Source organism: Oryx dammah, unplaced genomic scaffold (assembly GCF_014754425.2).
Source record: "Oryx dammah isolate SB20612 unplaced genomic scaffold, SCBI_Odam_1.1 HiC_scaffold_5, whole genome shotgun sequence".
NCBI lineage: Eukaryota > Metazoa > Chordata > Mammalia > Artiodactyla > Bovidae > Oryx > Oryx dammah.
In genome coordinates, this window is record NW_024070189.1 from 70,680,452 (window position 1) to 70,955,959 (window position 275,508).

The following is a 275,508-nucleotide window of genomic DNA, read 5'->3' on the forward strand; positions in this document are numbered from 1 at the left end:
CTTCCTTTTTATTTGGCTGTGCTGGGTCTTCGCTGCTTTGTGTGGGCTTGCTCTAGTTGCGGCCAGCTCAGGGCTACTCTCTAGTTGTTGTCTGTGGGCTTCTCATTGCGGTGGCTTCCCTTGTTGCAGAGCGCAGGTTTTAGAGCGTTTGGGTGTCAGCAATTGTGCCACATGGACCTAGCTGCTCTGTGGCATGTGGAATCTTACTGGACCAGGGATCAAACCTGTGTGCCCTGCACTGGCAGGCAGATTTCCAACTACTGGATCACCAGGGAAGTCCTGCTGATTTTCTTATGACTAGACTCGGATTTTGATTTGGGGAAGGAAGACCACTGACATAAAGTATCATTTTCATTACAACATATCAAGGATAATACGATCAAGATCACTTATCACTGTCGGTGGTGTCCTTGATCACCTGGCTGGGGTAGTGTTTGTTTTTCCATTCTAGAGTTACTCTCCCCCAACACACACGTTTCCACACTGTACTCTGGAAGGAAGTCACTATCAGCAGTCCACAGCTTAAACAACGGGTAGTCATGCTCCCTTTCCTTGAGGGCAGAGCATCTGCGTAAATTATGTGAAATAATTCTGCATAAGATGCTTCTCTCTTCTCCTATTTATCAGTGTATTTATTTTATACATTGGGTCATAACCCCATATTCCTTTGTTTTTGCTACAGTTGTCCCAGTTTTGCCCATTGAGAACCCTTTAAGCTGGCTCCTGTGTTCCTTTGACAATACTCTGAATTTTTTTAAAAAAATTTATTTTAGAATTTTTATGTGGACCACTTATGAAGTCTTTATTGAATTTGTTACAATATTGCTTCTGTTTTATGTTTTGTTTTTCTGGCCATGAGGCATGTGGGTTCTTCGCTCCCTGACGAGGGATTGAACCTGCACCCCCTCCATTGGAAGATGAAATCTTAACCAATGGATCACCAGGGAAGCAACCACTCCCCCCCATCAATCTTAAAAAAAACATTTCCTTACTTTCTGAAACTAAAAGATGCTCCAGGCTCATCTTGTAGGTTTTCCACCCTAGCCTTTGACTCAACCATTTATCCCAGCAGTCGTGGTTCCTGTCACTGGAGAATGAAACCATGATGTGAGCACTAGTGTGCTCATTGCTACTGGAGTGCCATTGCTTCCAGGTCCTCTCAGCTGACAGAACAAGGAAATACACAGGTGTGATACCTGTGTATACACATATCTATGTTTCTATGTATAATTAAGTTTAATGCAAATTCATAATGATTTATTCAACTTTCATCCATCATCACATGAATCATTCTAGCATTCTGCTCTTTGCTAAAAAACTCCTACTCTATAGTAAGGAAACTGGCTCCCACCGTCCAGTCACTTGATTCTCCAATCCTAATATGCAGAATTGTTATGCCATACCCCAAGCCCCCAAGGCCTCTCAGGTGGCACTAGTGGTAAGCAACCCACCTGACAATGGAGATGTAAGAGACCCAGGCTTGATCGCCGAGTTGGGAAGATTCCCTGGAGGAAGGCATGGCAACCCGCTCTCCAGTATTCTTGCCTGAAGAACCCCATGGATGGAGGAGCCTGGTGGGCTACCGTCCATAGGATCACAGAGTCAAGACATGGCTGAAGCAAATTAGCAAGCATGAAAGTGAAGTCACTCAGTCGTGTCCGACCCTTTGCGACCCCATGGGCAGTAGCCTGCACCAGGCTCCTCTGTCCATGGGATTTTCTAGGCAAGAGTACTGGAGTGGGTTGCCATTTCCTTCTCCAATTTAGCAAGCATACCACATCCCTAAGGGAAACTACTAGAGGATCCTGCACACATGCACTTTTTTGACTTTAGTCTTACAGATGGCATACTTTCCAGTGTTACTTAGGTCAGCACCTTCTCCCATATCCTCTTCAGTGAGGCTGTTTTGTAATGTAAGGCAGTTAGATTTTCTTCCCGTAGTGTGCATTCCTTCCTGTGATCCTCTTGCCTCCTAATTTTTCTTAAAATTTGCATACATTAAGGCTCACTTAGGATCTTACTTCCCTAATCAGAGATCATATCTATGCCCCCCGAAGTCCCCGTCACTGGACCAAAAGGGAATCCTCTGCATACCTTTTCTAGACTGTTTTCCTTCACTCAGCCACATTTATGGTCCTCCGTGTCTTTCTGTGACTTGGTAGCTCACTTCTTTTTAATGCTGCATAGTACTCCACTGTATAAATGTGCCACTAGTTTTTTTTTATCCATTCACATACTGATGGAAATCTTGGTCACTTCTTGTACTTAAGTGACTACAAATAAATCTGCCATAAAACATTCACATGTAGTTTTTTGTGAGGACACAAATTTTCAGTCAGCTGGGAAAGTACCTAGCAGTGAGCTCACTGATATGGTAAGATTATGCTCGGCTTTGTATGAAACTACCATACCATCTTCCAAAGTGAGTTTATCATTTGCATTCTCACCTGCAACAGTGAGAATGTTTCCCATTGCTCCACGTCCTCACCAGCACTTGATAGTTTTTTGGGTTTTAGGCATTCTAACAGGTATGTATTAGTGTCTCATTGTTGTTTTAAATTTGCAATGCCCTAATGACAAATTATGTTGAGCATCTTTTCATATGCTTATTTTCCATTTGCATATCTTTGTTGATGAAGTGTCTGTTCAGATCTTTTGCCTGTTTTTTACTTGGGTTTTTATCTTACTGTTGAATTTTAAAACTCATTGTATATTTTGGGTACAAGTCCTTTATCAGGCATGCTTTACAAATTTTTTTTCTAGTTTATGGCTTGTCTTTTCATTCGCTTAACAGTTGCTTTCACAGAGCAGAAGTTTTAAAAGTTTTAATAAAAGTCTAACATCAACCATTTCTTTCATGGATCATATTTTTGGTATCTAAAAATTCACTGCCAAACCAAAATCACCTAGGTTTTCTCCAGTTTTTTTCCTGCTCAGAAGACAGGTTCCAGGGATCCAAATCCCAAGCTCCACTACTTACCAGCCTTGCGACCCTGGGCAAGTTTCTTACCTCTCTGTGCTCCACCATCCTCATCTATAAAACAGGTTAATAAAACAGGGCCCAGCTCCTAGGTGAAGACCTACATGAAATAAACCAGTGTACTAAATTTTGTACGTTGAGAATGCTCAACAAGTGCCGGCTGTCATCACAGAATCACAGGCGAAGCACGTGCCAGGTACTCCTATATCCTGGGTTCACATCAGTCACATACTGACCAGCAAGGCCGGGGCGCCTGTTCCACTCGAGAGGAGCTGCCAAGGTGCTGAGGCAGCGGAAGAGCTCTCTGCTTCTTCATTACTGACCAGCTCTTAGCCTTCTCCTGCTCTCCCAGAAAGGTTTAGGGAAGGCTCGAGATGGGGAGGGTGGGCTGAAGATTACAGCTGCCTCAGGCCTGGCCTGGGGTTGCCTTCTGCTGTTTGGATCATGGAGGTGGTAGTGGTGGTCGTGAGTGTGTGGGAGTGCAGGGTTAGAGATGCACCCAGCCCAGGCTGAGCGGGCTGATCCTGCTTTTCTCCTGCTCATCCCACCTCTCAGGGCAGGTGCAAAGGAACGAGTCCCCCATCTTTTTTGTCTTACTTGCCAGGTGAGTATAGAGCTGCGGGCAGTCGTACCTACTCCAACTCCAAAAGGCTTCGTGACTTAAGTCCAAGATGACACAGTCAGGGTTGTCCAGGAAACCAGCATACAGAAAGTGCACCATTCCCCTCCCCTGGGCCTCAAGTCGAGAAAGTCCCTTTACTACCCTTGCACTGTCATCAAGATCTGTTTGCCCTTCACTGTAGTAAGTAAAAGCTGAATTGCTGGGTGAAGTCAATTTTGAATCCCAAAGACCCTCTCTTCTAAGTCTCACCAGTTACATGAAGCCTGAAGTTCTTCACTCCCTCCACTCCTCTTTGCTGAAATCTCTTGGTTTATGCTCAGGTTGTACAGTGCACAACCCACACAACTGCACAAAATAACCCGAAGACCAGCGTTGGAGGAGGAGCCTTTTTGGAGTAGAGATGTGAATCTACCCTCCTGTATCTGGGGACCTCAATCTTTCCTCTGGCACTTCAGGTGTCCTGTTTATTGTTAAACAAACTAACCTTAACTGGTCCCAGTCTCTTCCAACTTCTGCCCCAAATCTTCTGTAGTCAAATGCCTTGAAGGAGCAATTTACCTTTCAGGGTCCCTCATTTCCCTCTCATTGGCCCTGGGCTTCCCTCCAGATGGTTCCACCATCTCCCCTGGCTCCCCACCCTCCCTCTCTGTTGCTTTCAGTGACCATCAGCAATCTCTCCTCACACTGTGGGAGCACTCCGGGGATTCTACTTCTCATCTTCCTCCCACCTCAGGAACACGGTCTTCCCTTCCCAAGCGATGACTGAGTGAGTCTCCGCAATGTAGCTGACTACCCTCACTCCAGTCTTGTGATCTTCTTCCGTCCATTTTAGTGAGATGGGATGAAGCACCCCTTGGGCTGAGGGAGGGAACAGGGATCTTGTGCTTTGGGCTTCTCTCCCACTTGAGCTTCCCCTGGCCTCATCGTCCCCAGCCCTGCCCCAACTCCTTGCCAGCTTTTAACAAAGAAAAATGTCTTCTTTTGCCCCATTCCCTTCCCCCTCAGCCACAGGTTCGGCCTGCCATACTTTTTAAAAGTTTGAATTAGTTGCTATCGTTTAAAAATTAACCAATTAAAATAAATAAACCAATTTCATTCAAGAATCCAGAATTCTAGTTTCTTTTGAAAAATCAGAAGATCTGGCAACACTAGGCTCACATTCCTGCATGGTGACAGCCAGCCAGAGCTGGTCTCAGCTGCTCCCTTTGTAGGGCTTGCACACTGGTCTCTGCAGTTTTAACCCTCCTGATGGCCCTGGCCACCCACATCAGTGGCCTGGCTTCTAAACTGTATCTCTGCATGAGGCAGTCCAAAGGGAGGAACCTGCAGTTCTCAGCACACAAAGGAGGGTAGGGCGGGGCAAGGCAAGCAGTAAGGCAGGGTGGAGAGCCCCAGTTGGGAGCCATGTCCCAGCCTCAGCCTCTCTCCATCACTGTTTATTGCTGGTAGCATCCCAGGCACCATGTGTGTCCTGTCCTGGCTCAAACCTGCCTTTGGGAGCCAGGATGCTGCAAATATGTGGCTGGCTGGCCACTGCTTCAGGCCACTCCATGTCCTACTGGAGCTGGGCCTGGGCCAAGGCTTTGTCCTGGGCGTGAGTAGCAGTGTGGCCTGTAGGCACAAGCTCCCTTACTGTCCAGCCTTCAGCTGAATGTGCACCATGGGGTGGCGGCCTTGTCACAGTCCAGCAGGATGTTGAGCACAGTGCAGGGGGCCCCGCCCACAGACAGGGCTGTACGGGAATCCACACGGTACTTCACCGTGCTCAGGCCTCCCTCCCGGTCCACCTTGAACTGCTCCTGAGAAGGAAGGGGGGAGAGAGCATGTACTCAGGGTTTGGTAGGTGCCAGCTGTCCACTGATCTCCCATGATCTCATCATCAGAGGTCCTACGGTCCCACAGAGGGGAAAGGGAAGCTCAGAGACAGGAAGTCTCCTGCCCATGGCTGCACATCCCCATCAGCAGGAGACCAAGTGTTTTCTAGTTCAACTAATCTGGCTCTGAGAGAAGAGGCTATTTGAGAGACGTGGACTCCTGTGTCCCAGGTCTGCCTGGGATTCTGGCACCTTCAGTTGAGTCTTGTCCCCACCCAACCTGACACATATAGCCTAAATGGCCTCTGATGTCTTGGCTGACCCACAAGGCCCAGGGACCATGGCAGCCACCAGAAGAGGGCCCTGTGCCCAAGCAGAATGCCCACAATGACCTGGGCCAAGCAGGGGAGGATGGGACCATTTGGGCACAATGAGAACTTGGTGAAAAGTTTGGGCCCGCTGGTTCCCTATATACCACATACCTACCCTGACCAAGGGACTGGCCAGCACCTGTACACCCCTGATCAAGGGACCAGCCAGCACCTGTCCACCCTGACCAAGAGATCAGCCATCACCTGTTTTTGAGCCGCGATGCGCTTCTGGTCTCTCTTCCTCCAGGCTGGGTCGTGCAGGTGGCGGAATGTCTTGTACCCAGTTGTGATACCCGAAGGGCGGAAAAGCTAAGGAGGCCAAAGGAAGCTGGATCAGGCTGCCTCTCCTGGAGCCCTGGCCCTCACCACTAGGTAACAGCCCACAGGCAGGGGCCTGTACTCCCATTCTTTAAGAGAGGTGTACTAGTCGGGGGCAGGGCTGGGATTAGAACCAGGGGTGCCATCTCCAGCCCCAGGAACTTCATCTGAAGGCAGAGAGGAACCTCAGGACTGCCATGATGACTGAGGAAGTGGCGGGGTGGGGGGTGGGGGAGCATTACCTGGAGCCCAGCTCCTTTGATGCGCCGGTAGAACTCGTCATCTTCTCGGCCCCAGCCCCAGAAGCGGTTGGACATCCCATTGCACTGACACAAAGACAGGCAGTGTCACTTGCCCCATCCTCCCAGGGATGCTCTTTGGTCTCCTACTTGGGGGTCCCAAGCCCAAGTGGGGCCAGGACAGGCCCCCTTTCCTCCTCTTCCTATGAATGGACACTCAGATGGTTTTGGTTCTTATAACCTCTGTGGTACCAGTGGGGAACAGTCAGCATACCCCAGGTTCCTTTGCCTGTTCTAATGGGGCCTTGGATTTGTGTGAGATGAACAGTTTCTCAAAAATGTCTGACTGCTGGGAGGGGACCTCTAAGAGCTGATGATGGGCACAGTGCCAGCTCCTGCTCTATTTCTGCCTGGTCCCCTACTCCTATTTCTCCTGAGGGTCTCTCTGCCCTTGTCTCTTCCTCTGTATGGAAGAAAGAGACAGTGTCTGAAGTCAGATGTCAGACATTTATTTTTGCCATGACTTCAGGCTTCATTTACATTAAGCTGGCTTCAGCCACAGATTGAACAGAGGAGCAAGAGATGGGGGTCTAAGCCACTCAGTTCTTCCCACCCCACCATCCCACTCCCACCCCTACCATGGTGACTGATTCAGGGATTAGCCATAACTCAAGACAGGCCAATCAAGAGCCAGCATGGAGCAGCTGTGGGACTGCTGTCTGGGCTGCTGGAAAAAGGAGCTCCATTTTCCACTGGACTTGGGCCTAGACAGATGCAGGTTGCAGCTACAACAACTATGTTGCATTGCGAATGTCTGAAAGTAAATCCAGTCTAGAGAAGGCAGAGCTGAGAGACGGAAAGTGAAATGATGTCCTGGTGACAACTGTCTGATAGGCTGAGCAGACTTTTCCATTTTGAGAGGCAAAGAACAGGGCTTCTGAAGCTAGTTCACATGAGGCGTTCTGCTACTGAGGCAGAAACCCTCCCTAACTGGAATGCTTGGTCCTGCTCCTCTCTCACGCCTCTAGCTAGCCCTGGGCTTCCCCACTGGGGAGGATCCTAGGAAGGATCCTCCAGCTACTGGGCCCCAAAACTGCCACTCCTCTGGCCACAGCCCCCATCCAGGTAGGTGTTGCCTGTCTCTGAGCAGAGCAGGCATGCCAGGCCTCACCAGCTGGTAGTGCTGCTTGGAAAGCAGCAGGATGCCACCAACGTAGGTCTTGTAGTGGTAGAGCGGGTGGAGCTCTGGGGAGGCCACGTGGAAGGGCCCAGCCTCTGGGAAGCCATAGTCCAGCTCCTCATTGAGAGGGAGCAGGTCCACGTCGTGCATGGCGATGTAGTCTGTGCTGTTGCCGCTTTCCAGGAAGCCCGCGTTGATGAGTGCTGCCCGGTTGAACCTGTGCAGGGTGCCAAAGCTGGGCAGGGGGGCAGCAAGCTTGCTCTCCCCCAGCCTCTACGTGAGAGCCTGTCCTCCACACAACAGACCCCAGCACCCATGCTGCCCTCCAGCTCGATGCCAACTTCACTACAGGGCTGCCCAGCTGCTCCTCCACTCACCTAATGAATGTTTACCGAGCACCTACTATGTCCCAGAAACTGTTCAGAGCACGGGAGATACAGCAGTGAGAAATAAAAGCCCTGCCCTCAAGGAGCTGACATTCTAATAAAAAAAAAAAAACTTGAGTAAACATGCAACAAGCCAGTGAGTGGTAAATGTTGAGAACAGTAAAGCAATGTGAGAAGAATAAAACACGCTGGCAGGTAGGGGCTGTCCTTTTAGACGAGGTTGTCAGGGAGAGCCAGCGTAACAGAGTGATATGTGAGCAGAAACCTGAAGGCCTGAGGGAATGAGCCCTGTGGAAATCACGGGAATGGGGCTACGAGCAGAGGCGAAAATGACTCCCAAGGCTGGAGGCTGGAGCAGTCAGCAATGTGGTCAAGCAGAGTGAGTGAGGTTTTAGGGAATGATGTCAGAGGGTGACAGGTCCCTGGAGGACATGGGCTTTGACCCTGGATGAGATGGCGAGCCACTGAGGGGCCAAGAGTGAAGGCACCATGTGCAGAGGCTCAGTGTTCACCAGGACCACTCTAGCTGGTATGATAAGAAGAGCCTGGAAGGTAAGGGGTGGAAGCAGGGAGACAGGTTAAGAGACTGCTACAATAATTTAGGCATGAACTGATGATGCCTTAACTCAGGCAGCAGTGGCGATGATAGGAGGGCAGATGCTAGACACGCTGTGCTGGTGGACTAGATGTGCTGTATGAGAGAGCAGGAGTGGAGGACGACCCCAGCACCTTCTGGCCTGAGCAGCTGGGAGTGTGGAGTTTCCACCTCCTAAAATGAGGAAGAGGGCAGGAGAAGCAGGTCAGGGACAGGTAGGAAATCAGGGATTCAGTTGTAGTCAAGTCAGGTCAGGAAGAAAGCAGAGAACACTGGGAGGATTGTGAACTAAAGGACCTGGCAGGTTCCAAGAATTGCTGGAGTATGTTCCCCAGGGGGAGTGAACTGGAGGAAAGGGAGGTGGGGGTGGGCTGTGTAATGCACGGATTGTGATCATGGAGGGGAGCATTTTTTGGTGAGGGCAAGGATTTTAAGTTAATGCCAGATTTTGAACAACCTTAAACCCATGCCCTTGACCCTTCTCTTTCCCTAATCCCTGCAGTTAATCCACCAGCAAGCCCGGCCTGCACCTCCTCCACATTGCTTCTCTCCACCGTGTCTGCCACGATGGCAATAAGGGCAACGCCTGCCCAACAGGTCTCTCACTCCCCTTCTTGCCCTGGTATGGCCTAGTACACAAATAGCAGCCACACGGACCTTTGTAAAATGGAAACCAGATCCAGGGCCTCCCCGGTCCCAAACCCTCCCCGCAAATTCCCATCACACCCAGTGAGAGGGGTCGAGCACCTCCCACCCTTCTGCTTCTGCCCCGGGTAGCCTTTCACAGGCCTGGGCTACCTGGTACTGGACTGCTGTCAGGAAAGGGAGCAGGCAAGGGAGAGACCAGGGCAAGGTGAGGCCCAGGTGAGCGGGTACCAGTTTGGAGGTGGTCCCTACCTGAAATGATCCACCTGGTTGAGCACATAGATGTGGTGCTGGATCTTCTTCTTGCTCAGGAAGCGGTGCATGTGGGGCACAAAGACCAGCAGCTCCTCAAAGCGTTCTCGAAAGGGCACCAGCACTGCCAGGCGGTGGGGGCCCCATGACTCATCTTCTTCCCAGTGCTCACGAGGTGGCTCTGGCGGGCAGGCCCGGAATGGGCCTGGGGTCTCCTGTCCTTGTCCCCTGGCTGCCCGGGCTACGTCCCCAGAGCAGCTGAGCTGCAGCCAGAGCAGGGAGAGGAAGCCCAGTAAGAGACAGGCAACAAAGAGGTGGAAGACGGAACATTTCCGGGGGAGGCCACTGGGCATCAACCTGGACCTGGGACAAGAACAAGGAGCGGATCAGAAGGGCAAGGTGAGCCAAGGTCCTGAACACACCCTTCTCTGGCTTCCCACAAGTAAGGCACAGGTGACTGGTCGGCCCCAAGCGCTTGGGAATTAGTGCAGAAGCAACTTTAGTGCTTTTGTTTGTGTTGCTACCATGCATCAGAATCCGGCTTACAGCTCTAGGTTCAGCCTGAGCCACGCCACCTCCAGGAGGCCCTCCAAACACTCGCAGGTCTGGGAGCAGCCCCACTTGCTCGATGCTCTCTTACTTTCTGTGCCTGCATCCAGATCAGACCAAGAGCTGCTCGAGGGCAGGGAAGAGACTCCTTGTCCCTTGCACTTGCCCCTCCCCAGGACGACATCTCATGTCCAGAGCCGAAGGCAGAAGCCCACCTTAGAGACCCCACGCACTGCCTTCTACCTGTTCCCCTGCAGGTTCACCCTCATCAGAAAGCTTGGCTTCATCCTACTTCTCAGACCAGAAAGCTCCCCCAAAGAGGGAAGCTGTTTCACTGTTTCAGCCCCAATGAAAAGACCACTGTTCACTCTGGGAAGATCAGGTCTGTCCCCAAACCAATGTGAGGCCCAAACCAACAAAGGCAGTTCACAGAATGCATCTCAAAGCTTCAGTCCAGGGCAGCTCATGTGACAAAAGATGAGAAACGGAAGAGGGAAAGAAAGCTGAGGGCTCGGAACAGCACCCAGGCACCTTTCAGAAGGTGGAAAAACAACAGAATATCTTACACTCTGGGGTAGTTCTGGGGAAAAAAAACAAATGGATGGAAGTCATTTGGTTTCTTTGCCCCTCTCTCTGGAAGTTCCTGAGGGCAGTGAAGGAACTAAGGAATCCAAGAAAATTGCAGCTTCCTGTCTTCTGAAATAATCAGCAAAGCAATTTACTTTATAATCTCTGAGAACTACCAATTAGTTACCACAGCATTTAGATTCTACCTCCTAAGTACCCTTTGTTCTTCCCTCACACACTACCTACCTTTTAGTTCAAGTCTCACCTGGTCCTTGCCCTATTCTGACCCCTTCAAATCTCATGGATGATCTTCCTGTTTACAAGATAATGGGCAAACTCCGTGATCTGACAGTCAAACCCCTCTGTAACCTGGCCCCATCTCCAGCTGCTCCTGCCACTCACCCAGTGCTACACACTGAGCAATTCAGTTTCTCCACTCACCATACTCCTTCCTGCTCTAGCCCTCACAGAGTCTGCTGCTTCTGCCTAAAATGGCTTTCCTTATTTCACCTGCCTGGAAGCACCCCATTGATCCTTCAAGGCCAAACTCCAATGTCATGGCCACACTGTCAGCCCCTAGGCCCACATACACAACAGACTGAGATACATACTCCCTCCTTTGTGTTCCTGGAATATCTGGTACTGCCCTCCTGGAAGCATTTAAGAGTTTTGAAATCACCTGTGTCCTTGCCTGTCTTCTTCACAGGTAATCAGATTCATAGCTGTGTACTGAGCACAAGTCATACAGCAGAGGGCTTGCTAAGTGAGTTACAGGAAGGGATCAAGCATTCAGGGCATGCTTGTCACACACTAAAGCCAGACCAACTCCTCTCTCTCTCCAGAGGCACAACTGCCAACTGGAAGCAACCCTGAAGCCAGGCCCAGGTCCCACACACAGCAGAGAGGGAATGTGGCAAGACAACCTTGCAGGACTTCTGACTTACCCCCCATTGTCATGTGGTGGGGGTTTCCGCTGGGGAAGAGCAGAGGCCAATCCTGCTATTGGCCTGGGAAGGCTGGAACCTCTATAGATTCTCGCTCTGGGCTCTTGCTGGGGATGGGGTAGAGACCGGGGAGATGGACATGAGGAAATATCCCACCTTCGGAAGAAGAAGCAGTGACCATTACCCAGGGGTATGGCATGGATTGGGCACTCCATGCACTTTCACCTTCTGTCCCCTTGGTCCAGCATTCCCTTCCTACTAGGATCACATTCCCCCGGACACTCTCTTCCTGTGCTGCAAGGGCCCAAATCACTAACAACTGAATTCCTCAGGACAGTGAACACTGACAATTGCTCCTGGTGCCACCTGGTGGCAAACTCCATATCTGCAGTCTCAGCAGCTACCAGGCCCAGGCCACCCTGTTCCTGGAGGTGAGTAGGCAGACCAGATGAGGTTTTGTCTCCTTCATCAGTATGTGTCCAAAGCTAATAAGAGGGTGATTCAAACCAAGACAGGCTGTTTCCAGAGCCAACACTCTTAATTGCTACCTCAGTAGGCATCTGTTGCATGGATCTTTGTACCCCTGTGTCAAAAGCATGAAGTGATACCAGTAAAGTTTTGTGGAATATGGTTATTTTCCTAAAATTCTTAGGAAAAAATCAGGAAATGGAAATTCTCCATAACCTTTCCTTTCTTCCCTCACACAAACCTTAGTGACACAGGTTTGAATACTCCAAACTGCAAAAGTAACTGGAAGATAACTGGCATCTTTTCTGTGCCAGGCATAGTGTCAAGACTTTTAAATATGTGTGATCTCCTTTATATCTTCATATAGACCTGCAGAAGAGATATTATGATCCCTGTTTCAGAGATGGAAGAGCTGAGAGGACGATTAAGTTGGCTCTGGTCACATGGCTATTAAAGAGGATTCTGGTCCAAGCCTAAATCCACAGTCTAGGCTTTCTACTATATTCCTGTCTTCTTACTTCAACAGCAAGTCTGAAAAATTCCCAAAGATAAAGAGTTGTGCCCACTATATTCCAAAGTCTCTGGGCACCTTTGGGCAAACTTAACAGACATTCAGGAAAAGAGGTGTCATTCACCAGGCTAGATCCACTACCATGTGTTCTGAGAAGACTTGAGGGTACACCTCAAGACTGAAGTCTGGGCGTCCCTCCCAAGCTTAACAGCCAAACAGCTCATCCCCATTCTGCTTTAGTGACAACCACTAACTAAGGTCTGGGTCAACCCCACACCTAACACATGGGGCAGGCCACATTCAAGTACAGCTGCACCGGAAATGAACTAATGTTAAGTCTGAGGAGAACTCAGCCCCAGCCAGGCAGTGGCCAGCAAGGCAGAGTACAGAGCTTCTGTCTGGTGTATTCTTCTGGGGGCTCAGCAAAGAATGGGGAAGCACAAGTGTAGGGTCTGAGTCTACAGGCATGTGATGGGGGAGGCAGAGACCAGAGAAACGAAATACAGACCTTCTGAAAACAGGGACAGACAAGAGATCCACTGAGAAAGGTCAACGGACTCTAATATCCGCATAAAAATTGAAGTCAGTGGAAAAACACAGAGACTCATAACGAGAGAGACTCGCACAGAGGGACAGAAACTCACAAAGGGAAATCAAAGGAGAAATACAGACCCGCCGAGTGTCGGAGACTGGTAGAGCCAAAGACGCAAACAGAGAGAAACAGAAACCCAAATACAGACAGAGACCCCCAAAGAGAAACACAGACCCTCAGAGAGCCCCGCAGAGACGGAGTCACAACGGCCTCGGGCTCCTAGATTCCTCGCGGTGGCCCGGAAAGAACTGGCACCCGGGAGGACGGGGACCGGGCCGGCCGCCGAGCTCACCTGCCGTCCTCCCAGGGCAGTTGCGCCGCTTTCCTCCGGGAGGGGAACATCGTTGGGGGAGGCGGCGGCACATGGGTACAGAGCTACCAAGCCGGGCCAGCCCGGCCTCCCTGGCCTACGCGGCGCCTCCGCCTCCCGCCCCGCCTAAGCCCGTCCGCCCCGCCCCTTGGTCCGTTGGGTCCGTTGCTCCGTCTACGCCGTCTGCTCCCCGAAGCTGTGGTGTCAAAGGTTCCGCGTTCGAAGGAAGACATGAACGCGCAACCGCCTGAACTGGTAACTTTCTTCCGGGGACCTCTGGAGGTCTCAAGAGGCTGAGGCCCGGGAGAGCGCTCAAGTCAACGGGCTGGGACTGGATTTAAACTCCAGATTTCCAAACCAGCGCCCTGGGATAATCTGCATCTTCCTCCTCTTACCAGGGGAAGGCGGGAAGCGCGTCTGAGTAGTCCTGCCGTCACCCTAAGTTCTTACTATGTGCCAGTCATTTTTCCAAATTCTTTGTCCACAACAAGCTTGGAGGTGGGCAGGGCCAAGCTCAAGGCTGTCTTGCGTTCAGCCTACTACCTCAAGTAGTAGTTTGGAGACTGGTACTAAAGACAGACTGGCTGTATTTGAAACCTGACTCTCCTAGTTTGGTTGTGTTTTGGGTCAGTTCCTGATATATATGGTTGCTGTGAGGATTAAAGGAGAAAAGCACACACTTGGTACAGTGATGGACACAATCATCAATGCTATATAAATGACAGCTGTCATCCAGGGGAGGAGTATTTCGTGGAGCTGAGTTGAGAACTGAAGAAGGGAGTAAAATTGACTTCCCATATTGGCCTTGTCAACAGTGGGAACTTAGCCCCTGCCTGGGCCAGATTTCCACCTAGGAAAAGAGAACGGGAAAGTTATTAGACTTATCTCTGTTCTTCCAGGCAAACTTTAAGGTTTCTAATAAATAGCTAATAACATCAGTTGAGTTCTTACTATGTGCCAGTCATTTTTCCAAATTCTTTACTACTGCTATCTCTGTCTTTATGTGTATTGTACTTATGCCCTCTTTAACGAGTGAACTATGGCACGAAGAGGTAATTCAGAATATAAGCCCACGTAGTTTGGTTGCACAGTCTATGATCTCAACTACTGGTTCTGAGAGGACTTCACTATGCGTAGGAAATTAATTATTCCCAGCAGCCCCGTTTCTCCCTTTAACCCAGCATACAACCCACTGGTCCCTTCCTGCTGAGCTCTGCCAGGTCACCGTACCTTATATTAAAACCTTGACAAATCCAGCCTTGATTTAGCTGATGACAAAAGCAAGGGTGACCCCTGCAGAGACCAGTCAGGTAAGGCCAATGATGGAAACTGGGAGATGGGACTGGCCTGGAAAGCACAAGCTTACCTTAAGGGGACTCTTCAACCCAGCTAATTGTTGTCATCTCAGAATGAAGCCTCTCTAGTATTAGATCTACCTCAAGAAATCAGATTTCATGTATAAATCCAAATTAATAATTTTAAAACTAATTTTATTTTTTGACTGTGGTGGGCCTTCATTGTTGCTCGACCTTTTATCTGGTTGCTGTAATAAGCGGGAGCTACACCCTAGCTGTGTTGTGCAGGCTTCTCACTGCAGTGGCCTCTCTTGTTCTGAGCACAGGCTCTAGGGCATGAGGGCTTCAGTAGTTGGGGCCCCCAGGCTCTAGAGCACAGGCTCAATAGTTGCGGCACATGGGCTCAATTGCTCCTTGGCAAGTGGAATCTTCCCAGATCAGGGATTGAACCCATGTTTCTTATATTGACAGGCAAATTCTTCACCACTGAGCCACAGGGAAGCCCCTTGCTGCTGCTAAGTCACGTCAGTCGTGTCCGACTCTATGCGACCCTATAGACGGCAGCCCACCAGGCTCCCCTTTCCCTGGGATTCTCCAGGCAAGAACACTGGAGTGGGTTGCCATTTCCTTCTCGAGTGCATGAAAGTGAAAAGTGAAAGTGAAGTCGCTCAGTCGTGTCCGATTCTTAGCAACCCCATGGACTGCAGCCTACCAGGCTCCTCCATCCATGGGAGTTTCCAGGCAGGTGTACTGGAGTGGGGTGCCATTGCCTTCTCCGGGAAGCCCCTTAACTAATTTTAAACTGTGATATCCAGTCATGTTGATAATTAGTACCCTTACTATGATGGGATGAGAATGACACTTTCTTTCTGTGCTCTTTCAAAAACCCAGGACCCCAGTCTAATCATGAGAAAAATATCAGAGGAATTGCAATTCAGAGAAATTCTACAAAATACCTGAACTCCTGAAAACTGTGAAGTCAATAAACAAGGGAAGTCTGAGAAACTGTCACAGCCAAGAAGGGCCCAATGAGAAAAGACAACTAAATGTAACAATGATATCTCCTACATGAGCTCTTGGAACAAAAAAGACACAAGGTAACAGCTAAGGAAATGGGCATAAAGCATGGACTATCCCTATTGGTTCACCCTGGAGAAGGAAATGGCAACCCACCCCTGTATTCTTGCCTGGGAAATCCCCTGTGGGCAGGCTCAGGGTCCGATATGACTGAAACGACTGAGCACATCCCTACTGGTTAATTCATTTTTAATATACCATACTACTGAATGATGTCAGTAATGAGGTTAACTATCGTCAGTTTTTCTGTCATTTAAAGCTGTTAATTTTTTTTTCCCTCCCTAAATGTGGAGGTCTAGGTGGCAGTATGTGTTGACTACATTCTCCTAGCAGTTCAAGTAGTCCCCAAACTTGCCTTCCCACCCCATCTCATTAGTTAGATTGTTGTCGTTTAGTCGCTAAATCATGTCTGACTCTGCAAACGCATGGACTGTACCCTGCCAGGCTCCTCTGTCCATGGGATTTCCCAGGCAAGAAGTGGGTGCCGTTTCCTTCTCCAGGGGATTTGCCCAACCAAGGGATCAAACTCAGATCTCCCGCACTGGCAGGAGGATTCTTTATGGCTGAGCCACGAGGAAATTAACCTTCCTCCTATTTATTTTCATAGGGTTCTAATACTCAAAACTCTGTTAAACACTTGGCAATGTCCAAATCTCTTACCTGGGATTCAACTTTCTAATACTAACCAACTTTCCTTTCCAGCTTTCTCATTGCTCCCTCAACTCTAGCTGAAACAATGCCTATCTCCACACCAGCTGTTTGCCTCTGTTCCCTTCAATCACCCCTGTCCGCCTTATCAGAATCCTTCGTCTCCTTCAAAGTCCTTGTTGAGATTCCATGCTATTGGTTAAGCCCATCAGTACCTTCCTCTTGCCCCCAGCCCAGGGCTTCCTGTTCTTCCCACACGTGTTGCACTCCTCTGATCATTGCACACTACCTTCACTAACTGGGCACTTTTTTGAAGCAGCAGAACAATTCTGTCCTCCTGCTTTGGAAAGGTTGGTGAGATGGCAAATGCTCAGAAGAAATGATGTGGATTTTAGCACCAACTGCACAACTTACTTGTTGCATGATTTTGGGCAAGACCACCACCCACTGACACTAGAAGGTATGGAGAAGATGAAAGGAATGAAGTCCACAGGTGGGTACTCGTCTTAGAATGTGAAGTGCTTTGCCCACTGGAAAAACTTGACATTTCCTCAAGCACCCTACAGTGCTATGCCCACTGGCAGTAGAGTAACTTTACACTGGACAAGAAGTCAATTTTTTTTTTTATTGGGAAACCAATGTAACAAACCTAGACTTATTGAAAATGAAATCAGTAACTAAGACTCTGCAGGCCCCATCCCCAACCAGCACCAAGGCCTCTGCTTGGCCTGACCCCAGTTTCTTTAGTCCCCAAAAGAACCACCACGTAAAGAACCTGGGGTCAACCTCAGGGCTACTTTCCCACATTGCAACTCCCTATACCCCACCCTCAACTGACACACACCCCGGATCAGCAGGCTGGGTCTAGGCCCAAGGAGGGAATAGTGAGGTTTCCTGGGTGGCAGGGAATCACAGCTATGCCCCAACCTGGTCAAAATTCCAAGTTAGCAAAGGAAGACTGGCTTGCCCACCCGCTCCCCTCCCCCCAGTCACCCCAGACAACAGGCTCACATCCCTGATCAGTAACACTGTGATTCTGAGGTGTCAGCAGGGCTCCCGGTGGCTTCACCAGATTACTGCAAAGGGCCCAGGGGAGGGGGCAGGCATTTACCCAACCACTTGATCAGTATTGCCAGCCAAGCTGCTACCCTCGGCTTGGGCTGTGGCCCCTCTCCCCTCCAAATACCCATGGCTGGAAACCAGTCCTCCTGCCAGAGAGCAGTCAGTCCAGGAGGTCCTTTCTTCCCCAGCCAGGGAGGAAGGCTGGCCTGGGAAGCCTGGGATGGCTACACCAGCTTCTTGGCTTCAAAGAAACTCTTGAGGTGTCTCATCTGCCAGACACCAATGGCTACAAGGATGAGGGTCTGTAGGATGGACCACCACAGCACCCTTTGGTTGGTGCTCTCGCTGGTCTGCCGGAAGCGTTCCTCTCGCCACTGTGGGAAGGGAGAACAGAAGAGAAGCCTGAGTTGGCTGGGCCTCATCTGGGGCCACTAGAACCACTGGCTTCCCTCTCCAGAGGATGCCCCAGGACCAACTAACTTTGCCCAGGTTCCAGCTGCAAGTGTCTGAAAAAAACAACCCCACCTAGGAACAAATTGTCTTCATCCTCACCAGCCATATGCCCCTGGGTAACCCACTCACTTCTCCCAGGTCCACTGGCTCATCTGTCAGGTATAGCCCTCACCTGGTCCTACCGTGATACCTGGAGGAGTGGTAAAGTGGCTGTAGCATTACCCTATCAGACAGAGCTGTCCTGGGACACTCAGAAATGGATTTGCTCTGAGCCCTCTGCCTGGGTCTCCCAAACTGCTGCACAGGTTGCAAACTGGTGGTCCAGGGGCTGAACTGACCCCACACATGTATTTTGTAGGCTCACACAATGTTTAGACAACATTTAAAACTCAGAATTTTTTACATAAAAAAAACCCAAAACCTGGACCTCTAAGTATCTCTTAAAACCTGAGCGAGCAATTCTGCAATGCTGTCCTCAGCTGACAACAGCAGCTCTTCCTATTTAGATAGGTTGCTATTCTACCAGTCCTTACGGTCACAGATCCATTCATGGTACAGGCCAGGCTCTGGGACACAAGTGAGTTTGAAACCTCTAATCCTGGGAGCACTGAGAACCATGGAAAGAACACCCCAGGTGTTGGTATCAATTCCTGCTTTGTCACTTTGTGTGGCTCCTAATAAGACAATGACAGCCTCTTAAGAGACTGTCTTCTCAGTTACAAAGTAGAGTTAGTAATATCCATCCCACCTTTTAGGCTGGCAGTGCAGCACAGACACAGAAGTCCCTTGGATTTATAATGAACCTGATGTGCAACTCCTGGCTAAGCCAGTGGGCAGCCTCTGGGAAGAGGCCCACTGCTCCTGGCCCAGCCACTCACCCGCTGGTAGTTCTGCTCTTTCTGGATCTGCTCCACTTGCTCGACCAGCTGTCGCACTCGTAGCTGCAGCTCACTCAACTTGTCTTTGGCAGCAATTTCTGCATAGTCGTTGGCATGTTCACCTACCTGGATGTCCAGGTGAACTCTCTGGAGACAGACAAGATAAGGAAGGCTGGGAGAATCAGGTAGCCCTGTTCTGTCTTCCTGCCAGTGCCTAATAGCTGGTCCTCCCACCTTTCTTCATTTGTTCATTTAGCCAACACTGACTGAGGCCTCCTCAGTATCTGGCCCTATGGGGCTCTAGGCCCAAAGGCAAGAATAAGCCTTGGCTGATGCTCTCACCAAAGCATATACAGAAAGCTCTGCAACCACCCCCTTAATGTTCACTGGAAACTCAGCTATATTAAGAGACACAAAATCTGACATAGTCACCTACAGTACCACCAGTTCCCCGTCTTGATGAGCTATAGGTTGAAAGAATCCAACACGGGTCCACTTACCAGCATGCCGCCAGCAAAGAGAGAGAACTTGGTGGAATTGGAGTGAAGACAGATCTGATGCTCACCAGGGGTATGGGAGGTGAAGGTGAATCTGCCTTCAGAGCCATACTGCCGGGCCAGGATAACCTGGAGAGCAGAGACTTCAATGAGCATTGAGTGAAGTCGCTCAGTTGTGTCCGATTCTTTGAGACCCCATGGACTGTAGCCTACCAGGCTCCTCTGTCCATGAGATTTTCCAGGCAATAGTCCTGGAGTGGATTGCCATTTCCTTCTCCAGGGGATCTTCCCTACCCAGGGATTGAACCCTGGTCTCCCGCATTGTAGACAGATGCTTTACCGTCTGAGCAGGCTGAATGGTGCTTAAGGCTCTAAGTGCCTTAAAAGTTGACAAGCAGAGACATCCCACAACACTAAAAGTTCTAATGCTGCTTAGCAGCAGTTGCCAAAATCTTGCCTTTGAGCTATCTGGAGAAAGGGTGAAGAGACTGACATGAAGTTGGCATGTGGCCACTCTTGGAAAGCTCTTTACTTTATTCATAACTCATGCCCTTTAAACTCTTTCACTGTGATTCTTGTAAGTGAAAGGTGACAGCTAAACAGTTTTGTTTAGTTGGTTTGGGATATGGTTTAATATCCTTATTTGTCAAATTAAAAGCTGCTCATTCTTTTTCGAAAGTACCCTGTTCCTTGATATCCTAAAGTCTATATGCCACAGCTTTACAGTCAACAAAGCTCTTTGGTTTCCAGCACCACAATTAATCCACCCATCACATCTGTAAGATGGATGAATTTCTATTTCACAAACTAGAAAAATAGGTCAGGGAAAGCAACTGACTTGGCGGGGTCACACTGAGAACAAATTGAAAGCAGCAGCTAGCACTGAAACAGCCCAAGGTTTAACTGGAGTGAAAACGCAGGTTCTTCCCATAGTACCAACTGTTCGGTTTTTTTTTTAACCAGTTTAGCAGATGCGGAAACTATGAGGGGAAGTACCAGTGCCTGCTTGATCTGGCGCCCAAGTGCAAAGCGTGGTGGGGGGTGCGGGGCTCGGCGGGGCCAACTCACTTTATCCTCTGGGTCTTTAACCTCCACGAACATGCCAAGCCCAGGGGTGGCAGGCTGGTACTCCTCTCGCTGCTTGTCATACAGCTGCGTCCGGTAGTTTCCTGGAGGGAAGAGGGGCGAGCCCAGTCTGAGGAGCGCGAGGTGGCGCCGGGTCCACAGTGGCCAGGGCACTGCGAAGCAGCCTGCTCCCGGCTCTGAAGACATGACTCTCCCGCACTCCCCCCACCCCCACCCCAAGACCGCGGTCTTGTTGAAAACTCTCTCCCTTCCCCCGTACCTATAACCATGGTCTCGTCCGGAATCTCCTCAATAAAGCACTTTTTCTCCGTCTCCCCAATGTGGAAATACAGCGCGCCTCCGCGGGCCGCAAACCACAGCAGTAGGAGGAGGACCCGAACGACCCTACCCAACCGGGACCCAGGGCAGAGCCCGACGACCCACAAGCTCCGCTCAGCAGCCATCTTGCCCCACCTGCCCGCGCAGGCGCAGCCTGCCGCGCCACGTAGCCCTGCCGCCGCCGCGGGAGCTGCCGGGACAGCGAGTTCCGCCGGCTGGACTACAAGCCCCAGACGCTCCGAGGCCGCGGCGCGGCAGTACCTGATTGGGGCGCAGCTCTTATCTAGGGCCGAGTTAGAGCTGCAGAATTGGATTTTTTTCCCCTTTAACTCTCATCGCCCCCCAGTGACTGGTGTTGATTATCAGTTTGTTTTGCTTTACAGATGATGAAACTAACGTACTTTGAGTCGGCAAGCGAATTATGATAAGGGACAGGAGCCTTACCTAAGATGCTTGACTTCCCTGGGAAGTAGGATCTGCCGCTCTGGGCTTGCTTCTGCTTGTGTTTTTCTTTGTGCTGTTTTAACTACATGCTATGTTACTGCTGTTGTAACCACCACTCAGCATTAACAAATAATTACAGAATTAACAAATGATAACATTTTATGATAATACTTTCAGGTATTTTTAAAGTTAAGCTTTTTAGAGACATCCCAATCTTCCCTGGTAACTCAGTTGGTAAAGAATCTGCCTGCAATGCAAGAGACCCTATTTCGATTCCTGGGTCGGGAAGATCTGCTGGAAAAGGGATAGGCTACCCATTCCAGTATTCTGGCCTGGAGAATTCCATGGACTCTGTGGTCCATTGATATGTATATTCCACGGACACGTATATTTCATGGGAGTCACAAGGAGTCGAACACGACTGACTTTCACTTTCACTGAGGTATCAACATTTGTTATAAGTTCCCATCAGGAAGCTTCCATAAGCCTCTTATCCTTGTCCATCAGAGGGCAGACAGACTGAAAACCACAATCACAGAAAACTAACCAAACTGATTACATGGACCACAGCCTTGTCTAACTCAATGAAACTATGAGCAATCTAGGGCCACCCAGGGTGGACGGGTCATGGTGGAGAGTTCTGACAAAATGTGGTCCACTGGAGAAGGGAATGGCAAACCATTTCAGTATTCTTGCCTTGAGAACCCCATGAACAGTATGAATAGGCAAAAAAGATAGGACACTGAAAGATGAACTCCCCTGGTCGGGAGGTGCCCAATATGCTACTGGAGATCAGTGGAGAAATAACTCCAGAAAGAATGAACGGATGGAACCAAAGCAAAAACAATACCCAGGTCCAATGCTGTAAAGAGCAATATTACATAGGAACCTGGAATGTTAGGTCCATGAATCAAAGCAAATTGGAAGTGGTCAAACAGGAGATGGCAAGAGTGAACATAGATATTTTACAAATCAGTGAACTAAAATGGACTGGAATGGGTGAATTTAACTGAGATGACAATTATATCTGCTACTGTGGGCAAGAATACTTTGGCCACCTGATTCAAAGAACTGACTCATTGGAAAAGACCCTGATGCTGGGACAGATTCAGGGTGGGAGGAGAAGGGGACAGAGGATGAGATGGTCACCAACTCAATGGTCATGAGTTTGGGTAAACTCTGGGAGTTGGTGGTGGACAGGGAGGCCTGGTGTGCTGCAGTCCATGGGGTCACAAAGAGTCAGACATGACCGAGTGACTGAACTGAACTGAACTGTGGGCAAGAATCCCTTAGAAGAAATGGAGAAACCATCATAGTCAACAAGAGAGTCTGAAATGTAGTACTTGGATGCAATCTCAAAAACAACAGAATGATTTCTGCTCATTTCAAGGCAAACCATTCAATATCATAGTAATCCAAGTAATCCATACTTGTCTATGCCCTGACAAGTAATGCTGAAGAAGCTGAAGTTGAATGGTTCTATGAAGACCTACAAGACCTTCTAGAACTAATACCCCAAAAAGATGTCCTTTTCATTATAGGGGACTGGAATGCAAAAGTAGGAAGTCAAGAAACACCTGGAGTAGCAGGCAAACTTGACCCTGGAGTACAAAACGAAGCAGGGCAAAGGCTAACAGAGTTTTGACAAGAGAACACATTGGTCGTAGCAAACACCCTCTTCCAACAACACATGAGAAGACTCTACACATGGACATCACCAGATGGTCAATACTGAAATCAGATTGATTATATTCTTTGCAGTCAAAGATGGGGAAGCTCTGTACAGTCAGCAAAAACAAGACTGGGAGCTGACTGTGGCTCAGATCATGAACTCCTTATTGCCAAATTGAGACTTAAATTGAAGAAAGTAGGGGAAACCACTTGACCATTCAGGTATGACCTAAATCAAATCACTTACAATTATACAGTGGAAGTGACAAATAGATGCAAGGGATTAGATCTGATAGACAGAATCCCTGAAGAACTATGGATGGAGGTTTGAGACATTGTACAAGAGGCAGTGATCAAGACCATCCCCAAGAAAAAGAAATGCAAAAAGGCAAAATGGTTGTCTGAGGAGGCCTTACAAATAGCTGATAAAAGAAAGGAAGCTAAAGGCAAAGGAGAAAAGGAAAGATATACCCATTTGAATGCAGAGTTCCAAAGAATAGCAAGGAAGATAAGAAAGCCTTCCTCAGTGATCAATGCAAAGAAATAGAGGAAAATAATAGAATGGGAAAGAGTAGAGATTTCCTCAAGGAAATTAGAGATACCAAGGGAACATTTCATGCAAAGATGGGCACAATAAATGACAGAAATGGTATGGACCTAACAGAAGCAGAAGATGGACCTAACAGAACAGAAGCAGAAGAAGAGGTGGCAAGAGTACACAGAAGAAATATACAAGAAAGAGCTTCATGACCCAGATAACCACAATGGTGTGATCACTCACCTAAAGCCAGACATCCTGGAATGTGAAGTCAAGTGGGCCTTAGGAAGCATAACTGCAAACAAAGCTAGTGGAGGTGATGGAATTCCAGTTGAGCTATTTCCAATCCTAAAAGATGATGCTGTAAAAGTGCTGCACTCAATATGCCAGCAAATTGGGAAAACTCAGCAAAGGCCACAGGACTGGAAAAGGTCAGTTTTTATTCCAATCCCAATGAAAGGCAATGCCAAACAATGTTCAAACTACCACACAATTGCACTCATCTCACATGTTAGCAAAGTAATGCTCAAAATTCTCCAAGCCAGGCTTCAGCAGTACATGAACCATGAACTTACAGATGTTCAAGCTGGATTTAGAAAAGGCAGAGGAACTAGAAATCAAATTGCCAACATCCATTGAAAAAGCAAGAGAGTTCCAGAAAAACATCTATTCTGCTTTATTGACTATATCAAAGTGGATCACAACAAACTGTGGAAAGTTCTTAAAGAGATGGGAATACCAGACCACCTGACCTGCCTCCTGAGAAATCTGTATGCAGGTCAAGAAACAACAGTTACAACTGGACATGGAACAACAGACTGATTCCAAATTGGGAAAGGAGTACGTCAAGGCTGTATATTGTCACCCTGCTTATTTAACTTATATGCAGAGTACATCATGTGAAATTCCAGGCCAGATGAAGCACAAGCTGGAATCAAGACTGCTGGGAGAAATATCAGTAACCTCAGATATGCAGGTGACACCACCCTTATGGCAGAAAGTGAAGAAGAACTAAAGAGCCTCTTGATGAAAGTGAAAGAGGAGAGTGAAAAAGTTGGCTTAAAGCTCAGCATTCAGAAAACGAAGATCATGGCATCTGGTCCCATCACCTCTTGGCAAAGTATAACACAATATCCCAACTAGGATATTGACATTGATACAGTCCAGATACAGTAGTTCCGTCACCACAAGGATATTTCATGTTGTCCTGTTATAGCCACACCCACTTCCTTACCCTCTTACCTACCCCTAACTCCCTCTTAGCTCAGACAACCACTAGGCTGTTTACCATTTCTATAACTTTGTCATTTCAAGAATGTTATATAAATGGAATCATACAGTATGTGACTTTCTGAGATTGGCTTTTTTCACTCAGCATAATTTTTGGAGATTTATTCAGCTTATTGCATGCACCAACTGTTAGTTTCTTTTTATAGTAAAAAATAATCATTACAATGTATAAAGATAAAATTATGTAATAAACAACTGAAAGAGGTGAGAACAGAGCTGTTAAAGGAGCAGAGTTTTTATATGTTATTGAAGGTAAGTTAGTATAAATTCAGATTAGATTGTTATAACTTTAGGATGTTAAATATAATTTCCATGGTAACCACAAAGAAAAGAGCTAAAGAATATACACAGGGACTTTGCTGGCAGTCCAGTGGTTAAGACGCCATGCTTCCACTGCATAAGACACAGCCTCAGTCCTTTATTGGGGAATTAAGATCCCGTGTATGGCAAGGTATGGCAAAAAAAAAAGAGAGAGAGAGAGAGAGAGAATGTACCCAAAAAGAAACGAGAAAGGAATTTTAATGTTTCACTACAAAAAGTGATGCAAAAGAAGTAAACACAAGAAATGAGGAACAAAAGCTATAAGGGAAATAGAAAATAATTGCAAAATGACAGAAGTAAGTCCCTCCTGCTGCTGCTGCTGCTAAAAGCAATTATTTTAAATGTAATTTATTAAATGTAAATAGATTAAACTCTCCAGTCAAGACAAAAATTGGCAGGATGGGTAAGAAACACAACCCAACTATATGCTATTTGCAAGAGGATCATTTTATTTCATTTTACTTTTTAAAATTTTATTGGAAAAAAATTTTATTTTGGAAGAACTCACTACATCAGGTGACAAAATTCCAAAATCAAATTGCATGAAAATAGACATCACAATTTCTTTTACAATAGGTGAGAAAAAAATCTGCAGTATAGAATAGAGGCAAAGGAATATGAAGAAGAAAAGGGTTTGAGGGTAAACAGCATTTTAAATGGCAAACATAGAAGTTAAATAGAAAGCTATAGCTGTGCAGTCTTTATTCATCCAGACTTCACATTGGGTAACTGAAGGGCAAAAATAAAACCAAATTTTGTATTGTTTGGAGTAAATTTTAATAATTTTAAATCTGAATTGAATTTAGAAACAACTCTTCTTTGTTCTTGGGGATAATGACCAAAAAGAGCTCTCAACAACAAAAAAAATGTTATTACTATGTCCATTCCAAGAGATGGGTGCAAACAAATATAAAAGGGATAAAGCACCTGTTGAGGACCACTCCTCTGAAGTCATTAAAAATCAAGTAGTTGTGACTTCCCTGGTGGTTCAGTGGTTGGGACTCTGGGCTTCCACTGCAGGGGATGGGTTTGATCCTGGTCGGAAAACGAAAATCCTACATGCCAGGTGATGCAGCCAAAAAAAAAAAAAAAATCAAGTAGCTGCTTATTGAGTAGTTCAGTATTAAACTAAATGAAAACTTCCTGACATACAGAAGAGATAAGAGCAAAGAAGAGTATGTCAAAACAAAGAAGATACAGAAGTTTAGTAAGTGAAAAGAGTTTAATGAAGCCTGGATGGTTTAAAGGAAATTAAAACATGTTGATTTTGTTTGAAAATATTTATTATATAACAAAACATAGATATTCTGGAAAACAATCAGATGAATGCATTTGAAAAGTTTTTGGATTACTCATTGTAATCTACAGACCTGTGGTTTTTTTCCCATCCATTTGTACAGGTAATCAAGAAGTTGATAATATTACTCCTAAAATTGAGATACTATAAACCAAAATAGAATTGTTAGGGTTTTTTGAATTAATTTGTGAAACAGTTTTCTTTCATCCCACCTACTAGTGGAGTTTCACTACTTTCGGAGTGAAAGTGAAGTCACTCAGTCAAGCCGTCTCTTTGCGACCCCATGGCCTGTAGCCTACCAGGTTCCTTGGTCCATGGGATTTTCCAGGCATGAATACTGGAGTGGGTTGCCATTTCCTTCCTCAGCGGATCTTTCCGACCCAGGGATCAAACCCCGGTCTCCCGCATTGTAGGCAGACGCTTTACTGTCTGAGCTACCAGGGAAGCTAATTTGGAGTAGGTAGTATTGTAACACTTTACAAATGACTTTCTCTAGTCTATACACCAAATGTAAGAAATATCATTGATTAATGTTCAGAAAGACGTCCTGAGAAATCTACATAAATCAATATGCAATTGGGAGAAAGTAATTCCAGCTCCTTTGAGAAGATATTCTCTCAGTGCCTGACTCGCACGTTGTGGGTAAAACCGTGACGATGATGCTTCACAGCAGTGATTGGTCCACATGTTTGAATTTTTTTTATTATGTTTAAGATGGAAACATATTATGTAAGATGTTTAAGTGATTTGGGGCTCCAAAATCACTGTAGATGGTGACTGCAGACATGAAATTTAAAGACACTTGCTCCTTGGAAGAAAAGTAATGACCAACATAGACAGCATATTCAAAAGCAGAGACATTACTTTGCCAACAAAGGTCCATCTACTGGTTTTTCCAGTAGTCATGTATGGATGTGAGAGTTGGACTATACAGAAACCTGAGCGCCGAAGAATTGATGCTATTGAACTGTGGTGTTTGAAAAGACTCTGGAGAGTCCCTTGAACTGCAAGGAGATCCAACCAGTCCATCATAAAGGAAACTGATGCTGAAGCTGAAACTCCAATACTTTGGCCACTGATGCAAAGAATTGACTCATTGGAAAAGACCCTGATGCTGGAAAAGATTGAAGGCGGGAGGAGAAGGGGACGACAGAGGATGATATGGTTGGATGGCATCACCGACTCGATGGACATGAGTTTGAGTAAACTCCGGGAGTTGCTGATAGACAGTGAGGCCTGGCGTGCTGTAGTCCATGGGGTCACAAAGAGTTGGACATGACTGAGTGACTGAACTGAACTGAAGATGGAAACTTCAAAAATATGTGTTTTAATTATAGATATGGAAATAATTATTTCTCTGCCTGATCCATCATCTTGCCAAGGCTGAGATTTTTGTAACTACTGCTTTGTCCAATGCATTTGTAAATAGACATTCCACAATTCTGCTAGAACTGTTTTCAATTACTACTGTAGATGATTTGCCTCAAGAAATATGTAAATAAATATTCCCATACATTTTTTAAAAAGGAAATTAAATGGAAACTTTTAGTCCTAATTGCTTTTCATCTGACTTGCTTTAAGTAATCTTTTAAAACTGATAAGAAACAACAGGGAAAGAAAATCTGCTAAAATCTTTCAGAATTTACGTGATTCTTATTCTACTACAAGAAAACATTATCTGGTACAAGGTATATTTGTGGATGTACATAAACACACATATGCTATCTGGATCATATTGTACTATGTACAAGTCTTTACAACTCTTCCTGAAGGTTAAAGCAGTTAATTAGAATTCAGAATGCATAATTATCCATAAGTTGGCACTTTTTAAGCTCTCGTCAACATTGATACTGGCATGTTTTATTGCAGCCCAGTTCTAGCTGTTATTTGCCAACTTGTTACAACAGAAGTCCAGCAATAGGTGGGTAGAGTGCAAGGAAAATAGTGCCATGTTTCTCAACTGGAGTCTCTGAAATAAGAGAAGTTACAGCTGTTGAATAAATGTCACTCAAAAGCAGTCTCTTGGCTCTTCCTTACACACCAGGCAACTTTCCTTTTTAAAAATTAATTCATTTTACTGTTTCAGGTCTTAGTTGTGGCATGCGGGATCTAGTTCCTTGACCAGGGATCAAACCTAGGCCTCCTGAAGTGAAAGCATGGAGTGTTAGCCACTGGACGACCAGGAAAGTCCCCCAACATTCCATTTTAATTCACCATTTCTGTCTTCATTCTTTCACAGCATCAGTATTAGCAGATGAGTCTCCATTAGGGTCTACCAGCATAGAAATAACACTAATCATGATGGTTTCCACAAGTGGGAATAGACAGCCAGCGTTCCTCGGGTTTTTCATAGCCATATTTATCTTTTTAAGGCTTGTGAAGAATAGCAATGCATGTTTCACCATTTTTATCAACATTTGGGCACCAGATTTCTATAGTGAATTTTATTTTAGAAAGAGCAATAGTAAGAATTTCCCATTGATAGAGATCATGCTGCTGCTGCTGCTGCTAAGTTGTGTCAGTCGTGTCCGACTCTGTGTGACCCCATAGATGGCAGCCCACCAGGCTCCCCCGTCCCTGGGATTCTCCAGGCAAGAACACTGGAGTGGGTTGCCATTTCCTTCTCCAATGCATGAAAGTGAAAAGTGAAAGTGAAGTCACTCAGTCATGTCTGATTCTTAGCGACCCCATGGACTGTAGCCTACGAGGCTCCTTCATCCATGGGATTTCCCAGGCAAGAGTACTGGAGTGGGGTGCCATTGCCTTCTCCGTTGATAGAGATCATAGTCATCTATCAAACCTGCTGAAAAGCCTTCCACTGGATTTTTGTTGAGTTCTACAACTGTCTTTGCCAAGAGTCTGGGTTGGCACCGGGGCTTTGGAAGGACTGAGGACAGGCTCTGGGGCTGCTGAAGCTGGGTGTGCTGAGGAACCAGGGTCCCCACCACTGGCAGGTCCAAATTGAGGGCTGGGGCAGTGGAACAGGATTTCGCTTGCCCTCCATTCCTTCAACCGGCCTGGTAGGGCCCACCTGTGTCTCCCCTGCCACTGCCTAACTCATGAGAATATTTTATTTTATTATTATTATTTTTGGCCACACCAAAGGGTTTGTGGGATCTTAGTTTCCCTACCAGGATTGAACCCTGACCCATGGCAGTGAAAGCGCCAAGTCCTAACCACTGGTGTGCTGTACTTAGTTGTTCAGTTGTGTCCGACTCTTTGAAACCCCATGGACTGTAGCCCGTCAGGCACCTCTGTCCATGGGGATTCTCCAGGCCTGAATACTGGAGTGGATAGCCTTTCCCTTCTCCAGGGACTCTTCCCAACCCAGGTATCAAACCTAGGTCTCCCACATTGCAGGCAGATTCTTTACCATCTGAGCCACCAGGAAAGCCCAAGAATACTGGAGCGGGTAGCCTATCCCTTCTCCAGGGGACCTTCCAGACCCAGGAATGGAACTGGGGTCTCCTGCACTGCAGGAAGATTCTTTACTGGCTGATTAACCACTGGACTGCCAGGGGATTCCCAAGAGACTCGTTTTAGCTACAATGACAGAAACAGATCTGAAAGTGAAAGAACTGAAAAGGATAGTCCACACAAATAGTTACCAGGAGAGAGCAAGTGTGGCTAAACTAGTATCAAACAAAATAGACTTTAAGTTTAAAAAAGTACAAGAAACAAACATTATATTAATATATAATTAATAATATTAAGAATATTTAATATATTATTATTTAATATGTCTTATTTTATTTTATTTTATTTATTTTTTATTTTCCTTTACAATTCTGTATTGGTTCCGCCACACATCAACATGAATCCACCACGGGTGTACATGAAGCAAAAATTGACAGAATTGGTGACATTGTCAGTCTAGTCTAGTGGTTAAGACTTCCAACACAGGGGGCCCGGTTTCAACCCCTGGTTGGGAAACCAGATTCCACATTCTGCTTGGCCAAAAAATTTTTTTTTGAAATGGACAGAATTGAAAGGAAAACTAGACAGTTCTACAATTATAGCTGAAATCTTTAATACCCAACTCTCAGTGGTGGGTGGTTTAGTTACTAAGTCATGTTTGACCCTTGTGACCCCATGGACTGTAGCCCACCAGGTTCCTCTCTCCATGGGATTTTCCAGGCAAGAATACTGGAGTGGTTTGCCATTTCCTTCTCCAGGGGATTTTCCCTATCCAGGGATCGAACCCAGGTCTCCTGCATTGCAGGCATCAGTTCCGTTGAGTCACTCAGTCATGTTTGACTCTTTGCGACCCCATGAATCACAGCACGCCAGGCCTCCCTGTCCATCACCAACTCTCGGAGTTCACTCAGACTCACGTCCATCGAGTCGGTGATGCCATCCAGCCATCTCATCCTCTGTCGTCCCCTTCTCCTCCTGCCCCCAATCCCTCCCAGCATCAGAGTCTTTTCCAATGAGTCAACTCTTTGCATGAGGTGGCCAAAGTACTGGAGTTTCAGCTTTAGCATCATTCCTTCCAAAGAAATCCCAGGGCTGATCTCCTTCAGAATGGACTGGTTGGATCTCCTTGCAGTCCAAGGGACTCTCAAGAGTCTTCTCCAACACCACAGTTCAAAAGCATCAATTCTTCGGCGCTCTGCCTTCTTCAGAGTCCAACTCTCACATCCATACATGACCAATGGAAAAACCATAGCCTTGACTAGATGGACCTTTGTTGGCAAAGTAATGTCTCTGCTTTTGAATATGCTATCTAAGTTGGTCATAACTTTTCTTCCAAGGAGTAAGCATCTTTTAATTTCATGGCTGCAGTCACCATCTGCAGTGATTTTGGAGCCCACAAAAATAAAGTCTGACACTGTTTCCAAAGTTTCCCCATCTATATTCCCATGAAGTGATGGGACCAGATGCCATGATCTTCATTTTCTGAATGTTGAGCTTTAAGCCAACTTTTTCACTCTCCACTTTCACTTTCATCAAGAGGCTTTTTAGTTCCTCTTCACTTTCTGCCATAAGGGTGGTGTCATCTGCATATCTGAGGTTATTGATATTTCTCCCGGCAATCTTGATTCCAGCTTGTGTTTCTTACAGCCCAGATTTTCTCATGATGATAGAAGTTAAATAAGCAGGGTGACAATATACAGCCTTGACGTACTCCTTTTCCTATTTGAAACCAGTCTGTTGTTCCATGTCCAGTTCTAACTGTTGCTTCCTAACCTGCATATAGGTTTCTCAAGAGGCAGATCAGGTGGTCTGGTATTCCCATCTCTTTCAGAATTTTCCACAGTTGATTGTGATCCACACAGTCAAAGGCTTTGGCATAGTCAATAAAGCAGAAATAGATATTTTTCTGGAACTCTCTTGCTTTTTCGATGGTCCAGCGGATATTGGCAATTTGATCTCTGGTTCCTCTGCCTTTTCTAAAACCAGCTTGAACATCTGGAAGTTCACGGTTCACGTATTGCTGAAGCCTGGCTTGGAGAATTTTGAGCATTACTTTACTAGTGTGTGAGATGAGTGCAATTGTGCAGTAGTTTGAGCATTCTTTGGCATTGCCTTTCTTTGGGATTGGAATGAAAACTGACCTTTTCCAGTCCTGTGGCCACTGCTGAGTTTTCCAAATTTGCTGGCATATTGAGTGCAGCACTTTCACAGAATCATCTTTCAGGATTTGAAATAGCTCAGCTGGAATTCCATCATCTCCACTAGCTTTGTTCGTAGTGATGCTTTCTAAGGCCCACTTGACTTCACATTCCAGGATGTCTGGCTCTAGGTGAGTGATCACACCATCGTGATTATCTTGGTTGTGAAGATCTTTTTTGTACAGTTCTTCTGTGTATTCTTGCCACCTCTTCTTAATATCTTCTGCTTCTGTTAGGTTCATACCATTTCTGTCCTTTATCGAGCCCACCTTTGCATGAAATGTTCCCTTGGTATCTCTAATTTTCTTGAAGAGATCTCTAGTCTTTCCCATTCTGTTGTTTTCCTCTATTTCTTTGCATTGATCGCTGAGGAAGTCTTTCTTATCTCTTCTTGCTATTCTTTGGAACTTTGCATTCAGATGCTTATATTTTTCCTTTTCTCCTTTGCTTTTCGCCTCTCTTCTTTTCTATTTGTAAGGCCTCCTCAGACAGCCATTTTGCTTTTTTGCATGTCTTTTCCATGGGAATGGTCTTGATCCCTGTCTCCTGTACAATGTCACGAACCTCATTCCATAGTTCATCAGGCACTCTATCTATCAGATCTAGTCCCTTAAATCTATTTCTCACTTTCATTGTATAATCATAAGGGATTTTATTTAGGTCATACGTGAATGGTCTAGTGGTTTTCCCTACTTTCTTCAATTTAAGTCTGAATTTGGCAATAAGGAGCATCTAGGGCCTTGCTAAGACCAGCAAGGGGGCACTCTCATCCCCCTGCTGATGTCTATGTTAGAAGCTTTCTCTGTCCCTTTTCATACTTTAATAAAACTCTGTTACACAAAAGCTCTTGAGTGATCAAGCCTGGTTCCTGGTCCCAAAGTTAAATCTTCTTATTTGGAGATCACGAATCTGACATTGTTCACCATAAACTATCATTGGAAAAGGGAAAACTGGAGACAATAAAAAGATCAGTGGTTGTGGACTTCCCTGGTGGTCCAGTGGCTAAGACTCTGTGCCCCTCACTCAGGGGATCTGGGTTCAATCCCCGGTCAGGAAGCTAGATCCCACATGCTGCAACTAAGAACCAGCACAGCCAAATAAATAAATATTTAAAAAAAGAAAAAAGATCAATGATTGCTAGGAGTGAGGTGAGGGGTGGAGGCAGGATAAATAGGCAGAGCACAGAGAACTCTTAGGGCATTGAATCTATTATGTGTGATACTATAATGATGGATACATGTCATCATACATTTGTCCAAAATCATAGAAGGCATAGTTCCAATAGAAACACCTAATGTAAACTATAGACTGTGGGTGGAAATGGTGTGTTGATGTACTTTAGTTGGTTATAACAAACGTACTACTTTTGTGCAGGATGTTGACAGTGGGGAGGCTGTGCATGCTCTGGGCAAGGAACTTTCTGTACTTTTGATTCATTTTTGCTGTGAACCTAAAACTGCATTTAAAAATAAAGTCCTTTTAAAAAAATATATCTTTCTTCCATCAAACTTCTTTGTATCTTTGTCAAAAATCAGAATGGCTTCTGTTGGCCTATTTCTGGGTTCTCTGTTCTGTCCCATTGAGCTATTTGTTTATCTTTCTACCAATACCACATAGCCTTTATTGCTATCATCTTGATTGTTTTTGTTTAGCTGATAAGTTGTGTCCTACTCTTTACACTATATTCCCTGGTGGCTCAGAGGTTAAAGTGTCTGCCTCTAATACGGGAGACCTGGGTTCGATCCCTGGGTCAGGAAGATCCCCTGGAGAAGGAAATGGCAACCCACTCCAGTATTCTTGCCTGGAGAATCCCATGGACGGAGGAGCCTGGTGGGCTACAGTCCATGGGGTCGCAAAGAGTCGGACACAACTGAGCGACTTAACTTACTCTGTACAACCCCATGGACTGTAGCCTGCTGGGCTCCTCTGTCCATGGTATTTCCCAGGCAAGAATACTGGAGTGGGCTGCCATTTCCTTCTTCAGGAGATATTAATAGGATTTGTGTTAAACCTGAATATTAATTTGGAAAGAATTGCCATCTTTACTATGCTGAGTGTTTTGGTACACAAATACAGTATGTCTCTACATTTATTTGGGTCTTCTTTGATTTCTATCATCAGGATTTTGTAACTTTTGGCAATCAGATCCTGTACATGGTTTGTTTAGATCTTACCTGAGTAATTTCCTTTGGCATGATTGTAAATGGTATTACATTTTAAATTTTGGTTTATGTTTATTATTAATACATAGCAATGTGCTTAATTTCTTTGTGTTGCTCTTATATTTTGCAAATTGCTAAACTCATTTGTTAGTTCTTTGTAGATTCCTTGAGATTTTCCATCTGTACAATCAAGTCATCTACAAATAGGGATAGTTTTGTTTCTTCTTTTCCAATCTGCATGCTTCTCATTTCTTCTTTCAGCCTTATTGCAGCTGTTACAGCTTCTGAGGTGCTGCTGAGTAAGGTGGTGAGAATAGACATTTTGCCTTGTTTCTGATTCTAGAAGGAAATCTTTCAATCTTTTACCATGGTTAAATTTAAAATTTCAGTTTTGCTAAAGCGCTGTTACAGGAAGTTTCTTGAGAGATGAAGAAAGGAATATCTCTACATCTCACACACCTGTCATACTTCCCAAGCTATGCTGTCACCCGGCTCTGTGCTTTTAGTCTGACACACTCTCTGGTATGTTCCGTTGGTTTCCTCTGAGTTCTTGAGTCAGAGCCTTCACATTAAGAATTGGACTATCAAGAAGTGGACAACTCTTGGCACATTCTGTTTCTGTAGCAGTGTAGAAAAAGTAAACAGTTTCTATCCAGACGTTTATCAGTCTTGCTGGAAATCTTCCCCACTGAGCACTGACATAGTCAAAGCAGGAGACAGGCTTCGTGTCCCAAACAGGCTTCCTAAATCCAGGGCTACAGCTTGGAGAGCACTCAGAGATGGGAATCTTAACAGTAACAAGGAAAACGTTCATAAGGGATTAAATAATACAGGGAAAGTAAAGAAGGCAGCAGTAGGAGAATATGCATGTTCAACTATGTATATCCAAGGACTTCCCTGCTAGTCCAGTGGTTAAGACTCCACGCTCTCATGCATGCATGCACGATAAGTCACTTCAGTTGTATTCGACTCTGTGCACCTCTATGGACTGTAGCCTGCCAGGCTCCTCTGTCCAAAGGATTCTGCAGGCAAAAATACTGGAGTGGGTTGTCATGCCCTCCTCCAGGGGATCTTACCAATGCAGAGTTCAATCCCTGGGCAGGGAAATAGATCCCACTTGCTACAACTAAGCGTTCACACTAAAGATCCTGTATGCTGCAACAAAGATCAAAATCTTGCATGCTGCAACTAAGACCCAGTTCCACCACATACATTGTTTTTTTAATATGTACATCCAATGTGTGTGTGAGAGAGAGAAAAAGAGAGATTTGGGACACAAGTATGGAGTTTATTCTTGACATACACTCAAGGGAACAGGGAAACTAGAGATCAAATAACATCAATCAGTGTTAATGGTAACTGAAGAACTTACTTCACTTTAATTCCATCCAACTATTCTTAAGACAGAAACTCCCCCAGGAGGAGGTCCTTGCTTCTCAGGTGTTTCCTGAGAAGCAAACACCAGTGCCACCTCTCCCACACTCAGGGAGCAGTCCTGGGGTTCCCTTTCTCCTCTCCGGTGGTGGCAGTGCCTATTCAACCAACAAGTATCTACACACTTGGGAACTGTAGGATGGAGTGATTGACATAAGCCCTGAGAGGCAGAGAGTTCTGCAGCATGGACCAGCAAGCCGCACAGTGGCTGAGCCCTCATCTGGATCAGCCCTAGGGGCAGGAAAATCTGAGCACCAGAGACGGGAAGCAAGGTACAAGCTCATATGATCAACTAATGAGAGCTAGTCCAGACTGTTGAATCCTAGTTTTAAGGATGGGGATGGAGAAGGATGGAGACCAGAACCCACCTTATGTCATTTGAAATTGTTATTCAAAGCTAGAAACATGATTGGGGCTTACCAGATTGGGTATAACTGGGACTTACCAGGTTTGTTATAGCAGTATTCTGGCAGTGGCAGCCGCAGAAACCCAACTGTCTTACTTTCCTCTTAACCTCAGCCCCAAGCTGCTCCACTCCAGTCCAAGAGAAGACGGGACTGTGACCCACTTTTCTACTCTTGCCTTTCCACTCTGTCCTCCATCTCCTGGTTTGTAAAGCCTTCAGTGTAGCTGGGATGAGAATGCTGCCATGACCTTTTGGAGACCCAGTGGTGCAGACTCTGGTTGGGAATGTATTAAGCATATTTTCTTATTTTCTGTGGTCCTGGTGCGCTGGCATCTGTTCCCTCATTGCCCCTCCCAGGATGAGCCAGTTCTTAGAAATAGCAAAGAACTCCACTCAGAGGGCATCTTTCAGATGCAAAAGAACTAATCCAAAGCCCATACCAGCACCACCACCACCACCACCCGCCCTCTGCCACCATCTTTATTGAACTCTCATGTGCCAAACTAGTCTTTCTCCTGTCCTAATCACCCCATGGTCAGATACCAGACAACCAATGAAAGCCAAAACACCACAGAGACTGCTGAAATTATTCAAACTAACCAATCACCCACTCCTTCCCCTGGAAACCACAATAGAAGCTTTTCCCCACGATTTCCCCTCACTCCTGCCTCCACCAACCCTGGTGTTTCCCCACGTGCCCCTGCGTGATGTGGTATAACCAGTCCTCTTGAGAACTGTGAGTAATAAACTATCTTTTCTTTCTTTCTTTCATCCTTCTTCTTTTTCTTTTTTTGCCACACCAAGGTCCATGAGGGATCTCAGTTCCCCAATCAGGAATTGAACCCGCATCCCCTACAGAGGAAGCATGGAGTCTTAACCACTGGACTGCCAGGGAAGTCCCCAAACTATCCTTTCAATAGCAATCATCTCCTATCTTTAGGCCTCACCACGCCTAAAGAATAGTAAAACCTACATTTTAAAAACAGAAGAGAGAGGTGGGAAGTGCTATGGGAGAGAGAGGAGAAAATAGAGGAGAAGAAAGAGGGAGAAATTGGAAGTAAGGAAGCATCACTGTCTGCATTTGCCATCTTCCTCCTCTCTCCTCCCTCCACCTTTCCCCTGGGCTCTATCTCATTATAGACAATGAATGATCTTTGAACCTAAAGAATGGGGTTTCCCATTTGTATGAAAGACTGAAGAGGAAGTCTTCAGACAAGGGCAGGAGTGGTTGCCAGTTAGGGAACTTGACAGAGAGGGTTATGAGCAGTAGATGATGTCTGAGAAAGCTGCATCCCATGTCCAGGTTCATTTATACAGATTCAGGCATGAGGGGAGAGGGTTTGCCCTTGGTTAAAACAAAGCCCAGAGAGAAGTCCTGGTACCTCAGCCAAGTCTGTGCATTTCTTTAATCATCCAGAAAAGATGTTCAGAAGATGGTGGAGAACTTTGAGGATGCTGCAAACATTTTACTTTGGAAAAGTATAATGACATTTTGGCTGGAGTAGAGCTGGGACTTAAGTGTGTTACTTAAGTATATTGTTTCTGGCCACACTACCTCTAGTTGCCCTCTGAGTCCTGGGATCAATGGTTTCCCGATTCTCAGGAACTGAGACACAGCCCAGGCACTCCCTTTGATTTGCCCTCATTGTAGGAACCCCTGCAGTGCAGGAAGGAGGGAGGACTAAGCCAGGCACATACCTGTGAGATGGATTGCCTGAATCCCTGAGGAAAGATGGACTAGAAAGGAAGACAGTGAGAAAACTCACCAGGAGTAGAAGAATACTGTCAGAGGGATCAATGTCAGCCTGGGAGCAGGGGGTATCTGAATCAAGAAGTGTAGCTGATTCCAGATCCAGACTGATACTGTTCTTGATGTCCCTGGATTCAGCACGTACACGCCCTTCAGTGCCTCGGTGTTCTGGGACAGAAAGCACAGGGAAAGAAAACACATAGGAAATTCCTTTGTGGAGATGGAAACAAAGACTATTTTCTCACAGGCCAGGGAGGAAGAAGAATGTAGAGGCCACTGGACCATAAGAAGGGACAGTGACACTGTGGTACCCTGGGGATGAAGTAGAGGTCACCAGCAAACCAACAGAATCCACCCAACACCAGAGCACAATTGCACATGGAAGCTCCGATTTTAGCTGCAGGACATTGTGACCCTGATAAGCCTCACCCCCACCATCCTCAGCTTGAGATGCCTAATGGGAATAATGAGGAGGGGACATCACAAGAAAGGCCAGGCATCAGATATGGAGATTTTGGCTTTTCCAGTGCTTATGACTCTTATTGCTCTTCTTCCTTCTTTCTCTCCCACCTCCTTCATCCTTTCTTTCTTCTTTCCCCCTTCGTCCTTTCCCTCTTCTCTCTTTCTCTCTCCAATTTCTCTTTCTTTTTCCCCTTTCTATTCCCCTTCCTTTCTCTCCATACTTTTCTTCTTTCTTTCCTTCGTCTCTCTTCCCTTTCTCTAACCAAACATCCATCACACAATCATGCTGCTCCTGGATTTTTGCTAGGCTATGGCAAGCACAGAGATAAATTTGTGGCAGAAACCTGTCTTTATCCCTTCTAGCCATCAGTCCCAAGGGACTTTAGTGTGAATGAACAACTGTAATTCAACATGGTTAATACAAAGCCCCAAGGAACCCAGGATTAGAAACACCTAAGAAAGTGTCGCTGCATTGAAAGGGTGAATAGGAATTAGGCAAGTGGAAAAGAGGGCAGCAATGGGGGTTTCAGACATCCCTTAAAAAGGGCCCAGCGCATAGTAGAGGCCTGTAGAGACTAGATCTTGGGGGAACCCAAGATAGGGCAAGTAGATGTAGTTCCCCCAATATCTCCTTTAACCTCACAAATGACACCCAGGTTCAGTGGTCTTGGCAGTGTGGAATGAGATCACTGTCAAGTGGGAGAATCCCTCACTGCTCTTATATTCTCAATCCTGTCATCACTTAAAAACGGGTTTTATCATCAAAACAATACTTTTGCCACTTGGAAACCACGTCACCATTTCCAACATCAGAATTCTTGACTTTGAAATCCTGCTGGTGTGCTGTCTTCTTACATGCCTGTCTCTGCAGCCCCTAATAAGTTTACACTTTTGTCCCTTTAGAAGATTTCTGTGGGCAGTCTGACCACTGGCTATGAAACAGTACTACTCACTGTGGGCTAGTGTTGGTCCATTAGCATTTGTTATAGATCTTCAAAGAGATAAAGTACAGAAATTGAGTGTTTAGAAACTTTCGCAAAAATTTAACATTGATGTGACATCCAAACACATAATGTTTCATTTTTTTAAATTTTGTTTTACAAGATCATTGGTTCATGAGGGATTGGAAAATTTATATAAAAACAACAACAAAAAACAAAACCAACCAGTCCTTTAAGGCAGACAAAGATACCGGCAATCACGATTCAGGACCGTGGACAGCACCTCACTCAGTCTCCCAAACCCTGAATCATCATCATCCCTGCTCCCAGCTCCTGGTGAATGCCCTTTGTGAACAATTAGTTTCTAAATCCAACTGATGCTTTTCAGTTGTTGTCTTAATTGACCTTTCTAAAGTGTTTGCCTTTGTTAACACTTGCATCTGCCATTTTTGTTAAAGACCATTCCCAATGAAGGAACAAAAACTTTCCCCTAGAATTATCAACGGGCCACACTGCTAAAGTGAGGGGACAATTTCTGGTAACTTAAACATATCATTAATCTTAAAATACTGTATTGACATTGATCCTTTGCTTTTCAGTGAGCTATTAGAGGGAAGGAGACAGGTTTTATTCATCTTTTTGTCCAGTATGCATTGTAACGTCTTGCCCAGAGCTTGTGTGAGCAAATGTCTGCTGCTTATCAGCTGGATGACCTTGGGAAAGTATTACTCAACTTTTCTTTGCCACTGTTTCTCCATCTGTTAAATTGGAATCCCATTAGAGTCTACCTTATAAAGTTTTAAAAATATTAATTTAGTTAATACACTTAAAAGTGCTTAAAACAGTGGCTGGCACAGAAGAATAAAAGAATATTATTATTTTCATCATTATTTTATACTGCTGAATAAACCAATGAGTATGTATTATTACCAAGTACGAGATAGTGGAGGACTTCATCCCATCACCTGGATAGATTACTGCTTTATATTGACACTTGGGTCTCTACTGCCTACTCAGGGCACTGTGAGCTTTGGAATTCTTGAGATTTGCTATTCCTGGACCCCTATCCTGTCATGTTGGCCCCATTCTCCCACACCTTTCAGTTGTATATTCCCTTTCCTTTTCCAGTTGCATTCCTGATGCCTTCTTTCACTCTGCAGGCTCACCCACAATCTCTTCTTTTGGTCCCACTGGATAAAGGGTCCCACCTGTGCAAGTGGGCCTGGCAGCTCCTGACCCCTCAGTGATTTGGCCCAATTTACCTCCTCCCTCCCATAAACTTTCTAGTACCTTACCTGTCTACTGCTGCTAGGTAATTCTAGGTCTTTGCACCTAAGTGGTTCTTGCTCCCTCGATGCTCAGGGAGATTTAACCATTTTTCAGAGCTCGAGTTAAACTTGAGTGTTTGCTAAGTAGCTTCAGTCGTGTCCGATTCTTTGCGATCCTATGGACGGTAGCCCACCAGGCGCCTCTCCGTGGGATTCTCCAGGCTGGAATACTGGAATGGGTTGCCACGCCCTCCTCCAGGGGATCTTCCCGACCCAGAGACTGAACCTGTGTCTCCTCCCTCTTCTGCACTGGCAGGCAGATTCTTTACCACTGCTCCACCTGCGAAGCCCTGAGTCAAACTTACCCTTCCATAGAAGGGACGTTTCTACCTCCCTTTCCTGAACTACCCTCTCAGCCTCTGAATTCCACAGGGCTTGTATGCAGTTCTCATTCTGTCTCACCATTCCGTCTACCATCACTTCTAACCTCCTTGAGGTTTAGGTGCAGTCACCCATCTCTGGCAACTGCTCTGCAAGTTTCAGAGGGCAGTCTCCTTCCTTCCTCTCTCTGCGGCTCAGTTACCACATCAACAAGATGGCGCTAAGAGCACCTGCTTCCTTGGGTTTCTGCGAGCATTAAGCGAGGTAAGGCAAGGAAAGCGTTCTAGAGCGCCTTACTGGCAGGCTGGGAGCTCGCGGGGCCCATTTGCAACGCGGGTTCGCGGGAACGCGCCTGTGGCGGGGCCGCGCTGGCGCTCCTGGGATTCGGTCTGTGCGCTAGTTCGCAGTCTCCGCAGGCGGGACGCAGAGACCTCGGACTCGCCTGGGAAGGCGGCGGGGGCCTGCGGGACACGAGGCCCTGGGCCTCGCGCCGGTCCCGGGCTGGGATGGGGCCGAGCGAGGGCAGCCGGATTGGCCCTGCCGCTGCTGCTGTGGCAGCTGCTGCCGCTGGCGGGCGGCGGGGGCGCGTTCTACCTCGAGGTCCGTGAGCTGGAGGAGAAGTGCTTCATTCAGGAGATCCCCGATGGCACCGTGGTCATAGGTGCGCGAACGCCGCCAGTCCGGGCTTTGCCCTACCCACACCCAGAGCCCTGAGAGGGAATGGGAGATGGGGCCCGCGGGATCAGCTCAGGCCCCGGGGAGGGCACGGATGGGAAACAGGCGGACAGCTGTTTGGTCAAAGCACCCTCTCCATTGCCTGTGCAAGGGTTGGGCACACGGAGGAGGCTAGACTGATCCAGATCCGGGTAACAGCAGAAAAGCAGGGTTGGAGAGGGGAAGAGAGAGGCAGAGGGCTGTGGTCAGGCCCCACAATCAGACCAGATCTTCCTGTTCCTCCGCCCACCACCACCCCTGTGACCAAAAGTCCCTGGTGGGCTCTGTGGATGGAGATGCATCTGACTGTGGATGGGAGATGCATCCAGGCTGCCTCTCCATTAGGTAACTACAAGACCGAGCTATACAATCCTGCTATGGAAAAGTACCAGCCCTCCCCGCAGTGGATCAGTTTGTTCGTGTTTGTGAAGGACCCTGAGAACGAAGTGAAGCAGGCCTTGACTCCATGCAGCCCCGCCCCCTTCACCCGCCCCTGCCCTCCGCGGTCTCCAGCTTCAATGCCTAGCCCTCCTTAGCCCTCCGTTTCTTAGACGAGGGACCATCTCCTCATAGGCAGGAGGGCTCAAAGAAGGCCACGCTCCTTGCAAACTGTAGAGTACTGTACTGTATTGGCAGTGCTGGGATCTGAGATTTTCGAACCCGGACCGATGCCTTTTCTCTCACATCCTCCTTCCTGGTCTGGCCAGTGAGGGTCAGAACCTGGGATACCCCAGGCCCTCGGGGCAGCTTCACCTTCACCTCCCAGTCGCCAGGAGAGCACGAGGTCTGCCTTCACCTCAAGTCCATCCGGTTCGCCCTCTTCTATGATGGCAAACTGGTGAGTATGGAGCAGAACATCACCAGTCCTCAGTGTCTCAGTCCCTGGGGTGAGAAGGGGTCTGTAGGTGGTGCCTCTTGACGAGGGCTGGGCTTTCCATGGAGTAAGCCTACAGAAAACAGTTCCTGAAGAATGAGAGGGGACCCAGGAGGGAGCCACTTGGACTTAAAATCATCCCTAGGCCCCCTGCCATCTCTAGAATGAAGCCCAAGCTTCTAATGTGAGATTCAGAGCTGTCCGGCAGCTGAATGCTCCCAGGCTCTTCGTTACCACCTCCCACTGACACAGATCTCCTAGAAGCTGGCTGTCTCAAACACTGAGTCACACCTTGGTTTCTCTGCACATTTTTTCAGTCCCTTCTGTCTTTTGGACTTGGAACTCCATGCAAGCAGGGCCTTGATCTGGGATTTTGGCACCTGGAGCAGGGCTGCTCCCACATCACTGTGAGGAAATGAACTGCTCAGTTCAGTCAGGCCCAGCCTAGTGTGTGGAAGCTGGGTTTCCTGCAGGTGCTCCCTGACCTCCAACCCTTGGCTCCTCTGCTCCTCAGGCCATTCACTTGGACATGCTGTTGGATGAACACACCAATGATTATACGGAACTTGCGGCCAATGACAAGCTGACCCTGCTGCATCTGCGCATACAGCAGCTGGTAGAGCAGGTGGAGAAGGTCCAGAAGGAGCAGGAATACCAGAGGGTGAGGCTGGGCCCAATTGGGACAGCAGACGTGTAACCTCCCAGGGAGTGGCTCTTTCAGCTTTTCCCCTGGAGGTCAGTTCTGTTCTAGCAACATGCCTTCCTCCTTCTCCCCTTCTCACAGCGGCAAGAGGAGCACTTCCGGCAGACCAGCAAGAGCACCAATCAGAGGGTGCTGTGGTGGTCCATCCTGCAGACCCTCATCCTTGTGGCCACCGGCATCTGGCAGATGCAGCGCCTCAAGAGCTTCTTTAAAGCCAAGAATTTGGTGTAAATCAGCCTCAGAGACCAGAGGCCTGGCCTCCAGTCAATCCCCTGCTGCTGAACGATGGGAGGTGATCTGGCCTGGTCTGTCTCCTGACTTCTCCCATCCTTCCCAACCCTGAGGGATTTCCTTGTTAACTGGCAGGGGGAGAGAAGACCTCTTTTAGCTGGTTTTCTCAGTTGGGATTTGGGAGGGAATGAGTTTCCAGCTGGAGACACATGGGTGGGAGAAGCTGCTAGCTGAGCAGGAGGGTGGTGAGTGTTATCCCCACTTCCATGTTAATTAGGATGAGTGAACTATCCCAAGATGGAGAAAATAGGAGTGAATATAAATTATAACTGTCCAATTTTCTGAGCTAAACATTTATTGCCTCCTATGCTACAATTTGTTCTATGTGGCCAATCAGATGTTTAACATGTGAGCCTTTGGTGGAAGATTGATCCCAAAGTGGATGAGGTGAAAAATGCTTTCATCCCAGAAGCATTAGCAACATGTGGAACTTTTTCTAGAAAAGTCCAACTTGGGCCCCTCTTTTGGGTAACCTGAGTGCTGGTGGTAATCGTGTGCCCATTGCACCTTCTCTCTCTGGGCTCTAGTCAGGCTCGCGTGCCACCTTATTCCAATTACTTGGACTGCTGGGTTCTTCAAGGAATCTGATGCGCCCCTCTGTGGTCTTGCTTTTTTTCAGTTGACCTCTGTCTCTCTGTGATCCCACTGGCTTATCTTTTCAGGAGATGCCTGAAGTTCCAAGTCACTGCTTCCATTACATTCAGCATCTCCCGTAACTCAGCCTTCACAAGTGCACACAGGTGTGCATGCGTTCATGCTAAGTCACTTCAGTTATGTTCAACTCTTTGCAACCCTATGGACTGCAGCCTGCCAGGCTCCTCTGTCCATGGGATTCTCCAGGCAAGAAGACTGGAGTGGGTTGTCATGCCCTCCTCCAGGGGATATTTCTGACCCATGGACAGAACCCACATCTCTTATGTCTATCTTCATTGGCAGGCAGGTTGTTTACCACTGGCACCACCTGGGAAGCCCTGGCACATAGGTATAGATGCCCCCCATCGCTTCTGCCTGATCTAGTCCACATTTTACCAAGTCCTAGGTTGGTGGCCCTGTTGCACCATAGTCATCTCTCATGTGAATTTGACATTTTCTGTTATAAAGAAATTCACTGGTTGGCATTTGAATAAATTCATGTCCAAATTGTCAAGGCCAGGAGTATTAATAAGAGAGACTCCCCATGGGAAGGGGTGGCTGTGATAGCCCTGGCCCCTGACAGAGACTCACCCTCCCCTGGGATAATCCTGAGGGTGACTACAAGCCTCAGGGGTGTTGCTCACTTGTGTGTCTGGCCACAGTTGGCCTCAGAAAATATGAATGAGGCTTAACTGAAGGCTGGGGGCAGGGACCACTGGAGAATAACTCTAACCATAGAATGTGACCTTAGGCTCACTTCCCTCATCTGAAGTTGGTGGGGGTGGGGATGGGGAGGGTGCTCTACTCTCTGCTGCAGGGGAAGGAAAGTGATCTAGATGGGCACATTCTTGCCCATGGAACCTGCAGTGTAACACCAAATGAGTCAGAATATTGAACAAGATGCAAAGGTGATGCATGCTTCTGAGGAGGAGGGCATTGTGCTAAGGGCAGTATTTCAAGGGTCCTGGTCTAATCTAGTTAGTCATAGAAGGGTGCTTTTCAGAACTCAGACTCAGGATAGACGTTAGCTGGGGAAAGAATGTTCTGGCTAGAGAGAATAGCAAATACAGAAGCCTAAAACAAAAAAGAACATGGCTATTTGGGGAAACCGAAAGGAGGCCGCTATATCAAAATCCCAACTCCAGAGAGACTGCCTGCAGCTTGCTTTCCAAATTATGACTTCATGTCTAGGACTTGCCTCTTCCTCATGATTAACCCTAGAATGACCACACACTTTTCAAAGGGACTCTGTCCTCTGCCCACATAGGTGAGACCTTATCCTGTCACTTCGATAGAGAAACAAGTCACAAAACAGCAGCAGTGAGTGAGCACATGGAAGAGCTGCAGACACAGGGGAAGGGGGTTTCTTCGTGTCAGCCTCCCCAGCCATTTCCACGTGGAAACTTCACAGTCACTCTCTGGGGGAATGGCACATGTCCCTGATTTAGAGAAGAGAGCCAGCTAGTAAGGGATGGCCATTCTGAAATGGGGCGAATTCAACTCAGGTCTTGGTGTTCTTTCTTTCTGTTTCGGCTTCTCTGTTCTGGCTACTTTTCTCCAGGTAGAGGAAAGATCACATACAAAGAGGTAAGAGCTGGTCATTTGAATTTCTAATTTCTTGTGGCTGCCTTAACAAATTACCAACAACAACAAAAGTCTATTTGTCTCACAGTTCTAGACGCCAGAAGTACAGAATCAAGGTGTCAGCAGGGCTACATTCCTTCCAAAGGCTCTTTTTTTTTTTTTGCCTTTTATTTTTTATTTTTTTTAAATTTATTTTATTTTATTTTTTACTTTACAATACTGTATTGGTTTTACCATACATTGACATGAATCTGCCATGGGTGTACATGAGTTCCCAATCCTGAACCCCACTCAAAGGCTCTTGAAGAGACTCCTTCATCCTTTTCCAGCTACAGGTGGCTCTAGGCATCCCTTAGCTTGTGTATGCCTTCGTCTCCTCCTCTTGTGTCTCCTGTTCTGTGTCTTGTAAGGACATTTGTCATTTGATTTAGGACCTACCAAGGTAATCCAGGATGATCGCATTTCAGGGTCCTTGAATTAATTATATCAGCAAAGAATTTTTTTCCATATAAGCTCGTATTCACAGGGTCCAGGGATTAGGACATAGGCATATCTTCTGTGGCATCACCATTCAACACACAACAGAGAGCAAGACATGCACATATGATAAGATTCCAGGTGATCTAATAAATGCGGTACTCAGAGCTCTCAAAATTCAGTATGGGGTGAGACCTGGGTGGATGGATGGATGAATAGGAAGAGGGATGCCAAGATCTTTATAATGGAAACAGTACATAAGGAAAACATTAAAAGATACATGGTTTGAATATGGGGAGAATAGAGAAGAAATTTCAGTTTGGGGCAATGGAGCCTATAAAGATACAAATGAATAAAGGATTTCAATATAATTTAACATATAATCCAGTACCCATGAATATATAACACTGTAAGACAGAGACTTTGAAAAAGAAAGGAATCGGGAAGATAAGTGTAGCATGGTGAAAACAGGAAGAAAGTTAGATCAAACAACAGATGAAAGTGAATATACTTTTCTATTGCATCACCAAGTCTTGTCCAACTCTTTGCAACGTGGTGGACTGCAGCACACCAGGCTACCCTAACCCTCGCCATCTCCTGGAGTTTGCTCAAATTCATGTCCATTGAGTCAGTGATGCCATCCAATCATCTCATCCTCTGTCGCCCTCTTCTCCTCCTGTCCTCAATCTTCCCCAGTGTCAGGGTCTTTTCCAATGAGTCAGCTGTTTGCATCAGGTGGCAAAAATATTGGAGCTTCAGCATCAGTCCTTCCAACGAGTATTCAGGGTTGATTTCCTTTAAGATTGACTGGTTTGGTGTCCTTGCTGTCCAAAGGACTCTCAAGAGTCTTCCCCAGCACCACAATTCGAAAACATCAATTCTTCAGTGCTCAATCTTATTTATGGTCCAGCTTTTGCATCCATACGTAACTACTGGAAAGACCATGCTGCTGCTGCTGCTAAGTCGCTTCAGTCGTGTCCGACTCTGTGCGACCCCATGGACAGTAGCCCACCAGGCTCCCCCGTCCCTGGGACTCTCCAGGCAAGAACACTGGAGTTGGTTGCCATTTCCTTCACCAATGCATGAAAGAGAGAAGTGAAAGTGAAGTCGCTCAGTCACGTCCAACTCTTAGTGACCCCATGGACTGTAGCCTTAACTATATGGACCTTTGTTGGCAAAATGATGTCTTTGCTTTTTAATATACTGTCTAGGTTTGTTGTAGCTTTCCTGCCAAGAAGCAACTGTCTTCTAATTTCTTAATTGCAGTCACCATCCACAGTAATTTTAGAGCCCAAGAAGAGGAAATCTGTCAATGCTTCCACCTTTCCCACTTCTATTTGCTATGGAGTGGTGGGACCGGATGCCATGAGCTTAGTTTTTTTAAGACTGAGTTTTAAGCTGGCTTTTTCACTTTCCTCTTTCACCTTCATCAAGAGGTTCTTTAGTTCCTCTTTGCTGTCTGCTATAAAGTGGTATCATCTGCATATCTGAGGTTGCTGATATTTCTCCTGACAATCTTGATTCCAGCTTGTAACTCACCTAGCTTAGCATTTCACGTGATGTAGTCTGCATCTAAGTTAAATAAACAGGGTGACAATATACAGCTTTGTTGTACTCCTTTCTCAATTTTGAACCAGTCAGTTGTTCCATATAACGTTCTAATTGTTGCTTCTTGACCTGAAAACAGGTTTCTCAGGATGCAGGTAAAAGTGGTCTGGTATTCCCATTTCTTTAAGAGTTTTCCACAATTTGTTATGATCCACACAGTCAAAGGCTTTAGCTAGTTAATGAAACAGAAGTAGATATTTTTCTGGAACTCCCTTGCTTTCTCTGATCCAGCAGATGTTGGGAATTTGATCTCTGAGGTTCCTCTGCCTTTTCTAAACCCAGCTTGAACATCTGGAAGCTCTCAGTTCACGTACTGCTGAAGCCTAGCTTGAAAGATTTTGAGCATAACCTTACTAGCATGGGAGATGAGTGCAATTTTACAATAGTTTGAATATTCTTTAATACTGCCTTTCTTGGGAATTGGGATGAAGATTGACCTTTTTCAGTCCTGTGGCCACTGCTGTATTTTCCAAATTTGCTGACATATTGAATGCAGTACTTTAATAGCTTCATCTTTTAGGATTTGAAATAGCTCTGTGGAATTCCATCTCTTCCACTAGCTTTATTGGCAGCAGTGCTTCGTAAGGCCCACTTGACTTTGCATTCCAGGATGTCTGGCTCTGGGTGAGTGACCACATGATGATTATCTGGGTCATTAAGATCTTTTTCGCATAGTTCTTCTGAGTATTCTTGCTATCTCTTCTTCATCTCTTCTGCTTCTGTCTTTACCATTTCTGTCCTTTATTGCGCCCATCTTTGGATGAAATATTCCTTTGACATTTCCAGTTTTCTTGAAGAGATCGCTAGTCTTTCCCCTTCTGTTGTTTTCCTGTGTTTCTTAGCATTGTTCATTGAAGAAGGCCTTCTCATCTCTCCTTGCTATTCTCTGGAACTCTGCATTTAGTTGAGTGTACCTTTCCCTTTCTCCCTTGCTTTTCACTTCTCCTCTTTCCTCAGCTATTTCTAAAGCCTCCTCAGACAACCACTTTTGCATTTCTTTTCCTTTGGGATGATTTTGTTCACTGCCTCCTGTACAATAAATATTATGAACCTCTGTCATTGTTTTTCAGGCACTCTGTTTACTAGATCTAATCTCTTGAATCTATTTGTCACCTCTACTGTATATTCATAGGGGATTTAATTTAAGTCATACCTGACTGGCCTAGAGGTTTTCCCCACTTTTGTTAGTTTAAGCCTAAATTCTGCTATAAGGAACTCATGATCTGAGCCACAGTCAACTTCAGATCTTGCTTTCTCTGACTGTATACAACTTCTCCATCTTCAGCTACAAAGAATATAATAAACCTGATTTTAGTATTGTCCATTTGGTGATGTCCCTGTGTAAAGTCATCTCTTGTGTTGTTGAAAAAGGGTGTTATGCTGTGATCAGTGCATTCTCTTGGCAGAATTCTGTTAGCCTTTGCCCTGCTTCATTTTGTACTCCAAGGCCAAATTTGCCTTTTACACCAGGTATCTCTTGACTTCCTATTTTTGCATTCCAATCCCATTGATGAATAGGATATCTTTTTTGGGGTTAGTTCTAGGAGGTCTTGTGGTCTTCATAGAATTGATCAACTTCAGCTTCTTCAGCTTTGGTGTTTGGGGCATAGACTTGGATTACTGTGATGTTGAATGGTTTGCCTTGGAAATGAACAGAAATCATTCTGTCATTTTTGATGTTGCACCCAAGTACTGCATTTCTGACTCTTCTGTTGATTATGAGGGCTACTCTATTTCTTCTACATGATTCTTGTCCACAGTAGTAGATATAATGGTCATCTGAATTAAATTTACCCATTCCCATCCATTTTAATTCACTGATTGCTAAGATGTCAATGTTTATTCTTGCCATTTCCTGCTTGACCATATCCAATTTACCTTGATTTGTGGACATAACATTCCAGGTTCCTATGCAATACTGTTCTTTTCGGCATTGGGTTTTTCTTTCATCACCAGACACCCACAACTGAGCGTCATTTCCTTTTTGGCCCAGCTGCTTCGTTCTTTTTGGAACTATTAGTGGTTGTCTTCTGCTCTTCCCCATTACATATGGGACACCTTCCAACCTTGGGGGCTCATCTTTCAGTGTCATATCTTTTTGCCTTTTTCTGCAGTTCATGGGGTTTTCATGGCAAATATACAGGAGTGGTTTACCATTCCCTTCTCCAGTGGATCACATTTTGTCAGAACGCTCCATTATGACCTGTCTGTCTTGGGTGGCCCTGCACAGCATGGCTTCATTGACTTATGCAAGCCCCTTTGTCACAACAAGACAGTGATCCATGAAGGGGGAATATACTTACTGCAAGTTAGACAACTAGAAGTAGGCTGTTATCAGAGGCTGCAGATGGGTGACCTGAAAATATATTGTTTATCTTTTTTTGGTTAATTTTTTTCCAAATTATTTGACAACAGTAACAGTATCACAGTTTCTATAACAGAAATTTTGGGATATATTGGATAGGCAAACTAGTTGGATGAAGGAGCTTGGAGCTGTTTTGTAACACTTGACTTGACATAAATATGAGAAAATGACAGCTGTACATATCCAGGAGGCATGATAAAGATTATGAGGAAGGAGTGGGCCTCTCTCCCTGAAGAACACTGTCTTAGACAATCACTCATAGATATGAGAGGTTTTGTGGAAGTCCAGGTTTCCAGAAGAGAAATTCCAGCACATAGTTGGAGCAGAAAAATATACATTTGAACACAATGGAGAGGCTAAGAGGAACAGTTTGACTGTACCTGCATCACTTGTCCTCCAAACTGACACACCTCATTGCCAAGGAATCATTTCCTTGGCCAGTGATTTCTCCTGCAGGTTAAGGTGAGAGTGTGTGAATGAGCACCTAACTTCCCCAGCACTGTGGGATCGTGCCAAAGAAGCCATTTTTCTCTTGTTCCATCCAGAGTACTGAGTTGTGAGCTACATGACTGGGGGTGGAAAGAGGCTGGGAGAGCGCAGATAGGATTCTCAGAGGACCTTAAAGGGACATGGATCCTACTGAATGTCACAAACTCCATTTAGAAGTCTGCCCACAAGCTGCTGAGGACACACTCCCCCCAGATGACTTACATGTACTGCCAATGGTCCATGTCCCTCATCTACACACCTCCATCCTGTGTCTTACCTCCCTGCACGCACTCCTGATGGTGATGAGAATAAGTTCAGGCAGAAAACGGTGGGCATGTTTAGAAAGCTGGCCTAAATCTGCTGGCCAGGGAGAGATCACAAGCTTGAGCTTTAGCTCTACCCTTCGAAAAGCAAAAGGGAGCCTGTCAGCCTCTGGTCTGGTGCCTTACAGGACAGAGAGAAGCTTAAGATTTCTGCCACAAGAGGGAACAAGGACTATTCCCTATGGACTAGGTTGGTCATAACTTTCCTTCCAAGGAGTAAGTGTCTTTTAATTTCATGGCTGCAATCACCATCTGCAGTGATTTTGGAACCCAAAAAAATAAAGTCTGACACTGTTTCCCCTGTTTCCCCATCTATTTCCCATGAAGTGATGGGACCAGATGCATTCAGTTCAGTTCAGTTCAGTCCAGATGCATCTGCTGCTGCTGCTGCTGCTGCTAAGTCGCTTCAGTCATGTCCGACTCTGTGCGACCCCAGAGATGGCAGCCCAACAAGCTCCTCTGACCCTGGGATTCTCCAGGCAAGAACACTGGAGTGGGTTGCCATTTCCTTCTCCAATGCATGAAAGTGAAAAGTGAAAGTGAAGTCACTCAGCCGTGCCCGATTCTTAGCGACCCCACAGACTGCAGCCCACCAGGCTCCTCTGTCCATGGAATTTTCCATGCAAGAGTACTGGAGTGGGTTGCTATCGCCTTCTCCGATGCATCAGGGACATGCAAATCATAACCATATGAGATACCACTTCACACTCATCAGAGTGGCTATAATTTTTTAAATGGTAAAGCAACACATGATGATGAAGGTGCGGAGAAACTGGAACCCTCACACACGGCTGGTGAAAATGTAAACAGAACAGAGGCTGTGGAAAACAGCCTCCTTAAAAAGGTAACATAGAGTTACCACATGGCCAAAAATTCTACTTCTAGACAATTTAAAAGATATGTTCACACAAAAACTTGTATCTCAATGTTCATAGCAGCATTATTCCTAATAGCCAAAAAAAAAAAAAAAGGAAACAACCCAAATGTGCATCACCTGATTAACAGATAAACAAAATGTGAAATATCTGTACCATGTGCTATTAGTCAGTAGTGAATGAATAATAATGAAGAACTGACACGTGTTAACACATGGATGAAATTTGAAAACATTAAGCCAAGGGAAAGAAGCCAGACACAAAAGGCCACATATTGTATGATTCCATTTATATGAAATGTCCAGAATAAGCAAATCCATAGAAACAGGAAGTAGATTAATGGTTTCCAGGGGCTGGGTCTGAGGAGTCATGAGGACTAACAGCTTAATGCGTGGGGTTGCTTTTAGGTAATAAAATGTTCTAAAATTAGATAGTGATGATGGTTGCACAATTTTATGAATATACTAAAAAGCTTTGAATTGCATACTTTTAAAAGTTTAAAATGGTTACTTTTATGTTATATGAATTTTATCTCAATCTTTAAAAACCTAAACATTTTTATGATACTGGACTACACAATGACTTGAGTAATAATGGTAATAGAACCAGGAAACAATGCTCACCTCTTTACTGAGCATTGGTAATCATCAGGAAAGAAACTAACCTTTCCTGAATAAATTGCATTCCAGGACAGCCAAATACATTTCATTGATAAAGGAAAGTTCTTCCCTATAGAAATGTTGCAGGTAATAAATGTGGAAGAAAGGATGTTAGAAAAAGAATTAGAAAAGTAACCTCCTTGCCACCCCTACTGCAGTAACTGAGTAAGGGAATAACCGACGGATGAAGCATTTGGTTGAGAGATTGATGGGTAACTTCACAATGGAGGGATCAGACTGAACTCATTGATTCCCTATGCCTCCAGGTTACAATATGCTGACCAGACTTCTGATGAGGTTATCTTGCTATAAAGAGTCAAACTTGGCTCTAATTAGGCTTCTAGAAGGTATTTCCATTTGTAGGTATTTAAGAAATCAAAGTAAAAGTTAAATCACACTCTAAGGAAGAAAATAGGTCTCCCAGGAGCAGAGTTTGACCCTAGGATTCTCTTTTTGAGAGCAAGTGCTCTCAAAAGAAACCTGCAGGAAAGTGAAGGAGGCAGAGTAGAACAGGGAAAGAAGCTAAGAAAATGAATGCCTTCAAAAAAAGAAACCAGAATTGAAAGAGACACGTGTACCTCAGTGTTCATTGCAGCACTGTTTACAATAGCTAGGACATGGAAGCAACCTAGATGTCCATTGGCAGACGAATGGATAAGGAAGTTCTGGTACATACACACAACAGAATATTACTCAGCTAAGAAAAGGAACATATTTGAGTCAATTCTAATAAGGTGAATGAAACTGGAGTCTATTATACAGAGTGAAGTAAGTCAGAAAGAGAAACACCAATACAATATATTATTGCATATATATGGAATTTAGAAAGATGTTAATGATGATCCTATATGCAAGGCAGCAAAAGAGACACAGATGTAAAGAACAGATTTGGTCTATGTGGGAGAAGGCGAGGGTGGGATAATTTGAGGGAATAGCATTGAAACATGTATATTACTATATGTAAAATAGAAGACCAGTGCAAGTTCAGTGCATGAATCAGGGCACTGAAATCTGGTGCTCTGGGACAACCCAGAGGGATGGGGGAGGGGGGGAGGGCGTTCAGGGTGGGGACACACATGTGTACCCATGGCTGATTCACATCGATGTATGGCAAAAACCGCCACAATGTTGTAAAGTAATTATCCTCCAATTAAAATAAATAAATTTTTTAGAAAAAGCAAAAGTGCTTTCAGCTGAAGCCAAGGCTCTGCCTAATCTCCCGGAAAGCTCTAGAACACGAGCACCACTACAGTACTGTCCCACCTCAGGTCAGAAAGTTAGGTTTCAGTTGTTGCTGTTGTTTTGTCGCTAAGTCCTTTCCAGCTCTTTTGCAAACCCATGGACTGTAGCCCGCCAGGCTCCTCTGTCCATGGGACTTCCCATGCAAAAACACTGGAGTGGGTTGCTGTTTCCTTCTCCAAGGGATCTTCCTGATCCAGGGATAGAACCCGTGTCTCCTGCATTGGCAGGTGGATTCTGTACCACTGAGCTTTCTAGGAAGCCCAGGCTTCAGCACCCCTGTCAGTCTTTGTCTGTGAGCCATGAGGAGAGTGAGCTCAGGTTGACCAATTTCTAGCAGCAGTTCCCTTGAGTAGAAGGCCCCTGTGAACCCTTAGCATCCCACATTCACTGTAGCCCTGTAGCCAAAAGTCGGGTGTGCCAGGAAAGAGAACCTGGGCAGGGCAGCCAAACCATCAGCTATACAGACAAACAGATCGAGAGCCACGGAGAGTGTCATGGGTGTACAGGACACCCAGTGTCAGCAACACTGGCCACTGACCCAGAATAAAAGGGAGAGCACTGTCCATCAAAACAGACTTAAGAGATATCAAAACCAAATGTTGGGCTTTACATACCAAACAATAGCAAAAATACACCAAAGAGATTCAACTATGAACTAATGTTAGTTGATACCAAAGAACCATTGTTAATTTCATTAAGTATGATAATGGCACTATGGTATGAAAGTAACTGTCATATTTTTGACATACCAAGGTATTTAGAGGTAAAATGACAAAAGTGTCTGAGATTCGCCTTAAAATACTTCAGCCAAAAAAAAAAGTGACAGAGTAAATACAGCACAATCTTATTATTCAGTCTAGAGAATGGGTACATGTGAGTCTGAAGGAGGAAACAGAACAGGTTCTGTCTTGAAAGCAGGACTCCATCGTAGGCTGGACTGTGGACTTTGAGCTATATGCTCAGTATCTCTGGAAATGACATACCAACTGGAAAACCAGGCCCCGGAAGGAAGAGCCCCAGGGCTCTCCGTTGCTAAAAGAATAGCCTAATCATCTGTGTAACTGAATAGAATCATACGTTCTATTATGCTTATTGGGGTATGACCACGGGCCTATTGATAATTGTCCACTGTTAACTACCTAGGCTTAAGGCAGACGCTGCTACTGCTGCTGCCGGGTCCGACTCTGTGACCCCATAGACGGCAGCCCACCAGGCTCCTCTGTCCCTGGGATTCTCCAAGCAAGAATATTGGAGTGGGTTGCCATTTCCTTCTCCAGTGCATGAAAGTGAAAAATGAAAGTGAAGTTGCTCACTCGTGTCCAACTCTTAGAGACCCCACGGACTGCAGCCCACCAGGCTCCTCCATTCATGGGATTTCCCAGGCAAGAGAACTGGAGTGGGTTGCCATTGCCTTCCCCATAAGGCATATGAATCACGTGTTAACTTTGATTGTCAGGGAATTTGGGGAGGTGGGTTTGTGCACGTACACTTAGGGGACATAAGGTTTTCACAAAACCTAGCTGGGGTCCTTGGCTAAGAGGAGACTCTGCCTTGGGCCCACCGGTGTAATAAACGGCACTCCACTATCAGCATTGTCCTTCTGAGTGAGTTTGTTTCCCAGAATGCGTGGCTACAACAAACCCACTGTTGTATTTCTTTACTTGTGTATGTTTTCAGGGATAAATGAATCAGACCTGATTAAACACAACTCTTCAACCACCACTCACTTTTTTCCAGTTCCAGGAAAATTCCTACATATTCTCCTCCCTCTGTCTGTGACTTTGGGACTGGAAGAACTGACAGCAGGCAGTCATGAACCCCTGCATAGAGAGAATCCTAACCCGGGCTCCCAAAGCTCCCTCTCCAGCTCTTCCCAGGCCCCTGCTTGGCCTCCTTCCTCATTGGGCCCCAAAGAGCCTCTCGCCAAAGGAGAGGCAAGACACCTCACTATCTCAGGAGCCTCATCCCTGCCCACCTGATGTTTCCTCCACACAGCAGTTACCTGCCTTGAGTCAGTAGTCAAATCCTTTGCTGAAGGCTGCAGAGCAAGGCTGAGAGCTCAGCACTAAGGCACACTTAACGAATCTCACCTAAGCCTCCCAGACCCGCCTCGGCACTGAGGGAGGCAAGAACACCCTGCCCAGCTCAGAGGGTACCTGCTCTCCACCTGCCACAGGCCATGCAGGCCTCCAGTCTCCATCCCCAAACAGAAAGGAAAAGCAGAACCAGAAGCAGGCCTGGAGGACTTGTCCTGGAAGTTGAGGGTTTTGGAGGGAGGAAGGAGAAGCAAGGCAGTGGGACGGGCAGATGGAGAATGCCTTCCGTCCTGGAGAAAAGGCACGATGGACTGCAGGAAAGGAGAGCAGAGCCTGCGCTTCCTTTTCTATGTCCCTACCTTCCAGTCTTTCGTTTATTCTTAAAACAGACGAGCGCTGAACAAGAAGCTGCCCCTAACTTGGACAATGGGGTACAGACGACTAACTCTCTTAGGAGAAGAGCTTCTGGGGGCTTGGAGAGACAATCGCATAAACAGAACTATGTCCAGGAGTCAGTGCCATATTGAGGGGTGACTGGTGTGCTCTGGGCACCCAGAGGAGGCACGGAAGTAACCCTTCACTGTAGGGTGGGCCTGGAACTTTCCCAGGCCTAGAGCAGAAGCTAAAAGCCACAGCCCTAGAACTTCCAGTGATGGTGAGTGGTGATACACCCAAACAGGACTGCAACAGGGCAACATGCAGAGTTGCACGATGGGACAGCAGCACTGGGACACTCCGATGTAGGCTCTGCACCAGGAGGCTCAGGCTAAGGGAGAATGAGGGGCAAGAGGAGAGGGGAGCCACGTTACAGCGAAGCTGGGGGCAGGAGGATGCTGTGAAAAGGCTGCCCTGAGGACAGTAGTAGCTGTTTCACAGGGGCAGGTAGGTGAACACCAAGCAGAGTAGTGACGGAGACCAGATGGCCTGGAGAACTGGCTCTGCTGAACTAGAAAGCACAAGGCTGAGAGCCCTGGGCATTGTGACTTCAGGTATTATTGTTGCACAGAAGCCAATTCTGACTCTGTGTTGGAACAGATTCTTTGACTTGCTTTTCACTGCTTTTGTTATTATAATCATACAGAATGGTTTGCCTCAGAGAATTCTGCCCCTCTGCCTGACTCTTAACTAAAGTGCCTTTGTTCAGAATCCTGTCCACCTGTGGCAGAAAGGAAGAAATGAACACATCCTCTGCCTGAGGCTTGCTGTTCTAGGAGATGTTTGCAAGATGAATGGCCTTTTTACTTGGCCTCCTCACCTCCCTGCCATCTCTGATCTATAAAAGAACCTGGCATCCAGCCCCCATAAGATGGTTATTTTGGAGTGTCCCTGGTGGTTCAGATGGTAAAGAATTTGCCAGCAATGTGGGAGACCTGGGTTCAGTTCCTGGGTTGGAAAGATCCTGTGGAGAAGGGAACAGCTACCCACTCCAGTATTCTTGCCTGGAGAATTCCATGGGCAGAGGAACCTGGCAGGCTACAGTCCATGGGGTTGCAAAGAGTCGGAGATGACTGAATGACTTTCACTTCACTTTAGCCTGCCATCTTCTTGGTCAGACAACTCCCTGAAACGTCTCTTTCTTGCCCCAACCCCTTGTGTCTTGGATTCATTGGCCTGTTGTGCGGCGAAGAGACGACCTTGGACTCGTAACATTACCAGCCTCTAAACAGTGGAAACAGTGTCAGACTTTATTTTGGGGGGCTCCAAAATCACTGCAGATGGTGATTGCTGCCATGAAATTAAAAGACACTTACTCCTTGGAAGGAAAGTTATGACCAACCTAGATAGCATATTAAAAAGCAGAGATATTACTTTGCCAACAAAGGTCCGTCTAGTCAAGGCTATGGTTTTTCCAGTGGTCATGTATGGATGTGAGAGTTGGACTGTGAAGAAAGCTGAGTGCCGAAGAATTGATGCTTTTGAACTGTGGTGCTGAGGAAGACTCTTGCGAGTCCCTTGGACTTGTTAGGTAGGTAGAACAGGGAAAAGGAGTCCAAAATGGCAGTGGCTACAAGACAAGGAAGGGGAAAGCCCGCAAAAATGAAACAAAAGAAGGTCCAAGGACTGGAGTTAGGACCTCAGGTAAAACAAGCAAGACTCCTGGCTGGCCCCATTTACATAGGACAGGCCCAGGGAGAGATAAACATATAAATGAGACATATAAAAGAGCCAAAGCTAGTTCTTTCTCTTTCTCCCACACGCTGGGGTGCTCTTCTCCTCGTGTCTTTGGATCGACTTGCCCTCACGCCTCGAAGATGGATTTTCCTGCTATCTTCTAAATAAAATAAAGCTGTAACAATGAGCTGTAACACTGATTTGTCTAAGAGCTATAACATGGTCCATTCAAAACCTGAGAGCTATAACACGGTCTATCCAAGACCTGAGAGCTGTGACACGCCGAGGGGGCTTTAACGTCCGTCACTCCAAATCTATGTTGTGACGAGACAAAGAATCGAGGAACATACACTCGCGTGACAGACTGCAAAGAGATTCAACCAGTCCATCCGAAAGGAGATCAGTCCTGAGTGTTCATTGAAAGGACTGATGCTGAGGCTGAAACTCCAATACTTTGGCCACCTCATGCGAAGAGTTGACTCATTGGAAAAGACTCTGATGCTGGGAGGGATTGGGGGCAGGAGGAGAAGGGGACGACAGAGGATGAGATGGCTGGATGGCATCACCGACTTGATGGATGTGAGTTTGTGAACACCGGGAGTCGGTGATGGACAGGGAGGCCTGGGGTGCTGCAATTCATGGGGTCGCAAAGAGTCGGACATGACTGAGTGAACTGAACTGAACTGAGCAGACTCTCAAAGAACTTTGGGCCCCCCCCCTCAGGTCATAGTGCTCCAGAGAGAGGGGCCCAGGCCACAGGCAATTAGATACAGACCGGCAGGCGCCAACAACAGCAGCACCAGGTGGGAGATGAGTGTCCCAGTGACTAAGGGCCCAGTCCTGATGAAGAGCTCCATTCCTCCCACAACAGTATCACCCCAGTTATAACTGAGAAGGAGATGAGGCAGAGAGAAGAGCCCAATGTTGATTTCAGATAGGAGCAAACACTGTGACAAGTGTTTTACACTGATTGCTCCTTTTTTTTTTTTTTTTTTTTTGATTGCTCCTTTATGTAAAGTAGTATTTCTGCCTTTCTGTAAGATAACTGTTTGCTACCACGTTATGGAGATGGCTGACTTTTCTCCAAATGCAGAGCGATGTTTGACATAGTTTGACTTGAAATACGAGCTATAGAATACAGTTGAAATTTTGTTTTAGAGGCATCAAGACATTTATTTTTACTGTCATAAGAGTGGGTGGGTGGGGGATACCTTAGATTTTGAGCTGAATACAGAAGTTTATATGTATTCAAGTTTGCCTGCATTTTATAGTAAGGAAGGGTGTGCTAATCTTCATTATTTTTTCCCAAGCATTTACTTTGGGTCATTCTTTTATTGAAATTACATGTAAGAAATTTTTTGTCGACTTCCTATCTGCCTCTTTCTCCCAAACCCATCAAAAGCAGCAAAGAAAATGAGAAATAGCAGATTTCTGTCTTTGATTAAATGAGGAACGCCTCAAACTCCAATCTCTAAAATAACTGAGAAAAATTTCTGAGGGCAGAGAACAGTGGTCCATCCAGGGAAACCTTTATAGCAGGGCCAGTGTGGGACTGACCCACGCAGGTCAGTGGCCTACCTGGGGTGGGGGTTGGGACAAAAGAAGAACATTGGATGCAGTAAAGTAGAAGGAGAAGGTGCTCAGAGAGAGAGAGGAGGTTACATGAAGGACCTGGCAAATGGCTGCCTCGGCAACATGGGGAGCAGGAAGGGCTCAAGGGGAGACAGTAGCAGCTGCCATTCTTGGTCAGCTCAGAGGAGGAAAGGTCAGCAGCCTCAGTCACACGCACTTGTCTTTTGAGATGTCCCATGAAATAATGCAAATATCCTGGGCCCTCCCCAACACCATCCTTATGAAAACAGCTCATCCAAGAAGTCAACCACAAAATGAATAGGCAAAGAGTCTATACTGCGGGGGGAAAAAGAAAGAAAGTGGAAAAATAAAGAAACAAGTAAAGAACATTTCTCAGACCTACTGAACCCAAGTCTTAGGAATTCCAGGTGAATCTTAAGAACATAAAAGTTTGAAAAGCTTTGTTCTTAAAAGACCATTTTTAGCCAAAGATGAACAGAAAAACTAGCAATGACGGCAACAAGTTCAGTTCAGTTCAGTTCAGTCGCTCAGTTGTGTCAGACTCTCTGTGACTCCATGAACTGTAGCACGCCAGGCCTCCCTGTCCATCACCAACTCCCGGAGTTCACTCAGACTCACGTCCATTGAGTCAGTGATGCCATCCAGCCATCTCATCCTCTGTCGTCCCCTTCTCCTCCTGCCCCCAACCCCTCCCAGCATCAGAGTCTTTTCCAATGAGTCAACTCTTCGCATGAGGTGGCCAAAATACTGGAGTTTCAGCTTTAGCATGTTAAATGCATTCACATGTACAACTGAGCTACAAACAACTGCAGCGATTTTGGTTCCAGAAAATAGAAATAATCGAAGAAATTGTCTTCAGTAGAGTCGGTAAAGGAGAAGCAGAAATGGTAACAGATAGTACAAATATGTTGATTTTCTGATCTTTCCCAACACAATAGTAACTAGATACTATCTTAAACTAATAAATAATAAAGAATATATTTAAAGGAATAAGATAGGATGGCAATACCAAAAACATATAAACGCTGAAGGCAGGAGCCTAGAGGGCTCCTCACTGGGGAATCTGACCCCCAACAAGTGGCTCATGTCATCACCCACTGTGAACCTCCCAGTTGGCAAGGCCCACCATGTTCTCAAAGTCCCCGGTTAGTCCCCATTCTTAATCATGAGCAGGGAGTCATAAATAGACATCTGAGAAAAATGTTGAACACACTTAAGAGAAAAAAAACAATCTGGAGGGAACACACTATACAGGGAGAATGTTTTATGTATGTGTTAAAACTCTTCAGGGTACTTCCCTGGTGGTCCAGAGGTTAAGACCACCTTCCAATGCAGGGGGTGCAGGTTCCATCCCCAGTCAGGGAGCTAAGATCTCACATGCCTTCCAGCCAAAACACCAAAACATAAAACAGAAGCAATATTGGAATAAATTCAATAAAGACTTCAAAAAAAAAAAAAACCTTCAAATTACACACCCCAAATAGTGAATACTACTGCATGTAAAAGTTTAAATTAAGATTTTTTAAATCGTTTTAAAAAATTAAATATCCTTAAAATGGTAACAATGCTATTTTTAAAAAGGAAGGATGGAAGGAAAGGAGGGAGAGAGAGATGGAGGAAAAGAAGGAAGGAATGAAGATTTAGAAGAACACAAAAATAGGTCTTGGAAATTAAAAATCTGACAGCGTAAGTGGAAAATATGTAAAGTAAGAGTTTGAGGGTAATTTGAGAAACTCTCCCAACAAGGAGGGCAAAGAAAAGGGATGGAAAAGATGGGGAAAATAAGAGAAATTCTCCAGGAGTTCAACGATCTAAATGAGAAAATGGAGGAGAAAAATAGTCAGTGATCCCCCAAAATAATAATTTTAGAAATGTTGCCAGAACTGAAGACTTTGACTTTTAAAAGTTGGAAGAACCCTTGAAAAAACCTATAGACCCACAACAAGGAAAGTTACTGTGAAATTCCAGAACATTGAGGACAAATAGAAGATTCCAAAGGCTAGAAAAGAGGAAAAAAGAGACGCACAGAAAGATCAAGAATTACAACGGCTTTAGATTTATCAACAACCAAGTGGACAAGAGAGTAATCATTTCAAAATATTGAAAGAAAATTATTCCCATCCTAGAATTTCATATTCAAGACAAACCAGTAACCAAGTAACTAGACTTCCCTGGTAGCTCAGATGGTAAAGAATCTGCCTGCAATGCAGGAGAGCTGGGTCGAATCCCTGGGTTAGGAAGATCCCCTGGAGAAGGAAATGGCAACCCACTCTAGCATTCTTGCCTGGATAATTCCATGGACAAACCATGAGGTCGGAAAGAGTCAGACATGACTGAGCAACTAACACTTTCAACACTTCAGTAATCAAGTGGGAAAGTTGAATAGGGATATTTTCAGGCATGCAAAGCCTGAAAAATTGACCCCTAAGTACCTTTCCTTGAAAGGCTACCTTGATGTTCTCCATAAAAACAAAAGAGATAAATAAGAAAGAGGAAGAGATGGGTGAGAAGAACCGGAAGATCCAACAAGGAGAGAAGTGATGGAAATCCCCAATAGAACATTGAAAGAGAATCCCTGGGTGCCCTCTTCCATGCACCACCTTTATAACTGGAAGACATGCGGCCTGCTGAGCTGGTCATGAGTCTCAACTGTGCTTGTTTACATAGGAAGCATTCCTGCTCTTTACCATGCCCTGCTGCTTGCATCAGTGGAGGATGCTCAGCCCACCACATAGAAATAGTCCCTTCCTCCTATCTCATTGCTGCCAGATGTGCAGCTCCTGAAAACTCCAGAGACCTGTGGGATTTCCCAGCTGGGATTTCTCTCTCTGGGAAATTCCACCCATGATCTTGCCCACCAACTTCCCTGAGGAGGGCCTCAGAGACTCTTAACGAAACTGAAGCCAAGGGTATGCCTCAGAACCTCTGTTCAGTGTATCCTCTGGGGCTTCAACAAACAGTGGCCATACTGCCCTTTCCTTCCACAGATGGGTTTCAGTTCAGTTCAGTTCAGTCGCTCAGTCGTGTCTGATTCTTTGCAGTCCCATGGACTGCAGCACACCAGGCCTCCCTGTCCATCACCAACTCCCGGAGTTCACTCAAACTCATGTCCATCGAATCGGTGATGCCATCCAACCATCCCATCATCTGTCATCCCCTTCTTCTCCCGCCTTCAATCTTTCCCAGCATCAGGGTCTTTTCCAATGAGTCAGTTCTTCACATCAGGTGGCCAAAGTATTGGAGTTTCAGCATCAGGATCAGTCCTTCCAATGAATATTCAGAACTGATTTCCTTTAGGATGGACTGGTTGGATCTCCTTCTCAGGAGTCTTCTCCTACGTCACAGTTCAAAAGCATCAACTCTTCAGCATTCAGCTTTCTTTACAGTCCAGCTCTCACATCCATACATGACTACTGGAAAAATCATAGCCTTGACTAGACAGACTTTGTTGGCAAAATGATGTCTCTGTTTTTTAACGTCTCTATTAAAAAGCAGAGACCTAGATTGGTGATAACTTTTCTTCCAAGGAGCAAGCATCTTTTAATTTCATGGCTGCAGTCACCATCTGCAGTGATTTTGGAGCCCCCCAAAATAAAGTCTGTCACTGTTTCCACTGTTCCCCCATCTATTTGCCATGAAGAGATGGTACTGTATGCCATGGTCTTAGTTTTCTGACTGTTGAGCTTTAAGCCAACTTTTTCACTCTCCTCTTTTACTTTCATCAAGAGGCTCTTTAGTTCTTTGCTTTCTGCCATTAGGGTGGTGTTATCTGCATATCTGGGGTTATTGATATTTCTCCCAGCAATCGTGATTCCAGCTTGTGCTTTATGCAGTCCAGCATTTCTCATGCTGTACTCAGCATATAAGTTAAATAAATAGGGTGACAATATACAGCCTTGATGTACTCCTTTCCTGATTTGGAACCAGTCTGTTGTTCCATGTCCAGTCCTAACTGTTGCTTCCTGACCTGCATACAGCTTTCTCAGGAGGCAGGTCAGGTGGTCTGATAGCCCCATCTCTTTAAGAATTTTCCACAGTTTGTTGTGATCCACACAGTCAAAGCTTTGGCATAATCAATAAAGTAGAAGTAGATGTTTTTCTGGAACTCTCTTGCTTTTTCGATGATCCAGTGGATGTTGGCAGTTTGATTTCTGGTTCCTCTGGTTTTCAAAGCTGTACAATGCATTCTTTAGGAGTACATAAGTAAGGAGTAAAACCACAAAGAAAAGCAAGGAAGACATACGTAAGTGAGGCTAGGAGGAAGTTAGGGACCTTGAGTGGTTTGTGGGGAAGGACACACGGAAGAGTAGTTATGGTCCTGGTAACAATCTATTTCCCAACCTGAGATCTGAGTATGTGGCTATTCCCTCTATTATTTCCTCTTTCAACTGAAAATGTACCTTTTCTATATTCTTATCTATGTATGTTGCATTTCACAATAAAGGGTTTTAATTTTTACATACGTGTATAAAGATATTCCTTGCACATTTTTTGCTCCAAAATTATAACTCAAAAAAAAAAAAAGGCACCTGGCAAATGGTAGCTGTTGTCTCCTTATAAAAGGCTACGCAAATAAGCAGACACTGCTCTTAACTTTCAAATACAAGCGCCCGTTGCAGTTCATGGGGAATTTGGGGCTCAAAAAAGAATTAGAGCCCAAGCCTCCAGATGTGGAGTTTGCACTCCCTGATGAAATGACAGCAACAAACTAGACAAGGATGAATTCCACCACAGTGCCTCCCAATCCAGAGCCTCGTTTCAAACCCTGTACTCTCATACTACCTGCCAGCTAGACTCACACCCTTCAGTCACTCACCATAAACAGCAGAAGAAAGCACACACCTCTCCTGCAAGACCATTCCCATCTCCATGCTCGGACTTCATGGGGCTTCTCACTATATTATTCAAGAAACATCAAATACCCTTTCAAACTTTTTCAGTGGTAATTCCCTCTGACTGAAGAGTTATCCAGCCCTCATCCCCATCAGTATGACAAAAATCCTACACACCTTTGAAAGTGAAAAGTGAAAGTGTTAGTTGCTCAGTCATGTCCAACTCTTTGCAACCCCATGGACTGTAGCCTGCCAAGTTCCTCTCTCCATGGAATTCTCCAGGCAAAAATACTGGAGTGGGTACCCATTCCCTTCTCCAGGGGATCTTCCCAACCCAGGGATCGAACCTGAGTCTGCTGCATGGCAGGCAGGTTCTTTACCATCTGAGCCACTAAGGAAGCCTACACAGCCTTGAAGGCTCACTTTGAAATTTTCTCCCTCATAAAATCTTCCTGGACCCTCTGGACTCCCACATCGACACGTGTCCTGAATGTCAGCCCCTATCACACTGCACTCGATGGCCTTGCCTCTCTGTGCTCCCTTTTCTAAACCAAGAGCTCCTCAGCCAAGAACAGTATCTTTCTCTTCTAAATTTTTACCCATCACCAAGTCAAGCTATGACATGGAGTGCTAACAAAGGCCTAATGAATAAACAAATTATTTTTCAATAGGACAAATTGTAAACACACAGATGCTCTCTCATCTGAGTGATCCTTTTAAATCAAAGAAAATCAAGTGGAAGTTGGAAGAATCCTCATGGGAGACCTAATATTCCCCAGTGAAGCCAGTTCTATAGATGGGCTCAGCCCAGGAAATGTCAAACACCCGTTATGTGATGGTCTAGGGCTATGGCTTCCAAAAGAGCAGTATTACATTTCCAGGAAGAAGAATCTTTCCTTCAAGAATACAGTTTTGTCATCTGCAATAAAATTAATGCTTCCTTAGCAAGGTGAGCTTCCTTCTCAGGTAAATTACTAAGAAAGACTGTGATCCACACAGTCAAAGGCTTTGGCGTAGTCAATAAAGCGAAAGTAGATGTTTTTCTGGAACTATCTTGCTTTTTCTATGATCCAGCAGATATTGGCAATTTGATCTCTGGTTCCTCTGCCTTTTGAGGAGATGCAAAGAATGGAATCATGAAATCCGTTCCTGAAAATATCTAACTATCCAAAGACCTGTTCCACCAGTTTCCCTGGAGCAGAGTGCCCCACTCTCCACCCTGAATTTCCTGTAGGGGGTGCTGAAGGTCAACAGCTGCAGCAGCACATGGTTCAATCTCTGCAGAGGCAGATGGCAAATGCCCTTGTTGTTCAGTAGCTCAGTGTCTGACTCTTTGTGACCCAATGGACTGCAGCACGCTAGGCTTCCCAGTCCTTCACCATCTCCCAGAGCTTGCTCAAACTCATGACAGTTGAGTCGGTGATGGCATCCAACCATCTCTGTCGTCCCCCTCTCTTTCTGTCTTCAATTTTCCCAGCATCAGGGTCTTTTCTAATGAGTCAGTTCTTTGCATCAGGTGGCCAAAGTATTGGAGCTTCAGCCTCAGCATCAGTCCTTCCAATGAATATTCAGGGTTGATTTCCTTTAGGATTGACTGGTTTGATCTCCTTGCAGTCCAAGGGACTCTCAAGAGTCTTCTCCAACACTACAGTTAAAAAGTATCAATTCTTCAGCATTCAGCTTTCTTTATGGTCCAACTTTCATGTCCATACATGACCACTGGAAAAACCATAGCTTTAACTATATGGACCTTTGTCAGCAAAGTGATGTGTCTGCTTTTTAATATGCTGTCTAGGTTTGTCATAGCTTTTCTTCCAAGGAGCAAGTGTCTTTTAATTTCATGGCTGCAGTCACCATCTGCCGTGATTTTAGAAACTGAGAAAATAAAGCCCATCCTTGTTTCCACATTTATTTGCCATGAAGTGATGGTACCAGACGCCATGATCTTAGTTTTTAGAATGTTGAGTTTTAAGCCAGCTTTTTCACTCTCCTCTTTCACTTCCATCAGGAGGCTCTTTAGTTCCTCTTCGCTTTCTGCCATAAGGCTGGTATCATCTGCATATCTGAGGGTATTGATATTTCTCCTGGCAATCTTGATTGCAGTTTGTGCTTCATCCAGCCCGGCATTTCACATGATGGACTCTGCACATAAGTTAAATAAGCAGGATGACAATATTACAGGCTTGACGTACTTCTTTCCCAATTTTAAACTAGTCTGTTGTTCCATGTCTGGTTCTAACTGTGGCTTCTGGACCTGTATACAGGCTTCGCAGGAGGTAGGTAAGGTGGTCTGGTATTCCCATCTCTTTAAGAATTTTCCACAGTTTGTTGGCAAGCTCCAGTTTGTAACTGACAGGTCCTTAACAGACATGTGAGTGAGAACAAGCAGCCAATGGGGACCAATGACACCACCAAGAGCACCTGTGTGAATAGATGCCCTGGAGAACTAGGCTCAACCTGCAACCATGCACCCACACACTCTCTCTCACTCACAACTGAGTACTAGATAAGGCTCCAGGGCCTTAAGCACAACCCCAGGGAAAGGGTAAAACCCTCAATTAGCCGAGCTTAGGTTTTGCCACTCCAGCAGAATGGGAGTTCAAAGCAGAAATTGAGTTATAGAAAATTTTAATTACCTTTTTTTGGCTATGCTGGGTCTTTGTTGGCTGTGTACAGGCTTTCTCTAGTTGTCACAAGTGGGGGCTACTCTCTTGTCATGGTGTGTGGGCTTCTCATTGCAGCAGCTCCTCTTGTTGCCCAGCACTGGCCCTAAAGTAGCACAGGCCCTTGGGTGGTGAAGGCTCAGTTGCCTCACGGCATGTTGGACTTAGTTCCCGGACCAGGGATCAAACCCATGTTCCCTGAATTGGCAAGTGGATTCTTAACCACTGGACTACCAGGGAAGTCCATAATTATATTTCTTGCACAGGTGAATTTATGAACAAAGTTTCCTCCTTGCTGCAGTAAATATTTTGGAGGCAGAATCAACAAGACTTGGAGGTCTGATGTATGATGCAGTGGTGGGAAAGAAGTCTCTGTCCCCTCTGAGATACCTGTCTCCCAAATGCCCCAGGCAAATTCAGGTCTTCAATTCTGTCTGCAAAGTTTTCCTTCCTTCCTTTGACGTTCTTTTCTCCCAGCCTGTAACATAAGTTCTACTGCTCTTGCCCAGTTATTTAATGATCAGGAGCCATTACTGGTTACTCTAATAAAGCAATGTATTTACTAGCAATTTACTATTTACTTCCTAGAAAAAGTATTTGAAAATTGCCCCATTCAGACTTCTGCACAATAGTCACTTAAGTTAGTCCATAGGGCCTGGAAGAGGTCAGGGCAAATTCTCAAATGCTCTGCCTCCATGAGTATCTCATCTGGACTTTCCTGTTTTATTCTTTCCCTTTGCTTAAGCTCCACTACCCTCACAGAAGGTCCAGTCCTCACCCTAGTATTCGAGATTATTTCCCACTGGATCCCATCTCTCATCCTCTCAGCCTATGTCCTTTTCTCTAAACCTCTCTTCCTCTCTGGGGAGGTGGGAAGGGTTTGTCCCAGGCCTTCCTGCCCAAGAGTAAAAAGGCACTTCTCAAGTGTAGAGGGAGGAGGATTGAAGGAAAAGAAAGGAGAATTAGTTACCTCCCTCAAAAAGGGTTAATAAATTCCTTAGGTGAGCAAGGCCCAACTCCAGGACTCAAGGAGAGGAAGGCACCCTGATCTGACAAATTCCTCCCAGAATACAGCCGCAGGATGAGGGTGGCAAGCTGGATGGGGCTCAGGAACTGCACTGGAGCTGCCTGAAACACACCTCTGTGAGGCCCATGAGGCCCAACCTCACCTGTGTAGATGGGACACTATGCTGAGATGGCAATCTGCTTGGCATCACCCTTACCATTTTCCCTTTCCTCCTCTCCACTCAAGCAGCTGGTTCTGTAACAGTTGCCTTGAAGTAGGAATAAAGTACTACTTTATTGGAAAGTGGAAAGTAGGAGAACATATAAACCATCCTGGATTTTATGTTTCGAAAGTCCAAGCTCTTATAGACTTGATGGTTGAGGTCAGTGGCCTGCAAACTTTTGCTTTCCGCTTGCTTCCTGCTCCCCAAAAACAGTTTTTAAAACTACATACCCTTTCACACAGGACTAGCTACATAAACTGGAGTACCTAGAACAAAATGAGAATGTGAGCCCCTTGCTCAAACATTATTAGGAATTTCCAAGGACTTCCCTGGTAGTCTAGTGGTTACTTACAACTCTGTGCTTCCACTGCAGGTAGCCCAGGATCCATCCCTGGTCAGAGAACTGAGATCCCACATGCTGTGCAATGTGGCTGGGGGCGGGAAGCGGGGGATAGGAAGCAATTCAAGAAGTAATGGCAGACTGTTAAGCCAAGCTCAGAGCCCTCCTGAATTAGAGGTCTTGAGTGACTGTGCAGGTTACCCAGAAGAAGCTGGCTCTGCTCTCACACATTCTTAAGTTAGCCTGTAAATATATATATATAAAACTTTAAGCAGTTGCAAAAGATGTGATTTTAGTATCCTGCATACTTGCTTTAAAAATATTTTCTTCCTGGGACTTCCCTGGTGGTCTAGTGGTTAAGACTATCTCGCTGATCCTGCTAACTATGCCAATTGTCTTGCTGAATCTCACTGTGTACACTGTTTGTTGAACCCATGGTAGGTAAAGCATGAGTGGGGAAGCTGGAAGAAAACTCAAGGAGACATAGGAACTGCAGACATGTTTATTCTCTCCAGATTGGCACAGCAGCCATAGCAGCAGCAGACATGCTGTTTCTCCCTTCTCATGGTTGACCCGGTGGACACAGCCATAACACAGCCTTACCACCATAATCACCCATAAGGTAGCTGCAAGGGCTGTTTCAGGTGGAATTTATGTATGCTTACAGAACAAAAGTAGCTCATGGCCAACCGAGTACCTTGTGAGCCACATGCGCAGTGCTATAAGTGATCTCAGCTGTTGCCTAATCATGATTTACAAAACACAGGGCAAGAGCGAGAGGGCGTGGGGTGAGACAGCCTGACCACCACCATCTCGGCTGATTTGCTGTTTCCCTACAGACTCTGTGTTCCCAGTGCAAAAGATGCAGGTTTGATCCCTGGCTGGGGAAGATTCCCATATGCCATATGGTGCAGTCAAAAAAAAAAAAAAGGAAGAAAAATTTTTTTCTTTCAGTTCTCAGAGCAGTATAATAAGTTAATTCAATGTATGAGAAAGATCTGTCATGACTATTCATCAATGTTGAATGAATAAACAAACTGCGGTACTTCCATACAATGGAATACTACTTAGTATTAAGAAGGAATGAGCTTCTTAAGTATTAAGAAGGATACACGCTACCACATGGATAATTTGCAAAATAATTATGCTGAGGGAAAGAGGTCAAACAAAACAAAGTACATGCTATATGAAAATGCAAAACACTTATAGAGACAGATCAGTGGTTGCCTGGGGAGAGGGAAGGAGTGGGAGGGAAAGATGACAGTTAGGTGGAGCCATGTGGCTGCAATCTCCCCAACAGAATGAGTGAAAGTGATGTATAGTCATTAATGGGTATTGCTCATAAAAACAACCCATGCAACCCTTGCTCTACCTTCTTTCCCATCCTCTCATTGAATGAAGAGAACCTAGATGAGGGCAGAGCCACAAGACAGAGAGTGGACCCCTGAACGACAGCCTGACGCAAAGTCCCCTTCATCCAGCTTTGGACTGTGACATGAACAAGAACTAAGCTATTATGGTATTAAATCCCTGACATATTGGAGTCGGTTGTTACAGCAGTTAGCCAACACTGACTAATACAGAGTCTAATGTAAGCTCCCTGCCAGGAGATAGCAAGCTGGTTCCCTCAAAGTAAGGTTCTGCCTGGGGGCTCAGGCTGGTTCCCCAAAGCTTGCAAATTGGGCTCGGCACTGAGAGTAGGTCAGCTGAGGGAGGGAGCATTTCGTAATACTCTGTCAGTTTTCTCATAAACCCATCAAGCCAGTCCTGATATGGCTAGGGAAGGAGCCAAACTGCCCACCAAGCTGCTAAGAAGTTCTTCTGTAGTAAGACCCTTTGGTGACTATTCATCTGGCATACAAATAACCCTAGGCTCTGAAGCCATTCTGGGCAGTTTATCCACATTTATCTTCCTCAAAACTTCTCATCACTAAGCCTTTAGTCTGGTTCCTTTCAAGTCCCTGACCAACAGACCATACCATGAACCAACGGCCAGGAATCCGTGCATCTTCACTCTGGGGACTCTGGGCACACTTCCCTTTTCTAGATCCCTCAGGCCTTCTCGGAGGAAGACTAGAAGACTCTAGCACTCCACTTTCAGCAGGAGCCAACATAATGTGCAAAGCCACCTTATAAACAAGGCTTTAGGTTCTTCTTCCTTAATCAACCTATCACAAACAACTCTCTTGGAGTAGAACATCAGTTGCAGAAGAGGAAACAACCTGCTCAGGCAACCTACTTGTGCCTTTAAGGCCTGCAGGATCCCAGGCATGCATGTCACGTCCTCTTCATGAAGGAGTGAGGCCTAGTCATCCCTGGTTCTATATCTAGGTAGATCAGATACCACAGTAGCTCAGGTCATGTGGTCACCTGCTGTGCCATGATCAGGCATCCAATTTCAACAGACTCCTGGAGCAAGGCAAATGTTTCTCAAAAGGAAAATAACTGTTGCAGGAGGTTATAACTTTGCTCCAAAATCCAATGCCCAAACATAAAATGCGAAAGGCAGAACCATCTACCCTAAAGCCTGATCCACTAAGAAAACCATCTCTCCTTGTATGGTCCCCCCTAAAGTTGATAGTTTTCAAGTGATCCAGTAATAGGTAAAAATAATCTGCAGCCATGAAATTAAAAGATGCTTACTCCTTGGAAGAAAAGTTATGACCAACCTGGATAGCATATTTAAAAGCAGAGACATTACTTTGCCGACTAAGGTCCGTCTAGTCAAGGCTATGGTTTTTCCTGTGGTCATGTATGGATGTGAGAGTTGGACTGCGAAGAAGGCTGAGCGCCGAAGAATTGATGTTTTTGAACTGTGGTGTTGGAGAAGACTCGAGAGTCCCTTGGACTGCAAGGAGATCCAACCAGTCCATTCTGAAGGAGATCGGCCCTGAGATTTCTTTGGAAGGAATGATGCTAAAGCTGAAGCTCCAGTACTTTGGCCACCTCATGCGAAGAGTTGACTCATTGGAAAAGACTCTGATGCTGGGAGGGATTGAGCGCAGGAGGAGAAGGGGACGACAGAGGATGAGATGGCTGGATGGCATCACTGCTCGATGGACATGAGTTTGAGTGAACTCCAGGAGTTGGTGATGGACAGGGAGGCCTGGTGTGCTGCGATTCATGGGGTCGCAAAGAGTTGGACACGACTGAGCGACTGAACTGAATATACCTAAATTTCGTATATTTTATACTGAAGTCTAAAGTCTAAAGAAGTCCACAAAGTAGTATACCTCTTTCTTAGTGGTCAGGAGTGTGGTGTTCAGCAACTTGTCCTTTATTTGGTGCAGAATATTACAATACACCCCAGAACCCTTGAAAGTTCACTGAATAGACAGACCCCTATGTATTTGTGGGATTTGTTATCTGCCCTCTGGCACACATTTGTGTGCTTACCAAATCATCTAGGGTATCCGCCACTTCCTGTTCTCAAGCTCCATCTGGAAACTGTCATCAGTATCATAGTATATTAGCCTGATATCCCCTGGAATGGTGATCTGGTCAAAAATTCCTGTAAGCTGAGTGTATCCAGACAGTGACACACCCCTGAAGCGAGACAGTAAAAGTCTATTCCTGCCCCTGCTAGAGGAATACAAACTATTCCCGAGCTTTGGTATAGTATAAAAAGCACTGACCTGACCTATCATTGTGGGCCAACAACTGTGCTGGTCTGCTCCAAGAATGACCACTCTGAAAAAGTCCCTCAGTTGGGTTCCCTACCAGAATGAGTTTATCATAATGCTTGATCATTTTTTAAGACCATCTATCTTCTCTGTTGAAGTATGAATGGATAAAGAAAATGTGATATAGACAGACAGATATCTGTATATATATAAAGGAACATGTAAGTATATACCATATATATATGAGTATATATATAAGGATATACAAAAAGTATATATAATAAATATAAAAGAATATTATTTGGCCTTAAAAAAAGAAGAGAATTGTGTCATTTGCACATGTATGAAATTTGGAAGGCATTTTAAATGAAACAAGCCAGTCACAAAAAGACAAACACTGCATGATCTCACTTACATGTGGAATACTTTTTTTTTTAAAAAATCTAAATTCATAGGGCTTCCCTGGTGGCTCAGTGGTAAAGAATCTGCCTGCTAAGGCAGATCTCACATGCCTCAGAGCAACTAAGCCCGTGCGCCACGATTGAGCCTGTGCTCTAGAGTCCAGGAGCTGCAACTACTGAAGGCTGTGTGCCAAAGAGCCGCTGCTCCGGGACAGGAGAAGCCACTGCAACGCGAGGCTTGCACAGCAGCAAAGACCCAGCACAGCCAAATAAATACATAAATATTCTTTTAAAAAGCTAAACTCATTAAAAAGAGAGTAGAACAATGGTTACCAGACGCTGCAGTGTAGGGAAAAGGGGAAGGTTTTTTTGTGTTTTTTTAAAGTAGAATGCTGGTTGCCAGGAGCTGTAAGGATAGGAGAGTGGGACCTTATTTAATGAGTACAGAGTTTCAGTTTAGCAAGAAAAGAGTTTTGGAGATGGATGGTGGTGATGACTGCACAACAATTTGAGTGTATTTAATACAAATGAACTGTACACTTAGAAATGGTTAACACAGTGAGTTTTATGTTGCACATATTTTACCACAATGAAAATAAATAAATGGGGGGGAAATGCCATCTATCTTCTGTTCTGGCCAAACTGAAGAGTTAATGTTGATATAGTGGGAATCACCCTGAATCTTTCAAATCTTTGACGGTGGTGCTAATCCCTATAACAAGATGAAGTATTATCTTTTCATTCGGTAGTTAGGGAGAGCTCCAGGGCCTTCCATTTAGCCCTTACTCCCTTACTCCCTAAGTCGGGCCGATGTCAAAATTGTGCCCTTGATGGAACAACAGCAACTCTACATATAACCACCATAAGGTTTCAGGATACCACTGACCCTCGCATGAGACAAGCTGCACTCAACACTATTTTTTAAAAACTTGTTCTACGTGCATGTCACATATTCAAAAGAGTACACATCCCATTTTAAACAATTAAATACATAATCATTACACTTTTTTAATGTTCCGTTGTGTATCACTCAGAATCCTCCCACACACACATATACTTTTTTGGAAACACTGACCTAGTATGTGCCCCAGTCATCTCATCTTTATCACATTTGTTGTAATTGTGTATTTCAGTGTCCACTCTTTCCACCAGACTGAGGAGCTGAGTCTCCCTGTCCTAAGCACCAAACGCTGGACTCCCCGTGGACCATACACTGAAAATAAGGATCTAAACAATCCCTTCGTCCCATTCAGCTCAGGCTGTCCACAAGCGCATGAGTTCTGGCTGGCTGATGCTGAGCAACCGTTTCATCTTCTGTAGCCCCCCTTTTCTCCGCTGCAAAACAGGAGCTACAGAACCTGCCAGGTAGTGTAGGTACGAGAAGTCAAGTCACGGCTGAGAAAGTAGCGGAGCACTATAGAAATTACTAATATTACTAACATTCACTCATCCATTTAACAGCCAGTTTTGAAGCGCCCAGGGCCGTGCAGCACGGTTACTACAGCTCACACCCCCTCCTGGCGCAGGTCTCATCCCCGGAATCCCGAAATGAGGAGGGCATTTCCTCACCAGGTTTACTCTCTCGCGGAACTCCGGGTAGTGACCTTATGCAAAATGGCGCAGGCGGCCTCGGGGCCTAGTGCGGCGGCGCGGACTCCGCGTGCCCTCTGACCTGCTGGCAGCGGCGGAGGGGGAGCCGGGCGCCGCCATATTGGCTGTTGTCCTGTGTGGGGAGCGGCTGTGGCGGTGCGAGTGGAGCAAGGGAGCGGCGCGAGAAGCAGCATGACTCGGAGGCGGAGCAGGCCGAGCGGCGGCGCGGGCCGGCGCGAGCGGGCGCGGGCCACGGGACCGCAGAAGCCCCAGGCGCCGGAGCCCCCACCGCCGCCAAGCCTGAAAGCGGGAGCGGGTGCAGGGCCCCCGGAGGCGCCGGCGGAGCCCTACCGCGACGACCCCAGGGAGGAGGACGAGCCCAAGCTGGCGCCTAGCCCCCAGGTAGGAGCGAGCGAGGCGAGTCTGGCTGCTCGGGTTCTTTCACCTCCCCGTAGTGGGGCTGGGACGGGCTTGGGGATGGACCATTCCCGGCTGGGGCCAGAACCTTAACCCTCAGGGCCAGAGCTGAGGCTTTCTCCCCCAAGGCGGGAGTGAGCCTGGACCCTTTGGTCCAAAGCCGAGGCACGGCCCGTCCGGTTCTGAGTGAGACCAGCCTCCCTGCCCTCTCCCGCCGCCTCCGGGATACCTTCTGGCCGCACAGCCAGTCTTAAGGCCACAGCTTAGCTCTGTGCCCTTCACCTTCCCTGGGCCCACCTGCTCCCCACCCACCCACAGGCCACGTCGGGGCTCTGGGCCCTGGAAGGCTGCAGCCTGTTCCCTCCACCCCCTCGGGAGCAGCTCCACCCCTTCCCCTAGCTGCTCCCTCAGCAGCTGTGCCCCCGGCATCTGTCTCCAGAGCGCCCCCCCCCGCCCCCCGCCCCGCGCCCCGCGCCTTGCCCAGCTGAGCAGTTGAAGCAGACAGCCAGGCTGCCTAGAATTATTTGGTGGGGCTTCTGTACTGAGTTGGAAACCCAGCAAAGCTTGCTTTCTCCCCACTATACCCCCGACCCACGAGGTAGTCCACCCAAACCCTCAGATCCCTGGGTTTGGCGAATCCTGCTGAAAGTGAGCAGTAGGAGGACTCTCCAAGGCTTCCAGCTTGCCATCTGGAAGAAGGTCACTTTCTTTTGAGCAAAGGAGATAATAGGAGGTACCCTGCCAGTGTTCACTGCGAAGCTGGGGTGGCATGAGCCACAGTTGCTCTGGGAGGGTTGTGGCACCTGGGGCTGGGTGGCTCGCCCTAAGCTTGCTCTGACAAAAGAGTTTTGAGTTGGTTTTTTGGATGAGTCTGCCGAGGAAGGCAGGCTCCTGCAGGAGTCTTGGAGGGTCGGATGCAGCCCCGGATGAGGATGAGGCGTGGCAGAAGATGCGTTTGGCTCTGCAGACACTGCATCGGGCAGCAGGGGACTCTGGGAGGCTGGTGCAGCCAGAAGGCATGGCTCTTGACAGCCTTCTAGTAGAATCTCTGGAATTGTGCATGTGAGTGGGGATGCTGTTTGGGGTACCATTCCCAGAAAGCCTTTCCTGACCTCCCCAGCTGTGTGAGGTGCCCCCTCTGTCCCACAGCCCCCCATGCTCTCTTCTGGTAGCACTCCCTGTTCTGCAATGACATAGTCTGTTGATGTGTCTGTTCCCCCCGCTGAACTGTGAACTCCGCAGGGGCACAAATCATGCCTCTGTCCCCAGCCCTCCACTCCTAGCCTTGGGCCTTGCTGACACAGAGTAGGAATAATTAGGTGAATGAGAGAGAATGAATCCGTTGAGAACCCGAAGTTACTGTAACCCAGTTTTTATACTGTCTCCTTTGTGTCTTAGATCATAGTAAGATTTTTAATTAATGAAGATGTCACCACTTACTGAATGTAATAAGCCCCCTCTTCACCCCCATCTCCTAGCCTGGGCTGAGACTGTTTCCAAAAGACTCCTCAAGTTGAGAACTCAAGTTGGACCCCACCCTTGCCTAGTCTAACTTCGCACCCTCAAGCTGTTTCCCCCTCTAGCCTTCTCTGGACCCCTGGGAGTGCTGTTATCCAGAAGAGGAAGGTAGGGAAGGGAGAGTCAGGGAGCTGTTGTCTTCTCTTGTTTACCATTCAGGGTCCCCTGCCACTTAACCAGCCTATAGTATTCATGGCCAGAAAGTTTGGTTGATGGCATAACCATTCAGTTTTTATTTAGATCGCAGTTTTAACATGATAGATTCCTACCTACTCCACTACTTGACCTTTCAGTTAATTCATTTATTCACGCTAAGCATTTTACATACCTTCCCACCACCCCTGTGTTCTCAGCATTTAGCACGAATGTGATGAGTTAACCATTGATATAATTACTAGTCTGCTTTTGCTTTGTAAACTCTTGAGAGTGTAGGAACCATGTCAGTCACTATTGTACCACTAAGCCTGGTGATTGATAAATTCTAATGAATGAAGATATAAATACTGTTAATCCCATTTTTCAGATGAAGAAATGGAAATTCAGAGAAACTAAACATTTACCCAAAAAACTCCTACTATAGGTACACCTACCACCGCCCCATAAAGTACCTTCTTGTGTACTGTGGGATATTTAGCAAGACTTTTTTTTTTTTTTTTAACTCTAGCTGTAATAGGTGAAACAAATGAACAAACTTCTGATTGAGCCCCGTTTTTGCTGGGGAATGGGGTTCTGGGTGCCAGAAGCAGGCCTTTGTGCCTTGGTGAAAAGTACCGGCTGAAAGAATTGGGATCAGTCCTTGCTCTGCCCGCAGGCATACCTTTGGCGAGGACCTCTGAGAGGACCACCACTTAGTGCCCTGTCTTAAGCACTTAGAGTGGGTAAGTAAGGTGAAAGTCAGTGTCGAATGCCACACTGAAGCCGAAGCTGGAGAATGGGATCACTTTCAGTCTACACACAGGGTTTAATGCCCCAAATCACATGTTTTGTTTTTTTGTTTTCATTTGAGCCAGTATTTTTAAAAATCAATTTCCCACAAAACTGGATTTGTGCCATCTGCTGCTAAAAATCTGGTGCTGCTAAAAATCTGGTACTGCTAGGTCCACGTTTCCAGAAGTTAGTCATCTGCAGTCTCTGGGAAGTGTCTGCCCTCTTCATCATATGAAGGATACCTGATCTGTGCCAGGCCCTGGGCTAGCTGGTATACAGAAGTGAATCAGCTGTGGACCCTCCTCACAAGGGGCTCATTTGGTCTAGAGAACATGTATATAGCAGTCATGGTAAGGCTAGAAGAGCATTGCTTTCTCTGAGTTAAGGCTCATAGGCTTCTCTGGTTCCATCCAATCTCCTTTGCTTATTTTTGTAACTTGTATGCATTTAAATGAAGGACCTTGAACTTAATTGGAATCCCAAAAGCCCTTTCTTCTAATTGTTTAGGCCCCTAAACAACATTGATACATTCACTGAAAACCCAAATCCTTGTTTGTTTTTTTTCCCCCATGAGAAGACTAAAACAGTTATAGCCTTCTTAGTGAAGAGGGGAAAAACAAATTACAAAGCAGTTGAAGGAGGCAGAGAGACATAGTATTTAGTCTTACAGACTTGGGGTGAGCTTCCTGCTCAGTCTCCTAGCCTTGTTACTCTAGGCGTGTTTCTTCCTGTCTTTAAGACTCTTCGGCAGCTTCACAAGAGAATGTGGAGCAGCCCACATAGCATCTAGTGCTGCTCATGCCAGGGCTGGATTGGATGTGGCACATGGCAGGAGCCATTTGGCCATCCAAAGCCTGAGTGTTCTCACCTGCCGGCCCCGCTGGCTGTTTCTAGTTCTCTTGGGCCACTCAGCTTGCAGTCCAGGTGCACACTCACTCAGTAAACCCCCAGGAGACTTGCTAGACTATAAACTGGCGTTGGTAGGGGTTGAGTGCATCCTGTCCTTCCATCTCTCCTCTACAGCTTCCCGTGGGACTTTGCCCAGCCTAGTTTAAAGGAAGTCTAGAGACATAGCTCCACCACTGCTCAGAGTTAAACCTACTCCCTCATGGGACAGGAGCAGATGACAGTCAGTATCTTTGTTAAAATCATCTCATTATATTTAATCCAAGTATTAACCTCTGTGCCAAGGCCTTTATTCAGAGCACACAGATGAGTGAGATAACCCCTGTGTCCTGAGACTCCCCCTTAAAATCACTGCCCACCTGGCCATTCTAAATGCAGGTAGGAGATAATGCTGAGTAGAGATCCCTGTCACCTCTGCTCCTTTGTAAACCAGTAGAGCTTCACCATGTAGAAATGCCAGAAGACCTTTGAAGATTAAAACTTCCTAAAATTTTAAATTTCCTTAAAATTTCCCAGAACTATTAAGTGTAATATTGTTAGATGTACTATTCATATCCTAACACCTTCACTTACTAAGCCTAGAATTTTGTGGGCTTGGGCTATGTTCTTAATTCATTTCTGGAGTATTTATTGCACATGGTTCTTATGTGTTCAATGAGTGGCTGTTAAACTATTATAAAAGAAACGTTAGGTTTCTGGCACCTTATTCTTACTGCCTGCACTGCTAGGCCAGGCTGGCAGTCACTCATTCATTCAGGCCCATCACACATGCACTATGCCCAGCGTTCCCCTCACCTAACCTGCTGTTCATTTATTCTACCAACACTAATAGACTCCTGGTCTGTGCTGGGTCCTGGGCTAGCTGGTAATATAGAAGTGAATCAGACATGGTCTCTGCCCACAGGGGCTCATGGTCTAAAGAACATATATGTAATAATTACATTTAAGCTAAAGGAGCATCACTTCCTCTAAGTTGAGTCAAATTCTACATCCTGGTACACACCTTTAGAAGTGCTTCAGCCTTTTGTTTGGTTTTCTGTGTATAAAATGACAGTGATACTGGACTCAGACTAGGATTCACCAGGCACTGAATGTTGAGCACTGAACACATGTAGTAGCTATGATTATTATAGTGCTTTGTTTTGAGGATGCACAGATGTGATAGCCTAGTAAAGGCTTCTTGGAGCTCAGACTTCAAGGTCAAGTAGAAGGTCCTCCAGAGAAGGTGAGGCAAAGCAGGCAGCGTAGACAAAGACCCAGAGTCCAGAACTGCCCAACTCATGGAGAGTGGTGAGAAGTCTGACTGGAAAGTTTAGTAGGTTTGAGCTTTAATCTATAGGCTATGAGGAATCAAACAAAGATGTGGGAAAGTGAATGAGAGTGTGGGAGGAAGTAATTTTCAGTAGAAGAAGCAACTGAGATTGCTTGATTCTGCCTCTCTCGCACCCCAACCTAACTAATGATCAGATCCCCTGTGCTTTGCTAGACCCTATCCCAGCCCTAGAGTCTTTAGGTTTGGAGCCCAGGAACCTGTTCTTAAATTGCCTCAGATGATTTCTGATGTGTGGCTGGGTCTGGGAACTGTTTAACTGAGGGTGCCATGGGGATCTCTGTGGAGGCCTAAAGTCTTCTTTAAAGAATGAAGCTTCCTGGGGAAAGAGAGAGCTTTTCCCTAAGCAGAAGCAGCCACCTTAGTTTTTAAAAGAAAAAAAAGCAAACTTTTTCCAGTTCGCCATTTGTCCATATTCTCCAACTGCTAATCTTTCTTTGTGTATCAAAACATGTGCTGCCATCTCTGCTGAACAATTGGAATGCAGTGACTCATGGGATACAGGCCCTGCCCTTGAAAAGCTCACAGTGCTATGGAGAAGACAGATTTTGACAATCGGGGTATACGTGGATAACCTCTGTTCAGGAGACATGTAAAAAAAGTGTTAGGGCATCCCCTAACACAGAGCAAAGCACAGTTTATTTTGCCTGTAGACTTAGGAGAATGTAATACCCAAACTGAGCCTCAATAGGAAGAGGCAAAGAGGACAGTGTGAGTGAAGATGAATTGGGGAAAGGGAATGAATATTGTAGAAAGGAGTGGTTCATGGTTCTTCGTGGTGGAATGTGCAGAGCAGAAAAGAACTGAGGAGAAGAATGCTTGGGTCCTCGGAAGGACCCTGTGTTTGCACCTTTCAGTTCTGTGCCCATGTTCCCATTCTCATCCTTCCAAGTGCAAGATGGATGAGCATGGTGCTGTCCTATAGGCCACCTCTCCTTAATTCCCTCCCCAAGACTCGTCGCTATCCAGCTCCCTTTGTGGTTTCTCCCGCCATTCTGAAGTGAATAGATATAGAGAAATTCAGGCAGAAAGAAGGGCCTAGAAATAATGAAGGTTCTTGTTACGAAGTTGTAGCCAGAGAACATGAACTGGGGGGGTTAAAGAGACCTTGAAGGTCATCTGTCTAGTCTTCTGTCCTGTGCTTCAAGTAATAACTTTGGATTGGGCAAGTCTCACTTAGTAAGTTTCCCTGTCATTTCTTCCAGGACAGAAGAGGAAAGAAACTAACGGGTATTGAGCACCTACTGTGTGCCAGGCCCAGGCCAGGTACTTTACATAATTTATTTCCTTCTGTCCTCACGATTCTGTGAAGTATGGTTTTATTCTCATTTCATAAATGAGGAAATTGAGGCTCAAAGAAATTCAGTAATAATCCAAGATCATACTGAAAATGGCAAACTTGGATTTGAACTCAACAGTCTGTCTTCAAAGGTCATTCTCTTCCACCCATGAGAACTCTGTTGCCATTACAGAGTAGTCGGTAATAAGGTTTACCTGAGATTCCAGGCAAATAAGCAGGAGTTTAGGCCTTCCCATAACTGATTGTACCCAGGAAACAGGTTCAACAGGTGAACTAGCCTTCACAGGTAGAGGGCCACTGGGGTTAGAGAAACTCGCTGCTCTATCCTTGACTCAGCCTGTACAGCCAGAGAGAATTCTCCACAAACTGACTTTATGTTGTGAAACTACTGTCCTGTTTCCTGGAAGGACCTGAGCCAACAGCCTGAGTGGGAGTTTGAGTGAAAGCTCAGGGCACGGAGGTGTGGTTGTATTGGCTCCCTAAGAATTAACTACACCTCTGAGGGCCAGCATTAGAATGGTCTGAGATTCTTAGCACTGATGCCTTCCCGTTAGTGACCTGGAGTGACGCAGCCATGCCTTTTCAGCATAGTATGTTGGGCTAGTTGGGCTGTGTTTTAGTTCCTTTCCTTTGTGTAGAGCAGCTGAGACATAAGCCAGATGGCTTAAACATCATTTATTTATTCAGTGAATGCCTGCTATGTGCCAGGCCCAAGCCAAGCCTAGTTCCTGGACTCATTTAAATGGCCAGGGTCCACTCCCTGCCCCCAAAGAGCTCCCATTCTACAGGGGTTTGGGAGTGGGCAGAGGATATGTGTCTATGGCACAATGCGATAGACGCTATACTAAAAGAATTCTATTTAGCCTGGTCCAGCAAAAGCTTCATCCACCTTTGACCAAGATCTTAGGAGATGAGTAGGAATTTCCTGAGGAGCAGAGCTGAGGTTTGATGGGGCACGGTGTATCTGAGGAGTAGTACAAATACAACCTATGGCTCAGGGTGTTAAGCATGGAAATGGAATATGGAGAGATCAGCTGGGGCCACATTATGAATGCCACGGGCCAAGGGTATCATAGTGAGAGTAGTGAACTCCACCAGAAAGGAGCCTAGAGATGAAAAGCAACCAAGGTAGGGATGAGGAGGTAAAGGAAAGAAATCTTCAAACTGGACAGATATGTGAGAAGGCACATTACAAGCTTAACCTTAAAGAGAGAATCCCAGTGTCCTAATTGGTTGTTTTTAATTTATATTTATTATTTTGTTTACTGATTATAATTGTATATTATTTTAATATGTGTTCCTGCCTGATTATCCAAAATAAATATGAGGCATCCTGTGAGTTTGGGGGCATAGACAACCCTGTGCATGAACCTGCCTGTTTTTACGCATGTGTTCCTAAGGCAGGAACTCTTGTTTCCCAGCACCTAGCACAATGGTTGGCACCAGGTAGAGGCTTTGAGAATGTCTGTTGAATGAGGGAATGAATGGAAGAGTGAATGGCAGTGACTGGCCTGGGGAACTAGTCACTTTCTCTGCTTTTGGAAGGGACTTTTAACTGTTGTCTTCTGCCTGCCTCGGTGATAAGGAGGCTTTTGGAGTTGGGCCATTTCTGAATAGAGTTTAGAAACTGTCACAGGGCTCCTGGGTAGATACAGCACTGTGTCTTGGGGGAATCCTCTATAAACATATACTAACTCTTGGGAATAAAAGGAACCCATGAAAGAAATGAGAGCAGGTTTGGTTTTGGAAATTAGATCCAGCTTCAAGAGCAGTCCTTGATAGCCACCTGGCCTAGTGACATGTAATTCCCACACTGTGGCCAGAAAGGCTGTGGGGCAAAATTTTCTCATGACCCCAAACAGCTCTTCAGACATACCATGAACTGCTATATAATTGTTAATAATCACTATTGCTTACAGCACACCCACTGGCTGACAGGCACTGTTAGATACTTTACATCAGCTGTTCTCAAAGGGTTTGGTCTTGGGAACCTTTTACATTTCTAAAAATTTTTGAGGACCCAGAAGAGCTTTTGTTGGTTAAACTATTGAAATTTACCAAAGGAAGTATTAAAGTTGAGAAAGTTTAAAAATATCTGGTCACTCGTTTCAGAATAACAGTATTAGAGCTATCATATTAACATAAATAACAATTTTAAAACTAGAGATAACAATTTTCCCAAAAAGTGAGAAAAATGGTCTTGTTTTCACTTTTGCAAATTTATGTGTATCTTAATAGGAAAAGTTTAGATTCTCTTACATGCTTCTGGGGCTTCCTAGGTGGTGCCCGTGGTAAAGAATCCGCTTGCTAATGCAGGAGACACAAGGGATGTGGGTTCAATCCCTGGATCAGGAAGATCCCCTGGAGAAGGAAACAGCAACCCACTCCAGTATTTCTTGCCTGGACAGTTGCATGGCCAGCAAAGCCGGGTGGGCTACAGTCCATGGGACCGCAGAGTCGGACACAGCTGAGCATGCACACACGTGTGCTTTTGTATTCAGTCTGTTGGCAGTAGATTATTTTGATGGAATTATGTTTTTTAAAAAATTTAACTTCACACAGATACATAGTTGGAAAAGAGAAAGGTATTTTGATAGCCTTTTCAGATGATTGTTGGTATTATTCTTCACAATATGGAATCTGAGAACATATCAATAAAGTCTTTATACTCATTTATGTTAAAATCTGTTGGTTCATCTAACACTTTGGGTGGACTTTATACCAGTGCATGACTCTGTGGCATCATGCTTTGATCATTTGGAAAAATAGGTTCACTGAGTTATATAGATCTTCCAGATGTTTTCCTGTTTCATTTTATAATATCAAAAAATAGCATTTGTTAATATCACTATCAATTTCATCATAAAGTCTTTTAAGTATTGGGAAGCTGTCAAGCTCATGGTTGTGGATGCAGCTTTTTCAAAATTCTAATTTTCACCTAAAACTTGAATTTTTATCATTGACCACAGAAACAGAATAGTTTTCCTTGGGGGTGATAGGCTTGTTTTGTTCATTTTCTGAGAAAATGTCTGCCAGTACCCAACTTTGAATAACCATAGTTTGTCAGTTAGTCATTCTTTGTAGTAAAAATGCTCCGTGAAAAATTGGCTTTCCCTTCGTTTGACTTTATCTCTTTTTTCCCAGGAAAAACTAGGAAGTCCTAGCATAATGCTTCTCAGACAAAAACAGAAAAGTCTTGGGCCTGGTCAGATGAGGGCACAGGTACTAGTTTTCATGGGTGTGCATGCCAGCCCCCTGGGCTGGGAGTGGCCGCAGGCTAGGGTCCTGGCTCCCTGAGAGCTCTGGGGATATGCCTATAGCACAGATACCCGATGTGAGTAACTCCACACGTCCAGAGATTGGGTGTTTGCCCAGAGAATGAAGCAGAATTATCTTGGAGCTTTTTTAGCAGATCCCAAATCTAGAGAACTCCTAGAACCTTTCCTTTCGCTCCTCCATCTTTTACCTAAGGCTAGACTGGAATCTGGAGAGGCTCTGAATTTAACCTGAGGTAAGAAGGAATAATTAGCTGTTGCCCAGGGTCGCTGGGTTGAAGAATCAGTTCCAACAGCCTTTCTTTTTTTTTTTTTTTCCAACAGCCTTTCTGATGAAGAAACATGGTTGGAATTTTCATCATTTGATAAACAGATATTGACCATGTTCTTCATGTGAGATTACTGTAAAATTGTGCTAGCTGCTAAAAAGTACAGCTTGAGAGCAGCTAGTTGAAAGCTTGAATTGACTACAGGGCATACAAGGTCACAATTTCCAAGAATTTGGAAAGTGGCAGGAGATTGCAGTCAAAGGGAACTGTAAACCAAGAGCTTTTCTGCCAAAGCAAAAATTTGACTGTATTAACTGTATATAATAACTCCAGGGCTTGGGGTTCTCAACACCCTCTGGCAGTTAAAATAGAGATGAAAATGTCAGAGAGAACAGTCCACAGGCTCCACTGGGAATTTTACCCAGAGACAGGCACCAAGGCTTAGAGTTAAGACAACTTTGAGGGTGACCCCCGAAAACTTCCTGGGCCTAGAAAGAAAATCTAATATACCAAACTCAGGACAGTAGATAAACTAGTTTCCAGTTTACTAAGAACAGACCGGAAAAAAAAAAGACCAGCCCAGGAGCCTAGATAATAGATTGAACACCTCCTGTATAGATCCTTTGAGCTAAGTGCTTTGCATCTCTAATGTCACTTAATCCTCTGGGCAACCTTATGCAACATAGGTGGTATCATCTCTGCTTCAGTTTGTACTTAATTAGCTTCCCAGGCCTTGTGTTTCTTCTTTTAACTAGAAAGACAGCCTGCCCTGTAAATTCACTCCCTTTGATGGCTAATCTTATTTATCATATGTACCATATCAGCTCTAGGGAAAGTCACATTATTTCCATGAATAAGCAGTCTTGTAATCCCTGAGGGATACAATCTTCCAACAATCTTCCACCTTCCACACTTGAGATTGGAACCATTTGGTTGGAGGTCCAGGGTGGGAAGACAGCCTTTTACTATGGGAAACAACAATTTCAAGCATGTCTCACCAAACTGCCTGCCAGCTGTATTGCCATGAGGATACTTAACAAATCTGACTTAGCCACTATATGCCCAGCTGAGCCTATGCCCTGTGCGGTACCATGAGGGATCCAGACAAGAATCAGACCTGGTACTTGCCCTCTAGGAGCACAACGTAGTAGAAGGGACAGAAGATACAGGTAAATAAGTTAAGTAGAAGGCACAAATCTTGTCACCAAGGCCCAATGTGCTGCGGGGGTATGGAAATGGGAAAGAGAGGTAAATTGTAAGAGGGAATCTCTAGGAAAGCTTGAGTGAGATTGGATCTAGATTGGGCTTTATTTAAGCCCTGCTCATCTACCTATTGGTAAGGGGAGGAGGAAGGGTTTAGGCAGAGGATCCCCTTTAGCAAAGGTGTGACGTAGAAGAGCACAAGGAGTATTTGGGGAACTTAAGGAATTACATAGTGGAGTGAGGACAGAGGTTAAGATGCCTGAATGTCACCTTCAGTTCATTACATATGAGAGACTCTTGCATTCTCATAAAATACAGTGACTGTATATTCTATGTTTTCAACCCTAGTCCTGATTTTCAATATTTTTTCCTATTGCTCCCGTCATGTTCACAATTAGTGCCATATGCTGAGTAGCATATATGCCTGGCACTGGACTAGGTGCTTTATCCCAGTGCTCACAGCCAACTCTACAAGTCAGAACGTAATCCCATTTTATAGATGGGGAGCACGGAGTAAGTAGAACTTGCCTAACATTATACAGCTGGTAAGTGATGAAGGCCCAGGATGAATGCCAAAGCCAGTATTGTTTCTTCTACACCTCAGCACCTCCCACAAGTACTTTAGCATCAAGTACAGTCACACAGGTCAATATTTACCTTATAAAAATTGTTTCACTTTTAAAAGAACAGCAAATAACACTACACATTGTCATTTACATTGTACATTTGCGTTCTTGGTTGTTCGTATAAAACCATATATACTGTACTTTACAGGCCACATTTAAAATTTTAAGAATTATTCTACTCACCCAAGATTTTCATCTTCTGTAATAACTCAAACCTAACACTGGAAAATGAAGCTCCATTGTAGTAAAATTGCACATCTTGGTGTTTGCCTAAAAAATACAGTCACTTTACTCTTTCTCACAGGGAAAGGGACTTGGGCATTGGCCTTACCTCCTCCTCCTGGAGCTATTAATACTGTGGCATCTTGTAGCTATGGAAAGTTTCCTGGGTGCATGTCTCAGAAAGGCCTCCTTTACCTTAACTTCTCTGTCAGCCTTCCACCCTTACCATGTGACACTCACCACAAATGGGTTCTAGAATGCAATTTTCTTTTATAGCTGCTACTAAGCAGCTGACTTGCTCACTGAACTGTCCCCTTGGCACAGTCTTTAGGCAGCATCTCACATGAGTTCCATATGTAAGATTTCTTTCTCCTTCTCTCTGATATTTGTTCCCAAGGTCCTTGTAGTTCCCCACATGTTTCAGTATGCAACTGGTGGTGCTAGTGGTAAAGAATCTCGCTGCCAGGGAGGAGATGCAGGAGACCCAAGAGACGTGATTCAGTCCCCGCGTCAGGAAGATCCCCTGGAGGAGGAGATGGCACCCCACTCCAGTACTCTTGCCTGGAAAATCCCATGGACAGAGGAGCCTGGTGGGCTTCAGTCCACGGGGTCGCAGAGAGTCCGGCACGGCTGAGCGACTGAGCACACACACAGGCTCAAACACACGTGCTTCTGGTGCTACTGTTTGTTTCATTTCTTCTTCTAGAAGCCAGGGGCCCAGGTCAGTGTAATTGTAACATTACAAATTGAAGGATACCCTGATGCCAACTTATTGTGAGAAGGTGATTTTATTTGAAAAAGATGATGCCATTTATTTTATTGGTAGGATAAAAGTGATACTTGTATTATTCCTTTGCTTAGGCCTCTGCAAATACGTCTTGCCTAGTGGTGGGTAAGTTTGGAAGCTTAACTGTTATGTGCAACAAACCACCCCAAAACTTAGTGGCTTAAAACAATACCATTTATTATTTGTCATGAGTCTCTCAGTTGACTGGGTGTTTCTGCTGACTGGGGCCTACTTGGCTGATCTCAGCTATACTCATGTATCTGATCTACTGGCCAGTCAGCTGGGAAGACTCAGCTTTCCCCACAGGTCTCACATCCCTCCAGCAGCTAGCCTGGTCATGCTTACGTGGCAAGGCAGAGGTGCAGGAGCAAGCAAGTCCAGCCATGCAAGGGAGCACGTAGAAATGCACACACACTTTTCAAGCTCATGCTGGCAGCATGATTGCCAACATTCGTTGGCCAAAGAAAGTGACATGACTGTCAGAGTGAGAAGGGACTACAGTGCAAAGTTGCAGGATAGAGGAAAGCCATTAATGGGGTCATTAGACACAATCAGTCTCTCAGGTCACTATCCCTCAGTGTGACAGAAAACCTGTAGACTTACATTTCTAGGTCAGGTTTGTCCTGGAAGGAAAAGGGAAAAATAATAATAATAATGACTGTATACTGGGACTGTACTATGGACATGCACAGGGCTAGGCACTTTCCTTGTTTATGCACCCCCCTCATAACAACTCTGCACAGTAGGTAGGAAATCAGAAGTTGAATAACTTGCTCAAGGTCACCCAGCTCATTTGTGGTCAGGGAGGGATTAGAATTCATGTCAGTCTGACACCTAAAGCCCAGGGGTTTTTCACCACACCTCCCTGCCACTCAGAAGCCCCTGGGTCTGCCTTACCCTCCAGCTCGGTTTTCAGCTGAGTTGATACTCTTTGACTGGTTCCTCCAGAATGCTCCTGTGATCCTAACGGAATTGTGCAGCTCTTTGGGAAACCCACATGGTCTCCCAAACTGCGTTAACTGAAAGCATTTTTTTTCCTTTCAGGTGAGAATTGGTCTGTAGACTTCACAGACAGCCCAAGAATTGTGACCTCTCCCAGACATGCCACAGCAGGAAGGGCCAACTCATTAACCTTCAAGATCCGGAGACGTTGGGGCACTAGGGCATTTGAGCATGAGCTTTGGAGTCAGCCTCACTGGGGTTCAAATCCTATAGGGTTCAACCACTCACTAACTCTATAACCTTGGGCAACTTATTTGACTTCTTGAAATGTTTCTTCTTTAAAAAAAAAAAAAAAAAAAGATGAGAATAATACAGTTTGCAGAGCTGTTTACAAGGGCTAAAATTGGGTAAATAAAGTGCCTAACCCAGTGCCTGGCACATAATAAGTGATGTCATCAGTATTGTTAATATTGTTTCTAAGCAGAGCCTTTCCCCTTCTGGGAAACCCTGTTTCTGTCTGTTGGACAGGTTCCCCCTACCACCAGCCAGTCTGTGCAGACTTGCTGCCTGCTGTGTCACCGGGAACGCAAAGGCTGGGAAGAAGGCCCTTCCCAGAACGGACTGGTGTTGCAGGGTGAGAAGCTGCCCCCTGACTTCATGCCAAAGCTCGTCAAGAATCTCCTAGGCGAGATGCCTCTGTGGGTCTGCCAGAGTTGCCGAAAGAGCATGGAGGAAGATGAAAGGCAGACAGGTCGAGAACATGCAGTGGCGGTAGGTAACCGCTGAGAAGGGGTCCCCGAATGCAGGAGTGCTGCCTGCCCAGAGGAGTCAGGCTGTTGAGCTGTGGCTGCCTTGTGCTCAAGTGGCTGTCCTCAGGCAGCACCTCCGCCCAGGTGCCAAAGAGGCTGCACCCATACAGCATTAGCAGCTTGTGGCCCACATTTGGGGGAAGAAAAGAGAGGTTTCAGGCAGCCCACCAGCCCCCAAGGACAGTGCACCGTGTGATGGCCGGCTTGGAGGCACTGGTAGATCGAGATCCTGACCCTCCCTGTGACTGTGCTGCCTTCAGCTCTGTGGCAGCTCAAAAACCAACCAGTATGGCATGGAAGGCAAAGGTCAGTGTGAGGGTCTGCAATACCTCTGTTAGAAGGCTTCCAAGATGCCCGGGAGCCATCTAACTGCCATCTCCTGAATCACAGAGGTCAGACTACTCATTTTTCATTCCCCTCAGTCCCTCTCTGTAACCCAGAATCAGTTCAGCTTCAGGACTCCTGGCTTAAAGACCTTTTTCCTCTCCTTGGCAGCTCTCAGGACTCCCCAAAGGCCACAGCTGACAGGCAGTCTCTGCCACTACTCATCACATCCACATACTTCTCTTCACGGGGAGCACCGCAGCCCCTCTTGGCAAAGGCCTGGCCCATGTTTGCCCTTGCATCTGGAGTTGTGGGAACTGGGCCATTCCCACAGTTGGTGGGAGGTGCCCCTGGGGAAGCCAAGGCAGCAGAGGGCCAGCCCTGATGTTTACTGTTTTACCATGAGCCTTTTTCTTCCCCAGATCTCCTTGTCACACACATCCTGCAAATCACAGTCTTGTGGGGGTGATTCTCATTCCTCTTCGTCCTCCTCTTCGTCGTCCTCTTCCTCGTCCTCCTCCTGCCATGGGAACTCAGGGGACTGGGATCCTAGTTCGTTCCTGTCAGCACATAAGCTCTCGGGCCTCTGGAACGCCCCGCACTCCAGTGGGGCCATGCCAGGTGGCTCGCTCGGGAGCCCTCCTACAATCCCTGGTGAGTCTCCAAGCTTAGAAGAGACCTCTCTCCATAAATGGAGAGAGTTGTGTTTTCCTAACCATTTTGTTCAAACAAATCAGATCGGTTATTAAATAAAAGTGGAGCTGTTCTGGTGGAAGCCAAGTAGGGAATCTAGCCCTTGACTATCTTGGTAGGAATCGTTTCCCCAAGACTCTGAACTTGAAAAATACTGCTGGCATTGGCTCTAATAACTGTTCCCATTGGATCCAAGAGGGGACCTGGTAAGCACTGGCTGAAGAGAAAGTGAAGTCTGCAAGGGCCTTTAAGGAATTAAGTCACCTGACTGCTGCAGCAGCATGGAGGGCCTGAGTGTCTCCTCTTTTCCATCCAAGGGTTGGGTGCTTTTATAAAAGCACCGCACTTCCGTCCACACAAGATTGGCAGTGTGAGCTGCTTTGATTATTAGCCAGTTATGCAGCTGTGTAAGCCTTTTTTAGACCCTGGGATAATGCTTAGCAACCCAAAGAAAAAATCTTGAGTTATTGCTGTACTTTGTAAATATGAATTACTGTCTACTTTTAAATGGAGGACCTAGTTCTTCAAAGGGGTGCTACCCCCAGAATTGTGAGTGGAGCGATACATAATTGCAGTTATTCTGGTGCATGAGCCAGAGAGAGTCATCAAAGCGCTTTCCCACTTGTCCTCTGAAATTTGGGGCCACCCGAAAGTCTGGCATATCCTGGCTGCCTTGATGCACGTGGCCCAGAAGCAGAGCCTTGTCAGACAGGTCCTAGAGAAGCACTCAAAGATAGAACATACAACCCCTGTTTATGCCCAGCAGAGGTTTTATGACCTTGCGTGGGACTGGCCTTCCTGGTGCCTTCTCCCTCAGGCCTGGCCATCTTCAGCCTGTCCAGCTGCTGCCTGCAGAGAAATCTCTCCAGCCCAAGGCACCGCTTGGCTTTTCCAAAAGCTCATGGGTCTACCATGCTGAGAGACTGTGCCCAGGCATGTTGCCTCTGGCCACAGTAAGCAGGCTGCTGCAGCAGTGAGCCCTTGGGCCTCCTTCCCAGGATCTGGGCTCCCGCTCTGACACCTCTCTCCCCCATCCGCCCACAGGTGAGGTTTTCCCCATCTCGGAGCACCACCGGCACTCAGACCTCACTGCTCCACCTAACAGCCCCACCGGCCACCACCCCCAGCCAGCGCCGCTGATCCCATCTCACCCCGGATCCTTTGGCTCACCACCCCACTCGCACCTGCTGCCCACCACCCCAGCAGTGCATTTCCCTGCCCAGGTTTCAGAATGCCCTGTTGCTGTGGCAGAATGCCCTGTTGCTGTGGCTGCTGCCCCCCACACCCCAGGGCCATGTCAGAGCCCCCACCTTCCCTCCACCAGCATGCCGCTCCTGAAGATGCCTCCTCCATTCTCGGGTTGCAGCCACCCCTGTAGTGGGCACTGCAGTGGGCACTGCAGCGGGCCCCTCCTCCCACCACCCAGCTCTCAGCAGCTCCCTAGCACTCACAGGTGAGTGGCACAAAGAGCAAACTCCCTGACAACTTGAACTTAAGAGTTTGGGGAAAACTTTGGGGTGGAAGTTAAAGGGTATACTCTGTTTATGTTTTTTCTATAGTTTTCCAGATATGAGAGAAATATGTTTGCTTGTTTTAACTTGGGAAATTTATAAATGTCAAAATTTTAAATACATGAGAGAAGAAAATTCCTGGCAACCTAAAGATAAACTTTAACACCACAATATATATTCTTTTTTTCACATTTCTATATATCCATAACAAAATGAGGTCACATTTTGTATTATTTTTGTATGGTTACTTTTTAACATTATACCATCATCATCTCCTAGTTAAAATTCTTCAAAAACTTTTTCAGTGGCCACATGTTTTATTGTACAACTGTGGCATAATTTATCATTACCCTGTTCCTGGATATTCAGGCATTTGTAGATTTTTTTTGTAGACTGTAATAAGCATCCTTGCACCCAAATGTCAGGAGTTCTGTCCTTAAAGTAGATTCCTAGAATTAACTCTTTAAGTACTGAGAAAGTTTGCTTTAGTATATATTTGAAAGGTACAATTCTTTGGAGAAGATCTGGCTTTTTATAACTCAGATGTGTGTTGATGATGTGTTTCTGTTTGCCCGCTCTAAAATCCCATCACCCCGATACAGCACTCGTAGCAGTTTTCTCTTGAGTAGCTTTCCCGTCTGGTAGTGGTGTCTGTGTGGTTTCTCGTCGTCCGGTTTTACTTAGCGCTGTTAGGTTCCCACATGGCTTCTGAACCTCAGCTTTAAAGGCTGGGAAATTCTTTGCTGTTCTCCAGTTGCTGAACATTTAGGTCATCCCAGCATCTTAACATTATAAATAATGTCTCTTAACGATGTCTTTGCCTAAAGCTCTTCACTCTTTTGGATTTTTCTCCTTGGAATAGATCTCTCGGTGAAAAAAGTTATCAGTTTAAAGGCTGTGAGGGATTTTTTTGCTTTTATTTTATTGAGAAAGGCTCTTAATACATATTGAAAAATTGCTTTCCAAATGGGTCTCCAAATTGATGTAACCACCAGTATTAAAGCACTAGGAATTTTTAACTGTGCTAGTATAGTAGATGAATAATGGTCAGTTGGGGTTAAGCTTCTCTGAGCACCTTTTTATTTTGCACCACTCGTTATGCAGGATATTAGTTCCCAACCTGGGATTGAATCCATGCCCCCTGCAGTGGAAGTGTGAAGTCTTAACCACTGGGCCACCAGGAAAGTCCTCCAAGTACTTTGATAATGATTCCTGCCCCAGAGAACCTCCTTGGCTGCTCCTTGCCCCACCCTTCTTCCTGGCTCCCTTTGGCTTCAGCCCTGGAGCACTCCCACTGCTGATGGCCAGCCCAGGACTCTGACTCTTCTAGCACGAATTCTGGGACCTTTCATACCTGTCTCTTCCTTACCCCGGGAAATTAGTCCATATTACAAGATGCTTTCTGAAATCCAGAGGCAGAGCAGAGCAGTGCAGTGGGAGGGTGAGTCCTAGCTGCTCTTTGGGCAAAACGGTAAAGCACCCTGAGCCTTGGTCTCTTCTGTTGCAGCGTGGGGATGGCAAAACCTGTTTTGCAGGGTTTGGGGGATTGTTAGAAATGATTTGCTGTATACAATACCTGGCACAAACAGTAGCTCAAAATATGGCCCACAAGGCACATTTGCTTTCCTAACCTCGAGACACCATGGCTAAGGCAGCTCTGTGCAGTGGTGCGATCTCAATCAGAAGGACCTTTGAGCATGGTCCACTGCCACTTCCACTGTCAGGGGCCCGGGTTCAACCCCTGCTCAGGAAACTAAGATCCCAGAAGCCACATGGTATGGCCAAAAACAAAACCACAGTGTCGGGGTCGGGGGGAACCGTAGAGAATGAAAGGACATTGGCCTCCTTTGGATGTTCCAAGGAACCATCAGCCCACTAATCTGTTCAGACACCTACTTCCTGAGCACTTACTGTGGATAGGCTTGTGATGGTACACCCTGGGACCTAAAACTAGAGGTGGCATAGTCCATACCTTCAGAGAATCCATACTCTGCTCTGGAAGACAGATGGGTAAACAGATCATCACTATCGTGTGTGATAGAGGTAAGGCTCACATGGTAGACGTGGGGAGGGGAAGCACAGGGAACCTTTCCAGCACAGTGCCATTGTGGGGGTCCCTGAGGAACCGTGAGGGTGTTTGCCTTGTTCTTACAAGAGGCTCATTCTGTCTGCCTGCCTTGGTCTTTGTGGGATGAGGCAGATGAAGATGATGGTGGGGCTGCTCCCCAGGCTCCTCACAGCGTGCTCCTGCCCTGCCTTTCCTCACCTTTGGGCCTGTCTTTTCTCCCAATTCAGCAGGGACCCTGGGTGCAAGGGGCACAAGTTTACCCACAGTGGCCTGACGTGCCAGCTTCCCCAGCCCTGCGAGGCAGACGAGGGGCTGGGCGAGGAAGAGGACAGCAGCTCGGAGCGTAGCTCCTGCACCTCATCCTCCACCCACCAGCGAGATGGGAAGTTCTGTGACTGCTGCTACTGTGAGTTCTTCGGCCACAATGCGGTGAGTGAGCCTGCCCAGGCCAGAGCAGGCTGGGGGCCAGCCGAGGGGAGCCAGGGGAGTACCTTGCTCTTCCCAGGGCCCCCCCTTGCTCTTGGAGCTAATAATTGTGCTTGGACCCTGTGAGTCCTCGCCAGCGCCTGCTTGCTAGATCCTCACAGCATATGGATGAGGTAGAGATTTTTCAAGTTTGCTACCTTTGCTCTTCTCATGGTTTCTCTTAAGATTGACTTTTTTCCTTAGGCAAAAAGAAAGAAAGTGGCAGAGGAAAGCTATGATTCTGATGAGTATGTATACATAACGTGCGTAATCACAGAAGTGAAGGCTTGTGCGTGATAAAGGCAGAGTGGAAGCCAAGGCTCTCAGTCCCCAGTGTGGGAGCCAGCCAGGGGACAGGCCGTGAGCACAGATGGCGCCAGGAAGGAAGCTCATAGCAGAGTTCAGGCTGTCTCTGGACAGGGAGAAAGCAGTTCAGAAGTCTCATAAGGAGACTTATGAGGAAAAGGCTTCAGGCTAGGGGAGAGCAGTTGAGGACAGAAGAAATTCAAGCAGTTATGTTGCTGGTCACCTTTGAGCTAGAAGTTGTTATCCTCATTTTAGAGATGACAAAATTGAGGCTCACAAAGACTCAGTGAACCTGCTCAAGGTCATACAGCTTCCGAGTGACGAAGCCTGGGCTCAAACCTACTTTCCTGGCTCCCAAGTCAGTGTGCTCGCAACGCTGCGCACACCTCCCACTCCTCCGCCCACCACTGCCTTGGCTCTGAGCCTGGCTGAGGGTGAAGCCATTTGGCCTCTGTGGCTGTGGTAGAAAGAACAGTTGTCTTGCTTCTCACCACATGCTTGGTGCCCGTGGGTGGGAGTGCTCCGGGCTTCCCAGGCCCAGGGTGTAACGTCAGCACCTCCCCTCCCCCAGCCACCCGCTGCCCCGACGAGTCGGAATTATACCGAGATCCGAGAGAAGCTTCGCTCAAGGCTGACCAGGCGCAAAGAGGAGCTGCCCATGAAGGGGGGCGCCCTGGGCGGGATCCCTGGGGAGCCTGCCGTGGATCACCGAGATGTGGATGAGCTGCTGGAATTCATCAACAGCACGGAGCCCAAAGTCCCCAACAGCGCCAGGGCTGCCAAGCGGGCCCGGCACAAGCTGAAAAAGAAGGTGGGTGTGGGGGGAGCCCAGCTCTGCCACCTCTTTTCCCCCGAGGACTCCCTCGCCCCCAACCCCCAGGACTTCTCGGGCATGAATAGTGCTGGCTGCCAAAGGCCTTGGCAGGGCTCTCTTCTCTGAGAAGGTCTGAATGAGTTTGGGAGGCACTGGGATAAGGGAGCGAGGGGGCCAGTGATTGGAGGAAAAACAAGTCCTGGCGTCAGAAGCCGCTTGCTGGATTCCTCAAAGCTTAGGACTTGTTCAGTCAGTCAGTCATATGTTCATTCAGCAAACACTTCTGCAAATGCTTGGAGCCAAATATGATGCAGTTAGCTTCTTACCCTGGAAAAGCTCAGTCCAGTGGAGAAACAACACTGGACAAGCACATTAGTGTCAACAAGTGCTGGGATGAGGGAAGCCCCCGTCCTACCTGAGGCACTGGAAATGGCTGGACCACCAGGCTGCCTGGGGAGCTAAGTTGTAGAGTGAGTACAGATTCATCAGGAGGACCCTCCTGGCAGCGGGCATAGCACATCCACAGCAGTTTTTGAAGCCAGAGCTCACACCCAGGAGAAGGCAGGCAGATAGCACAAGTGAGGGAATGGTATTGCTCAACAGCTCTGACTTGATCCTGCAGCCAAGGGGGTTCACCCAAGGGCTTTAATCACACAATGCACTCAGCAGATGTGCTTCCCAAGGTGACTGTGTAGCAATATGGAAGGTAGCCTGAAGGAGTGATCCTCCAGGCCAGAGAACCAAGAGCCAGGGAGAGGTGATCGATAGTGGGCCTAGAGCAGGAGAGCTGGAGTTTTCACAGGAGGCAGGCGATCTCTTAATTTCAGGACAAGGAGATGATAGAGTCAGAGGTACCTCCTAGATGTTTGTCAGGGTGGCCGGCAGGATGGCATGCCTTACTGAGCACAGGTGGAATTGGCAGAAGATGGAATTCAGTTGGGCACAGTGACTCAGAGATTCTCATGAGAGGTCCGAGTGGAGATGGCGATGTGGGGCTGGGAGTTGCTGGCATGGAGATGTAATTGAAGCCATGGGAATGACCCATCCTGAGGACTGAGTGAACTCCTCCCAGAAGGCCGAGGACAGAACCAGGGGGGCTGTTCCCGGGCAGCCCTGCCGCCAGGCGAGCAGCAGAGCTTGATGGCTCGTCCCCTGCCACCTCATTACCTCTTAGCCTGCCTGCCCCCAGCTGTGTCTGCACAGTGCCACACTCAGGAGCTCAGCAGCTGAAGAGAATGGGTTTGACAGCCAGCTAGCTCCAGGTCCTGGGTGGTCAAACAGCCCCGGTGCTCTGGAAAACAGCAGTGCTTCTCCATCTTTTTCCACCCCAAAGGACAAACCAGGACCCCTTCCTGCACCCTGAAGTAGTAAACCAAAGGGTCTCGCCACTGCCTTCAGAAAGTGGTCGGCATTTGCTGTCTCCCTGCCAGCAGTGCCTGGCCAGAAGTGTGCAGTGGGCAGAAGTGGTCTCTCTGGCCTTTCCTGGCCTCCCAAGGCTGTGGTTCCCAGTTAGGTCCCAGGGAACACACTTCACAGTTCCCAGGCCTGGTATGTTTTTCATAAATTTCTGCCTGGATATCCTTTCTCCGTCACCTCTGCCCCCTCCTTTCCCTTCTAAAAACCTCCTCCCCAGCCCAGTTCAGGTGTTTCCTCCTTCGCAGGCTTCCTCAGGTAATGTCCACTGTGCTGTGGTTGCATCTCGCACATCTCTCTAGTCTGCCATTTATCATTCTCTATTCACAGCTCAGAAACTGCCTGCAGGCTCCCATCTGCCCCACCCAGTCTAGAGGCCAGGGTACAACACAGAGTAGGCAGTTCTGATGTCCTGTAACTAGTGATCATGGCCATTATCTGTTTATACATCAGCCTCCTCCACAGTACCCCTCCATCACCTCCCAGACTTAACTACAATCCACCAAAAACACAGCTTCCCCCACGACAGGCATCCACCCACTACCCACCTAGGGAGACAGATGAAGCTGGGCGTTTTTCTGCTCCCTTGTGCCATTTCCGGCCATGACTCTTTAGTGTCCTAACCCTCGCTCCTGTGAAACCGACCCTGGGTCTGTCATCTGTAGCCTCCCGCCACTACTACTCTTCATCCACTGAAGACCGTCACCTGTCTTCCTTCCTTTCTCAGACCAGTTGAGATCCCTTGAGTATCATTCATTCACTCTCCTACCAGTCCTTTCAGCTCCTCGTTATCCTTCCATTATGCCCACTTAGAAAAACCACAGTCCTGGGTTCAGCCCCAGCCTGCCTCTCTCCTACACCTTGAGGAAGGTGCTAGATTGAATCTGTCTTTGGCACCCTGGCCAAGTAGTCTCCCACCTGCCTGAGCCCCCACTTTGCTGTTCTCTAGTCTTCTGACTCCTCCTCACTTCCATTCACCCCAGCCCCTTTGTTAGACCTCCATTCTGCTCCAGCTGTCAGGCTCTCCCCACCCCCACCTTACTTTTTGGCAGATAACTCACTTCCTGTTTCAACAAGGATTCAAAGCCAGTGGAGAGGCACTGTCCTACAGAGTTCTTCTTGCTGGAAGGAAGAGTTAGTCCTTTTCCTACCTAAAGCCTGTGCTGTCCTTCTTGCCTCCTCGGTCTAATACCACTTCCTGCTGTGTGGCTTCAGCCTCTCACTGTGCCCAGTGCTCTGTTTTTTGAAAGCAAACTGTCCTTTGAGCGTACAGCCTCTCTTAACCACCCCGGTCTCTTTCCTCATCTGCCTTTACTCCTGAGAGCCCTCTGCAAATTGTCTGCTACCTCCACTCCTCCATAGAGCCACTTCTTGGTCGCCAAGTCCTTCTCTCCTGTCCGTCTTCTTTTCCGCCAGGCAGCATCTCACCCTTGGTTCTCTTTTTCAGAAGTTTTCTTTGGCCCCTCCAACCTCACTCAAGTGGGGGTAGGGAAAGGGAAAGGGGAGGCCACATTCTCTGCATTTCTCACTTCCTCTCTGCCCTCTGTCCTGTCTCCTTTGTGATCACGTCTTCCTCTGCCTGGCCCTCCCCCTTAAAGACAGCTCCCTGGGAGAGAGCCATCTAGATAGTGTTTGCTCCCAGGTCGTCATGTCTCCCTGTTTCCCCCTGCACTTCCCAGTGACATATCCTACCACTGGTGGGCACCTCCTCACAGACATTCTGCAGGTACCCAAACTCAGCGTATCCCAAACTGAGCTTGTCACCTTTCTCCAAAAGAGCCCACTTTTCCTTCTCCGTTGCCTGTCTAGTTAATAGCACCACCAGCCACCCAGCTGCCTCAACCAGAGCCCCAGATGCCATCTGGGGAGGACTGCGTCGTGGTGATGGCAAGCAGCAGGCCTTGCAATTGGACCAGTTTGAAACCTGGCTCTGCTGTACTTGCTGTATGACCTTGGGCAAATCACTTAACCTCTAAGCCTCAGTTTCTTCCTCCATAAAATGAGAATAACGGTAGAACCTAAAATTCAAGGCTTTTGCGAGAATGAAATGGAGTGATGCACAGAAAGGTTGGGCAGAGTGAACAGAGTAGTTGCTGCAGGAACAGTAGTGATGGTTGATGATGTGTTCATGACTCCTCGTTCTCTCCCCAACCCGTCGCCGAGCAGTCCTGGCCATGTGACCCCCTCCAGCAGCTCACACCATCCACTTCTTTCCACCCTACTGGCACTGTTTAAAAAGCCTTCAGTGAGCAAACATTGCCCATAGGCTCAAATCTAGGATCAAATATGGCCTGCGGGGCTCTTGAGGATCTAGCCCCTGCTTAGCTTGCCAGCTTCATCTCTCAGTCTGCCCCTGTGGCCTTCCAGCCCACTCTACTCCACCCAAAAGAAATCTGTGCTCCAGCTGCCTGCTAAGTATTTGCATTCCCTAAATATTCTGCGTGTCCTCATTTCCCAGCCTTTTTTCTACTTTTTATCTAGAATATGTTTGTCTCGCACTTCCCAGGATAGTCCCGCTTACCCTTCAGTGCTCAGTGAGATATTGCTTCCTCTGGGAAGCACCTCCTGATGGCCCAGTCTGGGTCCCCAGAGAACCCTGTGCTTTTTCCCCCTGTCACTTTTCACACTGTCACTCAGAATTAACTAGCCTGTTTTCACGTCCATTTCCCCCAGCAGACTCAAATCAGTGAACAGAGAGTGCCCAGAGCCCAGTCCAGTGCCTCATATAAGGTCACAGGTCAAGAAATAATTGTCAAATGATACTGAAAAACATAAGAACTTCTGAAGATCACCCCTGGATATGCTTTCCTGACTCACCACTTAACTAGCATGTAATCTTGAATCAGTTCCTTAACTCTTTCCAAAGTCGAGTTTCCTCATCTATAAACTGAGGGTAATGACACAGCAAGCAAGGGCAGTTGTGGGGATTAAACGAGGCAACATGGGAAGGCACTGGGCAAAAATGTGTGGTTCCATGCTTTTTCCTTCTCTCATTATAAAATTATACACGATTCCACATCATTCCCTCTACACCAGTCGTTTCACACTTGTATAGCAGCAAAAGTCCTTTCTGCAATTGAAATTATCCTCAGGCCCTCAATTCCTAACAAATGAAAGCAGAGCTGTTCTGACACAGAAGAGCAAAGTGAAGGGCCTTCCAGTTCTTTGTCCATCACCATAGCCTCAGAGCTCTGCCTGTAGCCTTGAACTCCACAGCTTACAGCCTGATTATTGCCCAGAGAAGGGGACACACACCCACTGAGGTATCCTCATGGTGACCCTGTGACCTAAATAGGTTGGTGGTTTTTCCCCCAAATTTATAAGTGGAGATCGTAAGGTTCAGGGAGAATAAGTGATTTGTCCAAGGTCCCACAGTTATGGTCCTAGTCAGCTATAGAACCAGCCTGTTAAAAAGATGAGAGAATAAATGTATGCCCCCTGGGGCAGAGGGTCACCCTTCTTAAGTTGACATTGTGATGGCAGGCCCTCTTCTGGCATAACTTCCTGTTCCTCCCCTGCCATTCCCAAATGAAGTCATCTGGCCCTTAGCACACCACTACCACCTCATTCCCACTGGCTTTTGAAAACTTTCTCCTGTCTCCCTCTAAAGGCCCCCTCAGCCTGCTGATGCCTTGAGGTTGGGCAGAGCTGGTGCCAGAGGTTACGAGTGGGGTGACTCAGCCCACAGCCTTGCTTTCACTCTCCCGATCTGGCTATCAATGCTGAGTGGCAGAGTCCAGCCTCCCTCAGCCTCCTGGTCCTCACCTGGGCAATGGGGCTGCCTTTACCTCTTGCTGTGGGGCCCCTTGTCTGCCACTGGGCATGTTTTAGGTGTGCCCTTGATTCCTTGAGGCCAACTAAGCAGTGAGTAGCCTTCCTGTGGGAACTTGGCCCTCTCCAGTAGCACCCATAGGCAGCCTCAGGAGGGCACACACATTTCCCAGCCACCCAGAACAGTGTGACCTACCATGGTATCTCACAGCTCCACATCTTCCTTCTTGAAAGACCTACATGTTGTCATGGCTTTTTTTCTCCTGCCACCTGCAGAATTGGAGAGAATGCCTCCATAGTAGCAATCTTCCTTACACATATCCCCACTTTGGTCTTCACTCCAGAATTACTGTCCCCCTTTTGCAGATAAGTCCACTGAGACTCAGCAAGTGAGTGAATTGCTTAAGCTTATGCCTGAGAGGGAGATCCTATCCCTTTGGAGATCCTATAAACCTTTTAGGCCCTAGGACTGATTCTAGGGCCCTGGATGAACAAGCTATAAAAACCCTACCCTCTGTTGGTGTAACTGCCTCCATCCCCATGACATGTACCTGTCAGATTGCATTTCATCCTTGTTACTGTAGGGTGAACAGGCCAGGATTGCCAGGCCCTGCTTCTAGCCAGTTAGTGGGAAAGCTGGGCTGAAGGCAGACGTGTCAGGTGTCACACTGTGCCTGGCAGCTGCCAAGCCCCTGCTGAAACTGCCTCTTGTCTTGGCAGGAAAAAGAGAAGGCCCAGTTGGCAGCGGAAGCTCTGAAGCAAGCAAATCGTAGTGTTTCTGGAAGCCGGGAGCTGAGGCCTGCCAGGGAGAGTCTTTTGGGGTGGCCCGATCGGGAGCTGGATCGGGTCAACAGCTTTCTGAACAGCCGTCTACAGGAGATCAAGAACACCGTCAAGGACTCCATCTGTGCCAGCTTCAGTATGTGTGAGCTCAGCGTGGACAGCAATGGCTTCTCTAAGGAAGGGGCCACTGAGCCAAAACCTCAGAGTCTAGCCCCCTCAAACCCCAGTGGCTCCTCAGAGCAAAGGCCTGACATTAACCTTGACCTGTCCCCTTTGACTTTGGGCTCCCCTCAGAACCATGTGTTGCAAGCTCCAGGAGAGCCAGCCCCACCATGGGCAGAAATGAGAAGTCCCCACCCACCATGGACAGAGGTGAAGGGCCCCCCTCCTGGTATCATCCCTGAGAATGGGCTAGTGAGGAGACTCAACACCGTGCCCAACCTTTCCCGGATGATCTGGGTCAAGACACCCAAGCCAGGTAACCCTAGCTCTGAGGAGCCAAGCATAAAGCAGGCCCCTGGTTGCAAGCAGGAGCTGCCTGAGCCCGTGCCCTCAGGTGGGAAGCCACGGAAAGGCAAGAGACAGGGTAGTCAGGCCAAGAAGAGTGAGGTGAGCCCAGCTTCCCAGTCCCCAGCCTGCCTTGAGACTCCCAGTGCCAAGGGCCAGACCCCTAGCCCCAAGCAGCCAAGCAAGGCCCTGGAGCCTCCCGGAGTGGACAGCTGTGCTGAAGCTGGAGAAGGGTGCCAGGGGAACCGACCAGGACCAGGCTGGGCTGACAGCCCCAAAGCTGACAAGGAGAAGGGCAGCTCTTGGCGAAACTGGCCTGGTGAAGCCAAGGCACGGCCTCTGGAGCAGGAGTCTGTACAGCCCCCAGGCCCAGCAAGGCCGCAGAGCTTGCCACAGGGCAAGGGCCGCAGCCGCCGGAGCCGCAACAAGCAGGAGAAGTCAGCCTCCTCCTTGGGTGAGTGCACCAGGAACTGACTGACTGATCGACCCCCACCCAGCCAGGCCGTGGGGTGGAGGGCAGTCCTCACATGTGAGCAGCATTGCCCCAGGAGCATGACCCAGAGGCTGCTGTGAGCACTGAGCCCTCCTGGCTATGTCTTCCTAGACGATGTGTTCCTGCCCAAGGACATGGATGGGGTGGAGATGGATGAGACTGACCGGGAGGTGGAGTACTTCAAGAGGTAGGTGTGAGGCTGCCTGCTCTCCCACTCATGGTGGACTCTAGCCCCCCACCCCGCCCCAGGTAGGGACGCAGGTAGCCAGGATGGATCATCTGGGAAGGTGCAAGGAACTGGGAGAAAGAGGGATGTCAGGCCCCAAGAACGAGGGCCTTCTCCAGTTTTATTCACGTGCATTTCTCTGTTCTTGCCTGGGTTGAGTTTTGGGGGCAGAGTCTTATCTAGGTGGTGGCAGAGAGCCATATACGTACAATCCAGTGATAAGAGCTATTAGAGGAGTAAAGGTATGGGGCTAGGGCCTAGGAATGGCCAAGCTGAAGGATGGGGTGGCCAGGGCAGCCCTCCCCAAAGAGGCGGTAACCAGACTGAAACCTGAGGAATAGGAATGAGTGGGCCAGGTAAAATGAAAAGGGTTTGAGGGCAGGAGAAATACACCATCCTGGAGGAACAAGGCATCCCAGTTTAGCTAGAGTAAAATCCAGGGTGAGGAGGCTGGCTGTATGCTAAGGCAGGCCACTGTCTTCACACACTGCCCCTTAGGTGTGTGGGCACCTCATCAGGCAGCCCCATACTGTTAGACCCAGACCCCTGGGAGTCTGAGGGGTTGTACAGAGCTGACCTGGTTTCCTTAGTGGCCAGAGCTTACAGGTCTGGAAGCGGGTCCAGTGGGGAGAAGAGAGAACCTCTTGATTGTGCCGCCACCCCACCCACTGCCTGGGCATCTCCTAAACCCGACAGGTTCTGTCTGGATTCTGCAAAACAGACGCGTCAGAAAGTTGCAGTGAATTGGACCAACTTCAGCCTCAAGAAAACCACTCCCAGCACAGCTCAGTGAGGTATCGAGACCCCTCTAATGTTTCGTGCACCACGTCTTCCTACGCTCTGCCATGTTTTGTGCCGCTGCCAGGCTATTTTCATGCTCTGGGGCATAGGGAGTTGGCCTGGTGCTTTGCCGGCCCCATCTCCTCTCCTGAGAGCCCTCCTGTCCCTGTTCCTGAAGGGCCTTTCCAGCATTGCCATCCCCTGGGATATCATTGCCAGGCCTCTAACTTCCCTCACCAGCTGCTTCCCAAAGTGCCCAGGGGGCCATGGGCCCTAGAGGGCTGCCCCCACCCTTGACATTATCAGCCTCAGGATTGAATCTCATTGGCCTGGTCTGGCTCCTCCATGCAGGCTACCAAGGTGCTTCCCAGCTGAAGCCATGCAAAACGGACCCAGCCCCAAGAGAACAGTGAGAGGGCAGTCCCTCTAGACCAAGGCCTTGGAGGTCATTTAGGCATAGAGGCTAGGTGGGCCCTCTTCCTCAAACAGGATGGGTTCTATGAGGAAAGCGGTACTGAAGCTCCTCCTGGAAGAAGAGCCTGGCCCCCAGCTGGGCTCTGGCCTCCTCTCCCAGCCACCTGCACAGTCTTTTTATCTGAAATATTGACATATCAGATATCGTTCTAGGCTAAAAACAAAACTGAGAAGGCAGTGGGGCTGGGAACCCCCAGGGCAGAAGAGAAGACTGGCTGGCTGGCAGGCCTTGGTCTTGGGCTTGGGGCTTAATGGCTGTACAGTGTCATAGTTCACCCTAAGATGCGTGCCCAGGGCCGGGCCTCTCAGGCTGGCAAGCATACAGCTGCCTTTGAGGCAATAGGGAGCTGGGGCAGGTGGGCTGAGCTTACCCCTCAGGAGGACGTCCTCTCGTCCCTTCCTCCTTTTCCCATTGCCAGGGCAGCAGACTTCTTGGACCCTTGACTGAGTCCCTGAGTCCCCTTTTGAGTCAGAACCGCACCCCCCACACACACCCTTAACACTAACCTCTGCTTCCCAGGCAGCCCAGGGCTGGGCTCCCTGTAGGCTGGTCATGTTTGTACTAACCCAGAGTCAGGACAGTCCTCAGACTCGCCTCAGCTCCTCTGCTCTGTGGGCCTGGGCTTCTGCTAGAGTCAGGTGCCATCCTGCCTTTCTTCACCACCTCCACAGGAGCCAGGAGCTACCAGAACCCCAGGCACCTTCATCTGTTGCCCCTTTTGAGAGAAAACGAGTCACACTGCCTTCCCCAGCCCAGTACCCCTATCATGTAGGAAGCCTCATCCAGCCATCTTCTCTCACTCCCTCTTGACTGATCTCTTTCTCAAGATGGGGGTGCTCCCCACCAATAAATGCCCTCCTTTGATCTTCTCCACCCTTCTCGTAGCCTTGATTGTAAGCCCTAAGTGTGTGAGAGAGCACTGCTGGTGCAGGCTGGGGACCCAGCCTGGACCAGGCACCTGGAGCCTGAGGCGGGAGTCTGAGAGCATAGGTGATCTCTCCACGGTCAACGGGAGAGGCTGGGCTCTTCCTCCACCCTGGCCTACAGCAGGGGGCCCTGGGTTCCTCAAGTGTTGTCCTCATTCCTTGAGATTTAGGATGATGTTCAGTGGGGCTGGGGTTCTGTCTTAACCTTCGTCCTCTGCTGGAGGTGATGGGGAGGGAAAGTCTGTTCAGTGTTTTTAGCCCAATGGACAGAAATAGCAGGCAACTGTTCTGCCTCCATGGGGACCTGTGGAGATTCGGAGCCAGCACAGGGAGGCTGCTATGGGGCCATTTCTCACCATGTGGCCGTACTCTTCTCTTTTATCAGCCCCTGCCAGAACCAGCTTCTTAAGGGTGTCCTGAGACCCCAACTGCCAGCCGAAGGTCTACAGTTTTCTCCATCACATCCCCACCTACCTGCCCAAGACCCCACTCCCCGCTCCACCATCCTGGACCAACCAAAAGCTGAATAGATGCTGTTCATGCTGGGGCCCCTCAGGACCTCCGCAGAGCCGCTTCCTGGTGCTACGCAGCCTCCACACTCAGAGCCCGGAGGCTGGGCTGGCCGGTGGGCTTGGGGGCTGATGGTACTGCTGGCCCAACACTGCTCTTTTTGTGTTTGGTTTTTTTGTTTTTGTTTTACTTGTTTTTCAATTCTTTACTTTTGATACTGTGAAAATCTTTCCTGCCGAAAGATAAAGCAACATTTGGACACAGAGTCGGTGTGTTGATTGAAGGTTTACTCATCTGGGTGGGGCGTGAGGGTGAAGGATGTACTCAGAGACATTGTAGTCTGCCTTAGTCATTAACTTTCCTGAGCACATGCTGCCGCAAGAGGTTGGCATCGATTCCACTTAATTCTGTCAGCAATGCTAAGTGGAACTATTGGCCCATTTTACGGATGAGGAATTAAAGCCAACTGACAGCAGAGACTCTACTGAGCTCAGTTTGGCTAACTAGGATCCCAGGTGGTGCAGTGGTAAAGACTCGGCCTGCCGATGCAGGAGATGCAAGGGACTCAGGTTCGATCCCTGGAGTAGGAAGTGGCAACCTGCCCCAGTATTGTTTTTTTTTTAATCAAAGGATAATTGCTTTACAGACTTTTGTTGTTTTCTGTCAAACATCAACATGATCCAGTATTTTATAACTGGAAAATTCCATGGATAGAGGAGCCTGGTGGGCTATAGTCCATTGGGTCTCAAAGAGTCAGACATGACAGCATGTGCACGCGCATGCACACACACAGGATTAAAGCGTAGGTTGTATGACGGTAGCATCTGTGCCCCCTCCTCCTGTTAATAAGACTCCAGTATGGAAACCCTGAGCAACCCCTTCTCCACACGGTGGCTCAGTTTCCTTCCCTCCAAGATGGGTGAGTTGGAGGGCTAGGACTTGGTCTCTGCGCAGCTAATGTGAGAAGCTATCAGGAAGTCTTGAGGCCTTGTGGATTGTGTGCGTACTTGTAGCCTGGATGATTGAAGCTGTCAGGGCAAGGTGGGGGTAAAAGTAAAGATGGAGTTGGACCTGAGTTTACAATGGGCATGGATGTGTAGCCAAAGTACTTGAGTGTTAAGAATGCACTCTTGTGTAAAGCAAGCTACCTCATCCCCTGCTCCCCACCATGGATCTGATCTTGTTTGTGAATTCAGATTTTAATTTAATAGTTTTGCCAGAAATGCCTCACACACACTTTTGTCCCAAATCCTCACCTCCAATGTCATTTTCTCTACTAGCACAGCTCTCGGCTTGTGCTCCTGGGCGGAGTGACAGTGGCAGCAGCTACACCTTCACCAGCAGGTCTTTGTGGAGTGTTGGGACCGGAATCCAAAACCACTCCTTCCTTTCCCACCAGGTTGAACCCTTCCCTACCCTGCAGCACACTCACACACACGGGGCTAGCAGTACCACTTCTTCCAAAGAGGCGAAACAGCATTGACCACAGGCTCACAAGTCTTGGTCCCTTGGCCAGTCCTCAAGGAAGAGCGGCCACTTTTCTGTGAAACCTCTCTGTATTTTTATTACCTGTGCTTCTCGCCTTCAACTTTTACACTGGGATCCTGCTCTGCAACTGAATTGTCACAGCTATGAAAAATTCTGCTTCATCTGCAGAGTTGCAGATCTGATCAAGCAGCCACTTTACCCACAGAAAGTGAAAGTCACTCAGCCATGTCCGAGCCTGCGACCCCATGGACTGTATACCAGACTGGGTTCCATGCCCTACTCCAGGGGATTGAACCCACCCAGGGATTGAACCCAGGTCTCCCACATTGCAGGCAGATTCTTTACCAGCTAAGCCACAAGGGAAGCCCAAGGACACTGGAGTGGGTAGCCTATCCTTCTCCAGCGGATCTTCCCAACTCAGGAATTGAACTGGGGTCTCTTGCATTGCAGGTAGATTCTTTACCAACAGCTATCAGACAAGCCCTTTCCCACAGAAAAAGAGCTCTATGAATGGTGTTCAGGGTTGTTCAAGTCTGGCTCCTGCCTCTGGCACACTCCAGCCACACCTGATGACCTCAGTCTCCAGTGAGGTCTGGCACCCTCAGGGCTCCTAACTTTTACTCACTTGTTTCCCTCTTCGAAATAACACTTTCTTACAAATACCACCTAGTCCTTCACATTCCAGCTGAGAAGCCGCTTTTTTACAGTTTGCCCTGTGTGTGTGTAAGTTGATCAGTGGTGTCCAACTCTGCGACTCCATGGACTAGCCTGACAGGTTCCTCTGTCCATGAAATTCTCCAGGCAAGAATACTGGAATGGGTTGCCAATTGCCTGCCTTTGTGCTAATTCTAAAAGTGGTACTTTTTGTGTCTTAGGAGAGTTCTTAAGACCAGTTATCTATCTCTCTCCACCTAATCTCTTTGGGCTTCCCTGGTGGCTTATATGGTAAAGAATCTGCCTGTAATACAGGAGACCCGGGTTCAATCCCTAGGTCGGGAAGTTCCCCAAAGAAAATGGCAACCCACTCCAGTATTCACACCTGGAGAATTCCACGGACAGAAAAGCATGGAGGGCTACAGCCAGCGATATTGCAAATGAGGTGGATGTGACTGAGCGGCTAACACTTTCACACAGCACAATGTCCAGTCCACACTCTTAACATACAAAGGAAGAAAAGATCAGCACTAACCTATCCTCTTTAAAAGTTGAAATTATCCTGACAGTCAGCCCTGCACACTCTGGGTCTACCTTTCCAGCCTTAACTCTTAACTATCCCACCCTACACAGGCCACATCTCCTTGTTCACTGAGGAACTTGGGCATGGCCAGACCTTGACTCCTGCTAGCCCCTCCTCTCCTGCCCTCCCAGCAGCTCTGAGATTCCTCACTTCCCTGTAACTTCAGATCCAGGTCTCCTCGAAGTCGTCTTTGGTTCCCCAGTTACTCTATTACGGCATTTACAATAATAATCGTTTGCGTACATATACAGGCCCTCAGTTTAAAACCAGTCATCATTTTGCTTATCTCGCCACTCTGAACATAGGTGTTTCACACAGATAACACCAGCAATATTCTCACCAGTCAGCTTATTCTGCAAGCCCCATCCTGCCCTGCCTGCCTTGGCCGGTGCGGGTTAATAGGGGCTGGACAGAGTCCGGGCCGGGATTCCAGCTAGCCTGGTCTCTGAGCTCCCTGGCCACGAGAGGGCGCAGTGTCACTAGCGGGGGGGGCGTGCCGAGTGACGTCACGCCCTGGGCGAGGCTGGGCAGCCGGCAAGCCTCCCTCTTCGGAACGGCGGTTTCCATGCTTCTACCCGGCTCGGTTTGAGCTTTTAGCGCGTGCTCGAAGCAGAGTCACACAATGCCTTGCCTGACGCTTTCGCCCTCAGCCCCGGCAACAGCTGCGTAGCCACCTACAGTGGGCGAGGACACAGCACCGCACGACCGACGCGCAGGAGAAAATTTGTCCTTCTGCGCGATCCGGCACTCAGAGGTCGTTGCTAGGTGCCGACGTCCGCTTCCTTACATCTGATTGGATCTCATATAGGTGGGGTGGGGTTTTTACTGTGGTGCGCATGCGTGCAGCAAAGGATGGCGGAATCGGAACCTGAGCGGAAGGTGGGAGAGAGGTTGGGGTCCGCGCGGGTGGAGAGCGAAGGTAAAGGCCGGGGGTCCGGGTCTGACTCGTGTGTGTCTGCAGCGGGCTCGCACCGACGAGGCGACTGCCACAGGAAGCCGCTCTGATGCAGAGGATGAGGACGACGAGGACTACGTGCCATACGTGCCGTTGCGACAACGCCGGCAAATGCTGGTGAGGGCCGTGGGTCGCGAGAAGAGTGAGGGCAGGAGATAGGGTTTTAGTGATGCGATGGGGGGTGGCCCCGGGTCCGCGGAGTGAGGTGTCAGTACGCGGGAGCGTGGTCCCCAGGCAGACGAGGAACTGGCAATCTCATCCGAGGAGTGGGGCAGCTCTGCGCCTCCGAGCACAGGACCCTCTCCCAAAAGCCAGAATCCTGACGCAGGTCCCCGGGCCCGATGCCCCACTTTGCGTTGGGCTTGGCTCTGAGGGGCACTCGTGGAACCTCAGCTCCAGAAGCTGCTGCAGCGAAGACGCAAGGGAGCTGCGGAAGAGGAGCAGCAGGACAGCGGCAGCGAGCCCCGAGGAGATGAGGACGACATCCCTTTGGGTCCTCAGTCCAACGTCAGCCTCTTGGATCAGCACCAGCATCTCAAAGAGAAGGCTGAAGGTGGGCTGGGCAGCAGGCCGGAGGCTCAGTGTGGCGCACTGCTTTGGTGTCTCTCTGACACCTTCTGTTTCTTTTGTCAGCCCGCAAGGAGTCTGCCAAAGAGAAGCAGCTGAAGGAAGAGGAGAAGATCCTGGAGAGTGTGGCCGAAGGTCGAGGTATGGCTGTAGCCAGGGCAGAGAAGAGGTGAACTGAGCCTCCTCCCTCACCCCTAGGCATGTTCCACTTCAAGGGACCTGGCCTCTGGGAAGCAGGAGCCAGCCTTGAGCCACATCTGTTTCCTCAGCTTTGATGTCAGTGAAGGAGATGGCTAAGGGAATCACATACGATGATCCAATCAAAACTAGGTATGTCTTTCTTGTCTGCAGTTGGTTCCTCTTACTTGGGATGGTAGGTGGCTGAGACTGGAAGGGACACCCCAAAGCCAGGTGTGCCCAGGGGCTCTCTTGACCCTTGTCACCCACCCACAGTTGGACACCACCCCGTTATGTCCTGAGTATGTCTGAAGAGCGGCATGAACGTGTCCGGAAGAAGTACCACATCTTGGTGGAAGGCGATGGCATCCCACCGCCCATTAAGAGCTTCAAGGAAATGAAATTTCCTGCAGGTACCTGGGAGCCAGAAGCACCAGCACGTTATACGCATACAGGCTGTGCTGGGTCTTTTGTTCCTGCGCACAGGCTTTCTCTGGTTGGAGCTAGCAGGGGCTACTCTTTGTTGCGGGGCACAGGCTTCTTGTTGTGGAGCATAGGCTAGGCACGCAGGCTCAGGAGTTGCAGCGCACAGGCTCAGAAGGTGTGGCGTGTGGGCTTCATTGGCTGTGGCACGCAGGCTCGGTAGTTGTGGCACACAGGCTTTAGTTGTTCCACAGCACGTGGAATCTTCCCACACCAGGGGTCAAACCCGCGTCCCCTGCATCAGCAGGCAGATTTTTATCCACTGTACCCCCAGGGAAGTCTGCAGTACCACACTGTGATCATGAAACACGCACCGCATTTTGACAGTGAAACATCTGTGGGGTTCCGAAATCCAGAAGCTGCTGCATCAGGTCCAGGCAATGGAGAAGGAGGAGTTCGTCTTTATGCTTCTTTTTCAGTCATTGAGCTGTTCATACTTTGTAACCTCTGCCATTAGGGAGCTTTGACGGGCCAGTGATGATGGCCTTAAACAGAACTGGGTGTGAATCCTGCCTCCACTTAGCCTAGAAGCCTTGGGCAAGTTTGTGTGTCTGTCTCTTTGTCTGTCTTAGTCTCGTCATTTTAACATGAGGGACATAGTGCCAGTTTTACAGGCGTTAGAGGCCTGTGTCTCGTATCCTGTGAAACACAAAAATGAAACCAGGCTGTTTTCTGTAGCCATCCTGAGAGGCCTGAAGAAGAAGGGCATCCACCACCCAACACCCATTCAGATCCAGGGAATTCCCACCATGTGAGTGTGAAGCTGACAGTCCGGGGAGGAGCAGCCACTGGGTGAGAAGCAGTCTTTGTTTTCCACCGAGCCTGACCCTCCGGCCTCTCTTCTCTGTCACCAGTCTCTCTGGCCGCGACATGATAGGCATAGCCTTTACCGGTTCAGGCAAGACACTGGTGTTCACTTTGCCCGTCATCATGTTCTGCCTGGAACAAGAGAAAAGGTTACCTTTCTCTAAGCGTGAAGGGCCCTATGGACTCATTATCTGCCCTTCGGTAAGAGAGGCTGGCCTGGAGGGCAGGGTACACGAGGGAGGGAGCCACCTTCTGGTGCCAGCCACTGCCCCTGTACCTGCAGCGGGAGCTGGCCCGACAGACCCATGGCATCCTGGAGTACTACTGCCGCCTGCTGCAGGAAGACAGCTCGCCACTCCTGCGCTGTGCCCTCTGCATTGGGGGCATGTCCGTCAAAGAGCAGATGGAGACCATCCGACAGTGAGTCCAAGTCACCCTGTCCCACAGGCTTTGTCAGAACCCCTTGACAAGCCAAGAGATCCTTTGCTTTAGCTACTCAGCAGAGCCTTGCAGAGGCCACCCATAGGCTCAGCCCTCAAGGAGCCCCCAGTCTAAGGAGGAGGTGGGTTGGGACAGAGGAAGGTGTTAAGTACTCTGGGACCACAGCAGATGGAACAGGGCCATCTGGGAGGTCAAGGAGTCAGGGCATTCCAGGCAGAAGGCAGAGAGGTGGAGGGCCTGGGGTGTCCAGGACGATCAGGGTTGTCCAGTGTGATCTATCAAGGAGGCTGAGGCTCTGGGGAGTGGCTGGGCCTGTGCCCTTTCCACACAGTGCAGTTCCTGACATCACATCACTACATGTCCAGGGTTACAGACAGGCCAAACCCAGTCCCTGTTTCATAGGCATTGCTAGTTAGGGAAGATGCAAACATGGAAAAGATGAGTTCAGTGTACCAGGAAGCTGATCCCGTTGAGGCCTACAAAGGGTCCTGTGGAAGCACAAGCTGAAACTATCTGAAAATTCAGATCAGCCCTCCTAGGGGCAGAGGAGTGATCAGGGGGACGGGTGTGTGAGGCAGAAGTGAACACCCGGCTGGGGTCTAGCAGAGAAGGCTGTAGTCCTCTCCAGGAGAGCCTTGTTCTGTTTGGAGAGCAAGGTAGTGGCAGTGACAAGGAGGGACAAGCAAGGAGAAACAGGAAGGAGACTGGAAGGCAGAACAGAGCAGGCTGCTGGCCTCTAGGTAAGGTCGAGCAGGTGGCTCAGCCTCAGTGTCGCCCTTGATCCCCAGTGGTGTGCATATGATGGTGGCCACTCCTGGGCGCCTCATGGATCTGCTGCAGAAGAAGATGGTCAGCCTGGACATCTGTCGTTACCTGGCCCTGGACGAGGCTGACCGCATGATCGACATGGGCTTTGAGGGCGACATCCGCACCATCTTCTCCTACTTCAAGGTGCCCTTCCCTACCTGGCCGGGACGTTCCTGCCTCGTTCCCCCCTCCACACACACCACATTCAACACCCACTATCCCAGCCACTCAGCCTCCCCAGCCCACACATGTCCGCTTCTTCCTCAGGGCCAGCGACAGACCCTCCTCTTCAGCGCCACCATGCCTAAGAAGATTCAGAATTTTGCCAAGAGCGCCCTGGTAAAGCCTGTCACTATCAACGTGGGGCGTGCCGGGGCCGCCAGCCTGGATGTCATCCAGGTACGTGCTAGGCAGCCTTACCTGGGAGGGCAGGGTCTTCCAAGGCTCCCGGGAACTGATCAGAGCAGGGTGGGCAGCGAGGGTTTCATTCACAGCCTCGGCCCTTAGCAGGAAGCCTTCTTATAGTGCTCCACCCTTGGCAAGAGGCTTCTGGTCACCTCCCTGCCAGGACTGGGGACCCATTCTCTGTGGCAGGGCCAGGGCTGGTGAGTCTGTTGTCAGGACCACCTGACCTGATCCTGGTGGTGGCAGGAAGTGGAATACGTGAAGGAGGAAGCCAAGATGGTGTACCTGCTTGAGTGCCTGCAGAAGACACCGCCGCCCGTGAGTGCTGCCAGCCAGGCTGGCCAGGGGGCAGCATGCAGGGGGAATGTCATGGGGGCACCCAGGAGTCAGCCCCTGTGACCAGAGTTGGCTTTTTCCGGACAGGTGCTCATCTTTGCAGAGAAGAAAGCAGATGTAGACGCCATCCATGAGTACTTGCTGCTCAAGGGAGTGGAGGCTGTTGCCATCCATGGGGGCAAAGGTCAGGGTGGGATGTCCTAGGCACAGACCCCACCCCCGTAGCAGCCCTTCATCTTATCCCTTCCCCTACCTGGACAGCCTGCCACTCCTCCCCAGACCACTGCTGTCGCTCTAACAGTTCTTGCCCGACCCTTTCCAGACCAGGAGGAACGGACCAAGGCTATTGAGGCATTCCGGGAGGGCAAGAAGGATGTACTTGTGGCCACGGATGTAGCCTCCAAGGGCTTGGACTTCCCTGCCATCCAGCACGTCATCAATTATGACATGCCTGAGGAGATCGAGAACTACGGTGGGGTGTTTGGGAGGCTGGGGTTGAGGGCTCAGCCACAGCCCCTGGAGAGGGGGCCACATGCTCTGTTCCCTGTCTGCAGTGCACCGTATTGGCCGAACTGGGCGCTCAGGAAACACAGGCATCGCCACCACCTTCATCAACAAGGCCTGTGGTGAGTCTACCACCGAGGCCGTCTCCTGGGTCCTCCACCTGTGACCACTCAGGTTCTGGCTGCAGGGCCCAGGGTTGGACCTGAAGACTCCCCACTATCCCCACAGATGAGTCAGTGCTGATGGATCTCAAAGCCCTGCTGCTGGAGGCCAAGCAGAAGGTTCCACCCGTCCTGCAAGTCCTGCACTGTGGGGACGAGTCCATGCTGGAGATTGGAGGTGACACGGGGTGGAAGGACCCTAGTCTGGTGGGGGCAGTCGAGCACACCATGGAACAAGTGGATGCTGCCCCTTGGTGGACTGGGGGTCTGATGGGGGTGCCCAAGATCTGGGGTATGGAGACTGGCCCCATCATCGTGCTGACCCTCCCTCTCCCGGTACCCCATTCCCGCAGGAGAGCGTGGCTGTGCCTTCTGTGGGGGCCTGGGTCATCGGATCACCGACTGCCCCAAGCTCGAAGCCATGCAGACGAAGCAGGTTAGCAACATCGGCCGCAAGGACTACCTGGCCCACAGCTCCATGGACTTCTGAGCTGGCTGCCACCCCTCCTTCTCCGCGAGGGGCCTCTGTCCCTGGAGCTCCAGCCGCCATCACTGCCCCCCCAACACACACACATACACACACACACACACACACCCGCCCTGTGGACAAGAAGACAGCAACCTCGGCTCAGCTGGCCTGGGTTGGGCCAGGCTGGACCTGGCTGCCTGCTCCCCATGCCCCCCAGAATTACTATTTTTGCTCCCCTTTACCCTAGTTGCCATTAAAGCACAAGCCTTTCTGGTCTCAGCCTCTGTGTTTCACCTTGTCTGCCCCGTGCTCCCTGGGCAAGCCTCACCCTCTGACCGCCAGCGCCCCTCTGAGGTGGGACCTTGGTATTTCCCACCACCACTGCCAAAACCTGCTGGTACTGAGCTGTGGAAGGAGCTGATTGCCTGGGGCCTCCTGTGGAGGCTTAGGGTAAATTTCTTCTATTGTGACTCAGAGAAGGACCATCCTGATAGACCAAAGGGAAATGGTTGATTGGGGTTTCTGGTCTTTCTGGTTGGCTGTTATAACCTCCAGGCCTGCCCCAGCCTCCCTCTTCTGTCAGTGTGTAAAGTTCCCCAGGGCTTCTCCTAAGGCCCTTTGGAGACATCGTGTCTCAGGCCCCCTGCCCACGCAGGCTCCCAGTAGGGAGGCCTCTGCTGTTTGCCAAGTGGGCAGCAAATGCCATAGGACTGCTACCTAGGCCACATGCACCCACTGACCCAGCTATGTGTTGGGCTCAGGACCCAGGTGAGCCAGACAGATGCCCTCTGGGAAGTTCACAAGTGAGTGGGACAGACAGATCAGCCATGAATAAATGCAGGCTGCAGTCACGGGACTGCTAGCAAAGGGGCCAGGATTTCAGCATCTTGCTAGGGGTAGATAGAAAAAGAACCCTGGTGGCAGCTCCTCTGCGCCAGACACTCCATGCGCAGGCCACGCGCTTATCCCAGCGGGACAGCTGTTGATCGAGCCATGTTTGCCACTTGGTGTGTCGCCTTGGGCAAGTTACTTAATGTTTCTGAGTTGATTTCCTCATCGGTGAAATGGCAATGAGAATGCAAAGGACATGGTGTCCGAGGCTGCTTGGGCCATAATGGGCACAAAGCCAGGTGAATGAGGCCCTAGATTTCCTGCCTGAGAAGATACACAACCCACATGTGACCCCCAAACAGTATTTGGCCTGTTCACACATTGCTTCCTAGAAGTGGCACGGGATAAATGACAAGGCTGTCTCCAGAATTCAGATTCATATGCAGAGCTCAGATAACTGGCCTCCAGCAAGGCAAGGCTTAGAAAGAGCCCCAGTAAGAAGCAAAGCTTAAAAAAAAAAAAACGCACGTGGGATCTCCAGGGAACTCGGCAGGGGCGTGCCACACTCACGTGGCTGGGGCCGTGCCATGAGGGCTGGGGCCTTTGTGCTCTCAAGAGAGCGTGGGGGTGGTCAAGGGAGGCCTCCAGGAGGGAGAAGGCCAGAGGGAGAAGGCCCAGTGCCCTGAGGAGCACGGTGAGAGGTGCCCTGAAGGGGCCAGGCGTGGGAAGGTAGAGGAGAAAATACTCCTCGAGTGCTGGGCCCAGGAGTCCAAGCTAGACCTGAGGGCACTGGGAGCCAGGCAGCGTTTAGGAAGGGGAGGGATGGGTTGTTTGGGCATGGCAGAAAGGGCCTGATGGGCCCAGGTGGGGCCATAGTTCAATGGGAAGTTGCCAAGGCTGGCAATAGACAGGAGCTGTGAAATGGAGAGGACCAAGTGATTGTTAGAACTGTTTTCCAGCATAAAGACAGGCCGACCAACTAGGACTCTTGAATGGGAAAGCAAGGAGTTTGCCCATCTGGCTAGAGTAAGGTCCTGGGGTGGGGGCCAAGCTGTGGGCATGCCAGGCCCCAGGGTACACAACTGCCCCAGGATGGGGGAGGGGTTGGAGCTCATGACTCGGGAGCCAGCCTGCGGTCAGAAGCTCACACCCAGCTGACCGCAACAGGCAGGGATCATCTGCTCTCAGGTGGTCTGAGGTCCCTGCCTGGCCCTAGTGGGATACCTGGAACCCCAAGGGAGAAATATGGAATGCCCTCCGCACCCCATTCTAGCTCCTTTATGGTGTAGGCAGGGCTCCCCTCCCCCAGGCCTGCAGCTGCTGCTCTGGACAGAGGGAGGGGGAAGTGGCCAGAAGGGGAAGTGTGAGGAGTTCCCCTCCTGCCCGTCATCAGTCTCCGCAGGTCCTCGGAGTGGCGGCCCTGGGCCCGGCCGCGGCCATGGAGCCTCTGGAGACCCCCGTCAAGGATGGCATCCTCTACCAGCAGCACATCAAGTTCGGCAAGGTGGGGACCCTGGCTGCCAGGCGGCCGCCTAGGACAGGTGGTGGGCCTCTGCCCCAGACTCAGACAGGCCACTAGGATTGGGAGAAAGAGGGTAGGCGTCAGGGTGGGGAGTCCAACCTGGGTGTGGAGAAGTTCAGCCTCAGTGAGACCCTGCCTCATTTACAGGTGGGAAGCCAAGAGCAGGGAGCTTGTAATGCCAACGGGGCAGAGCAGAGGTGAGGGACCGGCTAATCCAACAGCCTTCCATCCCATCTACTAGTGGCACTGTGGCCCCTGAGAGGGCTGGAGGCTGAGCTGGAGGAGCCCCTAAAAGTGGAGCTCCATCCTGCTGAAGAGGGCTCAGCTCTTCCCAGCCCTGTCCTCAGGTCGTGGGCCCTGCACACCCATAGCTCAGCCGCAGCTGCTGCCCAGGCAGATAAACCGTCTGTTTCCTTTGCTCGGAATTATTTGCATGTTTCCTTCCTTGCCATCATGAGACCGAGGCCTCCCTCCCACCCCAGCCCTTGCCCCATGGCCTAATTGACCTTTTCTTTGCAGGCAGTGGGGGCACCGACAAAGCAGGGATGCAGGTGGTCTGCTCTAGCCACTAGATATTACCCAGTAGAAGCCCCAACTTTGTGCGTTCTTACAACCGTTTGTTTTTTAAGTATTTTATTTTATTATTTATTTGGCCATGCTGGGTCTCAGTGGTGGCGTGCAGGATGTTTTATTTGCCCCATGTGGGATCCAGTTCCCTGATCAGGGATCAAACCCAGGCCCCTGCATTGGGAGCATGGAGTCCTAGCCACTGGACCACCAGGGAAGCCCCCCCGCCATGACCTCTGAGAGACGAAGATACTAGTGCTTATGGGGATCACAGTTGGGAAATTGTGGGGGTAGATGTGGGGGCTGACTGACTCCAAGTACAGACTGTCCCCCTTGCCAGGCCAGCTCTGTCAAGGCATCCTGGGCTTCCCTGGTGGCTCAGACGGTAAAAAAGCCGCTCAGACAGTAAGGAATCTGCCTGCAGTGCAGGAGACCCGGGTTCAACCCCTAGGCCAGGAAGATCCCCTGGAGAAGGAAATGGCAACCCACTCCAGTATTCTTGCCTGGAAAAATCCCATGGCCAGAGGAGCCTGGCGGGCTACAGTCCATGGGGTCACAAAGAGTCGGACATGACTGGATGACACTTCGCTTTCACGTGGCCTGAGGAGCAGGGAGGCGGAGGCCACCCTGGGTGGCCAGGAGCACTGGCTGAATGGCTTATGTGGGGTTGAGCTGCTGCAGGTTGGGAACTGCCACTTGAGGGTCATCTCCCCCATTTTTATCTCCTGCAGAAGTCCTGGCGGAAGGTATGGGGTTTACTCTATGCAGGAGGCCCCTCGGGCGTGGCCCGGCTAGAGAGCTGGGAGGTCCGGGATGGTGGCCTAGGGCCAGCAGGTGACAGGTCTGCAGGGCCTGGCCGGCGGGGAGAACGGAGGATCATCCGCCTGGCTGACTGCGTGTCCGTGCTACCGGCTGATGGTGAGAGCTGCCCCCGGGACACTGGTGCCTTCCTGCTCACCACCACGGAGCGAAGCCACCTGCTGGCCGCAGAGCACCGCCAGGCATGGATGGGCCCCATCTGTCAGCTGGCCTTCCCGGTGAGCACAGGGCAGGTAGGTAAGGCATCCAGGGGCGGGCCGGGAAGACCATTTCACCCACACCTTGTTCATCTCCATGCTCATTCACATCCCATCACTTGGCAAGTACCTAGAAGCCTGGGATACAGCCCAGAAGCCCAGAGAACAAATCTCAGATAGCCATGCATGCTATGGAGAATATGAGAGGCTGAGTGGGACCATGAGTGAGTGGGGGGATGTTAGACAGGATGGTCCAGGAAGGCTTCTCAGGAGAGGACAAATAACCCACCAGGCAAAGATCTGAAGAAAGAGTGTCCTCAACACAGATCTGAGAAGGCTCCTGAAAAGAGGGAGCAACGTGGGCAAGGGCCCTGAGGCAGGGAAAAGCTTGATGTTCAAGGAGCAGAAAGGCCAGTGTGGCCACAGGGTAAGAAGGGAGAGGGGACCCAGGAGGAGGCAATGGTGGAGAACTTGGCCAACTGAACCTGCCTTGGGCCACTTGTGAAATCTGGGCTTTTATTCTACACAAGAGGAGAAGCCTCTGGGGAGTTGGACCCAGAAACTGAGTTTTTAAAGGTTTGCAGGGTCTCTGATGGGCCAAAAGGAAATGAGTGGCAGTTCCTCAAAAATTAAACAAAGTTAACATATGACCTAGCAATTCTCCTCCTAGGCGTAGACCCAAGAGAACTGAAACAGGTGTTCAAACAAAACTTGCATGAGAATCTTTAGTGCAGCGTTCTTCATAGTAGCCCAAAGATGCAAACAACCCACATGTACATCAACGGATGAATGGATAAACTGAATGTAGTCTATCCATACAACAGAACATTACTTAAAAAAGAATGGAGCACTGATACATGCTACAACATGGGTGGACATTGGAAACATGCTAAGTCAGAACAACTAGGCACTAAAGGCCACACACTGTGTGATTCCATTTACATGAAATACCCAGAATAGACAAATCCATAGTTACAGAAAGCAGCTTTCGGGTTGCCAGGGCTGAGGAAAGGAGGGAATAGAAAGTAAAGACTTAATGGGTACAGGATTTCCATTTGGAGTGATGAAAAAGTTCTGAATTAATTACATCTCCATCCACTTTAAAATAGTTAAAATGGTCAGTTTTATGCTGTGTATTTCACCACAATTCTGTTGATTTAAAAAAAAAAAAAGGTAAACAGGAGCAAAGAGACCAGTGGGAAGCCATTGCATGTGACCCTGGCTATGGTATCTTGGGGCTTCCCTGGTGGCTCTGATGGTAAAGAATCCACCTGCAATGCAGAAGACCTGGGTTCAATCCCTGGGTTGGGAAGATCCCCGAAGGAGGGCACGGCAACCCTGCTCTAGTATTCTTGCCTGGAGAGTCCCACGACTAGAGGAGCCTGGTGATCTATGGTCCATAGAATCACAAACAGCCAGACACTGAAGTGACTTAGCATGGCATGGCATGTGGTATCATGGGCCAAGGTGGTTATGATGGAGATGCTCAGGGTCAGAGCCTGAAGAATGTCGGGGAAGATGGAGAAAGAGGTCAAAGATGGGAGGAACAGTGGCCATTCTCTCGTGGGTCCCGCCCTTGAAGCTCCCACCCCTTTACTGCTCCAAGGTGTCAGGGACACAGACAGACTGGCCCAGTCCTTGGCCAACCTCAGGGGCGATGGAGGACATCTTCATGTGTGCCCTTGCTTTACAGCTCTCAGCACCCTAAAGGGGGCAGCCGGTGGGGAAATAGGCTCAGAGTGGTGCCCAGGGCCTTGCACTGTGTCATAGGCAGCACTGGGTCTGGCACTCAGGTCACTGGGTGCCCTTGCTTGTCACAGACCCCAGGGAAAGGATATGGGAATGGGGAGGAGAGGCACTAACCTCTAACCTTGTCCCATTCCCTAGGGCACAGGGGAGAGTTCCTCAGGATCTGGGGAGGTAGACGCTCGGCAGAGGAGCCTGGTCCCCATGGAGGAGAACTCCATCTACTCTTCCTGGCAGGAAGGTAAGTCGCAGAGATTACAGAGGCAGCTTTAGCCCCAGCACACCCCGGGCGGGCGGGAAGCTTTCTGGGACCCCACCCCTGGAGTCTGTGCTTGTGGCCCTCACGGCCGGTGCTTGCAGTGGGTGAGTTCCCGGTGGTGGTGCAGAGGACGGAGGCAGCCACCCGCTGCCAGCTGAAGGGGCCCTACCTCCTGCGGCTGGGCCAGGACGCTATCCAGCTGAGCGAACCAGCCAACCTGCAGGCGCTCTACACCTGGCCCTACTGCTTCCTGCGAAAGTTCGGCTCCGACAAGGTGAGGTGCTGGGTTGCCGCCCCACTGGTCCCCCAGGGAAGGGTGGCGGGTGGCGCGCAGTTCCTCAAACCGCTGACTCCTCGTGCCGCCCCCTGCCCAGGGCGTGTTCTCCTTTGAAGCCGGCCGCCGCTGCGACTCGGGCGAGGGCCTCTTCGCCTTCAGCAGCGCCCGCGCCCGCGACCTGTGCGGGGCCTTGGCCGCCGCCATCGCCCGCCAGCGGGAGCGGCTCCCGGGGCCCCGGCCCTGCCCTCTGCCGCGGGCCACCTCGCTGCCCTCGCTGGAGCCTCCAGGCGAGCTGCGGGACGGGGCCCCGCGGCCCGAGGCGCCCGGCTCGCGGAAGATGCGCGCGGCCGAGCCCGGGCCACAGAGTCTGCCGCCGCTGCTGGGCCCCGCGGTCTCCGAGGAGCCGCCGGCAGTGCTCTACGCGTCGGTGTGCAAGCGGGCCAGCGGGCCCCCGAGCGCCGCCGCCGAACACCTGTACGAGAACTTGTTCGCGCCCGACGCCAGCTGCCGGGAGCTGGTGGAAGAGGGCCCGGGCGGCGGCAGCCCCCCGGACAGCCCCATCTACCACAACAGCCAGGACCTGGGCTGGTCCGGCGCGGCCCACGACAGCAGCCTGGAGGCCCAGTACCGGCGGTTGCTGGAGCTGGAGCTGGCGGATAACGGCGACGAGGCCGCGGGGTCTGGCCGCCCGGGTGCGCACTCAGGCTTCAAGGCCAAGCTGGTGACGTTTCTGAGCCGAGAGCGAAAGAAGGGCCCGGCCCCCTGCGACCGGCCCTGAAGCACTGGGCCTGGCCGCTCTAGGAGAGGAGGGCACTCTCCGGGACAAGAGGACAGGGGGAACAACAGACATCTGGGGATGCAACCCTCACACTCACTCTAGCCTGGAGTGACGAGGTAGGAGGCCTGGGAGGACCCCACCCCCTCCCCCGTGTATAGTGTACAGATTTGCTGGTAATAAAGCCTTTTTAGCTCTCCTCTGTGTCCAGCCTCCTGGCTCACAGTGCTATCTCCTCCCTGCGGGCTTTCCTGGTGGCTCAGATGGTAAGAATCCACCTGCAATGCCGGATCTCTGGGATCGATCCCTGGGTCGGGAAGATCCTCTGGAAAGGGCATGGCTACTCACTCCAGTATCCTTGCCTGGAGAATCCCATGGACAGAGGAGCCTGGCAGGCTACAGTCCATAGGGTCGAAAAGAGTCATACATGACTGAGCGACTAAGGACAGCAAGGCTCCCAGCAGTGGTATGCCAAGGTCCACACAGATCCTCAAACACGGGTTGCAGCAAACACCAGTGCCCTGTGCTGGGTTCCAGGGGCATATGTGACCCAGTGCAGACTCTGCCACCAGGAGGTTCAAGTCCACAGGAGCAGGCAAGTGGAATGCAGATAATTACGGCTCCATGTGGTCCTATGCGGTGAAAGTGACTCAGACAGTAGTAGGGCAGAGGGAGAAATAAGGCTTGCTGATGGGTGATGTACCCTCTGAATTGAGCGTAAAGGGGAGGCAGGGCTTCACCAGGCTGGCAGTGAGCCCTGGAGCTTTCCAGGCTGAAGGTAGGCATGGTGGTTGCAGAGAGCAAGGGAAGAGCATGAACCAGAGGGTTCCTAGGGGCTTAAGATTGAGTTGGCCACACATGAGAGGCCTGATCATCCTACAAGGAGCTGGGTCTCATCCTCAGTGGAGGGATACAGTCAGACCAGGGAAAGCTGTGTGGAGGCTGATTTTGAGGGACCGGAAAGCCTGAGCTGGGGAGGAGTGGGAGTGGGGGAGGGGCAGGGGGCAGGGACTTCAAAGATGTGCACACCCAAAACAGTCTCCGCTGAGACTCAAAAATGCACAGACACTCCTGGGGAGTCCCTGGCCTCAGTCTCTTCCTTAGCCATCAAGGATAAAGATCAAATTATACACCAGACATGCATTCATTCCAGTCATACCAATGCCTACTTTGTGCCAGGCTCTGAGGACCCATGGCTGTGTTCATGACAGCCACAGTCCTGTTTTCAAGGAGTCCACATTCCAGAAGGAGATAAGGAGTCTTGAAGACTTCATTGGCTGCCTTACTCTCCTCCCCTTACTGCTGCTCCTGTCACCATCCCTGGGTCTCCATGCATCCAAGCATCAATGCCCCCAAAGACCCAGCCTCCTGGACCCTTGACCTCAGCACCACCTCAGCTGCTCACACCTTTGACACCTCCCGATCTTCATCTTTATGATGGTGACACTCCATTGTCACTTCACAGTGACACTGTCTTATTTCAAGTGTCTGCCGCTGGCTACCTCCTCTCCTTCTGGCCCACTTCCTCTAGTGTTGCCTGTGTGGCTGATCTCCATTCTCACTGACCTGCACTGACCCCTTTCTCATTATCTGCACTACTCCAGTCCATAATCCCATCCTTGCCCTACTTGGATTCTGCCTTCTGCTCCCCTCTCCTTCCATCCTATTTTTGGGGCAAAGTCCCCAGCCTCAGTTGAACCCAATTCTCTGAGCCACCATATGAGAAATTCCCATAACCAGGTTGATTGTGCTCTCTTTAACGATGTGATCTCAAACCTCATATAGATAGGCTCTCCATGTTGCCCAGAGATCCTGCACCCCACAGTGGCTGCTTTTCTCCTCCTCAAGGCTCTCATAGCTTCTGCTCTCCATCCCTGACCATTCTCACATTTCTACTTAGGAAATGGTAGCCAACAGAAGTGGGCATCCTTGACCTCCCACTGCTTCATCTGTAAGAGCAGCTATATCTTCACCAGTCTCCCTCCTGCCCTACAAGAGAAGAGTGTCTGCTCCCGTCTCCTCTCACTTCCCCATGGCTTGGCAAACGGAGCTCTACCCTCCCTCCTTGACCTGTTAATTCCATCATCATCATCATCATTTCCAGCCACACACAAATATGCTCTATAATTTCTTTAAAACAAACCTCCCCTTGGCCTCTCATTCTCCTTCAGCCACCTCCCCATTTCTCTCTTCCTCTTCACAGAGAAATTCCTCAAAAGAGTTGTTGATTACTCTCATTTCCACTTTCGCACCCCCCATTCTCTCTTCAACCAAATCCAATCTCCTGGTGGTCGCCACAACTCCATTCCATTGCTTTTATTAGGATCATCAACCTCCTATTTTCCCCAAACAAAAGCCACCTGGACTCTCTTTGTGATCTAGACTCTCCTTACCTCTCAGCAGCTTTCCACACCCCTTCTCAGAATGTGATCTTCACTTGGTTTTCCTCCTCCTCACAGGCCTCTCCTTCCCAGACTCTTCTGTCACCTTCCCTGCCTGAGTTCTGTGCGGGACTTTGGCATCAGACACAGTGTAGTTCAACCCTAGCTGTATATGTAATCACCTGTTGTTCAGTTGCTCAGTCATGTCTGATTTTTTGTGACCCCATGGACTGCAGCACACCAGGCTTCCCTGTCTTTCACCACCTCCCAAAGCTTGCTCAAACTCATGTCCATTGAGTCGGTGATGCCATCCAACCATCTCATCCTCTATCGACCCCTTCTCCTCCTGCCCTCAGTCTTTCCCAGTCTTCTGCAGTCAAGTTGTCTCTTCGCATCAGATGGCCAAAGGATTGGAACTTAAGCTTCAGCATCAGTCCTTTCAATGAAAATTCAGGATTGATTTCCTAGGATTGACTGGTTTGATCTCCTTGCTGTCCAAAGGACTCTCAAGTGTCTTCTCCAACAAAACAGTTTGAAGGCATCAATTCTTTGGCGCTCAGCCTTCTGTATGGTCCAGCTTCCACACCTGTACATAACTACTGGGAAAACCATAGCTTTGACTATACAGATCTTTGTTGGCAAAGTAATGTCTCTGCTTTTAATTATGCTGTTTAGGTTGGTCATGGCTTTTCTTCCAAGGAACAAGCATCTTTTAATTTCATGGCTGCAGTCACCATCTGCAGTGGTTTTGGAGCCCAAGAAAATAAAGTCTATCACTATTTCCATTGTTTCCCCATCTATTTGCCATAAAGTGATGGGACTCGATGCCACGATCTTCACTTTTTGAATGTTGAGTTTTAAGCCAACTTTCTCACTCTCCTCTTTCACTTTCATCAAGAGGCTCTTTAGTTCTTCTTCGCTTTCTGCTATAAGGGTGATGTCATCTTCATATCTGAGGTTATTTCTCAGATTTCTCCCAGAAATCTTGATTCCAGCTTGTGCTTCATCCAGCCCAGCATTTTGCATGATGTACTCTACATATAAGTTAAATAAGCAGGGCGACAATATACAGCCTTGACGTACTCCTTTCCTAATTTGGAACCAGTCCATTGTTCCATGTCTGGTTCTACTGTTGCTTCTTGACCTGCATACAGGTTTCTCAGGAGGCAGGTAAGGTGGTCTGGTATTCCCATCTCTTTAGGAATTTTCCACAGTTTGTTGTGATCTACACTGTCAAAGGGTTTAGCATAGTCAATGAAACAGAAGTAGATCTTTTTCTGGAATTCTCTAGCTTTTTCTATGATCCAACAGATGTTGGCAATTTGATCTCTGATTCCTCTGCATTTTCTAAATCCAGCTTGTACATCTGGAAGTTCTCGGTTCTATTACTGTTGAAGCTTGAAGTAGAGCCTTTTTAAGATGCTGATGCCTCGGGCCACACCCATGGTCTCAAATTTCACCTGTCAAGGCAGGCCTTGGGCACCACTTTTTCAGCTCCCCAGATAATTGTAGTATGCACCCAAGGCTGAGAACCACAGTCCTAAGTGAGTCAAGGTGATCTCCAGATCTCACAGGCCATCTAAATATTGATGACCTGTCAATCTCAACCCTGAGATACAGATTTAAGATTCCAACTGCACACGAGTTCTAGGTGTCTAAAAGGCATCTCCAAATGTAGTGTGTGAAGGGGGGTTGTGGGGAGGTGCAGTCTGTGCTATCCCATGGTGTTTGTGGCCACACAGAACAAAACCCAGAAAAGTGCTGGAAACACTGAGAGGCACATTTCAGCCCTACTTACAGACAGTCCTCCTGATAGGCAAAATCTTCCCATGATTGATCAGGCTGCTTGTAACAGAGCAAGCTGAGGCTAGGAGGTGTCAGGGTACCTTCAGCAATGACCTCTTGGCCCCACAGTAGCAGGTCAGCTCCTGCCACCTCACAGAATGCCAGGACACACTTGAGGTTACCTAGAGAGTCAAGATCTTGGCCAGAACTGGAATCCAGGACTCTGGGTCCTTGGTCTGGCATGCTTCTTTTTAAAACTGTCTTCTAATACTTTTATAACTTTACTTGTAAAAGTAGATTTTACTTTATTTTTCCAAATATTTATTTTTGCTTATCTATTTGATGGCACTGGTTTTTAGTTGTAGCATGTGGGATCTAGTTCCCTGACCAGGGATCAAACCCAGGCCCCCTGCATTGGGAGCAAGGAGTTTTAGCTACTGGACCACTAGTGAAGTCCCATAAAAGTAGATTTTAATCTATACATGATATATTTTTATATATGGCATGAGGTGGAGCCTTGTTATTTTTAGACAATAACCAATTGTTCCAACACAATTTATAGAATGGTTTTTCTTTCTATTTTAAGCAATTGAATGTTCTTTTAAAATTTATTTTCAGTGTATATTCATTTTTAAATTGAAGAGTAGTTGATTGATTTATAATGTTTCAAATATACAGCAAAGTGATTCAGTTATATATATATGTATGCATACATTTATATGTTCTTTTTCAAATTATTTTCCATTATGGGTTATTACAAGATATTGAATATAAATTTCTGTGTTATACAGTAGGTTCTTATTGTTTGGCCATGCTTTTTTTTAATTACAAATCTAAACCTTTTTGTTTCATGGCTATTTTTATGAGGTTCCAATCAGACAGTAGGAGAGAAAGTCTTTGGAAACATCTAGGGACCTGGCCCTGGAACTACAGGTATCCTGACCACCAGGGGGCACTGTGACCTAGCCCACGGCCTGTTCCTCCCTACCCAGCGGCTGCCTGTGCAGGGAGCTCTGGTGGCTCTATCTAGGTCTGAGCCCTGCAGGAGCCCGAGGGATGGGATCCCTGGCTCTCCCTGTTAGAGGACTGCCTGGAGCCCCAGGCTGCCACTTCTTCCTTTCCTCATTTACTGTTTCACTTTCTCAATCCTTCCTTTATCTGTTGATTCATATCCGCTGTGTGCAGTCACTGTGGAGATGGTGAACAAGTCAGACAAGCCCCTGTTCTCATAGGACTGACTTTCTAATGCAGACAAAGGGCAATGAAGAAACAAACACTTAATATAATGTCAAATGGTGGTAAGTGCTATAGGGAGAAAATAAGGCAGGGTAAGGAACTCGTGCATTATGCAGGTGAGGTGTCGGGGGCTGCTGTTTTAGATAGGATGATCAAGAAAGGAGGCAACATCTGAGCAGAGACCTGAACACAGTGAGAGAGCCTGTTGTTTCAATATCTGGGAGAAAGTGTTTCAGCAGAACGTGAAGTCGCTCAGTCGTGTCCGACTCTTTGCGACCCCATGAACTGTAGCCTACCAGGCTCCTCTGTTCATGGGATTTTCCAGGCAGTAGTACTGGAGTGGGTTGCCATTTCCTTCTCCAAGGAATCAGCAGAAGGAGTCGCAAATACAAAGGCTCTGAGGCAGGAATACCTTTGCTGTATTGGAGGAACACTGAGGAGGCCAAGTGACGAGTAGATGGAGTAAATGAGGAGGTGAGTGACCCAGTTTATTGTGTCTTGGTGGATGCAGTTTATTAGTGTCATGTACATCTGAAACACTTTACTTTCAAGTGTGATACCAGCCCACTGGGATGCTAAAAGCCGAGGGTGATTTGATGTGATCTCTGCTTTAGGGGGACTTTGGCTGCTGCAGTGAAAGAACTCTGGACTGGGTAGGAGTAGTAGCAGAGAGCTCTATTAGGAGACCGTTAAAATGTCCAGACATGGGAGAAGTGGCAGGGACATACATGGAAGCCAAATGTGGAACAAATGCTGAAGGTGGAATTTGCAGAATCTGAAGTATGAGACAGAAAATAAAGGAAGGAAAACGTCATAATTTTTACTGGACCAGGCAGATGAATAATGCTGCTCTTTAAAAAAAATTTTTTTTTTCACTTTACCAAAGGGAGGAAGGAGTTAGGGAGGTGGAGAAATTGCAAGTTTAAATTGACTGATGCTGAAGCTCCAATACTTTGGCCACCTGATGCGAAGAGCTGACTCACTGCAAAATACGCTGATACTGGGAAAGATTGAAGGCAGGAGGAGAAGGGGAGACGACAGAGGATGAGATGGTTAGATGGCATCACCGACTCAATGGACATGAGTTTGAGCAAACTTTGGGAGGTGGTGAAGGACAGGGAAGCCTGGTGTGCTGTAGTCCATGGGGTCACAAAGAGTTGGACATGACTGAACGACTGAACAACAACAATGATGATTTGAGATAGACATCCTAGGTTTGACAGACTGTTGGATACTGGAGTCTGGATTTGCTGGGGAAGACCAGATCCGGACATATAAGTCGGGAGTCCTTGGCATATAGGTGTTATAGATAGTCACAGAACAGAATGGGGTCCCAGAGAGTGAATGTAGAGAGGAAAGAGCTAATGACCATGTTGGAAAGCAAATGAGGAGCTGCGAAAGGAGGTGGAGAAGGAGAATTCAGTAGGGCAGGAGGAAGGATGGTGGAGAAGAAGCAGTCAGTGGGACAGGATGAAGCCATGGGGAAGAGGGAGTGTACCCTGACCAGAGCTGTTTCTAGGTAGGGAAAGAAGAAAGCTGAGAAATCACCATTGATTGAATAACCTGGAAATCATTAGAGACCTTTTGAAGAGGGAATTAATTCAGAGGACTGGTGGGGACAAGAGCTTGACTGAATGGGTTCAGGAGAGAATAGGAGGAAAAACGGGGAGGAAGGGTGATAGATAACTCCAAGGAATTTTACCCTCAAGGAAAGTAGAATAAAAGAATAAGAGAGATTGCTGAAAAGTGATGTGAGATCAAGAGAAAATTTCTTTAAAGATGAGAACTCTTATATCAGTTTATGTAGTGAAGGGACTAATACAGAAGAGGATGAAATATGATAATAGTGGAGAGGGGAGAATAACATTGGCCATCCCCTGAGGCGTGGACATCTGTTCACTCACTCGCAAACCTGGATCCCTGCTCACTTTCCCCCGCTGCCTGAGCTAGCCACCTGGGCTGAGCACTGGGTCAAAGTGGGGACTCTGACACCCTCATTGGAGGCTCTGCCAGTTCTGGAGCGGGTAGCAGGACATACCCCATCAGGACAGTCAGCACTTAGGTGGGGTCGCTGGGCTGCTGGCCGCTGACTGCGGGGTGTCGGCGGTAGGAATAGGTCAGGAATGAGTAACGATTGGGCCCAGAGCCAAGGGTCCCTGAACCTGTGTCGGCTGTCATTTTCTCCCTTCGGTGGAATGTTCTGCAAACTTAACTTTATGCTCCCCCGTGTCCTCCTCAACTAAGCCCACCTCGAGGTCCCCCCCTCTCCGCCAACTCTCCACCAAATCCGTCCTATTTAGAAATTCTGGAGCCGCCGATGGCTGTGCCTTACGGCAAACTGTGCCTGTCTTCACGACGGCCCTGTGAAGCGAGTAGTATTGTCCCATTTTTCTGAGTTGGAAACTAAGGTTCACAGACGACTCAGATCCAGATCTGTCTGGTTCCCAAGTAGACTTTCTTTTCACTCCGCCAGCTGGAGGCGCAGAGGGCCAGGAAAGCGGAGGGTTAGGCTCCCAGACTAGGTGTCCAGCAGCCGAGACCCCGCCCAGACTCCGTCCAGGCCCCGCCCCACCGACGGGACCAAGGAGGGCTGTGTCTTAGAGCCCAAAGCTAGATGGGACCTGATGATTGGGTGGGGCGGAAGGATTGGGTAGGGCTTCCCACTGCCCGGGCGACGGCGACTTTTGAAGGGGGCGGGGCATCTGGCTCCGCCCCCCCATACGCGGGCTCAAAGCGGATGGCAGCCGCGGGGGCGGGGTCAGAACTCGGGCGGCGGATCCCAGCGCGGCTCTTTGGAGCCCGCCGCGGAGCAGCGCCCCGGTGGGGCCCAGGAGGTACTTGGGACAGTGCGGGGCATCTCGGGCCGGACCAGGCGGGGGGCAGAGGCCTAATGGGGACCACAGAGGGGGCTGGGGGTCGTAGCCAGCTCTGCAGTTCCTCCGATGGGCCGTCGCCCCTACCCCCGCCCCCGCCTTCCTGCGGCGAAGCCGGCTGCGGCGGGGCTGATTGGCGCCTGCGCCGCTTCCTGCGCCTGGGACTCGGCCAGTGCTTGGGGCCCAGGCGGGGGCCCAGGGGGAAACTGAGTCACGTTGGGATGGTAGCAGTCCTGTGTGGGAGGCACCACCCCCACTGGGCTGCAGGATAAATCTTTTTCCTGGCCATGCTTTGGAGTCCCAGCCCCCACCATTCCCCCCAGGGGCCGCGCCCCCGCCCATAACCCAGCGCTCCCAGGGGTCCTGCTCTGGCTCTCAGTAGCTTCGACTGGGCTTGGAAGGGCTAGGATTCGCTCCAGCCGCCTCCCTCCGCACCCCTCCCCCTCGCGGCCCAAGCCCCCGTGTTCTCTCCGAACAGTGTCAGTTTACACGCCTTATATAGTCCGAGCAGGCTCCAGCCGAGGCCTGCCTGTGGGGACCTGGGGGCGGGGGAGAGGAGTGCCGGCCCTGGACTGGCATTGCTGTCCAGACCAAGGCTCAAGACTGGCTGGGAAGGAAGTCGTGCCAAAGTAGTCCTGCTGTCCACTCCTGGGTGAGAGGAACCTTAAAAGTGGATTCGGGCTCCCTTCACCCCCCGTCCCAGTCCTTTGGGGAAGGGGGGTTGCCCCTGTCTTTCCAAAGTGAGTCTGCCAGCTAGCAGCCCAGCGCGACCTAACAGGGTGCCCGCCTACCCTCCCCCTGGGTATGCTCAGCGTCTGCCAGTGCTTGCCTGGCGCTAGTCCAAGGCTGGTGTCCAGAGCAGAGCCTGCCTGTGCACCCACCGTGCATCACTCACCTTTTCTCTCCTCTCAGGAGCAGCACTATGGATTCCTTCAAGGTGGTGCTGGAGGGGCCAGCACCTTGGGGCTTCCGGCTGCAGGGGGGCAAGGACTTCAATGTACCCCTCTCCATCTCCCGGGTGAGCCTAGGTTGAGGGAAGAGTTCCCTTGGGGGTCTCTGGGTGCTCAGATCTCCAGTGGGTGGCAGGAGGAGTCTGAGCAGGAATGAGCTGAGGTCATAGACCAGGAGGTGTCCAGGTCCAGAGCTGTGGGCATCTGCCACAAGGATCCCCCCTCGGGAGATGCTGGGAAAGGAGCAGCCCTCAGACTTCCACAGCTCTACACTGCAGCTTCTAGGCTCAGGAGTGTGCCCAATCTTCAGGAGGTGAGCCTGCGGTCTCCAAGAAGTGTCTGTAAACTGCTTGAGGAGCAATGTTTGGGGCTAGGCCCCTGGGAGGGCACTCTGACTGCAGGAGCTCACTTCATCCTCATTGCCACCTACGGAATAGCAACTACCACCTGTTTATTCAGATGAGATAACTCAAGACTCATTGAAGGAACTCTTTCATCAGTTCCATGGCCAACCAGGCATGGGGCTTCAAACACAGGGATGGCCTGCAGTTTTTGTGGGTGGATAAGGTGCTTCTCCCCAGCCCAGGTGAGGACTTTTATCCCATTCACTGGTTCCATTCAGGATGCAGTGGTCTTTGGGTCTCTAGGGCTCTGACTTCATCTCCCGAGAGCCTGTCTTGGTAGGGGTGGAGCTGGAGGCTGGCTCCTCCCTGTGGCAGGGGGATTGCCTTATAAGCCCAAGAATGCAGCCCCATGCTGGGATAGTCAACTGGTGGCTGGAGTCTGCAGAACTAAAGAAGGCTGGCCTAGGCCTGGAACCCTGAACCCCATCAGCGGGCCCCTCAGCCGATCACCAGGCTGTGGCTCCGACTGTGGGATCAGCTGTGGGACACAGAGAACACAGTGCCTGCCCTGAGAGGGTGAGGCCAGCCCTTGGGTTGGTGTCTCTTGACTGTAGTCTGGGGGTCAGGAGTGGGCGGGGATTTCTGTCCCCATATCCGCTTGTCCAGAGAGGCCCACCCAGGCTCCTGGTGGGCAGCTATTGGCATGAAGCCCAGGGCAGGCATAGCCTGGAGGGGTCTAGAGAGCCCAGCTTGAGGGGGCTCCAAGGTAGAGTCTGTTGTAGTTGGGCTTGGTAGCCAGGACCTGCAGGCAGTCACTGTTCCCAGGGACCCTTCCGCAGGGTTTTCCTGGAAGCTGCTCTGCCAGCAAGGTAGCTAAGGGCACTGGTCTCCCTACTACTTAACACCCAGCCCGTACATAATACTCAAGCCTTGCCAGCCCTGGGAACTCATCCTATACTCCACTTCCTGAGAAAGTGCTGGTCAGTGTGGCTGGGAGCTTGGCTGACCTCTGAGCCTCAGTTTATTCATTGTTGGGGATGGGCAACAAAGCAGCCTAAGGGATGGACTTTCAGATGTGGCCTGTTGGGGGCACTCTGAGCTCGGGCTCTGTTGTCAGCAGCCCCAGCATGTGGGTGGGGCCACTGGCTGAGCCCAGCCCTGGAGTTGGACCTAGGCCCTGGTGGGTGGGAGTGAGGGTGGTCTTTTCGGAGCTGGGCTGGGCCCCCTCCCTCTCTCCTGACCCCAGCATGGAGGAGGAGAGGGAGGGGCTAGGGCTGGCTGGAGGCCCAGGCCTGGGAGATGAGGTAACGTCTGGGACTTGGGGGTTGGGCTGCTCAGTGGAGCCCTCAGGCTGACTCACCCCCTACTCCGTGTGGTGTCCAGCCCCCTGACTTTTCCTCTCCTTGGTCCCTTGGGCCTCCTTGCTTTTCTCTCCAGACACATGCCGCCCCCCATCCCCAGGTCTCTTCTGCTTCTGTCTCCACCTCTGACTCCTCTGTCCCTCCTGTGTCCTCCTCATCCCAGAGAAGGAAGTAGTTGCCAGTTCCCCATCCCCTCTCTGGGAGCCAACAGCTCCAGCTCAACCGGAGACTCCCACCTCCGTGGGCTAGCCCACACTTCCCTGGAGCCAGCCGTGTGGGTAGGGAGTGGCCAGACCAGGTTTCCCTTCTACTGACTCACTGTGACCTTGAGTAAGTCACTTCCCCTCAAGGGCATCACTCCCCCACACCCATTATAAGGGGTTGGATTGAACTAGAGGTAAGATAGGGGATCCAAGCCCCAAAGCCAGCTTGAGGGTCAGAGAATCTTTCCATTCAGAGGGCTGACCTCTGAGCCCCAGCTCTCAACAATTCCCTGGAGGCTCAGATGGTAAAGAATCCTCCTGCAATGCAGGATACCTGGGTTCGATCCCTGGGTTGGGAAGACCCCCTGGAGAAGGAAATGACAACCCACTCCAGTATTCTTGCCTGCAGAATTTCATGGACAGAGGAGCTACAGTCCATGGGTTAACAAAAGAGTCAGACACAACTGAGGGACTAACACTTTCACTTTACTTTTTGCAACAGAGGTGGCCTAATAGGGTGGAGCCTGAGCCTGCCTCTTGAGCTGCTAGCTAGGCAACTAGAAGCAAGTTACTTAACCTCTCTGTTTTCCCATGTATAAAACAGATATATTCCCAGACTCTCCTCCACAGGGTTTTTGGAGGATTCAATATGTGGTAATACTAGGTACTCGATAAATGTAAACTGCTGTTAGTACATAGCAAGTAAATAAAGGGCCACCTTGCTATCTTACCCTTCTAACTTCGAAGCATGAGGTAGAGCCATCAAACCGAGCTTTCCCTTCTTGCCCTAGTGCCATCAGTGTCTGGGTCTGATCCCTCTGCCACCTCTCTGGAACCTCTTACCTCCTCTTCCTGCCTGAATTCCTTCTGAGTATCAGCTCACCTGAGGAGCCTTATGGGGTCACAGGCAGCCTGTACTCCGCAAACCTCCCCAACTTGTGAAGTGTGATTCTACCTCCCAGTACTTCCCCACAAGCCGGCTCAAGGCCAAGCCCATTGCCAGGTGGCCAGGCAGACCTGTGGGCTTAGACTTATGAACAGCACTGCTGCTTCTGCCTGTGTTGCTGCCACTAGGCTAGAGGGCTGGGAGGGCCCAGTTGGGTTCTTCAGAGTCACCTGTATCAAGACCCTGAGAAATACCCGACGCTGGGCCATAAAACTGGTGCTTCCTAACCTTGAGAACAGTTCTTTCAGCACTTGAGGTCTTCATAAGTAATTGGATCCTCTCACACCCTAGGCAGCCCATTCCACTCTGTTTTCGCCAAAGCCCACCACTTCGCAGAAGTCATCTTCATGGTTTCAGCTCACGCACATACCACAAGCACACATGCATGCTTCATGCCCACATGCACAGCCAGAGGGCAGGTCTGGTGGGTGGAATGGCCTGGGCAAGAGGCCAGCAGGGACCTCAGAAGCTTTGGTTGGAGCTGAGACACTTGGGTTTTAGCCTGAAGGTGGCTGCGTGTTGATGTCAGCAGCTTCTGAACCATGAGGAGGGTCCCTGGAGGTGAATGAATGTGTAAGCGGAGTGTTTGAGGTGATGGTGAAGCTCAAGGGAGCCCCACCCCATCCCAGATGGCTTTAGTATTCAACAGTAGTCCAGAAACACGTTGAATGAAGAGACCCCTGGGTTCTGCGAGTGGGGCAGCTGAGGAAAGGCAGGGTTGGCTGCTGTTTGCCTGAGTTTGGTCTGCAGAGTCTTGGCCCTCCATGACCCTCCATCTCTCCATAGCTCACCCCTGGAGGTAAAGCTGCACAGGCTGGCGTGGCCGTGGGTGACTGGGTGCTGAGTATTGATGGCGAGAACGCGGGGGGCCTCACACACATCGAAGCCCAGAACAAGATCCGTGCCTGCGGGGAGCGCCTTAGTCTCAGCCTCAGCAGGTAAGCCTGAGCTGAGCAGCCCTGGCAGGTGGGCGTGCCCTTGGGCGTGGCCCATCATCACGGCTTCCCCTTCTCTTTAGGGCTCAGCCTGCTCAGAGCAAACCGCAGAAGGTAGGGGATGGGCTTGGGATATGTGGGCAGCAGGCGGGGTGGGACTGGACTTCGAGGCTCACCTGTCCTCCCTGGTGCAGCCTTGGTACTCTCCCATCCCTGGCCGGGAGTAGAGGGTGGACGCCAGAGCTGGGGAGTCTGGGAACTGGGAGTTGGGCCAGGGACTGCCGCACGGTCAGAGCACCATGCATGTCTGCCTGTTGGTCCGTCCGTCCATCCGTCTGCCTGCCTGCCTCCTTCCCTCTCTCCCGCCGGCCTGTGCTGCAAGCTGCACTAGCCCACCCGCCCTCGGACTGCGTGGGCTGAGATCATTGCTCCCAAATGGGCCCCTTGAAACCTGAGTCGCCCCCTCCCCGGAGCCTCAGGCCAGATGTGTGGGGGTAGGGCTGGAGCACCGCTGGCCTCTTCGTGCCAGGGGACGCCCCACTCTGGCCAGATCCCCCGCCTCCTCCCGCCCTGCCCGCCCTCCCCGCTCTGTCTCTGCCCAGGCCCTGGCCCCCGCCGCGGACCCCCCGCGGTACACCTTTGCACCCAGCGCCTCCCTCAACAAGACGGCCCGACCCTTCGGGGCGAACCCGCCCGCAGACAGCGCCCCGCAGCAGAATGGGTACGTCTGTCCTGCCCGTCCACGCCGTGTCTCCACCGCCGCACGCCCGCCGGCTGCCCGCTGCTGCTCTGCCTGTGCTGCGCCCCAGCCTGGCCGGAACCGTGCGACAGCGACCCCTGGTGGCTGGGGCGGGTACTGCAGGCACAGGGCTCACCGAGGGTGTGGCTCCTGCCTTGGGCCGGCCCTCCTGGGGGCTGTGAGCAAGGCAGCGCCGCCCCCTCCTCGGTGGTAGCCTGGGGTTGGGATTTGATGTTGGCCGACTGAGCCCAGACACTCAGTGCAGCCTTCCCCCTGGCTATTCTGACCCCTTGCCATCTTTCTTCCTCCCCTTGTCTATCTCTTTGTACCTTTATCTGTCCATCTGTCTTATTTCCTTCACAGGTGCAGACCCCTGACAAGTCAGTGAGCCCCCTCTGCCTGTCCCTCTCTTCCTTCCTTTTGGCACTCTGGGTGGTGGCCCCTCCCCACTCTGGCTGCCCTCCTTTCACCTTGGTTGCCCTCCTCCCCTCTCACTTCCCTACCCCACCCCTCACCCAGCAGGGCCCTGGCCTTGCCCCGCCCTCTTCCCCTCACTTTAGCCCACCTAAATCAAGTCCGGGGAGGGGCCGCCCCTGCTGCCCACCCCAGCATGAGGTTCTGAGCCACACCCTCCCCACAGACAGCCGCTCCGACCGCTGGTGCCAGATGCCAGCAAGCAGCGGCTGATGGAGGACACGGAGGACTGGCGGCCGAGGCCTGGGACAGGCCAGTCCCGTTCCTTCCGCATCCTTGCCCACCTCACGGGCACCGAGTTCAGTAAGTGCCAGCCCAGGGAAGGGCGGACTCTCCTCCCGGTCCCCCGCCCGGACCCAGGCTTAGCTGGAGCCTGCTCCGGCACCCTCTACCAGGGCTCAGGGCTGGGGTGGCCTTCTGTCTGCTCTTGGTCAATGCCTGCCTCTGCCCTCTCAGTGCAAGACCCGGATGAGGAGCACCTGAAGAAATCAAGGTAACAGGACAAGCTGCAGCCCCTCCTCCTCCTCTCCGGCCTCTCCCATTCCAGCCCTGTCTGCTCCTGGCCATCCCTGGCCAGGTTCTTCCGTTCTCCTTCCTTCCTCTGGTCCTCCCTCCCTGCCTCCCTTCCGTCTCTCCTTCCTTCCACTTCCTCCTCCTTCTCTCTCTACCCCTCAGGGAAAAGTATGTCCTGGAGCTGCAGAGCCCACGCTACACCCGCCTCCGGGACTGGCACCACCAGCGCTCTGCCCATGTGCTCAACGTGCAGTCGTAGCCTGGTCCTCGCCGGCCGGCTGCCCTCTCTGCCTCTTTCTTGCTGTTCCTCCGCCCCAGGGCACCTCCCCTTGGCGCCTCCAGCTTCTGCCTGCCTCACCCATCCCTTTTCTGCCCCTGGACTGAGCCTCCTGCTGGCCTGGCCCCAGCTGCCCTCCTGGCACAGGGCCCGGCTCCATCTGACACCGCTGCCTTCACTCTTTGCCCTGTGGTACTGCTGTCTGCCAGGTCTGTGCTGGCTTTTTGGGCATGAAAATAAACATTCTCAGCCCTGCTTTCTCTGCCTCTGTTCTCTATCTTTGTGGACTTGGTTTGCATTTGGGGTCAGGGGTGTTAGATGGTTCAGATCCAGTGTGGGCCCTGCCAGTATGGGTCTCAGTGGGTGGGGGTACTCAGCAAAAGGGCCCCCTGCCATCAGAAGGACCCTCGCGAGCAGCCCCAGAAGTGAGAGCCCTGCTTCACCTCCCAGCCCTGTGCGACAGACCAGCCAGCTGGAACCTGGCCAGGAGAAATTGCCCTACCCATCCCTGCCCTGGGGGGACCTGGAATCCTCTGCTGTCATGCACCCAGGCATCTCTCATGGGGCCAGCAGGACCAAGTTTGGGGGGTGGGGCCATGCCAGGAGCCTCGGCCGTGCAGGGCCTTGAATGACAGATCTTACAGCCAGGTGCCCAGGACGGAAGCCCCAACCCCAGCCTCAGCTACACCCCAGGAACCCTGGCCTGGTGAGAGAGCGTGGGCTTGGCTTGGGGAAGGGCGGGTAACCTCCAGAGGCATGGGGGGCGGGCCCCTCCAAGCTGCCCCGGGCTCTCCCCATTGTCCTGTGGTATCCCTGGGCATCCCCATGGAGCCACTTTTCCTGGCCTTGGCAGGCCCTCCCACCCCCAGTCCCACGAGCCGCCCACCCTGGGCTGTGGACCCTGCATTTGCTGAGCGCTATGCCCCGGACAAGACCAGCACGGTGCTGACCCGGCACACCCAGCCAGCCACACCCACGCCTATGCAGAACCGTACCTCCATCGTGCAGGCCGCCGCTGGAGGGGGCCATGGCGGGGGCGGTGGCAGCAACGGCAAGACTCCCGTGTGCCACCAGTGCCACAAGGTCATCCGGTGGGTGGCCCCGTTCCTTCCTACCCTGGTCTTTTCCTGAACTGGAACTCCAGCCCTGGTGTCTTTCTGACCGCTGCTCCTCCCATCTGCCTCCCTACTCATCTCAGCTGCCCCCTGCTCAGCCTCTCTCCAACATTTGGCCTGGCGAAATGGAGGGGGTGCTAACGACATAGCCAAGCTGCAGCCCTAGACTCGCTGCTCTCTGGGCCAGGAATGGCCTGCCTGCTCCCAGCCCCTCTGCCTTTCTCCTTCCTGCTCACTTGGTTTCTCTCTGCTAAGCGTCTTAAGTTCCTCCCTCTCTGCACTGCTCCCCAGGGCCCAGCAGAGTCCCACAGCCCCCAGAGTCGGATCTGTGTCAGGCCCCAGAACCTTCCTAGTTCTCATCCGAGGCGCTGCCCTGCTGTCAACTCCGGTCAGCTCTTAAGCTCTGGAAAGCACCCCCTCGTTCAGACATCCCCATTTATCTGGGATGACCGGGTCCCTCTCCAGCCTAGATGGAACAGGCCAGCGGAACAGAGTGGGCACCAGGCTCAGCTCAAGTGCCCACTGGTCTTTAGGGCTCACAGGTACTCCAGGCCTCCTGTCCCGCAGGACACCAACCCCTTGGGTTCAACTTATTAGGCTCAAGTCGGCAGTCCTCACCCAGTGTCACCTTCCTCCCTTTTCTGACACTACCCTTCTCCCTCACCTCCTGTCATCAAAACAGTGCAGCTTTTTAAAATATTTATTTGGGTGCGTCTGATCTTAGTTGCAGCACATGGAATCTTAGTCGCAATGCACGGGCTCTCTAATTGTGGCACATGAGCTCAGTTGCCCGGAGGCATGTGGGATGTTAGCTCCTCAACTAGGGATTGAACCCGTGTCCCGTCTTGGGAGGCAAATTGTTAACCATTGCACCACCAGGGAGGTCCCACAATAGTCAGCTTTGTCTTGCTGTTTGATCTTAGGCAAGTCACCTTTCAAGCCTGTTTGTTCCCTATTTGGAGAAGGCAATGGCACCCCACTCCAGTACTCTTGCCTGGAAAATCCCATGGATGGAGAAGCCTGGTAGGCTGCAGTCCATGGGGTCGCTACAAGTCGGACATAACTGAGCGACTTCACTTTCACTTTTCACTTTGATGCATTGGAGGAGAAATGGCAACCCATTCCAGTGTTCTTGCCTGGAGAATCCCAGGGACGGGGGAGACTGGTGGGCTGCTGTCTGTGGGGTCGCACAGAGTCGGACATGACTGAAGCGACTTAGCAGCAGCATCATCAGCTTCCCTGTTTGGAGATGAAAAGAATGAACGTTCCCTTCAAGGTTTCATAATGGGTGTGGGGGTAAACCCTGTAGGGTGCTGGCCAGGAACCCCGACTTCATTTGCACCCACTCCTTCTCATTGCCCTCTCTTTCCCCTGCAGGGGCCGCTACCTGGTGGCGCTGGGCCACGCGTACCACCCTGAGGAGTTTGTGTGCAGCCAGTGTGGGAAGGTTCTGGAAGAGGGTGGCTTCTTCGAGGAGAAGGGGGCCATCTTCTGCCCACCCTGCTACGATGTGCGCTATGCACCCAGTTGTGCCAAGTGCAAGAAGAAGATCACCGGCGTGAGTGGGGCTGGCAGCTGGCGGGGGGCTGGGAAGGCAAGCCTGACTCTTCAGCATTGAGGAGTGTTGAGCAGCTCCTGGGCTGGGGGGCTCTCCCTGCAGGACCCCGTTGGAACCTTACCAGCCTCATAGTTGGGCTACTATATTGACCTTACTTGACATTAGCCAGGATTGTCTTAACGGGTGACCTAAATCCTAACTCTAAAGGGCTCAAACAGGAGAGATTTGGCGCCAATAGTCAGAAAGGCTGAGGGTTGCTAACTTCTGGCCCAGTTGAATGCAGATCCAGGTCGTCAGGAGTCTCTTGCACTTGCCTCTGGTTTCATCCGTGTTGGCTTTGTTCCCAGCTTGCTTTTCCATAGAAAGTGGCAAAGATGCTGCTACATCAGTGGCTCCAGGGTTACATCTCCCCAGGTTAGCACCGCAGAGAGAAAGAGAGCACGTCTGTGCCAGCTGATGCATTGAGTCCCAGTGCTAATGCTCGTTGGCCTGGCTTGCTTCACCTGCCCATCTCTGAATCAAGCCCTGTGACTCTATAGTTGGCCAGGCCTGGGTGACACCCGCCTCTGGAACAGGATCTGGTAGCCTTGCCTGAATCACAGAACTGGTTCTTTGAAAATAAAACCAGGGTGACATTACCCCACGAGAGGAGGTAAGTGCTAGTCAGGCCAAAACAAGAGATGGCTACTGTGTTAGGATTGCATTCAGCTTCAGTAATAGAAAAAACTCCAGTATAGAGATTGAAACAGAAGGGGTAATGTTTACTTCAATTGCAAGAATGCCAGGGGTAGAAGAACAGCTCATGGATGGCTTTAGGCTTTTCCTGTGTTTTAGTTCTGACATCCTTAGCCTGTGGGCCTTTGTCCTCAAGTTTATTGTATCATGGTTGCCAGGTGACTGCTCAAGCCCCAGGCTCACGTTCTTGTTGCACGTGGGAAGAAGAGGGAAGGAGCAGGAAGCTTCTTTTAATGAGGTTTTGCCTTTTGACTCGAGAAGAAAAACCAGGAACTTGCATCTTTATCTCAGTTGTTGGAATTGTTATTGTATGAGCACCTAGGCCAGTGAGGGAAGCTGGCAAATCCAGTATTTTAGCTACTGTTCTCTATAAGAGAGGAACGCAAAGGGGGTTGTGACTGGCTTTTGAGAGGCTTGCCTATGAAAAACGGAATCTCTAAAGATAGGCTTGACAGACACAGAACTATTGATTTGCAAAGGCAGAAGTTTAGGTTCAAAATCTTGTGATTCAAAACCCTATTCTTGGTAATTCCCTGGTGGTCCAGTGGCTAAGATTCTGTGCTCCCAATGCAGGGCAATTCCTGGGTTCAATTCCTGGTCAGGGAACTAGATCCCCTGTGCCACAACTAAGACCCCATGCAGCCAAAGAAATAATATATATACATATATAAATGCATTCTTAAAAAAAAAATCCTGTTCTTCCTACTGAGTCTAAATATGCAGCAGAGCCTGGCCTGGTCTCCTGCAGGGCAGCCTAGCTGCCACCTGGAGCTGGGCTTGGGACTTGGGTCAGCACATGCTATGGGCTGAGAGTGATGCCCTGTCTACCATCTCCCATTCATTGTGGACAGTGTGCCCCACATTGGGAATACCCTGTGAAGAGACAGGCATGGTCCTGCCCCTAGGAACTCACACAGAGGAAGGGGACTCCAAGAGTGTTGAGGGTGAGCAGCCTAAGGAAAGAGGAGCGTAACAGGCAGGGTGACAGTTGAGGGGGGTTCAGATGTGCCTGTGTGAAAACAGGCAGAGAAGTGCAGAGAGAGGCAGAAACTGCCCAAGGCTGCAGAGCATGAGGGCCAAACCAGAGCAGCACCAGGCGCTGCGGACTTCCAGCACTCACGCGTCTCCCTATTTGTGGATCCATGGGCAGAGCGTCCACATGTGGCCAGAGAGCTCTGTGCATGTGTGTATGCTAAGTCGCTTCAGTCATGTCTGACTCTGTGACCCTATGGGCTGTAGCCCACCAGGCTCCTCTGTCCGTGGAGACTCTCCAGGCAAGAATACTGAAGTGGATGGCCATGCCCTCCTCCAGGGGATCTTCCCAAGCCAGGGATCGAACCTGTGTCTCCTATATCTTCTGCACTGGCAGGAGGGTTCTTTACTAGTAGCACCACCTGGGAAGCCCGGAGAGCTCCGTAGTAATGGTCATATTAGTGATAACTGCCTTGACCACAAGTGACAGAAAAAATAATGACAGCTGTTTCTCACCTAAGGAAGTCGAGAGGTGGGCAGTTTGGGACATGTAGGCAGATCCAGGCCTCCTGTATCTTGTTTCTCTGACATCTAAGCATTGACTTACTAACCACTCATAGTCCAAGATACCTCTTGAGCTTCAGGCAAAATTTCCATGCTCCAATTGGCTTCCTGTTCAGTTGCTCAGCGGTGTCAAACTCTTTACGACCCCATGGACTACAGCACACCAGGTTTTCCTGTCCTTCACTATCTCCTAGAGTTTGCTCAAATTCATGTCCATTGAGTTGGTGATGCCATCCAACCATCTCATCCTCTGTCGTCTGCTTCTCCTCCTGCCTTCAATCTTTCTGAGCATTGAGGTCTTTTCCAATGAGTCAGCTCTTCATATCAGGTGGCCAGAGTATTGGAGCTTCAGCCTTAGCATCAGTCCTTCCAATGAATATTCAAGGTTGATTTCCTTTAGGATTGACTGGTTTGATCTCCTTGCTGTCCAAGGGACTCTCAAGAGTCTTCTCCAGCACCACAGTTCAAAAGCATCTATTCTTTAGCGTTCAGCCTTCTTTATGGTCTAACTCTTACACCTGAACATGACTACTGGAAAACTATAGCTTTGATTATACAGACCTTTGTCGGGAAAGTGATGTCTCTGCTTTTTAATATGCTGTCTAGGTTCATCATAACTTTTCTAAAAAGGAGCAAGCATCTGTCTTTTAATAAGCGCCTGGCTGCAGTCACTGTCCACAGTGATTCTGGAGCCAAGAAAATAAAGTCTGTCACTGTTTCCATTTTTTCCCAGTCTATTTGCCGTGAAATGATGGGACCGCATGCCATGATCTTAGTTTTTTGAATGTTGAGTTTTAAGCCAGCTCTTTCACTTTCCTCTTTCTCCTTCATCAAGAGGCTCTTTAATTCCTCCTTGCTTTCTGCCATTAAGGTGGTATCATCTGTATATCTAAGGTTGTCGATATTTCTCCCAGCAAGCTTGATTTCAGCTTGTGATTTATCCAGTCCGGTATTTTGCATCATGTACTCTGCATATAAGTTAAATAGGCAGGGTGACAATATACAACCTCATACTCCTTTCCCAATTTTGAGCCAGTCCATTGTTTCATGTATGGTTCTAATTGTTGCTTCTTGACCTGCATACAGATTTCTCAGCAGGCAGGTCAGGTGGTCTGGTATTCCCATCTCTAAGAATTTTCCAGTTTGTTGTGATTCACACAGTCAAAGGCTTTAGTCAATGAAGCAGAAGTAGATGTTTTTCTGGAATTTTCTTGCTTTTTCTATGATCCAACGGATGTTGGCAATTTGATCACTGGTTCCTCTACTTTTCTAAATCCACCTTGTACATCTGGAAGTTCTTGGTTCACATACTGTTGAAGCCCAGCTTGAAGGATTTTGAGCATTACCTTGCTAGCATGTGAAATGAGCACAATTATGTGGTAGTTTGAACAGTCTTTGGCATTGCCTTTCTTTGAAATTGGCATGAAAACTGACCTTTTCCAGTCCTCTAGTCACTGCTGCATTTCCCAAATTTGCTGACATATTGAGTGCAGCACTTTAGTAGCATCATCTTTCAGGATTTGAAATAGCTCAGCTGGAATTCCATTACCTCCATTAGCTTTGTTCATAGTAATGCGTCCTAAGGGCTACTTGACTATACTCCAGGATGCCTGCCTCTAGGTAAGTGACCACACCATCATGGTTATCCGAGTCATTAAAACCTTTTTGGTACCATTTGTATATTCTTGCCATCTCTTCTTAATCTCTTCTGCTTCTGTTAGGTTCTTGCCATTTCTGTCCTTTTTTGAGCCCATCTTCACATGAAATATTCCCTTGGTATCTCTTAATTTTCTTGAAGAGATTTCTAGTCTTTCTCATTCTATTGTTTTCCTCTATTTCTTTGCATTATTCACTTAAGAAGGCATTCTTATCTCTTCCTGCTATTCTTTGAAACTCTATATTCAGTTGGGTGTATTTTTCTCCTTTGCCTCTCGCTTTGCTTCTTTTCTCAGCAAGAAATTGGAAAAGGAAGAAGGAGTGGAAGGTTCTGGGGAGCCATCTTTAGAAGATAAGTTCAGTTTAGTCACTCAGTCGTGTCCAACTCTTTGTGACCCCATAGACTACAGCATGCCAGGGAAGGACAGGGAACTGTCCTTTAACTCCCGGAGCTTGCTCAAACCCATGTCTATAGAGTCAGTGATGCCATCCAACCATCTCATTCTCTGTCATCCCCTTCTCCTCCTGCCTTCAATCTTTCCCAGCATTAGGGTCTTTTCAAATGAGTCAGTTCTTCACATCAAGTGGCCAAAATATTGGAGTTTCAGCTTCAGCATCAGTCCTTCCAATGAATATTCAGGACTGGTTTCCTTTTGGGTTGGGCTATGGGTTCCATCCAGACCTTCTGCTTCCATCCCATAGCCCAGAACTCAGTGGGCTATGACATTACTAAGCTGCAAGGGAAGCTGGGAAATGTCTCTTTGTACAGCTATGTGCCCAGCAAAAAGTGAGGATTCCATCAGTAGACTAGAAGGGGAGAAAGAATATTATCACATTTTTGTGTTGTGGGTCATTTTCTGTGTGTGGGCACCCAGCTTCACAATTATACTATGAAGTCAGTTTGATTATTCTCATCTTACAGATGAGGAAATTTTGCCCAAGATTACAGTCATTTCCCCACCAGCCTAATGGATACCATGTTGGACTGTTCTATCAGAATGGGCTGCAACCCAGGACCTTTCTTTTTTAAATTTTATTTATTTATTCATTTTTGGCTGCACCAGGTCTTCATTGCTATGCAGGCTTCTCTCTATTTGCAGCAAGCATTGGCTTCTCTCTAGTTGTGGTGTATGAGCTTCTCGTTGAGGTGACTTCTCTTGCTGTGGAGCACAGGCTCAGCAGTTGTGGCACACGGGCTTAGTTGGCCCATGGCATGTGGGATCTTCCCTGACCAGGGATTGAACTAGGGTCCCCTGCATTGGCAGACAGACTCTTAACCACTGGACCACCAGGGAAGTCCCCCCAGGACCTTTTTTAAGCTGGCATCTGGATTTGCTTCCCACAGATCAAGGCCCTAACATTCTGTTCACTGACAGCCTCGCCTACATTACATTGCACTCTCGTCCTGCCCTGCCCCCGTTCTAGGTGGACAAAGTTAATGCCCAGGCTGCAGATACCAAGGCGAGGCTCACAGAGCCTGACTAGCTCCTGGGTCCTAGAGTATGCCCAGAATAAGGTGGCAAGCCCTGCTCCTGCCCCAGCCCAGTGGTTCCATATGTGGCCCAGGGGTACTCAGCTTCCCCGCTTGCAGGGGCTGCAAGGGGGCTGACAGACCACACCCTCTAGCAGGGTCGGTGGGGGGGATGGGCAGAAACCTAACTGTCCCACTTTACCATGGGCTTCAGGCTCTTAGAGCTCAGAGCATGGGGAAACACAGGACCATCTGGTTGATTCAGCAGACGTGGAGGGGAACTCTGGGGGATGGGATGGACACATTAGAGGGGGACGTGTCTTAGTCTGGGGACCCTCTGGAAGACTGTTGTCAAGCCTTAGCACTCACCACCAGCGCCTGTCACTCCGGTGCTTCAGTGACACAGGCAGCTCCATCTTGCCAATGCAGTGTTTCCTTCCCTGCGGGCCTTTGCATGGGCTGTACTCTGCTAGAAATACCCTTTAGCACTCTCTTTACCTCATTCCTTCTCATCTGGGATTCAAATAACACTTCCTCAGGGGCACTTTCCCTGATACCCACCCTCCCACCTGGCCAGGCTCCCCAGTGTTTGCTTACTACCCTCCAATTCTTTTGTCCCATCTCTTCTCCAGTGTGAAATTCATGGGCTGGGACCGGGGCTCTTTTGCTCATGTGTAATGCTGTACCTCATATATAGGAAGGGCTTCCCTGGTGGCTCAGTTGGTAGAGTCTGCCTGCAATGCGTGAGACCTGGGTTTGATCCCTGAGTCAGGAAGATTCCGTGGAGGAGGCCATGACAACCCACTCCAGTATTCTTGCCTGGAGAATTCTATGGACAGAGGAGCCTGGCAGGCTGCAGTCCATGGGGTCGCAAACAGTCAGACATGACTGAGCGACTTACATCCTAACGTGTGTATAGAAGGTGGTCACTTACACTTGAAGGAGTGAATGGAAGTGGCCTCTAAGCTGAACTTAATCATCAGTAGGAATTAGCTTGGACAAGGGTCAGGAGAGAATGCTCCAAGCAGAGGGAACAGCTTGTGTCACAAGGCAACACCCAGGGAGGGTGTGAGACAAGGTGGAATTGAGGGCAGGGTCCATGTTAGGGGTTCCGGAGCTGGGGACTGCTGAGGTCAGATGGGCCTCGTTGCGCTTCCCCTGGGGGCAGGGGGAGACAACTCGAGGAGGGGAACGGAACCGCTAGCCCTGGGTTAGGGTCATGGGACGGCAAGGGCAGACAGATGTAGGAAGCTTTGGGCATAAGGTGGATATGGAGAACTGACTGGCTCAGAGACCTGCCTCCCTGTCCACATGTCCACTGGGTCCAGCTCTGGGCTCCGCATGCTCCTGCCGAGACCCTGTCCTGTTGGCCCACAGCCAAGTTCCTCCCCCCAGCCCTGATCTGGGACAGATCACTTTCTCTGGACCTTGCTAAAATGGCAAGGAGTGGCAGTAACTTCCTGGCCAGGCTGGTTGTGAGGTATGTGTGAGAAATGACAGATTTTGGGGGGGACTGTGCCACACGCCTTGTGGGATTTTAGTTCCCCAACCACGGATTGAACCTGCACCTTCCGCAGTGAGCGGTGAATCCTAACAACTGGGCCACCAGGGAATTCCCTTGACAGTTTCTATAGTGGGCACGGACAAGCCAGCTGAGAGCTAGGTGCTCTGCATACTTATGTCTTGCTTTGTCCACCCTGTTTCTTTCCTTATTATTTTTTCATAGTTTCTATTTAAAATTTATGTATTTATTTTTGGCGCTGCTGGGCCTTCACTGCTGCACGAGAGCCTTCTCCTGTTGCTATAAGCAGGGGTTCCTCTTTGTTGAGGTGCATGGGCCTCTCACTGTGTTGGCTTCTCTTGCTGCAGAGCGTGAGCCCTGGGGCACAGTCTCAGTAGATGGTGGCATATGGGTCTGGCTACCTCTGCAGCGTGTGGAACTTTCCCTGACCAGGGATTGAACGTGTGACTCCTGCATTGGCAGGTGGATTCTTAACCACTGGACCACCAGGAAAGTCTTTTTTTCAAGACTTGTTTATTTATTTATTTTTGGCCACTCTGGGTCTTCGTTGCTGCGCACGGGCTTTCTCTAGTTGCAGGGAGTGGGGGCTGCTCGCTAGCTGTGGTGCGCAGGCTTCTGGCTGCGGTTCTTCTCCTGTGGTGGCACACGGGCTCTAGGGCACGCAGGCTCCGTAGTTGTGGCGCACAGCCTTGGTTGTCCCTCGGCCTACGGGATCTTCCTGGGCCAGGGCTCGAACTCATGTCCTCTGCATTGGCAGGCAGGCTCCTAACCAGACCACGAGAGAAGCCTCTGTTTCATTTTTAAAGTAATAGTCAATATTGAAAAATTGGATTTGACTTTAACACCTGGATTTCAACCTGAGCCTTGTAGGCATTCCTGAATGAAGCGGTCAGCAGCCCCCCTGCACCCGGAACCCGTGCTCTCTCATGACACAGTCCCCACCTTGCCCTACTGTGTATGCCACCTGGCCTTGGCAGGCACTGGGTCTGGTACCCCTGGCCTCAGATGTGGGACCATTCTTACGGCAACCTGGCAAAGCTGTGATCAGGTTCCCAGTTCAACAGTGAAGGAACCAAGTGTCATGAGGAAATAAAGCTGTTGGGCAAGCCACCCAGCTAAGATCTGGCTGAACCCACAATCTGACATCCCTTGGGGCTCCACACTGCCTTCTGCCTGCTCCAGGCGTGAGTGCTGCTCACCTGGTTGGCCCCAGGGAGAGCTCAGCCCACCTGTGGCCTCTGCTCTGTCAGGCCTCCAGTAGAGCAGGTTTACTTAGCTCACAAGCACTCATGATGCCTACCCATGGGCCAGGCACTATTGGGATATACCAGCTAACAGAAATATTAATAGTTCATGCCCTCCGAGACCTCATACTAGATCGGGAAGAAGGCGGTGGAGAGCAGACAATAAGCAAGAGACACGAGGTAAATTACCTGGCGGTATGCTAGTATAGGGGGCTTCCCTAATGGTTCAGATGGTAAAGAATCCTCCTGCAATGCAGAGACCCAGGTTCTCATGGGTCAGGGAGATCCCCTGGAGAAGGGAATGTCAACCCACTCCAGTATCCTTGCCTAGAGAATTCCATGGACAGAGGAGCCTGGCAGGCTACAGTCCATGGGGTCGCAAAGAGTCAGACACAATTGAGTGGCTCACACACACACACATGTTAGTACAGGAAGAAAGTGCAGGGTTCAAACTATTGGAAGCATGGCTTTGGGAAGAGGGGTTGGCATATGAGCTGATCGTGTCAGCATGGGCCTTAAGGAGAAGGTGACCTTTGGGCAAAATCCTGAAGAGGGTGAGGGCTGAGCCTAGCAGATATCTGGGCCAAGCAGTCCAGGTAGAGGGGGCAGCTGGTGGGAAGCCCTAAGATGGTGTGCCCGGTGCATCAACCATGGACAAGAGGCCACGTGGGGGGAGCAGAGGGATGGAAGCCAGTCTTCCTGGCCACTGGGCCTTTCCCTGGGCTTTGCCCTTTGCTCAGAGCAATGTGGATTAGGCAGGGATTCAAGCAGAGGAGAAGCTGGCCGAGCACAGGTTGATATCAGGCTGTCAGGGGCAGAGGAAGGAGCACAGAAGCCAGTTTTATGCACTCATCCAGGTCAGAGGTGCCCAAGGCTCACATTCCACATCAGGGAGGCTGTGAGAAGTGGCCAGTATCTGGATGTATCTTGAAGGAGAGTCTGGCTGGATTTTGGAGTGGACCCGAAATAAGGGACAAAGCGAGGAATTTGGCCTGTGCAGATGGAGTCACCATGCACCGAGACAGACGCTGTGGGAATGCGCAAGGCGGAGTGTGTGGAGATTGGGGGCAGAACGTCAGATGCATCTTAGTGAACAGCCACCAGGCCTCCCTGGTAGCGCAGCTGGCAGACTCCTCCTGCAGTGCAGAAGACCCCAGTTCGATTCCTGGGTCGGGAAGGTCACCTGGAGAAGAGATAGGCTGCTCACTCCAGTACTCATGGGCTTCCCTGGTGGCTCAGATGGTAAAGAATCTGCCTGCAATGAGGGAGACCTAGGTTCGATCCCTGGGTCTGGAAGATACCCTGGAGGAGGGCATGGCAACCCACTCCAGTGTTCTTGCCTGGAGAATCCCATGGACAGAAGAGCCTGGCGGGCTATAGTCCTTGGGGTCGCAAAGAGTCAGACACGACTGAGTGACTAAGCACAGCACAGCACAGTGGACGTCCCCAGGGATGCTTTGGGGTTGGAGAGAGAAAGTGGGAGCAGTGGGTGTGCAGATCAAACATTTATCTGGAAAGGAAGGGGGCCCCAGCCAGTCTGCCTCTGTCCCGGGCTCTGAAGAGGAGGGTGCCAAGCTGCCAAGCGGCTGTTGCCCCCTCAGGAGGTCATGCATGCCCTGAAGACGACCTGGCACGTGCATTGCTTCACCTGTGCAGCCTGCAAGGCGCCCATTCGGAACAGGGCCTTCTACATGGAGGAGGGAGCCCCCTACTGCGAGCCAGGTATGGCTGGGCCGGCGGAGAGGGCGGGCTGCGGGCAGGGGGGAACCCAAGTCCCCCCGCCACTTGGCTTCTCTCTGCATCTCCAGACTATGAGAAGATGTTTGGCACAAAATGCCGAGGCTGTGACTTCAAGATCGATGCTGGAGACCGCTTCCTGGAGGCGCTGGGCTTCAGCTGGCATGATACGTGCTTCGTGTGCGCAGTGAGTACCCCTCTTTGGACCCAGGCCCTGTCCCCAGAGCCCTGTGTTCTTCACCCGCCTCCCTTCCACCCCTGCCTCTGGGATTCCTAAGAGGTTGGGAATGACCCTCTCCTGCTACCCCCACCCCTCGTAACTGCACCTTGGCTGTTCCCAGATATGTCAGATCAACCTGGAAGGAAAGACTTTCTACTCCAAGAAGGACAAGCCCCTTTGCAAGAGCCACGCCTTCTCCCACGTGTGAGCCCCTCCCACCCACTGCTGCCCACCCCAGCCTACCCAACTCGAGGGGTTTGCTGATTCTGGAACCATCGCTCCAGATTTCTGGGTAGGGCTAGCAAAAGTTGCCCTGACCCCGATTCCTGGCCTGAGCCTGGGGTCCCCCAGGCCCCAACCCCCTCACCTCCCCTACTCCCTCCACCACCTTCACACACTGGTGCTGGCCACACCGGCCCCTGCTCACGTCCAGTGCTACAATAAATGTCTCCAGCTGTGTCTGGTGTGTGCCTCCCCTGTGCATCAAGAAAGGTGGGATCTGAGGCCTGTAGCAGGGTGGAGATTAAATTCTCCAGGGCTGACCATCCTGGTAGACCTGTGATGGGGACAGGGAGGACTCACGGTCAGCAGGAGGAGGCAAAGGGGAATCTCACATGCTGGGCCCAGGACCCACAGAAGTTGGAGGTGCCTGGTCTGGCTTGGCTTGGCAGTCAGAGAAGAGGAGTTGGAGGGGCATCCTCAGGGGTGTAACATGGAAAATGGTACACCCAAGTGGGGGTCCAGAGGGGCTGCTGCCATCATATGCTGTAGGCAAAGAAAGGGGGCTGGAGAAGGCAGCCCCAGTCCTGGAAATGCCAGGATGAGGAGCTGGGACTGCTTCCTGAGGGCATGGTGGGGAGAGCCAGGCACAGAATGTTCAGATCTGTGTTGTAGAAAGAGCCTCTGGGAGCCGTGAGCAGGGTAAGCGGAAGGAGGGAGGCTGGGAGGAGGGGCAGGGCTCAGGGGAAGTAGCAACAAACCACATGGCAGCAACTGGTCCCAGGCCTGGAGTAGAGATGTGGGGGATGAGAAGTGAGAAGAGGAAGGAGGGCACCCGGAGTATACCAGTCATTCCTCCCATTATCTCACACAGCAACCCTGCGGGGTGTCTGCACTTAGTCTCATAAACGAAAGCTTAGGAGACCTGACCAGAGCTGCACTGCTCTGAGCCACGAGCCAGGCCTGAGTCTGGGCACACCATCCTGAGACTGGGGGGCGCTGAGCGCCACGCTCCAGGGATGCCCCTGCAGAGCTTGCCTCTGCCTGCTGCCTCCAAACCTGGAGGCTCTGGCGGTGGCCCCATCTTTCCCCAGGGCCTCTTGCATCCCACTGGTGCCCTCCACTACCCCAAGGGGACTGTCATTCCTTCCATTCCAGGCTTGAACTGGAGAGGGACTGAGGAGAGGCCCCAAGCTAGACCAGGAGAGCATGGAGCCCCCATAGCCACCTGTCCTTCAGGGCTTGCTGGCATGAGGAACTTTATAGCACATCTGAAGTTGGCGTTCTCAACAGGTACTCAGGCCTATTCCCTTTAAGAGAAGAGCAGGGCCTCTGTGATGTGTCTTCTCAAGGACCCCTGGAGCAGGAGTGCAGGACTTTGCATGTCACTTTCATGATATCTTACCAGACTCTAGAACACAGTGGGTACCCAGTGAATGCTGAATGACTGAACGAGGTGCCTACAAGACATTTAGGAGACAAATCCAGGAAGCAGCTGAAGATTCAAGTCTAGATACACCTTGGATTAAATTTGGGAGTGAGTTCAGGGCAGTTATCGCAGATATTCAACCATTATCACAGATGCTCAGAGAGGGGCCCGGCAGGTCACATGAGGAGTAAAGCGGGTAGGATGTGGTTTTCTTTCAACATAGACATTCCTGGCATATTCAGTGAAGAGTATCTCTCACTTCCACAAGGAACTGTACTCTCTCTCTCTTCTCTTGAACCATGAAGACCTCCCAGTCCATCCTTGGTTTCCATGGATACAAGCCAGCAAGAGCACAGGGGCGGATGGTTAACTGCTGGTCTGTGGGGAGCCTTCTGGGGGCAGCCATGTGGGAATGCTGAACTGTGGCCAGACCTGCCAGTTTACCAGCAACATCCAGAGATTGACACTTTTATGTGAAATTTGGTTTTTCAGTGTTGGCAACTAAGATTTTTTAAAATCTTATTAAAAAATATATATATATATACCTTGGACCAAATCTAGTGTGACGATGGCCAGGGCCCCAGCCTAGAGAAGACATGAGAGATGGGGAACAGCAGCAACATCACAGGGCAGGGCAGAGAAAGCAGAAGGAGCCACCGGAAGTGGAGGACCACAGCCTCTGGAGGGAGGGAGCTTGGGCAGGTAAGCCCGGGTGGGCAGGAGTGTTTCCAGAAGTGTCAGCCCGGCAGATAAGGCTGAGGAGTCCCCATGGCATTTTGCAACAAGGTGACGTTTACCGGATCAGTTTTGCTGAGAGCTGGGGCCAGTGCCAGCTTTGGAGGAAGAAGGGGAGGGTGTAGAGAGTGAGTCGATGAGAGTGTGTGGACAGCTGTCTTAAAAGGTTTCACTGTGGTGGGCCCTGAGAACCTCTAGCAGCTGTGGTCAGCTGAGCTGCTAGGAGGGGTGGAGGAGGCAGCTTGAAGGCTCCTGCCAAGGGGAGGTGGTTGAAGAATCTGGAGGGCAGATGTAAGGGGAGAGTAAAGGGAAGAGCAGAGAGCTGGGGACTGAATCTCAGGAAAGCAGAGCTTTTTAGATGGAAGTCAAAACAAGCATGGGGCACTTGCTCTGAACAGCTACCTCTCTGCTGGAACCACAGAGAAATCGCTTAGATGTCATTTAATCATTAAAACATGCTTAAAAGAGATGACATTCAAGGCATGTTTCAGAGGAGGGACCTGAGGCTCAGAAAGGGAAAGTGACCTCTCCGGAGCTACCCAGCAGCCCAGGTCTAGTCCGTGCTTCCCAGATTAAAGGCGGGGTTGCTTCCCACTGCACCTCCCAGCTCCCCACCCCTCTCCAGCACAGAGCTGCAGGGATCACTGTGTTCTCAAGTTTCAGGTGCAAGGCTATACAGGTGGAGGCCAAGGGTACTGGGAAATGTCTTTGTACCAGGCACGGGGCCATTAGCGCCCTGGGAGTGTGCAGTCCCCCCAGCCGAGGGGGCAGAGCCCTTGGTAGGGGGCTGAGTGGGCAACTGGAGAGACAGCAGGCCAGGAAGGGGCTTTTTCCAGTTCTAAGCGGCCTGCACTTATTTGAAATCAGCAGGAAAACAGGCAGTGGAGAATAGGGTACACAGGCAAGGACTGACGATTCTCTTCTCGACTCTGGTGCTGCTTCTCTGTGCTGGGCCCCACGTGGGCCTTGGAACACTCACAAGGCACACAAGGTCCTGCTACAGGAAGGGAGTTGAGGCTGGGGACTGGGGGCCTAGCCCCACGACACACACATGGAGCAGCCATGGCGGCTGGGATTCGAACCTGAGTTGGCCTGAATCCAAAGCCAAACCTGAGATTGGAGGAAAAGTTCCTCCCCATCTGGGACCTAAAGTGGGGCATGGTGGGGGTTCTGGGGGGCAAGAGGCAGCTTTCTGGGAACGTGCAGAGAACTCAAGAGGCTGGGACCAGCCCTGAATAGTCAAGGAAGGTCCCAGGACCAGCCTAAGTTCTCCCACTCAGGACCTGGGGGTGCTAGAAGGTCAACTTTGTTTTCACCCTTGTCTCTTGCCACTGACAAAAATGACTATTATTTGGAGACTGGGTCAACTAGGAAGGACTCTCAGCTGCAATTCAAACTAGTTTAAGCAAAAAACAGGGATAATTTGTCTCATTTAACTGAAAAGGTCAATGGCTTCAGACACAGCAGGATCCAGTACCCATGGATGTCAGGATGTTTTCAGGAGTCTGAGTCCCTGCCCTCCTTTTCTCAGTTCTGGCTTTAGTCTCAGGCAACTCATCCCATTATCAGCAAAAATGCCCCTCAGCCAGCTCTAGTCCCACATCCTGCCAGCTCAGCAGCCCACCAGAGATTCTTGATGGTTCCAGCAAAAAGTCCCAGGGTTGATACCCATTGGACTTAATGGGATCATGTGTCCACTTCTGAAGCAGCCACTGGTTCTGACCTACTGGCCTGAATCACATGCTGTTCTCTGGAGCCTACACTGGAAAATCAACTGGAAGACAGGCAGGGATAGCTGATCATGGATGTCCACTGTGCTGGGCAGACACCTCGCTCTCCACATTCAGGATCCCTGGCCCCCAGACTCCTTCCCTTGGCCCCACAGCTATAGCCTCAGGAGCTACTTTTGACCAATTTCCAGGCCAGGCTAGCCCCTGGATGTAGAAATACAGGTGCTAGAAGGAGAAGCAGGGAGAGTGTGTGCTATGCTGAAGGGATGCAGGGTAGACAGGTTTCTATACGGACTTTGCCACTCTGCCTCACAGGGCGAGTCACTGCCCCTCTTTGAGCCTCGGTTCTCCCATTTGTGAAATAGTAATGATAGCCAACATGTCAATAGCATCTACTATGTGCAGCTGTCATTTTAAATGCTTTCTAGATACTTTTTTCTTAAATCCTCAACAAACCCTATGATGTGGATACCATCATTATCATTCCCATTTTACAGCGAGACAAGAAAGGTCAAGCAGAAGAGTCTAAAGTCACACTGTAGCAAGGTCTGTGCAACTCAGGAGCAGAGCTAAATGGTGAAAGTGGCTGGGCCCATGCCAGAGGCAAAATCTGAAAAGTGATGGGAGCATTGTAATGATTAGGGTGAAACTTCTGCAGGTATGCTTGGTAGGAACCTGCAGAGGCAGGGTGAGGACAGAGAAGGCTCCAGGTGCTGAAAAAGTCCTGAAACCTAAATGTCAGCCTTGAAGCCTTATCTGAGAGGTGTGGGGGAGCACAGAGCAGGAATAAGGGTGTGGGAGGGTGGGGCTGCACCAAGGTGGGTGTGGGAGGGTGGGGCTGCAAGGAGGAAGGGGAAGGGGTTTTTGCTTTCTAAGCCTTCACTCTGTCACATTTTATCCACACAACACATTATCAAAGAGGAAACTTAGGGAAAGCATTTTACTCAAGGTCACACAGCAAATGACCAGCTTTGGGATGTAAATCCTCCTTCTTTCTTAGCTTTTCCACTCTGGGGAATGAGAAGCCATTGGACAAGCCTCCCAGTGCTGGAGGGGGCAGGGGGAGCAGCTGGGAGAGGGGACAAGGTCAGGATCTTGGGGAGGGAGAGACTTGAAGAGTGATCAGTGCTGGGAGTGGTAGACATAAAACCCTGGTGGGAGAGCCTCCAAGGAGGCACCCAGCACCCACCCACCATGGCTGAGCATGTGGGTTTCAGGGCTTTGCAGAGGAGGGAGTGATCATTAGTCACCCTGTTCCCACTGGTTGAGGAAACTGAGGACTACAACGGGGCCACTGAATTTGGCAATTTAGGGGTCCCTGGTGACCTCAGCCAGAGCAGTGCCAGAGACCATGCGGGAAGAAGGGGCAGAGTACAGATAAATTATAGGATGATGATGGTGTGAAGGGGTGAAGGGTGGGCTCCAGGGAATATGAGCAGGGAACCTCCTTGCTCCTCTGAAAATAGAGAAAACTGGGCATGGGGCATATGGGGACTCTCTGTACTATCTTTGTAATTTTTCTGTGAATTTCAAGCTGTTCTAAAATTAAAAGTTTATTTAAAAATATAGATGGCAAAGAGGTAAGAGTGGGTGTGGCTAGAATTTGTAGGTGGCTGGGGGAGGCAGAAATTTGAGAAAGACAGCCCGCAGGTGCAGGTAGGGCTTCTGTGTTTTGGATGTGAAACTGAGCAGGAGGCTGGGGAGGGGGCTTTGGGATGGGGAAATGAAAGCTGGAAAAAAAGGAAGCAGGAAGGGACTGAGGCCTGAGATCCCTCGACCTATCATCCTTCCCAGGCACCCCTCAGCCCCACTGTGGAGTCTTCCTCTCCCTAGAATCTCACGGATTCTGCTTGGGACTTGCTCCAAGTAGGGGCCCTGGAGAAACTGACAGGACCAGGGGTCCAGGGGCATAGTGCTGAGAATTCCCCAGGCGGGGGCCTGTGGAATCTTTTGCGTTTTAAGGGGTTCTATGTACTCCAAAGTGCTGGGATCCACTAGTGGAGATCAGTGTGCATGCTTCTTTCCTCTTCTTGGTCCAGCTGCTTGGCTACGCAGCTCAGAATCCGGAGGCCCAGCCCCACCACCTCCCAGATTGGACCAGAAAAAGTTTGCTCAGATTCTGCCACCTCCTCTGGGAAGACAGGGGTGGGAGGCTTTGCAGGTGGTGATCAAGGCTTCTGAGAGCTGCAGAGGGTTTCAGGAGCCCAGCTTAGACAGGAGCAGAGCTGCTCCGGGAGGCCCTGACAGTGGTGCCCACTTCCCTGCAAGAGACTCCTCTGGGGCCCCAGTGTTTTTTTGTGCTCAGAGCTTTGGGAACTAAAGCTGCCAGGGGACTGGCCCTAGAGAGTCTTTGGAGAAGCCCTGCCCTGGGAGTCTGGGGTTAGATGCTGCTTCCGGAACTCTACTTGGGATTCCTCTGGGAGACCTGAGGCTTGGGGGAGAAGGCCAAGGATCTCCTAGGCTGGCCTCCCTTAAGAGGGCTCAGGGGGCAGCTGGTGGGGGAGGGGTGTTCAGTGTAGAGTGGGGTGGAGATGAGTTACAGGTTGGGAATGTAGAATGGTCTAGGAGGCAGGGGTGGAGGGGTGTGGTTGGAACAAAGATCAGAATAAGAACAGCTTAGGCTGGAATAAGGAAGGTGCAGGTAGAGATGGGGTCTGACGAATGGGTAAGGGGTTTGCACCAAGCATACGGTCGGTTGGGAGTGGGGCTGGTGCTGGGAGGGGAAAGAAATGAGGATGGGCTACAGATGGGCCAGGGGTTGGAGATATAGGTTGGGATGGACCAGGGATGGGGGTGAGTCTAGGATGGAGGGAGATCAATGAAGGACAGAGTGGGGCTGGGCCGGATTGGAATGGAATGGATTTGCAATTGGGACAGGGAGTTGGAAAGAAGAGGGCTGAAGTTGGGCCTGGATAGGGCTTGGTGAGGTGGGGATGGGGAGAGGGGGATCAAGGCGGGGGGCGGGAACGGAGGCCCTAAGGTTTGTGGCTGGGGACCCCACAGGGGAGAACTGGGACGTGGGGAGAACTGGGACGTGGGAAGAACGGCCCCTGGGTGCCGAGTGGTAGAGCCGCCTGGGCGCGGCGCGCATGGGCTGGGGGCGAGGGGCGTGAGGGCGCCCCGGGGCAGGCCGGGAAGCGGGGGGCGGGCCTCCCCCAGGGCCGGGCCGGGCCGGGGCGGCGCTAGGACCGAGCGCGCGGAGGGAGCTAGCCGGGCGGAGCCAGCGCCCCCCGCCCCCCGCCGGCCGGCTCCCCTCCCCCGGCCGCTGGCTCGCTCGGCTCGCAACGCTGCAGAGGCTCTGAGGCGGCGGCGCGGCGACTCCGTCTTTCCTTCCCTCATTCTCCGTCCGTCCGTCCGTGCGTCTGTCCGTTCGGCCTCGGTCCGGCCCGCAGCATGGCCGGCGTGAGCTTCAGTGGCCACCGCCTGGAGCTGCTGGCGGCGTACGAAGAGGTGATTCGGGAGGAGAGCGCTGCCGACTGGTGAGCCCCCCGCCCCCGCCCCTCAGCCCCTTTGTCCCCGCGCCGCCGCCGCCGCCGCGCCTTTGTTTCCACCCGGCCCCGCCGCCCCGTAGCCAGGAGGGAGGAGGAGACCCTGAAATGCTGCAGCGGCCCGGGAGGGCCAGGGAGGAGCTGCCTTTGTGCGCGCCGGGGGAGGGGCCGGGCCGGGCCAGGCGGGGCACCCGCGGTCCCCGAGCACCCGGAGGCGGCCCCAGCCGCGCGGTGGGAACGCTGGTGGCTGGACGCAGGCTGGAGAGACGCAGGGTCCAGATGTGTGGCCTGGGGCTTCCTGGCCTTGCAGAACTGCTCCTCCACCCCCTCCTCTTCGCCTTGGGCCCCGGGGTGGGACAGGTGTGCACCGGGAGGCCAAGGGCACCTTCGAGCGGGCGGGGACCGAACCGGCAGAGCCAGAGCTGTCTACCCGGCCCAGCCCAGCCGGCCACCGCACAAAGGAAAAGCTAGGGCGGGGGAGGAGCGGAGCGGAGCGGGCTGGGGGCCGGGGCGCCCCGCCCACCGGGGGGCCTCTCCGAGTTGGGGTGTGATGGAAAGACGTTTACTGCCACACGGCCACCGCCGCCCAGTGCCTCCTGTTCCCCTTGGGGGTCGAGGAGGCAGGGCTGAGTCTTCTCCCCTAGTCCCTGGGTGCAGGGACTGGGCACCCAGGCTGGGACGTGCCAAAGGAACTGAACTGCTTGTCCAGAGTGCCAAGTGGGGTCCCTGGGAGGGAGCCCCCAGGCGGACCATTGTGGAGAGAGTGGAAGGAGTTTTCTGAGAAGAATGAGGGGGTGAGGAGATCCACGGAGACCCTGGCCTGGTGGTCCAGTGGCAAGGGGCTCTCAACTACCGCGGGGATGGGGAGGAGCTGGGCTGCCCTCTCTCCCCTCCCCAGCTGTTGTCTCCCCCTAGGTGGTGGGTGGGGACGGACCACCTGCTCTGGGGCTGGAGTCCCCAGAGTGGCAGAAAAGCCAAGGGGATCCACACTGCCCTATTCAGGAACCGTCATCTCCCCGGAATACTCTTCTGGGGCAAGTGCCCATTCTCTTCCCTAGGCCTTTTCTCCCCTTGGCAAGCAGGAAACACAAAGTGAAGGAAGATCTGAGGGACCACACTTGGGCTGGCCTCACCCTCATGCTGGGAAGACACTGACCTGGGGGCTGGAGGAGGGGACAAGATGGCCAGGCCTCCATGCCACAGTACTGCAGCACTGGCGGGCAGCCAGGCCTGGAGGCATGGACGAGGGAGACAAGCAAGCTCTCGTGTCCTGCGGGTCAGTCACAGGAGAGGCCAAGATGGGCTAAGCAGGCAGGCAGCCCACCCTCTGTCCCAGCCCTGTCCCAGGGGGGCTGAGATCATGGGAGGAGTTGAGGGCAAGTGGCTGGCTTGGCCTGGTGGAGGAGCTGGCCATGGGATATGGGCCGTGCCTGGAGAGAGGCACAACCCACCTCAGAATGCTCTTCAGTCTGGGGGTGCTGCCTATCACCACCCCATTTCCCTCCACCTTCCAAAAAGCGGAGCTCCCACAACCACTGCTGGCCCGCATCCTGCTCAGCGGAGGCCTGGGCTCCCACCACCCAGCAGCATCCATGTGGCTCAAGCGAGTTATTATTCATCACTGGCGTGCGTCACCCCCACCCCCACCCCGATCTGGGTTGTGTGTGGGACACTCACAGATGTACACACGCACCCTCGCACATACACACATTTGCTCACTCCCAAGGGCCCAGATAAACATTTGGTAGAAAGAATGTGAGAGTCTTCAGGGACATGAGGGCCCCTAGCACCCAGCACAGAGCCAGGGTACAGTGGGGTCTCCAGACTCAGGAGCAGACCCTGCACTGAGGCTGGAGGAGGGTGTCTTGGATAAAATCACCATCTGGGCAAAGGGGGCTTGGCACTGCCCTCCTCTGAGTAGGGAGTAAGGGTCGGGGAGGTCACACCCAGGTGGCTTACTCTGGAGTAGACTGCTGCCTGATGCTGGGAGCAGGGGACCATGGAAGGCAGATTGTGTAGTGAGAACTGGTGTTACCCTGGACGTGACCTGACTCACTGTGTGACCACACAAGTCCCTGCTCCTGTTGACAAGCAGGAGAGGGAGTTGGGCTCTGCCATACCCAAGATGCTCAAGGCCCTTCCAGTTGTGATATCCTGAGAGTGTAATTGTCCTGAGGAATCCACCTACCCTGCAGCCCCCATCCTCAGCTCAACCCAGAATCTTCCTGGATCTGCTACATTCCATCTCCCACTCACCCTGGTCCACTTTCTCTGGCTGAGATGGGTTTTAGATGGCAAATACCAACTAGAGCTGCTCTATGCTGTCTTGAAAGTCTGAGTTAAATGTCCCACCTTCACGAAGCTTACGGTTTGGAACAGTGTCTATCTCCAGGGGTTGGAGGTGTAGATTCCTGCCTCTCTCCCTCCCACCCCCTTTCGGTTTCACCAGCTCCAACCCACCCAAAGCACAGGTCTAGTGAGATCCCAGGCAGCTTCAGGTGCCTCTTCCCATCCTTGCTGGGGTGTGGTAAGCACCCTGGGGAGGGAGGTGCGGTGCAGGGCAAGGCTTCCTGGGGAGCTGGCATTGGGTCCCTGAGGGATTTCAGTCAGGGGTGGGCATGGGATGGAAAAGCAGATTTGGCCTTCCTGTGAAGGGAGACTCATATGCAAAGGCCCTAGGGTGGGAACTGCCCAGAACTGTGCTGGACATCAGGGACCCATCCAGTGTGATCCAAGTGTATGGTTTGGATATGGAGGTCTGGCTGGAAAGGCAGGTGGGGTGGAGCTCAGGGATGAAGGCCTGCTGAAATCTTTGAACTTAGCTATGGTTTTCACCAGGTAAGGGCCAGGGCTGCAGCACAGAAAGGTGACTGAAGGTGGGTAGACAAGGAGTAAAGAACGGAAGGGGCAGGACACGTGTTCTTGGGAAGAGCCACAGAGAGCCTGGGAGAGTCTGACAAGTCACGCCGGGGAAGTGTGACTTGATGGCTAGTGTAGTGTCTGGGAACCAGAGTCATGGAGTCCTGCCTCAGTTTCCCAGCTGCGGGATGCAAAGGGGCCGATCCTTCTTCTCTGAGGGCCTTTTGTTCGCAGTGGCAGCTTAGGGCAGCCAGACAGGTGGTGGGACAGCTGTGTGGAGAAGGCAGCTGCCAGGGTTGGGGCCCAGGCAACAGTTGGACGGGGAGTTTCTGGCCCCACAGCCCACCTGTGTCCCTTTTAGGAGGGAAGGGATCCTGAGAAGCAGGGAGGGGCTGGGGCCCATTTGGCAGTGACTTGTGCTGACCTCATGGGGCTGGGCCTGGACCAGGCACTCCTTCCGCCCTCCTCCCACCTCCCTCCCTCCCGCCCTCTTCTCTCCTCCCTCTTTCCTTCCCACCCCTTTCCCCTCCCTGCGCCTTCATTTTCTCTCCATCCCTTCGCGTCCCTCCCTTCCCTTGTCTTCCGTTTCTGCCTCCTCTCCTAGCTCGCTTTCTCTTCTGCATCTCGCTGGTCTCCTCCCAGCACCCTGCCTTGGCGGTCAGGGAAAGGGAGCTTGAAGGAGGGGCTGAGCCTCCTTGCCCCACCGGCCTTTCTTCTTGGCCCCAAGCCGGTCTTCCTCCAAGTGGGTCCCGGGAAGGAGACATTTCTCTCTTCCCTTGTGTAAAATGGATGTTGAGCCACTCCTACCTGTGGAGAAAAAGCTAGGGAGGAGGAAGGCCGCTGGGTCAGCTCTCTGCCAGAGCTGAGAGGGAAGGACAGGCCAGCAGTCCCCGGAGACCAGAACCTCAGCTAGGGCAGAGGCAGCCTAGGTCTGGAAGGCCAAGAAAGCGCCACCGCCCAAAGGCCAGAGTCCAGGCAAGAGTGGCCATGGTGACCTCATCCCATTTCAGAGAGTCTGAGATTGAGGATGAGGGTGTGTCCCCGGGGTCCTTTGTGTTCAGGAGAATCCAGCTGGGTGGGCCAGTCGCGTGCCAATTGCTGGGTTGCCGTGGTTACCAGGGGGATGCCCAGAGCTGAACAGCACCAGGTTCTGTCTCCCTGCCCCCTCCCCCCCCCCGCTGTGGGGGGAGGGGGCAGTGGGTACTGAGGCACGCGCCAGGTAGATTCCTGGCAACCACCAATGGGGGACGAGGAGCTGTAGCCAGGGAACGGTAACCAAGGAACCCGTCGCCTTGGAATCTCCATCTCACACCACTGGCTGGGTTGCAGGCTGCTAGGGCCAGCCAGGGCTCCGAGGACACAGCACACTGACTTACTGGAAGCGAGCCACTGGCCAGCAATTCCTTCCCCATTGCCTGCTTTCCACCTGATCCAAGCCTCCCTCCATCAAATCCTAAACTGTCCCCCACTGAGTTCCAGCCTGAAATGGTGCTTAGCTCTGTTGTCATGGTGATAAGGCTTAAGTGCTAGGCTGGAATCCCCCCCTCCTGTCCTGCCCCCTCTGTGTCCCTCCTACCCTCCCAGAGTCATCTCCACCCAAAATTGGCTGCCTGGGCCCTGACAGTTCTTTGAGCCACCCCTCCCTCTCCCCAGGGCTCTGTACACTTACGAGGATGGCTCAGATGACCTCAAGCTTGCAGCATCAGGAGGTAAGAATTCCAGCCATTCCTTTGTCTTCCTCCCGCCCCCTCCTCCGGTTGGGTTGTTTTCTTCCCCACCCGTCTGGCTCCAGGCCACTTCGAGGCTTGCTTGCCTGCGTCCAGCAGACCATTATTTGTCTGGCAAGTGTCCTTCCTCCAATCATCCCTAAGATCCCTAGGGTGGGGAGGGAGGGAGACTGGTTTCCTGTTTGATTATGAAGAGACTGAGCCTCAGAGAAGGAGTGTGACTTGCCCAAAGTCACACAGCTAGGCGGGAAGGGGCCTGACAGGGATGGCCCGGATCACCGCACTTTCTCCAGAGCCCAAAAAAGGTTTTAATTTACCTCAGTGGGTGCTAGCACCGCGTGAGACTTGATGTGTGAAGAACACATCCTCAGTTCTCCAAGGTCCTGGGGGATTAAAAGGCAAAACTCGCACCTGCCTGCTGTCTCTTTCACACCAGCACAGAACTGTGGGACTTGTAGATCTCTGGGGGTGTCTGCAGAGCCCACGGGAGGAGTCCTTGCTTTGGATTCCAGGCCCTTGGTGGGGGAGGGGTTCAGGAGATTGGGCCTGACAGCCCTCCTGATTCCCCCAGATGGGGGCTTGCAGGAACTCTCCGGCCACTTTGAGAACCAGAGGGTGATGTATGGCTTCTGCAGCGTCAGGGACTCCCAGGCTGCTCTGCCGAAATACGTGCTCATCAACTGGGTATGCACTAGTGGGCTGGGGAGGGGAGCTCAGGGCCCCAGAACGGTTCTCCTTCAGCCCTCTCCACTCACTGATGCTGCGGGAAGAGAGCTCCAGGCCTCAGCCTGCTCCTAACTCTTGTCCTTTCCCTATCCCCCTTTGCTGTGACTTTGCAGGTTGGTGAGGATGTACCTGATGCCCGCAAATGTGCTTGTGCCAGCCACGTGGCTAAGGTGGCTGAGTTCTTCCAGGTGCGTGTGGGGTCAGGGCTTGTGGGGGTTGGCGACAGGCGCGGGGACTGGCTGCCTGAACCTGCCTTCTCCCTGCGGCAGGGCGTCGACGTGATCGTGAATGCCAGTAGCGTGGAGGACATCGATGCAGGCGCCATCGGGCAGCGGCTCTCCAATGGGCTGGCGCGTCTCTCCAGCCCTGTGCTGCACCGACTACGGCTCCGTGAGGATGAGAATGCAGAGCCGGTGGTCAGTGTGCACCCCTGGTGGGCTGGCCCTGCCTGGCGCTCCACTGGCCAGTCCCCTCTCGGTCCTCCGTGTTTTGTGGGGGGGCAGAGGGGTGCTCCCCAGCACTTGGCCTGTGGGCTGCACTCACACCAGGCCCCTTGAACTCTGCAGGGCACCACCTATCAGAAGACTGATGCCGCTGTGGAGATGAAGCGGATTAACCGCGAGCAGTTCTGGGAGCAGGCCAAGGTGCAGACCCCAACCCTGGCCTGCCGGCTGGGTGGCTCCTCCCTGTCTTGACCCCATGGGGCTGCTCTGGCTCCTCTCCTAAAGTCCCTCCCTTCAACAGCAGGTCCTGTCCCATGTGCTCCCCACACTGAAAGCCCCTGAATTCACAGAAGCCTGGGTCAGGGATGGGGGTGGGGTGGGCTGGGCCACAAGCTCAGGGCCTGCACTGCCTTGGCACTGGGGGGCTGCAGAAGGAGGAAGAACTGAGGAAGGAGGAGGAGCGGAAGAAGGCCCTGGATGAGAGGCTCAGATTTGAGCAAGAGCGGATGGAGCAGGAGCGGCAGGAGCAGGAGGAGCGGGAGCGCCGATATCGGGAGCGAGAGCAGCAGATTGAAGAACACAGGTGGGACCCCAGCTCCACCCCCACCCCCATCTCCACGGCCCCACGTTGGCCAGTCCTAAGGGCTCACCTGCACCTTTCATTCCAGGAGGAAACAACAGACTTTAGAGGCTGAGGAGGCCAAGAGGCGGTTGAAGGAGCAATCTATCTTTGTAAGTTCTTAGCCCACGGTTTCTCTTTCCTGGTCAGGGAAGTGGGGATGGGCCCTGAATTACTGGGCCCCTTGGGGGATAGTCAGAGTCTTTGGGGACAGTGCTGGGCATTCAGGGTACCCTTGCATCAGCATGGGATGTCCTGCCGTGTCAGGCCTGACCCCTGATCATGTGGGGTTCTGTCCCCTGGCTGTGGGAAGAGACCTCTTTGGAGAAGTTTAGACTGAAAGAGAAAATCTACGTTGACCCAAACCCTCATCGACCAGGCTCCTCCTGCCCACTTCCAGCAGGACTTGAGGGGCTCAAGGTACATTAGCCATGCTTCCTGTACTTAATGGGACTTGAGGCCTGGTCCCCATTGTAGTAATGCTATAGAGCCACTGAAAGAATCTGGGCTGGTGCTCTGAACATCTGTATACAGGTATGTGTAGTGTCTCCTTTAGGGCAGGCACTTATTCCAGGGGTACTTGGCTGAACCTCCAAACATTGGGGTGGCCCTAGGATCATCATGGACTGACCCTTTCACAGCCACAGTGGAGACAGATCTTCACGCTTTGAATTGAATTTTACATTTGAGAAATAGCAAAGATCATTCAGTGCTGAGCATGGTACAGTTTGGGACAGGAGGTAGGCAGTAGTCGTCTGGACTGAGACTGGTGGGTAGTTGTTGGGCCATGGGGACTCAAGCAGACTTCAAGGTCACACCCACAGGAGGCTGGAAGGGAGGTGGCAGGACAGTCCTTCAGGCACTGGTATTAATGGCTGTTATAGATCATTCCACTCATTAGCCCCTAGAGGGTGGAAAGAATGTGTGGGTAGTAAGCTCCAAAGTCATTCATTCAGCAAACCCTTGCTACCTGCCATGTGCTGGTGTTGGAAATATGGTGGAGAGCAAGATGAGCAAGGCTCTTTTACAATTAGCTGATGAATTAACTGCAGCAAAAGGTACATAACATAAAAGGTACCATCTTTACCATTTTTAAGTGTATCGTTCCATGGCGTTAAGTGTGTTTATTTTGTACAGCTGTCACCTCTGTTTGTCTCCAGAATTTTCTTCATCCTCCCATACTGAACCTCGTATCCATTAAGCACTAACTCCCCATCGTCACCTTTCTCAGCCCCTGGCAACTGCTTTCTGTGTCTGTGATGTGACTAAGTACCTCATATGAGGGGAATCACGCAGTTATTTTACCATTTATGACTGGCTTATTTCACTTAGCATAGCATCTTCAGGCTTCATCTATGTGTCAGAATGTCTTTTCTTTTGAAAACTATTAGTATTCCATAGTATATGTATACCAGATTTTGTTGATCCATTCAGAGCAAAGTCTTTTGGGAAAAAAAACTTATGGAAAATCTCACATACACGCGCACACAAAAGTAGAAACAATAGTTTAGTGAACCTTGACTTGATCGCTTATCTTCACCAGTTACCAATGTTTCAGGCAAAGATTTACAGTGTTACACCATTATTTTATAGTCTCATCGGGCCCTTCAAGTATGGTTCCTGTGACAGTAGGTATTTTAACAGGTCACTGTGGTGACCTTGCCACTTCAGGTCCCCTGAGGAAGGTCTCCCACAAGAAACTTTGGAATTTACAACCGTAAAATGCTTTCTTTTGATTTAAGGAGGTACTCTGCTTTCTCCCTTCCGATAAGAATTGCCTTCTTTATGTGGGTTCCCTTTTTGCCTAGGAGTTTATTTATCTGAAGATGCTGAAGCACAGCAGCACCATTGACCTTTCCGGTTACTGTGGTGATATCTCTCCTACCCCAGCTCTGATTTGTGTCCGTGCTTCTCACAGTGTTGGTAGTTAAGGTTTTTGTGGTAAGCTGCCTCTGGTCCTTTTTTTTGAATGAGGCTGAGGAACCTAGTCCTGTGGCACTAGGCAGGGGTGGCATAGCAGCAGAGGCTGCTGGGATGTATGTTTTGAGGGAAGGCAGAGAGCTTGACTGGAGTCCCTTGGAAATTTGGGAGGAGAGAGAGCAAGGTCAGAAGAGGAGTTGAGACTTCATTCTGGGAGACAAGAAGTGGTGGTTAGGGTGACAGCCCTCTTGAGGCTTTTGGTGTGGTGAGGTCAACTGAGGAAACAGGTACCACTGAACGTCCGGCTGACCACTCATCCACATAATAAGTTCTCATCCTGTGTCACCCACAGAGGATGGGGAGATGATCCAGAAACAGGAAATTATGACACAGTGTGATCGGTGTATGGCTGGAACACCTCATGGGGCCCCAGGGAAGGAAATGACCTGAATGGGCCAAGGGCCCCTTCCCCAGGAGGCTGTGCCGAAGCTGAGGCCGGAAGCAGGAAGAGCTGGACCCAGGGTGGGGGTCAGGCACACGGGGAGAGAGATTCATTTCCTCTGCCAAGGCAGAGAGTTGGGAAGTTGTACTCATGTTACGGGACCTACAACTCCATTGTGCTGAGGGCTTGATGTCTACATTTCACAGGGTGTGTGGGAGTCAGGGCAGGAGGGGAATGTTGGGAGAGATGATGGGCTGGATCAGGCAGGGAGAGGGGAGGCCCAACCAAGGACTCACACCTGTCTTTACTCCTGTGGCTGCAGTCCCAAAACAGGAAGTGAAGGGTAGTAGGGAGTGGTGGGGACTGTGGCAAACTAAGGCTGCTGCACTGCAACTCTAGTTGAAAGCTGCTTTGGGGCACACAGGCCTGTGTTGCCAGGGCTGTTGGCATTTTCAAAAGAAACTGAAGAGCCTGATTTCAGTAAGAAACTTGGTTTTTGAGTGAGTGAGTAATAGTTACTCAGTCGTGTCCGACTGTTTGCTTCCCCGTGGACTGAAGCCTGCCAGGTTCCTTTGTTCATGAAATTCTCCAGGCAAGACTACTGGAGTGGGTTGCCATTTCCTTCTCCAGGGGATCTTCCCGACCTAGGGATTGAACAGAGGTCTCCTGCATTGCAGGCAGATTCATGATTTTTAAGTGATGGCAATTAATATTTTGAAAAGATACTTTCAGGGTCCATAGAGAAAGAAATAGAGGGAAAGAGCAAGGAGGCAGGGGACTAGTGAAGCCTCAGTCATGATACCAAGGTTCAGGCTGCATGGATGGGGGTGTGGCTGGCCAGGTACTGGGTTAAGAGGTTCGAGAAAAGTTAGCTACAAAGGTGGGGGTGTTCCTGGATGGCCGTGGGTGCCCAGGGGCCTGTTTGGACTGGAGATGAGGCAGCTGAGGACCTTGCAGATAGAAGGTGCTGTGGGACTGGTCATGAAAGTGGTTTTTGGTAGTGAAAGAAGCGGGCTGTAAGAAAGCCCAGAGCGCCTGTTGGGGTGGGGTGCTCAGAACACCATCCCTTTGGTTTCCAGGGTGACCAGCGGGATGAGGAAGAAGAGACCCAGATGAAGAAGTCAGAGTCAGAGGTAGAGGTGAGCACTGTTGGGGGGACCAGGCATCTGAGTTTGGCCCGGCCGCCTCAATCAGGCCCCGCCTGGCCTGACTGTCCGTGTGCCCCTAGGAGGCAGCAGCCATTATTGCCCAGCGACCTGATAATCCACGGGAGTTCTTTAAGCAGCAGGAAAGAGTCGCTTCGGCCTCCGCAGGCAGCTGCGATGTGCCCTCACCCTTCAACCACCGACCAGGTAGTCCCAGCTCCCACACCCTTACCCAACCCCCACTCCTCAGGTTTTGGTCTTGAGCCTCTTTGGGACCTTCCTTGCCCAAGGACCCCCTGGAGAAGGGAAGGCCAAGCATCACATGTGCTTCCACCCACCGCCTCCAGGTGGCAGGGCCGAGAAGGGCTCGAGCAGGGCCTGGTCTGAGCAATGGGTGGTGCTAGAGGCCATCTGGGGCTGAGGGACCCCCTGGCTGCAGTGAGTGGCCCTGCTGGGAATGAATGTGTCTTATCTGAAGAACTGTAGGTGCATGGGGAGTGGGGCCTCGTCCTGTCCTGAGATTGAGCAGCCTGGAGCTGTACTCCGGGTTCCCTGTTTGGATTTTCCCTGTATGGCTTCCAGCTCTCCTTGAAGCACCTTTCTGCTCCCTGTCTGCTGGCCTGCTTGCCCCTTCTGTGTGCTTGGCTCAAGTGCTAGGGCTCTAGGGCTGGGGCAGGCTGTTCCTGGGCTTGGGCTGCCCAGACTGGGAGGCTGGCCGCATCGTGATGTGTCAGGCTCTCTGCTATGTGTGGCTGGTGCTGGTGGCAGTGGTCTGATGGCCTGAGGCTCTGGTCCCGCTTGGCTGAATGTGCGCCCTGGCTGAAGGCAGCTTGGACATCCAGGGCCAGCCTGGGGGAGGGGGAGGCCTCAGGATGGGGGTGGGGGAGACTGACCCTCTCTTGTCCTCTGTCTCTCTCTCTCTGTCTGTCTCTCTTGGCAGGTCGTCCGTACTGCCCTTTCATAAAGGCATCGGACAGTGGGCCTTCCTCCTCCTCCTCTTCCTCTTCCTCCCCTCCACGGACTCCCTTTCCCTATATCACCTGTCACCGCACCCCAAACCTCTCTTCCTCCCTCCCATGTAGGTAGCAGTCCCAGGCCTCTGCGGGAGGGGGTAAGGAGGGCCCCGCTTCCCAGCAGCCCCCCTGCCCTCCCCCAGCCTGATCCACTGATCTCTGGTGTTTATCCCCAGAGCAGTTACTGCCTGCTTCTTTCCCCTGGCCCTGAAGGGGCCCTGGCCCTCCGGGGGCCTGGCTTGCAGGGTCTGGAGCTGTGGTCTAGCCCCTGGGGGCCCTGGGGAGCTCCCAGACTCCAGAGAGGAGGGGCTGGCCAGGCCCCAAGTTCGACAGTCCTGTTTCTATCTGGCTCCGTGGCCCTCACTGATCAGTTTGGGGTTTTCTGTCCCACAGGCAGCCACCTGGACAGCCACCGGAGGATGATACCTACCCCTCTCCCTGTCCGGAGCCCCTCTGACTCCAGCACGGCCTCCACCCCTGTTGCTGAGCAGATCGAGCGGGCCCTGGATGAGGTCACGTCCTCGCAGCCTCCACCACTGCCGCCGCCACCCCCAGCAGCCCAAGGTATGTGAGGGGGCCCTAGCCCCTGGACTGGGAACTCCAGGTGGCCCCTTTATGGCCCTGAAAGTGGCTGGGGCAGGGACAAGCCCTGGTCAGATCTGCCTTCTCTGGACCTCAGGGTCTCCCTGGAGTGGGGACGGCCTTCCTCCCAGGGCTGCTGAGCAGTTTAAAGACTGCGGGTAAAGGGGCAGCAGGGGCCAGTGGGCGTTAGAAGGCACTCTTCATGGAAGTCTTAGTGGAGGCCTTCTTTTCTGAACTCTTCAGTGGGTAAGCAGGTTACTGTCTGGTGGCTGCCCAGGGCCCGCATCCTTTCCTGGGAGCTGATCACGTCTCCTCTGTCTTTGCTTCAACAGAGACCCAGGAGCCCAGCCTCAGCCTGGATAGTGAAGAGACTAGCAAGGAAGCCAGAGCAGCAGCCCCTCAGGCCAGGGCTGGCCCCCTGGAGGAGTCCCCTCAGGCCTCGGAGCCTCCCGAGGGCCAAGGCAGCCCCATGGAGGAGGACTTGATGTTCATGGCATCTACAGAGCAAGCAGACCTTGCTGCCTCTCTAGAGCCTGCCATGGCTGGAGCCTCTGCAGCCGACAGCCCAGCAGCTGATGCCATTGAAACCGACAGTGCCGCTGCTGATAATGCTGTTGCTAACACCGTCACCCCTGCCGCTGCCAGCCTCATTGACCTTTGGCCAGGCAATGGGGAAGGGGCCTCTGCACCCCAGGCTGAGCCTCAGGCCCCCATACCACCTTCAGGTGCCGAAGTCATGCTGGCGGAGGTGCCCCTGCTGGATGAGGTGGCTCAGGAGCCACTGCTGCCAGCAGGAGAAGGCAGTGCCAATCTTCTCAGTTTTGATGAGCTGCCTGAGCCGCCAGCCACCTTCTGTGACCCAGGGGAGGAAGTAGAAGGGGAGCCCCTGGCTGCCCCCCAGGCTCCAACTCTGCCCTCAGCTCTAGAAGAGCTGGATCAGAAGCTGGAGCCAGAGCTGGAACCAGAGCCCCACCTGCTGACCAATGGCGAGACCACCCAGAAGGAGGGGACCCAGGTGGGGCTGGGGCTACCTGATGGGAGGGGAAGTAGTCAGGGCTGGAGCAGGGGGCTGACCCTTGGTTCCTCAGGCTTGCAACAGTACCCTGCCCCCTTTCTCTGTGGCCCACATTGTTGGGGGGAAGCTGTTTCATTTCCCCTCCATGGCCCAGCTCTGCTTTTATTCCCAGGGTGGGCATCTGTGTTTCCCCGGCAACCACTGATAGACTCACTGGTTGCTGGGGAAACGAGCTCAGGCCTGGTAGGTCAGCCCTAGTCCTGCTGGGTGGGGCCCAGTGACTTGGAGCTTTTCTCCTGCAGGCCAGTGAGGGGTACTTCAGCCAATCACAGGAGGAGGAGTTTGTCCAATCAGAAGAGCTATGTGCAAAGGCTCCGCCTCCTGTGTTCTACAACAAGCCTCCAGGTAGTGCTGGGATGGATGATGGAGAGGAATTCGGGTGGGGGTGCTGGGTTCATGTGTGGCCAGGCAGCCCTTGCTCATACACAGCTGGGACAGCTCGCTGGGTTTGGGATGGATACAGGCATGGATCTGCTGAGCCATCCTAACTCCCTTCCCTTCCCCACGTCATAGAAATCGACATCACCTGCTGGGATGCAGACCCAGTACCGGAAGAGGAGGAGGGCTTCGAGGGTGGTGACTAGCAGTGGTGCCTGCTCTTAGGCTGCCTTCGCCAAGGCCGCCCACCTGCCCCCGTCTCTGGCCAGATGGTCCACAGTGCCTGCACTCGCAGCAGCTCCGCCTGGCACCCACTCTGGATTCTGGCCCTGGCTGGGAACTTGGCCGCATCCCTACCCACAGGGCCCTACTTTTACAGCTTTTTTTTTTTTTTTTAAAGTTGATAGGAGACTTGTACAGTTGACTGGTTTTCCTCCCGTTGGTAGTTGAGACGCTGTTGCAAATTCCACCCCCTTCCCACCCGGTCCAGATTGTAGCTCTTAGTCCTCCCTGCTCACTCACCTGGCCGGGGTGGAGGCCTCACCTTGCTTGGGGCCTGGCGTGGGGGGGAAGTTCTGGTGGGAAAATGTTCCCCCCACCTCTTTTCCTAGTTTTCTGTTTCTTGGAAAAAAATATCACTTTGTATTCTCTGTCCAGGGCTTCAGATATTTTGCACGAATTTTAAAACATGGCAATAAATGGCTCGTGGGCTCTGGCTCCCTGGGACACCCCTCCCCACCCTTCTCTTGACCCTTCCCCACCTGGCCCAAAGGAAGAGAAGCAGGCCTAGCTGGGGCCTCTCGGCTTCCCGGCCCTTTCCTGCCCCCTCCTGCTGGGCAGGTCCCAGGCTGGAGGCCCTAGGCGTGATTCAGGTCAGGGCTATGGGTGGCCCCTCTCCACCTCCTCCCTCTTTGCTTGGGTTCCTTTTTCACGTTCAGTAACTGTTTTTTGGAAAGCACAAACTTCTGTAACAGGTCGTGCTCATGTCTGTTAATAAAGAAATCCAGATCCCTTCAGGCCTGCTGCTCCGGGCCTCCAGGGGCTGATCTGTGGTGGGCCGCCTGCCCCGACCCCATTCCCAACTCTTACTACCTTCAAAGCTAAGAGGGCGCCCTCACCAAGGCCCCAAGGAAAGTGGGGGTATGAGGCTCTTCGGGGAACCAACCGAAGGTTTGGAGCAGGCTGACCTCAGCTTTAGCTCTACAGCTTGTTAGTTTTGGGCCGATGAGGCCGGCCACACCTGGCCACCAGAACCTTGGCCGCAAGCAGTGGGTGCCCCCTCCGCTTGTACCAAACCAGATCACACACCTTTATTATCCTCAAAATGTAACAAACGGGGTAAGAAATCCCTCCCTCCCGCCCCACCCCAACCCCCCGCAGTCCAAGAGAAGCATTTAAAAAGCCCCGCAATCAGGCCAGGAGTCCGCGGGTGGGGCTCGGGACGCCGGGCGCCCTCTATACGGCTGTAGTCCTCCCGAACAAGGGGATGGAGACCGGCAGGCGCCAAGCTCCGTGCTCCAGTGGCTCTCGGCTGCTGAGCTCTGAGTCGGTCCAGCTGGGGAAGACCCGGCGGCCGCGGTCGGCCTGCAGACAGAGCGCAGGGCAGGGCGGCGCGGGCCGTGGGGCACTGGGCAGATGCAGAGCCGACGTGTAGCCCCGGTCTAAGAAGAGTGGCTTGTAGCTGGGAGGCGGCTGCTCCTGTTTCTCCGCGCTGTCGCGGCGGCTCAGAAAGGGCGTAACGATCTTGCGGTAGAGGCCGCGCGTGTCCGTGAGCACCTCGCTGTAGGGCGGCGGCGGCTCGGCCATCATCACCGCCTCTTCGTAGCACGGTGGCTTGGACATGTCCGATTCCGCTGTGGAGTGGGAAGTAATCCACGGGTGTGAGGCCAACTCAGCCTCCCGCAGAAGTCTCGGCCAACCCCAGACCCAGCCCTCTCCCTCTTCCTAGGTTCGCTGGAGAGGCTGTCCCGTGGAAGCCCCGCGGGACAGCAGCGAGCCCTCCCCCTGCCGAGGCCTCGTCCACCCTAGTGAGCCCGGCCGCCCCCTGGCGCACGCGGTACTTACCTTGGCGTGGGTAGCTCCAGGGCCGGGGCGGCACGGATAGGTGCGGCGGCGGCGGCGGGTGCGGAAGCGCGTGGTGGTGTGCGTGCGGGTGCGCGTGTGGCTGCGCGGGCCCGTGGTGCAGCAGCGGGTGCACGTGCACGTGCTGGTGGGCGTGCGCCGGGGCCTCGAGACGGCCGCGGTGAGGGGGTGGCGGGGGCGCCAGGCCCGGGGGGCTCCCTGCCAGGCTGCCCTCAAGCTCAAGGGGCTCCAGCTCAAGGGCGCGCAGGTTCTGCTCACGCAGCCGCTCCTCCTGGCGCCGTTTAAGGCGGCGGCGCAGGAAGCTGCAAAAGCAGCAGAGTAGGACGATGAGACCCCAGATGAGCCAGAAACCGGCAAAGCACGTGAGGAACGTGTAGGTGCCCTGGGACATAACCATGGCGGCGGCGCGGGCGGCGGGTCCTCGGCTGCTTCACTGGACCATGGGTTCCTCGACGTGGCCCCGGGCCCGCGCCAAGCTCCCAGACGCCGCCAGCGTCACTCGAGGACCCGCGGCCGGGGGCTGCCCGCAGCTGGGCTCAAGTCGTGCGCGCGCCGGCGGGGAGCAGCAGCAGCGGCTCCGGTTCCTTCCCATGGCGCCGGCAGGCGCGCTGGCGGGCCTCACCCGGGACCGCGTGGAACCTGTAGGACAGACACAGGGCGCGGTGAAGGAACGCTGCAGCCCCCGACGACTTCCCTGCCCGCGCGAGTGCCCTGCGCAATCCCGGGGAAGCCTCCTCTGCGGAACCCCCCGCACTCCGCGGGGGCCCGGTGACGTCACCAGGGATGACGTCACGCCTGAGGTTTCCCCGGTAGGGCTTTCCCGTATCTGAGACCGGGCCGCCGCAGCCGCCGCCGCCGCTTCTCACCCGAGGTGATTCCAGGCGGGTCAGCAGGGGGCGCGCGAAGGCCAGGTTCGGCTTCAGTGTTCCTGAGAGATTCGCCATCCGCATCTCGCGGGTGCAGGATACCCCAGCTCCGAAAGGGCTTCAGTCTGCCCACAGGCAGGCACCCAGGGCGCGGAAGGGGAGCCACTGCGCGGTTGCTTTGCGGCGGGGAAAAGGTGGTTCACCTCCTAGGCCCCACGAGCAACCCGCCGGGGCCCAGCTTCAGCCTGTGCATACGCACCTGGCAACGTCTGGCGTCAGACCTTGTTCCCGCTCTCAAACCTGGCTGCCCAGAGCTTGGAACATTCCGGCCCGCACCGCGGCCTCCTGGTTGTCTCAGCTCTTGTAGGGGGGATCAGGCGGACGGTTCTTAGTGCCTACTGCGTGCTACCAGCTTGTCTTTGTCTGAGCCGAACATGCCGCCGAGCGTGGGCCGTTCCCTCTTTTCCTTTCCTCTAAGCGCCTCCGCTCGCTGAATCCCATCTCCGTCTCCGCTTCCCGAGCCTCCTACCCATGCGCAGCCCGACTTGGCCCTGCCCTTCTAGCTCTAGGCCGCCATGTCCCTTCCCCCATTTCCTTTCCCTCTCTGCAGAAGGTAGGAAAACTAGCTCAAGTAATCGGTACTGCCTGGGCCCACATCACTCCAGATGGGCACTTCCAGTTCCACCTCCTCTCTACAGCCAGGGTTGAGAGGGGAACCTCGCGTTGTAAGAGGTAAGTAGAAGGGGAGCCCTGACTTTGGAGGGACAGTGGCAGGCAACTGTTCACCACCTCCTCAGAACAGGAATGAGCTCTTCTTGAATGCCTCACATCCAAGGTGTTTCACATACAGTATAGCCTTTTGGGGTAACGAATTATTCCTGTTTTACAGATTTTACACAATTAGGAGCTGTGTGGATGGCAGGTGACGGTTCCATAATTTGAATCCAAGACTGGCCACAAAACCCTAGCCTGGGGTGTTAAGAGCGCTGCCTCCTGAGTTATTTTGTGGGTCTCTTTGGACTCCCCGCCCGCCATCCTCAGCATGCCCAGCCAAGGCACACATGTATTCAGCTCTGGGTGTCACAGTGGGCCTAAGCCCCAAGCTGAGGGCCCCACATTAAACTTAGACTGGTCTGAGAGCAAGCCGGGGCGGTGGCGGGGGCGGGGGAAGCCAGGCCGCCCAGTATACCCCACCCTTCTCCCCAGATGGCTCCTGTCTGACTCCATGGCTGCTTTGTGCCATGTGCCCCTTGGTGCCCGTGCCAGTCCCTTTCTCCTGGGCCTCCATTCCAGAACAGACGACGGCAGGAACAATAGCTCCACCCGCCCCCTTCACAACCCCACCACGAGGCTGCCATGGTGACACAGCCCAGATAAAAACACGATGCTGCCAGTCATTGGGGGTTAATTAAATCTGTTCTCCTTTTCCTGAGCCCACAGGAATTTTCAGGAATGCTCTGATGAAGCTGGCACTAACTAGGTGCCTCCTTGGCTTGCAGGGCAGGAACAGCTCTGGGTCACAGAAGCACTTCTGGGGCTGGAGGTGATGGAGTTTAGCTGAATTAGAAATACATGCCAAGGACTGTCTGCTGTGTGAAGCCTCGTTTTAGACTTCTTCCATGCAGAATAATCTTACGTAATCAATACCACCTTCCTACTGTGGGGGTCATGCCCATCTGATGGATGAGATAGGCTTAGAAAAGGAAATGACTTGCCGGAGGTCACACAGCTAATAAGGGGAAGAGCTAGGATTTAGCCTGACTCTGAATCCAAAGTCTGTGTTGAAACACTTCCCTAAATGATGAGTGAGATGTAAATAAGTATGTGTTAGCACTCAGTACAGTAGATTTGGTACCTGTGGAGACAGTGGCCAGGCTGGCCAGCCTGTAGTCAAAATGCACCTTCTTGTACCTTCTCACCAAAACTTGGTAGTTCTGCCAACCAGCCCTCAGTTCAAGAGTGGGAAAAGGCTACAGGGTGAAGGAGAGGTAGAATGGCAGCTCTAGGGTTAATAAGGAACAAAGGACAGGGACTGTGCCCTGAGGGGTCTAGCTCAGCTCACTGGGCATTAGGGGGACAGACAGGCCAAACCCAAGACCCGCTGGGTGCCACTGTCGCCTATCTATCAAATGGATATGACCCCCAGCGAGAAGGTGGTGCTGAAGATCATGTAAGACGTGATCATCACGTATGATCATGTAAGATCATAGGAGAGGCATAGAACAAGGCCTGGCACACAGTAGACAGGCCTTGGTGGGTATTTTTACTTCTATCTAGTTAAATACCAGCCAAGTGACAGAACTATCGCTGAATTTTACAGACTTGGCCACCGTGGTTCTGAGAGAGAAAGTCTGCGTACAGTCTCAGCTGAGTTGGCCCTCTGACCTCACACTGACTCCAGTGCTCAGTGTGTAGGGGAGCAATGACAGATGCCTCGGGCTGCTGCTTCATGCTGGTGGTCCAGCAGGCCCAGATGGCAGGAATCCTGCCTGAACTTCCCTCCTGGTCTAGAGGGAGTTGCTCAGTAATACCTCATCTAATTCACAGTAGGTGCCCACTAAATAAATGTCAAGGGATTCATTCAGACTTTTCCAAGGGTTTTTCCTAAGCCAAGTTTCTCAAAGCCTTTCCAAAGGGTTTCTCCTTTATCCCTTCATGCCTCGTGCATGTTCCTGGTGGGTCCGGGAAGCCCTTCAGATGCAGACCCTCTGCCTGTTGCTCACAGCAGCTCACCTTCTCCATCCCCTGCAGACACATGCCTGGTCCTTAGTAAATACCCAACTCCGACTGTGTGCTGGGAGCAGAGCCTTCAGCCAGGCTCATCCTTCAGTCTGCTGTTTTATGATTTTCTTTCTGTTTGTTTCCTCCTCATTCTCTTTACTTACCTTCTTGTGGGTTATTTAGACATTTTTCAGGATTCCATCTTGATTTCTTTGTGGGGTTTCTGAGTATATTGCTTTGTAGGGTTTTCTTAGGCCGTACTCTCACTGGGAGCACGGCGGGGGTATGGGAGTGAGCCTAGGGGGGTGGGGGTTGCCACGTTGTGTCAGTTTCCTCATCAGTGGAGAAGAGTGAGCTAATCCAGGCAAAGGGCTTAGAGACACCCCAAAACATGAGCACTGCTGCCCACAGCTTCAGAGCTGAGGGTACAGAGGTGTGTGCCCCAGGGCTGGGTGCTGCAGAGTTTCCTCTCAGTCACCTTATAAACTAGGTGAGCATTCTGCCCATTTGACAGATGAGAACACTTTGCTCAGACAGATTAATGGTCTCTGGGGCCTGGCACACTGCTGTGTGTACCTCCCACACTGTTCCTCTGCATAAAGAATTCCAGCACCCTAACCTTAGACCCCAGAAATCTGCTGCTGGGTCTTTTATCTCCGCAAAGAGCCCACCATTTACACCATCTGCCAAGTCCTGTTGCTTTTAGCCCTCACTGTTGGGTGTCTTCCTCTGTCCACTCCCTTTTGTCCCCCTGTCACTGCTGGCTTGGCCAAGCCACTGCCCTCTCTCACCTGGGGTTCCATTACCATTGCCACCACTTTCTCTGCTTCCCCACAGTGCTCCTGCTTGGCCTGCCATTCTCCACACTGCCTGCTTCCCCCAGGCCTTCTATGAACCCAGCTGCAACACGGCCGCACTGCTCTCGCCCCAGCACTTGCTCCTCAGCCTCTTGGTCTCACCTGTCACCTCCCTGGATGTGTCAGCTTCCAGCTCCCTCACCCCCCAGGGATGGCTGAGAAGTCCAGCGATATTGATCACACTGTTCTGTGGTCGCCTGTGTTCAACACGAGGGCTACGTCTGTCTTCATCATGTGGGGTATGGTAGCTCAAAAACCACTTGTTGAAGGAGTAACTGGAAGTGTTCAGTTACCTCTTTGGTCTTTTACCTGTCTGACAAGGAACATCTCAAGAGCTAGGTCTGCATCCAGTTCATTCCTGGGACATGCTGCCCATTCACCAAAACATCACTGATAACCAAGCTATCACCAGCTCTCAGCCCTCACAGGGAGGTTTATAAACAAGCTGAGGATACATACATCTACATGAATAAATGGAAGTCTACGTGGAGATTAAGATGTGTACCAAGGGTTCTGAGGTAGAAAGAGGCAAGGGGCTCTGGGTCACAAGGGGAAGTCCTGGAAATGAGGCCAGAGCTGCTAGTCCTGTGAAGGAATAGGAATTCAGGCCAGGGGACAGAGAAGAGAGGGAGGAGAGTGTGGTGTATAGAATGAGGGTGGGATAGGAAAGGCGACCACTCACCTGTCCTGTGTGCCCTCTCTGTGTATGCCAAGTCCCCTGCTAACCTCTTTACATTCACTGCCTCAGGCAGGAGGGTGCTCAGTCACTCAGTCGTGTCTGACTCTTTGCAACCCCATGGACTGCAGCCTCTGTCCTCTGAACTTTCCTCTGTCCATAGAATTTTCCTGGCAAGAATACTAAAGTGGGTAGCCATTTCCCACTCCAGGGGATCTTTCCTGGGCCAGGGATCAAATCCGAGTCTCCTGCATTGGCAGGCAGATTCTTTACACTGCACCACCTTGGGAGGTAAAGGTTGCGTGCATGCATGCTAAGTCGCTTCAGTCCTGTCTGACTCTTTGCGACCCCATGGACTGTAGCCCGCCAGGCTCCTCTGTCCATGGGATTTTCCAGGCAAGAATACTGGAGTCAGTTGCCATTTCCTTCTCCGAGGCAGGAGGGAGTTGCTGTCATCCCCACTCTACAGGCAGGGAGCTGGGGCCACTTCAGGCCCACGTAGCCTGTGGGCTTATGAAATCCAGGGAACTGTAGAACCTGGCAGGAAGGTCATTTCAGGGAAGCACTGGTGACATTGTTACACTCCTCTCACACCAAGACAAATGAACTGAAACCAGAAAGAAGTGACAGGAACCATCCCAGCTGCCACCATCGGCCAGGCATGGAGCTGGTCAGAACGTTATTCCCAGTGAGGCCAAGGTACTGGCTTGACACCTTCACCTGCAGGCAGCATCTCTGTGATCCAGCCTTGGCACCAGGCCAGGAACCCGGCGCTTGGGAAACTGCAAATGGGACAAGAGATGGGGGCCCTAGTGGGTTGGTGTCTACTCAGATCTGCCCCTCCAAGGGAGGTGGCTACAGCTCAGGGTGGCGGAGTAGGGGGAAAGCAGAGGGGATTATACCCTTCTTTGAGGGGCTGCCTGGTGAACACACAGAGCACCGAGCAGGGAGCCCTGGGTTCAAATCCTCCTTCTGCCCAGCTGTGTAAAGCCATCCCAGCTATTCCCATGCCTGAACTGAATTTTCTTCATCTATAAGACAGAAATGATGAGACCAGCCTGGCAGTGCCAAGGGAGGAGCAGAATTGATGTGGGATGTGAAAATACTTCAAGACCAGCATACAGAGCTGCACTTGATAAATGAAACTGCCAGCACCTTGCAGCCTTAAGAGGTTCAAATGTGTTAACTGGCCATGGTGCCACATCTACACAAGCCTAGAGGTAGTCCAGCAAAAACTGCCATCACCTTCCCATGCGTCAGAGGTCTCAGCCTTGTGACTCAGGCTGGACACTGTTCATGGACATGGTTTGTTGACCCATAATCATTTTTTAAAAAAATATTATGATTAGTTGTCAACATTTAAAAACCAGGAGACTTTAACATAAATGTCTGGATTTCTGGTTCACCTTGAAAATTGGACAACTTGGTCATACCAAATCCACATTCTCACATGGTGACGTAGACTGCAGCTGATTAGTGCCCTAGTCCACCTAGGCCCTGGAGCCATTTGGGTTTCCAACCCCTGAGCTAGACTGAGCACCCACAGGGCCTAGCAGTGCATGGGCCTATTATTGCTAAATTCCTTCTGCTACCACCAAGGTTACAAGCTGACCAGGCCACAGAGCCCACAAACCAAGGAATGGAGCCTCAGGGATTTCCAGGGGACTGAGGTAGCCCTCACTGCTCAACTTCTACTAGAGAGAGGGAGGGAAGGAGGCAGCCTGGCAGTAGCTGGTCCTATAGGGCATCTGGAGGAGCAAGAATCTGGCTGCTATTGCTGGAAAAAGGAAAGGGGTACCAAGACCTAAAACATAGGGAATATCCTCACTGGAGGAATGTGAAAGGTTAAGAAAGCCCTTCTAGAAGGCTCTACAGTTCTTTTCTGCCTGGGTCACAAGAGATGTATGAAGCAATACCACAGCAGAGAGGGGCCATGCCAGCAGAGAAACGAACACTGGAAAACTAGCTCCACCACTTACTGGTTGCTCAGCCTTGGACAAGTCACTTCACTTCCCTGAGCCTTGGAGTCATCATCTCTAAAGTGGGGATCATAAACTTACCTTGCACAATGTTGTAAGGACTAAGGAGATCATGGATGCAGAGCGCTCAACACAGGTCTCCGACAAAGCAGGAACAGAATGAAAGGAGCCTGTGAGTAATTCCAAAGGCACTTCTGCCTGTGGGAGATTCAGGCCTGACTTAGGACACCACCCATCTAAGGGCATCTTTGCCTCAAATGCCTAGCTAATGGTCACCTGTGATACCCAGGACACCTCCCTGGATGGGAAAGGAGACCCCAGGGTGGTTGTGATCACTGGGATATTGGGTCCAAGGCCTGCGGTCGGGGCTGGCATCTGCTGAGTCAGGCCTGGGAGAGCTGGCAGGAGGGCCCTTTCTCTCCCCCAGCAAGCTGCCCACTGAGGGGAGATTGGGAAGGGAGCCAGAGGTCATTTCCTCTGACTCAGCAGCCATTCTGCCCTCAGAGGAACTCCCCTGGAGGACAGGGCATCTCCATGTGGCACTGGCCTGCCTGCTGGCCAACCTGCATGCCACCCAGCACAGTCTGGGCTTTGTGCTCGGACAAGAAAGGGACACTTGTGATCCAGACAATGGGCTGGGTGCTCCCATTTGGCCTGGGCTTCAGCTTCCCTGGATCAGCTGTGTCCTTTGCTCCTGCCCACACTGCTCCTACCCCTCCCTGGAGAATGTGGCTTGAGAAGAGGAGCAGAGAGACCCACCGTGGGCCCAAGCTACCGTTTGGCACATGCTCTGGCCATGAGGAGGAGGGAGGTGAGCGTGTTTCCTCTCCCCTGGTAGGGACCGTGGCCTCTGAAGCACCCAACTCGTGGCAGGCCATTTCGCTGGCGGTGGGTGCAGTAGGGTGAGGTGGGGGGGTCGGGGAGGGGATAGTGGGTTGGTGTGGCGGGGTACGGACCCCGGACCCTCGCCTCCTCCTCCCATGGCAGGCCCAGTGGCTGGGCCGCCCCCACGTTTGCCGCCACGCCAGGAGCCCTGCTGCGACGACTGTAGCCACGTGGGAGCCAGCTCGTGCCCACGGGGCCGATCGCCCCCCACCCCCACCCTCGACGGCTGTGGAGGCAGGCACATCCTGACAAGGCCAGAGGGGCGAAGTTCCCCCCACCGCGAGAGGGAGAGTCCCCCTCTCCCTGCGCCCCTGGGATGCGGCCCCTCGTGAGGTGGGGGAGGGGGCGTCGCCGCCCTGCAGCCGCGTTGCCGGGGAGCGCAACCCCGTTGCTGTGGCAACCGTTTCCAAGCGAACCGGCGGCGGCTCTCGCCCCGCTCCTCGGCTCACTGGCGCCCTCCCTCTCCCTTCCCTCCCTCCGCTGTGGGCTGGGGGAGGGGCGGGCCGAGGCGGGGGTCCGAGGCGGCGACCCTGGGCCAAGGAGCGGAGCCGCCCGCGGGGAGGGGCTCAGCCCCGGGACCATCCTTTGCCCGCGCTCCAAACCCGATCGGCCCGCCGCCGCGGTACTCACGGGCCCAGGCATCCTCCTTGAGCTCGTCCTCCTGGCTCAGGGCGAGCGGCGCGGGCCCCGCGGATAGAGCCCCAGACCCGGGGGAGGCGGCGGCCCCAGGGAGCTGACTGTGGCAGCGAAGGCGGCTCCGAGCGCTGGGCTGGAGCCGCGGGGCGCGCGCACGGGCGCGTACACGGCGCGTACCGAGTCCGGCGTGCGCGCGCGCGGCAGCCAGCAGAGTGCCCCCACCCCCAGTCACTCGCTGCCGAGGAGGCTGTCCCGGGAGCGAAAGGCGGAGGACCTGAAACCCACCTGCCGCATCCGAGACTCAGCAGGAAGGGCGCCAGGCTCACCCTGCACAGGGAATGCTGACACCACACCACACAACTGCCAACAGGCTGTCCGGACCTGGCACATGCTGGCAGACTCCGTGCAGGCCGTCGTCCGCCGAACACACAGTATGCTGAGACAAGCAGCTGAGATGGAAAACCCTGACACACACACAGCTACACACACACAGCTGAGATGGAGAACCCTCACACACACATGTCCTGGCCCCGGTCACATCCTGACAGGCACCGCACACACCACACGCATTGGGCAAGAGTTGGACCAGGCAGGCACCCCACTGAATCTCCAACTTACAAATATATGGTCCACTCCGAACTCACATCAGTCCTTCCGGTGAATCAAGCCTGAATATTCATTGGAAGGACTGATGCTGAAGCTGAAGCTCCAATACTTTGGCCACCTGATGCGAAGAACTGACTCATTGAAAAAGACCCTGATGCTGGGAAAGATTGAAGGCAGGGGAAGGGGACAACAGAGGACGAGAGCTTGATGGCATCACTGACTCGATGGACACGAGTTTCAGCAGACTCAGGGAGATGATGAAGGACAAGGAAGCCTGGCATGCTGCAGTCCACGGGGTCGCAGAGTCAGACACAACTGAGCAACTGAACAACCACCCAACTCATGGCCCTCCCCACTGTGTTCCCAGCACACACTACCACGTCTAGTAAGAAGTAGCACATGGAGTACCTCGTGCTAGATCTGTACACCTGGCCTCCAGGGACTCTGTTCATCTTCAGGGAACAGAGGTGAGCTCTAGTCAGGGCCTCCACTGCCTAGGCTGTCTGATCCTGACTGTCCACCAGCCTCTTAGTTGGGTTGTTTCCAGTCCAAATTCTCCTCCACACTTAGGGTAGTCTTCCAAAAAACATCCTCTACTCTCATGTTGGCCAGAACATTCTGGGTTGCAAGTGACAAAACCTCAAAACAAATGGGCTTGAGGCTTATTTGTGTATGTAAGTTTCCCTGTAACTGGAATGTCCAGGGGATTTTCAGCTATGGCCACAATTGGTTCCAGGTGTCCTAGCAATGCAATGAGGCATTTATCTGTTCTCTCCACTCAGCTCTCTTGTTTGCATCATTTTCAGGTAAATCTGCCTCCATGTGGTGGTGAGGTTGACCCCACAGCTCTAGACACAAGCCATCCATTGCTAGAGGAACTGAGAACACTGACTGTCCATCGGTAGTTCAGGCAACCCCCCAGGCTCCTTTTGGATTTGTATTGGCCAAGTGTACAGAGGTGAACCAATCCAGGTACGGGCGAAGGGGTATGAGTTCAGTCACCCAGTATCCATTCCCTTTTCTTTGGGTACCGTTATTTCACTGTGGGACTCACCACACTCCCATAAGGTAGTGGGCAGTTTCCCAGCCTGGTCATTTGGACTTCTTGGATTTGAAGCTCAGTAGTGCAAAGACATAAGCATGGCTGTAGCATCTTGCTTCTGGGGGTTGTGCTACCTGATGAGCTACCTAAGTCCTGGTTCTCTGAGCTCCTCCATACCATTTTAACACGTTCTAAGTTAGCTATAGGACAGCTGTCACTTGCAACCAAAGATCCCCCTGGGTCCCCCTGACAGTGCCCCCTGGGTCACATGCTATAAGTCTATGTGTATACAGCAAGTGCCAGCCCAGTCCCATCCGAACCACGAAGACTAAGGGGAGTTTGCCCAAAGGAAACATGGGGTGCTTTTGTACATGTTAGGCAGACACCCTAACACAACCACCTAAAATCCTTCAGGACTGCCCCCACCTTCCAGATGAGACCCCACATCCTAGCACAGCTTTCAAAACCCAGCATGGCAGTCTCCTTGAACTTGGCTCCAGCCATTGCCCCACTAGAGGCTCTAGATCACCCATCTGACTCCTTGTCCGGGAACATCTGATTCTGTATCCTAGAGGGTCCCAACTGGACAACTTTGTGACAAGGGGCCTCCTCCCTTGCTTTGTGTTGGCCCTCAGTCTCAGCCCTAGCCCCAGCAGTTCTAGAATCATCTCTGCTACAGTGCTGATCACACTGGGTCCCGCTGTTCCCCCGTCTGCTTGCCTACCAGACTGAGTTCCAAGCTAGCAGGGGGGGGCCTCATCTCCATCTGGGTTCCCAGCTCTGATCAGAGCTGGATGGGGAGATGAACTTGGGGAAGACTTGTTAGTAACGGAATTCTGGAAGTTTCCTCTGCCAAGGACCCACTGTGGTAAGAACTTTAAGGTGGGTTGAACCCTTGCCAAGAAGTCCCCTGGGTGCCTACCTAGCCTAAGGGGAGTCTGGTGGGAGGTTTGCATGCACGCATGCTCAGTTATGTCTGACTCTTAGCAACCCCTTGGGCTGTAGCGCTTCAGGCTCCTCTGTCCATGGGATTTCCCAGGCAAGAATACTGGAGTGGGTTGCCATTCTCTTCTCCAGGGGATCTTCCTGACCCAGGGATCAAACCAGTATCTCCCACATTGGCAGGCAGATTCCTTACCACTAGCGCCATCAGGAGGTATGGACCTACCCATCTACCTGGCATTCATTCACCCTCACACACCTGCCCAGAGCTGGGCTGCGGCCTCTGTACACTAATACCTATCTACCCAGTCCTCCAACCCCCACAACAGAATTTGCTGTGCCTCAGGCCCCTGCCTCTCACCTCGTTTCCTCATCGTCAATCGCTTCCTCTCAATCCTGCAATGGCCACTCACCAGCTGGAAGACCTAGCTAAGCAAAGCCCTCTCCCTACCCCATTCCTCTCAAATCAACAGAAGCAGCCGCGCACACTGCACATGCTCTCAAGAGCTGGGCTGCCGATGACCCAAGGGCTCAGGAGGGTGACTGGCTATTTAAGCGAATTTTCATAGATGCTGTGAAGCAATGGGAAATCAGACCAATCTTTCCAGACAAGGGTAGGGTCTATACAATGCAGTTTGTTAAGTGGCCAGACTGGGACTTGAACCCAGAGCTGTCCAACTGCAAAGCTCATGTGGCCTCTGTGGCACTGGGTACCTGGCCCAAAGGCCAGGAACAAACCATTATAGGTGGTCATAGCAGGGGCTGAGTCATTGGAAGGCTACAGGAACAAGTTTGTGTAGTCTGGGACATACTTGTGGTCAATAGGCTGTCACTCTCATCTCTGCACAGGTCTCCTTCTAGGCCCAGCTCAACTGCTACCTTCAGAGAATTCTCCCTGATGCCCACATGGCTGGTCTGCACCTGCCTCTGCCATGACCTAACTTGCAGCATCACCAGTGTGCATTTCTGCCCGGCCACATTTCCTGGTTCAGAAGCAGAGCAGAGGAATGGCTCTAATACATGTGTACGGGCCCTGGGCAAATCATGGAGGTATCCAGACAAGACAGACTGAGCAGGTGTTCCCAACAGGAGCTCCCACCCTACTCCACAGGCGGCTCCAAACCCACAACTGGTGGCCAGGCCACCTTGGTCTTGGAGGATACTACCAGCTGAGCCTGCCTCTTCAGCACAAGCGGAGTCAGACCCATACCCTAGTGGGGACCCAAGGCTTCTTTCCTCAGGCCTCATCCCATTGAGGAAACTGGTGGAGCCCAAAGGCCACCAGAGCTTGGAGAGTTTACCCTAAGATCAGTCCTGAGGCCCTTAGGCCTTGGTGGAAGGGCAGCCTCCACCAGCCCCACTTCCAACCCCTTCCCACTTCCAGCAGGGCCAGGGAAGCAAGGAGATCCCTGGACCACCAGGGCCAAGAAAGAGGCAGGCAGGGGCAGGTAGCCAGATTTGTGCTCAGACTGTATTCACACAGACATGTGGCAGCTTACAATGGACAAAATGAGTAATAAAAATCGGCCTTAAATATGGAAAAACTGGGGCCCTGTATCCCACACTACTGTTAACACTGGGACCAAAAGGGCCATCAGTCTGGGAAGGGCTGGGGCTGGGATGCAGGCACACAGCCTCAGCCTGCCCCCTTCTTTCTCTCTCTCTTTCATTCATTCACACACACACACACACACTCAGGGAGGGGCGGATTATTGCTGGGCACATGTGTCTATATCGAGGGGAGTCTGGAATGTTTGAGGGTTGGTCAGTGACACCCCTACCCCTTCCCTTCCTATGGCCTGGGCTGGGGTGTTCTGCAAGAGGTGACTCCAGGACAGGGCCCAGCACAGGGGACGAGGTATCCCGGGAGCTGGAAGGCAGAGGCAGACCCGTCGGGACAGCCTGGGCAGTGGACTGAGGGGTCCCAGGGGCAGCCCAGTCTCCGGTCACACTTTGGCACAGGCCTAGGGGACCCAGTGTTCCCAGGTCCAGCTCTGACAGGTGCTGAGAATGGCCAGTATTGGGCCCCAGAGGTGGAGGCCGAAACCCAGGGTGGCAGCGGCAGGCACAAGTCTCACTCAGAGGTCGGCGGTGGCAAGCACAGTGCTGAGGGCCCAGGGGCCTGGCCTGGCCCAACTTTGCCCATCCAAGCCGGGCCTGAGGTGTCTGGAGTGTGCGGCAGCAGCCCCTCTGCCGGCTCCAGGGTGAGTCTTAAGAATGTTCTGGTTGCTATATACATTCATACAAAGACATAAATACAGAAAGCCCCGAGCTCCACAGACAAGAGCTGAAGGGACGCACCTTTGTCCCAGGGGACAGCCCAAGCCTTGACCACTCAGCCAGACCAGGGGCTCCGGGGCAGAGGGCACTGGGGACAGCTCCGGCTGTATCTCCCAGGCCACGACTTGAGTGGACAATGGGGAAGACCACTGTGCAAAACTGTAAACAGCGTTCGCAGTAGCTGCTACCGCCAACCGCCCGGGGGGCCCCCAGTCTGGGGGCTAGAGGCGGGTGGGGAGCTCGAGGCGGGCGGGAAGCTCTTCCTCACTGTCGCTGCAGTTTCCACAGCAGTCCTGCAGGGCAGGGGAGACATGGAGGGAGAGAGGCAGAGCGTGCGCAGTTAGCCACCAGGGCCTTTACCTGGCCCGGCCCTGCCAGGGCCGACCAGGGCTGTGCTCCAAGGAGGGGGTTCCCCACGAGGGGCCCAGAGCAGCAGCTCAGGCCAGACACGTGTGGACACCAGTGCAGAGGCTGCTGGCAATAGGCTGGAGTTAAGAGGGACCAGGTGGATCCCAGGCTCTGCCAGGGCCCTCTATTCTGGGCTGGTGGATGCAGGGCACAGGGAGACAAGACGGCTAAGCAAGGCTCGCTGCTTGCAGGTGCCAGGTGCAGGGCACGGCATGGGAGGGGAAGGATGGGTAGGGAGCGGGCACCAGACTTCTTTCGCCCACATCTCGCCTCTGCCATGGAAGGGCTGCCTGTGGCTCCCCGGGGCTGGGCAGCAAGGCCAACCCACAGGAAGCCCACACTGCTCACCTCTGGAAAGAGAAAAGAGGCCATGAGCCCAGCCATGGGTGGGGGACAGGTGGGAATGGGGCCAGAGACCCTGGGCACCGCTGACACAACCGGAGGATGCCCACTCCCCCGCATATGGGCACCAGCTCTGCCTCCCACCTGCCATCCCAGGAGCTGGGCTGGGGGCCAAGGTAAGACACCACTGGGGATTACCTGGCGACTGAAGAGTCTCTGCAGCAGTCCCTTTTTGGGGGGTGCTGGTGGCTGGCCCTTCCAGTCTAGGTCTGGGGGAACCGAGCCATCCAGCCCGAAGACGTTCAGCTCCTGAAAGCACTCGGTCTCCACCATCTGCCACAGAACAGACAGCTGTGAGTGCTGCCCTTGAGGTCACCCCCCACCCACCAGCCACCAGCTGGGCAGGTCCCCACCTCGTTCTGCCAAGGGATGGGCACACTGCCCGTGGCAAATTTCTGGTAGAAGTCCTGGTCAGTGGGCTCTAGCTCCACACCCTTAACTGTTGAGAACTGTTCAATGTCCAGAACATCTTTGCAGTAAATGGCCTGGGGCTGGGGGAACAGAGACAGAGGTCAGACAGGAAGACCCCACAGGAGACCAACTCAGCCCTGAGCTGGGGCTGCATGTGCCCTGACCCTTGCAGCTTCCTGGTGCCCCCAGTGTTCACAGCTGCACTATTTACAATAGATAACATATGGACACAGTCTAAATATCCATCCATAGATGAATGGAAAAAGAAGACATGGTATGTTTGGTGTATATATATATATATATGTATATATATATTTATAATAGAATATTACTGAGCTATAAAAAAGAATGAAATAATGCCATTTGCAGCAACATTGATGGACCTACAGATCATCACACTAAGTGCAGTAAGTCATACAAAGACAAATATAGTGATATCACATGTGGAATCTAGAAAAATAGATTCAAATGAACTTAATTTACAAAACAGAAAGAGACTCACAGACATCGAAAACAAACTTACAGTTACCAAAGAGGAAGGGGAGAAGATAAATAAGGAGTTTGGGACTAGCAGATACATATGACTATATATTACATAAATAACACAGTCATACTATATAGTGTGAGGAACTATATTCAATACCTTGTAATAAACTACAATGGAGAGAATCTGAAAAAAGTATGTATACACATGTACATAAACACATACATATATCTTATCTGAATCACCTTGCTGTACAGCAGAAACTAACACACAACACTATAAATCAACTTTACTTCAAAAATCAAAATGCCCCATGCACTTCCTGAGCATGACAGTCCCTTCTGAGGCCCAAGTTTCCCTCTAAACTGGGGATCACCCCTCACTGCTCACGGACTGATGAGGCTGCATAGCTGACCCATGACAGTCCATCAGTCTCCACAGTGCCATATGGAATCAATAATGGGGAGCCCCCACCCCTGCCTGTACACAGCTGTCTGGGGGCAACTGGTAAGGGGAGAGCAGGCTGAATCTCAGCTGGCCCCTTCAGCTGGATACCCCATGCAGGGCTTGGAGCTGATGGGTCCCTCTGTCCTGGGATGTCCAACGGCATACTCCATCTCCTTCTGCTTCACAGCCAACAGTCCCCGTGCCCTCAGCCCCCTGCTAGGAGCCCACCTCACTCCAGAAGGCCACTTCCTTTTTCATCTTTACATTGTTTTCTAAATCATACTGTTAAGGATGTCAAAACATCATCAAGTAAAATCATACAGCTGCTTTTCAGAAAAGTCAGCAGTTCTCCCAAAGCGTAAACATGTTACCATATGAGCCAGCATTCAACTCCTTGGTATACGTCCCAAAGAAATGAAAACATACGTCCCCACAAGAACTTGTATGTGAATGTTCAAAGCAGTTATCCATCAGAGCCCCATAACAAAAACAACACTAATGTCCATAGATGGATGAATAAACAGAAGGTGCAATATTCATAGAATGGAATATTATCCAGTCATAAAAAAGGAATGCAGGACCAGTAAGAACTACAACACAGGTGAACCTGGAAAACACGCAAACTGCAAGAAGCCAGTTACGAAGCACCACATATGATACAATCCCATTAACACGAGATGTCCAGAACAGGCCAATATAGACAGACATAAAGCAGACTAGTGGCTGCCAAGGGAAAGGGGAATGAGGAATGACTGCTAATGAGTAGGGGGTGTTTGGGGGGGAGGGGTGATGAAAATGTTCTAAAGTTGATTTTGGTGATGGTTGCATCTTTATGCTAAAAGTCATTTAATTATATGCTTAAAAGAAGTGAGTTGTATGGTATGTGAACTCAATAAAGCTGCTAAAACCTGTACCACCATCAAGCACACTTTTCATCTGCTTCTAAAAAAGTTAAACTCCAAGGCAGTGATTTTCAAGATTAACTGAGATGTGCAGGGAAGCTGGAGTCAAGCTGAGTGGGAGAGCCAGCTCTAAGGCAGGCTGCAGAAGTCAGGCTTGCAGTTCAACTGCCGATGGCAAGGCCAGCACCTCTGGGCGCTGGTAGCCCCACCTACAAGATGCAGGCCTATGGAGGCAGGGGCCTCCCACTCCCACTGCCCAGCTCTATGGGCCCCCACCTGTCCCCACCCCTCAACACTCCTGCTCCACATTCGCTCTTTCCCTGCCCACACTGGCCTCCACTGTTGCTCCACCTCTCAAGGTTGGTCCCTGGACTAGGACCTCAATGCCTGGATGCTCCTTCTCCCTGGAATGCTCATGCCCCAAATCCTGGCACAACTCTCTCCTTCACATACTTTAGGTTTCTACTGATACTCATTCATCAGCTACTCAGAGGCCATCCTGTCCAAAAATACTCCCAACCCTCCACCACTCCTTTTTCACTTACTGGCTTATTTTTCTATGTCTTCCCACTAGACCATGAAGGTAGGACTGCGTCCTACTGACCCTATGAATTCTGAGATCTGGCACATACTGGCATTCAGATACTTTGTTGAATGTGTAAACAATCACATGCATGATTGACAGCCACCAATCTGGCCCACCCATCATCACCTTCCTTCTTCCTGGTGAACTGTCAATCACAGGACTCAGTCCTCTTACACATGAGGTGAGGGCAAGCACGTGACCTAATTTAGGCCAATCAGAACCTTCCCTATGACTTTATACTGAGAAGCTTGAATTCAATGGGAGAACAGTCAACAGGTGACAAGCAGTGACAAGAGGTGGAGTCCTGGCAACACAGTGTGAAACACTGACGCTGGTCCTACTCTGGGACTTCCTGGCTAAATGAACCAAAAAGCTCCATGTTGGGCCTAAGTTTGAGGTGGACTTCTCGCACTGAGAATCTGATGACTCCAGGATGTTTCTGCCAACAGATGTCTGACCCACTGAGGAGCTCAGTCAATGAGTGAGACTCTGCAGAGGGGAGTGTTCTGCTCACAGATGGGAGGTCAGTGTTGCCAGGTGCAGGGGGCAGTGGATGTTTTGCCAGTCCAATGGCCCTTCCCCCAGCTGGCAAGGAATCTTGGTTTCCCTTTGGGAGACCAATCTTCCCCACTTGAGTGGCATGGTGGGCACGTGGTCCTGATGTGGCTGCTGAGGGGCATCCGAGTAATCAGGGAATGGTGAGCAAAGAGGCACTCTCTGTCTACCAGGGTGGCTGAATTATTAGGATGAAGGCCTGAAAGCCTGGGGACAGCTGCCCAAGAGGGAAGCAGGTAGTGGGGAGGAGGAGGAAGACAGAATTCTTATAGTACTGCTGAAGCCCCAGATCCAGTGTGCCAAAAGCCAGGCCTATTCTGGGGCCTTTCATTTTTAGGAGCTTGGTGAATTGTTTGGTTGGTTAACCCACTTGAGTTTTCTAATGCTTGCACTGAGCAGGTCCCAATCAATGCTCCAAGAGCCCCCAGCTCCCCTTGGGCTTGGCCCTGCCTTCAGCAGGAGTGGGTGGCACTCACATCAGGCTTGAAGGGTGGCTCCAGCATGCCAGCTCCCAGCCGCTTGAAGTTCAGCTTCCTGAAGAGGGGGTGCTCCTTCACCTCTTGGGCGCCGCCCCCACCACACCCCAGGCGCTCGGAGGGGTCCTTGCAGAGGAGCTGCATCAGGGCAGGGGCGGTTAGGGTATCCTTGAGAGAGGTGCCCCCAGCCCCAGCCCCGGCTGGTTGGGCCTCCTGCTGGCGGCTGTACCTGGGAGCAGAGTGAGCGGGCCTGTGGGGAGAAGTGCTCGGAGTACTCCTCAGGCACCTCCTTCACCAGCCGCTCCACTTCCTCCCTCTTGATCTTCTTTTTCCTCTGCTGGAAGGGTGACTGGCCTGCGATCATCTCATACAGGAGGCAGCCGAGTGCCCACCAGTCCGGGCTAAAGGTGTACCGTTCGTTTTTTACCACCTCTGGGGCTGGGAAGGACAGCAGGAATTAAGACTGGGCGGGAGGCAGAGTTGAGCCCTGGGGCGTTGGGAATGGCCAGCTCGCATTTCAAGGCCAGGGATCAGTTCAAACACTCACTGGCACCAGCCAGTTCCAGGCAGGCACGATCAGCAGCCTGGTGGGGACCACAGGGAGTAGCGGAGCTCATAGCCCACCAGAAGGAGCTGGTATGGCCCTGCAGGGTGGGGTGGGAGTGGGGGGTCAGGTCTTCTGATCTTTCAAGAGAAGTCAGAAATCATATTTTTAACATGAAGCTGTCTGGGTTATCAAATGCTGATGACCACTTCAAATTGTTTCAAAGACAATTTGATTTAAACACAGATGGAGGCCAAATTAGACCCAGTGTGGCTACCAGTTTGCAACCTCTAGCTTCAATGTCAAAGAGAGGAAAGAAGATGGCAACTCATTTGCTGGGTGTTGACTGCCTGCTAGAGCGGGCAGGTAGGGAGTTTTGCCTCTACCGCCTCCTTTCAGGTTGAAGGCAATCCTGGGAGCAGGCTTCAGCCAGGGAAAGTGAGGCTGAGAGAGGCAGAATGTCTGGCCCTTGGACGTATAGTAAGGAGGTGGTGGAGCGCATACCTGGAGCTCTGTGTACTGTGTCACGGGCTCTCAAGGGGAACTCAGGGCCTCATCACGGCCCCTACCACAGATGGGCACTCCCACTCCTAGCATGGGCAGCTGGGGCAGTGGAGGAACCAAGGCTATAGAAAACGGGCGTGAGGCCCTTGTCTTTCACTGGTAGCCACCTTCAGGCCCAGTCAGTAGGAGGGGCTCGATGACTATGCAAGCGAGTGAACGCTGTGGATTCACAGTGTGTGGAGCCCTGGTTGAGTCTTGGTCTCCTCATATATAAAAGAGGAACGTCAGCTCTTTCTGTTCCGTGAGGTACAGATTTCCCAACAGAAGTGGTGGGACTGGACACATGACAGCAAGAGGACCCAGGAGGCTGGTGGGTCGGGGGAAGGCGGACTCACCCATGTAGCCCACGGTGCCCACACGGCCTTTGATCGTCTGGCCTTCGGGTACGTGCACAGCCAGCCCCAGGTCAGAGATGCGGATGTGACCTGAATGTGGGTGGAGAAGCAGGGAGGCCCATTAGGCAGATGGGCACACCTCCCCCATCCTTCCCCTGCCCCTAGGGGCCCCTCACCCACCATGGTCATCTAGCAGGATGTTCTCTGGCTTTAGGTCCCTGCAAGGAGAGAACGGCAGGGTTAGATGCTGCTCAGCTGGCCAGACAGCCAACGGGGCCACCCCCTCCTGGTGTGCTTAGTCGCTCAGTCATTTTTGAGTCTTTGTGACCCCATGGACTGTAGCCCGCCAGGCTCCTCTGTCCATGGGATTCTCCAGGCAAGAATACTGGAGTGGGTTGCCATGCCCTCCTCCAGGGGATCTTCCCCACCCAGAGGTTGAACTCAGGTCTCCCTCATTGCAGGCAGATTCTTTACCAGATGAGCTACCAGGGAAGCCCAAAACCATTACTAGTAATAGTACTAAGCAGAGCTCCCCACTGCCGTGTTCTGTGTACTTTCCAGCATTATCTCATTCATTCTCTACAACAAGCTGCAAGGCAGGAATTAAAATCTTTGCTTCCCAGGGGAAAAAAATGGTGTTGTGAGCAGGGAGTTGACTGGCCAAGGCCACATAGGGGTGACAGGGCCAGGATTCACACATGGGTTAACCAGACCCCAGAGCCTGGGTTCTGAGCCATGCTGAGCCTAGTAGCCTAGTAGCCTATTGAGCGTGGGTGAGTGTGGAGCCCGAGCTAAGGTCCGACAGACTTGTGCCCCCAACGACGGTGCCAGCACACCAACATCCCTCTGCAGCCTCTACCCCAGCCGAGCCGCAGCCTCTGGCCGTGAGGGCCATGCCCCTGCACCTGTACACAATACGTTCCCGGTGCAGGTCCTCCAGGCCACAGCAGATCTCTGCTGCGTAGAAGACAGCCCGAGCCTCAGGGAAGCCAGCCTGGCCCATGTGGTAGATGTGGAACTTGAGGTCGCCTCCGTTCATCAGCGTCAGCACCAGGCACAGTGCGTCCTTGGTCTCATAGGCATAGGCCAAGCTCACCTGTGACCAAGGGGACATGAGCCCTGAAGCAGAGGCCGTGGGATGCCTGGTAGCAGGGTGAGCGCCAGCCACCCAAAAGCTATTCTTAGTGCCACTCCCTGGGGCCACCCTGCTTCCCAGGCCAGGCGTCAACATCCCAAAGCCGCCCCTCCCAGGCATCTCTGAGGGTGGGAGAGGTAGCGGTGCCTGGAGGGGGCGGGTCAGGGAGGGAAGAGGTCTTAGTCCAGTGAGTGGGAAGGGCCGGTGTGGCCGTGGGGGAAAGGAGGGGTCTCCTGTCTGTACTTACTACAAACCTACTGTTCACTTTCTCCAGGATCTGCTTCTCATTGAGTGCCATGGCTTCCCCTTTCCGCTTCTTGATCCGCTTCTTCTCCAGCTTCTTGCAGGCGTACATCTTGCCTGTGGCCCGCACCTGGCAGGCGCATACCTGTAGCCAGATGGGGCAAGTCGGGACCAGCTGCAGCCTTCCTGAGGGTTATAGGCTCAGAGAGGGTAAGGGGATGGTCAGGGTCCCCTCTACCTCACCTCTACACTCTGCTGGGCTCTGGCCTGGCCACTCACCTCCCCAAAGCCGCCTTTGCCCAGGACTCGGTACTGCCTGAAGGTGTTTTTGGTCACTGGCTGCCTGTGGACAAGGGGTTGGGAAGCAAACACTAGCTGAGCAGGGGCCTGAGACCCATGAGAACCCCTTCAACCCAGCCCACCTGGGGCCAGCCTTCAAGGAGCTCACCTTTCCAGCCACTTCCACTGCAGAAAACGGTTGAAGTAGATGCTGTCGAGGTAGTCGGCAAAAGGGGCCACACTCAGGTACTCGTGTGTCAACCTGTCGAGAAGGCCCAGCCTCTGGTCAGCACCTGACACCCCCATTCTCCCCTCGATGGGCCAGGCCCCCTGTTATGTGTATGCTCAGCCTGAAAGGCAGAATCCTTGGCCAACCCTCCTGCTGGCCCACCTGCGGTGGAGACAGATATCCGATGCTAAAGCCCAGGATGCTACAGAGAGGGGAGGCAACCTGATCAGGGTCACAGAGCAGGGGCAAGGCTGGGGTGAGAGACTGAGTTTGCTCACCACCTGCTGCACTGTTCATAGCCCTCTGGGTCTGCAGAAGCCCCCTCCTCAGGACACAGTTCTCAGCCTTAGGGCAAGGAGAGTCTTACCGAGTAAGCTCCTGGAAGAGGTCTTTGCAGGGTCCCTCCTCCAGCCGCTGGGCACAGTTTGTCACCAGTTGCCGGGGGACCTCGGGGATGAGGTCGGGACCCTGGGGACATGCCACAGACAGGTCAGTGCAGGACCTGCCCACCTCCAGGGCAGAGATCTCGGGTTCGTGATGGGTGGCCAGGGGTGCACAGCCTGCTTAGTGGCTGAATTTTCTGCTGCTCTCCTTGAGGCATGGTGAAGCAGAGCTGCTGGGCCCAGTGCCCCAGCCCACCCTCCTGGGCTCCCTGCCCACAGTGCCACCTGGTGAGCCTGGAGTAGCTCCAGGGGCACTCTCTGCACAGGCAGTGGTCATTCCTCTCACCATCACTGAGCTCAGTCCACTAACCTCATCCCTACGCCAGTGCTAACTCACCGTGTGGCTCAGAAAATTCTGCATGAGCCGCAGCCCACATGCCTTCCGCTTCTCATCAGGGGTCACTTCATACTCGGCCTGCGGGGGTGGGGGTGGAGGCAGAGAAGGCTTGGGGTTTGGATGGAGTAATAGGTGTGAGGAGACGGGACACACATGTGGCCCAGGACCTCTGCCCACCCTCGGTGTGGGGCTGGGCCGCACTCACCACCCCATCCAGGAAGGCAATGCAGCGAGTCAGCTCAGGCCTTGTGGCGCAGAACTCTCGGAACAGCAGGCGCCCAATGGGCTGCCGCTCACACAGGCTGTGGTAGTCGCGCTCTGCAGGCAGAGGTGGGAGCTGCTGGATTCCTGGATTTGGAGCCTGCCGGCAAGGCACTCCTGTCCACACCGCCAGGCCCGGAGCCCCCGCCAACAGCTTTCAGCCCTGTAGTATGGCAGCCACTGTCCCCTTTAGAACCCTCGCCACAGCACTAAGGCGACACCAGTTACTGCCATCGTAGCCCTGGGACTCCAGGGCCCAGGGAGGCTGAGTGATTAGCCCCAAGGTCACGCAAGCAGGAGTGTGGCTCCAGAGCCGGGTCCTCACTTCCGGCTGCTGACTTCCAGTTCACACTACTTGTACATACGTCATGGTTGGGGCTGGGTGTGGTCTATGTGGTTCCGGCCCGGCTCTGGCCCAGCCCACACCTGCTGCCTGCCTGGCGAAAGTGTGGGAGGAAGCTGTGGCTTCCGGCGAGTTCGAGGCTAGGCCTCCTTCCCAGCGGTGGAAGCAGCCATGGTGTACTCCTGGCCCACGTGCAGGCCATCAGAGGGGCTTGGGCCCTGCTGGTCAAGGCTTTGTTGGCACCCTCAGGGCCAGGCTGGGTAGGGCTGCGCACAGGCCTGGATTCCACCATCCCCACTGCCCCAGACAGTCAGTGTGTGAGCTGACTCCAGAGCCCCCTGCACATTCTGCTCTGTCCTCCGAGCCCTGCTCACCTGAGGCCTGGTCCCCTCTTCTGCAGCTTCCCTCAGACTGCTCCCATATCTGACTTGGGGCTCCTCCCCACACCTATCCCCACCACCCGCTGCTGTCCTGCGTGCTCTCTGCCCTCCACCCAGCCTGGACCCAGGAACTGAAACTCAGCTGGGTGGTGCAGCCTCCATCTCTCTGCTCCGTGAAACCCCCACAACCCTCTGGCCCAAGACAAGGTCTCAGGGGAGGCTCCCCTGGCACACCAGGACTCTCTCGCCTCTGCACCCCACCCCACCCCGCGGTCTCAACCAAGGCCTCACCGAGGCTCAGCCGCAGCTCTTCGCACTGGCTGATATGGGGGAACTGTAGCATCTGCCGCCATTTCTTGCTTTTGCCTTTACGATTCCCGCCGCCACCTGTGGAAGCAAACAGGCGCTAGTTCTTGAGTCCTGCCATTGCTGGCCTCCCTGCCACCCTCAGCGTGGTCCAGAGGCCTTCAGGGTCCAGCCTAGGCCCAGTCCACTCTGAGAGGCCCCTTGGGCCTTCCTTCTGCATGCAACATGCTCTTGCTGGGCTTCAGGATACACATGGACCCCAGGCCCTCCTGCTAGGGGCTCCTAGGCTGGAAGAGCCAAGAAGGGATGGAAGAATCAAGCAGGGCATGAGGCCAGGCCATGGGTGGGCAGGGGTGGGAGGTGGGGTTTCCAGTTAGCTTCAGCAAGCCTCAGCTGCTTCCAACCAGGTAGGAGTTTCCCTCCCAAGTGAAGAGAAGGACAGGATAGTGGGGGAAACTGTCCAGGCCCAGAAGGGAGATGTCCTGGGATGTGTGGAACATGCCTGAGAGATGGCAGAGGGCAGGGAGTCACCAGGGAGGCTCCAGGCCCCTATGACGGGACCCTGCATCAGAGGCAAAAGAAGTGGTGGCAGGAGGCCTGGCACTCAGAATTCTTACCCCTACTTTCCTGGTCCTGGCACCTCATTTTACCTAGCTGATCCCTCATCTGTAGCCGCTGGGCAGCAGCTCAAATGCCTACAGAATCAGACAGGTGCGGTAAATATGGACCAGATGGGAAACAACAGGGAGCAGTGGGGAGTGTGGGAACCGGACCCCTCAAACAGAGACAGCTGCAGCACAACCGCAGCTGACTGCTTGACTCTGACTAGGCAGGAATGCCGGCTCGGTGTGGCCAACTCTTCAGACTTTTCAAAGTCAGCTGGGAATCTGGACTGTTACACGAAATACTTGTTCCAATATTATTTAAAAAAAAAAAAACCACTGCAGCCAAATACATAAAACACGTTAGAGAGCTAGACAGGTGCGGCCTGTGGGTCATGAGGTTGAACATGGTGGAAGGGGCCTGAGTCTTGGCATCTTACAGATTTGGGTTTGAATTGCTTTACACTTCAGACTGTAACTTGCTCTCTTCTGTGTTAGTCGCTCAGTTGTGTCCCACTTTTTGTGACCCCGTGGTCTGTCCATCGATTTCTCTAGGCAAGACTACTGGAGTGTGTTGTTATTCCCTTCTACAGGAGATCTTCCCAACCCAGGAATCAAACCTAGGTCTCCTGCATTGCAGGCAGATTCTTTACTATCTGAGCCACCAGAGAAGCCCCTAGCTTGCTCTCAGTTTCTCCATGTGTACTTCAGGTCCTCCAGAAGTATTGTGAGGATGACTAACAGAGTCTGTGTCCAGTACTCAGTAAAGCTGTGGCAAGGGGTGGGGCCCAACTCCAACAAGTCAGTGGCAACCTCCAGCCACCACTTTCCCTTGCCTGGCCTCAGTTTCCCCTATGGTTTATGCAGCTTTGTTTCTATCTAGCCTGGTTGAAGGCAGGCAGTATAGGAGGGGCCGCCTTGCAGGGAAGGGGCAAGGCTGGGTCCTCCAGTGGGCTCCCTGACCTAAGCTGCCTAGAGGAGGAAGTGTTGCAGGGTACCCCATTGGGAAACCTGGTAGCAGCCCTCCCGCAGCCTGAACCCAGCACATCTCACAGTCATTGCTCCACTGTCAGTGAGCAACAGACCCCCACCCTCAACCCAGGGCAAGGCCTCCCCAGAAGGGGAACTCCTCCCCCACCCCCGCAAGTCCCTCACCCAACCCTCCATCCGCCTGCTACCCCCACCAGTTACTTCCTCCTCCCCCTCCTCTCAGCCACATCAAGGCAGCAGCAGAGAGTCACATGCAAATATCCTGTCCTGGAACTGCCATCAGAGTCAGTGGGGCTCCTCCCCACCCCACCCCAGCCTGGACCCTTTCCCATGTCTCTGGGGGTCTGGGAAAGGAAGGAGGATTAAGTGAGGGTTCACAACCCCCAGTGCTGTCCCACTTCATCCTCACAACAACTCTGACAGACCTGGCTCAATTTTATGAGAAAGCTGGGGCCCTGAAATGGGGAATCAATTTGTCCAAGGTTACAAAGCCTGGAGGTCCCAGAGGTAGGATTCGAACCCAGCTCCTTAGGACCCCAGGCCAAGCTCTTTTCCAAACCCAAACAAGCCCGGCATCTATCAGGTGTTCAACTGAATACATGCAATCCCAAATCACTCAGGGCCTCAGATCACTTGGGAAACTGGCAAAAGCCTAGGCCCAAGCTGTCAATTAGCTTATGAAGGGATTCCAATGCACTCAGTCTATAGACCAGGGTCCAGAACTCAGTGACAACTGAGTCAGCACCTCCCCTTTGCTTTTCAATGTCCCATCCTCAACCATGCCACAAAAAGAGTTACTGAAGTTCAGACAGAGGAGACTTGTCTAGAGTCACCCAGGTGGGAGGGACAGGGTCAGGTTGGAGTAAGGATTCTCCAGTGAAGGAACCGGTCCTAGTCTGGTCATAATCTCCTGTGCCTCGCCCATGGCGTAAGGAAGCCTGTCAGAAGGGGCCTACATTCTCTGGCCAGGCAAGGCAGTGTTCTCAGCAGGCTTGAAGCCTGAACTGGCTACAGCCCTAGGGAGGGAGGCCTGTCCAGGCTCTCCCCTCCCCTCCTCCCTGGCTGGCTGGATGACGAGGCAGAACAGAATCGGCAGATGCCCCCAGAGGCTGGGAGGAAGGCCTAGCCCCAGGACTCGATAAGGGACAGGAGATAAAGAAGGCTCTGGGCACTGAAGACCCAGCCTACCATGCCCATTTCCAGGCAGCACCTCCCCAGGTCAACATGCATAGGGGAGGCAGGGGGCACCAGATGATGTGCCAGAAAGCATCTGTTTCCTACAGGCTGCACCAGGGACATGCTGTGTCCTAGGCCCGAGTCAATCCATCTTGCTGGGTCCTGGGGGCTAGTTCCTGATCTGAGCCTCAGTTTCCCACTTGTAAAAGAGGTCAGAGAGGCAATGCAGATGGCGCTACCTGCCTGAAAGCCCAGCAGAGTCCTGACCTCCCTGCCCTAGTGTTTCAAAGAGAAATGTCTTCTTATACTGGTCCCCAGCACCCTGGACAGGACAGGGTACAGAGTAGGTGTCTGGTGATTATGTTACTGAGGTGAACAATGGCAGGTGAGGGGCAGACAGGGTCTGGTCCTTATGCATCCCCAGTACCCTCATAGAGCAGATGTCTGGTAACGTGAGGCACTCAGTAATTCCAGGTTCACTAGACAGGCTCCCTCTGCCAGGCCTTGCACTTAACAGTCCTACCAGCCTGGCATGCTCCCTTCCTTCAAAACTCAGCTTCCAGTTATTTCTGTGCCCATCTGCCCCACTAGTCCTGAGGGTAAAAACTGTTATCCATTCCCCTCTGTCCCCAGTGTCCTAAAGTTCCGAGCAAGTGGCAGGCATGTGGGTAGCATAAATGACCAGCAGTTTCCCCACTTCGGGTGGGCTCTGCTATGGCCAGCCTAAGTTAATTCATTCTCCAAACCTTTTACCCTGCACCAACTTTGCGCCGGCCCAGGCTGGGCGCAACCCAGGTTGAATCTGGGCCCGGGCACGTGGGGTAGGCTGGCTGCCCCTTCCCTTTCCTGAGGCATCTTCTTAACCTCTCACCTGGGAGAGGCCTCAGAGCCGCTCTCCCGGGGCTGAGGTCCCACCCTTCCCTCTTCCTTCCTGTCTCCTTCTCATAGCCCCTTCACCAACACCAACACCCTACTCGCCGCGAGGGAGGCGGCCTGACTCCCGCCCCTTCCTGGGCTCTGGCTCCCGGAGGGCAGGTGCGGAGGAAAAGGACCACAGGCCGGAAGGGCTCGTGTCCGCAAGAGGTGCATGGCGTGGAGCTAGCTGCTCTAGGGGATAGGGCGGCTGAGACGCCCCGCCGAGCTCGGAGGCCGCGCGCCCGCTTTCTCTGCACCCGACAACCTCACCTTCCCGGGCCTTGAGTAGCACCGTGTTCGCTACGATGTTCTCGAGCTCCATGGGCTGCGGCGCCGCCGGGCCCGCCGGGCCGCGCCGCCGGCTAGGACTGCGCGAGGGGGCCGGGGCCGGATGGCGATCGGCGAGGCTCGGATCGGCTCGCAGTGACCGCACCGCGGCCTCCGGGGCCTCCCGGGCCGCCGCCGCCGCCCGCCGCTCACTCTCCGCCCCCTCCCGGGGGCCACCCGGGCTCCGGCACGCCCCGCCCCGGCCCGCCTTCTGTTTACTTTACTTGGCCAATAACTGGGCGAGCGCTCCCCGCGCCGTCTTCCCATTAGACAAGCCCTTAATCATCCCCCGCCCCCGGAGCTAGGGATTCGTTCAAAGGAACAGGGCGGGCAGGACCTAAAACGTCACCTCTTCCTGGTTGGTCTGCGGTGGGGTTCAGCCCCTACGTTCGAATTTCTGCACCTTCGTAGGATACCGAACTGCCAATTAGGGTCGAGCCCTCCTCGGGGACAACGGAGGTGGGATCTCTGGATCACGCCCCAGATACCGGGTATTTGATTGGATGAACGAAGGTCAGTCATTCTCAGCACTGCACTCTGATTGGACCACTAGGTGTGGGTGTGGTCCCTTTGGTTCACCCTGGCTTTTCCAGGGTTTCAAGGGGATGCGTCGGGCATCCTAGGCCTTCTGCAGGGCGGCCTCAAACAAGTTTGTATATCCGTCCGTATGCTTTTGGGTCGGCCCATCCTGGAGGGCGCACATCGGAGGCAGGGAGAGGCCTAGAGAAGGCTGGCGGCCTCCCTAGTTGTGACCCGGCCTCCGGCCTGCCCACTGCGGGCGCCCCCGCCCTGCCCCCACAGCCGGATGTTGTGATTTCTCTCCACCCACACGGCTTCGCCCGCCCTCGGCCTCTGCTGCCTTATAAGGCAGCGCTACCACCCTAAGCCGCAGGAATGAGCTCACACCCATTATACAGGTGGGGAGTTGGGGTCCAGTGGCTGGCTTCAGGCCTAAGACTAGGAAGAAAGCAAGGTTGAAGTTTTACAGCTAATCAACAGTTTCTAGTTCAACATCCTACTCCCTCCACCCTCACTTCACACACCAGGAAACGGAGGCTTGCCCAAACTTGCAAGTAAAGCAAGACAGATTCAACTAGGCTTCTCTGGTTCCTATCCATTCATTCAACCAAAAATGCAGAGCACATACTTCGTGCCAGGCACCGAGCCAGGAGCTGGGGAATACAGTAGTGCCAGCAAGATAGTCAGTCTCTCTGCCTACCTGCAAGAAGGAGGATCAAGATGGTAATCCTATGAGTAAACAAATAATTGGGGTGGTCTGAGAGAATGATAAATGCTATTAAGACAGACAAAATAGTGAAGGGAATTGGGTTCAGGGTGTGACATTTGAGCAGATCCAACCACACAAAGATCTAGAGGAACAGAGTTTCAAGCAGAGGCAATAACAAGTGCAAAGTTCTGAGCCTAGAGTAAGTTTGCTATGTTCAGGGAACAGGAAGAAGGCCTCTGTAGCTTCTGAGCCCAAAAGTCTGATATGAAATGAAAGAGCAGGGATTTAACTAAATCCTGGAAGGCTTTGCAAACCATGGAGAAGAGTTTGTTTTTCTTAAATGAAATGTGAAGCCTTTGAAAGATTTCAAAGCCTTTGAAAGCCTTTTAAAAGATTACTCTAGCTAGTAGACTTTCAAGGGGCCAAGAATGGAGGCAGAACAAGCAGTTGGGAAGCTATAGAATTCCAGGAGACAGGGGATGATGATATGGACTGAGAAGGTGGCAGTGGAGATGCAGGGAAATGCATGGATCTAGGATACTTTGGGGAATAAAGATAAGTACCTTGAAAGAAGGAAAACCAGTGGTCAGTGGGACAAAGGACAGGTACCTCACCCACTGAAGGCTGTCATGTCCAAGTGAGACCTGAGAGTTAAGTGAGAATGTGCAGTTTTCAGAGGTAACTGGTGTGGGAAGGAAAGAGCTCTGGCAAGAGGCAGCACACGTTCAGAGTTCTTTTGAGGAAGGTGGTGAGGGCTTATATATTTGGGACCTGAGGGCAGAGCACTGAACTAGTTTCAGGTGCACATTGCGGTGTGCTTGGTGAGGGGTGGGGGCAAGAAATGACGCTCAGGCCTTCAAAAGAGGCCTGAATTAGGGAGCTCCTTGGAAGCTAGGCAAGGAGTGTAGACTTCATTTTGAGGGTAGTGAGGAGCTGTCCAGGGTGTGTTAAACCAGGAAGTAGTTTGATCATATTTGCTTACTGTGTGCCATACTAGGGGTGGGGTGAAGGGTCAGAAGAGAGAGGCTTAGGCTGTCATGTAAACACCTATTATTTTGGTGCCCAGCATCTGAATGCCCCTCCACTTTAGGAGGAAACCTATAAAATGCAGAGGCAGGCCCTGCTTTCCACTAGGGAAATCAGAGGAGGCAAAATTTCCTCTCCAAGTCACTAGTACCTGGAGCATGTTTCCAACATTTGCAAACAGGTCTTTGGAATCCAAAGAAAGTGATTCACATCAGACATTAGAGGACAGAGATCAAATTGCCAACATCCACTGGATCATGGAAAAAGCAAGAGAGTTCCAGAAAAACAGCTATTTCTGCTTTATTGACTATGCCAAAGCCTTTGACTGTGTGGATCACAATAAACTGTGGAAAATTCTAAAAGAGATGGGAATACCAGACCACCTGACCTGCCTCTTGAGAAATCTGTATGCAGGTCAGGAAGCAACAGTTAGAACGGGACATGGAACAACAGACTGGTTCCAAATAGGAAAAGGAGTACGTCAAGGCTGTATATTGTCACCCTGCTTATTTAAGTTATATGCTGAGTACATCATGAGAAATGCTGGACTGGAAGAAACACAAGCTGGAATCAAGATTGCCGGGAGAAATATCAATGACCTCAGATATGCAGATGACACCACCCTTATGGCAGAAAGTGAAGAGGAACTAAAAAGCCTCTTGAAAAGTGAAAGAGGAGAGTGAAAAAGTTGGCTTAAAGCTCAACATTCAGAAAACGAAGATCGTAGCATCCGGTCCCATCACTTCATGGGAAATTGATGGGGAAACAGTGGAAACAGTGTCAAACTTTATTTTTTTGGGCTCCAAAATCACTGCAGATGGTGACTGCAGCCATGAAATTAAAAGATGCTTACTCCTTGGAAAAAAAGTTATGACCAACCTAGATAGCATATTCAAAAGCAGAGACATTACTTTGCTGACTAAGGTCCATCTAGTCAAGGCTATGGTTTTTCCAGTAGTCATGTATGGATGTGAGAGTTGGACTGTGAAGAAGGCTGAGCGCTGAAGAATTGATGTGTTTGAACTGTGGTGTTGGAGAAGACTCTTGAGAGTCCCTTGGACTGCAAGGAGATCCAACCAGTCCATTCTGAAGGAGATCAGCCCTAGGATTTCTTTGGAAGGAATGATGCTAAAGCTGAAACTCCAGTACTTTGGCCACCTCATGCGAAGAGTTGACTCACTGGAAAAGACTCTGATGCTGGAAGGGATTGGGGGCAGGAGGAGAAGGAGACGACGGAGGATGAGATGGCTGGGTGGCATCACTGACTCGATGGGCATGAATCTGAGTGAACTCCGGGAGTTGGTGATGGACAGGGAGGCCTGGCGTGCTGTGATTCATGGGGTTGCAAAGAGTCAGACACGACTGAGTGACTGAACTGAACTGAACTGAACTGAGGGTTCGTTATGGTGACAGTAGAAGAAGAGGGGGAGGAGACTGAGCCCGGCCTTAGAAGGGTAGGTGGATTTAACAAGCACCCAGTCAGTTCCTTGTCTGCCTAAGTTACCCAGAATTGGTTTCATTGTTGAGAACCATGTATCCTGAGTAAGGGCTTCCCTTATAGCTCAGTCAGTAAAGAATCTGCTTGCAATGCAGGAGACCTGGCTTTGATTCCTGGGTTATGAAGATCCCCTGGAGAAGAAAATGGCAATCCACTCCAGTATTCTTGCCTGGAAAATCGCATGGACAGAGGAGCCTGGTGGGCTGCAGTCCATGGGGTTGCAAGAGTCGGACATGACTTAGTGACTAAACCACCACCACCATCCTGAGTAAGACAGGCAGGAGGTCCTTTTAAGAGGAACCATTAGAGAGAGGAATGATACCCTGTGCTGGGGAGGTGGCCAGGGGGGTGCAGAGAAGTGACCAGATTGAGAGCTATCGTGGGGATGGGACGAATAAGACTTGGCGACTGATATGGGATAAGGATGGGAAGGTATCTCACACAGTTCCCAGAATCTGACTCTTCAACCCACTCTCTACCTATGGCCAAAATGATCTTTTTATTTATTTATTTTTTCAAAATGACGTTTTTAAAAAGGGAGATCAGGGAACTTCCCTAGTGATCCAGTGGTTAAGAATTTGCCTTGCAGTGCAGGGGAGTCAGGTTCAATCCCTGGTCAGAGAACTAAGCTCCCACATGCCACGAAGCAACTAAGCCCTAAACGCAACTATTGAGCCCGAGTGCCAGAACCACTGAAGCCTGTTTGCCTAGAGCCCGTGCTCCACAACAAGAGAAGCCCCTGCAATGATAAGCACACACACCGCAACACAGAGTAGCCCTTGCTTGTGGCAACTAGAGGAAGCCTGCATGTAACAACGAAGACCCAGCACAGGCCCCCAAAGGAAAAACAACAGCAGTAAAAGTGACGAAAGGCAACGAAATGCCACCCTCAAGTAAGCTGACCTATGGCAAGGCCTACATGGTTGGGAACTGCCCAGCCATCAAGAAGAATGAAGTCAATAGCTTTATGAATGAACTTGGAAGTGGATCCTCCCCCAGCTGCACTATCTTTGAAGTGCCATGAAGTGAAGTATGCCCGTAAATGTTTGTAATGTAAGTTGCTAAATTTGGGAGCAATTTGTCATCTCTTATTAGCTGCAGTAGACAACTAATTCACTTCCCATTACACTTATAAATAAAACACAGACTGTTCCCCATGGCCTATGAGGGCCCAACTTGATCTGGGCCCATGTAGCTCTCCAACAATATTTCATACACCTCTCCCTCTTATCACACTGTGGAGCTGTGCTGTCCAATACAGTAGTCACTGGCCACATGTGCTATTTAAATTTAAATTAACTAAAAAAAAAAAAAAAGAAAGAAAAGAAAATCCAGGTCCTCAGTCACACTAGCCAGTTTTCAAGTGCTCAATAGCCACACGTGACTAACGGCTAGAGAATATTTCCATCATCACAGAAGTTCTGACAGGCCACACTCATCTAGAGGAAGGAGATGCTTCCATTTGTACAAAGGTTCCATGGTGACAGTCTAAACACCTGGGAGAAAAATGATGCCACTAAGTAAGGAGGAATGAAGGATGGTGGGCTGGGTACCTTCTGACCCCCTAAACTTGTCTTTGAATAGGCAGTTCTGCCACCTCTTGAAATCTTCCTTCCAAGTCCCTGCTGTGAAGAAGCGCTGTCTGTGTGCGTCTGTGTGGATCCAAGCACTTGTGAGCAGTAACTCAATAGTTTCTCCCTTCTGATCCCATAGGTGCTCCAGCTGCGGGAAGATAGAAACCTGAGTACCTTTCTGCTCTGATCCAAAGCAGTTGATAAGGGACCCGGATGTTCAGGAGGAACTGGCATGTGTGTAGAAACTGCTAAAGTGGGGGTAGAGGTGTCCACATGGGAAAGTTTCTTTTTTTTTTTCCTTTAAAATTTTTCTTTTTTTTTTCTTGTTTATTTTTTATAGTCTTTCTAGTTTCTTTGTAAACTCCTATAGACTGAGTCCCAATCAAAATACCAGGCTTGGCCCTTTCACATGAATCCCCATTCAAGCATCTCAACAAGCTGTGCTTGTTGGTCTGAGTGCCATTCCCTCCCTAAAGAGGTGTGGCAATCAAGGTTCTGAAAAGCAGAGCACCTGACTCAGTGATCACACTGGGGGTCAGTGGCCAAGATGGAATTTGAAGTTTTCCTGATTCAAGTTCATTGCTCTTTTTTCCCTCCAGTCCCTGCTTCCAAGGTCATTGTGCTTCTGTTCTCTAGGGTACTGACTTACAGAGCTGATCACTAGGGGTTTTGTTTTCTTTTGTTTTAGGAACTTGATGGTAAAACGTATGAACTCCTGTTTGCATCAGTTAGGAGTTTTTGACTGCAACTAAAACTGGCTAAGGTTAAAAAAAATGAAATTTATTGATTTAAGTAATTTAAAAGTACAAGTCTTGGTTCTGATTACAAGTGTTATTGCATCTCAGATCTCAAATTGCGTCACTCAAAATTTGTCTTTCCCATATTCTGACTCAGCTTTTAAAGTGTTATCTTTATCTCAGCCCCTTCTTGAGATGTTAATGGCTGCCAGCAGCTTCAAGCTCACTTCCTACCAACAGGGCCACTTTTATAGAAAGAGAAAGACTCTATTTTGATTCTAAAAATCAAAAAATTCAAAAAATCCTGGGATTGCCTCTCATTGGTTTGATTTGGGTCAGGTGTTCCTTTTGAACAAATCACTGAGGACAGAAAGAGGTAGTGTTCTTTTTTTAAATTGTGAAAAAGTCTTTAAGAAAAAAATTAAGCTAACAAAAAATTTAATGTTTCATTTTACAAAATACACCTGAAAGGAAATCTCAGTACAAAGAAAATTGTAAATCAAGGCCTCGCCAATTCCTACAGTATTAGTAATGTGTCTCAATTTCTAAAAGTAACTTCTAAAGAGCTTAAATTTAACCAAAAAGATTTTAAATGAAAATAAACTAGAATGAATAAACATGAGAAACATTCTCCCTTGAATTAAGGATCTAAGCATCCTGAGATTTCCAAAAGAGGCAGTATTCTAACTGGCCAGGCCTAGATCACATGTCCACTCCACCTTCAGCTGAGGGAAAGGGTAAGCTTTCTTCTGTCCACTTGATGGAAGGGGGGATGGGTCCCTCCCCAAAGGAACATTGAGGGCTCTTGCTAGATAAAGGAGAATGGATGCTAACGAAGGGAAATAACAGATGTCCACCAGAGGTTCTCAAATTATGTTCCAGTAGAGTTGATACCTTGATTTTTCTGGAAGTTAAAGAAAGAGACAATAGGAATGGAAAGAAGTGGAGAGTTTTGAGAAATATGTGGGCAGTGTAATGAACAGAACCTGAAGGCTGGTTAGACTTGAGGGATAAAGGAGAGTGAAAGTTCTTGGCTAGAAGCATTGGAATATGACTCTAGCTACTTATACAAAAGGGAATTTGCATCATGGGAATGCCCTCAACGGTTCATAGCATCAGCTAGAAGGAATACACTTGGAAATAAGTAGGAATAAAGGACCACTAGAGGACCAGAATGTAGGAATTACAATTGTGGTTGTCAACCTAATATCTATTTCTTACTCTTTTGCAGAGTTCCAATTCTGTTCCTGAGGCCACTTAACCTGCATGCCCCTGACTTGGCTCCAGGGTCGATTGGCCTAAGCCAGTCATAGAGAACCCCTTACCCTTGCTAGAGACTGGTTAGGAGTAGCAGATAACCCAGTTGTGGCCATTGAGCCACAAGAGGAGGTCTGCTTGGGAATTTTGGGGAGGAAACTTTCCTCATTTCTAAGAATGATCTAATGGAAGGAAAGGTCCTTCTTCACTGGAGTTTAGACATGATTCTTGGAGCTGTGGTAGCCATTTGGTGGCCATGAGGGAATCAGCTTGAAGGTATGCACACTGAAGACCATAGTAAACAAGAAAAAAGAACTTGGTTTCTTTTTTTTTTTTCTAAGTATAATTGCTTTACAATATTGTGTTAGTTTCTGCTGCACAACAGTGTGAATCAGCCAAGAACATGGATTCTTGATGACATTGTTAAACCACTGAAAGCACTGTTCCTGGAGCCCTTCCACTCTAGATCTCTTGTGATATGAAATGATAAATTTAAATTTCCTTGCTACTTAAGCTTGGGTTTTGGAAGGCATCCTGACTTATACCATGGAGCAGGGACAATCTGGCCAGGGTACAGTTGGTGAAATGGCAGACCTCCAACCCCGGCACTTTTCACCATCCTTGCTTGTGTGTCCTGCTCAGGATTCAGAATCCTGGGAGTGAGAGCCTGTTGGCCAAGTTTAGGTCTCTCTGATTACCTTAATGTAGGAAGAGGGTGATCTGGTCCGTTAGGCTTCCATAGTAGGAAGTGGTCACTGGAAATTACCCTTCCCCCACACAATAGGGAAGTTGTTGTTGTTCAGTTGCTAAGTTGTGAAGAACAACTCCCTTATTGTGTAAGGGAAGGGTAATTTCCAGTGACCACCTCCCACTATGGAAGCCTAATGGACTAGATCACCCTCTCCCTACACTAACGACCTAAACTCAGTCAATGGGTGCTCTCTCCCAGGATTCTGACTCTTTGCAACTCTATGGGCTCCTCTTTCCTCCGCTGTCTCCTGGAGTTTGCTGAAACTAATGTCCATTGAGTTGGTGATGCTATCTAGCCATCTCATCCTCTGCCACCCTCATCTCCTTTTGCCTTCAATCTTACCTAGAAGCAGGGTCTTTTCCAATGAGTTGGCTCCTTGCAGGTGGCCGAAGTATTAGAGCTTCAGCAACAGTTCTTCCAATGAATATTCAGGGTTGATTTCCTTTAGGATTGACTGGTTTGATCTTGCAATCCAAGTGACTCTCAAGAGTCTTCTCCAACACCACAATTTGAAAGTATCCATTCTTTAGCAATCAGCCTTCTTTATGGTTCAGCTCACACATTCATACATGACTACTAGAAAAAAACATAGCTCTCACTATATGGACCTTTGCTGGCAAAGCGATTTCTTTGCTTTTTAATATGCTGTCTAGGTTTGTTATAGCTTTCCTTTCAAGGAGCAAGCACCTTTTAATTTCATGGCTGCAGTTACCATCTGCAGTGATTTTGGAGCCCAAGAAAATAAAATCTGTCACTGTTTCCACTGTTTCCCCATCTATTTGCCATGAAGTGATGGGACCAGATGTCATGATCTTAGGTTTTTGAATGCTGAGTGAAAGAGAGCCAGTCTTTTTGCTCTCTTCTCTCACCTTCATCAAGAGGCTCTTTAGTTCCTCTTCATCTTCTGCCATTAGAGTAGTATCATCTGCATATCTAAGGATGTTGATATTTCTTCCAGCAATCTTGATTCCAGCTTGTGATTCATCCAGCCTGCCATTTCCCATGATGTCCTCTGCATAGAAGTGAATTAAACAGAGTGACAATATACAACCTTGTTGTACTCCCCCAATTTTGAAACAGTCCATTGTTCCATGTCCTGTTCTAACTATTGCTTCTAGACCCAAGTATAGGTTTCTTGGGAGACAGGTAAGGTAGTCGGTACTTTCATCTCTAAGAATTTTCCATTGTTTGTTGTCATCCACACAGTCAAAGGCTTTAGCATGGTCAATGAAACAGAGTTTTTCTAGAACTTCCTTGTTTTCTCCGTGATTCAGTGAATGTTGGCAATTTGATCTCTGGTTCCTCTGCCTCTTCAAAACCCAGCTTGTACATCTGGAAGTTCTTGGTTGACATACTAGGCTAAAGCCTAGCTTGAAGGATTTTGAGCATAACGTTGCTAGCATGTAAAATGAGCACAATTGTGCAGTAGTTTGAATGTTCTTTGGCATTGCCCTTCTTTGGGACTGGAATGAAAACTGACCTTTTCAGTCCTGTCACCACTGCTGGGTTTTCCAAATTTGCTGGCATATTGAGTGCAGCACTTAACAGCATCATCTTTTATGACTTGAAATAGTGCAGCTGGAATTCCATCACCTTCACTAGCTTTGTTTGTGGTAATGCTTCCTAAGGCTTCACACTCCAGGATATCTGGCTTTAGGTGAGTAACCACACCCTCATGGTTATCCGGGTCACTAAGATCTTTCTTGTATAGTTCTTCTGTGTATTCTTGCCACCCCATCTTAATCTCTTCTGCTTCTGTTAGGTCCTTGTGGTTTCTGTCCTTTACTGTGCCCATCCTTGCATGAAATGTTCCCTTGATATATCCCATTTTGTTGAAGAGATCTGTCTTTCCCATTCTATTGTTTTCCTCTATTTCTTTGCATTTGTTCCTTTAAGAAGGCCTTCTTATCTCTTCTTGCTATTCTCTGGAACTCTGCATTCAGTTGAGTATATCTTTCCCTTTCTCCCTTGCCTTTTGCTTCTCTTCTTTCCTCAGCTATTTTTAAAGCCTTCTCAGACAACCACTTAGCCTTCTTGCCTTTCTATTTCTTTCGTATGCTTTTGGTCACTGCCTCTTGCACAGCACTATGAACTTACAGCCATAGGTCTTCAGGCACTCTGTCTAGCATATCTAATCCCTTGAATCTATTCATCACCTCCACTGTATAATCATAAGAGATTTGATTTAGGTCATATCTGAATGGCCTAGTGGTTTTCCCTACTTTCTTTAATGTAAGCCTTAATTTTGCAATAAGGAGCTCATGATCTAAGCCACAGTCAGCTCCAGGTCTTGTTTTTCCTGACTGTATAGTGCTTCTCCTCCATCTTTGGCTGCAAACAGCATAATCAATCTGATTTCAGTGACTCTCTGGTGATGTCCATGTCTGTGTGTAGAGTCATCTCTTGTGTTGTTGGAAGAGGGTGTTTGCTATGACCAGTGTGCCCTGCTTCATTTTGTACTCCAAGGCCAAACTTGCCTTTTTTTCCAGGTATCTCTTGACTTCCTACTTTTGCATTCCAATCCTCTATGATGAAAAGGACATTTTTTTTCTCAGTGTGTGTGTGTTAGATCTACAAGGTATCATAGGTCTACATAGAACCAGTCAACTTCAGCTTCTTCAGCACCAGTGGTTGGGGCATAGACTTGGATTAATGTGATGTTGAATGGTTTGCCTTAGAAAGGAGCTGAGATTATTCTGTCGTTTTTGAGACTGCACCCAAGTATGGCACTTTTGTTGACTATGAGGGCTATTCCATTTCTTGTAAGGGACTCTTGTCCACAGTAGCAGATATAACGATCATCTGAATTAAAATTGACCATTCCTGTCCATTTTAGTTCACTGATTCCTCAGATGTCAATGTTCAGTCTTGCCATCTGCCTGACCACATCCAATTTACCTCTATTCATGGACCTAACATTCCAGGTTCATATGCAATATTGTTCTTTACAGAATCAGACTGTACTTTCACCACCAGACACATCCACAACTGAGCATCGTCTCTACTTTAGCCCAGATGCTTCATTCTTACTAGAGCTATTATTAATTGCCCTCTGCTCTTCCCCAGTAGCATACTGGATCACAGGCTTGTCATGGCAAAGGGGCTTGTGTAACTCAATGAAGCTATGAGCCGTGCTGTGCAGGGCCACCCAAGATGGATGTATCATACTGAAGAGTTCTGACAAAATGTGGTCTACTGGAGGAGAGAATGGCAAACCACTCCAGTATTCTTGCCTGGGTAACCCCGTGGACAGTATGAAAAGGCAAAAAAGACACGATGCTGGAAGATAAACCTCCCAGGTAGGAATGTGTCCTATATATACTGGGGAAGAGTAGATGGCAATAGGGGTGGGGTGACCCCAAATATGAGCTTCCCAGATGGCACTAGTGGTAAAGAACCTGCCTGCCAGTGCAGGAAATTTAAGAGATGTGGGTTCAGTCCTTGGGTCGGGAAGATCCCCTGGAGGAGGGCATGGCAACCCACTCCAGTATTCTTGTCTGGAGAATCCCATGGACAGAGGAGTCTGGTGAGCTACAGTCCATGGGGCTGCAAAGAGTCAGACACACCTAAAGCAACTTAGCATGCACACACAACCCCAAATAGAAACTGGCAGACTAGAGGAAGAGGAGGGGGGAACAGATGCTGAACATCCAAATACTCATGAATATCCATCTCTGGTCCCAGCAGACTGGTTGTCTCATCTCACATTCCATATAAAGCAGCCTACACTTACCATATTCTTCACCTGACATGCCACATCCAGGCTTCTGTGAAGTTGTCTTACTTGGTCTGCCTGGAAGCCCTTCTCTCCTTTTCCCACCTGCAACTCCCTATTCTTTGTGAAGATGTGTTTAAAGGCCCCTTCCATTTGGAGGGAGAGCTGGTTTCTCATCAGATGGAAGTAGTCAGTAGGCGACCAGTTCTGGGTCACAGACTGAAGTCAAGACCTGATGCAGGTGCTTTCACTTTAATGAGTTTGTCTATACCTCTCATGATTTCACTTTCATCATGGTCTTATTAGCCATTACTTCCACTTTTGAAAACAATTGTTGAAGTGGTGCCTTTATTCCTGCCCTCCTGTTGCTGTGTTTCTGTCCTAGGAAGTCTTCCATGACCTGCCTCTCTTCCATCAGAATCAAGAATTTGCTACATTCTGTCTTCACTTCATTTCCCACAAATTACTTTGGATCAGTCAGGACTTCTTTGATTGAAAATGATGGAAGTCCATTCAAATTGGTTTTAATCAGTACCTTTAACTGAGAATTCTTGAGGCTATCTCTAGTTTTAGGATCCAGATTCTCAAATAAAATAATCAATAATCACTCTACCTGTGTTAGTTATCAAACGCTGGGTAGCAAATAATCCAAAAATTTATGGCTTAAAACAACAAAAATCAACTAGGATTTTCACAACTTTAGAGGTTCAAGAATTTAGGAGCTGCTTAGCTGGATGGTCTGGCTTGAGGTTTCTAATGAGGTTGCAGGTCAGATGCTGGTTAGGGCTGCAATATCTGTGTCAAAAGTGTTCATTCACATGGCTACATGGCTGTCCAATTGGTGCTGATTATTGGCTGAAGGCTTTACTTTCTTCCCTCATGGGCCTCTCTGAAGGGCTGCTTGAGTGTTCTCACAGCATGGCAGCTGGCCTCTCCCAGAGTGAGTGATCCATGAGACCAAGACTGAAACTGTGATCCCTTTTATGACCTGGGCTCAGAAGTCAAACATATGCTTCATTCCCAGGCAGGACCTCCCTAGGCAGTGACAGAGATGGCCATCAACATTTCCAGGATTGCATTCTTAGGGACTCCAAGAGGAAGAAAGTACCTTTATCTTAAAAGTTCTGGTGAAAAGTCCCAGGGCTGACTCCGACTGGCCACACTTGTGTATGGCTTATCCCTGAACCAGTCCCTGTGGTCTAGAAATACCATACTCTGATTGGCCAGACCTAGGCCACACCCCCAGCCCTAGAACTGAGGGTAAGGTGGGCAGCGCTAGAGACTCCTGGAGGGGATGAAGGAGAAATAGTTTTCAAAGGAAAAATCAGGGTATCCTTACTGAATGAAGATAAATAGCTGTTAGGAAGGAAAAATAATACATGCCCTACACATCTCCCTTCCTTGTGTTCCAATTGCATATTTTAGCACTTCTTGGTTTAGTATTTTTGGTAATTTTTTCCATGTGTTCATTTACTTTGTAGGTAGAACTCTAAGATGGCCCTCAAGACCCCAGTGTAAACATACCTTCTCCCAGTTATTTAATCAAATGCTAATCTAGAGACTTCTGTAGAAGAATGCTGTGAATATAAGTAAGGTCCTAAATCAGCTGACCTTAAGGGAGGGAGATTTTCCTTAGTGGGCCTGACCTAATCAGATGAATCCTTAAAAGGGACAGGGTTCTTCCTAACAGAGGAAATTCAAAGGGTGAGAAGGAGTCAACATGGCAGAGATTCTCTGTTGTTGGCTTGGGAAATTGAAGGGACTCTATGGCAAGAAATGCAAGAAGCTTCTAGCAGTTGAGGGCAGCCCCTAGCTGATGGCTTGCAAGGAAACAGGGACCTCACTTACTACAAATATAAAAAAAAACTAATTCTGCCAATGACCTGAATGACCTTGGAAGGGAATTTTCCCCCAGAGCCTCCAAAGAACTTAGCCTTGAACTCAGCTTTGTGAAACTGAGCAGAAAACTGAATCACGCAGTGTAGGCCTTTAGACCCAGAGATTTGTGAACTAACTATGATATTATTCTAATCTGCAAAGTTTGTGGTTAATTTTAGACAGCAATAGAAAATGAATACACTTCCCCATTGGAGAAGGAAATGGCAACCCACTCCAGTATTCTTGCCTGGGATATCCCATGGACAGGGGAGCCTGGTGGGCTACAGTCCATGGGGTTGCAAAAGAGTCGAACATGACTTAGCAACCAAACAACAAGATACTTCCCCATGGACTCTCAGATTCCCAAAGTAGGGAGCTGCTCTTGGATTTCCTTACCCTCCTCATCCCCAGTAGGACTGGAAATGAGGCAACCCCTCTTCCTGCTTCCAGTTCTACTATCTGGGAAAGATGGGGGGAGCCCCCACTCCTTATTATTCTACTCCCACCCACCAGCTCCCAGCTTTCCCATCCTTAGGGGTTCATCAAGGAAACTCTGCTTGACTTTCCATAAACAGCCTAAAAGTGCAGCTCAACCAACCTCTGCTCCCCAGGCCTCAGGGACCTTTGACCAGTTCTATTGATCTGGACTCCTGGTCAAGTGGTTGGACCAACAGACAGACGCCATGAGGGCACTGCTGCTCCTGGGGGCCCTGCTGGTGAGCCTGGAGTCAACGGTTTCGGTGAGGACTGTGGGAACCAGCAGGGTTATACTGGGATGGTCCTTGTGGGTCCCTATCACAGCTTTGGCCTCTGACCATGACCTTTTGGCCCAGGAGATTGGAAGTCCTGTTTGGAAAGATGAGGCAAGCCCATAAGGCCCAAGTAGAGGAGAGAGAGAATAGACAGACTGGTGGCTATGAGGATGTGGCCTGCAATTCTAGGGGAGAGGGAAATTGAGGAGACAACAGGAGTAAAGAGGGGCTGGGCCTTTGGAGGAAATCTCTGCATTTCAGGGCTGTGAGAGGAAGCTGGGGACTAGCATGGGACAGGAGCAGGCAATGACTTTCTGGCAAAATTCCCTGTCTTCTTCTCTCCCTCATAGACTCCACCTTGGAAAGGCCCCAAGAAGCATAAGCTCACAGAGAGTGATCACACAGTGGGTAAGTAGCCTGAGACCACCTCCAGAGAGAGCCTCGGACAGGGATGAGTCATGAAACGGTGTGCAGATTGTTAGTCTTTGGCCCTTGGAGTGGGAGGGAGGATCCTGGGCAGTCTTCACTCTTACCCCCAGAGTTGTCTGGCTGGCATTCAGACCTGAGTGCCTGCTATGTGTCAGGTCTTGTGCAAGTGAGTGTTGCAGACCCAGAGTGATAGTGAGCTGTGTGCTCCCTGAGGACAGGTCGGGGCTGTATCTGAGTGCCTGGCCCAGCACCTGCTCTTCTTCCTCAGCTTCCCAGGCCTGTGTCATCCTTTCCTCTTCTTGATGTATCTCACAGGCATCAGGCATGCCACACAAAGGCCAGGGCCCTTGACGGACAAGAAAGGATTGAGAGCAGGGCTTTAGAGCCCAAGTGCTTCTGAATCCCAGCCTCATCACTCATGGGCTGGGTGGCTCTGGGTCAGTGACTTGACTTCTCCAAGCTTAAATTTCCCCACCTGTGAAACCAACCTGGTAATGGTAAAACTCTTAAGGTTGCTGAGAAGGAGAAATGAGTCATTTATCCTGGTGAGACATTCAGCCCACATTTTGGTGCATGGTAAATGCTTAAAATATATTGACTTTTATTATCAAGTTTCCTTTTAGATGAGGGATATCTGCCGTCTCCCCCTAGCTCCCTATTGTCTTTATTCTTCTAGACACTAAATATTTACCTAGAGTTGTAAACTAGAGCTTGCTCTGGTAAGCCTGGCCTGGTGGGATGAGACAGTCCCTCAGCATGGCCCTGAGGCCCAGCCCAGCCAACCCTGACTACCTCATCTCCTCTCTTCAGCACTTCACACCCAGCCAAGTAGGTCTTCTTCCTCTAGCCTGACCCAACCTAGCTGCTCTGTCCTTGCCTAATCACCAACTTAAGGTCCTCCATTCCATTTGGGCTTCCCTTGTGGCTCAGCTGGTAAAGAATCTACCTGCAGTGTGGGAGATCTGGGTTCAATCCCTGAGTTGGGAAGATCCCCTAGAGAAGGGAAAGCCTACCCACTCCAGTATTCTGGCATGGAGAATTCCATAGACTATACAGTCGAAGAAAAGAGTTGAACACGACTGAGCGATTTTCACTTGCTTTTTTTCCCATTCCATTTGCATCTTAAAGGTCTATCTCAGATGCCTCTCCCTCTTTCTTTACTATCCTGTCCGTGATTTGGCCCTCAGCACAAGTGCCACTATGCCTTTAACAATATGAGCTAATGTATATCAAACACAGACTATGTGCCAGACTCTCAGTGTTTTACAGACAATCTCATTCAAGTTTAACAACACTCCTTTGAAGTATATACAGTCAGTTCTCATTATTCCTAGCAGTCATATTCTATAAAGTCACCATGAACACTGAATTAGCAAAAACCACACCATTACTCCTAGAGGAAATACAGGGTTAGGTTCCTGTGAGCTCTGGTTACATTTTCATCACCATCAATATATAACCTTGCCTTATGTGTGATTTTGTTTAAAGACACTTTCCTTAATAGATGTTGTTGATTCATTGATATTGAACTCATGGCCAGTGGCACTATTAGCTCACACCTGGATGAAACTTACCTAGTCTGAAAATGCCCTCTATAATATACATCACAGCCCTCTTGTGCATAGGAACACTGGACCACACTCTAGCACTCTACTTGGCAACCATTTTCAAGCAAAATCATTTACCAAAAGCACAAAATTTGAAAATGTGGCACTAAATAGAGTGTGAAAAGGACACTTGTTTACAGTAGGAGCTGAACAAGAAGCAGAGCATCACTTCATTTGACTTTAGCTGGGAATGTGCACTTCGGGTGACTCAAATTTTTCACCACTCTGTGCATACCTACAAATGATCATGAAAGAACCTTGAGTATTGGTTTGAGGTTACAGATAAATTTTAGTGAGATGTGCAGATAAGCAAACACAGAATCTGAATAATGAAGCTCAATTGTACTCTTTTTTAAAAATTATGATAGCAATATTTTTACTGTAAAAACTACAGAAGTTACAGAAATAGAAGAGAAGGAAAAGTTACCCACAATCCACTATCTTCCAAAAACCACTTTTAGAAATTTTGGAGATATCCTTCTAGATTTATTTTTTTATGCATATGTAAAAATACTTGTTAAAAAAAAATAGGACATGCTGTTTTTGACTGACTTTATTTAAAATTATGAATATATTTCTGTGCAAATAGACCTGTATCATTATTTTTTTTCATTGTGGTAAAATACACATAACACAAAATGCTCTACCTCAACCATTTATTTATTTATTTGGCTGCACCGGGTCTTTGTTGAGGCTCATTGGGACCTCCCTAGTTGCAGAACTTGTGATCTAGAGCACAGGTTCACTAGTTGCAGCACTCAGGACTTAATTGCCCCAGCTTGTGGGATCTTGATCTTAGTTCCCTGATTGGGGATCAAACCCATATCCCCTGCATTGGAAGGTGGACTCCTAACCACTAGATCACCAGGGAAGTCCCTACCTCAACCATTTTTAAGTCCAGTTCAGTGGTATTAAATATGATAATACTGTTGCGCAGTCCTTACCACTATCCATCTACAATTCTTTTCATCTTGCAAAACCTAAACCCTTCATCTTTACTATGTATTATTTTTGCCATTTTAGAGATGAGACAAGTAAGGCTCAGAATGGTCAAGTAACTTCAACATTCAGCAAGTATTTACTAAGTGCCTGCTTTATGGCAAGCAGTCTTCTAGGCCTGAGGTCTGCAGACTTGTCCAAAGTCACCCAGTTAGTAGTTGGTGGAGTCAGGAGTCCACCCCAGCTGTCAGACTCCAGAACCCAACTCTTAAGCAGGGTGTGGTCTTGAAGGTAGGGCTTGCCAGGTGGCACTAGTGGTAAAGAACCCGCTTGCCAATACAGGAGACATAAGAGACACAGGTTCAGTCCCTGGATCCGCTGGAGAAGGGCATGGCATCCCACTCCAGTATCCCTGCCTGGATAATCCCCATAGCATGCACGCATGGTCTTGAAGGTCTTTTCAAAGGTCTATCCTTTTTCCAACCAGACTGTGAGGGTGGTTCCTGGTCAATGGGGGCACAGGGAAAGGCATTAAAGAGTGTGTTATCCCTGCAGTTCTCACTGTCACCGGGGAACCCTGCCACTTCCCCTTCCAGTACCACCGGCAGCTGTATCATAAATGCATCCACAGAGGCCGGCCAGGCCCCCGACCTTGGTAAGACTACCCAGGAAGGGTTGGAGCAGGGGTCTTCTGTGGACTCTGCCCTCCCTTCTGTCCAGGGAACCCTGCTTGAAGAGAGGGGGTTGTGATAGGGGAGGTGAGCTTAGCCCCTTGGGCAAAGCAGGGAAACCTCATCTCTTTCATTTATTGAAGTATAGTTGATTTACAATATTGTGTTGGTTCCAGGTGTACTGCAAAATGATTCATTTATATATATATATATGTATATATATATATATATATATAAATACGTATACATGGGCTTCCCTAGTGGCTTAGCTGGTAAAGAATCCGCCTGCAGTGCGGGAGCCTGGGTTCGATCCTTGGGTTGGGAAGATCCCCTGGAGAAGGGAAAGGCTACCCACTCCAGTATTCTGGCCTGGAGAATACATATGTGTATGTGTGTGTGTGTGTGTGTGTGTGTATGTTATTATAAGACATTGAAAATAATTACTGGTATACAGTAAATCCTTGTTGCTTATCTATTTCATGTATAGTAGTTTCTCTCCATTAATCTCATATTCCTGATTTAGCCCCTCCCTTTCCACTTTGGTAACTGTAAGTTTGTTTTCTATGTCTGTGAGTCTGTTTCTATTTTGTATATAGATTCACCTGTATTCTTGTTTAGATTCCACATGTAAGTGATATCATATAATATTATCTTTATCTGACTCACTTCACCTGTATATTAATTCCCCAGGTCCATCCATGTTGCTGCAAATGGCAATGTTTTATTCTTCTGCTATGGCTGAGTAATATTCCACTGTGTATGTGCCACCTCCTCTTCAACCGCTCGTCTGTCGATGGGCACTTGGGTCACTTCCACATCTTAAGGTTTGTCTCTTTCTGCAGGTGCGCTACTACCCCCAACTTTGAGAAGGACCAACGATGGGCATACTGCCTGGAGCCCAAGAAAGTGAAAGGTGCCATACAACCTTTGGAGTGACCCAGGGCCCTCTCCCCACCCCTAGCTCCTCTCCTGGGTATCATCAGACCCAAAATACATGGGATTCTGGGCCCCCCTCACCCCCAGAGGGAAAAGTTCTAAGAGTGGGTAGCCTCATTTTGCAGGTGGGTAAACTAAGGCTTGGAAACTTGGAGGGCCAAGGTCAAAAGACAAGCACATTGGGGTAGGGACCTGGCCCCTTCTGTCTGACTCCGGCTCCCTGCTCTTTCTCCCTCTGTGTCCATCTCTCAGACCACTGCAGCAGACGCAATCCCTGCCAGAAGGGAGGGACCTGTGTGAACATGCCGGATGGCCCACGCTGCATCTGTGCAGACCACTTCACTGGGAAGCACTGCCAGAAAGGCGAGGAGATGCTGAGGCCAGGGATGGGGGCACTGGGGAACAGGGGCAGCCTCAGACCCACTGAAGAAGTCCTGTGGATTCCCGGAGACTTGTCATGGTCCCTCTTCTCCTTTTGTCCTCAGAAAAGTGCTTTGAGCCCCAGTTTTTCCGGTTCTTCCACGAGGATGAAATATGGCATAGGCTTGAGCCAGCAGGTGTAGTCAAGTGCCAGTGCAAGGGTCCGCATGCCCAATGCAAGCCACTGGCCAGCCAGGGTGAGTAGATTGGTGGGGAGCTGGGCAGGGACCAGAGTGGAAGGTGAGGAAGAAAGGCTGGCCGGAGGCCGGGTGGTGTGCCAGTGTAAGAGGGAGCTCTCTGGGCCGTCTTTGGGCCTAGGGGTGACTCAGAGTGCTCCTTCCCCCAGTCTGCCGCACCAACCCGTGTCTCAACGGGGGCAGCTGCCTACAGGCGGAGGGCCACCGCCTGTGCCGTTGCCCGCCTAGCTTCGCGGGACGTTTGTGCGATGTAGGTGAGTTAAGGTCTCTAGGAAGCAGAAGCCCCACCCCCACGTGGGAAGGACTGCAGAGAGGGAGGAGGGGGAGTGGCGCCGTGGGTGAGAGGGCGGCTGGGGGCGGCGGGGAGGGACCAAATCATCACCTAGCGGCGAGGAGCCTCCTCTCTCCGCAGACCTCAGAGCCAGTTGCTACGACGACCGCGACCGCGGACTCAGCTACCGCGGCACGGCCGGGACTACGCTGTCCGGCGCACCCTGTCAGTCGTGGGCCTCCGAGGCCACCTACTGGAATGTGACCGCAGAGCAAGTGCTGAACTGGGGACTGGGCGACCACGCCTTCTGCCGGTGCGCGCGTGGGACGCGGCTGGAAGTCCCCTTTCGCTCCAGGGCCCTTCGAGGGCTTCTCACGTTCAAAATAGCGCCTCCGCCCCACCTCGTGGTTACAGGAACCCCGACAACGACACCCGCCCGTGGTGCTTCATTTGGAAAGGCGACCGACTGAGCTGGAATTACTGCCGCCTGGCACCGTGCCAGGCCGCAGCTAGGCACGAGCACTTCCCCTTGCCCTCGCCGTCGGCTTTGCAGAAACCTGAGTCCACGACCCAGACCCCTCTTCCATCCCTGACTTCAGGTAGTTGCGAAGGGTCTAGCGGAGAGGGCGTAGGACGAGCTATATTCCAACCGATCGACCGTGGGTCTCCAGGTCCTCAGCCTGGGCTCCTCCCACAGGCTGGTGCTCGCCGCCCGAACAGCCGACTCCTCTGGCCAGTGCAGGCCCCGGGGGCTGTGGACAGCGGCTCCGCAAATGGCTGTCCTCGCTGAACCGCGTCGTCGGAGGACTGGTGGCGCTCCCCGGGGCGCACCCCTACATCGCCGCGCTGTACTGGGGCCAACATTTCTGTGCCGGCAGCCTCATCGCCCCCTGTTGGGTGCTGACTGCGGCTCACTGCCTGCAGAACCGGCGAGTGTCCTCGAGCTCAGCTCCCCGCCCGGGACCCGTCTAGAGCCTCTCTCCTCTGCGCTCAGCTTCCCCGCAACACCCGAACTCGTGCCCTACCTCTCTGCGTCCCCGCTCACCTTTGCCCCCTTCTCCCTTTCAGAGCTTCCCAGGAGGAAGCCGAAACCTATTTGGGGGTTCGGAAGAAGGGGGCTCCCACAGGATGCCTGTGGCCCGCTCTGAGCGCGCTTCCTTTTCCCGACCCTGTCCCCAGACCCGCGCCGAAGGAGCTGACCGTGGTGCTCGGCCAGGACCGCCACAACCAGAGCTGTGAGCAGTGCCAGACGCTGGCAGTGCGGGACTACCGCCTCCATGAGGCCTTCTCGCCCGTCACCTACCAGCACGACCTGGGTGCGTGGAGGAGCCCCCGCGGGGATCAGGGGAAAGGGTGGGCAGGGCTCGAAGTCCGGGCGTCCCAGTCTCACGCTTCTCCCCTCCCTGGATAGCTCTGGTGCGCCTGCAGGAGAGCGCGGACGGCTGCTGCGCGCACCCGTCGCCTTTCGTCCAACCAGTGTGCCTGCCGAGTAGCGCCTCCCGCCCCGCCGAATCCGAAGCCGCAGTCTGCGAGGTGGCCGGCTGGGGTCACCAGTTCGAGGGTAGGCAGAACGGCTGGAAGCGGGAAGGAGGCTTCTGGCCACCGGGGTAGGCAAGAGAAGCCTGCAGGTGGACAGATGGAGCCGATCTGGTGGGTTGTGGGGACGCGCAGGGCCCCTGCCTCTGCAGTCTGCTTCTCCAACGGCTTGAAATTCACTGTCGGGGGAGTGGGGGAGTCCCCAGAACTCCTGTGGCGAAGCGGGAGAGCCGCATGTTCTCTGGATTCCCTCTGGGCACTGGGCTGCAAGGGCTACTAGAACGCTGGCCCGCGATGGACCCGCTGGTGGGTTGGATGGGGAGCAAGGTTTTGAGCCACTGGATGGGAAGTGAGGGTGGGGTTCAGAAGCAGTCCTGTTTCCTCCTGGTTCATTCACATCACAGTTCCTCTCTGGCTTCCTGCCTATGGGATAGGTGTTAAAGGCAACTCATTCCCTGTGTTAAAGGCAACTCAGTCCCTCCCGGGCTTGCTGCGAGGGAGACAGGAGATTATAGCGGGTTTGAGAGCCTGGTAAAGCCAGGTCCATGTCCTGGGCGTCAAGTGGACTCTGGAGGGGTGTGAGGAAAGTGCTCTCGGTTCGCAGGTGGGGAATATTCCAGCTTCCTGCAGGAGGCTCAGGTGCCGCTCATTGATCCGGAGCGCTGCTCCGCCCCCGACGTGCACGGAGCAGCCTTTACCCACGGCATGCTCTGCGCTGGCTTTCTGGAGGGCGGCACCGACGCATGCCAGGTGAGCCTGGGGCCCCGCTTGGCGCCCTTCCCCAACCCAGTCAAGGACGGACTCCCAGCCAAGGACCCTGAGCCGCGGTCCCTAATGCAGGGTGACTCCGGAGGCCCTCTGGTGTGTGAGGATGAGACCCCTGAGCGCCAGCTCATCCTGCGAGGCATAGTCAGCTGGGGCTCAGGTTGCGGCAACCGCTTCAAGCCGGGTGTGTACACCGACGTGGCCAACTACCTAGCCTGGATTCGGGAGCACACCGCTTCGTGACGGCCCAGCGACTGTCTTTCCCTTCTGAGCAGTTCTGGAATGGAAGCGTGGAAGCGTGTCTGACAGGGGTTATGGATAGCAAGGACTGCTTTCCATTCCCCCCAGCGCTGCCAGCCTGGGGCCAGGCATGGCATAGGCACTCAATAAAGTGCTTTCGAAGCTGCTTGAAAGGTTCAGCTCTTCAAGGTCCTGTTGGGAAATGCCAAGACAGTATGTGCTGTGTGCTTAGTCGCTCAGTTGTGTCCGACTCTTTTACAACCCCATGGACTGTAGCCTGTCAGGCTCCTCTGTCCTTGGAGATTCTCCAGGCAAGAATACTGGAGTGGGTTGCCATGCCCTCCTCCAGGATATTTTCCCAACCCAGGGATCGAACCCAGGTCTCCCGCATTGCAGGCAGATTCTTTACCCAAAATAGTATACTGGTACTCAACGTCTTCAGACCCAGTCAGAGAACAGAATCTATTGAGATCTGATGCAATATTTAAATTCACGTCCAGCTGATATTTACTAAGCCACACTGTGTACCAAACCAGTGTGAGGTGATTCCATGAATATGAAACTAATATTTTAAGTTTACAGAAAGGAGTTCTCAGCCTCGACTGTACTTCAAATCACCTTGGGGAGCTTTTTGAACCTATGCCCAACACCCACCTCAGGTCAACTAAATCAATATTTCTAGGGATGGGGGTGGGTGGCCGGATGTTTTTAAAACTCCCCAGGTGATTCTATCTGCAGTGGAGGTTGAGAACCATGGTTAGAGGTACTTAACATTAGGGACTTTCCTGGCAGTCCAGTGGTTGAGACTCCATGCTTCCAATATAGGGAGTGCATTCCCTGGTGGGGGAACTAAGATCCTACCTGCTGCTACCAAAAGATTAAAAACAAAAAAAAAAAGGTACTCAACATTAAAACAGTGGTGTGGGCTCTTAAGGCTGCTGGCTTGGAAGCCCCTTGATGCTGCTGCTGCTGCTAGTCACTTCAGTCGTGTCCGACTTTGTGCGACCCCATAGACAGCAGCCCACCAGGCTCCCCCATCCCTGGGATTCTCCAGGCAAGAACACTGGAGTGGGTTGCCATTTCCTTCTACAATGCGTGAAAGTGAATTCGCTCAGTCATGTTCTACTCTTAGCAACCATATGGACTGCAGCCTACGAGGCTCTGCCGTCCATGGGGTTTTCCAGACAAGAGTACTGCCATTGCCTTCTCCGTGGAAGCCCCTTGCCCCTTTCCTAATTCTCACTAGGGCAGTGGATCTTGAAGTGTGGTTCCTGGACCGTCAGCAGGGAACTTGTTAGACATGCATTTTCTCTGGCTACATCCCACAGTACAGCATGAGAGAAACTCTGAGTTGGGACCCAGCAATCTATTTAACAGCTTTCCAAGAGATTCTGATACTCCTCATGTCTGAGAACCACATTCTGAGGGTTGAATGGTTATCAGGCCGAGCGATCTGGCTGTCCAGACAGGGCACCTTTCTTTTTGTTTTTAAACTCACCGGAGAAGGCAATACTCCAGTACTCTTGCCTGGAAAATCCCATGGACAGAGAAGCCTGGTAGGCTGCAGTCCATGGGGTCGCTAGCGACTTCACTTTCACTTTTCACTTTCATGAATTGGAGAAGGAACTGGCAACCCACTCCAGTATTCTTGCCTGGAGAATCCCAGGGACGGAGGAGCCTGGTGGGCTGCCGTCAACGTGGGGTCGCACAGAGTCAGACAGCAACTTAACAGCAGCAGCATGCTGTGCTTGATGGACCATTTAAGTAAGAGCTTTGTTTTCGTTGTTGTTTTAGAGTTATTTGGACTGCTGTGCAATTCCTTCAGGCTAACTTTAAAACTGCATCAGGCGATAAGTACAAACGCGGCCCCACCCCCACCCTATTCTCCAGCGTAGGCAACCCCTGTGTGGCATCACGGTTACCTCAACGTCATAACCACGCCCCTGAATACGTCGTAGTGTTCTGGGCATTCTAGGCGCATGGCGCAGCTGAACAACCCAGGAAAGTGCGAAGCGAGGGGCGCACTCTGAGCCGGAATGGGCGACTGGAAAGGTTACATCAGTGCAGTGCTTCGGGACCAGCGCATCGATGACGTGGCCATCGTGGGCCACTCGGACAATCGCTGCGTGTGGGCCTCGCGGCCTGGGGGCCTGCTGGCGGCCATCTCACCGCAGGAGGTGGGTGTGCTCACCGGGCCAGACCGGAGCACCTTCCTGCAGGCGGGGCTGTGCGTGGCGGGCCGCAGTTGCTGCGTCATCCGAGACCACCTGCTGGCCGAGGGAGACGGAGTGCTGGACGCGCGCACGAAGGGTCTGGATGGGCGCGCTATCTGCGTGGGCCACACGCCTCGGGTGCTCCTCGTGCTCATGGGCCGGCGGGGCGTGCATGGGGGCATTCTCAACAAGATGATGCACGAGCTGATCCATGGGCTGCGCGCGCAGGGCACCTAGCGGGACAGCCAGCCAGTCCAGAATAAAGTCTGACCTGGGCGTGGCAGACTCACACTCGAGTTGTGAGTGGGTGTGGGGGCATTTGCCGATGAGGAAGGTACTTTACTAGATCCTTGCAGAAGGGTGTCTGGTGAGGTTCTTATTATGAGTCCAGAGGCTTCCCAGTCTCCTAGGCTCTATCTCAGGACCTCCCATGGGTGCCCCGCCTCTGGACTAACTCCTTAGGCCAGAGTCCAAGGGCCTTGGTGCCTCCCCAGGGTCCCTAGGGACACCCAAGCTGATGATCGGGTAGCCTTCTCAAACCCTCCAACTCGGACCTGAGTATCCTTTCCCACAAAACTTCCACAAGTCTGTGTGACACAAACTCTAAAGGAAGTCCCCTCCCCACCCTCCCGCACCACTCCCTAAGCTGGGGCCAATGTACTTCTCACCTCCACCTAGCAAGAAGAAGCACTAGCAAGGGCTGTGGGTGGGTAACATGATGGGGTTGGTAGCTTGGAAAACAGCTCTCTGGCTTCCAGGCCCTTGCATCCCCTGACAACACTTCAAAGGGGGTGGATGTGGGGGTGGGGAGGCAAGTGTTGTAGACCATCACAACTAGATGCGGGGCCCTACAGTCTTCCTGCCCCTTTGGGGTCCAAAGGCTCCAGAGATGTCCCTGGACTAGAGAGAGGAGCTTTGGCATTGCCCACCCTTTGCCTCTCCTTCTGCAGACCTCTGTTCAGGGGGCCCTATGGGGGAGGAGGAATTGAAAAACTTTGGTGGGCTTAAATGAAGGCTGGTTTACTGCCCAAAGGCAGAGTATAAGGTGGAAGGGAAAGTGGCTGGTCTCTGCCCGCTGCACACTGGGGCCCAGGGCATGGCTTCTCTTGCCCATCTCCACCCTCCCTCTCCTTCCTCCAGTAGCCCTGATGGGCCCCCACCTGTCACTTGGTTTCTGGAGAACTGATTTTATCTCAGAGTAGGGGAGGGAGACAGGTAGAGAGCAGAGGTCAGCCTACTGGGGTTGGGAGATAGAGGTGCACAGAGCCCTCCTTCCACTTGCCTTAAGGTAGCCCTCAAGGGGCCTCCAGGGAGTTTAAATTGTGGATTGGACTCATTAGGCAGGGTCAGGAGGATTGTTGGGGAGAGCTTGTTGGCTGGCTTTCCCAGGGCACAGCGGGGTCTCTTTCGGAGGGGAGACAGTACTGCTGAGCCCCAAACCATGATCTGTTCCTCCTCTCCAGATGGAGAACAAGCAGATTTCCAAGTGCACAATGAGAGTTTCATTTCTTTCTTTTCTTTTTAATCAGGCAGTGTTAGGAAGGGACTTGTAGCGGAGATGCAGAAACCCTGGGTGAGGATGAGGAGAATGGTACCATGGAGGAAGGAAGGTGGCAGGGAGGGGGTGAGAATTCAAGCAATGAATCAGGCACCCACATCTGTGCCCTAGCAAACAGCTGTAGGTCACATATACAGACTCACCCTCACTCCCACCCAGCCTAGTCAGAGTTGTGTGTACACAGGGACACAAGTGCAGGCTTCCAAATACATCTGCAAAGGACTCGCAATCATACCCAGATACCTTGCAGTTGGCATGCGGCCCCCCCACATGCACACATACACTCACTCTCAGTCGCACAAGCCGAGACCTCCCAGGACCTGTAAAAGCACCGGCACATGCCCAGACGCACCCCTCCGCCCTTCCACTCTGGGCATCTCAGACACAGGCTCCTTCTGGCACCAGGCAGCCATCTGGGCTGGAGCCTAGAGACGGGTGGCATCGTGGTGATGGGGCATGGCAAGGCGGGGGGAGGGTGTGGCGGGGGGCAGTTCCTCCAGGAAGACCCTGGCGGGCAGTGGGGGTGAGCGGGGCTCAGGCCTGGCACAGCACAGGGTGGCGCGGGTGATGAGGCGGTCCAGGGGCTTCAGGGAGTGCATCCATAGGGGCAGGAAGTCCCACGTCTGCAGCCACTTGGGCAGGCACCCGGGGCTGCGACGCTGCAGCGCACTAACAAGTACCACGAAGGCCAGCAGGGCCCCGAAGGGTGCGCCCACACCTACCATAGCCCGCCAGCCTGCCATGGAGAGCCCAAACACCATCGAGGGCAGCAGCAGGAAGCACAGGAGGAGGTAGAGGACGGCGAACCAGCGATACTTGGCTGTGCGTTTGCCCAACGCCTTGGCCATGCGGATAGGCAGGCGCGTGCAGGGCACGGGGTACCACAGCAGGATGCCAGAGATGTTGAAGAAGAAGTGGCAGAGGGCAATCTGCAGGGGGGAGAGAAGGCAGAGGGGCAGAGGCAGGCATGGGCCCTAGCTCCTGAGTCAGGATTAGATGACGGGACCACAGCTCTGGGCAGCAGGAAAGTCAGCACTCAGGGCTAGCATGCCCCCAGTGAAACACTGGTACACTTCCGGACCAGTGGGTACATAACTGCCCTAAACTCTCCACATTTCTTCCCACTAAGCCCTTTCTCAGGAATTCCCCAGCAGATCCCATCCATATCCAGGAGCTGAAAGATTCATACTGATTTCTGGTTCAGAAGCTCTGGCCTCCTGAGTGGGCAACATCCTGGCTTATCAGTTACTCCTTTGCTCCTAGAGCAGCAACCCCTTTGCTGTCTGCCCCCCAGTCCTTGATCCCCCAGATGGAGCCAGGCCCCCTCTTAACAGCACCCCTTTCCTAGAGTGTGAATCCCACCGACTCTTGTTCATTGATTGGCATGTGTGCGTGCGCACACTCGCTCAGTCATGTCCGACTGTGTTCTCAGTAATGTCTCCCTTACTAGACTCTAAGGTCTTGACGGTGGCACCAGATATACTTTGTCCATATGATTTCCATAGAGTCTGGCATAGCAGGTGCCCCCTACTAGGCAGTCAAAAACTGTTTGGTGCACACTGTCTACATTGGGTCAGGCTTCAGGTGCCAGTCTTAGCCCTGTCCTCCCTCTGGCAGGGCTCTTCTCCCAAGCTAACCTGGAAAGCACTGGACAGCTTCTCCCGGGGGCTGGCCAGGGCAGCCAGTATGGCCGTGGTGGTGGTACCGATGTTGGAGCCCAGTGTGAGCGGGTAGGCACGCTCAATGCTGATCACACCGAGGCCTGGGGGCAGAGGAGAGGACATGGGCTCCCCAGCTCCCTCCTTCAGTCCTTTCCCTGCCAGGCCCTCCCCACCCAACCCTGCCTCGGTGTGAGGACTCACCGATGAGTGGGGTGATGGCTGAGGTGAACACAGAACTGCTCTGGACAACAAAGGTCATGCTGGCCCCTACCACCATGGCAAAGTAGCCTGTGGCCCAGGTGAAGGGGGTGGGAAAGTCTGCGAGGAAACCGTCCAGTAGGATCAGTGGGAGGGGATTGGGAGGGGCGGGGACGTTTCTTGGGGAGGAGGTCTCTGATGCCAGCTTCCAAGTGGCACCTTGTCAGTCTCCTACTCAACTGCGGCAGCTTCTCCTCGTCCTCCCTGATCTTGGATTAAAGACCCTTCTTAGCCTGCTTCCATCATACTTTTGCTCCCTTGTTCCCTCTGCCTGGGATAGCTTCCTCATTCCTAAATATTCATGCTCGGGACTCAGCATGGATATCACTGCCGCTGGAGAGCCCTCCCTGACCCCGGTCCCAAGGCAGACTTTGCTTCTCCTTCCTCTGAACTCTCAAAGATCCACAAATGCCCCTTATTCCAGCATTTGCCGTACGGCCTCTGCCCATGCTGGGTGGGGTCCCCAAAGCTCAACATGAGGCTTAAATGAAAGTCAGATGGTGTCACTGCCCAACCCCTCAAGTGCCCCCATAGCCCTGGATAAAGTCCAGGCTCTAAGTGCAGCCTGCAGGGCCCTGTTACCTCGCTGACCTCTCCCTGCTTCTGTCCACCTCACTCACCAAGCTCCCACCACAGGGCTGGCCACCTTTCTGTGCCACAAGCCTGCCCAGCCAAGTCCTGCCTCAGAGCCTTTGCATGTACTGTTCCCTCCACTCAAAAAGCTCTTTGGCCATGTCTGACTGCTTCACATGTAGGTCCCTGCTCAAATGTCACCTCTGCACAGAAGCCACTGACCTCCTATCAAAAGCAACTCTTCCATACTCTATTTGCTGTTTTTGCTTTCTGTTTGGCAGTAACTGTTCTCTTTTATCTAAATTTATCCCCCCTTGATATTTTTTTTTTTGCTGCCTTTCCATGTGTGATGTGAGCCCCCTGAGGGCAAGAGCCATCTCTGTGAGGCTCACCTCTGTATCCCTCACACCACTCTGTGCTTGGCACACAGAGGGGACTTAATGACTATTTGTTAATTGAATCAAAAAATGGCCTCTGGGAATCCCTTTGGAGCCACCTGCTAGAATAGAAGCAGCCACAGATTCCCAGCTTGTCAGCATCTCAGGGACCTCATATATCACCCAGTCCAACCTCTTCTTTGTTCACATGGGGAAACTGAGGCTCAAAGATGGTAGGGCTTTACCCAGATCACACAGTAAGGCAGTGGAAGGATTAACAAGATCCAGAAGGCCCGTCCTGAGGCCTGCCCACCCACTGCTCGGGGCTCACCAGTGTTGATAACCTTCTGAATGACCTTGGCCACCTGGCCCTTGAGCAGAGAGTTGAGCATCTTGACAAGGAGGATGAGACAGGTACACAGGAGTGCCAGGGAGCCAGCCAGCAGGATGAGCCCCACAGCTAGGTCAGGCAGCCCCGTGTCCACAAAGATGTGGTTGCCTGTGGGGTGGGGGAGTGGTATCAAGCTGCTGCCCCCTCAATCCAGCTCCCAGCCCCCAACCTTTGCCACCCTCTTCAACTCACAGCCCCGTGTTCCTTCAACCTCTACATGAGAGCCTGATCCCAACCCAGGAGCTAGGCTGGCCAACAGCTGTCGTCCTGGGCTGGAAGCAGCAGTGGCCAGGTGGAAGATGGCCTTGCCTCTGCCAGGCTCTTCCCTGCTGGGCTGGACATCTCCCATACTGTGGGTACTCACATTTCTCCAGGGTGGCATTTCTGAGCATCTGGCTGGTGTTGGCCTCTGCCCTGGGCATAGGAGTAGGAACCTAGATTAAGAGGAGAGGTCAGTTCAGTTCCGTTGCTCAGTTGTGTCTGACTCTTTGCAACCCCATGGACTGCAGCACACCAGGCTTCTCTGTCCATCACTGACTCCCAGAGCTTGCTCAAATTCATGTCCATCAGGTTGGTGATGTCATCCAATCATCTCATTCTCTGTCATCCTCTTCTCCTCCTGCTTTCAATCTTTCCCAGCATCAGAGTATTTTCTAATGAATCAGTTCTTCAAATCAGGTGGCCAAAATATTGGAGCTTCAGCTTCTGCATCAGTCCTTCCAATGAATACTCAGGACTGATTTCCTTTAGGATTGACTAGTTTGATCTCCTTGCAGTCCAAGGGACTCTCAAGAGTCTTCTCCAACATCTCAGTTCAAAAGCATCAATTCTTCAGTGCTCAGCTTTCTTTATGGCCCAACTCTCACATCCATACATGACTACTGGACAAACCATAACTTTGACTAGGTGAACCTTTGTCAGCAAACTAATGTCTCTGCTTTTAAATATGCTGTCTAGGTTGGTCATAGCTTTCCTTCCAAGGAGCAAGCGTCTTAATTTCATGGCTGAGATTGACATAGCAAATTTAGGAACATGCATTCTGGGACTGGGGCTAAAATGGGGGTTAGGGAGAGATGGGGGATGGAGAGGATACAGGTGGTCCTTGTGACTGCATGCCCCTGGGTGCTTTGCTTGCCCTCTGTTTCCTCTAGTGATGAAATGGGGGTGAAAACACCTGCCACAGGAGAATCTGGCTGAAGTCGGCCCTCAGTATGCTTCATCAACTCAATGATCTGGCTCTCACCGGGGCCTGCAGGGGCCTCCTGATCAGATGGCGTCTTGTCCATGCTTCTCCCACCTCTCCTTGGCCCTGGATGCTGCTTGCCATGGCCCACTTCTTCTGAAAACTCTCCCTTTCCCATCTTTTATTATCAATCCCTGCCTCAGTGCCCGCCTCTTCCCTGGTACCCTTGCCCCATCCTCTCCCCTCAGGCATCTAGCCCAAGTTTTGGAGTTTTCCTCAATTCCTTATCCAGAGAGGATGAAGCAGAGGGCCGAGGCCCCATATTTCTTTCCTACCCCACCTAATGTCAGTGAAGAGGAGAGGGTTCCTGGGAAGGTCCCTTAACTCAGAGGGCCCAGGGCCAGGCAGGTAGCCTAGATGAGGGGCTCAGGCTGTGTGTGGAGGTGTTGGGAAGCATGTTGGGCCTAATGGGGCAGCAGCTGCTGAGCTCCAGGCCACTGTCACCATCCAGAGATGCAGCCCAGCTCAGCCAAAGGGCCTGCTTTTACAAGAGAAACCACAACTCTGAACATTTAGATAAAATCTCCCAATCTGTAAATGTTGGCAACTGCTTCAAGATGTACTTTATAATTCTGTGAAGGCCAGTCTGACCTGGGAACCACTCCTTTGTAGCCTTCTTGAGTCAGGATTTTTTTTTTTTTCTCCTGGCACAGCTTGTAGGAGCTTAGTTCCCTGACCAGGGAGCGAACCCAGGCCTTCAGCAGTGGAAGTGCGGAGTTCTAACCCTTGGACTGCCAGGGAATTCCCTAAGGAGTTCTTTTTTAAAAATGCGACCTGAGGCTCCTTACCTTTCCCCCAGCATCCTGTCAGTGAAAGGAGAAACTGGGCCAGGCTTGGCTGCAGAAAAGCCATGTCACGAAGGACGACTTGGGTCCTGGAAAGGGGTAGTAACTCCTTGGGCCCCCAGCAAAATGCAAGAACCACAGCGTCTGTCACCATATTCTGCCGCCTGTGGGAGCTGATATAGACCCTGGTCCCATTCTCCCTAGGGGGTCAGCAGCTCACACCCCTCTGACCTCCCTGGGTGCAGGGGGGAGAGGCTCAAGTGGAATATGGCACTTGGATTCACAGCTCCTTTGTGTTTTATTCTAAATTGTGTCATTTTAAAAGATGTATGTTAGAGATGGTCTTCCCTGGTGGCTCAGATGATAAAGAATCTGTCTGCAATGTGGGACATCAGGGTTTGATCCCTGGGTTAGAAAGATCCCCTAGAGAAGGAATTGACAACCCACTCCAGTATTCTTGTCTGGAGAATTCCATGAACAGAAGAGCCTGGTGGGCTAGAGTCCATGTGGTTTGCAAAGAGTCAGACAAGACTGAGTGACTAACACACGCTTGTTAGAGATAAGAACTATTTATGGCACATAACTTTAAATTGGGGCTTATTTTAGTGGCACGTACTCCCTTGAGTGGGGCAGCACACTCATTTGTGCACCCATACCAGAGCCCCGCAGCACCTCCAAGCCTCGGCCATAATCAGAGGCTGAGAAATCAGAGAAAATGGTCTCTGATGGGCTTGATTGCAAAAGCTGGCTGGGAAAGCAATGGTAACTGGGAGGGAGCCAGGTGTTTGCTACCAGGCGGATCTGAGTTCAGTCCTGCTTTTTATCCTATCTTGCGCAGGTCATGCCACCTCACTGAGCCTGTTTTCTCTAAAGCAGGATAAGAAAAGAGCTGTGCTCAAACGCCAGCTGAGCACTCCCTGCTGTGTGACACTGGACCAAACACGAAACCTCTCTGAGCCTCCGTTTCCTTGCCTGCAGCATGCGGTCCATAATGCAGCCCACTTCTCCCCAGGGGCTAGTGAGAAATCTGGAAAAAGAAAGTGTGGAATTCATGTGCCTGAAGAGACAACCCAAACTAAGGAGACCTCTGGCAACTGAAAATATGAAAGTGTTAGCTGCTCAGTCATGTCCGACTCTTTGTGAGCTCATGGACGGTAGCCCGCCAGGCTCCTCTGTCCATGGGATTCTCTAGGCAAGAATACTGGAGTGGTTTGCCATTTCCTTCTCCAGAGGATCTTCCCAAGCCAGGGATTGAACCCAGGTCTCCCGCATTGCGGGCAGACTTTTCGCCATCTGAGCCACCAGATTAGGCTCACAGAGGGATGTGAGCTCCAAGAATTCTCGCCCACCACCCTGGCGGGGGCGGGCAGGGAAATAGCCGCAGTGTTTGGCCTGTACTGTAGCTTCTCCTCCAGGAGAAGGGGTGTTCTAGGGTCTTTGTTTGGAGAAGGAAATGGCAACCCACTCCAGTGTTCTTGCCTGGAGAATCCCAGGGACGGGGGAGCCTGTTGGGCTGCCGTCTGTGGGTCACACAGAGTTGGACACGACTGAAGTGACTTAGCAGCAGCAGCAGCAGCAGGGTCTTTGTTTTCCTGGAAGCAGAGCGTGAGTGCTGTGCTGCTGGCACCATCTGGTGGCGAAGAGGAGAATTCATTTCTACAGCCCTACCTATCACCCCTGGAGGGTCTCCAGGTGGCTGTGGTCACCTGCTGGCATTCATGCCTGATAGGCAGAGTGGGCAGTGGACACATATGGTAGGATATACATCTGGAAGAGAAGTCGAAATGGAGATTCAGGAGTGCGGGGTGTAGTTTACGCCAGGACTTTGGTACCCCCTCAGTTGCATAGCCTTAGACAAACCTGCCTGAGCCTGTTTAAAATGGGGTTGTGAGGGACTTTCCTGGTCAGTGGTTAAGAATCTACCTGCCAAGGTAGGGGACACAGGTTGGGTCCCTGGTCCTGGAACTAAGATCCCACGTGCTGCAGAGTAACTAAGCTTCTGCATCACAACTACTGAGCCCTCGAGCTACAACTACTGTAGCCCGGTGCACCTAGAGGCCATGCCCTGCAACAGAAGCCACCACAGTGAGAAGCCCACAGGCCACAATTAGAGAGTAGCCCCTACTCACCACAACTCGAGAGAGCCCACGTGCAGCAACGAAGACCCACCGCAGCCAAAAAATAAATACATTTTTTAAAATGGGGTTGTGATAATCCCTGCCTCCCAGGTTGCAAGTCTTTGGAAGAAACTTCTTTCATCCATGCATGTAGGGTTGACAATCCACAGGGTGACCAAACAGGAAGGTAATTCCCAGGCCAGTGTCAGGACCCCCTGAGCATCAAGAGTTGTTGGAATACCAACTCTGGCTTTTTCTTTCACCATCTGGAAAATCCCAGACTGCCAATCACATAGGTGCCCTGGAGGCTGGCTCAGGCGAGGTTGGGCCTGGCTTGGTGAAAGCTGGAGGCAGTGAGAAAAGGTCAGAAGGGGCCACAGGGAGACTCCGTGGCCAAAGGAAAAATGTGTAGAAGGAGCTGCCATGGCTCATGATTGTGAACCACTTTCTTGAGGGGACTGTCCCAGAGAGAGGGCCGGGACCAGCAGCTTACCTCCCACCCCCTGCCACTCTCCAGGCCAAGGAAATTCTATCCGGACCCTGCTGTCAAGGAAAGGTTTCCCCAGGAGGGCTGGGATGAGAAACCAGTGCACGGGCGAGTGGTAGCAGGAGCCATGGAGGAAGGTGTGAAGACAGGGAACTGGGCAGCTTGCTTAGGTCGCTGGACCTCAGGTTCCAGGTGGGTCATGTCCGCCTCACCAGCATCACTGAGAGTTCCATCGTGTGAGGGCCCCGTTTGCATCCTGCAAAGGGAGACTGGCCAAATGCAGCTGCAGGCAGGCGGCGGGGATTTCAGTAAGCGAGGATCACCATGACTGAGGAACTCCTTTCCACAGCTCGCTTTTTGATCAGTGTGTGACTCTAGTCTTTCAGGGTTTTCAGTGAAGCAGAGGGGATTTTAGTGATTCAGAGAGCTTGGAGAGTACCCAGAGTGCTTGTGAGAAGGAGAGATGTGTTAGTGGGGTCATAAAGCCGCTGCAAAAGCTGTCCACATGGGCTTTTTGATATCGAACTGCCTTGAACACTCAGCACTGAGCTGGAGCTGTGTGCCACTCAGATGCAAAGGAAGCTTGCAGGGCTGGTTGAAAGAATGTTCTCTGTTCATGCTGGGATAAAGTCCGGGAACATCAAGTAGGGAGTGAAGGAGCTGTGCTGTTTCCTCGTCTTTCTTTCTCGATGGTGTTACTTCTTGTATGTCATAATCAAGGGGAAGTAGATACTATGGATTATGGTTTTGATGAGTCATTTTCCTTTTTTGATGGCTGAATGAGAAAGTGCGGTAATTGCCTGCTTCCTTGTTAGCCTGGTGTGATGGCTAGTGAATGAGTGTCCAACTGACCCAAACGGAGCCTCATCCCAGGCATGACAAGCCAGGAAACAGCAGGAAGAACACACAGAACAAGGGGACACAGGCCTGCGACAGTCTCCAGCAGAAGGAGCCCAGTATCAGTACTAGTGGCTGTGTGTCTCCATGGCCTGCTTGTCCTGCTCCTGGGCTGGTTCCCTGTTGGTCCTGGTTTTCCCAGGCATCCTTCTAGCACTCTCTCCCTGACCTCCTCTGCACATTACCTGGGCCCCCAAACACAGCAGAGCTGTCACTAAATAACTCCCTAGATCCCAATGGGAAGAGAAGCCCTAGACTGCAAGACCTATGCTCAGGGCCCTGAAGCTGTAGAACAAGCTCTAAAGGGTTTCTTAGCCTCTTGGAGCCTATTTCTTTACCTGTGAAACCACAGGGTTGAGCCAGATCAGTGGTTCTTCAACTAGTGGGCTTGTTGAAATGTAGACTGCTGGGCTCCACCAGATTTCTTTTTTCTAATTTAGTGGGTCTAGGAAAGGGCTGGAGAAGGAAATGGCAACCCACTCCAGTGTTCTTGCCTGGAGAATCCCAGGGACGGGGGAGCCTCGTGGGCTGCCGTCTATGGGGTCGGAGTTGGACACGACTGAAGCGACTTAGCAGCAGTAGCAGGAAACGGCCAGATACTTTGCCTCTTTAGCGAGTTCCCAGGTGGTAGGTGTGCCGTTGGCCCACACTTTGAGAACTGATCTTTGGGCTAATTCAATGACATGCTAACTCTGATTAGCAAGGGCTGCCTGAAGCCGGTGTGAGGCTGGGAGGGTGTAGCAATATTTGCCACAGGTGCAGTATCACAGCAAAAGTGCCCCCTACTTGTCCTCCCAAGCTAAAGGATTGCGAAAGTCTCTACTGCTGCTAAGTCGCTTCAGTTGTGTCTGACTCTGTGCGACCCCATAGACGGCAGCCCACCAGGCTCCCCTGTCCCTGGGATTCTCCAGGCAAGAACACTGGAGTGGGTTGCCATTTCCTTCTCCAATGCATGAAAGTGAAAAGTGAAAGTGAAGTTGCTCAGTTGTGTTGGACTCTTCGTGAGCCCATGGACTGCAGCCTACCAGGCTCCTCCATCCATGGGATTTTCCAGGCAATAGTACTGGAGTGGAGTGCCATTGCCTTCTCTGGCCAAGGTCTCTACGGAGCTTTTAAACAGACCATGAGGCTAGTAGTCAGCTGTCTGAAGAAGGAGTCTTCTCACCAAGGCTGGACCCGGTACTCACCTCTGTGGGGTCTGGGTAACACCAAACCCGGATAAGGCTGTGATTTCTCAGGGACTCGTCCCCCGAGGCAAGGCTGGTAATCACAGACTTGTCCAGCTGTGGGCAGTGTGGGCGGTGGGTGTGAGGGTGAGGTCCTACAATCCCCTGGGCCCCCACCCCACACCCTCCGTGCCTCTACCTGGATGATGAGCTTAGTGAAGGGCTCCGTGATGATCTTGAGCAGGTCAGGGGCATCGCGGCTGCCGCGGATGTTGAAGGAGGCCACTACAAGTCGAGTGATGTGGTGCAGGTACCCCGTGGCAGCCTCCAGGGGCAGCAGCACCAGAACTGACAGCCAGTTAAAGCAGTCGTGTACGGTGGCCCCCGCGAAGGCCCTGGGAAGGGAGGGCACGTTGCAGGGCAGGCTGGAGCCAGGAGACGCTCAGACTAGGGGCTCCTGGCATGAGGGACCACCCTCCCCCAACAGGGACAGGCCCCTCACCACTCCCCCCTCACCGCCGGAAGTCAGTTCTGTCCCCCGCCTGCATCAAGGCCACGATGGTGTTGGTGACGGAGGTGCCGATGTTGGAGCCCATGATGATGGGGATGGCAGAGCTCACCTCCAGCACTGGTAGAAGGAGGCAGGAGCTGGGAGGGGCGGCCACCCAATTCCTGCCCTGACAGTTCCTCCCGTCATACCCGCTGCCCACATCCCTGCCTCGGCAGGCATTCCCGCCACGCTGCTGACTCTGCTCGGCCTTGGCATCACAGGTACGAGGAGCATGTGCTGTGTGCATGTGTGTAAACTGACGTTCACGTATGCGTATGCCCCTGCGAATATGTGACTATGTGTGGGTGCGTGTCCATTAGGGCACGGGTCCCATGTGCAGTTGTGCCTCTGTGCTTGTGTGTGCACATATGTACACGAGTGTGATGTCAGTTTCACGTGTCAGCTTGGCTAGTACCCAGTTACTCAACGCAACTCTGATCTAGATGTTGCTGTGATTTCCGTCAACAATCAGTGGACCTTAGGAAATGAGATTAATCTCAGTAATCTGGGTGGGCCTCATCCAGTGAGATGAAAGGCCCCAACAGCAAAACTGAGGCTTCCCTGGGGAGGAAATTCCACCTGTGCCCTGTGGTATCGGCTTCTGCCAGCCTGCCTCGCAATCAGACAGTCAGTTCCTTGCGATAAATCGTAGGTGTCTCTATATCTACTGCAGGTTCTGTTTCTCTGATTCCTCTGGTTCTGTTCCCCCGACTGATGGAACGAGCGACTGTGTGGCAACATGGAGGTGAGCCTTCCTGGGCCTGTGCTCCCCACTCGCCGCCCTTCCCGGCTCCTGGGCACCCCTCCTAGCTGAGACTCGAGGCCACGCTTTGGAGAGTAGAGTGGGAGATGCCAGAGCTGCCCATTATCCTCTGCCCCATCTCCTGCTCTTCCCACCCAGAGCCCCAGGTCCAGCATCGACCACCCCGCCCCGGAACCTGGCGGGCCAACTCACGGCCAGAGGAGACCATGCTGACCACAATGGACGTGGAGGTGCTTGAGCTCTGTACCAGCACAGTCACCAGGATCCCCACCACCAGGCCCGCCACCGGGTTGGACAGGATGGCGTTGTCCTTGAAGATGTCGCCAGCCACCTTCCCTGCGGAACATAAGCCAGCATTGTCCGAGACGCTTCGGGCCCCTTCCCTGGCCCCCTCCCCTCCGCCCTACCTCCAGCCAGCTGGAAGGCCGAGCTGAGCACGTCCAGGGAACAGACGAAGAGGTAGAGGAAGGAAAGCATCAGTGGCACCTTGAGGAGTGTCACACAAGCCCGGCGCAGCTTCTGGACCAATCCAGGTTCTGGAGACAGGCGGTCATGAGTGCAGGGGCTAGAGAGTTCTGCCAATGACTGCCAACACCCCCGCCATCCCAACCCAGGCCCACCTGGCTTCCGCTCATCCTCCAGGGCCAGCTTGGCAGGCAGTGGGTCATGGTGCTCCACAACCTCCCCGTAGGGGCAGCCATGCTCTGGGAGGGCCACGGGGCCCACGCTCGGGAAGCCATAGGCCGAGGTCCCTGGAATCCTGTGCAAGACTGGGGAACGAGGCTGATCAGGATTTCCCTGAGGCCTCATGTCCCAGGGAAGGTTGGAGGGGTTGGGCGGAGGGCCATATGCAACAGAGGGCAAACAGGGTCCAGGGGTGGGAGTAGCACTCACCCTGTGGGCTGGGCACGTAGGCAAAGGCTGCTCCATGCATCATGTGCCCCCCACGGACTGGGAGTGGAGAGACAGCCCGGCCCCCCAGATTCTCTCTGTAAGACATCATCTCAAGTGCACACTGTGGGCCTGCGCGTCAGAGGCATAGCAACACTGAGTGACAACTGCTGTGTCCCGGAAACTGACACACACTCACACACTCATCCCCCTACATCCATACCCATATACTCACTTGCACAAACGCCCATGGTGTGTGATCCCGAACACACCCCCAGTGAAGCACACGCTCCCCGACCACACACACCCAGAGAGGCACACAGGTGCTCAGCACAGATTTGGAGATTCATTCATTCAGCAAGTATTTATTGAGCATCTACTCTTTCTAAGGCACTGAGCTCGGTGCTGGAGTACAGCTAGCTAAATACAGACACAGCTTCTGCCCCCAGGAAGCTCAAAGTCTAGCAGAGAAACAGATGTCAATGAAATAATCCCTCAGATCGATGGAATGTGGCAACAGGAACAAGCATTCTAATGACAGAGGAAGGTACCGCCAGAGGTGTCCCAGAGGTACACCCTCACAAGTGAACTTCTTTCCCTATCCATCCCTACCCTTCCCCGTCCTGCCCCAGCAATAAACAAACGCTGGTGGCACTTTCTGCCATGTATGAGGCTCAAACCAGGACTGGTTTAGTTAAGGAGGGTCCCCACCCTAACCCCAAGTCTGGGAAGTCTCCAATTTGCTTTAAGACCCCTTGAACTGCCCCAGGAGTTCTTGGTGGCTGTTGGGGTAGGAGTACCCCCATCTACTTCAGCACCCCCACCCTCCACCCCCAACCTTATTCCAAGGGTCCTGACTGTTGGTTGGGGACCATGCAGAGCTGAATTCCAAGCCTTGGAAGAGCATGAGTCCATTCTGCAGACTCTGAGGCAGTGAGCCAGGCTTGGCTGGGACTGAGATGTTACAGGGGACGGGAAATGAGAGCACAGTAAGGACAGGGGCGATGGGCCCATTTTCTGCTAAGATAGGGATGGGATTGGGATGTGGGGACTCTGGACTCACCTTGGTGTTCTGTGTTTCAGCTCCTGCCCAGCAGTTCAGGGAAGCCTTAGGAGCTTGAGGAGAAGCTGGCTTTATACCTTTGGGTCAAGGGCAAAGTCCCTAGAATCCTAGCTTCCCTCCCTCTCTTCCCCAATTAACTTCATCCCGGAGATTCCTCCTGGTTAATTGCTAATCGTCAGCTCTGCAGGGGGAGTCTGTGGATAGGCTCTTTCCTCTCCCACACAGATACCCAGCCTGAACTGTGACTCAGAACCAGCAAGGAGGGCACAGATGGTCCCGTGTCCCTAGGCAGAGACCCTGATGCCACTCAGGCACCTCATTCCCAGAGTCCCCAGAGATGCCATGGCTCTGGCCTCTTTCCCTCATTCTTGGCCTGACTGTACTCCCTAGGAGGTAACCTAAACTCACTTTATACTTGCTTTGCCTCTGGGTATCCTTAGGGATGTTTGAAGGGAGAGAGTGTGTGATGGAGGAGACAACAGAAGATGATCTCAAAGGGGCTGCGTAGTGCTCAACCGTGGAAGGTCCACAACCCCAGATCTGAGATATGACCCCAGAGAACGTGAAGTCCCTACCTAGATGGGGCAGGGCCTGGTCTGCATTTTAGAGTGGTTCTGGGTGTGGGAGGGTTGGCATGAGTCAAGGGGAGTGAGTCTGGAAGCAGAAAGACCAAGTAACAGGGTGATGAGATGGTCCAGGTGATAAAGGATGAGGTCTGAATCTAAGTGGGAAGAAAAGGAACAGAGAGGAGAATGTGCGCTCCTGGGATGCTTTTTATTGAAATGTGAAATTGTTAGGCCTTAGTTGTGTTCTTTGCAACCCCATGGAATATACAGTCCATGGAATTCTCCAGGCAAGAACATTTAAGTGGGTAGCCATTCCATCCTCCAGGGGATCTTCACTACCCAGGGATCTAACTCAGGTCTCCCGCATTGCAGGCGGATTCTTTATTGTCTGCCCAAGCAGTTGAACAGCTGGTGTTGGGGGAGTGGTGGGGCGGTGGGGAGGAGGTGTATCACAGCTGGGTTTCTGGATCAAGAAGCTGATGACGACCTGAGGTCTGTTGAGGAGTCCCTGAAATGCAAGGAGTCTTTGAAAGTTTCTTTCCCTTTTATAGGACCTTGAAGCCTGAGTTGGGAACCTGTAATCACATAGAGACATGTCATTCCCTTCTAAGGGATTTAGAAAATGGCAATGAGTATGGATTTGTCTGGGAGCTGTAGGACTCAATGAGCTAAATGACCTATCTCAGTGCCTTGAACAAAGGACCTCAGCATGTTTGCTCTCTTCACGCTCTCATGCCCCTTTCACTGTTTCTAGGATGGCTGAAGTGTCCCTGCCAAAGAAATGACCCCAACTTCTCCAGATTCTAAGCCCTGTTTCAGGTCAACAGCTCTTGGCTCAACAGCCCTCTGATTGCTCAATATCTTACACATCTTAGGGTGACACAGACCCAGCACTTTCCTTCAAGGAGGATGGACATTTTTGTCCACTTCCCTCTTTAATATTAGTGCTTAATTTGCAGAGCACTGTGGGATTATCCACTGCGTAGAGTTCACAATAGACTGTTGAAGTGACCAAGAGCAAGGAAACAGGCCAACCTGCCTTTGGATCCCAGCACCACCACACTGCAGCCATGGTAGTTCAGGCCAGAAAACCCACGAGGGTGAGGGGGATGGAGGCGTGGCTGGGATTGGTTTTGAGTAGAGTGATCATGAGTCCCAGTTTGCCCGGCCACATCTGGGTTATGACTGTTGGCCCACAGTCCTCTTTCATTTTGCAAAGTGCCCTGGTTTGGAGGGTAAGCCATATGGCTTGTTCTGGAAGATTCTGAGGAACTAAGACAGGGAATCAGCCACCGGGTGCTTACTAGAAGGGTCTCCATTCAGAGCGAAAGGAAAATAAAAGCAGTCCTGCTGCCCAGAAACCTCACTGTGGTGTCTAAGACACTGCCTTTTGTCTTTTTCCCTGTGCCGATTTTGGATTGATTGTCTCTAGAAGACTGCATCTTGCTTTCTTTCATCTAACATTCTAAAGTGAAGTGAAGTGAAATGAAGTCGCTCAGTCGTGTCCGACTCTTTGCGACCCCATGGACTGTAGCCTATCAGCTTCCTCTGTCCATGGGATTTTCCAGGCAATAGTCCTGGAGTGGATTGCCATTTCCTTCTCCAGGGGATCTTCCCGACCCAGGGATCGAACCCAGGTCTCCTGCATTGTAGACAGACGCTTAACCGTCTGAGCCACCAGGGAAGTCCTGAGCCTTTTCCTCTGTCTTTACACCCAGCACACATTGTTTTCAGTGATTGCATCACATTCAGTCATGAACTCTAATTTACATGTTGAACCTATGGGTGTTCTAGAACCTCTGTGACTTGGAGGAAGTGATTTGGGTAAGATTGGGGTTCATGCACGGATGGAAGGGGTGTTGCTTATCCAGGGAAACACAGTTATTACTGAATTCTTCTGTTGGATTCATCCTGAATCTCAGAGGCCCTGATGGGTTTGGAGGTTGTCTGGGTACAAACATCCCCACCCACATTGGTTCCAGGGACCCCCACCCACAGGCGTGGTCCTCTCTCCTGCCTGCCCCAGTCAGGCTCCAGGCAGGAGTGGTATCGGAGGTGCTCCTTATGAACTGGAGACACATCTCCTTTTTAAGAAGGTTTGGACCTTTGACAGTTTTGAAGCCTACCTCCCCTGCCCTCCGCTCAGGGTTTAGCAGGGGGAGACAGTTATTAATGAAATGCCTCATAGGAGATACAGTTACAAAATGCTGTGGACATTCACCAATTCCAAAACTATTCTGGGGGGAGTGGGGCTCCTTGGGTCTTCCCTAGCGGCTCAGCACTGAAGAATCTGCCTGCCGGTGCAGGAGATGTGGGAGACGTGGGTTCTATCCCTGGGTCGGGAAGCTCTTCTGGAGTAGGGCATGGCAACCCACTCCAGGATTCTTGCCTGGAGAATCCCAGGGACAGAGGAGCCTGGCGGGCTACAGTCCATGTGCTCACAAAGAGTCAGACACGACTGAAGTGACTGAGCATGCACGCATGGGGCTCCCACAGCCCTAGCAAAAGCGTAGAGGTGATCAGAACTGCCTTTGGGACTCCTGAGAGCAGTGGAGAAGGTGGCCACACCCCAGCCCCCAAGCATCTCAGCTTCTGCTCACAGCCTGCCTCCTCCCTGTCTGTGACAGACTCTGTGTGTCTCCTGAATGGTGAGTCCCACCCTGTCTGCTCACCTCTACTCCAGCCATGGCCTTCCCTAGACCTCTGGACCTGGAGCCTGGGTGGTTGGCGGTGTCTCACACCGAGGAGAGGCACCCAGGAGGAGCAGTTTTGGAGGGAAGATGCCAAGATCTATCTGTTCTGAACTGTACTGTGTCTGAGATGTTTCTGGTGCAAGCAGTTGGAGCTGTGGGTCTGAAGCACACGGCGTGCTCCTACCCCCACATGGGGCCTCCAGCATGTTCTGACCTCAGTGAGCAGCACATGGGCCAGACACAGACCCAGACCTGGAGCAGGCATCTTTGACACGTGTTCACCTCCACCTCCTGGTCTCAGATCCATCCCCCTATTTTCCCAATTTTCCTTTTCTGGGAGCTCCCTAATCCTTCTGCCACCTCCCTGTCCTGGCCACCATTTCTCAGCTGGCTTAGTGCAATAGCCTTTCTGTCTGATGGCTCCCCTCCAATCCGATCTGCAGAAAAACTGCCAGCCACTTTTCAAAAGGCCAATCTCACCACGTCACCCCTGTTGCTTTTAAATCCTGTCCCTGCTAGCCTTTAGATCAGCATCCGGTCACAGCTCGGGGCCCGGTGTGACTTGACTTACTGCCTGCACGGCCTCAGGTGAAGGTGCCCTCAGGGAGAGTGGGCGCAGTGAGGAGAGACCCAGCTGAGCACCCACATTTGAGGGAGAACACAGGAAGAGGTACAGTAGGGACCGGGAGGAAGAGCAGAAAAGCAGGTGCCTCAGAAGCCAGGATCACCCCCGTTTTGAAAGAGACACCCTGGTCAGCATGATCAAATACTGCTGAGCTGTCAGGGAATGTGAGAACAGAGCAGACTGAGTGACCTGGGAGAGCTGACCCAGGGCAGTGCTGGGCAGGGGAAGGAGCAGGAGGTAGGAGCAGAGACAGTGCAGCTAACATGAAGCGGACAGGTGACAGACTTGGAATTTCATCACACGGATGACAAAGGTCTCTCTAGGAGTTGCCTAATTGCTGAATGGAGTGGAGAATGGTACCAAGAGCCAGTGTGTGGATCAGAAAGAGTGCGAGCCTTGGGATCCGGCACAACCAGCTCTGTTTCTGCAGTTCTCTGTTGAGATTCATTTTCTCCTTAAATACACACCGTTTGCTTCACGTGAGTTTTCTGCAGGACCTAAAGTTTGACAACAATCAAAGGAGGAACAACTAATATTCCAGTCCATGGGGTCGCAAAGAGTCGGACACGACTGAGGGACCGAGCACCGCACCACCCTGGGTCTTCATTGCGGCTCAGGCTTATCTCTCGTTGCGGCAAGCGGGGTTACTTGCTCATTGCTGTGGACTGCCTTCTCACTGTAGCGGCTTCTCTTGCTGTGGAGCACGGGCTTTGGGGCACACAGGCTCAGTAGGTGCTGCTCCCAGGCTCAAGAGCACAGGCTCAGTAGTTGCGGCACACTGGCTTAGTTGCTCCAAGGCATGTGGGATCTTCCCAGATCAGGGATCGAATCGTGTCGGCTGCATTGGCAGGATTCTTTACCACTGAGCCACCGGGGAAGCCCTGAACCGGACTTTTTGAGGGGATCTCAATGACCACAGCAGGGTTTCCCATCAGCAGTTTGGGGAACTTGTGCCTCTTTTCATCCACATTTATTCACTCAACCAACATATAAGCCCCACGGAGGCAGCACAGAGCTGTACACTGGAAATATGGGCGTCAACATTCCGACCCAGTGTGTGGCCAGCCAGACTGCACACTGACCCAGCATGAGTATGCATTGCACACGTGGATGCCTCATTTCTGTATCTGTGGTCAAGGCAGCCACTCTTACCAGCAGGCTGTCACCTGTCACCTCCTTCTGGGAACAGAGTGTTCCCTCCCTCCCGGGCCCTCTTGACTGGCTTCTCATAGAGAGCTGGATTTTGATCTGAGCTGCCTGGCACAGAGCAGGCAGAGCCCGGAGATGTTGTCCCATCTGAGCCCCACTTTCCAGAGTGGGGCCAAGACTGCATTAGACCCTTTGTGTCCAGGGCAGGGGTGGCTGGCCTGAGGATGCCGTGTCCTTGTTTGGGGGATTTGTGCCCCGTATAATGATTAATCCTGGTGGCCCAGTCACCAGTCACTCATTGACTGACAAGGCCAAAGTCTGTGGCCAAAAGAGCTGAGGCCGCTTTGGGCTTTTCTCAGAAATCGCTTCTTCCCCTGCAGCTCTGTTCGTTATGTGTCCCCAGCCCAATGCCCTTCCTGCTGGCCTCAGGAACAGGCCTGAATGGGAGGCTGTGAACTCACAGCTGGTGGTCCCAGCCTCTGGCTTCTGGCTTCCAGACCTGAAGCTCGGAGGTTGGCTTCAGATTTCGGGTCCTGGCCTCCACGTTCTGGATGTGGAACTTATCTCCAGGTTCTGGGATCCCCATTCTGGTTCTGGCCTCCAAGTGGGCTCTGGGATCTGAGTTCTGGTCTCTGGCTCCAGTTTTAAGCATCAGATGTCAAGCTCCGGGCTCTGGTTCTTGGCACTGGACTCCAGGTTCTGAGTCCTCATCTCCAATTTCAGATCCAAATGCCAGGTTCAGCTTTCCGCTCTTGGCTCCGTGTTCTGGGTCGGAGCTTCAGTTCCCAGATCCAGGCTTTGTGCTCCAGATCCCAAGTTCTAGTTCCACCTTCCAAGCATTAGGTTTGGGGTCTAGGTTCTGTGTTCCTCAGCGTCTCGGCAACGAGGCAGGAAGATGGTGGCCTCCTCCTCGGCTGGTGGAGTTACCTCGACCCATCCACCTTGGTTGGCTGCTTCCTCCTGGCAGCTGGCACTTTGGGCCAGCCTGGAGGTCGGACGCTCAGTGGGGCTTCTCCTTAGCTCTCTGTCCCTCTCTACACACAAGCCAGTTCTCTGGAGACACGAGCTGAGACGGTTACAGAGCACTCCTCACTTAGTCCCTGCAGGAGTCACTGGACACATACTCATGTCCGTGTCCCTTCTTCTTGGACCCTCAGGACCACGGTGGACATGAACGGCACCCCCTGCAGTTGTGCAGGGGTAGGGGCCTGTGCCCAGATCTGGCTGCATTTGATTCAGTGTAACCAACCATGTGTGTTCTTCCCTATCCGGGTCTTCGTTTCCCTGTGGAAGCTGAACTCCAGCCTTTAATCCCCCAGAAGTCTGAGTCACCTGACCACCAGGCCAGGCCCCCTGCTGGGTGTACCCTGCACTGCCCTTGGGGGTGGGGCGGCTATCCCCGGAGCACTAGCCAGCGGCCACGTCAGCACTTGCAGCCCAGCTCCAGGTGAGCAGCCAGAGCCTCTACCCTGCCCCCACCCTGGCTCAGAACCAAGGTCCCTGTTTCCATCCCATACTCCAAGGCTGTTCAGGCGAGTAGGGGACAAGAGACAGATTCTCTCTTAGAGGCTTGGAGCCCATGGGCCAGGGACCCTGCATATCCCTGAAGTCACACCTGCCCTCAGCCTGTGAAGGTTGTCGGATGGGGGTGGTGGAGGCTGCAGAGTGGTCCAACGTGTACTCTCTCCCTTCCTTCACCCTGGGCACTGGGTGAACAGGCCGACTGCCCCCGGGGCTGCCCTGCTAGTAGCATGAGGACAAACAGCTCTGCTGCGTTACCCACCCAGGAGTCTGTGCAATGGTTTTGAAACACAGTCCCAGGGATTGACCAATGGGTGCTACTTGCCCCCATCTCTGTAAATGAAGCTTGGCCAGGCTGAGATGGATGATGAGGGCTCAGGGCTGCCTCTAGGGGTGTGATGGGGAGGGGAGCATGAGGGGACTGTGGCAGAGGGACACACCCAGCTGGTTAAAATGGGCTGAGGGGGCAGAAGACCCCTGGGCTGAAGATCCTAAAAGAAGAATTTGGTACCACTTTTTAAGAAAGAGATGGCAGGCCAGCAGTGACAAAGAAGTGGTCTTGAGTGCTTCGTGATAGTATAATTATGTTTAATTGTGTTCTTTAAAAACAAATTAAAGGCGAAATTCTCCTTTGACTACTATTCCATCCTGGTCTTCTTCCCATCTCTTTGTGAGTTTGCTATGCATCCTTCCAGAACATTTCTCTCCTTTCTGTACACTTGTAAGTGCCTAGCGTGTTTGTGGTTTATATGAAGGTATTGTGCCATGTTCATTGCTCTGCTTTTTCATTTTTTTTAACCAAACAATAACATGTCTTGGAGAACTTTCTGTAGCAGGACAGGCTGTATCCAAGTCTTTATCTGCTGTGTGGTATTGGAGTGCCCATGTTGTGTAACCCCAATCCCACCCCATCCACTTTTCTCAGTTTTCAGGCAATAGACCATCCTGCAGGGATGGGCTCCTTTGTGTCCATAAGTGAGGGATTCTCTAGGGGTGTTGCTAGAGTCACATACTGCGTGTTTTTAAGTTTTAACAGAAATTCTCAAAATGCCCCCAAAAGTAGCCATATCAACGTGTCCTCTTCTGAGAGGGCCCAGGCTCCCCAACGGGGTCCTACAGTATCCAGGCCCTCCTTGGTGTCTGTCCCTGAATCAGACAGACTAAGTGCTGGTGACACCCCAGAGACAATTCCCTGTGTGATCCTTGGACTAGTCACTTGGCCTCCTGCAGCCCTGATGTCATCCACACCAGTCTGTTTTGTTGTGAGGACAAAATGAGACAAAGGATGGAGCAATGCTAACTTGGGGACCTTGGTAGATGTTAAGTCTTCCTCCTGCAGGGACTGACCTTTATGGAGGCTTTCCTGCCTGGCCCATGATCCCCTTTCTAATGGGATAATCTTGTTAGTCCCTAAGAGTAAGAGGCATCATCTCTGGGAGTGGGGATGGAAGTCTGTAGGAGAGTGGGCTTGGCTTGCAGGATATTCCAACTTTGGGAAGATATCCCATCTCTCACCTGGTGTCCCCACCTCTCTATCCCAGGGCACGTGGAAGAATGCCACAAGGGAGAAGCTCCAGTCCCTGGGAAGTATGAGCAAGGTTCTGCAGCTGATCAGGGAAGGGACAAAGCTTGCCTCCCGGCCTTCAGGTCTGGCCACAGAATGTGACCCTGGTGCTATGTGGTCCCCTGACCAGCACCCCCACTGCCCTGCTGCCCTGAATTCCTCTCTGGGACAAGATCTGTGGGCTGCGGTATTATCTGTCAGCCCACTAGGCCAAGCAGACACAGCAGTGACTAAGATGGACAAGATTCCTGCTGACATATATCATTCTGTCAGCAAAGTATAAATAAGTAAACAAGGTCATTACAGAGTGGGCTGAGTGCTGTGAGGGAAGAAAAATGGATAAAACGGTAGAGAACAAAGTTGGGAAGCACGTGGGACTTCTCTGGTGGTCTGGTGGTTAAGACTCTGTGCTCCCAATGCATGGGGCCCACGTTCAACCCCTGATCAGGGAACTAGATCCCACTTGCCACAACTAAGACCTGGTGCAGCCAAAAAGAAAACACACACACACACACACACACACATACACACACAGTTGGGAAGCACTTCATATAGACTTTCATAGTCTGTTCAGGCAGCTCTAACAAAAAAACCCAGCAACTGGGGGGCTTGTAAACCACAAACATTTATTTCTCACAGTTCTAGAGGTCGGAAGTCCAAGATCAGGGTGCAAATACGGTGGTTTTCTGGCGAGGACCTCTTCCAGGTCATAGACAGCCAGTTTCTGTGTCCTCGTATGGTGGAAGGGGTCAGGGAGCTCTCTGGGATTGCACTGTAAGGGCACGAGGGCACTAATCTCACTCACGAGGACTGCATTCTCATGACCTAATCACCTCCCAAAACCCCACCTCCACATACCATCACCTTGGGGACTGGGATTTCAACACATGAATTCGGGGAGACATAAATGTTTAGACCATAGCACAATGTGGTCAGGAAGCCTCTTCTGAGGTGTGTAAGCTGAGACCTACAGTAAAGAGGGACATCTATGGTTGTAAGTCTTAGAAATTCACTCAGAGTCACGAGCACACACATGAGCACTGGCTTGCCTAATGAGGAAGTCTAGGAGTGGATGGGTGAATTTAGGAGTTTAGATCCTTTTCGTTGAGAATCGCCATCTATCAGACTTGCTTTCTTGTGCTGGTTTCATTTGCACGCATGTTCTCTCCCTGAATGTCTTTTCTGCAAATCCCCCAAAGGACAGTAGAAAATGACCAGGATTGGGATTCTGATTGGGGTCAGAGGATCATTCCTGAACCATACTCAGTAGCCAAGCCTGGCTCATGAGACGACCCCAACAGCCAAACAAAATGGGCTGAGGGGGCAGAGGGCTAAAGGCCCCAAGAGGAAGGCCTTCACCCACCTTCTAGTTCAGTCACTCAGTCATATCCAACTCATGCACTGCAGCACGCTGGGCTTCCCTGTCCTTCACCATCTCCCAGAGTTTGCTCAAACTCACGTCCATTGAGTCTTTATGCCATCCAACCATCTTGTCCTCTGTCCTCTTCTCCTCCTGCCTTCAATCTTTCCCAGCATCAGGGTCTTTTCCAGTGAGTCAGCCCTTCACATCAGGTGGCCAAAGTATTGGAGGTTCAGCTTCAGCATCAGTCCTCCCAGTGAATATGCAGGGTTGATTTCCTTTAGGATGGACTGGTTTGATCTCCTTGCATCCAAGGGATTCTCAAGAGTCTTATCCAACAGTTCAAAAGCATCAATTCTTCAGCACTCAGACTTCTTTATGGTCCAACTTTCACATCCATATATGACTACTGGAAAGTGAAGAGGAACTGAAGAGCCTCTTGATGAAGGTGAAAGAGGAGAGTGAAAATACTGTCTTAAAACTCAACATTCAAAAAACTAAGATCATGGCATCCAACTTCTAGAGAAAGGCCAGCAAACTCCACTCATCTCTCCCAGGAATTTCAAGGGTAAAAAGTCAGTTACAAGATAGGGGGCAGGTACGGGGAGCCCCTGGCAGAGGGTAAAGAACTGGAGCGGGGAAGAGAGCTCAGCCTGTTCGAGGTAGTCAAGAGTGCGCCTCGCTCCTCCCGGTGCCTTTTCAAGGCTCCTTTGTCCCCTTGTTTCTCTATCACAGACACTGGGATTGAGTCTGTCTTCTCTGCCTGAAGGCTGGGGCTCTCCTTCCTGGGTTCTCCGATTCCAGATTATAGGAGGCTAAACAGACATGATGATTAAATATGATACCTGGCCCTAGACTGAATCCTATATTAGAGGGGAAAATGCTGTAAGAGACCTTATTAGTTCATCTTATAAACTGGAATACAGAATGTAGATTAGATAAAAGTATCTGTCAATTTCATGTTGATAACTACTGTGGTAAGTAAGAGAATATCCTTATTCTTCAGAAGTACACACTAGAGTTTTGGACATAACTTACCCTCAAAAGTGCTAAAAAAAAAACCACTCAGAGCAAATGTTAGAACAAACAGGTATATGGATGCTCCTTGTACTATTTTTATTTTTGTAACTTTTTACAAATTTGAAATTGCTTTAATAAAAAGTCAAAATCAGTATGCCAGTGGAAAAAGAGACATGATTCCCTTTATTTGCAGATGATATTGAATGTCTATAAAGCCCTAAGAGTATCTAGTTAAAAACAAAAACAAATAAAAACAACCCCACCCAGAATTAATAAGAGAACTTGGCTGTATACAGGATAAATATATAACAATCAATCTCAGATTATTCTCCATTATATATTATTATAAGGTTTGAATATAGTTCCCTGTGTTATACAGTAAATCTTTGTTGCTTATCTATCTTAAGTAGCTTGTACCTGTTAATCCCATTCTCATAATTTATCTCATAATCTGAAACAAAACAAAACGGAATCACTCTTGGTTTGTGTTCTCTTTATGGTAATTCAAGTTATATAGTCATGACTTCTCTTCTGTATGTTTGCTATACCTCAATTAAACTTAAAACAGAATCACTTTCCTGTACACCTGAAACTAATATATTATCAATCAACCATACTTCAATTAAAAAAGAGTGTGTTTCTCCCCAAAAGAATCACAGAATGTTAAAAGGGATCATTGCTTCTCCTCCTGCGTGGGCTCTGGGCTTCCCCGGCTGTCTGGAGACAGGGAAGACCAAAGAGCCAAAGCAGGTAGGGCCAGAACCTGCCCTTGCCACCACAGCTTCAGGGAATCCAAAGGAGCCCACTGCCATGTCTACAGAGACATGTTCAGTCTCCACTAGAAAGGAGCTGAGTGACCAGACACTGTACTCAGATTCAGAGACCTAGGAACAGCACAAGGACGCCAGCAGAGGCACAGCTCCCCCGAGGGCCTGCCCCTCCTTCCCCTTCCCCTCTCTCCCCTTCCTCCCTCCCCCACTTCCTCTGTCCCTCCCTCCCTCTCTCTGGCTGTCTGCCTCTCACACTCACACCCTACACTCCCCTGCAATCAGGAAGAGAGGCTCTGACAACAGGAAGTCAGGAGGTACATCCTGAGGCCCCCAAGAACTTCCTGGCACTGACCTTAGTGACAAGGCAATGCAATTTTGGGGTGGGGGCGGCACACAGTGTAGACTGGCACACAAGGAAGACACCTCATGGCAGAATAATAATAATTATTATAATAACAACATCATATGTCCAGGACAAACCCAGCTGTCCCAAGCCGACTGCACAGTCCAAGTCTCTGGGTAGAGGGGGGGCTGCCTGCCTGCACCCCCAGGCCTCACTCAGACCAACTACTGGAAGAAGGGCCAGCCCCTCCTCCTGCTCCCTGCTGAGGCCTGGCACGCAGTGGGGAGGCTGGCACTGCCAATGCCGCCCCTCTGCACTGGGCACATTTGCACTGGGGGCTAGGCCCACCTCCCCCTGGTGGCCTGGCAGCGAGGGATGGATGAGCAAGCCCATTAAGGGACCAAGTGGTGGCAGCTGTGGGGTGTCACTCCACTGAGTCTCCTCTCTACCCCTCCCACCTCTTCCTGCGGGCCTGCCCGTGGCGGGAAGGGGCCAGGGACACTCGTGGCACAGACAGGGCATGCAGAGCGGGCCCATGGCATGCTTGGCCCGCCAGGTGCCATGCAGCCAGCCTGGACTGTTGGGTTGCTGTCAGAGGGCAGAGTGGACAGTGGAGTCCGAGGCGCTCCCCTTGGGCTGGGCTGCTGATCCCACTTGTGGTGGAGGCTGCTGGGAGCTGGGTCCTTGGGCAGGCAGCTGCAGAAAGTCTGGAAGCACTAGGTCCTCTTTGCGCAGAAGGCCCCTCTGGTCATGGGCTCCACAGCTCTGCACTCGGTTCAGCAGCTCCACCAGGCCTGGGGGTGGTGGCAGAGTCAAGGAGCCCATGGGTGCAGACCTACTTATGCTGGCCCACCACAGACCCACTGTCCTTACTATGGCCACAGCCTCCCTAAACCCAGCACTAATGCTCCCTTCCTGCCCCCATCCTGGCCCTTCTGGTCCCTCAATCCCAGGGGTCACTGTTCCAACCCAGTGACATCCAGGCCCCTGCCTCAGCTCCAGGCTCTCTGAGGCCACCCTCCCTCAATGGTCCTCAACCATTCTGGTCCCTAGCCTCCACCATGCCCAACGTACCTTCAATGTCACAGGTCTGCCGCTTTCCAGTGATACTACTGGGCACTTGGGCCAGCGAGTTCAGGGACGATGGAGGGAGGTTGGTGGCCTTGTCCTGGATTCTAGGCGGTCCACCCTGTGAGAACGTGGGGTTGGAGCCATAACCAGGAGGGGAGACTGGTTATGGAGGGCACCCAACCCCTGGCTCACCTGGCTGTGGCAGGGGGGTATGTCGCCAGCCTCAGGGATCTTCACACCTGCAGCAGAGCGCCCCACAATTCCTGTTTGCCTCCTGCCTGGACCCCCTTTCCTCTTGGGCCAGAGGTATGCTGGGGGACCAAGCCATGGGGCCAACATTCCTTACCTGGGAGAGTGTCCAAAACCAATCTCTGGGAGGCCACCGAACTCACTAGTTTCTCCAGATCCAGCGGCTGCTTCTCGCCTGGCTGAAGGCACAGGTCAGTAGCCCGCGGGACAGGCAGCCCTCCCCGCTGCGCCCCGTCCCTCGGCCCCGCGGCTTACCAGGCGTAAAGCCACCTGCTGCGGGCTCAGGCCGTGCTTTGTGAGGATGGGCTGCAGCGCCTCCTGCAGCCGCTTGGTGGGCTTGGCCGAGATCCGCACCAGGCGCTCCAGCGCCGACACCTCGAGCCTGCGCGGGACCCTAGCGCTGCGGAAGGGCGGAGAGCCCGCCGCCCCTCTCCCCCAACCCACCAGGGACTGGCCCGAGAAGGGGTGGAGCCTGCACTGGGGCGGTGGGACCGATGGGAGGAGGTGGGGCCTTAGCGTAGGGGGCGGGGTTAGTACAGGGGCCGGACTTGGAAGGACAACAGCAGCCCGAACTGGGACCCTAGTGAGTGCTGGGACCCTCGGCTGAGGTGTGATTACTCGAGAGTGATTCACTTACTCGAGGGTGATTCTGTTCTCCAGCCGCACTTCCTGGTCTGCCAGCACGGTGCAGTCCTGATCCAGGACTAGGGCCTTCTGCAAACGCAGAAGGTCAGAGTCGCAAAATTCCTTCTCCTTCCCCCTACCCCCCGCCAGGTCATTCTCAAGTCCTTCCATGACCACTATGGAGGCTCCCTAAGGGTCAGAGGGAAGGGCTGATGGTCAGGTGAGCCATAGAGATGCGGACAGAGTAAGAGACCAGGCTGGATCAGAGCCTAGAGTGGCCCAGACCAGGGAGAAGGGTGGCAAGAATGCTGGAAAGACTTGGAAAAGGAGCAGAGTTATGGGAAACATGGAGGTGAGGTAAGCAGGATATAGTAATGGGGCTGCTTGGTTAAAAGGACCAGCTTAAGGGCTGGAAGAAACTACCTCTTCCTGAGCCAGGTGAGGATCTGCCCCCTGGACAGCTGCCCTTAGGCATGTGAAACTTAACCCGGCCAGCTGCACGCATTTCCTCCCTCACTACCCACCTTTGGTCAGCCACCCAGGCCTTGTCTTTAATTTTTTACACTTGTCCATTTCTCTCCATTCCCACCTACTAAGAACACTTCTTGTTTCCTCACTGCAAAAAATAAAGAAGAGCTCTTCCCTCCAAGACACCTGTGAAGCCAGAAGGATGTGAAGTATCTTACACAGTGCCTGACACACAGTAGGTACATAAAAGTAGTGGTAGTGATCACCACCCGGCGACCTGCACCAGCCAAGGGCTGGGAGGCAGCCTCTCCCAGGGAATAGGCCGGTGTTGTCTGCAGGGACAGGTGGAGTGTGGGTGGGGAAGTTATATTTAGCAGACATGAGAACCCATCTGGGTTGTGGAGGCTGCCTGGGTGGCCAAGACAATGGGCAGAGTTTCTCCCACTGTGACCCTCACACTCCTGTGCTCCAGGCCTCTGGATGTGCCCAGCACTTCTTAGACCCCCCTCTGCCTGAATGTCCTCCCCTCACAGCTCTGCCAGGCAAACTCTTCCTCATTAACCACCACCTGTTCCCTGAAGCCTCCTGGGAATCACCCAGAAATGCCTATCTTGCCCCAGAAACTCTCTGGAGGGTCAGCTCCTCCTCCCTGATCACATTCTGCCTGGCTCACCTCCCTTCTTTGGACCTGGAGGACCCTGGGTCCCTCTGCTCACTCACCTGGCAGGGCCTTAGGACTGTCTACTGGGTGAATGATATTCTCACAGTTCTCCCCGGGATATAGCATCCTTCCTTTAGGTTCCCCCTTATTGGATGGATTAGTTTAAATTTAAAGCTATGCTAGTTTGTACCTAAAGGAAAATTTTTCATAGGCTGGATGATGTTGGGCTTTCCTGGAGGGAGTGAGGGGTCTCCAAATGGCCATTTCAGGAATGGGCAGTCTGAAGTCTGGGGGTGACAGGGAAAAACCCAGCTCCAGCAGTGGAGTGTCTTCATATCACATTCATATCACAGTCTCTGGATATGAATGAAGCTGGAAACCAGGATGGGAATGGGATGGGGATAGGATTTTTGTGGGATAAGAGTAGATATCTGAATTTGAGTGAGGAATTGGTGCTGGATTGATTTGAAGTTGGGCATGGGGCTGAAGGTTGTAGTGAGGGCTGGAGTCAGGAAGGGGGTAGGAATGAGGGATGGGTTAAAGTTAGAGATGGAATTGGTGTTGGGGTCACGGCTGAGCAGAGACAGGAATGGTGCGGGGCAGGGGCGGGGGCGGGGGTTCGCCGTTCAGGATCAGGAAGCGCTTTAGAGTTGGAGACCAGGCCAGGTTCACACCTGCTCATTGCCCACCAGGTAGACCTTGATGTCAGGCAGAGAGAGGCCTCGTTTTTCACAGATGCCTGCCAGCATGTCACGGATGGTGAGGCCGGGTCGGGCCAGGGCCAAGGAGGCTGTGCCATCAGGCAAGTATACGCAGCAGTACTTCCCTGGTCGGCTTTCATTCTCACCTTCTGAGCTCCCAAGGCTCTTCCGGTGGCTCTGATCCAGAGCAGATGTCAAGGGAAGTGTACACATGCAAGGACACAAAGACAGGTACACAGGTAAGCTCACTGGGGCACACACAGGCACACATGTGCCCAAGGGCACACTTGCAGGCAGGCAGGATACATCCTCCCATGGGAATACATGTATACTCACCCAAGCCTATGGGCACCCCAGGGACCCGTCTACCCACCGACTGCTACACACACGCTCTATACACCTGGTTACCCAAATATGCACACACAGGCTGAAGAGTTCACCCATAATATGCATGGGGCCCAAAGCAGTGAGGACAGGAAGAAAGTGAGGAGGCTGAGTTATTGGCCATATGGATCAAGTAGGGGATGAAATGGGGCTGGTAGCCCCACTTCAATGAATGATGGTGGCCACTCAAAGGGGTAAGAGTCAGTGACCTGGGCCCACACGTCGTCTCCCCTAACAGTTGGCTTACCTCAGATTTGCTGCTGGCAAAGGAAAGGTAGCCCAGGTCCAGACTGGCGGAGGAGTTGAGCGATCCCTGGGACTCACGGCGCAAGGCTGAGTTGGCCGACCCGCCGGCTAGTTCTAGAGGAGAGGAAGACTGAGCAGGACAGGGCCCCTCTCCTCACCCCTCTGCTGAGGCCTTTCCGCACTCAAGCGGACTCTGCTGGAGCCCTTTGGGAGGCTTCGCTACTGACGGGGGCTTCCCAAACATCTGGGCTCTAGGAACCACCAGGGGAACGAGGCGGGGTGGAGGTGGGGGGGTCCACAGGGCCCTGGATTTCGATTTTCACTGACTTAGACTGCAAGATCAGTAGGAGGAAGGGGGTGTTCTCCAGAATTGCCCAGATTCCTGCCCTCGCTATCTCTGCGGCCCGCTTCTGCCCTCACCCTTGCGGAAGGACTTGCGGAGCGGGCGGCCCTCAGCAGGTGGCAGCTGCCCCACCTCCTCCACGCCCAGCGGCAGCGACTTCCCAGGCTTCAGCTTCGGCTTCTGCAAGACACACGGAAGGCAATGGCACTGGGCGGGGCGCCAGCCCGCAGGCCGACCGTGGGCGACCCCCGCAGATATGTACCGGGACACTGCCCCCCACAACCCCGCGTGCGCACCTTTCTCGTGGTGTCGGGGCTGCCGGGGCGCCAGGAGCCAGGTTCCCGCAGGGGGCGACCCTCGGCCTCCGCCAGGAGGCACTCGCGGTACAGAGGGGATTTGACGAAGCGCGCATAGCTGTCGAACTTCATCAAGTTGAAGATCTGCGGAGGCGGCGCCGGGCGGTGAGCTGAGGAGAGCGCTCAGGTAGCCGCCGAGAGCGCTCAGCGAGCCGCCAAGGTTCCAGACCCGGCCCTGGGGCTTGGGTTCATCCCCAACTTTGGGGGCGAGCCCCGAGCCCCTCCTTGCCCCAGGCGCCGCCTCCCAGCCCCTCCTTCACGGTAGACTCTCGTCGTCCCTCTGACCCGCGCCCTGCCCCTACCTTTAGCGGAGTCCCAGCATCCAGATTTGCTCTCTTCCCCACCCCACCCCCACCATCTCTGCTGCTCAGGCTCCGCCCCTGGATCTGGCCCCGCCTCTGCCCCGCCCAGCTCCCTTCAGAGGTGACGCCCTTTACCCCAGGCCCCGCCCCCTGGGGACAGTTCACCTGAAGCTGCTGGGCCCGGAACATGTCCGGTCGCGGCTCTGCCAGCACTTCCTCGCCGAGCCAGGCCTGCCGGTCGATGTTCACGGGGCTCAGCGCCTGGCTGGACAGGAACTCCTGGTAGATGTTACGGGCCTCCTGAGCTAACTGGGGCAGGGATGGAGAAGGTCAGGGGCATAGCTCAGGGCTTGGTCCCATCTCTCGCAGCCTCAGCTCCCCCTTCACCACCTGCTGGGTGTCGCTGGCCGGGATCTGCTGGAAGCGCTCGCAGGCCTTCCAGAAAGTCACATTCTCAGCACTGAACTCCTTCTTCAGGAACTCCTGGGGATGGGGAGAAGGAGGAGGCAGGTGGAGACCCAGAGACCTAGTCAGGGGATGTGGTCAAAGAGATTGGGATAGAAAGAGGGCCCAGAGGCTAAGCCAAACAGACAGATGGGATCAGATCCAGAGGCACATAGAGGAAAAAGAGGCAGAGAGAAGGAAACTCCCCATTTGGGAGAAGAGCAATGAGTGCCAAAGAAAGGCTGGATGAGGAAGCCGACAGAGGAGTCCAAATCTGGCCAGCCTGGAACTCCAGCCATGCCCTCTCCCCTGTCCCCCCGCCCTTCCCCCCATGGTGGCCACTGCCATCCACCTTCCCTATCCCACCCCAGGGCTTACAGTGAAGTAAGCTAGGCCCAGTGGGTCCTGTAGCAGCCGCTCGAAGGACAGGCCCCAGCTGGCCACAGGCTGCTCCTCGGTGGGGAAGGGGCTGCTGGGGCCACTGGGGAGGCTGTGGATGCTGAGGGAGCTGCCTCGGCCCTCGCCCTGGCCCGGGGGCCCAGTCGTGCTGCTCAGCTCTGCAGGGGGATGGACAAGTGCAGGTGAGCCTTTCGGCCTTCCCCAGCCCCTGGCCCAATCCCTGGGAGAACCTGAAGCTCTAGAAGTGCCCCTCCATCATTCTAATGCACACAAAAATTTGGGAACCACTGCTCTCTACTGTACTTTCCCTGGAAAGACAGCAAATGGCAGGGGTATCCCCACCCTTTCTCCACATACACCCCCCTCAACCCCCACCCCCAACTCCAGCCAGGCTTTCTCTCTACACTTTGACACTTACCTCCATCGGAGACAGCCAGAACCTACAAGAAACCCAAGGCAGAAAGTCAGAGTAGAGCCCCGGGGGGATTCTCAAGGGACAGTTTGAGGCCCAGCCCCTGGGACTAGAGCTGTGTTCTCATCTGCCTGGAGGGCCACACTGGGCATCCTCAGCTGGGTCACTGCTTGCTCATGGTTTTGTTCAGGCTGCCCTGGGCTCCCCTTCCATCATGTGCTAACCACCTTGTGTGCTAGGACTTATGCCAGGTACTTACCCTCCAGTCACTCCCGGTAGACCCCTAGCTCCCACTGGGTGAGCCTGGATGTTGAGCATGGTGGGTAGGAGCATAAAGTTTGAATCTTGTTTCTGTTACTTACTACCTGTGTGACTTTGGGCAAGTTACTTGTTTGTCTCCATCTGTAAGTGAGGAGGGAATGATAATAATAGTGACTTACTTCCTGTGCCTGCCGTGTGGGTCAAATCAGCTTAATATATTTCCAGCGTCTACAACAGGGACCAGCATGTGGCAATGATATATCGATGTTGGCTGTTTTCTTCGAGAAAGGAGAGATTACCTGTGTAACTGATAATCTCCTTATTGTAACTGTTTCTTCTTGGAAACACCCTACCTTGGGCAGGGCATGAGGTTCTATTTTATAGTAGAGAGCAGTGGTTCCCAAATTTTTGTGTGCATTAGAATGATGGAGGGGCACTTCTGGAGCTTCAGGTTCTCCCAGGAGGTGTTGGTGTGGATGATTACGAGCCTCACCGGGAGTAGCTACAGAGTTCAATCCCATCCTCTGTGCCCCCTCCCTCACTCCCCACCCTGGGTGCACAATTCTGACTTCTCTGGGAATCCCAACCATTAGTGAAACAGAAAAACCCTCCTTTCAAAATGACTCGTGCAGTGGTTTCCCTTGGTCTTCCTACCTTCCTAGCAGCTCCTCCAGCTTCCTCATTATCTATACATGCAAGGCGGCCTTTACCCTTCTCTGACTCTGTTCTGGGCCCTTTCTCCCTCCCACATCTCCCCAGCTTCAAACACACATATAGCCAACTTCCTGCTGACATCTCCACCCAAATGGCCCATAAGCCCTTCCAGCTCAGCCAGTCCCAGATCGAAGCCACTTCCTGCCGCCACCAGCGCAGGGCCAGGAGCCAGCTTCTCTGCGTCTGGTTTTCCTCCCATCACTGGGATTTGACTGATCCCTGGTTCCTCGGCCCTGCAGCATTTTCACCAGGTCCTGTTACAGGAGCTTTCACCACCTGTCCCTTCACTCTATCCCTACTGGAAACAGGTCTGCAGATGTCTTCTTCCCAGGAAGCCTCCCCCTGACCTCCTGGCTGGAAAATCCCTCTCTGTCCCCCACTTCTACCTGGGAGCACCTGGGTCACACATCTGTGGGCCAGAGCTGGCCTGCAAACAGGTAGCATGTTATTAATATCAGAATGGCTTTTTTTTTTAACTTACAAGGGGTTTCCCACATTGAAGAGTTAGGCATTTTACATGACACCTGGTTTCTGCCCCGGCTACCCTGAGCTTCTTCCCAGCATGGCAATCCTGGCTGTTCCTGAGCAACAACTGGTTCCTCTAGAAGGAGTTCACACTCTCCTCAGAGGACTCTGGGGCCAGTTTGATGGATTTCTGTTATTTACGGAAGCTGGTCCCAGACAAGCTGAGTTCCAATTTGTGCTTTGTGACCTTGGGCAGATACTTCACCCCTCTGTGCCTTGTATTCTCTGTACGTGCTAAGTCGCTCAGTCGTGTCCAACTCTGTGTGACCCCATGGACTGTAGCCCACCAGGCTCCTCTGTCCATGGGACTCTCCAGGCAAGAATGCTAAAGTGGGTTGTCATGCCCTCCTGTAGGGGATCTTCCAGACCCAGGGATTGAACCCTTGTGTCTTATATCTCCTGTGGGGCAGGTAGGTTCTTTACCACCAGTGCCACCAGACGGGTCAAATAATGGTCCTGACTTCAAAGGTTTGCTGTAATTAAAGAAATTAAATATACACAGAGAGAACTCAGAGCACCACCTGGCATGTGGTAAATATTCAAGGAACATAACTATTATTGTTGTTACACTATATTGGTATCTGACCCTGCTTCAGCTTTCAGCTTTGCCAAGCCCTGCTGGAGAGGGAAAAGCATAGGTACTGGGTCTGTTGGACCCGGATTCAAATCCTAGCCCTGTCCTCTTCTAGTTTTACCACCTTGGTCCCTCCCTGAGCCTGTCTCCAAGCTGGAGTGTGGGGACAAGACGTTGATGAGGAGGAAGGAAAGCTTGTGCAGAGGGAAGGGGGCATGGAACCAAGCCGTGCGCCCTCACCTGGCCGCCCCAGCCCTCGCCCAGCTGCCTCTGCGCTCTCCCATCTGACAGCTTCATCAGAATTCTCCCCTGGGGCTGCAGGACAAACTCCTGGGGGGTGTGAAGGGGACAAGCTGAAGCTCAAGATTCCTTCCAGCTGTTCTTTCCCTTTCCTGGCAGCTGCCCTCACGGGCGGGGCTTCCCAGGTGGCACCGCTGCTAAGTCACTTCAGTCGTATCCGACTCTGCGCGACCCCGTGGACTGCAGCCTACCAGGCTCCTCCGTCCATGGGATTTTCCAGGCAAGAGTACTGGAGTGGGGTGCCATTGCCTTCTCCTGTAACAGAGTCACGATGCCCAGCCGGTCTCCCTCCCGGGCTGGGCTTGCTGCCTCCTTCGGGGCTTGGAGTGCCCACTGCGGGGCGGGCAGGAGCCGGCATGTGAGGAGGCAGGATGCAGGTTGAGGGAGCTCACTGATCTAAAACGACGGAGGCTGCCTAAGCTCCCCTGCCCTCCCTGCTCTCAGTCTCCTCAGCTGGCTGCTCCGCGTTTTCTTTCTCTTTTTCGATCAACCGGATCTCTTCGTTGATGGCATCCAGCTGCTCCTGCAGCATCACAGTCAGACTCTCGGCATCAGCCTGCCGGCTGGGCGACAGCTGAGTGGCCGAGCTGAAGAGGGTGACCCTGTCGCCCTCGCCGTCAGACATGCCCTCGTCACTCTCGAACGCCTGGGCCACGTTGGCCAGCACGCTGGCTTGCTGCGCGCTCTCCCAGTCCTGCTCCTTCAGGGTCTGCACCTCGGACGGCTTGTCGCGCAGCGCTGCCAGCCGGCCTTTCTGGGCACTAGTGGTAAAGAAATCTCCTACCAGTGCAGGAGACCTAAGAGACATGAGTTCGATCCCTGGGTGGGGAAGATCCTCTGGAGGAGGGCATGGCAACCCACTCCAGTATTCTTGTCTGGAGAATCCCATAGACAGAGGAGCCTGGCAGGCTACAGTCCATAGGATAGCAAAGAGTCAGACCCAACTGAAACGAGCACAGACTCACGCCCTCGTGGACACCTGCCTGCCCCGAGTTCTTCCTCCCCAGGCTGCTCGGTGGCTGTTTCCAGCCTTGGTCACCAGGTCAGGTCTCCAGGAACCAGCCTGACTTTCCCCTCCTCGTCCACAGTGGCCATCTGGCCCTCCCTCCTCCCACACCAAACACCCACTGGCCTCTCTCTGGCCCACCCTCCAACCTGGACTCAGCCTCTCCCTTGCTCAGTGCTCTCCACTGCACTCTCCCCTGGTTGGAGGGGTGGGGTGGCAGGGTAGCAGGATGCTCATGGGCAAGCCAGGACCCCAGAGAAGGCAGAGGGACCTGGGCTGGCTTACACTTCTGTTTGTTTTGTTCTTTACATCTTGTTGGATGGATTGTGTCTTTAGATGGGGCTGGCTCCCAGGTCCTCTTCTGGTCCCACTCCATCTGGGAGGCAGAGCAGTTGCTGGGTTACAGCTGAAGCTCTGCCGGGGCCTGACTAATGAACCTCTTCAGCCTCCCCCATGGCCTCCCCCTCACCTCCACCCTCTGCTTTATCAGACTTTTATTTTCCCCACACCCCTTCACACTCCTGCTTCCTGCTTTGCTGTTTCCTCTGCCCGGTATCTGCTCCTGCTCCCGCCTGCAGTCTCTGCCTGCTGAGATTGGTTATCCCTAAACACCAGCTGCCCTGATCCCCTGTCCAGTGCATGCTGCCCGTTTATGTCTGGACCTCTCCCCTTCCTTCCTGTAGCTCCTGGAAGGCAGGCCTGTACTACAAGAGAGAATTGGCCTGAAATCCCCCCCATAAGGAGCACTAGCCCAAGTGCTCCCAAGCAGCCCACATAGCCCTCCTCTGCCCTTGCAGGAGGCACTGGCACCCCTCCATCGGGGATGCTGTGGCTCTGGACCCCCCATCTCTGTGCCCTACAGTTCTTCCTGGCCCTCTCTTGCCCCACTAGATGTTAACCCATAGAGCTGGGGCTGAGACAGGAGGTGGCAGGGAGTGGGGACGGAGCCCAATTCCAGATCCACCATTCCAGGGCAAGTCACTTCCCTTCTCTGGGCCTCAGTTTCCCCCTGGGTAGTCTGGCACTCAGCACTCGCATCCTCCAGGGTTGGCCAGGAAGGGATGTCGTGCAGCAAGGAGAGTGGCGGCTGCTGCTACTCAGGGCTCTGACCTGTCCAGGCTCCTGGGCCTGGGGAAGTTGTGCTGAGCCAGGCTGGCCTTGCCCCACCCTGGCCTGCCTGAGGAGAAGTGGTGAGTGAATGGGAGAAAAGGGGAAGAAGGGATGAGGAAGGGTGTGGTGGCCAGTGGTGCCCCTGACCAATGATGTGGGCTCAGTTTGCCATAGGTTTTTCCTTGGAAATGGGCGCTGGGGGGAGTCGCTGGTGCCTGAGAATACCCAGGTGAGAGTGGCCCAATGTTTCCTGTGCTCTCTCCGACAGCAACGGCACAGAGCCACGTTCTCCCTCCATCCTCACCCAGGGTGGTAGGTATTATGGCTTCTGTTTTACAGATGAAACCCAAAGAAACTACACAGCTAGGGAGCACCCGAGTTGAAATTAGGGCCCCAATGTGCCTGCCTCAGGAGCCTGAGGTCTCTCCTCCACAGAGTTTCCTCCCTGCATGCACAGGAGACATACCAGGGAGATGAGAGGCCCAGGGCCTCTCAGCCCCTGGGGTGTAGCTGGGCAAAGTTGATTGGGGTAAAGAGCTCAGGGGCTCCTGGATGAACTCTGCCCTATGGAGGGGGTCAGACTTCAAAAGGAAGGCTGATTTACTGAGCAAATTCTGAACTAGGCCCTCTATACCATCATCTCATTTCATCCTGGCTTGGGGTGACTAGGCCCCAAGATCTTCTCTGGGAAGACCCATGGCTGCCCAGCTCTGCAGCCTGAGTCAGCCCTGTGGAGCTGACCCCTAGCCCTGAGCTGGATTCCAAGGTGCAGTGGGCTCTGCCTGGCAGGTCTTCCCCAGCAGGGAGACTGGGTGCCCTGAGAGTGACAAGACTCAGTAACTCCAGGCTTTAGGCTCGCCAGCCCTCATGCCTTGTCCCTGTTTCCCCGAGCCTAGGCATTTCCCCAAGCTACTACCCGCTCTGGCTGGCACGTCCTTTCAGGACGCATTCCGCAGCAACAATGCATGAAGCGACTGGAAAAGTTGGTTCTCCCTCCCGGGTCCTCCTCAAGCTTTCTCTCTGCCTGACCCACGCTCTTACCCAAGCCTGCATTTTATCCCCACATTTGTGCTCGTGCCTTCTGTACTTTGCCAGATCAGGAGCTATTTGAAGGCAGGGGCTAGGGCAATGGGCCTGGGTCCTGATGCCTGGGACAGGGCCAACACTGAGCAGGCCCGAAGGAGGGGCTGTTGAATGAATGTGTGAGTGAACACGTGAAGCAGCAGCTGGGACTGTGTGAAGGCCTCTCTGGGAGGGGGCTGGGAGTCATCTCTAAGTGACAGGTTGCATTGCAACCGCCTGACAAGCTGAGTGGCAGAAAGACGAGGCTGACAATTGAAGCTGCCTCAGGAGGGAATGACAGGTGGGGGTGGCGGCAGGGGGAGATAGGGGCGGACCGAGCCAGGCAATTCTGGGAGGCGGAGGAGTCCTGGCATCGAGTCAGATAGGCCAGGTTCACAGGCAGGTCCCTCTACCTGCCAGCTGCTCTTAGCACGTCATGTCCTCCTCTGAACCTCCCTCAGGAAGTAACTCATGGAAGGAGGCTGACAGCTGGACCACATCTGTGGATATCTGAATCTGATGCCTGCCTATCCCTGTCCATCTCAGCTGAGCATGGCTGCAGAAGCCTGCCTGAGGGCCAGTGAGTAGCCACTCACTGATCTCTGACCCTCGGGATGCCAAGAGGTAGCACAGAGAGTCAGGATGGAGTTGGGGAAGGGCAGAGATAAACCAGAGTATGAAAGTTTCTGAGAGGAGCCAGGGTGTCCATGGGCTTAAAGAAGCTATGGGTTGACATGTGATGGGCAGAAGCTGGGTGTCTCAGTCCCCCGGCTGCCCTGCAATTCTGAGCACTGCTCAGACGCATCAAGTCAGCTACCTCTGGAGTGGGTATGGGAGTGTGCATGTTCCTCCTTCGTGTGGATGCCCTGGGAGGCGTGAGCCAAGCCCCTTGCCTCCAGGGAGTGTGAGGCCCCTTTGTGCTCAAACTTTCAAAGTTAGGTTGATGGTACATAGTGAGGTGGGGGACTGGACCAGCCTGGAGGGGTTTGCCTCTCTCCTGCCCAACAAAGTTATGCTGGAGGAAGAGGTGTGGAGACAGGTCTTGAGAATCAGTAGAAGGAGTAGGAGTGGGGAGTGGCTCAGCTTCTTGGTGAGGCAGGAGATCCTTGAAGAGGAGCTGAGGATGAGGGGAGGCATTGGGCTGACATTTAATGGAGACTCCCCAGTGGGTCAAGAACCTCAGATTCATTATTCCACTTAATCATCTCAAGTGGAGGAAACTGAGGGTCAGTCCCTAGTCAAGGACAACAGAGCTGAGATGAGATGAGAACCCAGGTCTCTGTGGACAGTACTAGGCTGGGTCTGGGTCAGAGACAAGGACACTGTCTGGACTTTTTGGAGTTTTTAGGAGGAGCTGGGTCTCTGCCAAGGGGGCTGGTGTCCAGGGGAAGAGACAAGAAGCCCAGCACAGCCTGTCCCATCTGCTGAATGAATAAAGAAGCCACCTCTCCAAGGGCATCTCTAACCTGGACGCCAAGCCACCAGAGGATTTAAGGGGTGGGGCAGCAGCAACAGCCAGGGCCATCCCAGGGCTCAGCTACCCCCACCCTTCCTAGCAGCCCAGGAATAGAACAGACAGGAGCTGCAGGGACCTAGCCTGATCCTGCTGACCCACCCCAGGCTGCCGAAGGGCTGCTAGCTGTGGCAGGAAGCCTCTGGAGCAGGTCTCGGTGGAGGGTGGTGACCCCATAGGAGCTGCCCCTCACCTGATCATGGGCATCAGGATACCAGGTGAGGGAGGGGGCTGAGGCTAAGTGAGGTATGGGGGTTCAGGGCCTCATGGGGGTATACAGGGGCCAAAGGGCATGCCAAGTCTGCCTGCGCCCCCAGGAAGCCGGCAGCCCCAGATGGTGCCTAAGTAGCAGGTGAGAGAGCAGTGGGGCCTGGGCCAGAAGCCTCTGGCTACTCTCCTGTGGTCTCATCCCCAAGGTGGCCCCAGGTCCCCATCAGAGCCATCTGGAAGGTCCTGAGAGGAGGGCACTAGGTTCCACCACCTGCTGCTGTTTGTCCACAACTTCTCTAGCCCAGTCCTGCCGGGTGTGCCTGTTGGGCTCCACCCTGGGTGTGCCTACCCCCTCCCCGTGGGCCTGCCCCGGAGCCCGCACTCACCATGCGTCCGTTGGGGACACCCAGGTGCTTGGGCTTCCCTGGCATGCCGCTGTTCTTCACGGGTCCCTGCCGCGGGGGACGCCCACCATGGGGACTGCGGGCAGCTCCGGTCAGAGCTTGCGCGATGATGGGCAGATGACAGAGAGAACCCAGGTCTGCTCCTGCGGGCCCTCACATCCTGAAACACCAGCTCACTACCTCTTTTCTCTGCCACAGGAAGTGTCTCTATAGAAACCGAACCACAGAAAGAAGCAAGGTCTAAGAGAGCGAATGTTTCTTCCTACACACACACACACACACACACGCAGGCGCGCTCACACATTCACGCGCACACACACATGCCGCCAACGCACCCTTGGCAGTGCCCCACGCAGGCACCAACACACAGCAGAGGCCTCTGTGTGCCCAGAGAGGAGCTCAGCCCAGTCTGGCCCATCTGGGGAGTTCCAAGGGCACGTCTGGGCACGCAGAAGTACATGTTCACACACCTGGGCACCTTTATACAAGCTGCAGGGGCTCCTGTGTACACCAGAACATATGTACTGTGATCTGAATGTCCATGTGCGTTCTTCACTTGGCACACTCCTATCCCACCTGCCGTGTGCCGGACGTGTGCACATTCAGTGACTTTCCCCCTGCACGTAGTTACCACCTCTGTCCTGAGACATCTCCAGGCTGTCCTTCCTGGGCCTGTTCCTGTGTGTGCAGAGAAACAGCTGCATTGCAGGCATAGTCATGCACACACAGACCCTCAGGTGTGTGGGGCAGAGACTCATCAGGAATAGCTGGGCGTTCAGTCATGTGAATGCACAGTCCCTTGGACGTGTGTGTGTGACAGTCACACAAGTGCACAGGCACCTGTGAATGCAGGCACCCCAGTGATAGACACATACAATCAGGTATGCACACACTCACCCACCTGGGCAGGGAACAGGTCAGGTCCCCAAAGACACCTGTGCATTCAAGTCACATGAGAGTCCCACCTTCATGTAGTATTGTCAACTGAAAAGGGCACCCTGCCTCCATGGCCTGGCCCAGTCCCAGATGAACTCAGGCCCTTCAGAGTCTTCAGTTGGCCTCTTTTTTATATGTGCATGTATCCAGAATGGGACTTGTATTTTACCTCAGTGTGGGCTTACTTGGGACTTTCCTGGTGGCTCATCAGTAAAGAATCTGCCTGCAATGCAGGAGACCGCCTGCAACACAGGAGATGGTTTTAATCCCGGGGTCAGAAAGGTCCCCTGGGGAAGGAAATGGCAACCCACTCCAGTTTACTAGCCTAGGAAATCCCATGGACACAGGAGTCTGGCAGGTTGCCGTCCATGGGGTTGCAAGAGTTGGACATAACTTAGTGACAAAACCACCATCACGGGTTTACTTGGGGCTTCCATGGTGGCTCATCGGGAAAGAATCTGCCTGCAATGCAGGAGATGTGGGTTCTATCCTTGGCTTGGGAAGATCCCCTGGAGGAGGGCATGGCAACTCACTCCAGTATTTTTGCCTGGAGAATCCCATTGACAGAGGAGCCTGGTGGGCTGCAGACCGTGGGGTTGCAGAGTGGGACACGACTGAAGCAGCTAAGCATGTACACACACATGGGCTTATTTAGAGCTCTCAGGTCACTTGCCACTCCAATTTGGGCCCCCCTTTCTACAGCGATAAGGTGACACCCCATCTTTCATATTATACCCTCTGCTCCATTGTCCCCTGCTAGGGCCATGACTCTTCACGACAAATGTATGTCCTCTTCTTTGGCACACAGCTGTACTTCAGTTTCCCAGGCTCCCTCACAGTCAGGTGTGGCCATGCACTCACTAGTTCCCATCAACTGAATGTGAGTGGAGTGAAGTGTGACAAGGCTTTTAAGTCCTTATGTGTCTTCCACATTCTTTCCTTTCTCTTTAACTGACTGTATACAGAAGATGATGAAGCCCTAGGGGCTTGTGGAACCACAAGAAGGAAGGGGCCTAGGTCTCCACATTGATATAAGAAAGCAAGCCACCAGTCAACCAGGAACACCAGCTTTGGACAGTTCAGAGAGAGAGAGAGAGAGACCAACTTCCTCGAGCTGTTATACACATGAGGTGTATTTGCTATAGTAGCTAGCATCATCCTAGTTAATACACCTCTTTGCCCAGTTCTAACTCACTTCTTTCTAGACGGCTTGCTCTAGAAAGGCCGCCAGGTTGTTGTGGCTCAGTCACTAAGTTGTGTCCAACTCTTTGCAACCCCATTGGACTGCAGCACGCCAGGCTTCCCTGTCCTTCACTAACTCCTGGAGTTTGTTCAATGCTCAATCTCATGTCTATTGAGCCGATGATGCTACCCAACCATCTCATCTTCTGTTGCCCCCTCTCTGCCTTCAGTAAGTCATACTTGGTGTGTGTATTGGAAGTTGCGTTTGGAGCATTGTCAATGGTGGACTAAAGGTCTGTGACAGGGTCAATATATCTGTGACAGGGTGTGGTAGGGTGTGTGATGTGAGTGGCGGCCACCTGCCTGTCCGCTGTGCCATGGATCTGGGCCTAGCTTCATAAGGCTTTAAAATTTACAAAGTCTTCCCCCAACATGACCGCCTTCAATCCTCACAACCTGCCTGTGAATGATGCTCATTGAATAATTTTGCAGTCAGGAAACTGAGATTCAGAAGTGAGTTGCTGGGCTTCCCTGGTGGTCTAGTGATTATGAATCCACCTGCCAATGCAGGGGGTGTGGGTTTGATCCCTGGTCCAGGAAGATCCCACATGTTAAGCAACTAAGCCCATGCCTCACAGTTACTGAGCCCACATACAGCCACCGCTGAAGCCCGAGTGCCCTAGAGCCTGAGTAACAAGGGAAGCCACTGAAATGAGAAGCCAATGGTTTGCAACAAAGCGGAGCCCCTGCTCAACACAACTAGAGAAAGCCCGCATGCGGCAAGGTTTCATGTCAAGTTAGAGCTCTGCTGAGCTGTGGATATGTGTGCTTGAGGCACTAGGAGCTGGCCCTGGGCCACCACTGGTCCAGATTCCAACAGCTCATCTTCTTCCCTGCAAAGACGTAAGCACCCATGTTCTGCCTGGAACCCTCATCTCCCCGCAAGCACACCCTGCCTTGCTGCTGCAGAGATGTGTCTTCCTATCACTCCATAATGGATGGCAATTTCGCCCCAGGGACCTCCAGCCAACCCTGGGACTTCCTATCTCTCAGCCCTTGTTTAGTTTTCTCCCCTCCATAATTGTGGTGATACTTCGATGTCACAAAACACAGTTCTCAACTTTTCTTTCCCTGTCTTCCCACAGGGGATTTGTTACTGATATCTAATTTCCCTGCAGACTTCCGCTCCCCTTTCCCTGTGGAAACCTCCCTGGCTCAGGCTCCCCCTCTCTTATCTGGTCATAACACCTCACACACCTCACCTCACCTGTAACCTTCCTCCAGTCTCTCTCGCTGTAGCCAAGGAAACCCCATGATTGGTCACCCCCATGCTTAAAACCATCCCATTGCCTTCTACTCCGTAGCTGGAATTAAAGGCTCTTTGAGTTCTGGCCTCAGCCATACTCTTCCCCTACCACTCCTCAGCCATTCCAAACTGTTTGTAATCCCTTTTGCTTTCAGGGATCTTTCCTGGTCTTTGCATTTCCTGTTCTCTTTGCTAAAGATGCCTTTCTGGTAAACTGACTCATTCGTCAGGGTGTCTTTCCAGATTCTAGACCAAACATCCATTCTTTTACCAATTACTTATTAATCACCTTCTGTGTGCCAAGCACTTTTTTAGGTGCTGGGGATTCAGTAGTGACGACAGCTGATAGAAACCCCAACCCTCATGGAAGTCTAAGAGTGTGCATGTGTCCTTGTTTGCATAGTTGCTCAGTCATGTCTGACTGTTTAAATAGATATGGATATTTCTTCGGGAGCATATACCTCTTGAAAGAGGACTTTTGTTGTTTGTATATACAGCTGATGTCGTTGTTGTTTAGTCGCTAAGTCATGTCTGACTTTTGTGCCACCACATGGACTGTTGCCCACCAGGCTCCTCTGTCCATGGGATTTTCCAGTCGAGAATACTGGAGTTGGTTGGCATTTCCTTCTCCAAGGGATCTTTCTGACCTAGGGATTGAGCCTGCCTCTCCTGCATTGGCAGGCGGATTCTTTACCACTGAGCCACCAGAGAAGCCCCATATAACTTTAAAAAGATGTCTTACTACTTAATCCTGAAGAAGTTCATTCATTCAGAAAGGCAACTTTTTGGGACTTCCCTGGTGGTCCTGATCTCAGTGAGGCAGCAGTGAGTGGTGGCATTAAGTGAGATCTAAATTCCCTACCCAGTAATTGAACCTGGGTAGCCTGGATGAGAACCAGAAATCTTAACTGCCAGACCAGCAAGGGCTAGAAGCTGTTTTTCTCTGGATCTTTGCCCCCAGTGAAAAATGCACTTAGCACAGAGGCAGAAACTGTAAATGCAGGTACAGAGTTTATTACTGGAGACATAGCACAACAACAAGTGGGAGAGCAAACAGGGAAATGCTTTGTTAAGATAGGAGCAAGGCAGAGATACACACTGGAGAGAAAGGGTGTGGGCGTCCCCATTAGTGAGGAACACAACAAACAGGCGGATAAGTCATTTATATAGGGCAGTTCTTCCAGGTCTTTGTCTTCCTTCAGGCCAATTATCTGGTTTCTTTTTTCACACCTGGCCTACCCTGGGATACTCCCCTGGGTGCACTTGCACCCTTCAGCCAAGATGGATCTCTAAGTAAGACTTCTGAGAGGAGCAAGACTCACTATGGCCTGGCGTTATCCCCTGATTTTTGACCCACGAGGAGCCTTTCTGCACAGGTGTAACATCTCCCTTATCCCAAAAGAGGGGGGAATGGAGATCCCTTAATCCTTTACTCAAACAGGGTTTTGTTCCTCTTTGTCCTTGCCATGACTGTTACCTTAGGTGTTTACAAGAGGAAAACATTGGTCATTTACCCTGTTTCTGCTGTTACTTCCACTTTGGAGGACAAACAGGAGGCTGGTTGTAAATGCCTTAACTTGAGTCCACCTATCTCTGGTCTCAAGAAGTGCTAACAATTGTTAGTATCCAGCCTGAAGCCCACTTCTTCATGCCCTATGAAATGCAAACAGGAAATCAGTTGTAAATGTCTAACCTGGAGTCCATCTATCTCCTACATTGGTCCAGTGGCTAAGACTCTGTCCTCCTAATGTAGGGGGCCAGGGTTCCATCCCTGGTCAGGGAACTAGGTCCCGCCAACTAAGAGTTCACAGTTCAGTTCAGACACTCAGTCGTGTCTGACTCTTTGCGACCCCATGAACCCCAGCACGCCAGGATTCCCTGTCCATCACCAGCTCCCGGAGTCCACCCAAACCCATATCCATTGAGTCAGTGATGCCATCCAACCATCTCATCCTCTGTTGTCCCCTTGTTCTCCTCCCCTCAATCTTTCCCAGCATCAGGGTCTTTTCAAATGAGTCAGCTGTTCACATCAGGTGGCCAAAGTATTGGAGCTTCAGCTTCAGCATCAGTCCTTCCATTGAATATTCAGGACTGATTTTCTTTAGGATGTACTGGTTGGATCTCTTTGCAGTCCAAGGGACTCTCAAGAGTCTTCTCCAACACCACAGTTCAAAAGCATCAGTTCTTTGGAGCTCAGCTTTCTTCACAGTCCAACTCTCACATCCATACGTGACCACTGGAAAAACCATAGCCTTGACTAGATGGACCTTTGTTGACAAAGTAAAGTCTCTGCTTTTCAATATGTCTAGGTTGGTCATAACTTTCCTTCCAAGGAGTAAGTGTCTTTTAATTTCATGGCTGCAATCACCATCTGCAGTGATTTTGGAGCCCAGAAAAATAAAGTCAGCTACTGTTTCCCCATCTATTTCCATGAAGTGATGGGACCGGATGCCACATGCTGCAACTAAAAAAAATTCCCACATGCTACCACTAAAGATCGAAGATCCTGTGTGCTGCAACTAAGACCTGGAGCAAGCAAACAGTTTTTTTTTTTGTTGTTGTTGTTGTTTTTTGAAGATGTGTTGTTGAAGCAAAGAACAGCAATTTGAAAGAGAGCGGAGCCAACTTATTAAAGGAGCAAGCAACCAACTATTCCATCTTGTGATCTATAACAGGGTTATTAATTCAAGTGTCAAAGAGGCCAGGCAGGTGCTGTAAACTAGTGGCCAGAATGGAGATGAGCTTTGAAAAATAAGGCATTTTTAGCAGGGCAGCCCCATGACCCAAGTGTGGTTGGGTCTTCCGATTTTTCCTGAGAAGCTGGAAATCTGGATTTTTAATATGCATTTGTCTCATGATTTAAAATATTGGCTTAGTGTTAGTGTTAGCCGCTCAGTCGTGCCCGACTTTTTGTGACCCCGTGGACTGCAGCCCACCAGGCTCCTCTGTCCATGAGATTTTCCAGGCAAGGATACTGAAGTGGGTTCCCATTTCCTTCTCCAGGGCATCTTCCCAACCCAGGGATTGAACCCGGGTCTCCTGCATTGCAGGCAGATTCTTTATCGACTGAGCTATAGTTAAGCCATTTATTGGAATAGCATCAGTAAGAGCTCTGTTTAGCTGTGGGCCACCTGTTTCCCACATTTGATCCAGTCGGCTTCCTTGGACCTTTCACGGAGGGGACCCGCTACAATCATTTGGATATGAATGGGCCCCAGCCATCACAGGGACGGGGATTCGGGCCGCCTCCTTCTGCTGAAATCCAACTGGCTCTGAGGAGCCGGGAATAGTGGACGCCACCAAATAACAGAATTCTGTTTCCAAAGGCTTGGAGCCACAGACGAAAAAGCCCCGCCTGAGATCTAGACGGCGCAGAAGTTGGAATTCAGGCCTCCACCTTCAACTTAGAACACCTTTCTCCTCTGACTGGGAAAGGTTACCCCACAGAGGTGACCAGTGGCCAGAGGCCAAGTGTTCTAGGGGCTCATAAAAACTACAAGTTCCAGCATGCCCCGCTTCACAGACGATCCCCTCGCAGCCGGCCGACACAAATCATCCGTCTGCTCCCTGTTGGCCCGCAAGCCGAACGTGCTGTTCCATGATTGGTTGCTGCTCTTGTCTCCCCTAAGAACCCATTGCTGAGGCTGGTTGACAGGTGTCTCGCAGCCGCCAAGGCACTCGACCAGGATAGGGGGCTGCTTAGCAAATAAAGCAGTGGTCCACTCGGCAGCGAGGCTTTGCTTTTGCTGGGAGTTCCCAGGTGACACTAGGGTTGGCGGGTTTCAGGCCGGAGGCTATTAGATGGAACACCCGGAAGGCGGAAGTCCTAGGACGGAAGTGGCCGAGAGGGACAGAGAATGGCGGCGGCGGCGGCAGCAGGCTGGATTTGGCGCTGGGGCTGGGGCCGGCGGTGCCCAGGGAGGTCTGGGCTTCGCGGCCCCGGCCCAGGCCCCACTATACTTCTGCTTTTCCTCTTGTTGCTGGGGCCGGTGGCTGCGGATATAACTGACGGCAACAGTGAACATCTCAAGCGGGAGCATTCGCTTATCAAGCCCTACCACGGTGAGGCCTGTGGCGGGAATGAGTTTAGGGTAAGGTTGAAGCTGGACGGAGTTGGGGAAGGGATGTTCTTTCTTCTGGTCAGGGCAGCCCTTTGGGTTCCCTGCCTATGGCAAAGCTAGTCCTGGCCCGGCCTCTTAAGCACCTGTCTGTCCTTGTCTCTGTCAGCAGGGATCGGTTCCAGCTCCACGCTCCTCTGGGACTTCCAAGGAAGCACAATGCTCACTAGCCAGTATGTGCGTCTGACCCCTGACGAGCGCAGCAAAGAGGGCTCTATCTGGAACCACTTGGTGAGTGGTTCCTAAGAGGGGAGGCAGCCATGAAGTAAGCCACTACCGTTGGTCTTCAGCAGGCCTGAACTTGATTTGAAGGCCCCCCCTGCTCCCCGGCCCCTTTGGTCACTTGCCTTACTACTTCCCAGTAGTAACAGGTGATGGCTGTTGAAAGTTACCATATGTCAGGAGCTGTTCTCGACACTTTGTTCACCTGTCTCTTCATTCCTTCAAAAGCCATGTGAAGTAACCGATGTTATCTCCGTTTCACTGGCTGAAGAAGCTAAGACTCAGAGTTGAAAGTGCCTTCCTCAAAGTCACATAGCCAGCAAGTAGTGGAGCTGTTGTCTGCTTCAGCTGAACCCTCTCATTAGTGGGATAAATGGAAGGAGTGGGGTCTTTATTGGGTATTTTATGTGCATTAGGCACTGACTTTAACATACCTTATTGCACTTAGTTCTCAGACTGATACAGATGGCTTTTGTGACTCTTCATAAGCAGAGCAAACACAGACAGTGAATGGCTATAAACAACATTTAAATTCTGTCTCATCTCCAAGTCCAGCAGTCCACTTGCTACATTTGACCCCAGCCTGGACGGTGGAGGAACCCCTTAAAAATCCTTGCAGACGTCAGTCCCCTTCCTCAGTGCTGGATTGGTCTGGTCATCAGTGGACTCATGGGCAGTTTTAGCTTCTGCGACCTTTGCTGCAGATGTTATGGACCTTCAGGTGTCGCAGGCGTGTCATACATACGCAGTGGCCGAGATCTGCTGCTGCACAGATGCCACACCAAGGAAGGTCAGGAAGGGGTGAAAGGGGAATAATTGGGGGCAGAACTTACTCCTCCCCTCAACCTGCCTGATCCCAACGCTTTCTTTGGCCTAAGCAGTTGGCCAGTGTCCTAGTTTTCTCCATCACCCCGTTCTTTGGTCTCTCTGAATGACTTCCCCATGTAGTTCTGAGAGCCCACACCGTCCTTGTGTTGCCTCGTCTGCGTGTTACTTCTCCTCCTCCTCTCTTTCCTGCTTGGGGGATCTGGAGATACTTTGCTTAGCTTTCTCTCTGATCCTCAGAGCCTGGGGTCTCCTGTGAAGGGAAAACATGCACTATGTCTGCACGGTCTGGCCCCTGGTGCCTCGCATCTCCAGTCGTCCTCTCTGTTAATATTCTTCCGGCTTCTCTGACTGCTATTTTCCCTCAGGACCTTTGCACTTGTAGCTTCTGTCTGGGACACCGTCTCCTGGCTCTTCATGCTTGCTTGGTTTCTCCTCATTTGTTAAGTTTTAATTCGAGTGCCACCCACTCAGAGAGTACTTCAATAACTACCTTGTTTCCCCTGGAGTCACATTCTCTCACTTTATTCTGTCATGTAACTTGAAAAAATTTCATTTTATGTTTATTTGGCTGTGCCAGCTCTTCGTTTTGGTACAGAGGTCTTTGATCTTGCGATGCTGAGGATCTTTTTTAGTTGCGGTATGCAAGATCTTCTTCTCTGACCAGGGATCGATTGATCCTGAGCCCCCTGCATTGGGAGCGTAGTCTTAGCCACTAGACCCCCAGGGAAGCCCCTAATTTCATTTTATATTATGATTGATTTACAATTCAAGTATACAGCAAAGTGATTCATTTTTACATATATCCATTTTGTTTTCAGATTCTTTTCCCATATAGGTTATTACAGAATATTGAGTAAAGTTCCCTGTGCTGTATTGTGGGTCCTTGTGGATTGTCTATTTTATATATAGTAGTGTGTATTAAGCCCAAACTCCCCAATTTATCCCTCCCCCCACTACGTTTCCGCTTTGGTAACCAAAAGTTTGTTTTCCAAGTCTGTGAGTCTGTTTGCTTTGTAAATAAGTTCATTTGTATCTTTTTTCCCCTTAGATTTCACATAGAAGTGGTATCATATGATATTTGACTTTTGATGTCTGGCTTACTTTACTTAGTATGATCTCTAGGTTCATTTATGTTGCTGCAAATGGCATTCTTTCATTCTTTTTATGGTTGAGTAATAGTCCACTGTATATATGTACAACATTTTCTTTATCCATTTCTCTGTTGATGGACATTTAGGATGCTTCCATGTCTTGGCTATTGTAAATACCGCTGTGATGAACATTGGGGTGTATGTGTCTTTTTGAACTATGATTTCCTCTAGATATTTCCAGGAGTGGGATTACTGGATCATATTGTAGTTCTGTTTTTAGTTTTTTAAGGAACCTCCATGCTGTTCTCCATAGTGGCTATACCAATTTACATTCCCACCAGCAGCATGGGAGGGTTCCCCTTTCTCCGCACCCTCTGCAGCATTTATTATTTTTAGATTTTTTGGTGATGTCCATTCTAACTGGTGTGAGGTGATGATGCCTCATTGTAGTTTTTTTTTAAATCCTTAGGTAGCTTTTTATTATATCGTCCAAAAGAGCATATGATAAGAGTCAGAGCAGTGGTATAAAGTGCTGAAGAAGATCAGGAGAGAGTTGACTTACTGTCTTCAGGCTGGGGTGGATGTGGCTTCACGAAAGAGGTAGCTCTTAAATAGAAGGAGGTTCCTTCTTTCCTGAGAAACCAGAACCCCTTTTGCTTTCTCCCATACATACATCCATTAAGAGTACTATTCTTTGCCAAAAGATAAAAGTTTGAAGTCATCTGAGGCCATCAAGGAATTACAGGGCAAAAGTCATGATAGGTTTCCAGTCTTCTTCAGCATACAGAGTTATCTGCTCCTTCCCGGAAGCTAGACTAGTGTGGCTGTGCTCTCGGGTCCCACACCTGGACCAGCGGAGGCAGTTTTCTGGCAGGTCAGTTGTCTTCCCTCCTCCCCCAAGGGAGCCTGCTCAGAGCTGGCGTTCCTCTCCCCAGGTGGGCAGCAGCAGCATGGCTCTGGGGACCTGGAATATCACCACCACTGCACCCAGAAAAGCTAGAAAAATGATGCCTGCCCCTCCCTCCCCAATCTGACCCCTGCCCCGAAGTGGCTCTTTCACTACCCTTGGTGGTGATAGCAGTGGCGGTGGCCAACTTGCCCCTCTACCCCTTGCCCATGGTGCCATCTCCACACTGGCATTAGCGAGGACTCAGCCCCAAGCCCCCTCTACTGCTCAGAGGCTACGCTGCCCACAGGGCCCTCATTGTAGTTCTGATTTGTATGTCTCTGATAATGAGCGATGCTGAGCATCTTTTCATGTGCTTTTTGGCCATCTGTCTGTCTTCTTTGGAGAAATGTTTATTTAGATCTTCTGCCCCCTTTTTTTTTGATTGAGTGGTTTTTTTGATACTGAGTTGAATGAGCTGTTTGTATATTTTGGAGATTAATCCTTTGTGGGTTGCTTCATTTGCAAATGTTTTCTCCCATTCTGTGGATTGTCTTTTTGTTCATGGTTTCCTTTGCTGTGCAAAAGCATTTAAGTTTCATTAGGTCTCATTTGTTTTTGGATAACTTTTTTTTGGCTGCACTGCGAGGCATGTGGTATCTTAGTTGCCCAACCTGGGCCCCCTGTGGTGAAAGCATGGTGTCCCAATGGCTGGACCACTAGGGGGCTCCCATGCTTTCGGATAACTTTTATTTAAAAAAAAAAAGTTTATTTATTTTAATGGATGATTGGTTTACAATATTGTTTTGATTTCTGTCGTACATCAGCATGAATTAAGCATAGGTGTACTTATGTCTCCTCCCTCTTGAATCTCCCTCCTTCCTCCAGCCCATTCCCACCCCTCTAGATTATTGTGCAGTGCTTAGTTGCTCAGTCGTGTCCGACTCTTTGCGACCCCAGGGACAGTAACCTATCAGGCTCTGCCATCCATGGGATTTTGCAGGCAAGAATACTGGAGGGGCTGCCATTTCCTTCTCCAGGGGATCTTCCCAACCCAGGGATCAAACCTGTGTCTCCTGCATTGCAGAGAGACACTTTACTGTCTGAGCCACCAGGGAAACCCTTATCTTCCTGTTTAGTGGAGTCTATATATTGCAGTTTGAGATCCACTCTTTTAAATGCTGTGTGCATGTGCTAAGTCACTTCAGTTGTGTCCCATCTCTTTGCAACTCTATGGTCTGTAGCCCGCCAGGCTCC

At 51.1% G+C, this 275,508-nt stretch overlaps 15 protein-coding genes across 40 annotated transcripts in view; 9 read left to right on the forward strand and 6 right to left on the reverse strand.

Moving 5' to 3' along the window:
- Positions 1-4,677: 4,677 nt before the first annotated feature.
- Positions 4,678-13,502, reverse strand: B4GALT7 (beta-1,4-galactosyltransferase 7). 6 transcript variants are annotated; one of them, XM_040240438.1, is made up of 8 exons: positions 13,326-13,466; positions 11,463-11,569; positions 10,518-10,647; positions 9,403-9,765; positions 7,516-7,741; positions 6,348-6,431; positions 5,992-6,096; positions 4,678-5,401 (listed from the first exon to the last, which is right to left on the reverse strand). In XM_040240438.1, the coding sequence occupies exons 4-8, from the start codon at positions 9,753-9,755 to the stop codon at positions 5,246-5,248; spliced, it is 924 nt and encodes a 307-aa protein (XP_040096372.1). In that variant the 5' UTR covers positions 9,756-9,765; positions 10,518-10,647; positions 11,463-11,569; positions 13,326-13,466; the 3' UTR covers positions 4,678-5,245. The 6 variants fall into 6 exon arrangements, with proteins under 6 accessions (XP_040096372.1, XP_040096371.1, XP_040096369.1 ...); XM_040240437.1 differs by lacking the exon at positions 10,518-10,647 and having other exon boundaries at positions 13,326-13,472; XM_040240435.1 differs by lacking the exon at positions 10,518-10,647 and having other exon boundaries at positions 11,463-11,618; positions 13,326-13,471.
- Positions 13,503-16,969: 3,467 nt separating this feature from the next.
- On the reverse strand, positions 16,970-20,824 carry TMED9 (transmembrane p24 trafficking protein 9). Its single transcript, XM_040240441.1, has 5 exons — positions 20,599-20,824; positions 20,322-20,422; positions 19,257-19,382; positions 18,757-18,903; positions 16,970-17,799 (listed from the first exon to the last, which is right to left on the reverse strand). The coding sequence occupies exons 1-5, from the start codon at positions 20,780-20,782 to the stop codon at positions 17,650-17,652; spliced, it is 708 nt and encodes a 235-aa protein (XP_040096375.1). The 5' UTR covers positions 20,783-20,824; the 3' UTR covers positions 16,970-17,649.
- A 15,010-nt stretch (positions 20,825-35,834) lies between these two features.
- On the forward strand, positions 35,835-44,366 carry LOC120864535 (transmembrane emp24 domain-containing protein 9-like). Its single transcript, XM_040241598.1, has 5 exons — positions 35,835-35,877; positions 41,038-41,298; positions 41,697-41,840; positions 42,002-42,189; positions 43,010-44,366. The coding sequence occupies exons 1-5, from the start codon at positions 35,835-35,837 to the stop codon at positions 43,157-43,159; spliced, it is 786 nt and encodes a 261-aa protein (XP_040097532.1). The 3' UTR covers positions 43,160-44,366.
- Positions 44,367-74,054: 29,688 nt separating this feature from the next.
- On the forward strand, positions 74,055-104,754 carry FAM193B (family with sequence similarity 193 member B). 10 transcript variants are annotated; one of them, XM_040240447.1, is made up of 12 exons: positions 74,311-75,372; positions 80,197-80,257; positions 88,144-88,386; positions 89,171-89,402; positions 90,486-90,894; positions 93,248-93,449; positions 94,363-94,602; positions 97,828-97,962; positions 100,510-101,533; positions 101,684-101,759; positions 102,495-102,592; positions 104,365-104,742. In XM_040240447.1, exons 3-11 carry the CDS (start codon positions 88,273-88,275, stop codon positions 102,589-102,591), a joined length of 2,529 nt encoding a protein of 842 aa, XP_040096381.1. In that variant the 5' UTR covers positions 74,311-75,372; positions 80,197-80,257; positions 88,144-88,272; the 3' UTR covers position 102,592; positions 104,365-104,742. The 10 variants fall into 10 exon arrangements, with proteins under 10 accessions (XP_040096377.1, XP_040096376.1, XP_040096379.1 ...); XM_040240443.1 differs by lacking the exons at positions 74,311-75,372; positions 80,197-80,257 and adding an exon at positions 74,055-74,295 and having other exon boundaries at positions 93,251-93,449; XM_040240442.1 differs by lacking the exons at positions 74,311-75,372; positions 80,197-80,257 and adding an exon at positions 74,057-74,295 and having other exon boundaries at positions 104,365-104,754.
- Positions 104,755-107,995: 3,241 nt separating this feature from the next.
- DDX41 (DEAD-box helicase 41) lies at positions 107,996-113,605 on the forward strand. Of its 2 annotated transcripts, XM_040240453.1 has the most exons (17): positions 107,996-108,093; positions 108,176-108,286; positions 108,563-108,722; positions 108,803-108,877; positions 109,006-109,066; positions 109,190-109,326; positions 110,075-110,147; positions 110,251-110,404; positions 110,487-110,623; positions 111,433-111,595; positions 111,719-111,850; positions 112,103-112,174; positions 112,280-112,376; positions 112,515-112,664; positions 112,747-112,818; positions 112,925-113,035; positions 113,211-113,595. In XM_040240453.1, exons 1-17 carry the CDS (start codon positions 108,067-108,069, stop codon positions 113,345-113,347), a joined length of 1,869 nt encoding a protein of 622 aa, XP_040096387.1. In that variant the 5' UTR covers positions 107,996-108,066; the 3' UTR covers positions 113,348-113,595. The 2 variants fall into 2 exon arrangements, with proteins under 2 accessions (XP_040096387.1, XP_040096386.1); XM_040240452.1 differs by having other exon boundaries at positions 111,433-111,850; positions 113,211-113,605.
- A 927-nt stretch (positions 113,606-114,532) lies between these two features.
- DOK3 (docking protein 3) lies at positions 114,533-120,523 on the forward strand. 2 transcript variants are annotated; one of them, XM_040240454.1, is made up of 5 exons: positions 114,533-115,661; positions 116,978-117,298; positions 119,150-119,249; positions 119,369-119,541; positions 119,642-120,523. In XM_040240454.1, the coding sequence occupies exons 1-5, from the start codon at positions 115,596-115,598 to the stop codon at positions 120,320-120,322; spliced, it is 1,341 nt and encodes a 446-aa protein (XP_040096388.1). In that variant the 5' UTR covers positions 114,533-115,595; the 3' UTR covers positions 120,323-120,523. The 2 variants fall into 2 exon arrangements, with proteins under 2 accessions (XP_040096388.1, XP_040096389.1); XM_040240455.1 differs by having other exon boundaries at positions 114,534-115,661; positions 116,978-117,283.
- A 7,923-nt stretch (positions 120,524-128,446) lies between these two features.
- PDLIM7 (PDZ and LIM domain 7) lies at positions 128,447-148,589 on the forward strand. Of its 3 annotated transcripts, none has more exons than XM_040240456.1 (13): positions 128,447-128,555; positions 129,507-129,612; positions 133,185-133,336; positions 133,417-133,447; positions 133,936-134,054; positions 134,713-134,849; positions 135,003-135,039; positions 135,981-136,042; positions 136,190-136,427; positions 137,829-138,009; positions 147,775-147,895; positions 147,982-148,097; positions 148,252-148,589. In XM_040240456.1, the coding sequence occupies exons 2-13, from the start codon at positions 129,517-129,519 to the stop codon at positions 148,336-148,338; spliced, it is 1,377 nt and encodes a 458-aa protein (XP_040096390.1). In that variant the 5' UTR covers positions 128,447-128,555; positions 129,507-129,516; the 3' UTR covers positions 148,339-148,589. The 3 variants fall into 3 exon arrangements, with proteins under 3 accessions (XP_040096390.1, XP_040096391.1, XP_040096392.1); XM_040240457.1 differs by lacking the exon at positions 133,936-134,054 and adding an exon at positions 134,436-134,452; XM_040240458.1 differs by lacking the exons at positions 135,981-136,042; positions 136,190-136,427; positions 137,829-138,009; ... (1 more) ...; positions 147,982-148,097; positions 148,252-148,589 and adding an exon at positions 135,222-135,594.
- A 6,823-nt stretch (positions 148,590-155,412) lies between these two features.
- DBN1 (drebrin 1) lies at positions 155,413-169,676 on the forward strand. Of its 4 annotated transcripts, none has more exons than XM_040240459.1 (15): positions 155,413-155,722; positions 160,244-160,299; positions 160,889-161,001; positions 161,157-161,231; positions 161,313-161,459; positions 161,610-161,687; positions 161,918-162,069; positions 162,155-162,218; positions 165,547-165,606; positions 165,696-165,819; positions 166,553-166,690; positions 167,019-167,189; positions 167,537-168,222; positions 168,525-168,627; positions 168,796-169,676. In XM_040240459.1, exons 1-15 carry the CDS (start codon positions 155,637-155,639, stop codon positions 168,864-168,866), a joined length of 2,124 nt encoding a protein of 707 aa, XP_040096393.1. In that variant the 5' UTR covers positions 155,413-155,636; the 3' UTR covers positions 168,867-169,676. The 4 variants fall into 4 exon arrangements, 3 of the variants coding, with proteins under 3 accessions (XP_040096393.1, XP_040096394.1, XP_040096395.1); XM_040240460.1 differs by having other exon boundaries at positions 167,540-168,222; XM_040240461.1 differs by lacking the exon at positions 166,553-166,690 and having other exon boundaries at positions 167,540-168,222.
- A 269-nt stretch (positions 169,677-169,945) lies between these two features.
- On the reverse strand, positions 169,946-175,979 carry PRR7 (proline rich 7, synaptic). The gene is made up of 2 exons (XM_040240462.1): positions 170,725-175,979; positions 169,946-170,513 (listed from the first exon to the last, which is right to left on the reverse strand). The coding sequence occupies exons 1-2, from the start codon at positions 171,137-171,139 to the stop codon at positions 170,116-170,118; spliced, it is 813 nt and encodes a 270-aa protein (XP_040096396.1). The 5' UTR covers positions 171,140-175,979; the 3' UTR covers positions 169,946-170,115.
- Positions 175,980-183,404: 7,425 nt separating this feature from the next.
- On the reverse strand, positions 183,405-198,441 carry GRK6 (G protein-coupled receptor kinase 6). 3 transcript variants are annotated; one of them, XM_040240463.1, is made up of 16 exons: positions 198,256-198,441; positions 194,288-194,383; positions 193,218-193,330; positions 193,013-193,090; positions 192,600-192,700; positions 192,173-192,265; positions 192,004-192,067; positions 191,729-191,869; positions 191,252-191,442; positions 190,527-190,564; positions 190,347-190,436; positions 189,133-189,341; positions 188,904-189,041; positions 185,396-185,533; positions 185,181-185,315; positions 183,405-184,525 (listed from the first exon to the last, which is right to left on the reverse strand). In XM_040240463.1, the coding sequence occupies exons 1-16, from the start codon at positions 198,305-198,307 to the stop codon at positions 184,454-184,456; spliced, it is 1,749 nt and encodes a 582-aa protein (XP_040096397.1). In that variant the 5' UTR covers positions 198,308-198,441; the 3' UTR covers positions 183,405-184,453. The 3 variants fall into 3 exon arrangements, with proteins under 3 accessions (XP_040096397.1, XP_040096399.1, XP_040096398.1); XM_040240465.1 differs by having other exon boundaries at positions 183,405-184,527; positions 193,218-193,436; XM_040240464.1 differs by lacking the exon at positions 183,405-184,525 and adding an exon at positions 184,534-184,990.
- A 14,215-nt stretch (positions 198,442-212,656) lies between these two features.
- On the forward strand, positions 212,657-220,912 carry F12 (coagulation factor XII). Its single transcript, XM_040240466.1, has 14 exons — positions 212,657-212,716; positions 213,079-213,136; positions 216,259-216,358; positions 217,217-217,287; positions 217,563-217,673; positions 217,796-217,927; positions 218,077-218,181; positions 218,340-218,511; positions 218,613-218,797; positions 218,896-219,127; positions 219,378-219,514; positions 219,610-219,759; positions 220,339-220,484; positions 220,575-220,912. The coding sequence occupies exons 1-14, from the start codon at positions 212,660-212,662 to the stop codon at positions 220,740-220,742; spliced, it is 1,824 nt and encodes a 607-aa protein (XP_040096400.1). The 5' UTR covers positions 212,657-212,659; the 3' UTR covers positions 220,743-220,912.
- Positions 220,913-222,737: 1,825 nt separating this feature from the next.
- Positions 222,738-223,189, forward strand: PFN3 (profilin 3). Its single transcript, XM_040240467.1, has one exon. It carries the CDS (start codon positions 222,776-222,778, stop codon positions 223,187-223,189), a length of 414 nt encoding a protein of 137 aa, XP_040096401.1. The 5' UTR covers positions 222,738-222,775.
- Positions 223,190-224,452: 1,263 nt separating this feature from the next.
- Positions 224,453-237,778, reverse strand: SLC34A1 (solute carrier family 34 member 1). Of its 2 annotated transcripts, XM_040240469.1 has the most exons (13): positions 237,733-237,778; positions 236,673-236,801; positions 236,399-236,548; positions 236,186-236,314; positions 235,971-236,114; positions 234,982-235,093; positions 234,665-234,860; positions 234,487-234,582; positions 228,135-228,204; positions 227,711-227,878; positions 226,373-226,489; positions 226,148-226,272; positions 224,453-225,439 (listed from the first exon to the last, which is right to left on the reverse strand). In XM_040240469.1, the coding sequence occupies exons 2-13, from the start codon at positions 236,779-236,781 to the stop codon at positions 224,936-224,938; spliced, it is 1,920 nt and encodes a 639-aa protein (XP_040096403.1). In that variant the 5' UTR covers positions 236,782-236,801; positions 237,733-237,778; the 3' UTR covers positions 224,453-224,935. The 2 variants fall into 2 exon arrangements, with proteins under 2 accessions (XP_040096403.1, XP_040096402.1); XM_040240468.1 differs by having other exon boundaries at positions 236,186-236,548.
- Positions 237,779-246,456: 8,678 nt separating this feature from the next.
- On the reverse strand, positions 246,457-263,883 carry RGS14 (regulator of G protein signaling 14). The gene is made up of 16 exons (XM_040240470.1): positions 263,665-263,883; positions 256,010-256,031; positions 255,571-255,749; positions 255,139-255,231; positions 254,914-255,057; positions 254,387-254,530; positions 254,168-254,270; positions 253,749-253,861; positions 253,091-253,294; positions 251,301-251,377; positions 250,919-251,045; positions 250,761-250,842; positions 250,607-250,653; positions 250,418-250,532; positions 247,310-250,137; positions 246,457-246,622 (listed from the first exon to the last, which is right to left on the reverse strand). The coding sequence occupies exons 1-15, from the start codon at positions 263,707-263,709 to the stop codon at positions 249,935-249,937; spliced, it is 1,698 nt and encodes a 565-aa protein (XP_040096404.1). The 5' UTR covers positions 263,710-263,883; the 3' UTR covers positions 246,457-246,622; positions 247,310-249,934.
- A 6,747-nt stretch (positions 263,884-270,630) lies between these two features.
- The window catches only part of LMAN2 (lectin, mannose binding 2), a 19,992-nt gene continuing 15,114 nt past the window's right edge, over positions 270,631-275,508 (forward strand). The window contains exons 1-2 of one of the 2 annotated variants that reach the window (XM_040240471.1): positions 270,631-271,168; positions 271,334-271,455. In XM_040240471.1, the coding sequence (XP_040096405.1) occupies positions 270,964-271,168; positions 271,334-271,455 (327 nt within the window). In that variant the 5' untranslated portion in view covers positions 270,631-270,963. The remainder of the gene's footprint in view (positions 271,169-271,333; positions 271,456-275,508) is intronic. The other variant, XM_040240472.1, reaches the window with a different exon arrangement.

Bases quoted from the DNA above. Each gene is read 5' to 3' on its own strand.
- GRK6 (XM_040240463.1), bottom strand. From the start codon at position 198,307: ATGGAGCTCGAGAACATCGTAGCGAACACGGTGCTACTCAAGGCCCGG. The intron at 190,437-190,526 runs GTGGGTGAGGGG...ACCCACATTCAG, and splicing joins CATCCTGCTAGATGACCATG to GTCACATCCGCATCTCTGAC. The intron at 189,342-190,346 runs GTGAGTCCGCCT...TGTCCTTCCCAG, and splicing joins GGGCACCGTGGGCTACATGG to CCCCAGAGGTGGTAAAAAAC.
- TMED9 (XM_040240441.1), bottom strand. From the start codon at position 20,782: ATGGCTGCTGAGCGGAGCTTGTGGGTCGTCGGGCTCTGCCCTGGGTCC. The intron at 19,383-20,321 runs GTGAGTTGGCCC...TCTGCTCTCCAG, and splicing joins TTAAAGACCCAGAGGATAAA to GTTATCCTGGCCCGGCAGTA. The intron at 18,904-19,256 runs GTAAGTGGACCC...GTCTGTCTCCAG, and splicing joins TCTTTGCTGGCGGCATGCTG to AGAGTTCACCTGGACATCCA.
- PFN3 (XM_040240467.1), top strand. From the start codon at position 222,776: ATGGGCGACTGGAAAGGTTACATCAGTGCAGTGCTTCGGGACCAGCGC.
- DDX41 (XM_040240452.1), top strand. From the start codon at position 108,067: ATGGCGGAATCGGAACCTGAGCGGAAG. The intron at 108,723-108,802 runs GTGGGCTGGGCA...TTCTTTTGTCAG, and splicing joins TCTCAAAGAGAAGGCTGAAG to CCCGCAAGGAGTCTGCCAAA. The intron at 109,327-110,074 runs GTACCTGGGAGC...TGTTTTCTGTAG, and splicing joins GGAAATGAAATTTCCTGCAG to CCATCCTGAGAGGCCTGAAG.
- FAM193B (XM_040240442.1), top strand. From the start codon at position 74,086: ATGACTCGGAGGCGGAGCAGGCCGAGCGGCGGCGCGGGCCGGCGCGAG. The intron at 93,450-94,362 runs GTGAGTGAGCCT...CCCCTCCCCCAG, and splicing joins AGTTCTTCGGCCACAATGCG to CCACCCGCTGCCCCGACGAG. The intron at 101,534-101,683 runs GTGAGTGCACCA...ATGTCTTCCTAG, and splicing joins GAAGTCAGCCTCCTCCTTGG to ACGATGTGTTCCTGCCCAAG.
- RGS14 (XM_040240470.1), bottom strand. From the start codon at position 263,709: ATGCCAGGGAAGCCCAAGCACCTGGGTGTCCCCAACGGACGCATG. The intron at 255,750-256,009 runs GTAAGTGTCAAA...ATCCCCCTGCAG, and splicing joins TCTGGCTGTCTCCGATGGAG to AGCTGAGCAGCACGACTGGG. The intron at 253,295-253,748 runs GTAAGCCAACTG...GCTCTGGATCAG, and splicing joins TTGCCAGCAGCAAATCTGAG to AGCCACCGGAAGAGCCTTGG.
- SLC34A1 (XM_040240468.1), bottom strand. From the start codon at position 236,781: ATGATGTCTTACAGAGAGAATCTGGGGGGCCGGGCTGTCTCTCCACTC. The intron at 236,115-236,185 runs GTAGGGCGGAGG...TATGTTCCGCAG, and splicing joins GGCCTTCCAGCTGGCTGGAG to GGAAGGTGGCTGGCGACATC. The intron at 225,440-226,147 runs GTTAGCTTGGGA...TCCCCCCTGCAG, and splicing joins AGCTGTCCAGTGCTTTCCAG to ATTGCCCTCTGCCACTTCTT.
- PRR7 (XM_040240462.1), bottom strand. From the start codon at position 171,139: ATGGTTATGTCCCAGGGCACCTACACGTTCCTCACGTGCTTTGCCGGT. The intron at 170,514-170,724 runs GTAAGTACCGCG...CCCACTCCACAG, and splicing joins CTGGAGCTACCCACGCCAAG to CGGAATCGGACATGTCCAAG.
- DOK3 (XM_040240454.1), top strand. From the start codon at position 115,596: ATGGAGCCTCTGGAGACCCCCGTCAAGGATGGCATCCTCTACCAGCAG. The intron at 119,250-119,368 runs GTAAGTCGCAGA...CGGTGCTTGCAG, and splicing joins CTACTCTTCCTGGCAGGAAG to TGGGTGAGTTCCCGGTGGTG. The intron at 119,542-119,641 runs GTGAGGTGCTGG...CCCCCTGCCCAG, and splicing joins GAAAGTTCGGCTCCGACAAG to GGCGTGTTCTCCTTTGAAGC.
- PDLIM7 (XM_040240456.1), top strand. From the start codon at position 129,517: ATGGATTCCTTCAAGGTGGTGCTGGAGGGGCCAGCACCTTGGGGCTTC. The intron at 135,040-135,980 runs GTAACAGGACAA...CAGATCTTACAG, and splicing joins GAGCACCTGAAGAAATCAAG to CCAGGTGCCCAGGACGGAAG. The intron at 136,428-137,828 runs GTGGGTGGCCCC...TTTCCCCTGCAG, and splicing joins CAGTGCCACAAGGTCATCCG to GGGCCGCTACCTGGTGGCGC.
- DBN1 (XM_040240459.1), top strand. From the start codon at position 155,637: ATGGCCGGCGTGAGCTTCAGTGGCCACCGCCTGGAGCTGCTGGCGGCG. The intron at 161,232-161,312 runs GTGCGTGTGGGG...TCCCTGCGGCAG, and splicing joins AGGTGGCTGAGTTCTTCCAG to GGCGTCGACGTGATCGTGAA. The intron at 166,691-167,018 runs GTAGGTAGCAGT...TCTGTCCCACAG, and splicing joins CCTCTCTTCCTCCCTCCCAT to GCAGCCACCTGGACAGCCAC.
- LOC120864535 (XM_040241598.1), top strand. From the start codon at position 35,835: ATGATTGGGGCTTACCAGATTGGGTATAACTGGGACTTACCAG. The intron at 41,299-41,696 runs GTGCGCGAACGC...CCTCTCCATTAG, and splicing joins CGATGGCACCGTGGTCATAG to GTAACTACAAGACCGAGCTA. The intron at 41,841-42,001 runs GCCCCTGCCCTC...CTGGGATCTGAG, and splicing joins CAGCCCCGCCCCCTTCACCC to ATTTTCGAACCCGGACCGAT.
- F12 (XM_040240466.1), top strand. From the start codon at position 212,660: ATGAGGGCACTGCTGCTCCTGGGGGCCCTGCTGGTGAGCCTGGAGTCA. The intron at 219,128-219,377 runs GCGAGTGTCCTC...CCCTGTCCCCAG, and splicing joins GCTCACTGCCTGCAGAACCG to ACCCGCGCCGAAGGAGCTGA. The intron at 220,485-220,574 runs GTGAGCCTGGGG...TCCCTAATGCAG, and splicing joins GCGGCACCGACGCATGCCAG to GGTGACTCCGGAGGCCCTCT.
- B4GALT7 (XM_040240435.1), bottom strand. From the start codon at position 13,375: ATGTTCCCCTCCCGGAGGAAAGCGGCGCAACTGCCCTGGGAGGACGGC. The intron at 9,766-11,462 runs GTAAGTCAGAAG...TTCTTGTCCCAG, and splicing joins CCACCACATGACAATGGGGG to GTCCAGGTTGATGCCCAGTG. The intron at 5,402-5,991 runs GTGATGGCTGAT...CTTCCTTCTCAG, and splicing joins GCATCGCGGCTCAAAAACAG to GAGCAGTTCAAGGTGGACCG.